This window comes from Podarcis pityusensis, assembly GCF_964106645.2.
Source record: "Podarcis pityusensis genome assembly, chromosome: 5".
Classification (NCBI taxonomy): Eukaryota; Metazoa; Chordata; class Lepidosauria; order Squamata; family Lacertidae; genus Podarcis; species Podarcis pityusensis.
Window position 1 is genome coordinate 59,965,361 of NC_138032.1, and position 288,358 is coordinate 60,253,718.

The 288,358-nt window shown below is 42.0% G+C and overlaps 2 protein-coding genes across 3 annotated transcripts; one reads left to right on the top strand and one right to left on the bottom strand.

Moving 5' to 3' along the window:
• Nucleotides 1–40,592: 40,592 nt before the first annotated feature.
• Nucleotides 40,593–223,287, bottom strand: TCERG1L (transcription elongation regulator 1 like). Of its 2 annotated transcripts, none has more exons than XM_081006332.1 (13): nucleotides 222,737–223,287; nucleotides 219,835–219,981; nucleotides 211,292–211,472; nucleotides 189,004–189,168; nucleotides 105,572–105,697; nucleotides 82,837–82,937; nucleotides 77,878–77,966; nucleotides 68,012–68,166; nucleotides 57,462–57,528; nucleotides 53,235–53,364; nucleotides 50,893–50,982; nucleotides 44,757–44,875; nucleotides 40,593–41,643 (listed from the first exon to the last, which is right to left on the bottom strand). In XM_081006332.1, the coding sequence occupies exons 1-13, from the start codon at nucleotides 223,040–223,042 to the stop codon at nucleotides 41,487–41,489; spliced, it is 1,833 nt and encodes a 610-aa protein (XP_080862458.1). In that variant the 5' UTR covers nucleotides 223,043–223,287; the 3' UTR covers nucleotides 40,593–41,486. The 2 variants fall into 2 exon arrangements, with proteins under 2 accessions (XP_080862458.1, XP_080862457.1); XM_081006331.1 differs by having other exon boundaries at nucleotides 57,462–57,531; nucleotides 222,737–223,285.
• On the top strand, nucleotides 87,671–92,596 carry LOC308477599 (uncharacterized protein). Its single transcript, XM_081006333.1, has 2 exons — nucleotides 87,671–88,355; nucleotides 91,740–92,596. Exons 1-2 carry the CDS (start codon nucleotides 87,686–87,688, stop codon nucleotides 92,312–92,314), a joined length of 1,245 nt encoding a protein of 414 aa, XP_080862459.1. The 5' UTR covers nucleotides 87,671–87,685; the 3' UTR covers nucleotides 92,315–92,596.
• Nucleotides 223,288–288,358: the final 65,071 nt, after the last annotated feature.

Below are 288,358 nucleotides of genomic sequence, written 5' to 3' on the forward strand. Positions count from 1 at the left end.
AATTGGATGGAATGATCTGCACAAACACCACTTGCCTATGCCAATTCTTAGGAGAGGTCAACCAAGCTCCCTCATTATCTGCCTCAGCTCTCCCTGGGATTGGCGAGCAGTGTTTCCAACTGGGTTAAACATTTGGAACTTGAACATTGGAGCTCGATATGCAAAGACTAAACAGGAAATGAAATAAAACAAATCCACTGGTGGGGCAAAATAGAAACACAGACTGGCACTAAATAGATACAGGACTATCCTTCCTGAATAGAAATGGTTAGTGCATTACCTGTTATTGATGTTCCATGTTTGGCATGGGGATTTTTAAAACCCAGTGCCAGCTCAACAAATGTTGCTGTCTGAAACAGAGCCCAAATGCCCACATGCTTCAGTGCACTCAATGGAGACACTCAATTTCTCTCCCCCACCCTCACTTCTTGGTGCTTCCTGAAGCAGACTGCTTTGTTTATTTCTTCATTTAGAATATGTATATTCCATGTATTTGCATCAATCAGGGTGGCTTAAAACAATTGAGAACAAAACAATCCCACCAAGGAGCATGCTAAAAGCAGCAAAAGGCTTAGCAGACAAGAACATTCTAAAAGGAGGGTCTACCATGAAGTGAAGGCCCAAGACAGGTGTTGATCATGATGTGAGCTGCGCACAGGTGGTCTGAAGCGAGCTGCTGCCATTCCTGTGGAGCCTCCTTTTATTGTGACAAATATGCAAGCTAGGCAGATACATTTTGGACTGTGACCTTTACACATCTTCCGTCCCAATATCGTGGGGTGGTAAAAAGCTATTTTGGCACCTGTTCCACAGCGTCATTTTCCCCTTGCACAGTGTATGATGAATGGAGACGAAGGTCTCATGGAAAAGGGTTACAGACAGGACACCGCTGACTGCTGAGACCGCAAAAGGTCAGACTTAGGAAACAATGTGCCAGACAGCCATGGCTTGTCGGGGGGGAGGGATTTTCCCTGCACCCCAGGATCACGCGTGTAGGCAGGCTGTGGCTGCCTGCTGGTGGAGAGTGTGCTCCCTCCGGACCTCACTATCCACTCCGCGATATCCCTACACTACCACATTAAAAAATAAAAATAAAGTAAATCTTCCGGCCAGAAATATAAATGGTTGCCAGAACAGAAATGTTTCAACCATTTGGCAAAAGAAAAAGGAAAGAAGAAGAGAAAAACAGTAATGGAGAGAGCCAAACAAATCTCATAGGGCAAGATTGAATAAAAACAGTCAACAATTTGAGGAGAAAGTAACTGACAGGTGCTGTCTTTCTTAAGTCAGGCTTGTACACAGAAGGCAGATATTCAATGAAAGATGCAGAGGAAAACTCCCTCAGAACTACACAGCCATTCAGAGTGTGTGCTACCTCACTGAAGACCATGCCATTCTCCTTGGTTGCAAAACAACACCTCTATTCATTTCATCTCTTGGCTAGTTGACTTTAACACTAACTGATTTAGCCCTTAAGCTGCAGACTGAATATCCCTTACACTTCCAGCACTGCAAAATCTGGGTATGACCACAAAGATGGCTCTTTGTCTTTTGCCAGACCATGCTCACTTGACCTGTGGTCAGCCACATCACTGCTGCTTACTGAGAAGTTGAGGGGGAAAGATGAGGCATTGGTGAGGTCAGCATGGTGCAAATGCTCTAGTGGGAGCACCCAGTTGGTTCTACTAATGCATCTGCACTGCACTGACCTTGCTTTATCTTGCTTCTTCCCCTCTAGTCCTTGGTAAGCAGCACTGAAGTGACTGACCAGTGGTCAAGAGAGCACTGCCTCTCAAGAACATCACCCAATACTTTCAAATCATGCAGTTTAAACTAAGAGACCAAATGACAGCATGGGGCATAAGTAGCATAAATACGTAAGAGTTAATTTGTGACTTATGGGTAGAGGCTGAAGGGGAAAAGATCATGCGGATTCCTTTTTTTTTAAATCAGCAAAAGGAAGAATGGCATATAAACTAAAGATGTAAAAGAGTCATTTCTGCAGTGCTGATTACAGTATAGGCGAAACCAGTAACAATTGCACATAGACTAATTTCAATGTCTATATTCCAGTACTGGTGCTTTTGGTGGGGCAGAGACTACACTAGCATTCCTGCTACTGCCCACTCCTAAATCCTGGGGGGGGGGGGAGAGGATATTTTTAAAAGGAGAGCCAAATCAGTCATAATATGCAGAAGCCATAACCATTCCCATTTATTTGGGAGTTTGAAGATTTAACAAGTGTGCATGCCGTAGTTTACTGGAACAGGGATATGCAATTGCTGCACCAGTCTAAAAAAAAAAAGTTCATATGCTGTCCTCTCAGGGGTTTTGGTCTATCAATTCATTTCAAATTCATTGTCACTAATGTACATAATGCATAGCATATTGGAAGACCTGGAACAGGACCAGATAAAGCATTAAGCTATTAAAAAGAATCATTATCTTGTGTGTTTAAAAGCTAAACATCCTCGAACAATGTAGCAGGGCTTATTTTACTTCTAGCGTTGCTTTTAAAAATCTATTACTGCTCCAGGAATAGATGAGTTAATTTCTGCAGACTGCCACTGTAGATAAGCGATAGCTCTTGGCCGTGATACAGTCTGTACGGTAATCGGCACAGTTGCTGCCTCTGCCATTATTAATTATATACATCTGTTTTGCGTTGTCGTTTGTGATTACCCATTTTACAGGGGGAAGATTGCTGTGAAAGAAGAGCAAAGTCTGCGAGGGCATTTCGGGAGCAAGCCCTTGATCACAGGTGAAACATAGTTTGCTAATAAAAGGCCAAGTTGATTCACACTTGCTGATACTTTGAGCTTTAGGAATCAATTATGTGGAGTGCTTGCACCCTCCTAGGAGAGGCCATTCACTTTTAAAACAATGCAAGGAGGCAATAACGGACTAAATGAAATTTGGGAAAAAAGAAGAGGCACTGTAGGCCTCCAACCAGAACTGGAGAATGGGGGGGGGGGGAGAACGATTCCATTTTAATTAAATCCTAGCAACAAAAAGAACTCTTGTTCAGCTTTATAACTGAGCACCATGACCACGCAATAAGTACTGCTGGATTTCACAAAATGTCTTTCCATTTAAGGAAATTTAAAAGTTCATTGAACCACCCTAATGTGGTTCAATTTCAGGTGCCCATTGTTGTTTTTTCTTAAAAAATATATTATCTGTATAAGTTGTGTGTGTGGATTTTGTGGTGAGTCAATAGGTGCTCATGTCTAGCCATTATCAGCAATAGCTATACATGGAGAACTGAGGAAACTGAACAACATCTGGGTCCAGATAGGGATGCTGCATGCATCTGGAGGTGAGCAAGACCCTGCCTACAACCTCCAAGCAGTGTCCACATGGCTCGTGCTCATCTTCATCCTGTTAGTTCCATGACCACTGCCTTCTCTTTCCCCAAGACTCACAGGTGAGCCATGAATAGAATGAGGAGGATGTAGCAGGTTTCCTTTCCCCTGGCGATCCTTTCTGGGCTCATAAGAAATAGCACACACAGGTAGGGATTCTGGGACTAAAAGCCCCAGACACATCCTCACTGGGAAAAGATTTTCCACCAGGATTTTGTATTTGCAGCCAGCACCTCTGCTCTTCCCTGAGAGAATCAACTGGGCTTTCAGGAAGTGGGAGATGGTTGAAGGTGCTATGTTTATCCTGGTTTTAATTACTGAAAAACTACTTTGTGTTCTACATCCACAGCATATCCTAAATGTTCCCTTTGCAACTGTATCAGCGGCATATTTCTTTCCTTGGCTTGAACACAGACTTCTCAGTCTATCCCCTACATCCTATAAAGAACAGACTCCAGCAAAAAGGAAGCAAAGCCAACTTCCTTCAGGATTAGGGGCCCTTTACTGCAGGAGATGCAACTAGTCGGAGCTGATCAAAAAGGCTGCCAGGCATTTGCGAGATGTCATTCAGCGGGCTGAGCACAAAATAGCCACCTGATGCCACGGAAAGCATGCCAGAGCCATAATTACCTGAGAAGCACAAATTAAACATTCCTAGCCAAGGAGAGGTACTTGCGGGGGGAGAAAGGAACCACATGAATATTCATCTCCTAAAGTGGAAGAACAAAAGTAGGCTCATCAGGAGGATCTGACTTCAACAACTAAAATGGTGACTGAGATAGAAACTGCTGTAATCAGTATAAAATGGGGGGGGGGGGTTAGCTTTAGGCACGTAGAGCTAGAGGAAAGGTAAATACTACTACTAATAATAATTTATACCCCATCCATGTGGCTGGGTTTCCCCAGCCACTCTGGGCGACTCCCAGCAGAATAAAAAAGTGATAAAATATCAAACATTAAAAACTTCCCTAAACAGGGCTGCCTTCAGATGGCTTCTAAAAGTCAGATAGTTGTTTATTTCCTTGACATCTGATGGGAGGGCATTCCAGAGGGCCACTACCAAGAAGGCCCTCTGCCTGGTTCCCTGTAGCTTCACTTCTCGCAGTGAGGGAACCGCCAGAAGGCCCTCAGAGGAGTGTCCAGGCTGAACAATGGGGGTGGAGACACTCTTTCAGGTATACTGGGCTATAAATTGGTATCTCTCCTGCCACAACACTCAACACAGTCCAATTGACTTCAGTGTGCTGGATTATGGCTTTCGTCTGCAGATCTGAATTGGTTTCAAATGATCAGCTTTGTTCATCACCACAAATATTTACAACACAGTACTGTGCACATCCACTAGGAAGATGTACATTGAGGCCAGTGTGATTTGCTCCAGGTATGTGGGCAGTAGTGTAGTGGCAAATTCATAAGTCCCTTCATGATAGTCACAACCACACCCCCACATCGCAGAAGCACCTCATTTTTCTAGCGTTCCTAAATGCTTAGCTTTGGAGCATAAACAACAATGCCTCGGTGTTCTTCCCATGCACCTTCTCCTGAGGAACCTTAGGAGCCTGTCCTTAGTGGCTGACTCGCCTTCCTTCCCTCTGACTGGCTCCAATCAGCAGATAGGGTGAGAAGACTTCTCAGTTACTAACAACCTCCCTTTTCATGCCAATTGGGTTGCTCTTAGGACTCTGATAACTGGGACCCCGCTGCAGAAATAGTAATGGGTCTTTGGACCTGCACCACTCCAGCTCTGCATAGGATTGCAGTTGTAATTTCGATCAACATTTTACCTTGCCATTCCAAAAGCATTTCTCAATGCACAGGAAATTGGTTTATGCATTATTAGCCTGCAGAAGAGAAGATTAAGGGGATACGAGATAGCTGTCTTCAAGAATCTGAAGGGCTGTCATGCGGAGTAGAAGATTGTACTTTGTTGCTCCGGAGGGAAGAATTAGAACCAGCGCATGGAAATTGCAGAGAAGCAGATTGTGGCTAACCATTAGGGCGGAGGATGTTTAAATGGTACAAGGTGGAACAGACTGCCTTGAGAGATGGTGAACTTTGCTTTTGCAACAGACGATGAGCAGAGAAGCTCCATTCTTTGTCCTCCATTCTGTTAAGTCCACTATCAGCACAAATGGTGGGAAAAGGAATGTGTCTGAAGGTACCTTGAGATTAACTTTTTAGGTGCAGTTTAAAATAAAAATGGCACAAGCTGTTCATTGGTGACAACTTACTGATGAAGTACACCATCACCTGCAGTAGCTTATGCCATTTTAATGTAAAAAAAAGGGTTCTAAAAAGTTAGTCTCAAGGTACCACCTGCCACATTTATTTCTCGCTATTATAGAAGATTCACAAGGCTTTTTGAATAATATCTAATGCACAGCAGGGAAAGACAGGATGATAGGATGACCCTGGCAGCAGTGGGTAGGAAGAAAGCAAAATTCACATCATGGCTGAGGAAGAGGAAGGGCAGCATTAAGAAGGTGGCAGTGGGCTCTCAGCAACTGCCCCACTGTGCCAATTGCTGCCACTGGAGAAAAAGAAAGCTGTAGAAGATAGCTGGCGCTCATCCAGAGAGGCCACGGCAAAAGGGCTTGGTTAGAGATTGGGAGAGAATTTGCAGGACTCAGATTCCAATTCTGGATTTCTCTGAATAGATACAAGACACATGTGTTGGTTCTAAGCCATAAAGTAATTATGCACATTTCAGTTTAGTGAAATCAGTGGGTGGGATCCAATTAGTGCGCTGGCAGAAGGGCTTTTGATCTACAGACACCTACACAAATGGAAGAGGAGTGAGGACAATTCAGTGGGTCCAATTTGTTATTTCATCCAAATGTTACTGGTTTGTAACTCCCCCCTTCTTTATTTTTCAGTTTCCAAAAATACATATAACAAATGCTCCCCATATACCTCCACCCCACAAGAAACATTCCATTCATATACAATGTAAATAATGCAATCAAATATTCAGTAAGCTTGTAAATAGTTTAGAACTGATTGCATCATTTAGGTGTTTTGTACTCTTAGCAGATTGTCCTCGAGTGAGTCATGGTGAGGGGACAATTCAGCTTTCCAGTGTAATGAATAAACATGTTTCAAAATCACATGTAGTCTTTGTTCCCTGAGCACTCTAAGATGCATTGTAAGTTTCAACCAGTTTCTACCTTGAAGTACAGGTTCTGACTATAGTATATATGCATGCTTTATTTTTGCCAACACAGCATCAATTGCTGTGAGTTTTGTTTTTAGTCTATTGTTATTTTAACTTGTGGATGTTTTAAATTATTGTTGTTAATCTCAGTGATAATTTCATTGTTTCATCTTTTTCTGTAAACCGTGTTGAGGCTTTTAACAATAAGGCGGTGTATACATTTAATAAAATAAATAATACAAAAGAATATAAACTTTGTCATGTTACATTTTGTGAAAACAGGTACAGCATGAGCATAAATGTATTTATTCAAAAGTCTCCAATGAGTTGCAAGGTTACATCCTGAGGCCATAGTGAGTATGCATAAGAATGCGGCCTTAGTTGTTCACCCAGTGACATAATGTCACCAAAGGCTTCAGTGATATGACAACTTAGCAAAGCACATTACATTCTAAGGAGTCCTATTGAGATAAACAAAGTTTTGTATGAACAGCCTAAGTGCCATCACTTGTGAAAGACATTGGGCCAGAAAAAATTGCTGTCTGAGATTTCCACATTTTTTAGGAGAGAATACCATTATAATACACTATTTTGCAAAAAGCAGGCAGCTGAGATCTGATAAAATATAGCACACCCTGTATTCTTGATGAATGAGCATCTTGTCATACGTTATTACTTCTGGTCCAAATCCGAGTCTCTGCACACAGTCAGAATAAATGGGCTGTACACAGGGATTTTTTGTAACATATCGATGCTGATGGAATTCTTTCCCTCAGGCTGCAGAGCAGGAGTGAAAATCTATACCAGCACCATAGTTCCTTCTAGAGAAGAGCTATATCACGGCAAATCTGCCCCAGAGAACTCCTTCAGAGGCCTCAATCCTAAGTGCGACGTTCCATTTCACTGCAGAAGACTCAGTGTTCCAACACATGCAAAAATAATATATTCCTAAAATTGTTGCTGACCCTGGTTTTGCACAGCTTGGACCTTAGGCTTGCAAGGCTGAGAGTGTGACAGACTGGGATGCATTTTACAATTAAAAATTAAAAGTGCAATTATGTTGTCTTTATAGGATAATTAACAACCCGGTGTGGGATAATTTCATGAGACATATTTTGGAGAGAAAGGGTCACAGATGTCCATGAGATTATTTTACTGTGGAACATAAGCTTTCTAAAGGTTGCCTTTCCAGCAAGTATATGCTTGCTGCAGTCCACCAAAAATGTGCTCATCCTCTCCTGCAGCCAAGATATAAGATTATTTTCCAATGAAATGTGAGAAACTTATGCATAAAAGCAAGGTGCACGCACTTACAAGGCAGTGTTCCTGGCTTCTGTTGTTCTGATATATTATATTCTCAAATTACAATTGAAGCACAGCTATAAAACAAACCACAGATAGTACATATTTACTTTCATCATGGGAGAATTTTTTCTTGCAGAACATGAGATCAACACAAGCCACTTGCATCTTTCTAAAGGGTGAGAGAATGAGAACAGCCTCTTCACTGGTTATTGACAGTGGTGGTAACATTAGGAGACAAACCTTGACTTCACTCTCTGCGGAGAAAATGAGCATGGATTCCCGACACCATTTTGCACCTAATGACATCATGCAGGGATGGAGATCCTGGCCAAACCTGAGTTTTCTACTTCGGCTCATAGGCCCATGAAACATTTGCAAATGTTCGAATTTATGACCATACCTTCTTTGCATGCAGAAAGTCTCATGCTTAGTTCCTGGCATCTGGAATACTGTTCTTCACTGACTGAAACATAGTTTCTTCTTCTTCTTCTTCTTCTTCTTCTTCTTCTTCTTCTTCTTCTTCTTCTTCTTTGTATACTGTCCTCAATCCTAAGGGCACTTAGTGTCAGTATAAACTTGTCAAACCATTCCATTCTCATTGAGTCTGAAATTGTCCAAATCTTCCCTTTAATCGCTACTTTTTGCCTACTCCCCACATAAAATCCACCATTCCAAGGGAGCACAACTGACCTATATCCCCTTTTAAATTTTAACTCACTGAAGTCTGGTGCAAGCCAGTAGCTGATTCACACACTCTGATTCATATACAACTATTTTAAAAGGGGCAACCATGTGGAAAGGTTACATTATTTAGTGTTTTGTGTGGTGTGTTTTTTTTAAAAAAAGAGAGAGTAAATGACATGCAGATCCATTGAATTGCACGTGGTGTGGACAGAAAGATGCTTCTCTCTTCATAACGCTAGAACCTGGAATAAAATAAAGCTGAATGCTGGGAGATGCAGGTGGGCATCAGGGCAATGGCCCATCTAGTCCAACATCCTGTTCTCACAATCTCAGCCAAATGCATGTGGGAAACCTGAAAGCAGGACCTTCCAGCAAATGGTACTGAGAAGCATGTCTTGATAAAGCTATCAATGGCTATCAGTCATAAGGTCAATACACTACCTCCAGGATAAGACACGACATGCCTCTAAATAGGAAAACAGGGCCACTCCATCACTGACCAGCTGTCCTTGGCTCTTCCTCTTATTCAGTTGTCACAGCCCATCAGACTGCAGCAGAGGGCAGCAGGGCTACTCCATCAGCTCTGCTGAGAGACCGACTGCCTTTGGCTCTCTCTCTCCTCGCAGCAGATAGTCCATCAAGCTGCAGCAGAGGAGAGATGCAAAGGAAGCCTGCTGGGAAACAAGCTCCTTTTGGCTCTTTCCCTCCCTGAACTGTTTTCCCCACAAGTGGTCATTATGTAGCTTTATAAACTAGCTTGCTTGCTTCCCTCCTCTCCCCCCATCCCCTTTGTGCTGTGTCTTTTAGATGGTAGGCCTGAGGACTGATGCTTCCTTGTGCTTTATTAACCTGTAAGCTGATCAGGGAAACTTTTCAGCTGCAGAGTGGGGTAGAAAGCCTTCAAATCAAATCAATACAAGGATGCTGTTTTCCAGTAGCTGAGAAACAGCAGTGGGAGAGCCTTATTGCCTGCTTTGCTCAGTCACTGTGGGAAAAAGAATGCTGGAAAAATAGGGGCCCTTGGTCTGGTTCAGTAGGACTCTTCTTACTTTTTTATAATGGCACACCTACCTCCAGATTGTGCTTGTTCTTAGTGAGGAGACCATAAGGGTAACAGTCAGAGCCAGGCTGCTGCAGGATGCTTTAGTATACCACTTGTTGGAAATCTCAAGTGGGGAGAGTGTGTTCGTGCTCAAGTTCTGCTTGTGGGCTTCCCATAGGCAACTAGTTGACCACTTTGAGCATACTTGCCAATTGTCCCGTTTTAAGCAGGACAGCCCAGCTTTCTTTGAAGGCACCCTGGCCTCGGCCCTGGTTTCGCGTAGCGGATGAGTGAAAGAGTGGAGCTCAAGCTGGTGCACAGGCAAAAGAATGAGGAGAGCAGGGTGGGAGAAAGAGCGCAGGGATCGGGCAGGTGGGTGGGAGAAGAAGCGCAGAGATTGGGTGGGCAGGATATGGAGTGTAATGCTTTGCCCTCCTGAAATGTTGGAGGGTATGCTTTGAGTACAGGGTGCTGGGGCTGTGGCATGATGTAGCAGGACATTTCTTATGTTCTTATGTGCCAATGTCACCAACTCTGTGATGTGGTCCATGAGTATAGCATTCACCAATGTAGACATCTCATCCCGTTGATAGTGTAGAGTATGCGTGGGGGAGCCCTTTTTTGGGGCGGCAGCAATCTGGCGTGGTGCCCCAAAATGTGTGTTTCGGGGCCCCATGCCAGAAAAAAGTGCAGCCTGAAATCATGCGACATTGTGCTGACCACTTGGGCCGCTGTCTTCTCGCAAGAAAAAAACAGGTTGTCCCATTTTCCCTCGGGGCAGTTCATGGGTATGGAACTGTGATAATGGAACTCCTTGCCTGCCTGAATGGAAAATGGAGAGATGCATGGTGTGTGTGTGTGTATGTGTGTGTGTGTGATCCTCTGGCTTTTGTGGTGCTGAAACATAACCTCCCATACAAAAGTGAGAACCACATTCATTGCTGTGCCTGCTTCTGCATCTGGCTTTGCTCACTACTGGGATATGGCCCCTGGAAGGTTGCCAACTAGGGAATGTGGCCTCAGGCTCAGAAAGATTCACCTCCTTTGATGTAGGGGTTCATTTTGGAGGCCTTTCAGTAACCTTAATACTTCCTCTATGACACGTAAATTATCACTAAAGGATGCAACATCCTTCACGAGGGATCTTTCGGACATGATGTTGTCTCTTCTTGTGTTACCACTACGATTACACAGAGCATGGCAAGATCCTTGACATTTAGATACACTTCAAGTACTAGCTTTAGACACTTTTATTTTATCTGAATAAAAGGCCTGCACCACAAAGCCACTTTATATATATGTCAAGCTCATCATTCCAAATATTTTGGTGTTTATATTTCTGTTTAGAATCACATATGCTCTGCACCATTCTTTTCCTGCAATTTGTGGGGATTTTCTTTTTATTGCTATATTTTCTGCATTTTTAAATCAAACAAGCCACTAGGGAGGGATACTGGCTTTGAGCCTGGGTAGAAGCTCTTTTTTCTCCACCTACTGTGAAATTACCTCCCTCTTTGCCTTTTGTTTCTAGGGGTTCCTGGCGCACTGGTCTCTTTCCCAAAAGGCATTGAAATCTCTGTATATTATTCACGTAGCTACTCACTGAGCGGATACAAAAGCAGCTTAGCATATCAGACTGTACAAACTGTTGCACAAATGCTGTGGGATAGACTTGTTCAATGGCAGAAAACAGGTAATGAAATTCCCATGTCAGACCAATTTTTCTTGGTGAGGGCATTAGAGCAACCCAGAATTTTGCAGACCTCTTCAAACAGAATGAGAAAGTTGGAAAATAACTTTCTGAGCGCTTTCGTGTACAGACAAATAAGGTCCGGTAGCAAAGCAATCAAAGATGAAGATCCTTTAGGAATTCCTTAGCACACAATACAGCTCTTAGCAAGAGAAGATTAACCGGCAAAAGGTCACCGACCCGTTCTGACCCAAGTGATCTTTGTTCAACTTCTCTAGTTTTTAGTTCTCAGGTACACCTTTTAAAAAAAGTTGTCAGATTTTTCTTCTCCAAAAGGAACTGAGAAGATAAAGATATGAGCTGCAAAGGAGTCAGCAAAGAGTTAAGGCTGTGGCTCTGTAAGGTTCTTTGTGTAATAAGTTTTCATGCCAACATGGCATCATCCACCAAAAGATTTACCTGCATTTGCCTCTGAACAGGAGTTGTGCAAGAGCATAACAGAGCCTGTGTACACTTCTTGTTAAGGCTTGTGCAATAAAGTTCCTGAAAGGTTGTGCTTCAAGTGGGGTTGAAAACCAATAAAACAGCAGCATAAAAGCAGATAAAAAGCAGGTTCAGCGGATTCACAAACACATAAAACAGGATCAGCTCTTATCATCTTCTTGCTAAAGACCCAATAACTCTCATCTGAATGTGTGGATTTGCTTTGTAAGGACTGAGGTGGTGCGGGATGATGGAATTTCTGTTTGCAGTGATGGTTTTTCCCACACATGAATACCACCATTTGAAGGCTGTACAGTGGTACCTCGGGTTAAGTACTTAATTCGTTCTGGAGGTCCGTTCTTAACCTGAAACTGTTCTTAACCTGAAGCACCACTTTAGCTAATGGGGCCTCCTGCTGCTGCCGCGCCGCCGGAGCACGATTTCTGTTCTCATCCTGAAGCAAAGTTCTTAACCCGAGGTAATATTTCTGGGTTAGCAGAGTCTGTAACCTGAAGCGTATGTAACCTGAGGTACCACTGTACTACTTTTCTTTGGTTGCCCTTTCTTCAGAGACATATGGAATGGTTGCAACATCAAAGGATTGCACTCATGCCAATGCACAAAGGAACGGGAATGCACATTCTAGCACTTACTGGCCCCTGTTTGGGGCAAGATTTGGGAAAGAGTCTAAACCAGATAAACTCTGCACAGTCTGTGTAGCTGGGCATCCTAAATAAATTTGGTTCTCATAGGTTTATAACATCTTATGCTCTTGTTTTGAAGCTGCTTCTGAGGATATTATGCACATCTACAAGTAATGAGTTGATTCAATTAGTTCTAAATATACTATATTAAGGTTTGATAATTCAAGAGGGAAAAGATCTATGTTCCTTCTTTAATGGTGAACTGTTCAAAATAAGAGCAATCTGGTCAACAAGTCCGCTCAGTCTCTTGGATTTCAGGATTTGTGTTAAGGTGGCTATAGCCTAACCAGATCAGCAACAGCCGACGGAGGTAACACAATCTTGCTCCCTGATCCTCATGACAAATATTTAAGCCCACAAGCGGCCTCATAAGATTAAGAAAATTACTTACATCAAGCATAATCTGTTACTCTGTCTGGAATTTAGCCTCGTCAGACAGGCTAGTCGGAAAAGCATTTTTCTTTGCTGTTAAGAAGAAATTTATGAGGATAGTTCATTGTGAGAGGGAAAATAAAAAAATATATAAGATAGCAAAATCCAATTTTCTTTGACTTGGTTTCTTTCTGCAGGTTAGCTACCAGAGAAAATTAAAGTAAATAGCATGTCTTGATGTCAAAACCCACTTCTCAGAATTCCCAAATTCTATGATATGAAGAAAATTAGCCATGTGAATAAATCATTCCTGTGCTGAATTTCAACGCAACCCCTTCTGTTCTCCTTATCTATTCCTTGCCATCATTTTTATTAGAAAAAAATATTTATTTTTTTAAACTTGGTCTTTGGTCGCAAGGTGTAAATGGAGACACAAAACACAGTAATTATACATTTATTAGTCAAGATCCAATAATTATTTAAGCAGCTAAATCATGCTACCCTCTTAATGAGCCTTATGATTTGCAACTCAGCTAAATATATAGGACTTGACCCCAAGTCTTATTCACTTACCAGTCAACAACTTTGCTCTGTCTGAGGATGTATTACTACGGAAAAGGGCCAAAAGAGATTCAATGGGTAATTTTAATTCAGTATTTTAACTTTTGCATGTTTTGAAGTATGGTAGTGGGATTATTTCTCTTTATTTCCTTGTTTTAGCTTTTGCAAACCGCTTTTGAGGGGTTTTTTCTCCATCAAGCAGCGTATGAATTTTATGAAATAAATAAATGAAATCAAATTTGCGTGTTGAGTTCCGCAGTGCCACCCCCCAAAAATTCACACAGCACACGTTCATTTTTGTTTAAGGTTTTTGGCATAATTTTGGCCACAACTTTATTAAAATACAGAAATGTGAGTGGTTGCTTAGGCATTGGTTATGACTATCTGTCCTTGCCCCCGAGGACAGAGCTGAAACTTCCGGGCACCACCGGAAGCCAGCGTGGGAAACAAATGTTGGGGAGAAATGAGGCTGGGAATTCAGTCCAACACCTCTCACCCTCATGTTCCGGTGGGGTTTGCACGGCCCAAGCCCGGCACCACGGACAAGGACGAAAGAATGGCAAGCCCCTGGATTCCTTTAACGGAATTCCCATTCGCATCATTTGGAGGGATAGGCACCTTACCCCTCCAAGCACCAATTTAACCAATGCCTAACCGCCAACCGTACAAGTTGTGACGATTTGCTACGCAGTAGGCAAAAACCAAATGGCAACAGCCAATCAGCCAAATGGCAAAATTCCTACCAGGCCCCCGCTCAAAGGCGAACGACCCCATGACAGGCATAGCAAGGTCAAATGAACCCAAGAACCACCCTATAAAGGGAGGGGGGGCGGGTGATCCGATGCAAAACGGCCAAGAGGACGTCCCCTAGTCTAACTCCTCAATTTATAGACTCTGACTCCTCCTCCAAATTAGCAACACCGAAAAATCCCCAGCAACCCAATTTAACCCCCTACCGGCTTGGGTTCTCCAAATTTGCCTAATCATGATGGTGGCCTGCTCCCCAACCGCAACACGTGCTCTCTGCTAGTGAGAACACGCTTTATTGCTAACTTCATTTAATGTACAACCCTGTCCTAATGATGGTAGCCTCTGTACTGACCTATGATTATGTTCCCGAAATGATAAGTCCTCAGTTCCTCACTATTTCTTGTTAAATAGCTGGTGAACAATATCCTCGAAAAGCTCCAGGCAGAATCTGCGCCTTTGCTCTGACTCTCCAGATCTATCGGTGCATCTCTGTCTCACCTTAAGAATAACAAGAACCTTCAGCAATACCAAAATATTCATTGAAAGAGGGATAAGACTGATATTATCATCTTCTGATTGCATGACTATGCAGTCCTCCTTGTGTCTCACGACCACAGCGTAATGAACTAATGTTGGCAGACTACAACTTCCATCATCCTTGACTGCTGGCTAGGGCTGATGGGAGTTGGAGTGCAATGACAGCTAGAGACACACAAGTTTCCATCCCTGCTATATATCCTCCTCCTGCAAAATCTCATGTATTTAGGTAGCTGTCAAATTTTTAAAACTGATTTTCATAAGGTATGGGGAGGGTGTGTATATATAATGTAACAAAGAAATCAACATTAAAATAAATTATCTCTCAAAAGCTCAGCAACCTCCATGCCCGCCCAGTTTTTATTTAGTATTCCAATGGTCACTGGCTGGTTTTGATTTCAGATCCAAGCAGAGCTGTAAAAATATGACTGCCACAAAAGTTGCATAGGCTGAAGAATAATGTCTGCATTACAAAAGCAAGGAGGCAAGATCTGCTGTGAGGAGAGGTGAGTGTTGCTTAACACTCCATTATCCTTGATTGATTGGTCCACCCAGTCCTTGCTATGCTCCATAAAATAGCCTTGATTATTGGTTTGTCATTTTGAAAATAACAGGAAATGGGGACAATATTTATAGCGCAAGGACTCATCTGTTCTCTCCACTATGATGCTGAGCTTTAGAACATAGGTTACAGCTCTAAAATGTTTGGTGTCCCTTTATTGTTGAAAGAAAAAACAGCTTAACAACAACAACAACAGCATCCTAAATTCTCCCCCAAATTGTTCCAAAATATGCTGTACTTAGTGTGCCAGGTAAATATAGGAATTGTGGACCGATTTCACTTCATCATCAGAATATTTCACTAACAGACAAGCTATCCATACATTGATAAGAAGTCACTGATATATGATTTTCACAAATGTATTTGGTCATTTGGATCAATTTAATTAGAACATAGGACCTGTCTAGACATCGTTTCTATTGTGCAGTCATGGGGTGAATATATGTGATCTCACTTTCAGTACTGTTTATGCCTGCAAAAGTTTTGGGGTGGATATACTAATTCATACATACGGTCAGTGTAAGTGCCAATAACTTCCTCCTGTAACACAGCAGGCCTGGACTATATCACATTTTCAAGTAAGTGAAATCCCATCTAAAGAGGGGACTCTCGTAAGGCCATTTGAAGTCAGAAGCAGCCTGCATTGCCATAAAAAGATTGGGTCCTTGAAAAATTGCTACGTATACCAACCATGAAGGGGAAAAGACTATGAAGTCCAGAATTTAAAATGGCTGCAGTGTTTATCAGCAAGTGTTTATCAGCAATTTGTCTATGAATCTGCTAATCATTTCTGCTATTAGCAATTTCAGGGATAAATAAACCAATAATAATAATAATAATAATAATAATAATATCTGAAGAAGTGTCGTATCTGAAGAAGTGTGTATGCACATGAAAGCTTATACCAAGAACAAAGAACAAACTTAGTTGGTCTAAGGTGCTACTGGACAATTTTTTTATATATTTTGAATAATAATTTATTTATTTATAACCTGCCCATCTGGCAGGGTGTCATTCTACATTACTACAATCTTTGAGTAGTGCGAGGTTCCAGGGTTTCCAGGCACCCAAGTTTTCGAATGAGGAAAAGAGGAACCTGTGGAGTCTTTAGGATATAATGTTTCTTTACACAAATATACAACCTGAGCCTGTGATGGAAGGGCTCTCACATCCCAAGGAGGTCTTGCAGGACTCTGACTCACACACTTCATCATGCTGCCTCCTTCTAGCTTCTATCTCTCACATACCTCAGCTTGGGCTGGGGTCTTTCTAACTTACAGCCCATTGAGGGAGAGGGGCCCCCACCCATTTGCCCTCTGGTGCAGGGCCGCTTCCTTTCTTGCCTAAGGACACACAAGCTGAGGCCATTATCAAGAAGCTGACCTGGCTATTCCAGCAATTGAATCCTCCACTGGATTTTAACCCTTTCCAGATCTAGGAATTAGAAAGGTCTCAGGCATACAGCCTAACCCCCGTCCCCAATCACAACAATACTAATAATGCTAATGCTAATAATAAAAATAATAATAGATGCAGGAAATTCCAATTATGCAGCTCAAAGATACACTGAAATAGCATGTCATTTGAATCAAAGAATTACCTCACTATATAATTGGGATAGTGGGTCCCACTCCCTTTCCAGGTTGCAGTTCTTAAACAATACGGTGCGCTTAACTTGGTCAATACTTTCTCCTAAGATAATTCAGAAAATCTTTATGTAGGAACATCATCATCAAGCCTTTTCCCCCCAAACAGGAATCTGTTCTACTTCATTAACTGCCTTGTACAATAGAAACCACATATTAATCAACTTATCTGAATCAGTTGCTCTAATGAGTGCTGAATTTCACCTTCTGGTGACAAGAAAGCTTTTAGTGAAAAACGAGAATCCCGATAAAATCTCCCCTCCCCCACCCAACTGCCAAGTGATCCCAATGAACAAAAGCACTTATTTGAAAAGGCCAAGTGCATGTTAAGACACTTGCTGTTGGTTTTTTGTATCTTTATTATAGATTTGGTTGTGAATTATGTGGCAATTTTTCAGTTTGGTTGTGTATTTTTTAATGTATTTTTTATTATTTATGATTACTTTTGTTATGTTGTAACTATGCTTTTTTTCCCCTTTCAAGTTGCAATCCATCTTGAGCATGGTTTGAACTGTGGAAAGGTGGCATACAAATACAATTATGTATGAACCTGAACCTCAGGTGACAAAGATGGATCCGGGAGCACCCCAAACCTTTGTATCGCTTCTTTCAGAGAAAAAGTTACCTCATCCAGGACAGGCAAATGGCCCTTGTGTTTTAATATTTGGTTGGGAGCCGCCCAGAGTGGCTGAGGAGGCTGGGGGTATAAATAATAAATTATTATTATTATTCTCCCAGCCTGGACTGCACCTTCACATATGCAGTTCCTTCTTTCTGGATCCGAATATTATTTATTTGGAATATCCATACTGAATGAAGTCAATCTAGTGAATGTTTTCACAACATTCACAATAAAAAGCAGCATGAAGTCTGCCAAACAAGTTGGAACTCTCTACTTTGAAATGTAATTTATTCTTATATTCTGGATTTGTCTTGACAGGATTGCAATATTTATGCAAATCATCAGACAGATAAAAACCAAGACTATGTGGTGAGAATTCTCAGGGCTTGTTCCTAGTGTGAGAGACCCCTCTGATTTACCTCATGGATAGTAAATACTAATAATAGTAATAGAAGGTTTATTACTGATAGAATAATGGCTTTAAAGTTAAAGCTGCTAATATATGTCACAATTTTATCCATGAAATTAAGGTAATTTGTAACACTTTTATTCTACTAAATGATTTGTTTGGGCACACTGTGGTAAGAATAAATATTCATCCTTAGTTGAAGTAAAGAGATACCAGTAATTACAACTTGTATTTGTATTTAATGTAAACTAACAATTGACATAGAAAAGGTGGGTTAGATCCGATGTTGCTGAAGCTGGAGCCTGGGTTTGAAAAATAAAAAGGAATTTTTGGATTTTGCAAAACAATGCTGTTTTAGTGTGGGGGTGAATTTGCCACACCCCACTCCCCTCCTAATAAGATTCAGATGGTATCGCCCATGGGAGGAGCATTTTGGGGTGATGAGGCAAGAGTTGTAGGATCTTGGGGAGGAGCAGAAGGATGCCAGGGACTGCAAATGCTGCTTATATTTGCTTATGTAATTTCCATTCCTGACCTCTGACAAACATGCAAATTGCAGGAGTTTCCACTCTCATTTCTGCCACTCTCATTCCTCTTTCTAATTGAATTCTCTGACAACCCCTTACCCAAGTAATTTTCTATCTAGGCAAGCAACAGGCATTATCATAGATCAAGAACCTATTCCAGTCAGCAAAATCATTTTAATAGAGTGCAAAGTAGAACAGATGAGCCAAAAGAAGGTATGGCCTAGCTAGAGCCCTGTAGGGTTGTGTGCCCCTCATCTGCCTATCTATGTGTTTGTGGCACATGAAAAATGGGTGGATGGTTGGATTAATAGAGTAATTGGTAAAAGTGTGCTTTCCCCTTTCTGTCTCTTCTTATAACCTTGAACACAGACAGAAGCTAAGGGATGAGTATTTTCAAAAGCTCTATAGATGGCGAACTGCCACATTTTCATAGCTCTACTCTATGTTTCTCTCCGAGAACATACACATTGTCAAGGTAAATTAAACACACATTATGAAGAGTATCTAGTTTTTGCACAAATTGCTTGAGAGACTGTAGCTGGGTAGCCATATAAGCAGGGCAAACAGCAAGTTCATTAATACACACTTTTAAAAGCACGGCTAAGGGAGATAAGCATCCATTTGGCAAAATTAATTCCAAAATAAAAGGCTCCGGAGAGTAGGCTGAATCGGAGAAAAGAACATTTGACTGGAGACATATAGCCATTAATGAAATGATTGAGTTACTCAGTGGCATGATGTCAATAAAAGGGGATATTAGACCAGATTGATCAGGAATTCTGAAAAAGGCTGCAGAGTATGTGTCAGTCCTGGGAGTACATTTCCCCATCTGCCATTGTGGAATACGGTTGCATTTCTTATTGACATTGTTTACTTAATTCTTTATTTAAAGGAATAATAGTTCACTTTACTGGTGTTAAGGCAGTTTTTGTGTTTTCCCCCTTTTATTCAAGCACTGATACAGTTAAGTTTGGGTTCTGAACATTTTCAGCATATCAAAGTAAAGTGATGCAACATTCAATCCTAGTCTATTTAGGGCCAGTTTTTATTTTATTTTGTTTATATACTGCTTACTAGAACAAAATAATTTTAATCAGTTTGCATTGTGACCTGTCATGCGATGAAAGGCCGAAAACAAAGTAATGTACAATAAATCATTCATTCTCACCAATGTGATTTGGTAATCAGATAAGGTTTTGAAGTTAAAAGTCATACAACCAAAAGTATCACATAGAAAGGATAAATGTCCCACAGACATTATTTTATAGTCATTTTATTATTTACCAAATTCAAATGCTTCCTTTTTTCCATAACAGAACTCAAAGTAGTAAACATGGAGTTCCCGGGCCTGTCTAGACACTGCTTGAACTCAGCTTGTCTGTTTTGGCAAAGACAACAGCTGCATCATAATGTTACAGGCCTTTTCAAACCACACAGATATACACTGGAGGAGCATGTCAGTACACATGCACACAAGTATCCATGCATGCATATACGGGGGGGGGGGGGGGAATAAGCACACAAAAATCAGCTGGGGAGAAAAACAGTATATATCAAGAAAGTAGGGCTTCAGTCAAATGACAGTATCATTGAACTTACTGGGGTGCACTTTATCCAGGCAGGCTGAGGCTTATCCGACAGTGACCCATCTGCCCCAACAGAGCAGCCTCCATTACTTTTCAGTAAACCTGTATGGAATTGTGCTGTAAATAATTGTATCCTAGGCTGAAAAATGATATTTTGTGTTTCATAAATTATGTCCTATTTCTAGCATAACTGAATAAGGAGAAAGGTTACGATAACCCTGTAATATAAGCAGTTTTTAAAACAACATATAGCTTTGAACAAGAGATTATAAACGGCTTCTTGCTTGTTTTTCACATTGAAGTTAATTTCATAAGCCTTCATCGTAGGTTGCAATCCAAGGCCATGTTCATGCCCACAGTTCAACACTGTTAATGTAATGATGATGGCAAAATATATTTATATTTTAGTTTCTATACAAGCTTTTTTCTCACTACAGTTTTTTGCACTTGATTTTCTTTCTTTGAATGGAATTTCTTTCATTCTTTCATTCTTTGAATGAATTTTCTTTCTTTCCATGAGTGGGGGGGGGGCTGGGGTGTGGAGAATTGAAAGGAAATTTGTTTCAGAAAATCCTTCTGACACCTAAAATTCTGTATAAACACAGTTTGCACGGAAAGAGCATACAGCATGACCTATGCTCCCTTGTTTGCTTGTTTTATTTGATTTCTAACTCACCTTTCCACCAAGAGGCTCAAGCCAGAGTGCATGGTTCTCTTCCCTCCGCATTTCATTTTTACACTAACCCTGTGAAGCAGGTTAGACTGAGCAATTTTAACTGGCCCAATTCAAGTGTCACACACTTAAATGGCCAGTTGAACCTTGGTCTCACGGTCCTAGACCAACACCCTAACCACTACACTGTCAAAGAAGAACACAATTCTGGGAGTTGCTAAAACCAATAAAACCACAATTAATGCCAAAAGTGCTTATCTGCAGTGATCGGCTAACAAGGGAAATACCCTTCCCCTCACAACCAAAAGAATGACAAGGACAAAGTGCAGAAAATCAAATCATATCGAGGCCCAATATATCTGGGAGAATTAAGAATGTCCTCACCAGAAGTCTAAAAGCTGACAATGTTGGAGCAGGCTGATGGTGAACCGATCTGGGGTGAGGGGGTACAACAATTGAAAAGTCCGGTTCTCTTGTTGCCATCCTTCAAGCTTGCCTCATAGGAGGCACATGGATAAGGACCTCCAATAACTCTTGTAGGGTTCAGACATGGGGAAAGGCAAAGACCCCAGCCCTATTAAGTTTTATCCATTAAAACCAGCACTTTGAACTGAGCCCAGGAACCCAGAGGATTGATGGACTCTCCTTGACTGGATTTTCTTCTGAGCAGGGGTGGTGCTGGAATAAATGGCCTAAATTCAATTCATTTTATGTTTCGGTGTCCCCTCTTTCCTTATTTGAGCTATCATTGTTGCTGTACTCATTGTAGCTAGTCAAATAATCTACTGCCAAGTTTTGGGAACTATTCTTAAGAGAGTAGTTATAATTCTGGCTTTTTCTGGCAGCTGTTCATTTTGCTAGTGTTACCTGTGGATCAATAGCAGGACTCTAGCAGTAATATATTCTCTGGGGCAGCTTGTTCTTTGACTTACAGCCAATTCCAATATGGTGTGTGTGTGTGTGTGTGTGTGTGTGTGTGTGTGACAAAGAGAGAGTGAGAGAGAGTGGGGATCCCTTTTGTAGAGGTACAAGAAGGGGGAAAGTTGTACCATAACTGAAAATCTTTGAAGAGTCTGCAAAAAAAAAGAAAAGAAAAGAAAAGAAACTTACAAGAATTTAGTATTGTATTCTTTTCTCTCCACCCCTTCCAGTAAAAAGAAAAAATGAATGCATAAGGATTTTCCTATCTAATATAAGGTTATTCTTCATGGGAATCCATCCCAAATTATTCCCATGGAGGAATATGTTACATTGAAATTGCCCCCCAGACAAGACTTTTAATTTCAGCTTGACTAATTTGTCTACTCTACCGTAAATTGCCAGAAAATAACTTCCTTCACAAAATCTGTGCTCATTTAATTAGACCATGAAAAAAGCATTGCCATCTTAGTAAATATCTCATTTCACCAAACATCAAACAGTTCAGCATTAGCTTATTTTCTTTTTCTTGATTTGAGGTGTTTCATAAAATGTCAAAAATGGTATTTGTCTTATGCACTTGGCTTCAGAATTCAGTTTCTGAGCTTTGGCATTTCCTGCCCATAAATTTCCTGGACACAGGACAAGTATATTAAAAAATGTTTTGGGAAATATATAAAGGGGGACATCATTGTAGTCAATATGAAAGTGTGTGTGTGTGTGTGTGTGTGTGAGAGAGAGAGAGAGAGAGAGAGAGAGAAGAATCATTGCTTCAACACTGGTGATCTTTGCATCTTCCCGTACACTGATTAGTTCGCCTGTCTTCCCAAGTGATGTGTAAAATTTTTCGGAGACACCGTTGATGGAGTCTTTCGAGGAGCTGGAGATGGCGCTTAGAAGTGGTCCATGTTTCATAAGCATATAATAAGGTTGGTAGTACAATAGCTTTGTAAACAAGCATTTTGGTTTCCCTGCAAATGTTCCGGTCCTAATAATAATAATAATAATAATAATAATAATAATAATAATTTATTATTTATACCCTGCCCATCTGGCTGAGTTTCCCCAGCCACTCTGAGTGGCTGCCAATCAAGTGTTAAAAACAGTACAGCGTTACATATTAAAAACTTCCCTGAACAGGGCTGCCTTAAGATGTCTTCTGAATGTCAGATAGTTGTTTATCTCTTTGACATCTGATGGGAGGGCATTCCACAGGGTGGGTGCCACTACCGAGAAGGCCCTCTGTCTGGTTCCCTGTAGCCTCACTTCTCGCAATGAGGGAACTGCCAGAAGGCCCTCGGCGCTGGATCTCAGTGTCCGGGCTGAATGATGGGGGTGGAGACGCTCTTTCAGGTATACAGGACCTCAAACACTCTGCACTTCAATCAGGAGACAGCCACACTCGCAGAGCTCAGGCAATGCTGGATTTCGGCATCAGTGTTGGCCCTTGTGGAAAGATAACTGCCTAGGTAGGAGAAGTGATCAACATTTTCCAACGTTACATCATTGAGTTGGATTTGTGGCACTGCAGAGGCGTTATTTTGTACTTGTTGGTGCAGCACTTTGGTTTTTTTGGATGTTGAGTGATAGGCCAAGCTTTTCGTAAGCTTCTGAAAAGATATTTAGGATGGTTTGGAGGTCATCCTCTGAGTCTGCATGCACTATGTTGTCATCAGCATACTGAAACTCAATGACAGAAGTTACGGTAACCTTACTCTTTGTTTCCAGCCTGATCAGATTGAAGAGCTTTCCATCTGTTCGATATATGATTTCCCTTTGACAAAGCATAGGATCATGGCCATGAACATAATGAATAGAGTTGGGGCAATAACACAACCCTATTTAACCCTTGATCCCACTGTGAATGGTTCACTTTGAGAGCCATTGTTATCTGCGATTGTTGCTGTCATATTATCATGGAGGAGTCAAATGATGTTTACAAATTTATCTGGGCAGCCAATTTTCAGAAGGACAGTCCACAGGGCATTACAATTTACAGTATCAAAAGCCTTAGTTATGTCAATAAACGCCATATACAGGGGTTGGTTTTGCTCTCTGCATTTTTCTTGAAGCTGTCGAGCGGTGAAAATCATGTCCACTGTCCCCCTAGAAGGCCAAAAACCATTTAGGGATTCAGGAAGGGTCACCTTGGATATTGTTAATAGACGGTTTGCTAAGATCCTTGCAAGAATTTTGCCGGCCGCAGTTAATAGACAGATGCCTCAATAGTTTCCACAATCGGTTCTATCACCTTTTTTTAAAGAGATTGATAATTTTGGCATTCCTAAAGTCTGCTGGGATTTCTTCTCTTTCCCAGATTTTTTCGATGAGCTTGTGAAGTTGTTGTGTAAATTCAATTCTGCCCACTTTGAAGATTTCGGCAGGTATGCCATCAGGTCCACTGGCTTTGTTGTTTTTCATTTGGTTAATAGCTGTACACAACTCTCCCTGATTTGGAGATACTGCAAGCTCATCTCTAACTTGTTTTTATGGAATTTGTGAGAGGACCTCAGCAGCTACGGGGGAGTTGCGGTTAAAGAGATGTTGGTAATGTCCTTTTCAGCTCAGTGCAATAGTTTCTTTATCTTTTAGAAGTGTGGTACCATCTGTTGAGCATAGGGGGCATACACCATGATTTATTGGCCCATAGATGCTCTTTGTGGCTTTAAAGAAACTGTGCATCATGAGTGTCGGCTATGTGTCGGATCTCTTAAGCTTTTTTTATGCACCAGGTTTTTTTTTTAGTTCTCTGGTTCTTCTTTGAACCTCAGCCTTAGCATTGGCATAGGTTTTTTTTCTTAGTGGCACAGTTTCTATCTCTTTGCCAGATCTGAAAGGCCTTCCCTTTCTTGTCAATCATGCTTTCAATCCCACTGTCAATCTCATCAAACCAGTCCTGGTGTTCCTTGGTTTGGTATCCAATAGTTTGTTCACAGGCTGCAATAATGGATTTTTTAGCTTGGTCCAGTGTTCCTCGATGTTATCAGGGAATACTGAAAGCAGATGGTCCTTAAGAGTCATTTGGAAGCAATCCCGCTTAATGGGATCTTGAAGGGCTTGAGTGTTCATTTTGTGCCTTGGTTTCCCTCCTTGAAGCCTATGTTGAGGTATAATCTTGATAGCCATTATGGAGCTTATTAGTTGGTGATCTGTTCAGCAGTCGTCGATGCTCGTCATAGCTCTGGTAAGAAGCACATCATGACGATCTTTAGCACGGCAATAACATAGTCTAAGAGGTGCCAGTGGTTTGACTGAGGATGCCTCCATGAAGTTTTAAATTTATTTTTCTATCAAAAGAGTGTGTTGATAATAACAAGGTTGTGCACTGCACGTATTGTCAAAAGTAAGATTCTGTTCTGGTAGCTGTTGCCAATTCCTTCTTTCCCAATAGCCCCAGGCCACAGATCGAAATCTCACCCAACTCTTGCATTAAAATCACCCAGGAGGATAATTTTATCTTCCTTATGCATCTCTGATAGGACGGTATCCAGCTGAGAGTAAAATTTTTCTTTAATGTCTTCATCGGCATCCAGTGTTGGTGCATAAGCGCTTATATTAGTAGCCTGTTGGTTTTTGGTGAGCTTTATTCGAAGGGTTGAGAGTCACTCATTAATGCCAGTAAGGACTTCTGACAGGAGCTTCGCAAGATCGTTTTTGATAGCGAAGCCTACCCAATGTATTTGATGTTCTTGTTCAGATATACCTTTCCAGAGGAAAGTGTAGCCTCCTTTTTCTTCCTTAAGTTGTCCCTCACCTGCTCTTCAAGTCTCTTGAAGCACTGCAATATCAATGTTAAAATGTCACAGCTTTCTTGCAATGATGGCAGTTCTGCGTTCAGGACACTCACTGCCTGTTATCTGACAAAGTCCATATATCCCATGTTCCAAAGTTCAATTGTCTTTTACGACCGCTAGGTGGTGACCCCACTGGGCGCGGTAATCCAGAGGGGAAAAGGGAGGCAGACTATGTTTAGAGCACCTTTTCTAGCCCCTTTCCCTTTTCGGGGTGAGGAGAGTGGATCCTAAAAAGGGCTGCTCAGTCATGGATACAGCTGCTGAGCTGCTCAACTGCCTCATTCCTTGAGTCAGAACGACTGAATCTGTATCCACCTCCCATGTGCCGGTTCATGACTAGGGGCTTCCAGACTTTTGGGGTTTGGGTTGGATTTTTGGAAGATGCCTGCTTGTGAATTTGTTTTATGTGTGTAGATCAGTGCACACTGACCAACGCACAGTCTTCACAGTAGGGCTCTGTTCCGATAGCATGAAGTAGTCACAATAAACTGGTAGATTCCTATCTGCTGCAGCCTTCATCTGCCTTCACAGCCGTTGTAACATACCGCTTGTTATCACCCGCCTGTTCTGCCATTGAGGACTTCTTGGATCATTTTTTGTCTAGCTCCTTCCCTTTGACCTTTCCGCCTTGAGTGACCCTGCTGGGAGTACGACATTCCCGATGGCTTCACTCACAAGGGTCATAGGAGCATGCAAGCCCACTCACCACAACACGGTAATGATCCAGCGAGTGGGAGGACTCAATCCAGACGTATCTGAAAATGGGTGCTAGTCAAGATAAATGCCATGTGTAGTATTCTGATGCAGAATAGCATTACAATGCAGGTGCAAAATCCAGAAAGACAGCTTGTTATTCCTACCACCATTGTACTGTATCTGTGTCTGCATGTGCAACTGATACTGATTTGTTACCTGCACACCATTTGATATTGTATGGGTTTTGGTACATAATACCTGAAGTACATGATTTTTCCTTTGCAGTGGCATCCTAACAAGACCAGCTGTTTTGCAAATGGAAATGTCCCTAGGTATGCAGAAAAGGATTAATAGGCTGGAGCAACTGAAAGCCAGGAGACTTTGTTCAGTTATTGGTTGTATTTTTGCTTTTTCAACTTTTAAATTACTTTGAGGCTCAGTCTCACTGCAGGTATGTTGCTTCATCCGGACCTTACCCCATGTACCCCATTGCCACTTACAGTGGCTGAGGTTGCCAAGCTGGGAAATACTTTTCCATCTGTGCTCAGGGGCGCTCCCCCTGTCAGAGCACCCTACCCGAGCGTTTTGGCTTGGCTAGAATGCACCATTGAATTTTGATATCTCTTGTTTCCCTGGATGTAGGATAGAGGTATGTATATGCACGTGTAGAAACTAGGCTACCATACAAAGGTAAGTTTTTGCATGCATGGTTCCACTCACTTTTGCTTTTGGCCCATCAATACTGGCATGTGGCCGCCAAAAGGTTACCCAGAAGGGAATGTGGACCTTGGAGTGAAACATGTTCTCACCCCCTGTCATAACTGTTTGGAGCCATGAACATTGGGGTAGCAAATATTTTAAAGCATTTCTTTACTTATATGGATTCATCTTATCCTTCTGGTGCACAGCTCAGAACTTGCAACTGTTCAGAATTAGAATATCTTGATCCTGTGGTTAATTTATGTACTGCTTAATGTCAAAATAGGCTTCTAAGCAGTTTACTGAGTATAAAAACCTGTTACATGGCCATTAAAATCTAAACATCTATAATTAAAATGCACAATAAAACAATCCCATTAAAACAACACAGCAATATGGTGTAAATGCAAAGATCCAAACTGACTACTTCTTATGATTTTATTAATCTCCAATGTGTTTTGAACTGTAGCTCTTCCTTCGAGGAGCTCACACTTTTTAAGCAAGGCCTTTTTAAATAAATAAATAAAAACCTCTTATCAAGATGCCATTCCTCAACTTGCTATGGTAGGTTTTTGGGGGGTATAATTTGGATCTTGGGCACAAATATCAACAATATCATATAAAAAGGTTATTCCCAAAAGCCTGGGAAAGTAACAACAACAAAAGCCCTGGTACCTAACAGTGCGATCCCATACATTATTTACTCAGAAGCAAGCCCCACAGAGTTCAATGGAGCTTACACCCAGATTAAGCAGGCAGAAACGACTTACCAAGTGGGGTGGAGCCATGATGTTTGCTGCCCAGTTGGTTGGTCACTATTGCTTACCATGAAGGAGAGGTGGAAGGGCAAGGAGGCTGGCACAGTGCCAATGCACCATCAGACGAACCAGATTGGCTCCGCGGCTTTCTTTGCACTGTACTGTCATGAATTGGCAGGACTTCAGGGAGGAGGAAAATGAGGAAGAGCATCCCAGTGAGGGGTACAGCTTGGAGTGAGTCACACAGGAGCCAGCTGGGGATGGGGAAGGAGAGGTTGGTGTAGGTAGTACGCATGGGGTGACAAAGGACGAGGAGCGGACAAGGGACAGTGCACAGGAAGGCAAGTAGTGGGACCCCTCACTAGAGGCAGAGAGGCCCCCATCCTCACAAACATGGCAGGTCCTGAGACATAGGGAACAACAGGCTTGTCATTCCAGGGAGCAGAGGTAGGCCAGGGCCTGCAGCCTAATTCACTAGCTGCCCAGGTGGGAAAGGAGGCATGTGATTCCTCAGCTGAGGCAAACTGAGAGCAGGTGAGGGTTACATGCCTCATCAAGCCCAGATGCTGCAATCAGCAGACACAGTAGAAGAAGGCAACAGAGCTGAGGTGCTATGTCTGCTCAACTACCCACGCTGAGGGACCTTGCTTTGGATTCTCCTTGGACCATCAAGGGTTTCTACTTTGGGATTGACTCTGGACTGTATCCTAACTGCTTAACTTCTGTCTTGGCTTACTTGGACAGACCCTAGACTGTGTTTCCTGATATTTGGACTTTGCTTGTGTGGATTGATCTCTGAACTTGGAACTTTGTATTGGCCCACTGTCTGTCTGCCAGGTAGGTCAGGGGATCAGGACATGCACTAGCCTCCAGAATGCCTCTTGCTCTCACTCCCAATTAGCAACAGCAACCCACCTGCTGGGAAGCTAGCATACTGGTCCAACTCCACTCACTAAGCTGCTTGTGATGGCAAATCTCAGCCTAGGGTCTGAATGGTCTTTGGGGCTCTCTCCAGACCACATCTCCCACTGGCTTGCTGGACATTATCCTCCAAGTTATTTTGCCTGGCTGAATACATCCATTAACTGTGATGATGTGTCCTTCTTGCACGTGGTGGGAGGATGGAAAGGTTTGTAGAAATCTCTTGTTTTTAATTTTATTTTGTAGATTGAGTATTGCCTACTATAGAAAGTAAGTCACATCTACTGTCCCACCCACTGTTTGCCTCTGGCCCCACTCACATTGTCTCAGGCTGAAAAAGGTTTCCTTCCCTCCAGTGTATTAGATTTCAGCCTTAAGTTTGTCACACCAGCCACTAAGAGAGCAGCTTTCAAGTGTTGGGGTGCCACCACAGAACAGGCCCTTTCAGTGGCCACTTCCAAACCTGCTTCTGAGAGGCAGAGGCACTTAGCATTTGCGGCAGCCTTCTGAATCCATTCAGGGAAACCCAGAAGCAGGTTTCTGCTCTTGAGCCCTCTGCTGTTGGGTGTGCAAAAGGCGACTCCAGTATCTGCACACAGTGCTCCTGCTAACTGCAAGGCAAATTGCCAAGCAGATGATTAGTGCTGTCAGGCTCTGACAGTGCTGATCATTTCAGGGACGGGACCTTTGGCCTATGCTTAAACTCCATCCCCCCACAACAGTGACTCACACTGTCGCAGCAGACAGCAAGAGCACTAATTGTAGAGTACAGTGGGGGATATTGTACTGTGCAGATCTGACTACGGCAGAAGGTGTGCAGCCATCTGCTGTGCTAAAACGTACCAGGATCAGGGTTATGACATCTTTCTATGCATTCTGCCACATGTTTCTACCCACTGAGTGTGTGATCTTTTGAAACATTCTGTGCTACAAGGAGTTTTGTTTCGCAAACACTTTTTTTTAATGCACCAGGGCTGTTTGGTTTGCTGAGCACCCACAGCTACTTTTCTTTTCTTTTGCTTCTTTGCTCTTCAAATTAGTGGACAAATGCATCAAAATGTAATCTCTGAAAGCCTTTGTGTCACTTTTCTTTCTCCCTATAGTGGGGCTGAAAGGCTAGGCTTTCGCCCGGTAATAAATTTGCCATACCAGCAGAGGGAAACAATCCATCCTTCTTTCAGCTAAAGAGACTGAAGGTGGAATTGCGAGCTAGGAGAAACCACAGTCATATTGTTATGATTCAAGATAGGGGGATGCCCAACCAATGCAGGGATGGGAAGAACATGCAGAGGAAAATTGGAAGGTGGGAGGGAGTGCTTCACCCTTTCGCCAACCACTCCTTTTCCCCAGCAAGTGCGCTCTAGGCAATTTTATTTCCCCAGATAGCCTCCAAACCCCGGCTATAACAAACAAAAACATTGAGAAGCATTTGTGGGAGGAGAATCAGAAGTTATGGGAGGAGTGAAGTATCCTACCCACCTACCTGTTCTCCCTTGCATATGCTCCAGTCCCCTTCAGTCCTTGCATCCCATTGGGGTGAAGAGGGAGTCAGGACAAAGTTCCTTAGCCAGGTCTGTTCTTGTATTAACACTGAGAGGTATGGATGGGGGAGAAATCCAACCTAAGGCGAATCCAACCTAATCCACGCTTTCTTAAACACAAACTTAAAACACAGTCGATGCAGTTCTCCAGCCAAGTAATGCAAAAATGCAAATGCAAAGTTTCATCAACATGCATACGTTAGTGAAAACAACGTGGAAAAAGGCTTTATATTATAGAAAACTGCCTAGCAAAAATGTGTGTATTCAGCAAAATTGCCTACAAAATTGGGTCGAAGATAGTTGCTGAAATGCTGATGGGTTTCCACGAGGACTTTAAAAAAGGAACCTGATGTGCAGAACTGTATTTAAGACTGGAGAAATGGACATAAACCAAAACTGACAGATTCACTCAAGCTTATTATCAAGTTTGTTTAAGCCAACCTTAGTTGTCACTTTGGGGGATTCCACACATAGTTTATCTGAGAAAAGGTCATGGGGAGAGCTGGGCTTTGGGGGATCAACTGCTGTCTGTCCTCCTGAAGGCTTTCTGTTCTGCTCTTCTTAAAACCACAGGGATGCTACCTGCTACCCCATTTTATGGGTTAGTATTAGGGAATTGTATTTGTATAGCCTCTAGAGGGGAGGAAGAAGGGCTTGGGATTTGCTGCTTCTCCTTTTAGTTGCAGAATCAGCAAGTATCTGTAAGACTCAAAATCTAAACAAATCGTATAGGGAAACAGAGAAGGGGGCAGAATAAGAAAGGAAGAAATGAAAAAGAAGAGGGGGAATGAAAATGTCCTCTAGATATCAAGAATATCTACCAAGATATGTATCAAGAATAACTAGGAATAAAACATCTGACAATGCTGTACATTATTTTGAATTCCAGTGATTTATAAATACTATTTTTAGATGAATTTATTAAGGGCACCACCTTTCTCTTTTTAAATAAATAAATTTTGTCATTAGAGCTGTCTCTCAAACCTTCTCCTATCATTGCTTTTTAAATATAAATGTTGAGGAAATTGCCAGTTGATAGCAATTACTTCTCTGATGACTGGAGGGAGTTGTAAATTCCTATTTTTTTCAGGGACAATTCCATTTTAAAATGGCAAAAGAGCTCTTTGAGGAGGCAGGGGGATGTTACGGGCAATTAAACCTTGTTTTATAGCATCATAGATTTAGAGTTGGAAAGAAACGCAAGGGTCATCTTGTCCAATCTCCTGCAATGCAGGAATCTCAAAGCAACCACGATAGGTGGCCACTCAACTTCTGCTTTAAAACCTCCAGTGAAGGAGAGTCCACTGCCTTACAAGGAAGTCTGTTCCACTATCTAACAGCTCTTACTATCAGAAAGTTCCTCCTGATCTCTTTTCTTGTATCTTGAAGCCATTGCTCCATCTTCCATGTGTGACAGCCCTTTAGATCTTTGAAGATGCTACCATAGCTCCTGTCAGTGTCCTCTTATCTAGGCTAAACATACCCAACTCCTTCAACTGTTCCTTGGTTTCTAGACCCTTGATCATCTTGATCACCCTTCTCTGCTCACGTTCCAGCCTGTCAATATCCTTCTTGAATTGTGGTGCTAAAAATAAATAAAACACCTCTGTCTTCTACATGTCTGGATAAGCTTGCCTAAATGAAAACGTGTCAAAATGTTCTGAAGAGTACAGCAAAGGCAATTGCCTGAATTCCATAAGCAGGGCATTCCAAAACGTAGGTGCTGCCATACTAAAAAAATAAAATAAATCAAATTTTTTTCTTTGCTGTGGAGCAAGTATTATGTGGCACCTCTAGCAGTGCCAGGTCTATGGATCAAAGCTGTCAAGTGGGCATATATGGGGTAACGTGATCCTGCAATAAACTGGTCCCAAGCTGTTAATGGAATTAGATGCTAATAGTATCACCTTGAACTTGGTCAACCAGTACAGATCTCTGAGAAGGGGGGGGGGGGGTTAAATGCTAACAGGGTCTCACTCCCACCAGCAACTGTGCTGCAGTATTGTATCTGAACATTGTTGTATTGCCAGTGCTATTTACATGACCACACTACCTGCCAGTTGGTACCAGTTCATAAACAGCAGCTAGGCAGCTAATTCAGAATCACTCTCTTTAGCTAGATATTATGGACCAAGAAATAATAACAAAAGAGGTTTTATGCAACTTATTGCAGGATCCACCCCCAGCAAATCCTACTCAAGTTCATAACAGTTGACTAGTTAATCCAAGGATGGTGAATGTGGTCTTCTTGAGCATCATCTTCTGTTGTTTATTATTTGGTCCTAACTTGCTCCTTGGCTCTGCCTCTTGTTTTTCCTTGGATCCTAACTTGCTCTTTGGTCCTGATATCTACCTTGCTCCTTTGTCCTACCCTCCTGGCTGATGCCATAGAATCTGGTGTTAAGCTCCTTGGCTTGGTGCAGACAAATGCCTATATCCTCCCACTCCAGATCTTTCCTCTAGCACTAAGTAAATTGTAGAAGCATACTTTGGAATTCTGTTTGGTTTATTATCCTGAAGAATGAGGTAATTTCCAAAGATGGTCAGAAAAATGTAAAGTTTGGCTTCTCTGGGTGTGTGTATTATAAAATAAACAGAACACCATGCATTTTCTTTTAAACATATGCTGTGCCAGTGTAGTTATAATTTATTGCCCAATTTAGAATAATTTTCTTGGAGAAATGCAATGTAATTTCCCACCTCCTCTAGATAAAACCAGATTATCTCCAGTTTATCAGTGCTCATTTTCAGTTTTAATTTAGACAAATGTGAATTCTAACATATTGCAAATGATGTGATAGGATTTGAGATCAGCATACCACTGTGCATATATCTCTGCTGTGACTGGAAGATTTTAATCCACCCTTCTGGAATACAGAATCACTGATATTTGGGAATATTTGTTTTCCCATGGTAGTTTTGCCCAACATCTGAGTTGCTGATTAATGATGCTGAATCTGACTATAGATTTCACCTTTCTGGGTGGGTTTGTAGCATCTTAATTGGATACAGGTGGATGTAGCCTCTCAAAAGGCATACCTGACTCTTCAACAGCTGCAGTCCTTACAAGACACTTGAATTTCATAAGTAGGATGTAATCTAGCTGCTGCTACCTGAAGAGCAAAACAAATAGTCATTTGCAAGTTTATTTGGCATTTGAGAGTTTTGTACTCTTTTAGAAGAAGAAACAACATATTTTGAGCTGCAAATCATTTCAGCTCATTTAGCTGAGAGAGCCTAGTTGATTACCTGTAACATATCCACCATGTGCCCAGAAATATATAGGTCACAATTCAACACAGAATTAGGTGATTAGGTGCACGCAGTTCACTAAAATCAATGGGCTTAATCAGACCTTACTATTTGCTGTGTTGTGGCTATTATCCTCTCATTTTACCTCTACATTGTATTTTAATTAATTAAGAAAAGGAGGAATACTCAAGCCAATGCACAATATATCCTCACCAAAGTGAGTGGGACAAAAATAGCTACTGTGAATTATATTGCAGTTTAGGATGGAATGAAACCGGTGCTTATCTTTATCATAATTCAGCGGCAATATTAATTGGCAGTAAGCACATATTAGATTGCAGCCACTTCATTGTCTCACACATTTGGCACTTAACAGATGTACAAGACCAGTTAAATACGTATATTCTGATGTTATCAGATGTTAACATTTACTCAGGTTTATTCAGATTGGCAGGGAACACCAGATTTGAAAGGTTGTAGGAGAATCTAATTCAAACAAAGTGTTTTCAAGTGACAACCAGAATCCGAGATCTTAATTTTTATGGAAGGAGAGAACCTTATATGCAAAGAGGTTGTTACTAAAGTAAACACATATAGGCTGCAATCCTATATCTCTTGGACAGTAATCCTGCGCATGGTACTGTTGACAGTACAGATAAAAACATGCATATGATCACACTGTTATTGACTCTTATGTGGAGTATAAGCCTTCTACAGCAGAAACACAGCCATGAACATCAATGACACATCAACTTATGGCAAATTGCATGGATTGTTTGTCAACAAGGGCAGTCTGTGACCCTCCCCAAAAAGAAAGTCCACTTGCTAGGGGGAAAAAAGCTTACTATACAGGCATGTGGCGCTTTCCCTTTCATCCCTTTGCCTTTTGGACCATTCTTTTCACTCTTTTGATACAGCCGTTCTGAATAGTATCCCTATGCAGCACTGAGTCTTGTGGATTCAAAGCTTCTACTGTGCCAGCACTGGCACGAGGGCAATTGAAGCTGCCGTAAGTGTGGTGGCAATGAAATACCAGATCTACAAATGTGCATTGTTTTGGAATTGCTACATTGAGCCACTTGACCAAGTAATATCTTTTGTGTCTGACAGCTTGATTCCATGGAGTTTGTTCTTGACCTGCTATGCTGGGACTTTTTAACTTCAGACATTTAAGATTGAAACTGAGTTTTGATGCAAGAAAAACATATGATCTGTATTACTTTACTGGCCCTCCTGTGTAGTGATGGGGGATAACTTTGATTCGGTTTTCATTTAAAGGGAAATTTACCAAATTCACGCTTTCTGAAATTTGTCTGTCTTTGAATTTTTCAATACAGTTCTCCAGCAGAGTCACATGTGTAAAAATGCATATATTAATGAAAACCACATACAAAGAAAATCATTATATTATGGAAAATGGCTTGGCAAATATATGTATATTAGGATGGACGGTCTAATCCTTTCACTCTGCACAATTTTCCCAATGAAAACCACCCTCCTCAAAATATCCTCTTCTTTTGCCCAAGGAAGGGATGTTGTTCTCTCTGCCTATAACAGCTTGCATTCCAGGGTAGAATTCTGCTTTTCATGCCTTAAACTACTTATCCCAGGGCAAATAGAAGTTAAGGATGAAGAGGAGTTTTTCACTGGGACATGAAGTGCAGGAGAAACAGTTAACCCCATGCAAATATTGTGGCTGGAGTTTTTTTAAAATAATAATAAAAAAGTCTGCACATTTAATGACTACCTTGTTTAATCCTAATTTTGGGTATCTGGATGTACGTATAAGATGAGAGAGCAGTAGTCCGTTTTTTCATGCCTTAAGAACTTACTTATTTTTCCCCACCTTTCCTTGGCCTCTCAGCCTGAGGTAATTCCCTGCCTTTCATGGTTCAATAAATTCTATGCAAGTTGAGCAATGAAGGTGGAGAGGCTTGATTCGCCTTCATGCTCCTCAACCTAAATAAATAAATAAGCAAGCCAGCCTCAGCTTTTGCAAACATTTGAGACAGTTTTGCGTGTATCCTCACTCTCAGCACAGAGAAAGGAAGGCAGGAGATCCATTCAAAGTTCCTAGTCTTTGTAATTGCTAGTATCTTCATCACTGCTAATATCTCATCGTTGATCCAGAACCTATCAAAACAGCTTCCTTGGTTTTGGAAGAATTGCTTCCCTAAACATCCATTCTTGTAGCCTTGCGAGGATCGCTTCCTTCCTTCACATCCCCCATTGCTCTTTCTTTCCTGCCCCCAACCACCTCTGCCCAGCAGCTTGCTTAGGTTGGTAGTGACAAGCAGGTCATTACATTGGCTACAAGCTAGGAGACAATCAGAAACTGATTCGGAGTCATGGAAGGCAATAGATGATGCCCCCTCTTGATCTCTGAGCAGATGCTGCTAATAAAAATGACCCCTGGAAGCAGTGCGGGCAGTTCTTGCAATGCGTGTTTGTAAGCAGAAAAATAAAGGGTTTCCTTTTTTGGTAGAACTGCATTGGAAAAGCAATGTACTGGAAAGAGAACAGCCTTCGAGAGTGGCTAATAGGTAGGAGCAATGGGAGAGCAGATAATTGAGAATTGAAACAACACAGAACTACTCTTTAACAAGGAATTATTTCTTTGCAACCTGAATCGGTTCTGCTAACACCACATTCATAGTTCCTGATAACATTTCCTTAAGGTTTATCCTGAAGTTAAAGCCTTTAATTATGAAATAATAAGGAAATGGTTGTCTGCTTTGACATAATTCGTTTGCTTGAAACAACTGCCCCAAAATGAATATATCTTAAAGGTAGAGTGAAACATACCAGAACTGAAAAACTCCCCCTCTGGTTGAGCTGGTTTATGGAAAAAATAATAATATGAAATAATAATATGAAATAATATTCTTAATTTAGAATATTCTTATTGATTTCCCTAATTCTGAGGAGCCTTCTAACTGATGGGTCCTCTGATCATGCGATGGAAGGTGGAACTGAAGATAAACTAACAAAAAAGCAGAAGTGAAGGTAATCATGATTGTTGTGTGAATGCATTGGAAACAGTTAAGCAATTTAAACCACAGTTAAGAAATTAATCAAAATCTTACTTAAGAGCATAAGGGATCAATCCTAAAATTATAACATTCAGCACAGTCAATGACAGTAGCTCAATGCAGATAAGGCACACCACATGCTAGGTGAACTGGGCTAATATATCCAGATTTCAATAGGTTTTTTAATATTAAAAATGTCATCGAACAAATTCAGTACAGGGCTAGAGCGCCTACATATTTTATACTGAATACCCTTGAAGGTATTTTAACAAGGCTGTTAAGTCCCCCTCATAAATGATTCTCGTTTGGAAATGTTAGCACAGTGAAGGACTTCAAGCAGGAGCAACTCTTCTCTCTCTAAAATTTTGATGCAAAAGCATGATTTTCATATATGCACTACTATATCATCAAAGCTCGTTGTGATGGCACATGTTGAAGCAAAACCTTGATAGGATTGTTCAGTGCCTGGATGGAAGATTACCCAGCATGCTGTGTATGCAGCCTCCAGTTCCACATTGGGGGACAAGAGGGATATAAATGAAACACATCCATGGAGGATGGTTGGGGTTTTGCCAGATGGCCCAGATAGCCACACATTCAAAGGCATCTTGTGACTCTTACATATCTGTGTTATTGGGCAGATTGGGCAAGTAACTTTGTGTATAAAGGGGCTCAGGTTAGAGCATACTGTGTGGGTCATGGTAGGAGATTGCAGGAATTTTATTTTTTTAAAAAACGTTTATATTAAATGATTTTCTTAGGTGATAAAAGTACACACAGCGTTCTGTTTTCAATTCATAAAGTCCTTTCTACAGGTCAGTTCCATTCAGTGTGAGACACTGCTTTTGTGTCAAGCAAATAGGTTATTTATTTATTGTTGGCAGTGCAAGGGATTGGAGGCCCCATGGTTTGTTGCAGTGTGTTTTATTTGTAAATACGGAGGGTCCACTTAGCCATATTGATTCGTATGCTGTCGTGGGGGAAATAGCTCATTATCCTGTTGGGCTGTATGTGTCATAAAGGTGAGTCACATTGGGGTGAAGGCATCCTTTTGTTTCTCCCAGTGCTAGTTTAAATTTGTTAGTTAACTTTTCTAGTAGGGTGGTTTCCCATTCAGTTTGGTACACTGGTACCAAGTGGTCTATGTTCACTCCTGATAGGGCCCTCCAATGTCTCGTTTGATGATGAAAATTAATTTATATACCACAATTGTCAAGAAGGCTTCTAAGCGGCTTACAAGTATAAAATCAATCTTAAAAGAATAAACATTAGCAATGTGCACTGAATCTAGCTGCAGCCCAGCTCACAAACCAATCTGGGGCAATTTGGGTGGCTCTGGGCTTCGGCTGGATCGGGTTGAGACAGCCCTGGATCACCCCAGCCTGACCAATCGGGCTGTCAAAAGGTGTGGCAGCCAGGGGACCGGAGTGGGGGAAGCCGCAGACAGCCTCTGCAGGGTCTGTTTCACCAGGATATTCCTTGCAGAGAATTGAACCTAGAAGGATAGAACTCTCCATTCACTAAATTTAGTTCGGGCTCAGGTTGCCTGTGGATCAGATCAGAGGATGGTGTTTCGCTGGTTGTGCAGTTGAGTCATATGCATGTTTACTCAGCCCCACCCTGGCCAGACAGATTTACTGGGGGTTTCAGCCCCTTGGCTTGTAGTGGAAAAGGTATAATTTGTTTCTTACTGTAATATGATTCCTTTCTTGCAATTTTTGGTCACACACCAGAATAATCATAGAGGAAAAAACCAAAGCAAAGGGCTTTGTCAATCATCCATTTTAGGTATGACTGCCAATACAGGTTTGAGTGACCTGTGGGTGTTTTTTTGGAACTTGAGTCTTTCTGCTTTCATTTTTTTTAAAAAAACACGAAATCAGTACTTTTCTAGCTCAACCTAATACGCTTGCAACATCAGACAGAAATGGGAAAACAAATTAAACCATTAAAGTGCTTGTTTTTATTATCATTGTTCCAAAGTGAATTTCAATAATGTTAGAACTAGTTTTAGACTTTTGAATATTTTGCACTGCCTCAGCTGGCTGAAATACTTGTTGATGCAAGAGAAATACACACCAACCATTATTCAAGGTCCACATGGCTTTACATATAGTACATACCCTCCAACATTTCTCCGATGAAAATAGGGACGCCTAGACATGACTAAATGACAACAACAACAAAATTATTTGCGTGTGTGTGTGTGTATATATATATATGTGTGTGTGTGTGTGTGTGTGTGTGTATAATAACAACAACAACAAAAAGGGAAAGTAAGACATTCTGGGATCAAATCAGAAACTGGGATGGCTTCTCTAAATCAGGGATGTCCCTGGAAAATAAGGACACTTGGAGGGTCTGACAGTACAACTGTGAGTACATAATGTGGCTTGGCACACATGTCTGTGATATACATAGAAATAAGAGCACAATACAGGCACAGCTAAACACATTAAAGTGCCATCATCCTCAGTGGGTGAATCCTCGTGCACTTAAATTACTCCCATTCACATAAATTGCACTTAAAAGTGTTTTACTTTTGGTTGGATCATCACCTATCTGCAGCCAAAGTTTGTAAGATAGCTGTCTGACTTTTCAGTACGCATATTTAACAGTGAAAATTTTCCATCACTATCATAACTCAGCTAAACACATCAACAGGATGCAAGTACTAAAAAAAAAAAAAAAAAAAAAAAAAAAAATACAGCATCTGTGGCCCAGTGTAAGTACATAAAAGGATCATGCCGGAAAGTGGTTTCAGTTCTCATTCCTAATAATTTTACTCAGAGCAACAAGCGCCTTCAGATATTGAACCACTTATGGAAGCAATATTGATGGGCTTTGCATTGTACCCATACACCTAATAGAAAATGTCCACCTACTCAAAAAGATTTGCATTTCAGTGTGAAGGAAGAAATCAGCAGCCATTAGAAATGAAATAACAGCAGACTGATAGGGCAAATAATCTACTATAGATGGTGGATGAATTGAAAACAAGAATACTAATGTTCCCAGAGCTTTTGCACATGCACGATCTAATTAATACTCACTAATTGTTATTAGTGTTGTTATTTCTATATGGCATGTGCAGGTCTGAGGTTCAGGAGATAGCTGAGGTTTGAATGAGGGATTCAACCTTGAGCCACCCTGATAAAAAAACAAAGTCTTGAAGGAACAATAGTGGTCACGAAGCTTGGGATCCCAGCCGAGGCTGCAGTCCTATGCACCGTTACCTAGGAGTAATATTTATTGAACACAATTGGACTTACTTCTAGGTAAAGACAGATGGGGTTGTGTTATAAATGCAGATGAGGGACCTGCCCCTCTGGCATTTTTCCTCCTAATATTTTTCTTTAATCAGCCAATTTCATCTATGGAAAAAATGGATTTTCCTTTCTCTTTTATTAATGAGATCAGCAGTTCCTCGCAGTCATGCTGCAACAGTGCTACCAAAAAGATAAAGCTTCTATAAGAATGTGTGCCTGCCAGCAATTACCATAGCTAGTAAAAATCTATATTTCAAGTACAATTGAGGACTGACAGGAACATGCCTAGGATTTTCTTTTTTGGAGGAAAGAGTTCTTTAGCTCAGAAGAAAACACACACACACACACAGCCTTTCCACAGCAACATAAACATGCACAAGAGCTACACAGATTTTGATGTTCAGCCTCCAGCGGCTTTATAATGTTCACCCACCATTATTAAATCAATACCCCCTTCTTTGGGGAGGAAAGGAACAGTTTATGGGAAATTTTGATAAAAACAAAACACCACCTGAAACGCCAGTCTTTACAGTCGGATCTTCCTTGGATGTACAACCTCCTTTTCTGCTAATGCTCTTTAAAGCTAAGTATATTCTCGCTCCTCATGTGGTGCTTGTTTTGAGCAGAGAAAACAGCTCCGTCCTTTTGTGACAGAGAAAAGCTTATTTCTTCAAAGAAAGAGGAAGAAACAACTACAGAAGCTGTTTTGCTTTAGCTGGTGAAACGAGATCTAAGCACATGGTTACAGAAGGATGCTTCAGTTCACAGGGACAAGATTGCTTTCTTCACAATATGCTATGGAGCTCATTAGTATATTATTTACCCACAATACTTACAAGCTATCCTTCTCCTTCCTATTTGGGAATGTTTACAGCAGTGAAACTTGAAAAGGCTCCATCTTGTTTGCAATTCATTTGTACTGCAAACTTGTGACTGGTACGTAGATAAAACAAAGTCACCCGGTAGTCTTAAAATATTTATTAATTAAAAAAAAGTTAAAATATTTGTTTATACAAAGATGAGACTAATCTCATGCAAACTCTTCGCATACAGTAAAAATAACTCAAATATTAGTAGGATGGATTTACAAAATAACTTCTTTATAGTAGCTTTTTAATAGAGAAGTGCTGCGCTGTTCAGTGTGCTTGGAGCACCATCCAGAATAATTTACTTACAAAGCCATTTCTTTTCTTTTTTTAAAAAAAGATTTATACATTGTTCTATGGGGAAAGGTGCCAAGATTTTCACACTCTTCACTATGGTTAACAATTAATACCTTATTACTACTACTACCCATAAAACTAGACTTAGACCTATGAACATTGAGTAATGATATCCTCAATACCACTGAACCTTGGGACCATTGATGTTTAATGTACAAAGCTGCCCAAACACTGCTGTGCAGCAGATTCCTAAGCGCCTTTACTAGGAAGTAAGGTCCAGGGAGCTCAAGGGTTCCATACTTCCAAGTAAGGATGCATAGGAGTACAGCCATAGATATTTTTTCTTAAATGGTTAAAGAAAAAAAAGTATTGAGATCATTATGGATGGCATCTGCTTCTGCTTAATTACAAATCACATCGGATTTAGAATTTGTGTATATTACAAGTAATTTGCATAATTAAAACAATTAAGGGACTGACATATCATGGTAATTAGAAATGCATCAAACTTGAATGTTGTACAAAAGAGAGCTTCAATATGAAACATTAAGTCTCTGAGAATGAAGTATCCTACAGATTCCTGCACAACAGTCTTGGACATACTTGCACTGAACCTTCCTCTGTGCACAGATGGCAATTTGGGTTGTCTGGCTTTCCTCTAAATTGCTGGGATCCAAAACTCAAAACGGTGACACAAAATGCATGCCATTCATTTCTTCCGCTGTAGATGCCACAGTATTTGACTTGCGTTCTTTTCTGCGTGTCTCCTTTTTATCTCATTTTCCGTAGCCGTATCCTGTTCTCTTTGTCTCTCTTTTTAAGGATAAGTATGAATTGGTTGAAAAAATGCTCCTGGTCTTTCTTCTTCTGAACAAGCCGAAACCGCTGATCTGTGCCATATTTCTCTGCAAATTCCTTAAATGTTGTCCTGGGGAGCAGGTGAGGGAAACCAACATAAGCTACATTTTCGCAAAGCTCTTTGTTTGTCAATATATATATTCTAATTCTTTGGCCCTTCATTATATGTTCACCTTTCTGCATTGAACTCATTCTTAATGTGTCTTGTCATTGTCAGTAATGCTGGAAGTAGAAATGTGAAAGCCAAAATGTTGAAGTCTCATTGATCTACCCAACTTCTCATCCCAAGCCATTATTTTCATTCTGCAGAATGTAGACATACTTATCGATTGCAGGAAGCTTGATTAATAATTAGTTCACTGTGGACCATCCACAGTAATTGGATAGGATTCTCAAAAATTAAGAATGTAAATTCTTCTTTAGCTTCAGCCTGCCAATCGAAAGGATGTGACCCACATAATTTTAGCTGGAGTTAACAACACTATAAAAATTTACAAGGCGAACACTTTTGTCAGACTCCATTTAATGAAATGCCTTTTGACTCCAAACTGAGAAATGGGGATTGGATCTATTTATTTTATTTTATTGCCATGCACCCTTAGAAGGAACAAATCAGAGGCATAAATCTAGCATAGATGAATGGGGAATAGTGTGATTTTAACATATGGAAACTGAAATATTCGTTTATATTTGTGTTCCAAAAGGTTTAATTTTGTATTAATGTATTTCCTGTGATCTGTTCCCTGGCTATGAAAGCTAGCCACTCCTGAGCTTCAGTCTCAGTTCTCTTTGGATTCCCCACCCTCCTTTATTTTATGTTTCTGTGTGTTGCCTGAGGGAGTGTAAGTGGGCAGACCTGTATGGGAGACCTTGCTATGGAAGTTCTTTGGCTGCCATATTTGGAGCCAGGGAGGAATTTGCCAGCAGATTAATTGGGTCTGTTTGAAGGCTTTGCCTCCTTCATGGCAATTATCACAACTTACTGGCGGATAAGGCATTGGGTTGGCTCACTGGACAGGGAGTGGCCCTACCCTGCTCCACACTATCAGAGTATCCCCTTAGTGAAATCCTGGGGAAGGGCTCCTTGTCCTTGTTGGGGGCTGATGGGCCGTAGCACATCAAACAGTGACCGTGGGAGGTTGCGCTGGTTTGATGCATGTGGGACAGCCCTTAACCTTGGTCAACCATCAACCAGCAGTCGGACTGGTTGATTTCAGGATACATTCCCAACGCCTACACCAAAACCTGTTCACATCTGTAATCAATAAAACTGTGGCCTGTTTACGCCCCAATACTGCTGTCCTGTTTTACTGCCATTGCTGTTATGTTCAGCCTCCACCTGCTCGTGGCTTCACTGTGCCTGGGGCTGCAAAACCTGTGCTATATAGGACTGAAGCTAATTGCTTCAGGCTCAGGGCAGAATGGGTTCAGGGCACACAGAGACAGAACCCACAGAGGTGATTGTGTTTGTGCAGAACCCCTATGTTGCTTTTCATGAAGTTGAGGCCCTAGTTAACTCTTATCACTTTAATCCTGGGGTAGGTGCAGTGACCATAAATACTGCAGCAGCTCCCAGAGAGTTTTGTTCTTATAAAATGAACACAAATCTGCCCCTGCCATTCTTGTCTAGCTATCACATTATTCTGGAATGTTTTCTGTTAGATTGCCAAAGGAATACTTTTACTCATACTATCAACAGAAGCTGCAACTATATTGTTTATATTGGTATCTGACGGCATGCACAATTCTTTAAAATGCTAGTTAAGAGACAACCTTCATGTTTTATTCTTTATATTTGTAATATGAAGCTTCATTATCATAAAGAATCTATCTTGATGATTTGCAAATTCCGTTAAGAGAATCACATTTTTTCACGAAGGGATTCTCAACAGCTTTTATGGAAAACAGCTTAGGAGAAGCAAGTAAGCAACCATTCAAAATCTTACATTTATTGTACAGTACTGACGATAAATTCTTATGTGGAAATAATTTGGGTTTTCTCAAAAGGCCGGCAAAGGAAACGCTTTACTGATTTTGCATTATAAACACACTCTTGTACTTATACACACTGCAAGCACTAATCACATCTGCAATTGGGTTCCTTAGTCAAAAGCATAATGAACTACTGCAATGGATTTTTAACAAGTTGTTTAGTATGATATGGGAAAAGCTACAGATCAAATCATCAAATTTAACATATGACTATGAAGATCTCAATCAGCACATTGGCTCTGATACTTAGTGCACCAATATATGAACATTTTGTGACTATGGACATCAAACACTACATCTAATATAAAATATACACCTTATGTACATAATCTATAGAGATGCTACTGGCTATAAAGTTTAGATCTTCCTGCATGGTTGAGTTGAGAACTGAAGGAAAGGAGAGTTGGTGAAGACTAGCACTGAACTGACATTTCAAGATTGTCAAAAGTTCAGCCTTAATTGAGGGAGAGGTACAGCTTGCTGGAACACCCACACTCTTCCAGTTGGCGGGTGAACATCTGAGAGGTATTCTGGTGGGGGAAGATGGCTACCACAAAAGGCACCCATCGGCAGAATTTAATGGCCTATGAATGGAGTCGTGGGAAGGAACACAGGAAGCTGTCTGAGACTGAGTCAGGCTCATTGGTCCATTTAGTTTGTTTTCACTGTCTGGAAGTAGCTCTCCAGGGTCTCAGACAGGTCTCCCCACTCCTACCTGGAGATGTTGGGGATTGAACTTGGGACATTCTGCATGCAAGACAGATGCTCTACCACTGAGCTATGGCCCTTCCTTATGAAATGGCTCAGGACATGTGACCTAGTCCAGAGGGGCTATAGTGGGCACCATATAACAGGATTTTGAGGTTTCATATGCAGTTTGCCATAAAAGTTTTGAAGTTTGCCTATAAATGTGAATTGAATCAAATTTCTCCTCATCCTTAACCACACCTTAGCTTCTAGTTCAACGTGCACTAAGCACAGCTACTGTGCAAAAGCTTTAAACTATAATGGGGCTTCCTCAGATCTGCCTGGAGTTACAGGGCTTGCTGCATTGTATCTAGTGCTTCAAATTTGAAACAACAATATTCACATTCAGCACTGCATAGATTTCTAGGCCAAACAAGCATAACCCAATTCTAGTCAGTGTCTAAGATTCTTAAATAAGATCAATGCCAGAAAATAGTTCCATACCGTGGTGATAATTTAGATTCCTCCAGAAGCTTCTTAAATTCTTCTTTGGCTAGCAATAACTTATTTTTCTTTTCCTTGTATTCTTCTCTTATTCTGGTCTTGACAAACTGTTCAAATATCTTAGGTGGATAAGACAAAAAAAAAGGACATACATTATTAAATTTGCTAAATTGGTTGGTGGAGTTCATATTGGCTTCTAGAGCAAGGGTGGTGAACCTGTGGTCCTTCAGATGTTGCAGGACAACAACTCCTGTAACTGCTGACCACTAGCTTGATAGACGTCAGAGTACACAGCTTAACCATCCCTGTTCTACAAACAAAGCATGGTTCTGAAGCACATCTCCTTTCAATCATTGGAGAATGGGGACTGACATGAAAGCGTTTCAAAGAACAACCATTGCATGAGAACCTCATTCAATGTTGTCTATGGAGAGTTGTTTTAATCTACACCCACACCAAAAAGCAGCAGTATATAGTATAATAACCAATGTATTGTTATTAGCATGACTACAGTCCTATGCAGTGTCCTGGGAGTGAGCTGGCCTCAGTGCAGCTTACTTTTGACTTCATTAGCTCAACCAGCAACTCACATTAAGCTCTAACAAAACATCTTCATCTAGTTCAGGTACCCCCAACCTTTGGCCCTCCAGATGTTTTGGACTACAATTTCCGTCATTCCTGACCACTGGTCCTGTTAGCTAGGGATCATGGGAGTTGTAGGCCAAAACATCTAGAGGGCCGCAGGTTGGGGGTGTCTGATCTAGTTGCCTGAAACACAACCTTTAACTTTTTATTAGAAATGCAAACAATCTTGCAAGGCACTAGCTGTTGGTGTGATGTAGGAACCCCAGATGTTATCTTTCCCTTTGCTCTGGAAAATGTCCCAGAGCTGCACACATTTACATTCCCCCTCCACTACACCATTGATCAGCAACATCTGAATCAGCTCTTGAAATTGTTTGTTCTAACTCCAGGGATTTCACAACTGCTTCTGGGAGTTTAATCAGGGAAGGTTTCGAGACAAAGCTTGTGGTTCAGCAGTTGAATTCAGGTTGGACAAGGTCCTGAGTTCGGTTTAGGGTGTGTATTTGGAACAAGTTTGTTTCTTAAATGGATGAATGAGATCTTTTTAGTCCATTTGTTACAAACTGAACCCAAATGTACAAGCAACTCAAAATGTGAAGCTATGGATTTTGGTGCAATTTGGTGTCATCTTTGCTATTTTCTTCTTGTTTCAATGGATGGAGTGCTAGGGCAAAGCAGGGGATGGGGAACTGACTTATTCTGTAGCCATCATAAGAACACTTGAACATATGAAGATTTTGCTGGATCAGGTCAGTGGCTCATCTAGCCTGGCGTCCTGTTCCCAACATGCCTAATTAGTTGCCTATGGGAAGCCCGCAAGCAGGACCTGAATGCAACAACATGCTCCCCTCATTACACTCTGATAATCTGATGTTATTTACTTAGCTTGTGTTTTGGGGCATAATAATGATATAAAATATGGAAGTTATTGACAGTGGAAGAGAATTTGGTTCTCTCATTGGAATCAACAGAAATTGGAATGTCAAAAAAGAACCAACACCATGAGAAAGCAAAAGGAAGGAAGTTTTCAATCATGAAAATGAATAGAGCAACAAAACTGTTGCTGACATCACACACCCCTAGTTCAGTTCCCAGTTCTAATCAAGAGGATCTAGGTGCCAGACTTTAGGGGGACAACTCTGCAGGAGGCCTTAAATAACTGTTGCTGGTTGGATCATACAGCACTGGGCTCAATGAACTAATGTTTGGTTCTGTTTCATAAGTTCATAAAGGGACTTTGGCAAATTGCTGGTAGGCATGTAAATGAAGCAATGCTATACTTTTTGATGGCACCTAATAGTAATTGATTTGACAGGTAAAATCTGCCTGCAAAGGGAAATTGCTTCACAAAGACAATTTTACTTCTGTGTGCCTTAGTACTCCTAGTGTATGTTCCCCAAGGCTCACAATATCATTTCTTTTACATCTGTGGAGTAATCATTGTTAATCTGCTGTGACCTTTTCACAGTAATTGATCTGTGAGATGAGATGAAATACCAATAAAACAAGAGAAAGTTCAATCCACAATCCAATTCTGATCCACTTAGTTCCAGGGTAACTGGCTTTCTGCGGAAAGATTGGAGAGGAAGTAGCTTGATGGTTGTTCTAACAAATGTAAACCCGAGGCTCTTTGGGCAGGACTGGAGTCACCATCTATGTATGGTATGGCATGTAGCTGAATGTTGTAGCTAATTAGATGTTAAATAACACTAGACTGTTGGGCCTGAACCACGGACCGAAGGCTAACGAAGCAGTTTTCTGGTTAATTGCAGCACCATGATTCATGACTTGCTTGATTCATGCACTGGCATAACAAATTGAAAAAACCATTGGTCTAGAAGGCTCATTGCAAGATTCATTGAAGTGACTCAAGTGAGCACATTTGCAAGTGGAGTAATTTGAGGGCTGGCACTTAGATTCTAACTTGACTGGGAAGGTACCACAGATGAGCAGCAGAGCTCATATTTTCCATGCAGAAGGTCCCAGGTTCAGTCCCAAGCATCCAGGTAAAACTGAGAAAGGTTTCTGCCTGAAAAGTTGGAAACCTGCTGCCAACCACTGTAGACAATGTTGAGCTGCATGGACCAGTGATCTGACTTGGTATAAAGCAGGCACATGTGCTCATCATATGATGCATATTTTAGGGAGAAAAGAGCATGTGCTGAATGGGAATTACAGAAATGTAGTGCAACTCAACTGATTTAGAATAGACTATTTTTATATTTCATGCCAACAAATGAGGTCCTCTCCCCCCATCCAACTAGTGGCAATGGGCACATGGAAGCAGGCTTCCGTCCAAGTAATCCCTATCTGCACATGGAAACACGTATGTGATTTCCCAATCCAGCAGCTATGATGCACATTTAGCCTTGCAAATAAATTGCACCTGTACTGATTAACACTTTAGGAATAGGGTGGTGGTAAAGTGTGGATTTTCGCCAGTCAGCTCTCCCTGCAAACTGCCTTATTGGCATATCTATGCTTCTTCGCTGGGGCCATGCATACACAGCTGGATCACAGCCATTCTCTTCTGAGAACAGCAATAAACGAACTATTGGCTGTTAGTAGAGCAAGGATGTATTTTAATTATTTTTACTGAACCCATCTCAGGTTCTTTTTTTAAAAACAACACCACATCAATGTACTTTCCTTTCGACTGTTCTTGAGACTGCCAAAGAATAATATGACAAGGGGCCCACTTTAATAGTTACAGGAAAGAGCTTTCCATGAGGTCAAAAATAGATGACCACATTAAGTTAAAATTGATAAGTGGCTCATTATCCCAGCACCCGAGCCCCTAAATGCAATGCTATTTCTAGGCCCCAAATCCACTCATTTGTTGAATATTTTGCTGTCGGGAATGTAGCTTCATTGTGGGCAGAGAGGAAAGCCATCTGTTGGGACATAACGATCAATAAATAATTGCAAAACGGCAATGCAGCATGGCGATTTGAATTTAATCAAAAGAAGCCCATTCCTCAGATAGTCTCAAGGGAGCTGCGCCTAGTTATTTGCTCCGTTAGCAAACAAATTCTTGCGAAAGTTCAACATCTGACTCGCTGGCCTTTCATACAACGGAGAGATAATATGAGAACAGACCTTTCTCTGTTCATCGACAGGCCCTTCCAATAGACGAAGTGATAAATCTGCCCTTTTCAAAGCCCTTATCTACTTAGGGGAAGAGGCCACATCAATAATACAACACATAATTTGCCAAATAGTCTTTCATTTTTAAATATAATCGGTTTAATCAAGTATTATTGAGCTAAGTGGGAGCCTGGATGTAGCAGGGTTTAGTCCTGTCCCCAAGGTTATTTAGTCCCATGCTGAGGTTGCACACATTCTCTAGGCCCCTCCCATGTGGTAAGATGGTGAACTGCATCAACAGGGAGTCTGTTCTATCTGTGGAGACTCCTTGCATGATTTGGAGCCCTGATACAAAAGGCTCCCACTGCAGAGATTCACTTTCATCAGATAAGGGACCCAGAGAATCACCATAACATCAAAGGTAGCGGGCGAAGCAAAAATATCTTAAGCTACAAGGGAACACAGAGCTGCAGCTGCAGTTATGTTTGAAAAAGACTCTCTTCTACCTGCAATCCAGAGCATCAATTAGAATGTCAGAATTCTAATGCATAATGTACATGGCTCTGAACAACCCACAAATATTTTGCATCCTAATTCAGGCATGAAGGTTTAGCCACAAAATCTAGTGTTCTAGCTTTCACCTGTCTCTAATTTTAACTTGTGTAGTGCTTATTTGTACGAGGAGTTGCTAAAGGTGAGATGATCAATCCTGCAATAAATGTTAATCTTTCCAGTTGACCAAAAGGAGGACATTTTTAACACTTCATAAAATTTCCTTCTCTGCAATTTGATTACCCTCTTTTACTAGTAGGAACACAATTTTAATCTTCTATATAAAGAAGAACTGAAAATTGCTTTTCATAGTCATTTTCCTTGAGTACGTAATATATTCCACAAATGAGACCCATGTCACCAATGTTTCAAAGCTAATATCTATAGTATAAGCTTTATCGACTGTTCATTAAGCAATTTTACTATATCATGTACATGCTTGATAAATGAAAGGTGCAATAAAGCTTGATTGACTAGGCACGGTCTAGACTGTGCCCTTGCTTAAATCACTGAAACAGAATACAGTGTTCCCCTTGCTGTATAAAACCGTCTTCTAAGTGCATTGTTAGGTTACAGTTTCAAATTCCCAATTATAATTTTACCCTAAAAATGGTAGCCATTCTTTGCTAAAAGCAAACACATTTTAGATATGGTTCGCCCCTATGCAAGGTGCTCAGTCTCCTCATGAGTTTGAGGGCAAAGGTCTGAAGCAGGAAGCCTCCTAAATTCATGGGGTTCCTTTTAGGATTTTGAACTTCTGCACCATCAATTTTTAATTACACTGGGAGCTTCAAAGGTAGACAGGGGTCTCCACTCAGTGGCATAGCATGGGTTACCAGCATGCATGGGAAGGAAATGGATGGAGTACGCATGCACATTCAACTGCCTAATGGTGTCTGCATCACCCAGGAGATCGCAGCCACACAGATAAGAAAAGAAGAGTCGTTCTGTTGCCTGGAAAGGTCACTTCCTGGTTCTCATGGAGAAGCCATTTTCAATGGAGCCCAGCAACAGAAATGCACAGCTTTATTGAGGCAGCACCAAATGGTACCGCCCTTCATCCACAAATCTCAGGGCAGTTCACATCATTTGTAAACTAGAGATTCTGATCACCAAGAGGTGATAAAATTTAAAGAACTGCTTATCTATTTGTTTGGGCTATAATAGTGACCTAAAGTACAAAATGTGGCTGCTTTGCTATCATTAAACATTGCAATAGTCCTTTGGATCATAAGGAAATAGTGTGATGCCCTCATTATTTTTCTTGCTGGCTCAGAATAAGGCCTATAAAGGCTTGGACTTATAGAAGCTAGCGTGAATCAGAATTTATTTAGTAGAAAAGACTAGAATGCATACCCAAGTTGAACAACCAGGAGACTGTCTTCCAGCACCACATTCTCGCATGAGTCATGTGACCCATGCGAGATTGTGCCCCCCCAAAAAAGTGTTTTTTCGGTGCAAGATTGCAGCACCCAAAATGGCTGCCATGCTGTCACATAAAAAAAGGGATGCCCCAGTTTTCCAGGGACAGTTGAAGGATATGTAGAATGTCCATGGCTGGTAAAGTATGAGGAATGATGCACTAATTCAGTAGATCAAAGATTGAAACTAACCAACTGTTTATCTTTTGTCCACCATGAATTCCACAGAAATGGATGGACTTCCCTGTTTCAACTTTCCTTTGCATATCTGCTTATATTTTCAGTTTGCCTCTTTCTGAAAGATATTCATCGCCCATTTCCCTCAGTTTATGTTTACAGCATGGAAGCAAGGACCCATTTGTTTTCTGATGCCCATTTTTATACCATAGTTATTTCAGGTATGTCATGTTCTTTAAAAGAGTAACGTGAATTGGCTCAAGCACTCTGAACTGTCGGGGGAGGCATGCATTGTTATAAAACTTTAAACTCACCTGTTTACGTTCTTCTGAGTTGAGTAGGAGATAACGTGGATCAAATACTATTTTGTGTAACTCTTTTTCCCATGTGGAAAATGCAGAGACCTGAAGGAAGATATGAATTGAAGATATATAAACAATTTTCTGAAGGTTTTGGAACTAACCTGGCTGTAAATTCAATTTCTGAGTGAGAAAACAGAACATTGCAAGAATGCCACAAGCTACAGTGTTTGCCATGACCTAACTTATTCAAGAAACAGAATAAATCTTAATCAAGGGAACTGGGATTAAGAGGAGAACTGGCTGTGAGAACAGAATGGAAAATGTATGATGCAGGGATGAAGAACAGCAAAAAAACCCAACATGTTTGAAGGAATGATCAATACCATAGGAAACAGATCAGAAATCAATATGACACAACTATAACTGTTTCATGGTGTCCCTCACCCACGCTTTTAACCAGGAATTTTATTCAGAAATTATCTTATTCCTCAAATTCATTTCATTCAGCTTTCACGTTTTCTTCTTTTGTAATGGTCCTCTAAATATTTGTTACCGATAGGTTTTGTAAGTTGCTTTGGGCCAGTTTTCCAGAAGTGACTAATAAAAGCAGATGCAAATCATGATGATAATAATAATAGATCCATTTGAATCAGCTTTCAGATCAGGCTTAGGCTGAGTAGAAACTGGGATGGGCTAGCTCACTATTTTTATTTAACAGGATTTATAGACTGATTAATCATCCAAAACTTATTGGTTCACATAAACTTGTATAAAATTACTATAGAAAGTAATTGTTCCTCATTAGGTAATTCATGCATGTAATCCATCCTGCTTTGCTTATTCTTTAGCAGTTGGGGTCCATAAAAACAAAACACAAACCAAATCTACAGTAGGGCAAATTCTTAATGAAATGAAAGTGTCATAAAACAGTGAATAAGCTTTAGAGTTCTCCAGAACTCTTCATTGGGCTAGATGCTTCACTGGATCTTGCTTGCATAGTTATGAGACACATGTAGCTCTTTCATGGCTGGGTCCTTCTGGTCTCTGTAATAATGGTCCCCTTTTGTCTGTCTCCATATCTGTACCTATCTGCCAACATCCGAATACAATGCGAGCCAGTACAACATACAACAGGTACTGGGGCAGTCTTAGGGAAGCCAAATAGACTATGCTGATATTGAATCTTGCTCTAATTAGCCTTCTCACCAGGGGAGAAACTTAGGTCAAACATGTTGGGAATCTCCTACAGGAGATCATTGCTCTTTAGGCTGAAGGCTTGTGTGAAAAATTTACTCAAAGGGTAAGATCCATGATTGTGCCAGCAAATACAACAATACTCCCTTTCCTCCCCTCCCCTTGTGTCCCCAATTTCTGTCCAGGGGGTTCCCCAGCCCTGTAGAGAAAGGAAATGTTGTTTAGATAAGCATAAGTCTGTTGCATAGGCAAGACACCATGATTTAACACCCAAAGTGTTAAACCTAACAAAACTTTATTATTTCCACGGAAATACAAAAGTTGGTAGAAATAAGAACAATTTTCAGATATTTATGCCCCGTAATGGATTGGATTATTCTGTTCTAACCTGTCCTATTCAATGCGCTTCATAATGAATAGCACATGCTCTTAGAATCATTAAAAAATTGTCCAGTAGCACCTTAGAGACCAACTAAGTTCTGGGTATAAGCTTTCGTGTGCATGCACACTTCTTCTGATACACTGAAACAGAAGTCACCAGACCCTTATATATAGTGGGACAGTGGGGTTTTTCTCAGGAGGGTAGTAGGAGATCACCCTGACTCAGTGGGTATGGAAAAGCTGTTGACGACTGTAATTAATCCTACTTAGTTGGTCTCTAAGGTGCTAGTGGAGATTTTTTTTATCTTTTTATTTATTTATTTCGACTGCGTCAGACCAACATGGCTACCTACCTGAATCTTAGAATCATATCATTAGAAACATGTCAACCATGGGATGTGGAATTAGTTAGATCAAGTCTAAGTTAGAGACGGTTTTGTGTGTAATGGAATGTAATTAAACATGTTTCCACTGGGTACCTGAACTGTTATTCAAAGACAGAGAACATGCCTAAAACCAGGCAATAAGAAAGATTATAAGTTCTCTGGGCACAGATTACATTTATATCGTGTCCTTTACATCACCTAGCCTTTTGTACAACAAATGGAAGCAACATAACATCATTCAACAGTGATAAATGTTGATAGGAAAGCAATATTAAAAAGCATTTATAGAATGTAGGAATCATGAGATGGTTGCAACATACTGTTACAAATCTTGAGTTTATATCGTGTTCTCATAAACTGCTGGAATCAAGCCAGTCCAACCTTATTTCTTACCCCTCTTTCCAGAAGCATATCTCTGAAATGGGTAATACGTTCTTCCAATGGAAGTATAATCTGATCTTCTGAAGCTTTCACATTTTTCTCTTCGACCTTGTCTAGCCCAGCGTTCTCAGGATCTTCCAGTCTTAAATAATGCAAGTAATATGCAGGATGGAATAAATTTTTAACGCTCAATTATCTTTAAAAACTCAGCAGGAACTAGAAAAATAAAAGCAGCAACTTGTTGCACAGAGTGTTCTTGTATTAACTTATTTTTGTCTAAGTTTAAAGATATGCAGCTAGTGTGTTCTTAACCTCATTCTTTAGAGGCATTAAAAACAGACTTTCCCAACCTGGTGCCCTCCAAACATTTTGAGCTACAGTTCTCATCAACCATGCTGGAAGGGGCTGAGTGAAGTTATAGTTCAAAACATCTTGAGGGCACAAGGCTGAGAGAGGCTCCATAAAGGATGCCTTTATTGGAGCTGAGAGTTCAGATGGCACACTGTTAGGACTGTTTTACTGGGGGATAGTCCTTACTTGGATGTTCAGCTTTATTTGGAGAAAAACTCCTACCTTGCTCCATTTAGGATAGAGTGTGTTCTCAACTTCTAGACTGGGGGAAAGCTCTGAAGTGATGTGGCACCAGATTTTGATTTGTGGGAAAGCCACTTCCGCCCCACGGAGGAGGTGAGGTTGAGGGCTTCACGGCTCCAACAAGGGCGCGGTGGCTGGAGCCCAGCACCTGCGCAATTGGGGGGATTCCCGGCCATGTCATCCCCTGGTCAGTCAATCGGCTGGCTCAGGGGACATGGCCTGCCCTATTTAAGGCAGGACAAGGCCGGGGATCTCCCTCTTTGCCGCCAGTCAGCTGTTCCTGCTTTCCCCACCCTACTGCCCTATAAGGTTTTTGTTCCTTGACCTTGCTATGGACCTTGGTTGGTCACTGTTGAGGGGTCTGGTAGGAATTTTTCCACTTGGAAAATTGGCACCAGCCACTTGGTTTTCACCTACCTCGTAGCAAATCATCACAACTTTCTTGGTATTGGCAGTTAGACATTGGTATTGTTCTGTAGATGGAAGAGGGGAGGTAGCGCCATCACCTGTCCCACATATTGAAGAGTAGTCCGATAAAGGATTCTGGGGGGCGTAGCCCTGTCCAAAGCCTGGGGAGGTGAGGGCCTAAGCGGCCCTAGCGGTCACCCCGAGGGAGTTCCTAGTTGATGTGCGTCAGCAGGACTCCCCCTACTGGTGGTTAACCCTTCCCGGACTTCAAGCGGACGGGCTGAAGTCGGATATAGTCGGTTAGGACCAATGCCTAAGCCAATACTGCTCATCACCTGTAACCAATAAATTTGTGGCCTTATTTAGCCCATTAACCTTAATAATTGTGTCATGTGTCATTATTTCCACTGGGGGGGTGGGAACTCACCACGCAAAGATATCTTATTCTGAGCGCTTTTTTGAATGATGCATCTTCTCAAGATATTTACATTTATACAGTTCCTACTTAGATGTGATAGGGCTTTAAAGTCAGTGAAGTGATAAATATTTGTTATCTCTTTTTACAGTTTCCTCTATTACCCACTGCGCTTACTATAAGCTTAGTCAGGAAAGAAAACAGGAAACAGTGTTTTAACACTTGTTAATTGCTTGCCTATGTATTCCCACCAAGCCATTAGAAGCAAGAACCTCTAACTTTCCCTGCTAAAATACTTTCTATCTGTCACTTCCTACACAGCAGTAGATTAACAAAAGGGCTAACAGGACCTGGCTTGTTCAGTGCTAACCAGTGACAACGGGCAACCCATTGTATTTCATGCCATCTGCAATGTGCAAGATTTGTTTGCAGGGTGACTAAAATGGTTGCTAGTTTTATTATATGTGTGCTATGTAAATTATAAGGGCTAGTTCCTTGGGCAGATTGGAACTCTGCCATCTCAGCACTGAAGAAGCCCCTACAGAAGTTCCTTCAGTGAAATAAATGGAGATGCTCACATGCTCAAGAGATACATTATTCACCTGATGCGGGTGGAGCTGTGGTCTAAACCACCGAGCCTCTTGGGCTTGCTGATCATAAGGTCAGCAGTTCAAATCCGCACGATGGGGTGAGCTCCTGTTGCTTTGTCCCAGCTTCTTCCAACCTAGCAGTTTGAAAGCACGCCAGTGCAAGTAGATAAATAGGAACTGCTGTGGCGGGAAGGTAAACCGTGTTTCCGTGTGCTCTGGTTTCCATCACAGTGTTCCATGTGCCAGAAGCGGTTTAGTCATGCCGGCCACATGACCTGGAAAACCTGTCTATGGACAAACGCCGGCTCCCTCGCCCTAAAAGTGGAGATGAGCGCTGCACCTCATTGTCAAATTCAACTGGACTTAACTGTCCAGGGGTCCTTTACCTTACTTTTACCTATTCACCTGACTGCATCTTAGTCTCTAGCATGGGGAACAAAACTATAAGGGACATGGGTTAACATTATTCTGGCATTCTTGCTACACAATCAGTGGTTTAAATATATTGTAGTTCCAGTAATATCTGTTGTAGAAACTTTCAGAAAAGAGATTATTCTCTCTAACAAAACCAAGCTGAAGTCAACTAACTACATTTGCACCTGATTAGAAACTTTTAGCCATTGGACATAAGCATGATTTTATTCTCAAAAGGTTCTAAATGGTTCAGCTGAAATGGGAAATGTTAAAATCTTTCAGCTAATAAATTCCATTACCCAGTAAAGCAATATGTGTCCTAACATTATTTTCCTTGCCATCAATAATTGCATTATACAAATTCACTCTTAAATTATACTAAAATGGGTATTGCATGATGTTAGTAGCTCCATAGGCATCAAATTGTCACTCTTCATATAATAGTGACTTCAGTATTATATTAGCCATTCTCATTCTCCCGAAATTATCCTATTCTGTAATATGATCTATAAAGCTTCCAGTCCAATTTCTGGTAACCAAAAATAATTTTTATTTCCAGAGAAATGGGTGGAAACCCAGAAAGCTATTTCATTAACGAAGATGCTCTCTGGCTGCCTCTTTTTTAGTACAGTTAATTAAAAATGACGCAAATAATGGTGAGCATTACTGTTCCCAACCCTAATCCTGTGGCAAACCATCGAATTATATTTTAATTTGATCCTGGCTTGTTTTTAGGAGGTAATTTAATTATTGTTTGATTTTATACCAATGTTATATATTTGATGTTAGCCGCCCTGAGCCCAGTTTTGGTTGGGGAGGGCGGGATACAAATAAAGGTTTATTATTAAGAGACTAGGGCCCTGCGGGACTTGACATCTTTCCGCAGGGCCTGCAAGACAGAGCTGTTCCACCAGACCTTTGGCCAGGGTTCAGCCTGACTCATTTCTCTTCGTATAAGAACAAGCACAAAGGAGGTTCCCAGCCTGCTCATAGGTCCTTATAATATCAGTGGAAACAGCTGGTCTTGGAGAGTATTAACCGCTTCCAGTTTTAAAGTGAAGATTGCCACTTGTCCAGTTTTAATTTTAATTGGTTGAATTAATTGTGGGCTGTATCTTAATTCATTGATCGCTTGTATTATTGCATATCGTCTTATTTATATGATGTTAGCCGCTCTGAGCTCGGCTTTGGCCAGGGAGGGCGGGATACAAATAAATATTACTATTTCTGGGTTAGCAGAGTCTGTAACTTGAAGCGTATGTAACCCAAGGTACCACTCTATATCAAAATGTAGTATGATTCACACAGCTATTATTTTTCTCAAAAACGTATTACCCCCAAATAACAAGTTCTATTCCTGATTTGGCCAGGATACTGTTTCAACAAATTGCTTTTATATTGTAAACTGCCTTGGATGAAGGGTGGCATAAAAATTTAATAAGCAAACAAATAAAATACAAAAGCCCATTAAAAAATTTACTAGTCAGATATTCTGTGGGCACAGTTTACAAACTAAGCTGCAGAGGAAAGTTTAGGATGGCTTTCAATTAAGTTCTTTGCAGAGTAAGCCCACTGAAATTAATAAACATGACTAAGTTAGCTCTAATAATTTCAACAGCTCTACTCTGAGTAAAACTTTGTTGAATTCCTCCCTTAATCCATGCAGATAAAAACTTCTGCTATGGTTGGGTTTAATTTTAATTAAAATAATTTAAATTTAAAATAAGGACTTGAAATTCTTCATATAGTCAAAGTCCATTTTGACATCTTCAGCAAAGGTTACTTCATGAATCTCATGTCAGAAAAAATATTACTTACTTATTTCTCTTTGTTTTAGTAGTGTGATCATCATTTAAATCTTCTGCATAAGAGCCATCACTTTTATCTGCTAAAAGTTAAAAAAAATAAGCAGTTAGACAAATTACAAACTTTACATTAGATTAATCAGCTAATAATTGTTTAGCTTTAGCTTTTCCTAAAGTCTATTCAGTTTCTAAAGATGTGCCCATTTATCTGGCAGTTTGGAGGTACCTTAGAACACTAGAGTTCCTGATAGATTTAGAATGATTTTAGAACAACAACATATGGCAATTTCTTGATTTGATCTTCACACATTTTATTTAATACTATTTTAAAATGAAAGGTTGTCATTTTACATTTGGATAATAAATAAAAAGAAAAATATGTTCATTTTATTGCTGACAAGTTGAAAAATTTGATAGAAGCTCCTTTCTGCCAGAAGTATCGGTGGTATTCTTACTCAAATGTAGGGGAACTATAAAGCTTCTCTGTCATTAAACTTGACACACTGTATTGCAATCAAAAACATGCAGACATTACTGTCTCTCAAATTTAGAGGATAGCCCAAAGAAATGATCGATTCCTGTTTTGGCATAGATATTGTCTAACAAATTACAGTGGGATGTGGCTGTTTTTCAGAAGAAGTGTGATGTTTATGATCCCATTATCTATTTCTGCAATTCTGAAGCACTTTATCTTTTCTGCATATAGAGTACCACACTCTGAATAAAAATGAACTGGAGACAAACTCCAGCTCAGTTCAGTGTGGCTTGCAATTTCTAGTGTCTCTTCTAAAGTCAACATGATTTCTGATAAGCAGCACAACACTTTTATTGAGGGGAAGGCTGAAATACTCCTGTATGCCCTCCATTTTGAATATTTAAATATGAGGCTGGTCTATGATGAGAGAGGGAGTCATGGAGTTATTACAATTAAGTGTGTAAGAGGACTTTAAAAGTGTTCTCCCCAATCCAACTAGGGATGGTATCTATAGGCGCAAGGGCCCTCAAAGGTCATCTACCCTTTGTGGACACATGGAATACATTGTGATGCTGTCCCTAAAAGGTGGACACTCCAGCTGCTTCTTAAAAACCTCTAACAAATAATAGCCTACCATCTTTAGAGGCAGACAGTTCTACCATCCAACAGATAGTACCACCAGGAAGTTCTTCTTCATTGTTTCAACATAAAGTCCAATTTCTTGCAATTCTGAACCCAAATGTTTTCAACTCTCTGGAGCAGCAGAAAAGGTTGTTGGTCAGGTTGTTGAGTGAAACACCCAGGCATCGCATATCCCAACTGTGCTGGTTCAATATCAGGCCATGTTCAAGGTCTTGTTACTCTAAAGCCTGGAGCAACTTGGGACCAGGTTAGCTGAAAGACTGTCTGTCCCTGAATAGAGTTTAGAACACTTACGGTGAATTTTTATTCGTGGCACCACACCCTATACAATACCACAGGGTGGTGACTCAAAATTGAGCGTTTTCCAACATTGCCCCTGTATTATAGAATGCCCTTCCCCCTGTCAAACATGAAGCATCAGCCAACAGTTACTTCTCTCATCTTGAGGAGACATCTTTTTGCCTAAGTTTTTCCTGAGCTATAATATTGGACCCTGTTTTTACTAAATTCCCATTTTTACCTGGTTTTATGATACTAGTTTTTAGGTTGCATCTCTCTTTATGGTAGTGCTTCCCTCTTTTCATGTTGCATTTCTGTACACTGCTGAGAGATTTTTAAATACAAAATATTTCAGAAATGCTTTTAAATAAATGATGAATTTGCACCATCATCTACATGGCAGCCATTCAAGTATTTGAAGATTGCTATCATATCACCTCTTAGTAATCTCTTTTATAGGCAAGAAAACAGGCTTCCCTATGACTATTCCTGCTTAGACTGCAATAATTCCCTGACCTGATCTAGCAGTCAAGTCCATGCATACACACAAGTCTCCTTTAAACATTGAAATACTGGCAATCAGCTGTTTGGGTGGAATATTCAGCTGACTGGCAGAACTCCAAGTTTGTTTGTTTTTTACCCTCAGCCCCAGCTGCTACACATGTGATCTATTATATCAGAGTCAGGAAATGTGACTTTAAGGTCTATGCTCACACTTTATTTCAGTCATTTTGTCCTTAATGCTGTATTCTGTACTATGCTAAACTCACTCTTACAGGTTCAACCCGTTCTGTCAGAAAATAGGAAGTGAATTGTTCTATTTTAGTTCAGAGTCTTGGTCACATCGTATATCAATTTTTCAAAGCAGGCTGCTAAAGAAATGAATCAAGGAACACACATGCCCACATAAAACCAAACTGAACAAAATTACATTTCTTACTACCCCAGGACAATTTGCTATAATACTGCAATGGCTGAAGACCAAGGGTGCTTCCAGATGTAACCGTAACATCGCAAATGGGTCATTCGGGTATTGCAAACAGGACACTGGCAAAATGATTGGGGGGGGGGAGTTTTATTTATTGAATTTTCCCTGGAAAGGGGAAAACCTGATTGAATGAGAAAAGAAATACAGGCTGGCATTTTCATGTGGGTGTGGCAAAAATCTGACATGCATGAGTAGCACTGCAGTTATATCCACTCTGCTTGACAACATAGTAATTTGTGAGGAATCAGATATGAATGCTGTATAACAAGGCACACATAAATGCATAGTAAAACTGGGTACTATTAGTACCCAGTAGGGACTGGTGAGACAGCATATGGGTTGGATCACTAGGGGGGGGGGGAGTGTGGGCAACTTGGCACTGTGAAAGGCAGCATCAATCTGATGCTCCTGCTGTGACACACCACACCTCTGAGCGCCCCGTGACTTTCCTCCCACCTGTCCCTCTCGGCAACTGCCAACGACCCACAATATTGTGAAGCCAGGAGAACAACAGGGTCCCCACCTGCACAGCTTCACTGGCTGGTGCTCACAATACCAATCATAAGATAACATGCAACCTGTTCTGTTGAGGGAGGTCCTTGCATGCAAGAGACTGAATGTGGCCCAGGTGTGGAACCATGGACACTCCTTAAGAGTGCACACTTCACTGAAGTTATCTGCAGACATTCTGTCTGGGATTATTTTAGCAGCAATTTCCCAGTAGCTGAAAAACTAGGTAAAATTAATCCCTGCAGCCTTCTAACAGAGATCGTTCTAGTTCTGATGATACTCCTCTCCCTCTCTGAACTGGGCCAGCATGTTTAAGGGAGCAGCTGCATACCCTTCCCACAGCCACCCAGCATGTCCCATACTGTATAGGTAGTCCGGTTGAAAGCACGACCAAAAAGCCAGCATTCTGTTCTTACAGTGGCTAGCCAGGTGTCTATGGGAAGCCCGTATTCATGACATGAGCGCAATAGCCTTCTCCCACTTGCAATCCTTAGCAACTGGCATTGAGAGGCTTAGAGCATCTGATACCAGAGGTTATGTGCAACCATCATAACAAGTAACCATTGATAGCCTTATCTTCTACAAATTTGTTTAAGCATTCTGCTGATGGACTTTCAACCTTCTTGAAACAAAAATAGACCTAACCTATAATAAAATATGTAATACCATACTTGATGCTTATCAAAAGAGTAGATATGTAACCATTAGGAATCAGTCGTGCAAACAAAGTATTATCTTTCTCTTAAAGAAGACACAAGTTCTTTAAGTGATTTTAAGCCACAGAAGAACCTGTTAGGAAGACGTATTTGAGTTAAGCTGTCACAAGTTAGCAGGCATCTGAGATGGAACATCTCGAAAACCTTTTATCACCCCATAGGCCTCTCTGAGCTGACTAGAAAAATCGACGCAGGGATAGACTTTAAAGTTATTTGTCTCTGTGTGAGAATAGATAGCTTGGATAAAGAACATATGGAAAGCAAGCAGTTTCAAAAAAGGCACCAAAACCACCCACTTTCTGGAAGTAAACAGAGCTGGAAAACACAATGACTAACAACAATACAAGAAATATACACAAGGGTCAGCTCTATACTTTATTCAAAACCAAACACAAGCTCTATTCCCGAAAAGGATAGGGCAAGACTGTATTGTTAAATTGGCCATAAATGTGTTTATTAATGCTGAAGCTGACTTGGTGCCAGATCAAACTATTAGATTCTACTGAGTTCACATAAAAGTGAAACTGATAAAGAAGAATGACAAAGGGAAACGAAAAGCATCTGAAACTTTAGGTTAGGATACAAGTCCACTTTAACCCCAGATCCTGTTTTAACAGTTGAGTTCTAGGGACGCTGAATGAGAATTTGTACAAGAGGAAAACCATTTCATTAATTCCTAAGTTTCTAGCTCTCTCCAGAGCACAATCCACTGGGGAGTTCTCCTGTGTGAGCCCCAATGAGTGAATGGGAGCTCCATCTGAAATATACGTTTAAACCAGTATTCTACAACTGTAAACAGTCATGGCTTCCCACAAAGAATCTTGGCACCTATAGTTTGCTAAGGCTGCTGAGAGATGTTAGGAGACTCCTGTTCCCTGCACAGAGCTACAATTACATGAATGATTGAACAACCAAGCCCTCTTCCCAGGGAATTCTGGGAATTGTAGCTCTGTGAATGGAATAGGGGTCTCCTAACAACTCTTGGCACCCTTAAAAAGCTATAGTTCCCAGGATGCTTAGAGGGAGAGGTGCCATCTTCTCCAGTTGATTGAGGGGGCCCAATGCGCCATCCTGATGTCATGCACGTGACATCATGCAACATCCTGATGTCATGTTTGCATCATCTTGAGGAGCCAGGGGGTGTTGCTGAACACCCTCTGAACATTGAGGGAGCCAGGTCTCTTCAAAAACAATATGGGGGTGAAACTGTGTCAGCCCCTAGGAACTGGCACATATGCTTTGATGGAGACTATGGCTTTTACAGTGATATCATAGTGCTTTCAATGTATAGTGCAGATGCGGTCAAGTGTTCAGCACATTTGGCATCAATTGCACTTCAACATCCAAGTAAAAATGCTTCAGATGTGGTGTTAAGGTAAAAGGTCAATTTGACCATGAGGATAATTGCCTCAGCACACTGATTCCTCCTTACCCCGTATTCTATCAATGGCATTATTATACCATTTCTACTTGTTTCTGCTGTTAAATTCCCAGGAACAAATCACTCAGCCCAAGCCCAATCAGCTTTTTAATCTGTTAGCAAAGGCTCTTTCTCAACAGCTGCCACCTGTCTATCTTTAATTCTGTCAGGGATATATAGGCAGCCTTGGACAGAGAGTTCCAAAAAAAGTGGAGCCTTTTCAGAAAAGCATGTAAGCAAGCAATCTCAAGAAGCCTCTTTCCTAAAACGTGGGTGAAATACTGATGTCTGATTAGGCACAGCATTTCTTTAAAAAGGTGGCTTCTTATTATGGAGACAGAGTCAACAATTTACAAGGAAAACTCTGCAACAAAAGACAAGATTGCTTAGCCAGTTAACTTACTTTCTTACACTTGCATCTTTCCCCCCATCATGGAATTCACAGAACATGCACATGTTCTGCTTAACATAAGCAAAGTGGTAGCCTCATATGCTGTCAGACCATGTCCAGTTTGGAAAACATCTAGTGCAAAAACTACACAGAATTCAAAAGAGCTTTTGTTCAAGCCCATTTCACAAAGTTCCCCATGGCTGTGGCTGCATGGTCAGTAGGCTTCCCAATTCTGGAGAGACCACTCCTATTGTCCCTATTCAACCAATAGGTAAAAAGTATTAAAGGCACTTCCTAGGCCTGCCTCTTAAAGGGTGGCGGCAGGGGAGGGACAATAAAAATCCATCATGATTGGGAAAGGGTGTCCGCCTAACCCTAGAGACATGAACCAAGCAAAATCTGAGATGGACCAGCAAAGGCAAGACTTTGAAAAGTCAATTATAGAAGGTTATGCTAGTATGAGGTCACCACTCCTTAGCCAATGAAGGTGAACCATCAGGTAGACCAGGAAGTTGAGAGTTTCCACTGGATGCTACTTAAGAGTAATCTTATTATCAGGAATTAAGACTCATAAAAGTCGACCTTTTTGTTTTGGCAGCCAAAAAGATCAGAAAGACAACCCTGGACAATATAGCAGTGAACTGTAAGACCATCATTTGTGGTGTGACACCCCTTTTGCTTGTATTTATTGTTGATTCAGATTTGTCATGGCTAATGGCTAGTACAATAAAGTTATATGGACTGGATTGGATTATTGGGAATTAGGGAATTCTTGAGGGGAATTAGAGGATCTAGCAGGGCCTAGGGATCTCTAGCTCTGAATCTCCTTAATCAGAGGGTTGAACTAGATGGCTTACATGGCCCCATCCAACACTACAATTCTATGAATGAGTAGCACATAAGCAGCAGGAAAACAAGTCTAAAGTGGACTCCCCCCCCCCACCTTCCCCAGTATTGTCTGTTTTGACTGGCAGCAGTTCTTCAGGATCTCAGGCAGAGGTCTTGCATTTCATTTCTGATCCTTAACCCTTCTTTTTAGAAGGAACAGAATGCGAGATGCATTGCATTGAAAAGCATAATGCACACCCATGAAATGAGCTTATGACACCTTCATGAATATCAGTGAGCATAAATTGTTACACAAATGTGCAATCTTTTTAATTATTTTCATTCATGCATTCATTTCAAGCACATTTGATTTCATGCAGGAAGAGATGCTATTAACCTATAATGTTCTGATAACTATGGTTAGTCTCACTTTTGTCCACTGCGGCAGTCTAATTAAAGTTGTAATAACACCACAATCCAGTTCAATGGGACACTTAAAATGTAGTTTATTTGGGCTGTTTATCTTGTGAGTTAAAGGGTGCACTGACCATTTTTCTAGCCTTATCTTTGTTATGAAATATACTAATAAGAACTCTAGCTGCAGTTGGCATGGGAAAATGGCCTGGTTATATTCTCTCCCCCCCCCCCCCCCATTTCAAGAAGAACATAGGACAGAGCCATTTCTTTCCCCAACCAACTATGCCTATTTATTTATATATTGCTATACATACACCTTCAGTTCTGGACCCACTTGGTTCTGCTCTGAACCATCCATTCCCAGTTGATCTTCATCTCTTGCTTCCATCCATGACCAGCACCAAGCCCCAAGATCTTAACTCCAAGCCCTATTGTCACTGGAGCAGGTCGTGGGCTCCTGTCAGTGCCCTCCCTGCTAGAATGTGGTCCCCTTGGCAATTCCATGCCAAGGCTTTATGTATAACATGCTTTGCACCCAACCTGTTGCCAGAATGTTTGGTTTTCTGACACGGTAAGCCTAGTTACAGTGCAAACAAACAACTCCATAAAGGTTATCTTGAATGTGTGGTGTGGTTTTTTTTTTGGGGGGGGGGAGTTTGCATTCTCTGAGGGTGGTGCAGTGGGGATATTTTTTATGATGATGTTGAAGAAAATGGGAAAGTCCATTTATAGTAACTCAGTTACTATATTGAATTTCCTTATGAGCATAGCTAGTAATAAGCAACAATTTGAGTTCACCTCTTATGTGATCATCAGACACAATAAATTAAGAACTTTGTCCTTAAAACAACTGTTGAAACATAAATGATCAGAGATTTTGCACGAGCACTGCAGTTACATGAAATACAGTGGTACCTCGGGTTAAGTACTTAATTCGTTCCGGAGGTCCATTCTTAACCTGAAACTGTTCTTAACCTGAAGCACCACTTTAGCTAATGGGGCCTCCTGCTGCCACTGCACTGCCGCCACATGATTTCTGTTCTCATCCTGAAGCAAAGTTCTTAACCTGAAGCACTATTTCTGGGTTAGCAGAGTCTGTAACCTGAAGCGTATGTAACCTGAAGCGTATGTAACCTGAGGTACCACTGTATTCTATATATCTACAATAAGGTTACTTTTGGTTATTTCATACCTTTTCTTCGATAAATTATTCATACTAGAAACAGTATCAATCCTGGTTATTGCTGTTTCAAATACCCTTCAGAAAGGACATATTTTCATGATTTCAATTAATGTTCAAAAGGGGATTGAAATATATTGTTCTAATGTCACTGTGGTGCCACCTCACTTAAGCCAGCATAGCTGCACATAAATGACCCTATTTGTTATAGCATCTACGTGTGGGATTAATATGAGTGATTTCATATCAATCATCATAAGAAATAATAAAAATAGCAAATAGATATATAAGAACTTAATATAAAATGACTTTTCTTCTTCTGATCTATAGATAGTGTCTTTGTGGAAAGCTTTAGCTCATTAGTAAGGTAAAGGTAAAGGGACCCCTGACCATTAGGTTAAGTCGTGACCGACTCTGGGGTTGTGGCGCTCATCTCGCTTTATTGGCCGAGGGAGCCGGCGTACAGCTTCTGGGTCATGTGGCCAGCATGACTAAGCCACTTCTGGCGAACCAGAGCAGTGCACGGAAACGCCGTTTACCTTCCCGCCGGAGCGGTACCTATTTATCTACTTGCACTTTGTGCTTTCGAACTGCTAGGTTGGCAGGAGCAGGGACTGAGCAATGGGAGCTCAACCCATCGCGGGGATTCGAACCGCCGACCTTCTGATCGGCAAGTCCTAGGCTCTGTGGTTTAACCAACAGCGCCACCCACGTCCCATTAGTAGTCTTTGGCTAATTAAACAATCTATGGCCTTTTAAACTGTGGGGTAGCATTGTAGTTGTTTGTTACTACATTGTGCATTTCTGTGCTTATATTGTAAACTGCCCTGAGCTCCACGGATGAAGGATGGTACAGGCGGCAACCATTTCGCATGGGAGTTCCGTTCCTGGCTCCCGCTTGCATCGGCAGAACACGTATAAGCATGCCTTGCCCCATTCTACCCCACCCCACCTCTGTTCCGCCCCAGTTCTGCCTCCTACAAAACTACTAGTTTTGTAGTAGTTTTATGTAGTTTTTATGTAGTTTTATGTAGTTTTGTGGTTGTTTTATGTAGTTTTGATGTAGTTTTATGTAGTTTTCAATTTCATTGTTCTGCAAGGGACAATGACAATAAAGATATCGTATCGTATCTTCCAGGTCCAAAAGGACCCACGTGTCAACGATTGCACGTCAGTTGGACTCACCTAATATGGTTGCCGCCTGTATAGAAATTTAATAAATAATCATGGTGGTATAGCAGAGTACATGCCTTGCAGCCAGAAGATCCCCAGGGGACTTTGGGCAAGATCCCTGTCTGAAACCCCAAAGTGCTGCTACCAGTCAGTTCAGATGGATCACTATGAGGAAACTTCCTATGCATCCATAGGATTTTCTGCCTGCCTGGGACTTGCAGCTCACACACGGGCTGTGTTTGACTTGGTGACTGACAAGTTGTGCAGGCTGCTTGATCATCCTGGAATAAGCTCTAAAAGAAAGTTGCATCTTGGTTGCATAAGCGCAACAAGGAAAATATGTATGCTCAAAGGTGTTTCCTTCCTAGCAAAAGATGAGCGAGCACTGCTGATTTGCCCACCAGTACTAGACTTTAAAAATATTGCATCAATACACACACAGACACATACATATATAGAACACATACAATTTAAAATATATCTGAGCTCAGCAGCAATAATTCTTTCTTAGTGCCAAGGATGTCTTTAAGAAGTCTCCGGTGTCTGAAGATTGACTAACAATACCATGTTTTGGACGGAAGTACCTACATTTCTGCCAAATCTTCCATCATTCCAGCGAGATGGATCTTTGAGATTTGTTTCCTACAGCTGGGTTAAATAATCATTTATTACAGGACAGCTCCCCTGGGCAACATAGTCAATAGAACATTTGGATAAAACAAGCTACGCTGGGGCATTTCTGATAAGAACAAATGAAATATAACTGCATAGAAGACAAAAGAAGGCAAGTCTAATTGCATTTTGGCAGAAGTGAAAGCCGCCAAGCCTGCTTCTATTTAAACATGTTTAGGGTCAGGTTTTAAAAATAGGTTGACATAAAGAATTCTTGGCTCCCTGATCACAACAGGTGGGTGCCCATCTTAACATAATTTATCTATTGAAACATTTCTATGTTGTCTTTTGCTCCAGAAAGGAGTTTACAGAAATAAATATTTTAATAAAATAAACTTTGATTTTTAAAATCCAGAATTATATATAATATAGAGGAGTGACATCTGGTACAAATGAAAATACATTAAAAGCTTATAAGAATAAAACTCTCTTAACTACCTATCTAGAAATCATGAATGCCATTCTAACCTCTCTTGATACAAAATTTGTGGGGCACAAGTGGGGCACTGCCACCAACGAGGCTCTATCTCAAGTTTCCTTCAACCACCCATCTCTTGGTGGTAGTAAGGTCTCCATAGATTATCATAACTGATAAGAAGGTCCACGTAGGAGGAGGCAATTCTTCATTTAACCTGGTCCCAAGCCATTTGGGGTACTCCAGTAATAACCAGCAATTTGAATATTAGACCTTTTAGTGTAAATCGGAACTGATGAAGAGATCATTCAAAGATCAGATGCTGAACTAACACAAGATCAACATTCAAGTTATGATCATTTGACATTCAACTTTGCATATTTCATGGCCATCATCTCAGATATAAATAGACATCTTTTAAATTTAAATAGATGAAAATAATCACAGCATTAGTTACTTGCTGAAGTTTCCAGTTTGCGTTTATGAGGTGGGTCTTCAATGATTCTGTTAATATCACCACGATTCTTTAGATCCACAGGCTTCTCCCATACTGACAACTGCATTGTAGGGTTGAAGAAGAAGACTCGGTCATCTCCAGTCCAGACTATACACCTATTTCAATCAACAAACTAGGCTTAGAGAATCTCAAATACAGTGTGGGAAGAAAGATATTTCTTGCAGTGCTAATTTTAGTCTTATGCTGGCGTTCCCAGCCATGGTTCTAAAGAAAGTAGGTCTAATGCATGGTGACCCCACCTGCTGCTTTGAATTCCCATTATCTGGCCAGGCTGTGTAGATTCTCCTTGCAATTTGGAACAATGATTGCACACAGAGCTTTCATGTGTAAAAAATAGCTCCACACTTCAGACCTTTTCCCTCCAGTGTGTGGAGGGGAGCACAGTTGGTGGGCAATATGGACAGAAAGGAAGGGTTGGGCCAGTATGTACAGTTTAGGCCAGCAAGGTGCTGAACAGAATAGGACTTTGGTATTTTCCATAAGTGAATGCATATTCCATCCATAGTTCCACATTCATGTGCAGCTGTTGGAGGCTGCTGACTTGTTCACATCAGTGCCATGGTGAGGGCTATTTAACCCTTACCCCGTGGCCATTTTCCAAATAAATGCCACCTCCCCAGAGTTGCTGCTATCCCAAGAATGATAAATGCAATTTGCTCCTGCAGGGGAAAGGGAGCATCTTGGGGAGGACAAATTTGGTCATGGTAATGGTACACGGGTGGCAAAAGCTGAACACCGCTGCCGCCACCATTGAACTAATAGGCAATCTGCCCACCATGACTACATTTTAGAAGATCTGTCATGGATTTGTCATGTATAGTTTGGACCTTAAAAAAAATCCATAGACCCAATAATATATTTTTATACAAGCATGTAATGCAATAATAGGATGTAAACTTTGCAAAAGCCCCAGCAGGGTTGTTGGAAGAAATTTCATTGTTTCATGACCCTGGTATATGTTAAGAAATCATCACTCACAATTATCAGCACATTTTCACAACTAGTAATTGTAATTGCCATAATAATAGGTTACTACTGAAACACAATATGGTAAAGAAAGAAATACTTTTTTTTTAAGGCCATGGTTCATTTCTAAATTGATGCAGGCTGGTGGGACAAAGGAGTCTCCAGCTGTTTTGCATGATGTATGCCATATATAATCAATCTACCAGCTATATTTATCAATCCATGCCAGGGGTAGATGGGGTGGAATGAACAATAACCAAATATACATTGTACAAACATTTATAAGGGATTATAAGGGTAGGCATCACTAGATTCATTTCACTAACAACTGAAATGAATCTAAAATCCAATAGAAAGCCAGCAGAATTTAGATAACAAAGTCAATTTTGGGATTAAAGCAGATTTCTAAAATTTGAACTTCAGAGTATGAATATAAGTGTCATTGGAAAAATATATATTAAACTTTCACAAAATGTTATTTTATTACCAATCATAAATATTCCACAGGGGCACAAAAAACCCCTTAAGCTCTTATCTGTATGGTAGGTGTCAGATGGAGGAAGGAAGCTAGATTTCAGAATGAAAGCTTGCATATAAATGAAAGATTAATAAAGATTAAGCAGTAGGAAGATGGAATTAGTTTTCACATAATAAATTAGGAGTAATGAAATTACAGCAAAATGTTACTGAAATTATTGGTAATACCTAATGGCTTTGGAAAGAAATCTACTGGGCAATTTTCAAACATGTTATCTGTGATAAAGTATTTTTTTCATCTCCAGATTAAAGAAGAGAAGACTCAGTTTAAAATTATTGTTCTTGTTGAACTATGAATTGGATAAACATTTTATACTGTGATTTTTGTAGTAATGTTTAAGGGAAATTTTATGATTGTTTTTGTGCATGTTTCGGAAGCATGGTTCTTAATTCCACTACCAACCCTGTTAATCAACTCAGAAACTGTAAGCACATCATTGACCAGGTTTTTAGCTCACAGTAGATCACACTGAAGTTGATAGAAAGCTTAAGGAGCAGAAAGCTAAAGTACTATAAATATCATGGCCATGGAAGCATGCACATTAAGGAGCCAGCATGTGATGTGAGAACAGGAGGATAAATCAGTACTTAATTGATTTAACATAAGATTAAACGTACTGTCTCAGTAAAATAAATATCTGGATTATATGAAGAATAATATTGAGTGCCACCAATGAATGCATAAACACTCATATTATTAGTGTCAGTAACAATCGGGGGCGGAGACCTCTGCATATGGCTTTCTATGGATGTTCTCATATACCAGTTAAGAATTTGTAAGCCTTTCCTCCCATGCCCTATAGCTAATCGAAACCATAGAGCTGCTATTAACCTTGCGTGGGGCTGGCACAGCATCCTGCCTGTCTCTTCACAACCAATGGGACTAATAGCAGCTTCAGTTTTGGACAAAGGAAAATGGCAGCCTCAGACAAATGAGCAGGCCTCACAAACTGCTTTGAATTAGCAAATAACCACAGGGGATCCTGATCACAGATCTTCTAAATCATCTCAAAGTAAGCCATTAGTTCAGCTCAAAGCAAAGGGCTAAAACTGGAGAAACTCAAAAGAATGCTTGAGGAACTAAATATTGGCAAATTTCAACAAGAACTGAGCTGATCCACACCTCGCAAATGGACTAATGTGCACATCTGCTGGCTTTTGCACTTCCAGAATGTTCAGGTGCAATTCTTGACTTAAAAACAACAAGAACAACAACAACAACAATAATTTATTATTTATACCCCACCCATCTGGCTGGGTTTCCCCAGCCATTCTGGGCAGCTTCCAGTAAAATAGTAAAATACAATAATTATTAATATTATCAAATATTAAAATATTCCCTAAACAGGGCTGCCTTCAGATCTTTTCTAAAAGTCAGGTAGTTGTTTATTTCTTTGACATCTGATGGGAGGGTGTTCCACAGGGACTAAATCAAGATGCATGTAAGAATGCAGCTTTAAAGAGAAAATATATTTAGAAATGCATATTTTGCAGGGAGAAGTAGGCATTTTAAAATAGGACTTAATATGATTGTACTAATGAACTTATGGGTGAACAGAGGCAAAAGTGCTTGAAATAGATTGATTCACCTATCCCTAGAACTATGAAGTGGCACAGCCTATCAGATCTATGACTTCAAGAAATAGCTGGGCTTTCTGTTTTGCGGCAGGGGTGGGAAGGCTTGCAACTGTACTTATTATGCTGATTTTATTGCTTGGCTTGTATTGTTCATTGTATTTTATGGTGAACTACCCTAGCAGCCCCTTAGAAGGAATATAAGGATATGAACTAAATACATAAAATAAAAGCTAATAAATATTCAGAGCTGTAGATAAGTGTCCCAAATAAGATACAATTTCCAAGCAGTTAGAGATAAGGGTGGGCAAGCCCCCTGTGGATGGCAATGGCAATAAGCTGAGCCATGTTCCAAACAATCAGGAAACGGTCTAATTCATTTCCAAGCCAAGCCAAATTTTGCCCCTGATCTGCATCCACTAAAACAGAAAGTGGGAAGAGGGCCCCCCAACTCCTGCAGAATGGTGAGGCAAGAAGATTCTCACCAAGGGTGGCCCATCCTGTTTTGCCACCTGAGGCACAATGGGAATGTGCCACTACTGGCCTACCCTCCCTGCCATCATGTCCCACTTCCCATTTTCATCATGGCCATTTCTTTTCTTTTCTTTCTTTTTTTGATCCATTTATTGATGTTTCAATGCATGTACATAATATTGACATAGAATTTCATATTTCTCATATTTATACATTCACATTTTCTATTACATTCTAAATCCACATTTAGTTTTTACTTAATTATTCCATGCTTTCCCCCCTTGTGACTCAAAGACTTCCCTCCACCCGTGCATGACTTCCTAGCTTTGTTTTAAGATTTATTATTGTGTTTGTACTGTGATATTTACATTTATTCTTGTATTTCTATCTATATTGACTTTGTGAGATCAATTGATTGATTGATCTCATGGCCATTTCTTTTCGCCTGCCCTGGGGCAACACTGTACTAGAGGAGCCAACTCATGGGGCCCAAACTGCTTTGCCCCCCATATCTTTTGGGATGGGGCGCTCCCCTCCCCAATGTCTAGGGGGGCAAAGGAAGCCGAGCACAGAGCCGAGCACAGCACAGTTTCAATGGCTGGCTCCTCCTCCTCCTCCTCCTCCTCCTCCTGCCATGGAAGGAGGCCAAGCACAAGAGAGGAAGGCCACTGGCCATTGAAGCCACGCAGCACATGGCTCTGCACCTGGCTTACTCCCGATGTGACATCACATATGCAGTATGGGAAAGAAGAAATAAAACTTTCGCGAGCTACTTGAATAGGAAGCCGATGAACTAATTGTTTGGAAAGGGAGAGCAGCAGTATCTCATCTCAAGCATGATATTAAACTTAGCCATCTTCAAGGGTGACCATTTTGCACATTCTACTTTACTATTTTGCTTTTGCAATGGAGGAATACACATGAAAGTAGAAGACGGCAGGCATTTATCTATTCACTGTCAGTGAGCTCAATGTAATATCCATTGTAATATACATATACAATGTTTGCCTTGGAGCCAACACATTGAGTTCTGAGAGCTAATTCTAAACTAAAGAGGGAAAGCCTCAGTCTTTTAAGTAGTGGGATGTTAAGAGACGCACAGGAGTAAAATCTTCTGAAGCCTTTTTGCCAATAAAATTCTTGATCATTTCCCTGTCCTGGAAATTTTGATCATTTCACAATTCATTCTCTCCTCTGTTTCTAAATTCCACTTCTCTGGTCTGCGTTTTCACTGCCATGGATGATAAGAGAATTGATTACCACCAAAAACGCACATTCATTGTGTGGACCGTTACCACTGGGCTGGCTGAAGTCGAGGTATTTATTTAATAAAAGCAAGGTAATAGCTAAAATAGAAACAGTCCTTTTCCACATCTAACTGAAAAACCCAGCAAGCCCCTCTGGAGAGGTGCTTAGAAATGGATCCAAATGGCAGCTCCCTCTAGAAATGCCTTCACTTTCTCACTTCTAACCCAATTTGACATTTAATTTAACCATTATCGGTCTCATCTCCCAGAATCGCACACTGCTTGTCCCTATTTGGCATAATAAAGGTTTCAATTATCCAAATGCAAAAGTATGGTAATTTGTTTCACTCACAGGACACTAATTAAAAAAGGTGGCGATAGAAGAATTTTATATAAAAAACTAAGGCTACAATACTAAGCACACTCAATCAGATTTAAGTACCATTGTGTTCAGTGGGTGTAGGACTGACATGTTTAGGATCACACTGCAAAGGTATAAACTTCAGAAAATAGTTCTAAAAGCACTAATTATTTGATGTAACAAACTTCTGGTGTTTTTTTTTTTAATCATCTTCATCTGAGAAAGTGGGGTTTAGTCCACAAAAATGGACACCACAGTTAATAGTCTTCAAGATGCCACAAGGCTCCTTCCTTGATAGTTAAGATTAGCTTTTTAAAAACAAAACTCCTGGTTTATAGCCTGAGTTTAACTTGGATTATCGCCTTCTGTATCACACATTCTTCATTCATTTTGCAATAGCAAAATGTCCTCCAAGTGGTCTTTGAGGTAAACCTATGTCTGATTTTGTTTTGTTTTGTTTTGTTTTAATCTGCAATGTTATCAACACTTAAAAGTTCATATCTGCTAGAGATGAACATCTATTGCCTCCTCAGTGATTAATCAACTGTGCTGATTATTCTACGCATGTGTAGTTAGAAGTTCCACTGTGTTCTGTGGGTCTTACTCCCTAACCAATGTAGGGTTGCAGCTTTAACTATAAAGACCCTGGAGCAGCAGCTGAACCCTAAATAATTTAAAGCTCTATTTTAAATAAGGCATTCCAACAAGCCTCCCCCCAAAAAGGACTGTGATTTTCAGGGGGCACAAACAAAAACTACAGGGATTGTCCCTGGAAAGTACAGAGCTGCCATATGTCCAGATTTTCCCAAACATTCAAAGGCGGAATTGGCATCTGGGGGGAATTTCTGAAAGGCAGCACTTTGTCCTGGATCTTAAGGAAGTCAATTGAAAAATTGCATTTTTGCAAACTTTTTGAAATATGGCAAGCCCAGGAAAGAAGGAACACCTGGATCACCTGATAGTGCTTGTGACTGAATCAAATGCTAGTTAAACGGCATCAATGCTGAGGAAAATAAGTATTGTCTGGAGGGAACAAGAAATATCAGCAATAATTGAATCATAGAGTTGGAAAGAACCAAAACAATTGCCTCTCAATTGAAAGGATCTAAGTAAAGGGGGGGGGGGTTCCTTTTGGAACTTGCATTTTTAAACTTGTTTATAAATGATATGAAGTTTGGAGTGAGCAGTAAGAGGTCAAGTTTGCTGATGAGACCATTATTCAGGGTATTAAAAAAATTGCAAGGAGCTCCAAAAGAATATCTCCAAATGGGATAAAACAGAATTGAAATGACAAATGAGGTTCAATGTAGGCAATTATAAAGTGATGTACAAGGGGATAAAAAACATCCCAACCACATATACCGAAGTGGCAGTGACTGACCAGGAAAGAAATATTGGGATCATGATAGATAGCTTGATAAAAATTTGAGCTAGTGTGTTACAGAGGAGAAGGAGGTGGAGGAGGAGGAGGAGGAGGAGAAGAAAGGCAAATTCCATGTTGGAATTTTAAGCATTTAAATATAAAATTGTCACTGTTATAATGCCGAACACAACAAATTTATAGAGCAGTCACACTTGGAATGATATTGCAGTTGTTGTGAATCACAGGGAATGAGAGTACTGTTGCGCTTGGCGTCTGGGGAACACAAGCAGTGCGATTGTACCAATATCCTGCTTGCAGGCTTCCCATAAGCATCTGGTTGGCCACTGCAAAACTGGATTGATCTTATTCTGTTCTTGTCTAGTACAGACCCCTGCTGATGCCGGAACTCCTGAAAGGTGGCCACCCAGCCTCTAATTAAAAATCCCTTACACAGGGAAGACTACTTCCTTCCAAGGCCATCTATTTCAGGAGCAACGTACATAACCATTAGCCAACCAATTCACTGTAAACACAAAGAAGACCCTAGTGGCATTTTAAGAACTAAGGGTGTGATCTTATTAGGACTAACTTAGGATTACATCCCATTAACTGCTGTGGGACTTCCACTTAAATGTGTATAGGGAAAAGCTGTAACACCTTTATTGTGGCATAAAATTTTGTGAACTAGAGTCCACTTCATCAAATGCATGAAGCATGAGCCTCAGTAGGGAGATATACATAGATATAGCAAGATAGATAGATAGATAGATAGATAGATAGATAGAACGTGGCTAATGAGCAGGGATTATGGGAGTTGTAGTTCAGCAACATGTGGAGGACCAAAAATTCTGGTATATAGGAAACCTGGTATATAGGGAAATAAATTATGACATCAAGCTATAAACAGTTTGACTCTATTAAACAGGATTTCAATACACTGTGGATTAATAAAAAGGAACTGAGGTGTATTATGAGGTTTAAAACTACCATGTAGGACGCAGAGATCCATATTTTGAACCACTAAGAACAAGGAAAAAGGAAATATGTTGCTTATTAACCTAATTCATACATCCACTCTAAATATCTTCATAATGGCACACACATTCCTCTAAGCAAATGCAATGACCTATTTATGTTCTTTTAATGTACCTAGAAGACAGAAAACATCATTTTCCTTTAGGTATTTTGCCTGTATGTGAATTGTGAATATGATGCATTAGTTGCTATGACTATTCCATGGCCTTGCAGTATGCCATAAATCATAGAATTGTAGAGATGGAAGTGACCCTAAGTATCATCTAGTCCAATCCCCTGAAATGCAGAAATCTCAAAACATGGTCCCCCATCCAATTTGGAACCAAACCGAACCCTCCTTAGCTTTGCAACTGTGTTAGCTGCACTGCTAAAGGGAGCAAATATGGGTGTGGCAGGCTGCACAGAAGCAATCAGAAACTCACCTTTTAATCTGCTTTAAGCTATACAACCTGGAGTCCCTCTCAAAATTCCTGCTCTTGTTTCTGAATGACATCCCAGCCTATGCCTGGTAATGTCACATCAACCACAGAAGCATGGAGCCAACCTACGAGTGGAGAGGGTTGGGGATCAATTCCAGGTTTTTACTGGGTGTAGTAATATTTCATAAATATTTTGATTTTCTATCTAAATAGGCATGAATTAATAAAATGCTCCTTAAAGGATCGCTCCATGTTTCAGTGTGATTCTGTGATAGATTATCAGGTGGAATCAGCTTGATGTTAAGTGTCAGGTTATTATTCTTATTATTATTATCATCATCAAATTGAGTCTCTATGGTTCTATTGGGTATTCTGCCATGATTAATGTTATTCCTTTGTGATATTATGGATTTTTTTTTACAGTATTGTTATGAATCAGAGTTCTGAATTAAGGTTGGGATGTTAGAACCAGGAAATAGCCAGATTAATGTGTGATTAAGAGGGGAAACAAGGGTGTAGTAAGAGTTGTTGTGGACCCACAGATAAGCCTCTGTTATTAGCATATGTGAAAGCTAATTAAATCAGGCAGACATTTTAAGACATGACCCCTCCTTAATCCTAGGAAATTAACATGAGTCAGGCACTAATTGAGTGAGGCAAACTTCCTTGAGATGATAGCCTGGTAGGGAGCATGGGATAAACAATTGGGAAGTTCAGATCATCCAAGGGGCTAGGTGTGAAATGCACAAATTGAATAGGCTTCTTCGCTTCTTTAGGGGATAAAAGTTGAGAGTTTAGAGTGACAGGGAGGAGTTAAGAAACAGTTACTAAGCAGTGGGCTGGAGAGTCAAAAAAACAGGATGCTGGTGCCTGTTTTGAATCCAATGTTGTGGCTGTGGGAGAGGTCAGAATCTCTTGGAATATAATGCTGGAGATCCCTCCACTGGATTCAGGTAGTATATATGTGCAAATAAACCATATATCATAAAGGCATCACAGACTCTGTTGTGCCTAACTGTCCAAATGGGAACACAGACTCTGGTTAGCACGCCTGGTACCCCTGGAATTTCATACCGCTTGGAGATTGGGGTGGCATGTAACTTTATGGAAGCATGGAAGTTGTCATGATAACAACAGCTAAAAATGGGAATCAGCATGATGCACAAATGGAAGTGTTTTTGTCTTAACACCAAGATAGGGTTGCATCCTGCCATTCTGCTCATGCAACAGACTTCCTCTTGTACAATGGAACTTCGCCTACTCCCCTGCAGCTCCTAAGCATCCTCAGAACCTGATACAATGAATGAAAGAGAATGGGGAAGTTCTGTTGCAGTATTAGATACTGTACAACCCGGAAATATCATTTCTCAAGAAGCAGAACAGATCCCAGGTGTCCCTAGACTTTTTATCTGGGCTGCTGTGTAACTGACAGCACAATCCTGTGCATGTTTTCCTGGAAGTAAGTGTCACCGAGTTCAAGAAGACATACTTCTACGTACGTGTACCATAATTTTGAGATTTTGGTATATATATTAAATCTTATTTGTTCCAGTACTTAATGTGGACTTTTAACTAGGCATCCATTCTGAATTTTAGGAATAGAGCAGGTTTAAATACAAAAATGTATTGATTACATTTTTTTGCACAGTTATGAGACCAGTAGCAAAAAGTCACAGTGATAGTTTTGGAAGGGAAATTGTGAAACATGCCATTATGTCCAAGATATTTGTTTCTCCTCTGTTTCATTGGCCATGGCAAAACAGAGCCTCCATTTGGGTGGCAATAGTGCTGATAGGATGAGTGAAACTATCTGGAGTAGATATGCTTACCATGGAGATCCTGGCACAGGAGTGGATGCCACAGGCTTGTTGCCATTTGAAGAATTGTCATCGTCTGGGAGCAGTTTTAAAGGGTGATTCTTCACATGGAAAAATAGAGAGATTGATCAACAAAAGACATATTAAGTATAATTGGTATAATTGACACAGAAATGGAAAATGCCTCTGCGTTAATGAAGGTTTAACGTTCAATCTTTAGAGTTGATAATTAACAAATTGTTGTTTTCTGCTAGCTAACGTGTGAGTGTTGTAACCTTAGTTCAGGTGACAAAGGTACTGAGTTGCAAATAGCCATTTTGGATGGTCTTTTGTCTCAAAACACTGTGGAGTGAAGATGTAAATAAAAGATGTAAATGAAGCTCTCAATGAAAACAGCTCCAGGTGAAATGGAGAGAGAGAGAGAGCGCTTTGCTTATAGGTCTGTTTGGATTTTTTCATATTTTGTTAGATGCTGAACTGATTATGCTTGGTCAAGCATATGTCTTATGGATACTTTGGCTGTATCTTTGATTATTTTGTTCTGTTCTTCAAGTAAAACTTTGAACAATATTTTTATGGGTCTTGACAATGTTTATTTCCAAAAAGAGTCATTTATTATGCATCCACTCACTTCATGCTTCACAATATTAATATCTGCAATAATCATTATACTACGTGCTTCACTTCAACTTGCAGTCACTATTGAAATTAAGCATATGCTATTTTGCACTCGTATGAACAATACATCAACCTATAAGGAACTTAGCAGGGAGCAATAAACAATATAAAAGAACTAGAAAGAGATGAATAGAAAGGTAATTGTAGTCCTGTACTTAATCTTGATAATAACATACTTATGTACAAAATACAAAAAAAAAGTGTGTATAGATAAAACGATTGTCGGGATTGTTACAGAAAAGAACCACTCTACATCAGATGTTATGACTCAATCCTATTGTGCATTTCAATGAAATTATTATTTTACCATTCATGTATTTGCAACCATCACAACTAGTTCCATTTCCATTTCAGGTGAGGTGGGGTGGGGATGTTATTGTTATTTATTGTTTGTAAGCCACTTTGGGAGTCATTTGAATTAAAAGCGGCATAGAAAAATAATAAATCCAATCACATTATGCTAGGTTTTAGGTGAGAAAAAGGATTTAAACTTTGGTCCATCGAATTCCAGAAACCTTATTCACTGCGCCACACATTAATTTATAAATTGCTCTGTGATGCTTCTTCAATGTCACCCTATTATTACTTTCCTAAGGGGCAATCCTGTGCAACAAAATACTACAAATAAACCGGAACGTACGTGGTATAAAAAATTACAGGGTTTCAGCAGAACATTTTGGAAATGAAGCAGTACGACCACCCTGAAATGTTAGCAGGCATAAACAGTACTGAAAGTGGAATCATATATAACTGCCCCAATATGAGCACAAATAATCATTAATGCCCAATAAAAAGGACATCTGAGTGCCCCCCCTTAACCTTTCACAAGATTTGACTTTTTCACATGCTAAGCACCTCACGCGGTTGTACAAAATGCATGACAGCATTTATCTATCCAGTTCCACTGTCACAACTTTTATGAAGGTCATAGCCTGTTCATTTATGCTAGTGGCTTAAAGAATGAGTGAGTGAATAGAAGGAGAAGGCAGGTCCATAAAGGGCTACAGCTTGACAGTGCTTTTTCTTTAAGCACTGTAGGACACTTAGAGAGTGCTCTTCAAAATTACTTCATGGATTCTTGTAGCATTTAAGAGTGCCTCTGCAGGCCAGTGGAGAGATGAAGACACAGAGCAATGTTGATGTGAAACATGTACTTCCATAAATCCACAAGGACTCTGCAAGGCCTATGGAGAGGCAAAACCTAGAAAATGAGGGGAAATGTATTGATCAAGTACCTCTGTTCAACCTTCTGTTAAAACAAAAACAGTGAAGGCTGAAATATGTGGAGAGGCTGAGGAAATTCCAGCAGGGATCCTCCTTAGTTTGAGAAAATGGCAGAGCCAGTATCTTTCTGCTGGAAACAAGAGGAAGTTTTAGGCAACAAATGCAGGTTTACTGACTTATGGAAGCGTAGCAGATTCTGATGACAGACCTTGTGTGCATTCAGGACTGCATTTTGTGAGAAAAATACAGTTAGAAATGTAATTTTTGAGGGGAAAGACTGCCCCTGAAATCCATTCAAATGTGTCATATGGTGCAGAATGCAGTATCTGGAGTTCTGACTGACATTACTTGTCCAGGTCATATAATGCCAGTCTTAAAAGAACTCAGTTGGCTGACTATTCATGTTCAAGCTGAATTTAAGGTGCCAGCACCTTAAACCCCTCAGTTTTTGGGGGATCTAAGCCTTTCCTCCTATATCAACCTGCCTACACAGTAAAGGCAATGACTTTCTCCAAATACCAACTGGATCAGAAGTGAGGTTTGTTACAATAAGAGGGCTTTTAAGTTCCATCTATCAATTGCCCTCCTCAAGGAGGTATGCCTGACACCAACTTTGCTATCTTTTAGGGAGTCACCCAGGCATTTAAAATATTTGAATTATTAGATCTGAAGTACTGAAAACTCTCTAACTTTTAATTGTGTTCTTACCTGCTGGTTTTTTTTGTTCATATTAATTGTTTTGAGATTTAATTTATAGACAGCGAAGAAATAATTAAATTGTGTGTGTATGTGTGTGTGTGTCTGGTGTGCAGAACAGTTTTGGCTTCAGTAAATATTCAGTCACCAATGTGCAGTTTTAAATGGTATAGTCTCATGAATTTTGAAACTTGAGATCTATCTGAATCTTTTCCCTGGTTCCCATGTGCAGTGAGGGGGGAAGGTACCGGTATTTGATCCCCTGCTAAATTTGCTCGTTTGCCCTTTGACGAAGAAAACCAGTCCATAATTTTAATGGTAGATTTAGTGTAGCTGTGAGAGACAGAATAACAACAGGAAAACCCCCAGAAACTCAGAAGACAAAAGTCAGAGATTGATGTTCATTGTAATGAGTGAAATAAGTATTTGATCCCCTATCAACCAGCCAGATGTCAGGCTACCTGGTATCTTCAGTGTATGTAACGAGCTGAGATTAGAAACACCTGCTGTAAGGAACATGTTTTACCTGTAATCCCAGCTCGTTACAGTACGTGTACAAAAGATACCTGTCGACAGAAGCAATCAATCCAGCAGATTCCAAAGTAGCTACCATGACTAAGACCAAAGAGCTGTCCAAGGATGTCAGGGTCAAGATTGTAGACCTGCACAAGGCTGGACTGGGCTACAAGACTATTGCCAAGCAGCCTGGTGAGAAGGTGACAACAGTTGGTGCGATAATTCTCAAATGGAAGAAACACAAAATAACTGTCAACCTCCCTCGGTCTGGGGCTCCATGCAAGATCTCATCTCATGGAGTTGTGATGATCAGGAGAAAGGTGATGAAGAAGCCCAGAACTACATGGGGGGAACTTGTCAATGATCTCAGGGCAGCTGGGACCATAGTCACCATGAAAACAGTTGATAACACACTACGCAGTGAAGGACTGAGATCTTGCAGAGCCTACAAAGTCCCCTTGCTCAAGACAGCACATGTACAGGCCCATCTGCAGTTTGCCAATGCACATCTGAATGACCCAGAGGAGAACTGGGTGAAAGTGTTGTGGTCAGATGAAACCAAAATCGAGCTCTTTGGCATCAACTCAACTCACCGTGTTTGGAGGAGGAGGAATGCTGCCTGTGACCCCAAGAACACCACCCCCACCATCAAACATGGAGGGGGACATATTATGCTTTGGGGGTGTTTTTATGCTAAGGGGACAGGACGCCTTCACCGCATCAAAGGGGCGATGGACGGGACCATGTATCGTCAAATCTTGGGTGAGCACCTCCTGTTAGTTTATTCAGCTCCGGCCCTTGAGCTGATACGGCTCATCTTGATCCTGAGCCCAGCAGAGTTTAATCCCAGTCCACAAACGAAAGGATGAAGCAGGTAAGGTGCTACATTGCTATGCTTTATTCCTAAGCTATACCGAGAACACACAAATGTGCATCTTGCCTCTGTGAGAGCAGAGAGCAACTCCCAACAAAGAACGACAGAACAAAGCAGTAAACAGGAAACCAGTGAACGTCACATCCAGTCTCCCTTTCCCATGGGAACCCAACAGTAACTTGACTGTGGAATGAAAACATAGTCCCATGACTTGCAGCTGCTGCTCAGTGAGGGAAACAGAAACCAACACCTCCTTCCCTCAGCCAGGGCATTGAAAATGGGTCGAAGATGGGTATTCCAGCATGACAATGACCCAAAACACACAGTCAAGGCAACAAAGGAGTGGCTCAAGAAGAAGCACATTAAGGTCCTGGACTGGCCTAGCCAGTCTCCAGACCTTAATCCCATCAAACATCTGTGGAGGGAGCTGAAGGTTCGAGTAGCTACACATCAGCCTCAAAATCTTACTGACTTGGAGAGGATCTGCAAAGAGGAGTGGGGCAAAATACCTCCTGAGATGTGTGCAAACCTGGTGGCCACCTACAAGAAATGTCTGACCTCTGTAATTGCCAACAAGGGTTTTGCCACCAAGTACTAAGTCATCTTTTGCAAAGAGATCAAATACTTATTTCACTCATTATAATGCACATCAATCTCTGACTTTTGTCTTCTGGGTTTCTGGGGGTTTTCCTGTTGTTATTCTGTCTCTCACAGCTACAATAAACCAACCATTAAAATTATGGACCAGTCATTTCTTCATCAGAGGGCAAACAGGCAAAATTAGTAGGGGATCAAATACTTTCCCCCCTCACTTTATGACCAGGGCTTCTGAAACAGATAAATAGTACAATGCATTCTTGAAACTTACACAAAGGAATCTGGTACATTGAAAAGCAAAATCTGTGGAACAAACCCTTGCTATCTGTTTGATTTCTGCAGATAAAGATCTACCCCCAATATGAATAATATAATGAGAAACAAACCTTCTCATCTTCACTCTCTGTTGGCTTATTTTTCATTTCAGTATGTAGAATCAGGGTTGGCGGGCAGGAGGTCCTGTTTGATTCTTTGCCTTTATCCGAAACTGAAACACAAAAGTAATTGGATCCAATAAGTAACTATATCCCACTGAGCTGTCAACGACTTATATTTTCCCCATTATTTGGGGTTTTTACAGTTTAACTGAAAAAGCTTGTTAGGCAGACGTACAAAAAAGTTGCCCCCCACCCATGAGTAAATTATGTTGCACTTAGAAAATGTGCATCTCTGCAATACCCAATACTTTGTTGTCAAAATATGGCTTTCCTCATGGAGGTACAAAACCAGTCATAATGAAATGTGCCAGAGAACATTAGCCATTGCTTCTTGAAATTGCTGAAGTAGAACTATACGATCAAGAAAACTTTTTTCACTAGTTACTTCTGGCAATGGATTGGAACCTCATAACATTCACATAGCCCTTGAATAACGTGTCTCTGTAGAGCTAATCCAGAGATGTCTAGCATGGTCCTTAGGTCAGCAGGTGTTATATATTCCAGGACAAAGAAGGAAATCTGTGGCTCATGTGTCCTACCTAAACTTCATGTATGATACAGTCGTGGTGAGGTGTAAGAGCAGATCTTAGGCTCATGCACTCACCCATATTGCATGTATAGTTGTCAATATTAAGCAGGCTCGCTTATTCAGATATTACATAAATGATACCCAATTTTTTTTTATTTTCTTACCATAGAATTTTGTTTCTGCAAGCACAGTGAGAAGGTGCATGATTTGAGCTTTGCTCCTCTGCTGTAGCACATAATGGTTTTCATACACATTACGTTGAAACCATAACCAATTTGCCTTGTTGATTCCAATGGAACGAGTGCATGTGTGTGTACTACAGGTTTCATGCTTACAGAATAAAATATAGTTATTTATTATTTGCTTTTTTTTTATTTACTTAACAATATTATGTACCAATTAATTAAGCAGTCTACATAGTACAATATAAAAATATTCAAAATAAAATACCAATAAAAGACAGGCATAAACATGGTCAAAATTTGGATAAAAACCAGCAGTTCTGAAACGAATATACACAACAAAATTACATGTCTAGGTACACTTCCCTAAACAAAAAAAAGGCTTTAGTAGATAATGAAAACAAAACATTAGCAGGTGCCTGCCTTATCTGCCATTGTATAGAAATGGCTGGAATATTACACAAAAATTGGGGGTAAATAAGTAAGTAATAGAAAATAAAGGCATGAAAGAGACAGCTGTTACGCTCTGAGTTGAGTCCCAATTGAAACCATCTATCTGACAACTCGACTTATCAAGTTATCTATAAAATAACTTGACTTTGGTGGTCTGCTTCAAAAGAAGCCAGCAAATTAAATCCCATCTCTCTTCCTCACCAGTGGCCTGCTGGCAGATGCTCCTTTCACAGAGAGAATGGCTGTGGGCATTGCTGCTAGTGCGGTGCATCAGCTGTGCACACAACATAGAAATCTCATTCACAATTTTGAAAGTTCTGGTGCAAAGATAAAGAGATACCAGAGATGGGCTCTTAGGCTACTTAATCTTACTTTAACTCTGCAAATTGAGATTAGTGCTGGGACAAAACAGAACCACTGACAGGATGTTGGCAGGCACTCTGTTTTACAGCACTAAGGGCATTTCCCTTGGTAGTAGAAAACAATAGAGTTGCATTTCTTCCTAAACTTTCTAAAAATAAGTGAATCAGCCGGGGAATTAAGAGTCATCATCAGTTTTAAACATTTATCCCACCATATACATTTCTATATACATAAAACTGCAGTGATTTGCAGTGCTGCATCAAAATCCTGGATTTGTATAAAGTCAGGGAGGGAGGGAGGCAGGGAGGGAGAAACATAATGGTATACATATTTTAAAATGGTGGTTTTGAACAGTGGCAGGGATTTGAATAAAGTAGGGGTGATGGGACACAGAGGAGATGAGGGAGAGCTGGTAATATGGAGTGGGGGGAGCTTGAAGGAACTGTGAGGATATTGTGGGACTTTAAGGAGCTGTGAGGATATGAAGGACTGAAGCAGGGCCAGCTTGAGACATTTTGGCACCTGAGGTGAACCACAAAATGGTGCTTCACTCCCTGCCAGGGAAGAAGGGGTGAGTGAAGATCTACACCAGGAACAAGGCAGGAATAAAGTTCTACACTGAGATTCACTGCCCCTGTGTATCCTGCCACCTGAGTTGATCACCTCGTCTTGCCTCATGTGTGACCTGGCCCTGTTCACGTCTAAAAAGTGATGCATTCCTATGTGAATGAAATGTGAAGTCTTTACTTCTGATTTCAAACCACTGAGCATGATCCAAATGAGCAGCAGAAGAAAAATCTCACAACCCATAAAGCTGGCAAGTGAGGGCAGACACAATCAGTCATCCAAATATTTCCATTCATATTTTGACAAGAGACAGCTGCTAATCAGCACTCAAAATTCATCGCAGTGTAAATGCAGTGAGAACGAGGAAATCATACTTTCACCAGCACTGACTTTTTTTATCTGACTCTGGAACACAAAGAATAGTGCTCGTCTCTTCCACACCTTCCTATACAGTGGTACCTCAGGTTAAGTACTTAATTCGTTCCGGAGGTCCGTACTTAACCTGAAACTGTTCTTAACCTGAAGCACCACTTTAGCTAATGGGGCCTCCTGCTGCTGCCGTGCCGCCAGAGCACGATTTCTGTTCTCATCCTGAAGCAAAGTTCTTAACCCGAGGTAATATTTCTGGGTTAGCGGAGTCTGTAACCTGAAGCGTATGTAACCTGAAGCGTATGTAACCCGAGGTACCACTGCAATAAGAATGTAAAAGCAGTCTTGTGGATCTAAGGGGCCACATAATCCGTCATCTTGGTTAGCAGTGGCTAACCAAATACGTCTGGGAAACCTTCAAGCAAGACTATAAAGCAACAGGCCTCTCTTACTGACTGATATGCAGAAAAGCCTTCTACCTTCAAACCTGGATACATAGCAGGTTGAGGCTGACGTCAGAAAGGGGCACCTAGGGAGCAATACTAATATCTGATCTGTCTGACTAAGGAGTGGGGTTGGATACAGAAGAGGGTGAGGGAAGCTCCCTCACAGCAAAAAGCCTGCAGCATCAACAAAAGATGTGGCCTGTTCTGGAACCACCACCAATAGTGCTGCTATCAACAGTAGGTTTAAATTGAGTGTTCAGGTGGGGAAGTAGGAAAGTCATCTGAGGATCCACTGGATCCTAAGACAGCCCATTTGCTGGCAAGGGACTGAATCTGCGCCCCCTTTGTTGCTTCAGCAGAAAAGAAGCACATATACCCAGGGATGCCCAGGATTGCCTGGGCTCAGTTCACTGTATATGCATCTTATGACAAGAACGGCTGCTTATGTACACATATTAACTTAGCCTAGCCTACCTGCTGGCTGGAAAAGCAAGATACAGATATAGCGTGTTCTCATTAAAGGAGAGCACGTGTTGCGGCTGGGGCTAGGCAAAGCACCCTGTAGTTGCCAGGCAAAATTGAAGGAAAGGGCCTGGCAAGGATTGGTGATGGTGTTGCTGGGGCAATTTGTATGTTGCCACTTTGGGGGTGGAGATCAGAGGATATTTAAGGAAGGCCCACAGAGAGTTGCTTTCTCTTTCGCTGTGGGCATCGGATCGAACACAGCTAAAGACCGGTTGTATAAATCTATATCTCATTCCTCATTTTCTCCTATTTTATTTTATTTATTTATTTGATCTTGGCCTTTTGTGTTTATCTCCCCAAAGTCTACCCCCCCCTTCTTTAATTTATTTTCCAGGTTCTTTGTCTTTAGTTTTCAATTTTTATTTGTTTTTGTTCTGACTCTTGTTTCCATTTTACTAGCCTTCCCCCCCCAACTTTCCTCGTGGGCTTTTGGTCCCGTGGGGCTGCTGGGGGTGGCCGGGAGGGGGGGGCGGACCCTAGGCCTTTCGGCCCGGTTCGTAGCCGAGGCGCCGGGGACGGGGCTGGTTGACCTTCGGGCCCTCGGAGCTTTACCATTCCCCCCCCCCCACTTCGTAGGGTTACTAGAGAAAAAAGCGGGTGCTTACCGTAGTCCTCCCCTGGCCTCTCACGGCGGCGGCCCCCTTTTCGCGCGCTTCGGCGCGCTCTTACTAGCCGGGGCGGGCCGGCTGGCGCGGAGGCTCCGCGCAGGCGCCGTTGGAGCCGCCGATTCGCACGCGGCGCTCGGCGCTTGCTTATTCGGCCCTGTTCGGGCCGGGCTTGGGGAGGCTTAGTCAAGCCTTTCCCCTCTTGGCCCGGGTATAGCGGGGAGTGCCTGGGGGAGCTGGGGGAGGCCGTGGGACGTGCCTTGGGCTCGGGGCCTATTTGGGCACCCCCCCCACCCGGCTCCGAGCGGTAGCGGCTTTTGCCGCGCTTCGGCGCCTGCGGCCTGCGGAGTTGGGCCGTTTTAGGCTGCGGGGGGGCCCTCCTCGGACGTTCCAGCTTTAGCCGGTGGCGCTTAGCGCGCACAGCGGCTTTGGTGGTTGGAGGCCTGCTTGCGGCCTGCTTTGGGCATTGGGGGAGGCCTTCTGCCTGAAGTCAGTTGGGAGGCCTCCATTTTGGGGAATTTTGGCGGGAGCGCCATTTTCTACTGCCTCCTCATTGCGTGCTGGCCTCTAGTGGCCGTTTATTGAAACGCAGCTATACCATTGGCCTTGATTACTGGCTGCGCCACCTGCTGGTGAGCCATATAGTTGCACCTATCGGGATTGATTGTTTTTCAGGCTGATTGACTATTCATTATAACAAAGAGCACTGGTGTAGCCTTGCATTAATTCTATTATTTGTCTTTTTTACTAGTAGCAGGTATGGCTCCAAAGAAGAAGGTGTCACGGAGGCTTGATCTCGCTTCCTCAGCGAAGCGGCCCATAAAAGGCCCGTCCCAAGCTTTGCGTTCTCCAGTGCCACAGCGATCTTTGAGACGCCTTCAGTCCATGGTCACTGGCTTGGCCAGTGACCCAGTGGTGTTAGCACGTGTTGAGGCTGAAATGGATGGTTTGATTCAACGCTGCTCGACTCCGACGACTTCTTCTGCTAGTCCAGCTCCGCCTGTTGACGCACCTCCTTCGGTGTCATCTTCGGCTGAAGATGAGGGGGAGGATTTGTTAGCTGGGGGTCTTTCGCGTACTAATCAATTGTCCCAGTCGTCGGTCTCACCTGTCTCCCAGGCTGCAGCGCCAAGGGTACGGGGCGGCCCCAGGGGTCCGACCAGGCGGAGGTCATCCGCCCGGATTCGGGCGGCACGGGGTTCAGTTGTACAGTCCTCATCAGTGGTGAGGTCTGTTCCTGGTCATTCACCTGTAGTCTCTTCTCAGTCAGTTCCAGGCGTTGTGCTGCAAGGCGACGCATCTGAGTCTTCGGTGGAGGACAGCCTTCCTCTCCCTCCAAAGTCCTCTTCTGGTGGGCTCCGTCGCCGGAAAAAGAGTTCCAAGAAGCGTGCTAAGAGGAGACGGAGAGACACCTCATCCTCTTCCGCAGGTACTTCGTCTCAAACCTCCAGTAGTGATGAGGAAGCTTCGCTTTCGCTATACTGGGGCTTTGGGGAGACATCGGGACTTCCAAAATGGGCTTGGGAGCGGAGGGCAAACTCTCACAGGGCAAAGTATGGGGCGGTGCAGGACTGTCTGGAAGGGGTCCTCATGCCTGATGTGAAAGTTTCCACCAACTCAGCTAGGGATATTATACCAGGTGCCCACTTGACTACAAAGCTGCGATCTAGGATTCTGGATGGCCGTTACATTGATATATTTAGCTTGGCACCCCCTCAGGAGTGTCAGGACTCCCAGGATAGAGGTTTGGCAGCCACGAAAAAGAGGGTGGTTTTGCCAAAGGTTGAAAGGACCTTCGAGCGATGGCTGGATAGTTTCCAGGTGTTCGCTGGAGTGGTGGCAGCGGCCTACCCACGGAGGTCCATGCATTTATGGGTTTATTTGTCCATAGTTCGCTCAGCATTTACGATGGCTGGAGCGTCTGCTGCGATTTCTTATGATGAGAATTTCAGACGCAGGGCTGCCAAGATCCCCACTGCCCGCTGGGACCGAAAGGATTTAGATGTATGGACCACTTATGTGGCTCCACGTATTGACAATAAGATCCCTGAATCGCAAAAAACTAGGATTGTGCCAGCTAAGACGGGTCGCAAGTTCTTTTGTTGGGATTTTAACAAAGGAACCTGTCAGCGCCAATTCTGCAGATATTCTCATAGTTGTGAGAAGTGTTCAGGGAACCATCCAGCTTCTGCCTGTGCAGGGGTTCGACGGCCCTTTCGGAAGGGGTGGGGCTCACAGCAGCCCCCGAAAGCCGCGCCCCAGGCTGCAGCCGCCGGTGCAGGAAAATAGTGTACTTTCCTCCTTAGCTCATACCCCGGTTAGGCTACAGCCGTTGTTGTCATTGTTACAGTTATACCCTCTTAGCATCTTATTTGCGTGACGGTTTTTCCCTGGGTTTTCGAATCCCAGTGGCGGCAAATCCTGTAGCTAGAAACCCTTCAAACCAGAAGTCTGTGAAGGATATGCCTGACGTGGCGCGTAAGAAAATTGGGAAAGAACTGGCTCTACGCCGTATGGCAGGCCCTTTTGCCGTTCCACCCTTTCCTAATCTGCATATTTCACCCTTAGGTATGGTTCCTAAAAAAGCTCCGGGGGAATTTCGCCTGATACACAACCTTTCACACCCTAGGGGCACATCAGTAAATGATGTTATTCCCCCGGAGCTTTGTTCGGTGAAGTATGCCTCGCTTGATCAAGCGATCAAAATGATAAGAAAATTTGGACAGGGTGCCCTGCTAGCCAAATGTGACATTGAGTCTGCATTTCGGCTGCTTCCAATTCATCCTGATGACTTCTGGTTGCTGGGATTTCAGTTCGACGGGGAATTTTACTTTGATAAGGCCATGCCCATGGGCTGCTCGGTAGCCTGTGCGGCCTTCGAGTGTTTTAGTTCATTTCTGGACTGGGCTCTGCGCAAAAGAACTGGTTTGGGCGGAGTCACTCATTATTTGGATGGTTTTTTATTGGCCTCAGCTAGCGATACGGGGAATTGCGTGGTGTTGCTGCAGGCCTTTGCTGCCTTAACCGAGGAACTGGGCGTGCCGTTAGCTGCGGAGAAAACTGAAGGTCCTTCTACGCAGCTGACTTACCTGGGTATTTCGTTGGATACGGTGGCGCAAACTTCCAGTTTGCCGGCGGATAAGATACTCACGCTGAAGGGCGTCATCGCTGAACTCATTCCCATGAAAAAAGTTACTCTGCGGCAGCTGCAGTCCTTGCTGGGCCACCTAAACTTTGCTTGCAGGGTGATCGCCCCAGGGCGACCTTTCTGTTCCCGCTTGGCCAGGCTTATGTCAGGTTTGAGGTCCCCGAGGCATAGGGTGCGCCTGTCAGCTCAGGTGCGTGCTGACCTTCGTATTTGGTTGGAATTCCTGGAGGAATTCAATGGGGTGTCTCTTTGGCAGGACACCTTGAACCTTTATACCGATTTTCAGGTGCACTCTGATGCTGCGGGGTCGTTGGGTTTTGGTTTGTATTGGGATGGCAGGTGGTGTGCCGAGCGTTGGCCTTCAGCTTGGCGTGGGGAAGCTATAACTCGGGACTTAACTTTTCTTGAGTTTTTTCCCATTGTAGTGGCAGTCCATTTATGGGTCGAGCATTTCAGGGACCGTCGTGTATGTTTTTGGACAGATAACCTGGCGGTGGTGAACGTGCTAGCCAAGCAGTCTTCACGATCACCTAGGGTATCAGCCCTGCTGAGGGTCTTTGTTTTGCATTGCTTACGTTTTAACATTGTATTTTCTGCTCGTTTTGTTCCTGGAGTGTCTAACGAGATTGCTGATGCTCTGTCCCGTTTTCAGATGCAGCGGTTCAGGTCCCTGGCGCCAGTGGCTCGAGACCGTCCGGAATTTTTCCCGGATCATCTCTGGAACCTTGGCAGCACTTAGTTTTACAGGGAGTAGCTGCATCTATTGCCCCCTCCACATTGAGGTCCTATAAGAAGGCTTGGACCGATTTTTTGCATTTCACTGGGCAATCCGTGGTAGGGGGAACATGCACACCTCATTCTACTGCACAGGTGCTCCAATATTTGGCGCATCTATTTCAGATGCGGAGGGCAGCCAGGACGCTGAGATTGCATGCGGCTGCAATTTCCTTCTTTAGCAAAGTTTATTTTAATAATGATCCATGTGGGAAGTTCGTGGTGCGCAAGGCTTTGGAGGGGTGGGGGAGGCTTTGCCCCTCCAGACCAGCTACAAGGAGGCCTATAACGTTTGGATTGTTGACCAGGATGCGAAGTAAACTAAAGGGCATCTGTTGGTCCAGGTTTGAGGCGCGGTTATTTTCCGCAGCCTATTCGTTAGCCTTTTTTGGAGCCCTGAGGGTTGGGGAGGTGGTGTGTGAACCTAAGCAGGATGGAGGTTCGAGAGGTTTGTTGCTGCAGGACGTGAGCTTGTCTCAGTCAGAATTGCAGATCCTTGTCAGGAGTTCCAAAACTGATCAACTGGGTAGAGGGGCAGTTATTCGGCTCCCAGCAACTGGGCTAGGGGGCCCTTGCCCAGTCAAGGATCTCCAGAAATATATGGCGTTGCGGCCTCCTGGGGGAGGGGCCCTGTTCATTCATGAAGATGGGCGTCCATTGGCACGCCATCAATTCACTGGTGTTTTGCGCAGGGTCGTTGCTGCTTGTGGCCATGCAGCCTCTGAGTTTGCTCCGCATTCCTTCAGGATTGGGGCTGCAACAACAGCCGCCCATTGGGGCTTGTCGGCAAGGAGGATTAAAGACCTGGGTCGCTGGAAGTCGGACGCATATAAGGGTTATGTGCGGAAATGGTGTTGATCTCGTGTACTCACATCTTTTGTTTTACCCTAGGTCTACCCACTGTCCGGGTTTGGATAGTGGGGCACAGTATTGTGCATTGGGCCGCTTGCAGAGCTCGGCAATCTGAACTGGGAGTTGGCCTCGGCCTTCCGCAGCACGTGCGAGTGTCCTGGATCTCCAGAAGGGGGATGCGGTGGAAGGAGTTCTTACCGCTAATGCAGAGGCGTGTTCTTCTGGAGGGCCCCCCTACGGCGATTGTGGTGCAGCTTGGGGAAAATGATATGGTTTCTTTTTCCTGTTATGTTTTACGTGCTGTTATTTTGCAGGATTTGAGGGACCTGGCGGCCTTGGTGCCCGCTACTAAGCTAATTTGGTCACAGTTGCTTCAGCGTTGCATCTGGAGGGGTAGTCCCTGCCCTGCGGCCACCGAAAGGGTGCGAAAGCGTATTAATTCAGCTGCGAGCAAGCTGGTGTCTGATCTGGGTGGGCTTGTGATTCCCCACCCAGATATTAATGTTAAAGCCACTGATTGCTACAGGTTTGATGGGGTTCATCTTACCTCTGTTGGGAATGATGTATGGTTGAGGTCAGTGGTGGCTAAGTTGAGAGTGTGTTTAGGTTTGTGAGTGGTTGGCGGTGAGCGTAAGGGCTCAGGTGGCGGTTAGGCATTGGTTTAAATTGGTTGGTGGAGGGGTATGGATTGGCTGTGCCTGCCCCTCAGGTGATGCTGCTGCACGGGAATTCCGTTAAAGGAATTCAGGGGCTTACCATCCTTTCGTCCAAACCCCTGGAATCGGGTTTGGGCCGTGTAAGCCCCTAGGAGCATGTGGGGAGAAGCTGAGGGTCTGTGTCGCAGCTCCAGTTATCCCCTGATCTTGTTCCTCCACACTGGCTTTCGCTGGAATCCGGAAGTCAGTGCTGTCCCCATGGCGGGGGGACAGCTAGTCTTAACCAATGCCTAAGCAACCACTCACAATTTTGTATGATAATAAAGTTGTGGCCAAAAAATTATGCCAAAAACCTTAAACAAAAATTATGTGTGAAGTGTGAGTTATTTGGGATAAGGGTGTTTTGGGGGACCTCAGCACGCAAAGCGTGTTCTCATTAAAGGAGAGCACGTGTTGCGGCTGGGGCTAGGCAAAGCACCCTGTAGTTGCCAGGCAAAATTGAAGGAAAGGGCCTGGCAAGGATTGGTGATGGTGTTGCTGGGGCAATTTGTATGTTGCCACTTTGGGGGTGGAGATCAGAGGATATTTAAGGAAGGCCCACAGAGAGTTGCTTTCTCTTTCGCTGTGGGCATCGGATCACCCGCCCGCCCTCCCTTGTTGGGCTTCCGCTTGACCTTGCTATGCCTGTCATGGGGTCGTTTGCATTGGTGCGAGGGCCTGGTAGGAATTTTGCCATTTGGCTGATTAGTGTGTGCCATCTGGTTTTTGCCTACCGCGTAGCAAATCGTCACAACTTGTAAGGTTGGCGGTTAGGCATTGGTTTAAATTGGTTGGTGGAGGGGTATGGATTGGCTGTGCCTGCCCCTCAGGTGATGCTGCTGCACGGGAATTCCGTTAAAGGAATTCAGGGGCTTACCATCCTTTCGTCCAAACCCCTGGAATCGGGTTTGGGCCGTGTAAGCCCCTAGGAGCATGTGGGGAGAAGCTGAGGGTCTGTGTCGCAGCTCCAGTTATCCCCTGATCTTGTTCCTCCACACTGGCTTTCGCTGGAATCCGGAAGTCAGTGCTGTCCCCATGGCGGGGGGACAGCTAGTCTTAACCAATGCCTAAGCAACCACTCACAATTTTGTATGATAATAAAGTTGTGGCCAAAAAATTATGCCAAAAACCTTAAACAAAAATTATGTGTGAAGTGTGAGTTATTTGGGATAAGGGTGTTTTGGGGGACCTCAGCACGCAAATTGCACACATCATTAAACTATGGAATAGACTCCCACGGGACAGAATAATGGCCACCATCATGGATAGCTTTAAAAGAGGATTAGAAAAATTATTATTATAAATCATTAATTCAATTCCTACCCTGCCTTTTCTCTGAAAGCAGTCCAAGGCAGCAAAACAAACATTTAAACCATCTCCAAAACACTTCCAGACTGGGAAAGCTCGAAAAGGCACATTGAAAGAGGAAGGTAGGTGCCAAAAATTTAACAGAGGCACCACCTATCTAATGTTCAAAGGGAAGGGATTCCAAATTCACGGAGGATACAGCTATCAATGGCTACTAGGTATGGTGGCTATATCCTTTCTCACCGATGGAGGGAGTATTCCTCTGAATGCCAGTTGCTGGGAATCACAAGTGGAAAGAGTTGGTGTTGCCTTCAGGTCCTGCTGTGGGGCTTCTCATAGGTATCTGGTTGGCCACTGTGAGAACAGGATGCTGGACTAGATGGGCCATGGACCTGATCTAGCAGGTTCTTCTTATATAATTTATTTCACAGATAAGGTCAAGAGAGCCACAAAGCAGCCTCTTTACTTTATGTGCAGTATTTCTGATAGTCACAGCAAAGTACTAGCTGATGAGAGGTGGTCAGAGAGATATTTTTGACTCTGCATGTGTGCATCTTTGTATTTGTGTTTGTGCTGGGGTATAGCTTTGGGGTCTGGCTCCACTCACTGATGGAATGCCCCTGCCAGTAATCTGGCCTTAGAATGAAAAAGGTACCCCCCTCCCCACCGATTTAGGTTATGATGTCAAATACTCAGTATTGTCAGCTTCACAACCATGGTTATGCGCACTGCAAATGAACCGTTCCTGGTTTGCTTATACACAGCAAGGTATGCATTTTCAGCTTGGTTAAAGCCTCTGATACCCATTCCTTTTCTTCTCTAAGACTGCAGGAGCAGCTAACAAATCAACACGTTGTTTACAGACTGCAAGGCGATTGATGAAAATATTTTGAACATATGTGCCTAATGTGCCTGCTGGAAAGAGAGTATGCGAGACGATAGGAAAGCTGGAGCCGCTTTCATTGGAAAGAAATACTCCTTTAACAGTCATTGATTCGGCAATGGCTACAGAGATGTGCAAATAAACCTGCATACCCAAGGCTTTTTACACACATAATTGGCTCTGGTGCTTTGCCTGTTCTAGCTGAGCTGAGCCTACTCAATTGCTCTCGGAGGGCTCAAACTGCAGCGCTCTATGACACGTCTCAGTATTCCTTACTTTGCGCTCTTCCACAAATAATCTCCAGCTCGAAAGCTGTATATTGTGGTAATACAAGCAGCTAGAATATTGCAACACTTGAGGATTTATAGAGTCCAGATTAATTGAATAGGAATAATACAACATACACAGAATAGATTTTTCATGTATTTTGTTTTGTATTGTATTTATTCTCACATTTCTACCCCACCTTTCCTTTGAGGAGCTCAAAGTGACATACACAGTTCTCCTCCCTCTCCATTTTATTCCCATAAGAATACACGAAGAACCTGCAGGATTAGGCCAAAAGGCCCATCTGGTGCAACACTCTGTTCTCACAGTGGCTAACCACATGGCCATGGGAAACCAATAAACAGAACCTGAGCATAACAGCACTTTCCCCACCTGCTTTCCCCAGCAATTGCCTCCAACAGTGGAGGCAGAATTAGCCATCATCACTAGTCTCCTCCATGAGTTTGTCTAAGCTTTTCTTAAAACCAGCCAAATTCCATTGCTTAACTATGTGCAGTGTGAAGGAACACTTCCTTTTGCCTATCATGAGTCTTCCAATGTTCAGCTTCATTGGAAGCCCCTAAGTTCTAGTATTGTGAGATAGGAAGAAAAGCTTTTCTTCACACCACGCAAAATTTTATAAACCTCTAACATGCTCCCTCTAACTTGCTTCTTTCTATAAACTAGAAAATCTTTCCTCAGAGAGGAGTTTCTCCATCCCCTTTTCTGAACCTTTCCCAGCTCTACAATATCTTTGCTGAGAGGAGAACTCTGAGCAGAGGTGTTCTATGCTAACAGGGTCCCACTCCTGTCATCAGCCATGCCGTAGCATTCTGCATTAACTGCAGCTTCTGGATCAAGCCCAAGGGAAGCCCCACATCAAGTGCATTACAGTAGTCCAACCTTCAAGTCATCAGTGCCTGAACTACTGTAGACGAGCTCTCCAGGCCAAGGTATGGCTGTGGCTGTCACATTTTAAGAAATTTGTTTTTGTATTGATTTAATCTTATTAGGGTTTAGTTGCTTTATAATGACTATCCTTTAAATATTTTTAGATTTTTGTATTTTATCTATGTTGAGTTAATTTGTGTAAACCAACTTGAGTCCTCAACCTGAGTGAGATGATGATGATAATAGCAGCAGCAACAACAACAAATGAATCTGTGTCGTCTAAAAATGCTTTCAGGTACTCTCTCCATCACCTTCTCCAAGAATATCACCTTCTCAGACCAGCAAGGAAGTGCAATGATGTTACTGACTGTAAATGAAGGAACTATGAAGTGAGAAAAGTGTTTCTTGGACCAGCCACATAGCAGTTCATGCTTAGAGAGGAGGAAGGATCTTGGAGTCCATTGCACTGTGGATTGTCTGCTTTAAATTGCCAGTTTGCAAAACTTTTGTAAGTTTAAAGGGGTGGCATGACCCCCCCCCCACCTTTCAGCAAAGCATTTGAAGATTAGTCACATGAGAGAAAGGGAGGGATTGCTCTGCCACTGCCTCCCTTAAACTTGCAAAGTGTTCACAAATATACAGTTTAAGGAAGAGGTAGTCATTTTCTCCTTTTGCAGTGCTGCTAAAGGATCAGCAAAAAGAGAGAAACTTTTCCAGTTCAGTCCCTGTTATCAATTTTTAAAAAACAAAACGAAAAGAAATATGTGTCTCTACCATAACTGTGCTGTGGTGTCAAGCTCAGCAAGAGAAACACAGAGCGTCAAGCCCTAACACTATCTGAAGAAGTATTGATTTGCATGATCAAACAAAAAGATTCAACCAAAAGACATTTGTGGAGATGTACAATGGCTTCTATGTGTGCACTAGGGCTCTCAGATGTCACTTCTTTTTTAAAATGTATTTTTATTAGCGATTTTCTTTGTTTACAAAAGTATGTGCAATGTCTCTTTTTCCCCCAAGTAACATTTTTTACAGATCAGTTTCATTTGTTGAGACATTAGGAAGAAAAGGGGGAAAGAGGGGGTGGGGAAGGTGAGTGGGGGTGGCAATGTTTCTATTTTACTTAATATATGTGGGGTTTTGTGTCAGCGTCACTTGTACAGGTTCTCTGCTATTCACTTGTGTTCCTTTGGGGTGAGAGAGGTTGGGGCTGGCCTAGGGTGTGGTTGTTCATTTGTGATTGGCTGTGGTGAGCTTTGTTTCCATGTGTGAGTGGGGTGGGTGGGTGTTTTGGATCAGGTTAGCCATATTGATTTGTATGCTGTTGGTGGATTTTTGTCATTATCTTGTTGGGCTGTGTATGTGATAAAGGGGAGCCAGAATGGGGTGAATGCGTCTTCTTCTATTTGTCCCTGTGTCAGTTTCTTTTTATTGGTTAATTTTTCTAGTAAGGCTGTTTCCCATACTATTTGGTACCATTGGTCCATGCTTACTCCTGACAGGTCTCTCCAGTGTCTGGTTATGATGTTTCTGGCTGCTGAAAGTAGGTGGGTTATGAGGTCTTTGTGATGTAAATGGGCATTATTTCACTTCACTTCTTACTACTGTGTCAACATCTGATGTCAAAGGGGAAGCTTGCCAAATATAAGTGCAGGCAAATTTGTCTATGTCTAGTCAGTGCCAAGTATGAACCTACAATTCTGTTCCATTTAATTAATCTATCGGTTTCTTTTTAAAAAATAATAATCTGAAAATGTATTTTAATGTGTATCTTCTGGTTAATGCTTATTTTAAATGTGTATTCTCTTTCTCTCCCCCTCAGAAAAAGAGCATATTGTTCGCATGCAGAAGACCTGAAGTTCAATGCTTGGCATCTCCAGGTAGAGCTTGGAAAAACTGCCTGAAAACCTGGAGGCATTTGGACTAATGGTCCAGCATAGTGAAAGGCTGTTTCCTGTGCTCTGCACAGCAAATGTTTAAAAAGTTCCAAGAACTGCATCACAACATTGGATAAATTTGAAATCCAGTGGGTAGCTACATTCCAATTTGCACATTCATCCAAGAGGTGCGAATCAGGTCATCTTGTACTGAAATTTACGAAGACTGAATTCCTCAAGCATCTCTGGCCAAATGGCCTAAGTTGCTCTGTTTGAAGTGGACTTCTAAAGCTCTGTTACATAAGCAGAAACTGCCTCCCAGCAACTAAATCCATACTATTTTGTTATATATGAAGAGTTTAACATTTAAAAAAGACTTCTATTTAACTGGGTAACAGTATTCAAACTCTGCCTCTTAGCTGGGTTCTTGCCATTTGGAGGTTTCAATGATGTCTTCCCACCTATCAAGCTATTCTCAACCATTGTCTGGTTTTGAAACTGAAAAAAGCTGTATTTAATATTATGTCATAATCTTATGCTGAAAATGAAAAGAAATTCAGTTGTTATCTTATTGAAAAATGATCATCTAACTACAGTGTAGCAGAAACAAAGTTAGGCTGAAATCTAACAATGCAGCCATGCTACTAGACAGGAAAATAGGTTGTTGGTGGTGTTTGTTTGTTTTTTTAAAAAGCCATTGCTTGTAACAGGGAAGGAAGCTTTCCCCTAGAAGAATATTTACACCTGCCGGAAGAAGAAAACATTGTGAAAAAAGTGCACTCATTTTGTCTGGCAAATTTATTTACTCTGATTCTGGCAGATTCTCTGTTCTCAGACAAGCCATTTTGAACTTAAGTTTCTAGTGCAGTAGATGTTCCACACCATGATGAGCATGGTGCCATCCCATGTTTTCAACACAATGACTTGTTCTTCAGCAATGAGTGGAAGAACTGCAGGTTTGGTTTACTGTCAGTGGTACAGTAGGAAAGGCTAAATGCTTCCCACAGACCTTTGCACACTTGCATGGACTGAGGTGAGCAATTTTACAATCATTTACCACTTTAGCTTCCACTGTGCAGATATGGCTTGTAACTTATTATATTCATAGCTGGTCTGTGCAGCTGGAGTGAAGGTGGACATGGGTTTTTAAAGGACAGGCAGCAATTTACTAGTAGAATAGATCAACAAATGTAATCTTTTTCAAGAACCCATGCCTTTCAAACATGTGCTGTGATGTTTAGGGATTTTATTCCACAAAACAAGGCCAATCCTAGGCAGTGTTGCCCTTCTAGAACTCAGTAGGGAAGAAGATGGGGTCAAAACTGGTATCAATTGGCTCTGCCTTCACCTACGGTTGGGCTCCCTGTCTTCCCCCCCAGAAGTTGCAATGAGCAACAGCTACTACTGTTAGAGCTTTTATCACTATAGCATCAAGTAGTGGCTTGTGAGTTCAGTTATTCAATGTATATAGCATTGGTAAAGCTTACAAAACAGTATTAAAAAGATACGGTAAATGAATAAATAAATGAATACATCCTTTCTTCTGAGACAGCATAAACAATTAGCATTGAGAACCACACTAAACTGCAACAAGTCCAAGGCTGATTTAAAATGCAATTAAAATCCTGGCTGAATTAGAAAGGCTCTACAAAAGGATCCAGATGAGCATCTCTGGGGACAATATTCTATAGTGAGGGTGCCAACATTTAAAAGGCCCTCTCCTTGCTTCATTTCACTTGGCAGGGCTATCCAGATATCAAACACTCCATCCAAACTTTCCTAATAGTTCCAACACAATGCTCTTCAGTGGAAACAATTCTCAAATTCAGCTGAGAGTAATTAAGAGCAATCACTTCTTAATCTATTATCTATCTACTTATACAAATGTATATGTCTTAACATGGTACCTTGTGCTGGACAGATGTGGATAATAACCACAAAACATTATTTGTTTATAATATTTGAATGCCACATTTGAAGGTAAAGGTTCCACATGAACAAAGCCATAAAAATAAAGCAGAAATGACTAAAACAGTAGCATAAAACATTCAATTTCAAACCAAACCAATGCTTCAGCAACAGTGAAAACTATAGCTCTGGGATGGAGAACCGATTTCAGTTCAGGGGCCACATTCCCTTCAGGGCTATCTTCTGGGGGTGGGTATCACATGCCAGTGATGTGAGGGGCAAGATGCAAAAGTGAGCGGAGCAACAAATGTACAAATTTTCCTTTGTAGTGAAAGCTGGTCTCTCTCTATCTTCCATCCAGACAGGCAAGAAGCATTATCAGAGCTCAGGGACACATTCCGGCCAGACCAATGGGCTGCAAACAGTCTTGGAGCCAGATAAAGAGACCAAAAGGACAACATTTTGCTCCTGGGCCCGAGATTCCCCTTGCCTGCTTTTGTTACTTTTCAGCACCAGCTGAAATCTTTCCTTTTCCACCAGCTTTTGGGGATGTAGTCATCTAAAAGCACTGGTCAACAGTAAGTGGAGAAGGGAAATGGCGTGTTGTTTTTGTATCACACTGTTTTTAAAAAATTTTGATTTATTTCATGAGTGCTATACCTTTTTGTTGTGAGATGCCCAGAGATCACTTGATGATGGGCAGGTATATGGTACATAATGGCTTCTCAAACTAACCTGTGTGATGGTTATTTGAATCCATTCCAGTCTGGTTCCCTGCATTTTGCTTGGACAGAAGCAACTATTTCATCTGTGGCTCAGACTGAAATCTAAGCCAGACAAGAACTACCAGCCATGGAGGTGCTTCATGGCAGTTTGCCGAGTTTTGTGAATGTGCCAATTTATGCTCCAAGTTTTCAGGGTTTTGCCAAGTTTGGTGTCATTACCAGACATAACCATAAATCTTAAGGAAGGTATATTAGGGAAGTTGGGCACTAAATAAAATCTTACAAGCAAACATACATTGTACTGAACAATGATGATTTCCAAACAGCTTGTTACAAAGCTGCTGGTTTGATTTAAGGGAACTATTGATCAAACTTCATGGCAGTATTTACAAGAAATGATTCTGACCAAAAGGCTTAATGCAGCCAAAGTATTCCATGCCATGATGAATAAAATATCGGTAATCCATCAACTGAAAGTCATCATAACGTGAATTAACAGAACGAGTAATAGAGTTGATAGCTTACTCTATCACACCAATGATCTTTATGAAGCTTTCGTATGCTGATGGTCATGTTTTTGCAATGTTTTCAAAAGAAACTCTTTTCAGTGAGGAAACAAACAAATGTACATTTTAGTTATTCATGAGGATAGATTTGTAGGACCCCAAAGCACATAACTTCTCAGGTGACAAACATAGCCAAATGTCTGAGAAATGAATAGCTAATGATTGAAAAGCTTCCTTCCTGTTGAAAAGTGAAGCACATCACTGCAAGCATTTGTGTTGATGCCTCTGCTAAAAAACAGTGTGATTAATGGCAGAATGCAGGGAGCAATCATGTGTGCAAGAGACAATGATATACAGATTACAAACAATAAATCAAAAGAGCCTACTTTTGAAGAGATGCCACATACAGAGAAACCAGGGATGCCCATATATCCATTAATGGATTTCTGCATGACAACACAATGCTATTGAAACTGCGCTACATTTTTAGTCCTCGCTGTTCATCTTCATTCTGGCAAAACAGTGGAGACATTTCCTTTGCTAGCTCTGTTTAGGTATCATTTACAACATAAACATCTCCTCCAAAAATACACACTTTGGATTAGTGTACACAGTGTGTACACAATGTGTACATCATGTCACAATGTGTACACACAGTAATTCTCCACTGAGTGCAAATAATGTTCTCCAAGCCATTACAATCCTCCTGGGACAAAATGGAGCACAATCCCTTCCATAATATGCAGCCGATAGATTCCAGATCACAATAATCCACTACTGGAGAACAGCTGTGTTTTAGTGATGCAGCTGCCTATTGGTTTTAGAGGATCTGGGTCAATTGAACCTCAGTGGAACCACCTCCCACCACCTTAAGACCTCATGGATATTCACAGATGTTGGTAGCTGACTGGTTAGATAACAGCATGTGATGGGTGAATCCTCCTCCAACCACCTGTTCATGAGTTACTCACAGTTTGAAGCATGAGCAGTGTCCTGGCCCTGATGTCACATCCCTTGGTTAACACTGTCCTCCAACATCCATATGTTCAGCACAGTCATCCTATGTGGCTCGCACATAGGATCTCATTTGCACTGTATGCAAGGCATGGAGGTCAGGAGCAGGATTAGCCTACAGATGCAATCTTAGAAATGGGGCCAAGACTTCAGCTTGATTCAAATTGTGAATGGCCCTGCACATGAGTACATAGGAACAGGGCTCAACAGGCTTGTTTATCTGCCCTCTGACCCAACAGGGAGAAAGAGGAGCTGGAATCCAAGTGGTGAGCCCCACAGAGGAAACTGGAGCAATTAATAGCTATTGCTAGCTATTGCAGCTATATTTTATACAGTAACAGGAATGTCAGTATCTTTCCAGGCTTAGCTAGCACTTGGGGAGTCTGCCTGGACCACATGCCCTCTTCCTAGATCACACACCTTACTAGCCCTGCTCTGCATCCTCTTTGAGTGCTTTTGTCTATTTGGAATGTGTCCTTGAACTGTTTCCTTGCCTTTCGCTTGCCTAGATGGAATATGGAGAAGAGTGTGTCTCAGAGAGAGAGAGAGAAAGCGAGAGAGCACTTTAATTTTTGTGTTGCTGAAATGTAGCCTACTGCACAAAGGTAAGAACCACATTTGTTGCTGTGTCCACTTTTTCTACTGGCAGAAGGATGTCCAAAAGAAGATGCAGGCCTTGGGCTGAAAAATGTTCCTCACCCCTGATTCATAGCTACTACAGAGAACAGCTTCGGTGCTGGGAAACTGCTGTTTCAAGGAGTGGGGCTCAAACAATCATTTTCTTGATTTACAGCAAGTCTGTACATCTTAAGATCCATCAAGTCTGATACAGTTCATCAGCCAGGTGATTGACAACCCCCTGTTTTTGAAATTTGAGGCCAAACACACAGAAAACCAGGTTGCAATACTTGGCTGGTGAGCTACATTGGCAGTTCCTGCTCCTTAATTCAGGATCTGCAGAGTTCTTTCCTTTTTTTTTAATACAAATATTGCTTTATAAAGCAATTTTTTAAAAAAAAATATCAGACCAATATGGAAGAAGACATTAAGATGGAAAACTGAACATGATAGGGGACAGCAAAAGGTAGGAATCTATCCGTTTTGGTTTCTCATGTTTTTGCAGTAGGCTGGAACTAAAAAATAAATAAACCACAAACATTTGCCAGCATTTTAGCGCACATTTCTCCAACTTTATTATTTATTTTTTTTGCAATTTTGCCTAAAATACTTTTTTGCCATTTCCCTCAGTATGAGTCTTTGTTTTCAGCAATATATGCATTTTTATGACATTTTCCCCTTATCACATATATTTTTATGCCAGTTTTTTGGTTGGAGAAATAAATCACAACATTTGGAGAAGTGCAAATTTTGAAGGAGAGTTGAATTTCCATGTGTGTGTTGATTCAGGAAGTGTGAATTACAAAAGTTCAAACAAAATGTGAACTGAACCAAAGGTCTCCCCCACCCCTAGCAAAAAGGAAGAATAGCTAAAGGCAGTTAGGAAAATGACACCAGAGTGGGGTGTGTGGGGTCTGTGTCGGAAGAAATAGAGGATATGACCTATGAGTGACAGATAAGGAAAAACAGGAGTGGGAGAAATGCTAACATTTGTCTGTTCCCAGCAAGATGCTCTGAAATCTGTCCAGATTACATCTCTGTTTCAATTGCTTCCTGATAACAATGTCACCTTTCAGACTTGAATAACTGATATCTGGATCCTGAAACTCAAATAATATATACTGTCTCCTAGGCATGATGACATCCATCTTGATACATTTCTTGGTAGCATTCATTTAATGTAAATTTTAAGTTATATGTGGCCAAGAAATGCCTTGCTCTACATGAATCCAGGAAATTATTTAAAGATGTCCATCTCAGGCTCTACGGAATGTATTGAAATCCAAAGTCGTGCCCTCCAAGCACTGGCAGAGAAAATTATGCACATTTCTTTCACAAAAAGCAAACAACGGTTTAGGGACACTGCAACGGGAGGATGTCCAATAAAAGAAGCGCTTTTGTGAAGCCATCAAAATAAGCATCTCTTCAAAATATTCAAAATCACCTTTCGCATGTAGGTTGCTTAAATTTGTTCCATTTCATTGCTGCAAATAATACCACTCCTAAAAGACGAATGTTTTTAGCATTTCAAAATTCAGAACACATTGACGATGTTGTGGCATTAATTTCTCCAGTGAAATACACACTATTGTGACAGAGTGGCAGTCCAACTGACGGGTAATCTCCAGCAACTGGGAAAAGACTAAATACCCATCAAAACATATGCAAGGAAAAGACAGACACTGTATGTGTTAAATTGGTGCAGCTGGAGAGTATTGTAAGCAGTCAGCTGTCCACACATACACTTCTACTTTCTTGACATCCTTTGCAGTCATAATGCAATGCCTGAAACAGTTGCCTCTCTTTAACAAGAGGAAGGGATGCAGGATTCTGTCCTGGGCCTGTTGTTGTCCAACATGTTTATAATTGGCTTGGATGAAGGTGTTGAGGGATCATCCAATTTGTGGATGACACCAAACTGGGGTGTGTCTCTGCCTGTGGCCAATACTGCTGCAGCTGTATTCCATGTATGAACCAGCTGATATATAATGAAACCTAGATGCTTGTGGCACCAATGAACACTGCAGCAATAAGAAATATGGCTAATTCCATACCAACAAATTCCAACAATAAACTTGTGGAACTGGAAAAACTACTGTTGAGGAGCCAAACAGGGTTACCAAACGTCCAGAATTTCCCAGACATACCCTGCATTTGGCCCTCATAAAAAACATTTGGGTGGAAATCTCTGAAATGTCTGGGAAAATGTGGACGTATGGCAGCCCATGTTGGAAGTGTAAATTTCCTTGAATTTCTTTTAAAATAACTCAACAACTTTTGTGTCCGAATTTTCACTTTTTGAAATATGGCAACCCTACACTAACCACTTTCCCCCCCACAGGAACTTAATTAGTGTGAATGTCTCCACCCCCCTCTACCCCTTTATTCATTTAAATTACTTGTAAGCCACTCTTCATTGTTCACACAATCCCAGCTCAAGGAACAACACTGAATTGCAATGAAACAATAAGTCACTTAAATACAACTCAATATGAAATCAAACAATATACTAACAAAAATGGCAGCCCCAGAACACTAATCAAATCAAATTATATTCCCACCCACTAACCTGCAGACAAAAATAAAAGCTCAAAAAATGACCATTCCTACAAACATTCTAACCCAAAGGTCAGTCACATCAACCCGGGATAAACCAGCCAAATGGGAAGGGTAACAACAACAGCAGCAGCAGCCAATTGAGGGGCACCAAAATTTAACCCCTATGGGTTGAGATAGATGCCTGAAGAGGGCTATTGAAGACATGAGTGCCTGGCATGCTTTGGTCCATGGGGTCACGAAGAGTCAGACACGACTAAATAACAACAAATCGCACATGAGGTGACATTGAAAACCAATTATTACTATTTAATGAAGTGGTATATAAATCTTGCCAAATAAATAAATAAAAATATGCTAATGCTCCAAAAGGCAATATCACCCTCTGATGCAATGCTCTGGAACAGAATATGTAAAAATGTATCTGATTTGTATATATTTTGGATCCCTTGTTGTGTGTAACCACGATACATTCAGCACCATTTACAAATATTTCTGTTAAAAGGGCTTTTCAATTTATTACTGTGGCATTTATTGCTGTGGGAAAGTATCTGGTTGAAAAATATGCAAATATGCAACATATGCTGTAGCAGTATAACCAGGAGAGCGAAACAGAAACACACCTGTTAATGTCTGATCCACCAAATTGGTTGCCATGAATGTCACAGCTGGTGAAGAGATAGCCGCTACCCTGGTGACTTGAGTTGGCATCAGAGGAGTCATTCGGGTATCCATCCTAGAAGCAGCACCTGCAAGCAAACCCATAATGAGCACATTACTAATCTGGTTCCTCCCCCCCTTTTTTTCTTTCTCAATTTTTTTTTTTTAACTTTGAGCATCATCAGATGCTGTTAGCAATTACTATTTCTTAGCAAATATTTTACAACACAATTATAATATTTACATGAATACATTTCTTGAAAAATAAATAAACCCACTTCATTTTTACTCCCATCTTGCTGTAAAAAATACATCCAATCTGAGGAGTCCTCACTGAATAGCAGAAAAAGGAGCCAGTGGAAGGGATGCAGAAGAGTTTCAGAAATAGATGAGGGGGTTTAGAAAGGACATTCTCCAGTTTAGAACTCCCAAATCTAGCCCACCTTTGAATTTCAGCTTAGTAACAATAACAGTAATTTACTATTATTTCTACCCTGCCCATCTGGCTGGGTTTCCTCAGTCACTCTGGGCAGCTTTCAGCAGAACATTAAAAACAGAATAAAACTTCAAACATTAAAAACTTCCCTAAACAGGGCTGCCTTCAGATGTCTTCTAAAAGTCAGATAGTTGTTTATTTCCTTGACATTTGATGGGAGGGCGTTCCACAGGGAGGGCGCCACTACTGAGAAGGCCTTCTGCCTGGTTCCCTGTAACCTCACTTCTCGCAGTGAGAGAACTGCCAGAAGGCCCTCGGAGCTGGACCTCAGCGTCCAGGCTGAACGAGACATTCCTTCAGGTATACCGGGCCAAGGCTGTTTAGCTAATAATGGTTTGGCACCAGCCATCTCCTCTTTGTCAGTTTTGCTCTTACCACCGCCATCACAGTCACCACCAATAGGGCCAAAAGACAGGACCAATCTTCATGTCCAATAATAGTCAATGCTGCTCAAGTTTTTAATTCAGGCATTTCATGACTCAGCTTGGTTATAGATGTATGCTTACTCCACCCTCAGCAGCTGTTTTTTCCTTTGTGTTTGAAGGCAGATTGAAAATGGCATATCCTCCAGAATAATCCACATGCCAGAATATAAAATCCTATCTGTGCAAATAAATCCACTTCTAAAATTGTGGCAAAGAATGAAGATCCAGGATCCAGACTGGGAAGGCTTGATATTCAGTGGGTAGCATAGCAACAGGCAAGGAACTAGTTGAACCCTCAAACCAATGTTGTCATTTAGTATATGCATCCTCTTTCTTTATCTTTGCACACCCATGGGTGCACAAAACATTCATTCATTCATTCATTCATTTAGAAGAATGATAAAATGCTCAATTAAAAGGAAAATTATTCAACCGATGTACAAATAAAATTGAAAATAAAACAAAGCTGAAATCCACATTCCACTAAAAAATAAATAAATACCTAGAACCATCATAATTCAATTCAAAACAAAGATAAATGTATAAAAACACAATTAAAGACCAAAAATCAATAAAATAGTCCCTAATCTTAGATATCTATTGAAATTCGTTGTAGGGTTTCACGTATGTCGGCCTCTGTAAATCAACTGCTCTCAATGCAGACTTCTTGTTTCTAATTAATTAAAAAAGTAGTTGTGCAAACCACTGTGTATTATAGTGGCAGATGACCACAGCATCCTTTTATGGGTGAATGGCTGCATTAATTTCCATGGATGGCAGGGGTTCATTCATTCATTCATTCATTCTGTTTGTATGCCACTTTTCCACACACAAAAATCATGTTGAAAGATGCATACAACAAAGAAACTGGGATGCATTTCAAACCAACACTACAAAAACAATTTCCTAATAACATAGCAAATCAACAATGCAGTAACCATTTCCTAATAACATAGCAAAACAAAAATTGAGTAACATATGTATAGAATTGAACTGTGGTTTTTATAACAACATGCAGCATCCAGGAGCAAAAATAAGAAGGCAGCTTCACAGTTTCACTTTAGTCCTCCCCTCCCATGATGTTGCTCGCAGTCCTTTTCCTGCAAGAGCTTTTTATCAGGCTTCCAAGAGGAAAGCGTAGGGCAGCTGGAAACCCCCCTCCCATGTTGCTGCTCTAGGATAGTGTTCTAGCTGCATTGGTTAAAAACCTGCCCACATTCTCTGGCATTGGATTGCCCAGTTTTCCACCAACATACCCCACAAAGGGGGGGGGGAGAGCAGTGCCTTCTTCCTCTTCCTGTCAGCAACTTCAGTGCTGTGGTGATGAGAGCAATAAGTTTCTGATTCCCTTTCCCTTCCCCCCAAATCTAGAAACCAGTTTTCAGGGTAGAGATGAGGGGTGGGGGAGAAAACGGTGCAGACCGGAATGAATTTCACAGGGCTTTTTGATGGTTTCTAATAACATGCACCAATACACCACGGTCTTCTAAGGATCACTTCAAACATGTGTCCATACCGGCAGCTGCTACTGGAGTAGAAACATTTCATGCAACTGGGCTATTTTAGATGGTGAATCCAATCCAGATATTATGGTTTGCTGTGAGGATTGCTGCCTTGCTACGGATGGAGGGGAGAGGAAGGTTACTCCTATTTCTCAAGGAGATCCGCATGAAGAAATAAAACAGGTGAAGCTTATCCTGCTACAGGGGGCAGGGGGAAGAATTTCATCTCAATTACTGAAGTGTCAGGAACAGCAACTGGGGATAGGGAGCTAGCAATCCCAGCTAGCACACAGAAACATTTTTTCCCCATCCTCCACTGGAAGTGAGCAACATCCAAATCAGTTCTGAATGAGGGGAAATGGGAGAAGGGAAAACTCTCTCTCCCAACTCTTCCTAAGCATTTTAGAATAAAAATAAATTGATCTGCTTCCTTCTCCCCAAACTCCACCCCATAAATTTGAGCACTGGTCAGCTTTAAAACACACATACTTGGCACCAACAGTCCAGTATTTACTGCTTTCCCCTTTTTTAATGTTTTTATCATGCCTTTTAAATGCATTGTTTCTTATAGGATCAATTACATTTTCACAGGACAAGGCTGGAATTCAGGCTATAAACCAGCACTGTATCTAGCCTCTTATGAGATGAAGGCAGGTTTAAAAAGGGGAGGAAGAGATATCATAAATCATTTTACTACTTCTTAGGATTTTTTTTAAAGACTCCATAATTTAGGGCAGTAGAATTGGGAAAACATATGTAAAGCCCAGAAATGCAACAAATGCAAGAAAGATACATAGGACTAACAAGAAATAACATATAAAGGGGTAGAGAACAGTAGACTAATCTAAGTAGCTGTTATGTGCGACCGAGCCAGCTGTGCTCCCTAAATCTGCCTTTGTTCTGTGGATACCATGAGCATCATTTGATAAGAAGGAGCAACACCCCCCCCCCGCAAACACACCCTAGTGGATTGTGGCACAGGTGAATACTAAGGCTCTCAGTCACAACTATGTTTGTTATTGGTATGAGCTTTTGTGTGCATGCACACAAAAGCTCATACCAATAACAAACTTAGTTGGTCTCTAAGGTGCTACTGGAAGGAATTTTTTTATTTTGTTTCGACTACAGCAGACCAACACAGCTTCCTACCTGTAACTAGTCTCAACTATGGTTAGGTTGTGTACATGTTCCTGTCTACTCTGCACCAAGTATCCTCCCACTGTTGGTTTGGGAAACAATGTAGACATGTCATTATCCACAGTTCATCTATCTTGTATCTATACTGTCATTTCTTATGGTACATTTCCCTCAAGCAACTTTAATTCAAATTGGAGGAAAGAACAACCTAGTTGCGTTTAAAGCTGGTAACATTGTCTACAAGCCTTGATGTTAACAAGCAAAGTGTATTTCCACTTGCTACAAAAGCGCTAATAAGATAATTTCATAAGCACCACCAATGATATTACAGATAGGCCTAAATGACAATTTCATGCTCACTCCTTAATATCCTTGTGTTCCCCAGAAGAGTTTTAATTATTGCCTATAGACGATCGATGCCAAAGGTTTTCAAAACTCATTTTGAGTGGACAAATCCATGGAAATAAGGGAACAGGGCTATATAAGCCTCTGGCATGGATAAAAGGTTGTAGAAGACAAATCCATGGAAGCAAAAATGATTTGCCCCAAACAGGAGGCTGCCTCTTAGCAGTGTTAGCAATAGAGAGTCGCAGAGCTGCACGTGTAACACTGACTGGGGCACTGGAGGCAAGTAGAGTTCATGCTTTATTCATCACTCATCAAAACAACATGAAACCTAGGCTGGAAATGTCAGGAACTTGATCCCACAGTCTCAGGGTGATTAATATAATGATCCTGCTTCTCTCTGCAGCAGTTTTTACTTCATGCGGTGCTGGAATTCAGAGCAGGGCCTGAGAAGGACAACGGTGCCATGGGAGACAGATGAAGGAACAATATGTAGGACCCAAGGCAGAGAAGGGCTTTACAGAGAAGCACCAGCAGCTTGAACTGAACCCAAAAGGATAATGGAAACCATTGGATGAATCGGCTTGCACCATCCCAAATCCAGAAACATGTAAGATGAAGATCCTGCTGGATCAGGCCAATGGCCTATCTAGTCCAGCATCAGGTTCTCACAGTGGCCAACTACTCTCCCTTCCTTTGGTTTCCAGCAACTGGTATTCAGAGAACTGCCATCCCCTGGGGAGGGAGGCAAGAGCCAAATGCAAGGCTACAACCAGCAGTTGCTTCAGACACCTTATAAACACATATAAGATTGGAAGAGTCACACACATAAAACATTATCCAAATTTCTATTTTTATTTGCTTTTATGTTTTTATACTGTTGTTTCATCGGTTATAGGTTTTGTGTTTTTGTTTTAATGGATATTGTTTTTATAGAGCATTTCAGGAATGCTTTTGAATGGGTAAATGAATACGTGGTTTTCAGTTCTTCCGTGAGAGGGTGGGCTGGAAGGTAACTGTGCCACTCATTGTTTATATGAGTTGAAAGGGTACTCTCCCTCTTCATTATACTAACGTACTGTTCTGCGCTTAGGAACAGATAACATACTGGAATTTTTATAGCACTACTTTATGCTTCTGAAAGGGTTACACTGTCTTTTCAAGTTATGTCAAACTGTTTCTCTTATTCAGACAAACTCTGCCACATCTTGCTTCATTTCTGTAAAGCCTTCTGTTCTTTTCTTTTTTTTACAGCTGGGTATATTAACATAAGCCTTGCCATTCTCGTTGTGTGCATGCTTGTGTGAAAATTAACTTACAGTTTGTATCTACAGCCCATTTAAGTATATATTTTTAAATTTTCCATGTATGGATAAAGTCCAATTGCTTGATTTAAGTATACCTTATGCTCACCCAATATGCTTGATTGATTTAGAGCAATCATAACCTTTCAGGAATAAATATTTGCACACTTTAGCACTACAAGAACATAAAAAAGCAATCTCTACAATAGATTGCTTTAGAATTCAAATGCTAAATAAGCACTAAGGATTTGGCTTAATGTCATAATGTAAGAGAAGCGTTCAGAATGAAGTGAATATAACCCGGAGGGCTGAAATTATATCTAAGCATAATCCATAAAAGTCCTAACTATAAACCAAGCAATCAGGGTGCTTTTTTATTATTATAAACTTTAGGCCAATTTTCTTGTTGTGATTACTTCCCTGCCATTTCGTATCGTTGAATGTAAAAGGAGACTGCTTGATAACTAACTCATAGCCTTTTAAGAAATAACTCCCATCTCCTTTGACAATATTTCAATATGCGATTTGTTATATGAGTTGCAGTCTGTGCTAAAAATGTAACTAGCATTGGATGTTCTCTTTTATAAAACTAAGGTTTAACATCAACCGCCTTTTCAACTGAGCACTGGCTGAGGCTATGTTAGTTCTAACCAGGGCTTCTTTCCAGCAGCAGCCAAGACATGGGCAGGCAGTGTCACTTCCTTGAGCTCCTGACAGCTGAGTGAGGAGGCGCAGGAGGCAGTGGAGAGGTTGCAACTGCATCAGCATGAGCAATGGATTGGCTCCCCTGGGGCATTTGCACTGTGCCAGCCTCCCCTCCCTGACCCTCTTGGCAAGTAGCAGAAACTCAGCAGTCAGGAGAAGCACCACTGCCCATCACATTTGCTGCTACTGTCTTTACCCCCAACAGTGTATAACTTCCCTCACCCCAGCTTCTCTCACCACTATTTAATCTCTCTAGGCTTCCATGTGGGAGTGAACAGCTGATGCACAGTAACTGTTATTCTTTATTATTATTCCGTTTATGTACGGTTTAGTGCCTAAATAGGCTTCTACAGTGGTTTACAGGTACAAAAACCAATTACACAGACATTAAAATATAAACCATAATTAAAATACCCAAGGAAACAATCCCACTCAAACAGAAAAGCAAAACAATTAAAGCAGGAGACCCGGGGTCAAAAGATCAGGGGGTTTGCCTGTGCAAACAGGTGTGTTTTCAAAATCCCCTTAATAGCAGGATGGCTTTGTCAATGTTGGTTTCTGCCATTCACAACTCAGGACAGGCATTTAAAGAGCCTTTTGCTTATATGTCACAGCTAGGGGGAACAGTGTCTTGAGCTGTGCACTAGTGTATTGGATAGGGAACTTTGGGACTAGAAGTTATATTTAGCTCAGTGGTGAAGCACACACTTTGCATTCAGAAGTTCTCTGGATCCATTAGTTGGTGTCTCCAGTAAAAGATAGAAGGAAACAGGTGATGTGGGTCTGGTCCTCTGTGTGAGACTCTGGAGAGCTGCTGCCACTCAGACACCAGGCCAGCAGATCAATGATCTGACCCTACTAGCTTTATATGTTCATATGTTCCAGATGGCAAGCTTTTGAGGGATGAATTTCAACCCTGAACCTTCAGTTGTCTACCTGTTGTTCTGCTTTCAGTGGCATTATTTGGGCAAGTGAGATTATAGCATATAATATTAAAGCCTAATACCCTATATAAATGACTATGTAATTGTGCTTTAATGCTTTTTTCAAAGATGATGACCCATAGAGTAATATGATTCGGCCCAAATTCAATGAATCTGGCATGCTAGTGGAAGGATTTCTGCTGGTGCAAAGGAACTTTCTCTCCTCTAATCTCCCAAATCCACTTGGAGTGTCAGGAAACCCCCCAGAACATTGCACGAGGGGGAGGGGATCATTCTGTCTGGCCATCATAAATGCTTGAGCTAAGGGAACGATCAGAAGATCTTCGTCTTATTCCTCCTTCTGCCTTAATACTTGCCCTTTTGGGTTTAGCATCCATGTTTTTATGTAGGAAGTTGTTTTGCCATTTGGCCTTCACAAACATGGCAGCAAGTGGTGTCGTACAATTATGCATCCTTGTGTTCCCTACAGAGCGTAGTCTTTTTTTTTTTTTAATGATATTTATTGAAGGAATTTTTTTTTTTAATTACAAAAGAAAACAAAGTAGAAAAAGAGAAAAACAAGCCACTTCCAACCATACAAATACACAAAATAAGAGAGAAAAAAAACAAAAATACACCACAAAAATTTAAAAACAATTAAAAACAAATCCATTATTTTCAACTCCTCAACTGTCATTACCCTCTTTCCTTGACCTCCTCCTCCTCCCCTTCCTTGTGTCCTGGTTGTTAATTGTCACAGCAAATCCTTTCTATATTTCATAATATTCTGTCATTACATTACCTTAAACTATTTTAATCTTATCTTACTATAAAAAAACCTTGGAACTTAAAACTTAAATCTTATTTTTACCAACTTCTCATAACCATAATATTCTTACATAATTCTTTAAACATTTTTACTAAAGCCAAATAATTTCATTCCAACATTTTTCTAACATTCATCAATTTTATAAAACAGTCCTAGTGATGAAAAAAAGAAATAAAAAACAAATCCAATCTTCATCCAGCGTCCCTTCCTCCTGGTCCCGGGTTTGTCAGTCCTTATTATCCCATCGATCTGGCGCATTAACCTGGTGACCTTATATCCGAGGCCCTTAAGTCTCTTCCATGTCCCTTCCGCAGCTCTTCTTCATATTTGTAACTGTATTTTCCCTTGTCTCCTGCTCGTTTCACTCGTGGGAACTCCAGCTTAGCAATATTTTTGACCCTTCTTGACAGATCAGCCCCTTTTCCATAATCGACACTAAATTCCATGTGGTATTTAAAAACATGTTTCAAAAACCCTCCAAAATTAAGAGCCCCCACAATCCCAAACATCTCACGGCCCATTGCCAGACTTGAAAAGTCCAAAAATCCCTGCATAGGAGGGTCTATCCAACCCCCCATTTCCAAACCAAACCAAACCAAACTTTTTATGTCCAAATCTGGCTTTTTCCAAGTTCATTTGTCAAATCCGAAAGCTCAGATTCCTGTTGGGCCTGTTCTGTCAGGGCACACTCCTGATTTAATTCCTGGGTGCGCTCCACATATTTTCCCACTGCCTGTTCAAAATTTCTAATCGAATCAGCCATCAAATTCGTCTTCTCATGTAGCTGTTCCAGTAGGGGCATTTGTTTTATAGAAAGCACACAACAGAGCTTCTGAATACATTGTCCTGCAAGGTCAGATGTCCAAGAGCATAGTCTTGGACCCAGCTCATCGCAGTACTCCTCTGTGGCTTTGTGCATACATTGGTACCTCGGGTTACAGACGATTCAGGTTACAGACTCATCTAACCCAGGATGAGAGCAGAAATCATGTAGGGACTTCCGGGGTGGCGCCATCGGTAATGGCGGACTCCCTCTGATCTGGAGGGACCAGCTCCACGGGAAACGGGTCTTTTCCGCTACGGCGAAGCGGGGACCCTTTCAAAAATCACAGGCGGATGAAGCCTGTGACCATGGGACTCGGCGGGCACCTTTAGCGCCCCCCCCAACCCGCAAAGGAACCCACTAACGGGCTCCGGAGCGAAGAGGGGGAAGTGGCGCGGTGCTGAGAGTCAACTGCTTCTTCCGTGGAGCGAAGCCGCACAGCCGCTGCCGGAGAGCGCTGCCTTTTTCCTGGGACAATTTGGCTTCTAAAATAATCACCCGTGAGTACTTAAATTTCGGACAATTGGACTTTAAATAAGGACTTGTGAGCAGAAAGGAAAATTGGACTTAAAAGTTTACCACTGAAATGGGAAGGTCTAAACAGGAAGTCAGCCTTCCGTTTCTTTGTAGATAGATTAAAGCAAAGACATGGCAAACTAGAGCTCAGAAAATCGCTTGTAAAGGATTAACTTTCATCATTTTAAATTGTTGAATCCCCTTCGGAAGCAGGAGAAGGGGGGGGGGGTTCCGGACTGTTTAAACCTGCAGAAGAGAGTGTAAAGCAAAGTAACTTTCCACCGTCTTGATCCTGGAGCGGGGTGTCAGGACTGACTTTTTTTGAAGCTCATTGACCAGAGACAAACATTTTTGACAGATAGCCAAAAGAAGAGAAACATAGTGATTCCATTGTTCCCCTTCGCATTTTAAAGGAACAAATATTGACAAAATATCTGAAAAAGGAAACTTTGTTGTTAGATCTGCCTTTAAAAGAAAAGAACAAATAGAAGTTTTTCCCCTAGAGGGAGCCTGTGAAACTGTAACCAATTCTGAATAGGGGAGCTTACAGCTGTTACAGATTACGATCGTGGGAATAGACTTCTGACCTTGCAGGACAATGTATTCAGAAGCTCTGCTGTGTGCTCTCTGTAAAACAAGTGCCCTACTGGAACAGCTACATGAGAAGACGGACTTGATGACTGATGCGATCAGAAATTTTGAACAGGCAGTGGGAAATTATATGGAGCCCACCCAGGAATTAAATCAGGAGTGCGCCCTGACAGAACAGATGAGGGAAGAGGATGTTACTGAATCTTGGGCGCCAGAGATGGAGGGAGCTGTGGCCCAGCAGGAACATGAGCTCTTGGATTTGACAAATGAACTTGGAAAAAGCCAAATTTGGAAAGATAAAGTTTGGTTTGGTTTGGAAATGGGGGGTTGGATAGACCCCCCTATGCAGGGATGTTTGGACTTTTCAAGTCTGGCAATGGGCCGTGAGATGTTTGGGGTTGTGGGGGCTCTTAATTTTGGAGGGACTTTGAAACATGTTCTTAAATACCACAGGGAGTTTAGTGTGGACTATGGAAAAGGGGCTGATTTGTCGAGAAGGGTCAAAAATATTGTTAAGCTGGAGTTCCCACGACTGAAAGGAGCAGGAGACAAAGGAAAATACAGCTATAAATATGAAGAAGAGCCGCGGAAGGGACATGGAAGGGACTTAAGGGCCTCGGATATAAGATTACCAGGTTAATGCGCAAGATTGATGGGATAAAAAGGACTGACAAAACCCGGGACCAGGAGGAAGAGATGCTGGATGAAGATTGGATTTTTTTTTATTTTTTTATTAGGATTGTTTTATAAAATTGATGAATGTTAGAAAAATGTTGGAACGAAATTATTTGGCTTTAGCAAAAATGTTTAAAGAATTATGTAAGAATATTATGGTTATGAGAAATTGGTAAAAATAAGATTTAAGTTTTAAGCTGTAAGGTTTTTTTATAGTAAGATAAGATTAAAATAGATTAAGGTAATGTAATGACAGAATATTATGAAATATGGAAAGGATTTGCTGCGACAATTAACAACTAGGATACAAAAAAAAAGGGAGGAGGAGGAGGTCAAAGAAAGAAGGTAATGACAGTTAAGGATTTGAGAATATTGGATTTGTTTTTAAATGTTTGTGGTATATTTTTGTCTTTTGATCGTGTTGTGTTATTTTTTGATTTTGATTTTTATTAATTTGTATTGTTTGATGTGGTCTGTTTTTTCTTTGTTTTTTCTTTCTCTTTTTCTACTTTGTTTTTTTTTTGTAATTCTAAAAAAAATTCAATAAATATAATTTTTTTTTTTAAAAAGAGCAGAAATCATGTGGTGGCGGCGCGGCGGCAGCCTCATTAGCTAAAGTGGTGCTTCAGGTTAAGAACAGTTTCAGGTTAAGAACGGACCTCTGGAAAGAATTAAGTACGTAACCAGAGGTACCACTGTACCTCGTAATGAATTATATCATTACTACCCACAAGAACTTCAGCTAGTTTCCTAAGATAACTTCCCTTTAAATAGAAATAAGAATTAATGTACTACTTTTGGGGCAGTATCATGAGGAGTAAACCACTCAAAACACCGACCTGGAGCTTCCTCCATTTGTCCCCTGCTTGAAGAGCACAATAGATATTATCCCCCCTACATTCTTCGGTTGCAATTAGAGGTACTTTTTACACCCTGTGTGACAAGAAGATGGAGAGTGTTTTATGGTAGTAATGGCTAATTGGTGCTTTTATTTATGTTTTAGTCTCATTGATGCTCGGTTTTAGAAGCTGGGATGATAGAGGATTAAAGTGCTGCCCAAACAATGGAAAATGGTGGGGCAGATGACTACTTATATAGGAGCCCCTTGTTCAAAAACACATCAGAGGCAACTTTCAAAGTTTCAAAGGAGGATAAAAGATAGAGCTTCCTCTCAACCAATTAGCTTATATTTTGTTGCTTTGTTTACCTACCTAAGGAAAGAGTCAAGGGTTCTCTATTTCCAATTATTCTGTCAAAAGTGAAGTAATTGGTTTTCAAATCAGGCAATTTAAAAGCAAATAAAAATGAGATAGTGCTCTAGCCACCACAGTTTTTTAAATAAAATCAGCTGCCTTGCAGCACAAAAAAAAGGAATCAGGCATCCCCCCTCCCCACACTCCAGCACCCAACTCCTCACTGTAAAATACAAAGCTAAGACATTTATTTATTTTTCATCATTATTATTTAGCCCCTGTTCAGCACTCTTGCAGCTGGTTTACACACTTCATTTTGTAAAGTTTATGTCCCCACCTTTCCAAATCCAGCATCAATCTGTCAACTCACCTACCAGAACTGCTGGCTCACCCCAGCCTTGTACAAGCATCCATTATCATCAGAATGATGGTGCTACCACAAAGCTAGATAAAAACACAAAGCTCCAACTAATTAATTGTGATTCAAGAGTACACAGGCTAGATTGAGATTGCTGCAAATACCTGTGATTTTCTACTGCAGAAGCAAAAATCACATCTTTGCTTTAAGGGCCCTGCATGGGAAACCAGGTCTGAGACTATTATAATCTGATTCATGGGAGTTTAGGGTTAGTGTCTATATGTCCTCTCAGCATTTATTAGTTTATTCTTTTAAGCATCTGTGGGTTCCCCCCCCCCCCGCCGCCATAGGTACTCAAAAGTGATTATACTTTCCTATTGTCAATTTCACAACAACAGTAGACCTTGCAGAGGTGAGGAGAAAGATTGTCAGTGCTGCCTCTGCTTGTTAAAAAAATTGCTCATAACTCTCCAAGTGTGCAATATGTTGAGTATTCAACTGCATCATTTCTGCCCATTTCACGACATGCAAAATTAAGGCTATTATTGAGATTATAGCATATATTATTACGGTTATACACAACCTACCATGACATTTGTGTGGATGTTGGGAATACAAAATGCTCAAAAATGTTGGAAAGTTAGAAATACGATGCAGAACAAAGGGTTTTTTAAAAGAAAAATACCAACAATAATTTCATTTATTTATGAATTAACAATATACCCATACTCATATGTATCCTATAACAGTTGCACATAACAAGGCAATCAATATGAATATATATTCAACCTTACATTCTAATTTGGTCATGCATACAATAATACAGAGTGACAAGTAATCACTGAGTTATTTAATCTACCCAGGTGAATCCAAGTATTGCTTTTGTTTTTAAAGAAAAGCAGTGATGGTGGAAGAAAAAGGTTACCAGATTTTTTTCAATGAATCTGGGGACAGTTTTCAACTTTCTACTAAATAGATTGATTTTGTCAGGGAACTGATTTGTAAATCCAGGGACTGTCCCTGGGAAACGGGGACTGTCCCTGGGAAACGGGGACGTCTGGTAACCTTGGGGTAGAATCCATAGGGAGATTGCAACATGAGCAGAACCCCATTCAATTTCCCCATCTTCAAAGCTGCTATTTGTCCCCAAAAGATACTATCTGCTGCAAACAGAGATTCTGGAGCTGAGTGAGAAAGGGATATAGAGCTAAACCCTTTCTCTTTACACCATGAGCACAATCCAAAAACAGCTCTTTGTCAAGAAAGAGATAGAGTAGGTTCTAGTCATTTTTAACAAAAACAAAAACAAAACGGGGGGGGGGGAGTGGCAGACCTATGGCCCTATAGATTTTGGTTTTTCCCCCATTAAGCATATTTTTATTAAAGATTTCTTGGTTTACAAAATATGTGTGACATTGTTGACCTCTAGCTCCCATCAGTCAACCTGGCTAATAGTCGGTGGTGACAGGACTTGTAGTCCAGCAACATCTAGAAGGCCAAAGGTTAGCCTCTCCTATTTTTAACTATTGTGCTTAACATAGTTTGGCCCTTAAATGCAATACTAGTGCAAGGGAATGTTGAAATATAAAGGGACACATTTTTTCTCCTTTTCTTGACTAGAAACCTATATGCATGAAGACATTTGAAACTCCCAGGATATTTCATATCTCATAGTAAAATGGCATTTCACAAAACAAAATGAAGCTGCACGCTGAAAAGAAGTCATAGATACCACAGATTAGAGATCTCCCTGTTTCCCAGAAAAGCACAATATCAGCCTCACAAAATATGCATTGAACAAGCCATGAGTGATCTGCGGTCTTTATTTTTTTTAATCAACTGCATAATGATTTTGGCTACTTATAAATGCAGATCATGCTTAATGAAGCCTACTGAAATCAAGAGACTTAAGCACCCTTAAGTCCATTTTGGAATGAACCCTTGTTTGGAAGCTTCCATTTCTAGTCATTACAGCAATGGTAGAATGCTAGTAATTTGCCCAAAGCTAAGGAATGAATGGCTGAACTTGGATTTGGGAACTGGCCCAGGACCTGCATCTCCTTCCTGTGTTACCTAACAATCATCCAGCTTTGAAAAGCACCTTGGTTTATATGAGTATATTGCTTGGTAAAGTATTAGTTAAGGTGACCATTTTAAAACAAAGCCAGAGTACAGGAACCTTTAGTAACTCATTGCAAACTCTGTGAAGTTAGTATGACAAATCTAGCCCGCAACACTTAAAACAGTACAAATAAAATATCCCCTGCCTCTAAAATTTAGAATTCTCCACAGCTTTTATAATCACCTTTTTTTAGTATTTCCTATATTTAGTTAATATGCATGTACTATGCATATTTCCTTAGAACTAAATATTTTTTGTCAGGGTATCTTTTCTAAAAAAGAAAAACAAAATAATGTGTTAGAGAGGAAATGCTACAGATTGATGGCTGAAAATGATACAGGTTTAAAGACCCTTTGTAGGAATACTGGCTTCAAATAGCAGCAGTGGATCTCAGATAGGAAATATTTTTGTTTCAGTGCATAAGTTTATCATCCTGCACACAAATCTGAAAATGTAATTTCAGAAAAACGGGAACATTTTTGTCTGATTGTCTACATATTTGCCCTTTATTATAACAGGACAAACGCCTTCTTAGTGCTTATTAGATTGTTGCATTTATCTGTAACAAGCAGATTAATAACTTAAAATGATTTTCTACTGTTATGAGACAGAGAATTTAACAAGACACATGTAGTGAGTTATTCACAAAACTCCCACCACTTTTAAATGAAACCAAGAGCATAAATCCCCTCTTGCTGTGCTCAAGAATATTATCATTCATTTTTTCTTCTAGTAGAAATGATCTTATGCTTCAGGGTATAAATGAACCACTTATTATTTTGGGTTAGAGGGAGAAACACAACATAAGCTAAAGCTCAGCAATCTGTATACAATTCCTTGCACATTCAAATATACTCTTTGTATATGAGTTTGTATGAAGATACAGTGGTACCTCTGGTTACAAACTTAATTCATTTGGGAGGTCCGTTCTTAACCTTAAACCGTTCTTGACCATTTTAGCTAATGGGGCCTCCCGCTGCCACTGTGCCACTGCTGCATGATTTCTGTCTCATCCTGGGGTAAAGTTCTTAACCCGAGGTACTACTTCTGGGTTAGCAGAGTCTGTAACCCGAAGTGTTTGTAACCCAAGGTGTTTGTAACCTGAGGTACCACTGTACTGAGTTCTGTCCTTTCTTAAGGCTTATCTGAGGTTTTCCAGTAGTAGTAGACAAGTTTATGGCTATGTATGTATGTATAGGTAAACCATGGTTTGGCATTGCAAGGTTGAGCTGCAACAAGTCTCAGACTTCCTGACTAGCCCATCCCACCTGCTCTTTCAATGAGGCAGAATTTGGAGGCTTTTGTTTCTATTCTAGAGCAGCCACAACTTTGCTGTGATCTTTATTCCCAGAAAAACTGCCGTTTGTAATAACTATGGTTAATGAAAAGTCAACTTCAAACCATAGTTTAGGAAAGCTGGATTGCTTTCACTAACACTTTATGGTCCAGACCTAATGCTAAACTGTGGTTAATCTAAAACAGAAGTGGATGCTCCCAATATCCTCTTTGTGTGAGCAGAAGAAGCCTAAAGGTCACGGCCGCTTGTCCTCATAATTTTAAACCATAGTTGAACGTTATATGTGAACCAGGACTGCAACAAGCATGCAAAATGTACATAGTGCAACTGAGAAGCAAGGATTGGTTATAAGCATGCAACTCTTCATTGCAAGAATAAAATACTCTTTTAAATTAAATATAGTTTAGTTGTCAAATTTGCACCCCTGAAACATACAGACAAAGGACCTATGCCTCCCCCACCCCCCGCTCATCTAATTAATGTTTTTATATTTTTTATTTTGGAACAAACTGTCTATTGTTTTAGCTTAAGCTCCATCTTGTTGCTCATCCCATTAGTGCTATCCCATCCCCATGTAAGAATGAAATTCCCTATGGTGCACTATGACTCTTAGTTTAAGTTCCCCGTCAGTCAGGTATACATGCACATGTATGTACCCACAGTAACACTGTGGCAAAGGAGAGAGACCAAGATGATCAAGGGTCTGGAAACCAAGCCTTATGAGGAATGGTTGAGGGAGTTGGGTATGTGTGGCCTGGATAAGTGGATACTGAGAAGAGATAACCATCTACAAACATCTAAAGTGCGGTCACATGGAAGATGGAGCAAGCTTTTTTCTCCTGCTCCAGAGGGTAGGACCCAAACCAATGGACAAGAAAGGAGATCCTGACTTAACATCAAGAAGAGTTTACTGACAGTTTGAGATGTTTGACAGTGGAACAGACTCCCTCAGGAGGTTGTGGACTCTCCTTCCTTGGAGGCTTTTAAGCAGAGGTTGGCTGGCCATCTATCATGGATGCTTTAGTTAAGATTCCTGCATTGCAAGGGGTTGGACTAGATGGTCCTCAGCGTTCCAAAATTCTGGAATTTTGTTATCTCAGCATGTGCTAGTTCTATGCACTAGTTGCAGCTTATAAAAAATTTATCTATAGATTCCACATACTGCCTGACCAAATGAAGTATGAGTCTTCTACAATTCTCTTTATACGTGGCAGCATGAACAACTGTCTTTCTGCATCCTGATTGTCTTTATGAAGCATAGTGTTTGTGAACACTCATTAAGGCTCACTGTCATTTAACTTTCTGGGAAATGAGCAGACTTCAAATTTTAGCACAGCCCTACCACCAAACCAATAAATATGTTAATTAAGAAAAGAAAAGGGGAAGGAAAACATTGTCATCTTGCTTTGGAGTACTTTGCCTTGTAATGGTAGGTTCTTTACTATCTTTACATCTGTCTGAGTTAAATGAAGTAAATTTGCTGGAGAATGTGCGGGTGGAAGTCTCCTTTCATTACTTTTAATATCTTACTGATGCTTCTCATTTGGGGTTCTGATAACCCAGGACACAAGTTATTTTCACAGCTCATTTAGATGACACATGAAACGTATAATGAGTTTGATGCCATTGTAGTAAAGGCCCATTCTGTCCCTCCCCCCCCCACCGCTTTTAACCAGGACATTACAGAGACTGCTGTTCTCAAACTGGAATAACTCTACCTCCTTCGGTAGCACTATTCAAGTATAACGTACAGTATTTTGTCTTACCTTTCATAATATTGCCCCAATGCCAGTTATCCCTTCATTCCTCTAAGATAAAACAGTGAAGTGGTTTTCTCACTGTGTTCTTGGAATCCTGAGGTTCCTTGGATTACTTAGCAAGAATATGAGATTTGGCAGCCAGTTTACCATAACCAATGTTTTTCAACTAATGGACTGTTGAGTGTCATAGAATCATAGCATTGGATGGGTTCTTCTAGGTATCTAGTCCAACCTCCTGCTCAGTGCAGAAAATCAAGAACCCATTTCTGTCCAACATCTGCTTTAAGACCACTAGTGAGGAAGATCCTACCACCTCTCTAGGCCATTGGTTCCACTGTCCAATTGCTTTAACCTTTAAGTTTCTGCTGATGTTGAACTGAAACCATCCCTCCTGTAACTGAAGCCTGCTAGAATCTAGTCCTTTTCTCTGGGGCACCAATGGAGAAATTTGTTCCCTCTTCTATGTGACAGGCCATCAGGTACTTGAAGAGCATTATCAAGAACACAACCACCTCTGCCTTCTCCAGTCTAAACAGCTTCTTTTCCATATTGCTCTTTATTGCCCTTCTCTGAACCCATTCAAATGAGTTTTAAAACTTCTTATATTGTGGTACCCAAAACTGGATATAGTACCTGTACCTTCAGTTCACATGGGGCAGAAGTGAACTTGTCCATGAAGTGCACAGACCAAAATATGACCCAAAATTCTTTCCCAAGCACAAAGGTTCCTAGGCTGATGCTTCTTGAGCAGGCGGTCTAAAATTGAAAGCCTTCTCCAAAAGTAGATGATTTGGGAAGAGCTGTGTGAGAAGCCACATGTGGAAGTATTTCAGGGAAAATTATTGTAAAAAATAATATTTCCTGAGCAATATCCCTAATGGTTTTTATTGTGGGAAGGGGGACAGATGAACTCATATACTTGCAGCTATAGCAACAGGCTGTGGCCACAAAAGTCTAGGTTGTGTGAAATGTGCTTGTCTTTAAAGTGGTTCTACTCGTGAAGAGCTTGCTGCTACTCTTCTGGAGAGTGCCATTTATTTCATAACAGGAACCTAAACACTATTGATTTTTCACAGGCAGGGTGCAAGGCACAATGCTTATGTGTCCACTTCTTCCAAGACAATGCTTGTGGATTTGAACAAAGTTATGATGGATAGATGGAAAGGAAGGAGGGGGGGGGAAATGTCAGGTGTTTGGCTGTTGCAAAAGGCTTCATTTTTTAAAAAAGGAAGTAAATGCTGCATGTGCATGTTGGAAAAGCATGAAGTCATTGAATTTGAAGATGCTCGAGGAAATCTACCTCCCAGGAATTGTGATTTTTGGATGCCTACAGGCAGCCCTATATCCCGTGAACCTGGCAAACCATTTTTAAGGTCTCCAGAGTCATTAAAATGGAAAGAGATTTGGAGCATGATTGTGAAGTGGTTGAGTTTTATTCTGGTCCGGAGGAAATTGCTAAACAAGCCAAGCTTGATTCAAGGCCATCTCTCATCCAGATGCTATTGTTTTGTCCCTTTTCATGGTGAGACATTGAATTGTTTCTTCTGCATTTCTACCACACAGTGCAGACATAAGCCCACACGACTAGACCTGAAAAGCACTGTGTTCCCACTCAGAGTTCTCTCCCTGACACATGCTGTTCTGAAAGTTTCCCCAAAACAGAAACTCAACACAAAGCAAAGTAAAATTTTGCTTTCAAATCAAGATGGCTGTTAAAGTTTCCAGTGCCTTTTTCACTGCACACAACAAAACTCCAGCAAGCAAGTTTAAGCTGCAGCTTAAAGATAACATGTTAGTGGCCCTTGGGGAAGCTGGAATAACATCTAGGGTTGGACTAGATGACCCTGATGTCCCTTCCAACTTTACAATTCTATGATACAAATGATTGACATGTGACTTCTAATAGCATCATCTGATTGGCAGGTCATCAGGGTCAACAGAAAACAGCTTCATAGGCCAAACTGGGGGACCCCCCCCCCCCGCTTTATTAGACCTTTTGTCTAGAAAATCCCAAGTAGCCAGCAAATGTGAACTTTTGCTTGCCTAAGCTCAAGAGAACATAATAGTAGATTATTAAACTGTCTCAAATCTAGGATTATTCCCCAAGCCACTTTGACCCTTTCTTATCTTATACTAAAGGAAGTAACAATATATCTTCCTAGGGTGAATGGGTTAGTAAATGCAGAAGGAAAACAGTAGACCCCATTTGCCATATCCAGTGTGACAGAATGTCATCACAGAGCAGTTAATCCAACAGTGAGGGTCATTTTGCTTGTTGTTTGCAACAGCCAGCATAAAAAGTGCATACAATACCGTTCCATTCCTAAATTCATTACCCTGAACCTACATATCTCACAGAAGCAGCTGCATGGTAAAACAGAAACAAATATAAATAATCAAATAAGTATATTTATAATTCAAATACATCAGCATCCTAGAGATTTAGTTAGGTGCCTTTAAACATAAATAAATGTTGATTAAATGTGAAATATACAATTGGAAGAAAAATCAAAGAGCAGGAGCTAATTACGCTGTGCTGCAAGAAAGTCATTATGGATTAATTGCATTCAAGCAAGAAGTGTATTTAGGAAAAAGTTTGGAAGTAGAAAGTAAAATAATAATGGTATGAAGGACTTTGTATTCACTAGTAATGCCTCAACATGGCTCCCTTTACCAGTACTGAAGTAGAAAGTTTTCCTTTGTCTTTGACCAAACACAAGATATGCTATAATCTGACAAAGTCATATGAAACAATTTGGAGATGTGCAGGTAGTACAGCCCTGTCTCACCTTCAGAAAATAAACATTAAATAAAATCTTCAGTCAACATCAGTGAACATATTTCTGTTTGGAATGTGTACTACCTATTTCCTTACCTACTGTCATTGAGCCTTTCTTCTCAATGTTCCTCAGGTATTTCTCATGAGCAGGAACCCCCAAATTCACCTCTGAAACTCACTTTAGATAAATCTAGTGGATACCAGGGACAGGGCCTTATCCATGGTGGGAGCTCATTTTTTTTCCTGCCTTTGTAAACTGAAGGATCCCTGTGTGGTGTGCAAAGCAATCCATTATGCCAGGAGTAGACAGGAGGAAGATTCTCCGGCATGTACCGGGTTTCTCAGCAGCAGCATTGCTATTGCTAATGGAAGAGGGGGAGTGGTGAGGCGTCAGGGAGGTCTGTGCAGTGCAGGCACACCAGCAGGAAGCCTGGATTGGCTCCATCAGTGCACCTGCACAGCATCAACAAGACCAGCACCTCACCTGCACAATGTCAACCTTCCCACCTATAAGCAGCAGCAACCTTGCTGCCAGGAGGTCAAGTGTACAGTACTACATTATATATACTTTCAACAATTTGTGAAACTCCTCGTCCATGTTGATTCTTCTGGTGCCTACCTTGATGCAGGGGGTTAGACACCAAAATCTAGTTTTCAACCCGGGGACAGATAGAGATACGTAGAAACAGTGCTTTTTTCTGGGGGGGATGCATACCCTTAAACATTTTGTGAATCTTTGTACTTTTGTCCTTTTACTGTATTTATTTCCTCCGATTAGAACTATAAAATGGTGATTTTCTTGAGTCAAAATGAGAGTACCCGTAAAAAATTTTTAAATCAAAAAGGACTACATGGAAAGATAAAGATAAACCAATACATAGATATAAGATACATAGATAAATATTGGATATATAGACTGACACATACACACATTCAACAATACAGTAGCTTAAGAAAAAATGCACCAAGTTAAACAGAAGAATTAGTCCTGTGCCCCACTACAACTTTTCGTGAACAACTGCAAATGCATGTGTTTCACGTATAGGTCCTTATCTCACAATAGTTGCAGGACCCCTGGGGGGTCACAGAGGGGGCAAAATATATTTCTAGGTGGGTGAGAAATAAAAATAGCAGCATATGTTAATAACTGGAGTTCAGAAATGGGGGCAAGTGCAGGGGTGAGATCCCTGAGCCCCTCCCCCCAGTGCTGTCCCTCAAATTCTCTCCATAGACTCCCATGAGTATCTGGTAGAGATGACCGAGTTTCCTTTGTTTGCAAAGTGAGAAAACAGTACCATTGTTCGTGAAACTTATCCTTTTTTTTTTAGCCCCCTAGTGCTTTTAGTTGAGCTGTAATATTTTACATGAGACCAATTTGCCATATTTGATCAATTCATGCCTCAATCATTTGCTTGCGCAGACTCTTTCGGGGTTTTGCCACATTTATCCTCACCGCTGTGATCATATAAACCTTGCAGAGTAAATCATGGACTCCCTAGCATGTTCTTCAAAGATTGATAATAAAGCTAGTTTTAGATCACTATTTATTGTTTTCTGCCTCCCACAGTTTTATACAGAACACCTGTATTGCCCTACATCTCCAAAACACGTATATATGACCCAGTTTCTCCACAGTCTCTCCAGCACACCGGAATCATTTTCTGCTGAAAGACTATGGAGGAAGGTACCATCTATGGACTACTTTCACTGTGTGTTCTCTAATACAACAACTACAATGGAGTTGAAGCAGGCCACAAAGTTTGTTTGCTTTTATTATAAAAAAATGCCTATTTTAATTAGTTCCCAAGTTTGAAAGAAATAAATGGCAAGGCATAACAAATTCAAAAATTACTTTCATTCATATTTAATAGGAACACACTGTCTAGATTGCATGAAAAACCATAAATGGCTTCTTTGTAGTTGTCTCTACTGAAACAGAGCAAGCGAGCAAATCTCATAATTACGGCAGAACTAAGTCTCTGTGTACGCAAGGCAGGAGGAAAAAGAACTTGATGCCCACAACTCTAATGATGCATTTATTCCAAAGCTGACTTACAGAATTCTCATGTTTCTGAACTTTGAAAAACTCCACTGTGTGTGCGTGTGTGTGCGCGCACTACTCCCCCCCCAAAAGCAATGAAGCAAGGATTTTTAAAAAAATAAAAGGCTTGTCCAGAGATACCAGGTAATTGCCAGTGGAATTGACATTATTCCTTCACAAAAAGCAAATATAGATTGAACACCTAAACCATAATTGGTGGCAGCGGCGGGGACTTGGGTTTCATGCCCTTGGCTGTCTTGTTCCATATATTATAAACCGTGTAAGCCTAAACAGGTTTACTTGGAAGCAAATCACACTGAGTTCAGCAAGGTTTATTCCCTAGCAGTTTGTGTGTTTTGGATTGCAACCTTGGTTTTGATTTGCCTTTACAGTGGTACCTCAGGTTAAGTACTTAACTCATTCTGGAGGTCTGTTCTTAACCTGAAGCACCACTTTAGCTAATGGGGCCTCCTGCTGCTGCCGTGCCGCCAGAGCACAAATTCTGTTCTTATCCTGAAGCACTATTTCTGGGTTAGCAGAGTCTGTAACCTGAAGCGTATGTAACCTGAAGCGTATGTAACCCAAGGTACCACTGTATATATCTTTGAGATAAGTTTAAAGAAACTAGTGCATAGAATGGAAATGTAAAAAGTCTACAAACAGGTGTGTGACTTTAAAGAACATCAATCAAGTATGGGCTGTCAGATGCTGCATTTCCCTGGCACTTTTGCCAGAAGAGCCACTGCTAAGTAAGCGTAGTTTTCTGGACAAGCATAGCAACAGACCTGTGAGAAAATGTAGTGTCAAAAAGTTAACTTCAGAATGCTGGGTGGGAGTATGTGATAGCACACACATTATTTCCCAGGCTTCATGATGATCTGCTCTGCTACGTGTTCATGCATCAAGGGGGAAAAACAAACTCCCACTGGAGCTTCTCATATGCAGGCGTTGAACCCACAGCACAGCTACAACTGTACTTATAGTTTAGCCTTAAATAAACAAGTACAGTGGTACCTTGGGTAACATATGCTTCAGGTTACATACGCTTCAGGTTACAGACTCCGCTAACCCAGAGACAGTGCTGCAGGTTAAGAACTTTGCTTCAGGATGAGAACAGAAATCACGCAGTGGTGGCACGGCAGCAGCGGGAGGCCCCATTAGCTAAAGTGGTGCTTCAGGTTAAGAACAGTTTCAGGTTAAGTACGGACCTCCGGAATGAATTAAGTACTTAACCCGAGGTACCACTGTAGTTCAGAAGTCATCTGAAATTGTTCTACTGCTTCCTGGTTAATTAACTTTTGTTGAGCTTGCCATACATGCCTACTAAACTTGTCATAAATAATGAACTTTGTATGTAGGATCAGCACAGTATGCCATTGAAACCAACAGTTCAAAATGTCTATGCATTAATCTAATCAATTGTTTGTTTCATTTTTTTTACAAGGTATCTACTCATTGCTGTAGCATGTGTGACAATGAAGGCACTAACTCCTCCTACGTCTGAGGGGAATTTCTCAGAAATACAAAGTTTGGTTCACAATTTATGACACCGATGCAACAACCAAAGTCAGTATAGTAATATAAATTTGGCATGCCCAGAAAGCATGTCAGTATTCTGTACCAGATTAATTCTTCTCTGGTTTGGATTATATAAATTGAACTGGAAAAGAACTGCCTCCCCATACTTGATTTAAGGACAGAGTTTTCTCTCTTCCTCTCTGGTGCTTAGTAATTGAATCGCATAGGATCCAACCCCTAGGGGTATTTTAGGGGGCCAGCCCCCCACAAAGTTGATGGGCATTCCCATACAAATAGTGTGTGAGCACTGCATCGTGTGATTGATTATGCAGGGTGGAGCTTACCTGGGCCCCCACAATATTTTATTCAAGCTGGCATCCCTGTTGAATGCTATGCCTTCAGAAAAAAATCTGATGGTCTAGGTACCCAGGATACTGCCTTGGTAGCATGCCAAGCACCAGAAGAGGTGGTGAGATAGAAAGGAAAAGGTGAAAGGAGGAGAAAGAGAAATGTGTCGGACACTATCAATGCCCCCATTACATGAGCCAGGTAAGAGGGTTTTTTAAATCCAATTGGAGAGGAGTCAGAGTCTGTGTGCTCCTGATTTTTTCATTAGTAATGTGGTGACAGGATTCAAACTGCACTCAGAACTAAGTTATTTTTATTTTATTTTGGCATTCTTTGGTGTGCTAAGCCCAGTTCCAAATCAAAATGAAGATGAGTGTGTTCACCCATCATTGGACGTGAAATGTGTTGGCATGAAATTCCAAAGTACCTTTACATTATTTTATTAGAGCATTTAAATGGCAGGCTAGAATTCATTTCCAGTTTATTAACTAAGGTCATTATTGCAGCAAAGTGATAAAACTACTTCCAAGTCACTTGTCTGCCACCCACGAGCTACTTGCTTGATAGAATTGAATGTGGAATCACAATGATGAATTGTGTGAGATCACACATAGTGCCGCAAATGCCATTCTTGCCTTTCCCCTTACATTTTGATTGAACTTCTATATCTGTATATTGCCAACTGCATGTATCCAAATTGTTGTGGCAACTTCAAGAATGTTGGGAAATGTAGATTTCTATTTGTACACATTGAAAATGACATCCCACAGAATTCTTGGCACATGCGAAGCAGATGTAACGGTGCTCTATCTGCAATGGAGGGAAGGAAAGAGGAGACAGGAAGACCTCGATTCTTGCTGCTTCACAGCCAGTGAGTACGTGGAAAAGGGAAGAGTTCTTTGGCTTGATTTAAAATCTGAGCTACAGAAGAACTATTAGATTGGGATGGGGCTTTCTATCTCAGATTATTGGCCTGCTTTACAATCTTGCCAAATCAGTATTTTAAATCATTGCAGGCCACCACTAGTATTATACTTAGGAATTCGTGTCCAGAAGTTGGAAAAGAAGTAGACAAAATGTTAAGGTAATATCATTTTTGCATACACCCCAATCTCCAAGGAGTGAGATACTCCTTGAAAACAGAACCTGGCAGACAGAGCTCCCTAACCACCTCTATCTTTCCTGGAGGTTGGAAAGGGTGGTAAGTGCTCCTCAAGAAGATGAAGAGGCTTTGGATTCAACAAGTTCAAGACTACTTTGACCTGACTCTGAAATGCCACACTTGTCATCCTAACACCAATTGTCACTGGCAGAAACACCACCGATGGTAGATCTACCAATGGAATTTTCCAAAGGTGTAATAGGGCCCCCTATAGGGACGCGGGTGGCGCTGTGGGTAAAACCTCAGCGCCTAGGACTTGCCGATAGCATGGTCGGCGGTTCGAATCCCCGCGGCGGGGTGCGCTCCTGTTGTTCGGTCCCAGCGCCTGCCAACCTAGCAGTTCGAAAGCACCCCCGGGTGCAAGTAGATAAATAGGGACTGCTTACCAGCGGGAAGGTAAACGGCATTCTGTGTGCTGTGCTGGCTTGCCAGATGCAGGTTGTCACGCTGGCCACGTGACCCGGAAGTGTCTGCGGACAGCACTGGCTCCCGGCCTCTAGAGTGAGATGAGCGCACAACCCTAGAGTCTGTCAAGACTGGCCCGTACGGGCAGGAGTACCTTTACCTTTAATAGGGCCCCCTACAGCAGGCATGTCCCTTCTTCCGGTGAAGTTCCTCTGGGGGTTAGAAGTGCATTCTACCTTCATATTACTTATGTATCTCTATGTTCTTATGATAGGATTTGTATAGGTTGGAAATTTGCCTCTGACCTGATTCTATAGTACAGTTATGTACTAGAATGTGGAAGCTGTAGCCAAGCCTAACACTGATATATGTTTTAGGGGCATTCTTCTTACTGCAGTATCTGAGATCAGTAATATGAAAAATATTTCAAAAAGTAGGTTATACAATCTTTTCTAGTTGTTAAATCAGGATATTTCTTTGCTATTTTTTCCTTTTGGGGTGGGGGTGGGGAGTGGGATAGAATTTCTATAAACCCAATAAAAGAATATATATCTCAACTCATTCAAACAACTCCTCGGCTGAATTAAATCTTGGCAATTATTTTTTCTAATTACATTTTATGTCTATTATGAAAGCAATTACATAAAAAATAACAATGATGTATGGCATGTAGCTCTGCAATATTTTGCCGTGTTTATTGGCCTGGCACATATTAATATCCTATTCATTTTTCATAGAAAATCTTCAAAAAAGTTGCAGTGATGGTAGGGAAAATTTATACAAAGCCACTTGTTCAGAATGGGCAGGGAAAATTAGGAGGACATGAAGCTCCAGAGTTCTTTAAAATCCTGGGTAACAATATTGGTCAACACAGCGCAGCGCAGCACAGCTTGAAATGAATGCAGAGACTCCCAACACCCTCTCTGTTACTCTCAACATCCTTTCATTACCCATCAAAATAAAGTACGCTTTCGTAACCCTACTGAGTATACTAGCCTTTTCCAACCTGCCACTCTCCAGATGCTGTGGACTACAGCTGCCAGCCAGCTGCTTCCAGACATCTGTCCAATCCCTTCACAGCCTCTATGTATTCTGATGGAATGGAGAGGGGGGGGGCATGTCTCCAGTATGCTGATGTCGTTGTTCTTTAGTCATGTCTGACTCTTCATGACCCCATAGACCAGAGCACGCCATGTCACGGTGCTCCAAATCCCTGGATGTTCCCAACAGTTTCATATACAGTGGTACCTTGGTTCTCAAATGCCTTGGTGCTCAAACAACTTGGAACCCAAACACTGCAAACCCAGAAGTAAGTGTTCCGGTTTGCGAACTTTTTCGGAAGCCAAACGTGCTCTGTTTTGAGTGTTATGCTTCCGATTTGAGTGCCACACTTCCGTTTTGAGTGTTATGCTGAAGTCTGTCTGTTTTTGCTATTTATTTTGTGATTGTTTTTGCGGCTCTTTTTTGTTTTGTTTTTGTGACTGAGGAACCCAGTTCAGCTACTGCTTGATTGATTGTGTATGTGTGACTGTAGTACATTGTTTATTGCTTTTATTTTATGCATCAGTGGTCTCGTTAGATAGTAAAATTCATGTTAAATTGCTGTTTTGTTGTTTTTAAAAGTCTGGAACGGATTCATCCATTTTGCATTACTTTCTATGGGAAGTTTGAGAACCAAGGTACCACTGTAGATGTTAAATAGGATAGGAGACAGAATGGACCCTTGTGGACCTTGACTACTGAAAAGCCAATAAACACTAGTAATACTTTCCCATAACTAGAAATACTTTCCCGTAACAACTGTGAAGGTAATAGTAGAATCACTGTAACACTGTGCCTCCAGCTCCTAGAGTTGCTACTCAAGACCACCACGGGCAATGATGCCAAAGGGCACTGACAGATCAAGGAGAACCAGACAGACTGTTACCTCTGTCTCTCTTCTGATCAAGGTCATCAATCAGGGTGACCAATCAGGGCTGACCTGGGATGTTTTGCCACTTGAGGCAAACCCCGCCTCTACCACACTGTTGGGATGCGTCTGGGGAGACGAGGGCATTTGGCAGGGCTCCAGCCCTCCGGCCGGCAGCCAGGCTTACTCCGGTTCTCGGAACAGCATCAAAAACTGCGACTCAAGCCTCAGAGACCTTTAGAGACTGAGCACGCAAGCCAGCAGAGATAAGAACTCTTTGCAACAGAAGTAGCGGACAGAGGCATATGTAAGCATATTTACAAGCGTTTATTCAGCATCAGGACAAAAGAAAAACATGTCTGCTTCCCTTCGTGTCCAAGCAAACAGCATAGGCAAAAGCTATATACAACGGAAGTTCCCAGCAGACTGTGCTAGATGCAAACAGACATGTCATAGAATCATAGAGTTGGAAGAGACCACAAGGGCCATTGAGTCCAACCCCCTGCCAAGCAGGAAACACCATCAGAGCACTCCTGACATATGGTTGTCAAGCCTCTGCTTAAAGACCTCCAAAGAAGGAGACTCCACCACATTCCTTGGCAGCAAATTCCACTGTCGAACAGCTCTTACTGTCAGGAAGTTCTTCCTAATGTTTAGGTGGAATCTTCTTTCTTGTAGTTTGGATCCATTGCTCCGTGTCCGCTTCTCTGGAGCAGCAGAAAACAACCTTTCTCCCTCCTCTATGTGACATCCTTTTATATATTTGAACATGGCTATCATATCACCCCTTAACCTCCTCTTGTCCAGGCTAAACATGCCCAGCTCCCTTAGCCGTTCCCCATAAGGCATCGTTTCCAGGCCTTTGACCATTTTGGTTGCCCTCCTCTGGACACGTTCCAGTTTGTCAGTGTCCTTCTTGAACTGTGGTGCCCAGAACTGGACACAGTACTCCAGGTGAGGTCTGACCAGAGCAGAATACAGTGGCACTATTACTTCCCTTGATCTAGATGCTATACTCCTATTGATGAGGCCCAGAATTGCATTGGCTTTTTTAGCTGCCGCGTCACACTGTTGGCTCATGTCAAGTTGGTGGTCAACTAAGACTCCTAGATCCTTTTCACATGTACTGCTCTCAAGCCAGGTGTCACCCATCTTGTATTTGTGCCTCTCATTTTTTTTGCCCAAGTGCAATACTTTACATTTCCCCCTGTTAAAATTCATCTTGTTTGTTTTTGCCCAGTTCTCTAATCTGTCAAGGTCGTTTTGAAGTGTGATCCTGTCCTCTGGGGTGTTAGCCACCCCTCCCAGTTTGGTGTCATCTGCAAATTTGATCAGGATGCCCTTGAGTCCATCATCCAAGTCGTTGATAAAGATGTTGAATAAGACCGGGCCCAAGACAGAACCCTGTGGCACCCCACTAGTCACTCTTCTCCAGGATGAAGAAGAACCATTGATGAGCACCCTTTGGGTTCGGTCAGTCAGCCAGTTACAAATCCACTGAGTGGTAGCATAGTCAACAACTCCACATGCCTGTTCCACATGCCTGTTCTAAAGGTGGAATGGAACTAGATCCTAACAAACACCCTGCCATTGCCAGTGCACCCCAATACCATGCCCCCTCCCTGTCCCTCCAACCTTGATTGATGCTGCACTGCATCAGGCAAAAGTTTGATAAGTTCAGGAACGCCCCCCCAGCTCACCCCCCCCCCCAGATCTATCTAATAATACATCCAAGGAGTCTTTCCACAGGATTGTAATTTCCAGATTTTGGAAAGCCTCAGATGAAATGTGTGTGGTTTTAAACTAGTTCGGGGTTAAAGCATTCCCTAGAGAACCTGGCAATGTTGTGAGGAATAGGTCCGATTGCAGCTTAAGCTGACCAGACCAAAGGTACCTGGACTTGGACTTCTGAGATGCTCACTTCATCAATTTCCATGAATGCGGGAAAAAGGCATAAGCCATTTTTTTAAAATACGATACATATTTCTGTCCAACTAGAGGCTCATTCCTTTCTCTAGCCACATTGCAGGACTAGCTTTCATTTTTCATGCTGAAGTAACGCTATGCATATTGTTCTGTGAACTGACAATATTTTTGGGGGGATGAATAATATGCATTATTAGCACTTTTAAGTATATATCAGATTTGAAAGTGGGTCCCATGTTGCAGCTTGGGACTCAAAGGTGGGTCACAGACCTGGACTGGCTGAAGACCACTGTTGTGGGGAAATAGTACATTGATATTTTATATTAGGAGATTATCCTTTACATAGAAACTTGGGAAGCTGGCTTAATATACCGAGTCGGACCACTGGTCCCTCTAGTATGGTCAACACTGACTAGCAGCAGTTCTCCATGATTTTAGAGAGAGGTCATACGCAGCCTTGTAGATATTGGGGGGTTGAATCTGGGGCCTTCGGCATGAGAAGCAGATGGTCTATCATGAAGCTATGGTGCTTTCTCATCATGAGTTTCATCAACAAGGTTAGGAATTAATATAGATGGTGGAGTACCAGTCTAATAAAATCCTGTTGTGGGTTAGGGGAGGACAGAGCTAGATGAATGATGTGCAAAGCTAAAGCCAACCCCTCTCACATTGTTTCAATCATATTTCAGGGTGCTGTTCCCACACTTCCCCAAGAAGAAATGAATTCTTTACCATTCAGCAGCAACAAAAAGCTTAAAACTGCCGTTGCTTGTCACCCCATCAGAACTCAACTTCAGCTTTGGATCGTATTAAAAAGATTTTTCTTGTAAAAAATTAAATCTGATCCATCAATCCAATTCTTGGAAGATATGTTTTGTGTCTTATAAAGTACTACAATTTAGTGCAATTTTTTATTATTAGCAGTCTCCACTCGAGAGGATCATAAAGTTAGGTTACAAAAGACTGCTGTAAAGGAAATTCATTAAAAGAAGATTGCACAGGCTTACATGTGCTTTTCATTAGTTTTGCTGCTAACAGCTCAGAGAAAGCTGCATTTTAGTAACAGCGGGGAACAAAATCAAAACAAAGCAAGCAAGCAAAACAAAACAAAGAAAGAGATCCAAAAAGCACAGTGAGCAAATCACTCTTCGGAAACATATAATTTCAAAACATAAGGTGATCAGCAATTTTACTCATACTCAGGGCAGACCTACTGAACTCAATGAACCTGCATAACTTAAGTCTGTTGGTTTCAGTGGGTGACCTCCAAATATGATTACTACCATAGTAGATAACAACAGCCAAGAAGGAACTGCTCTGAATTCAAGGCTGCAAATTTAAATATATCTGCACATAAAAAAGAAATCTGAAAGAAGCTTCTTAAGCCCCAGTCATTTTTCTGCACCATTCAGAAGAATGGTAGCATATGAATCAGTCTGATTATTGAGTATTTTCAGCACTTTTGATGACTCATCTTTGATTGACTGCCAATCACTACAGAACTAGTCTCTCGGTGTGTAGGTGTGTGTATCTTTCACACGCGCAAAAGGTGTTTTAATCGACCATAGCTGAGTACAAAGCAAACAGCTACGCACTGTAAATACAAAAGTTCAATGAGAGAACAAATCTCACAAGGATTCTACAAATCATCATTTTCTCCCCTCTAATATAAAGCTAAAACAGCAGTTTTGTATCGGTTCTTTCCCCCCCCCCCTTTTCCTTTTCCTTTGTAAGGAGGACACAGCAGATGTCGCCCAGATGCAAACAAATGTTTGTTTGCTCGTTCACCTTGTTTCTTACAGATTGTCTCTTTTCTCCTTCCCTCCACTGTCCTCTTCCCTCTCCATTCCCCTCCTCTCTCGCTCTTTCTTTCGAGGCCCTCTGGGGACAAACCTCTGAAAAACAAACTGGGATTGCTGCTATGAGAATACAGGCAGCCATTGCAAAGGTGGGTTAAGGCCTGTGATAAAATGTGGAGATTCAGATGAAAAGAAATTCTCAGCAGAAAGTAGTACCAAGCAGAAAATAACTACCATGTGTTCCAGCCATGGTATAGACAACTGGAGGCAGCAAGGCTTCTGAATACCAGCTACCACAGGAGGGGAGAGTGCTCTTGCACTCAGACCCTTCTTGAGGGTTTTCCTCAGACATCCAGGTGGCCACTGTGAGAACAAAAGCCTGGACTAGATGGGCCACTGGCCTCATCCAGGAAGATCTTAAGTTCTTATGCTCTTAACCCTGGAAAGGGGTCATAGTTCAGTAGCAGAACATATGTTTTGTACACAGAAGGACCCAGGTTCAGTCCTGAATATCAGTAGCAGGTAGTGTGTCGCAGCAGTGACACTCACCTGACATCCTGTCAGTCATGTTGCTGCTGCTTAGAGGAGAAGAGACAGGGTAGCAGCAAGGTTGGCGCAGTGCAAACACACTAGCAGAGTCAAATTAATATTGCCCTGGTGCATTTGCCTCACACTGACCTTATCACTACCTCTCCTTCCCCTCTACTTCCAAGTAAACAGTAGTAATGTAACTGGCCAGGTGAGCCCTGCCCTTCCACCTCATGCCCCACTACTGCCCAAATATCTGCCTTTTTATTCATACTTGAAAGTTACTAATCAATGGCAAATTTTTGTCAAATTCTGTTGCTCAACTCTGAGAAAATCTGGAAGTTTCCTCTCCTTTCAGAATACCCATATCTAATTATGCGAATGGTAACTGGAATGTTTTAGCTACATTGGAAATAAATATCCTGCTATCATGCCATCTGGTGACAGATGTAGTTTTTGTCCTCCAGGACCATGCAACTTTCTGTGGCTGGGTGGTTTGCAAATCACTTGTTGCCTTTTCTCAGCCATACTGAATGCCTTTATTGTACATTTAGCCTCCGAGGAATGGAGTGTGCAGATTCGGAGCCTGTTTCTCTAGGGCATACCCTGGAAACTAAATAAAAAAGAATGGAAACCCACGGCTAAATATATATTTTTCATGCTCACCATATGCACTAGCTGTTGGGAGGGGAGGAGTCCTTACCACCCCTTCAGATCCTACATTTCCACCATGAATATGAATTCAGCTCATAAAGATTTCTGCCTTGCAGGAATAAAGCTGTTCTTGGAGCTCCAGGAGTTCAAAAACAAGTTTTAAAATGACTCATCCAGATGTTTGAACAGTGTGTCTGAATATTTTGGATGAACAGCTTCTGATTCCATCCAACAAAAGTTCTGAAGTCTATTTTTTAAAAAAAAACAGCAGCAGCAGCAGCAAAAGCAACAAGAACAACACAACTTTTAATTACATTTAATCTGTTGGCCTGACTGCCAAAGCAAGCCAACCCAGTGGCTTCCGGACAAATCATGTCAAAATTTATTAGTGAGACATCACCACCACCACCACCACTATTACAATCATCATTATTTTGTGTGTGTTTGTACAGAAGGAACAACTACCTCTTCCATCAGGAAGCAACAAGTGGCTCACCGGACAGTCCACTCTTTAGTTGCTGCCCATAAATAGTTTATACAATAATTAATCCAATAAAGATTATTTCAGGATTTACTCAAGCCTTTTCCATTGAATTAGCGCTTTCACTTACACTTCTTATCGGTGAGTGAAGAGAAGTGTAAGCTCCAAGTCATCTGACTGAAGTCAACGCTACACGAGGAAAGCAAGTACAGTGATACCTCTGGTTACGAACTTAATTCGTTCTGGAGGTCCGTTCTTAACCTGAAACCATTCTTAACCTGAAACCATTCTTAACCTGAGGTACCACTTTAGCTAATGGGGCCTCCCGCTGCCGCCGCGCTGCCAGCATGCGATTTCTGTTCTAATCCTGAGATAAAGTTCTTAACTTGAGGTACTACTTCCGGGTTAGTGGAGTCTGTAACCTGAGGTGTTTGTAACCTGAGGTACCACTGTATAGTTTGACCTGATCATATTCAATGAACAGCCACAGGGAATGGTGTATCATGAGATAATGGAGAGCAAAGGAAAGTGGAAATACACTATTTTGGCAGCATTCTGGAGCAATAGGAACACATTGGCGTCTTGGGTGGTCCTGCCCAGTCATTAATTCCTTTTGAATGGAGGTACTTACATAAACAGGAGCACTCTGCGCCTCACCCCTCTTCAAGGAAAATAACGCTGATATTGCCCTGAAACTCCTTGTCATTTATTTATTAGCTGCAGCTCATTTGATAATTGCCCGGGGATAGAAAGATGCTGCTACCATCTAGACAAATGGTTTTTTAAAGTGCTATATATAGCTATATTACAGAAATTAACTCATCATTTCAAGATTTTGCATAGAGATGCAGATTTAGAATATTTCACTGCTATTTGGTGGACTTATCTAACCTTTGGGGATCTCGTGCCTGCCAAACATGATTTTATACAGAGATATTTATTAGTTACTTATTTACTACGTTCCCCTTTGAGGGCTCCTTAAGCATCTTATCTCCTTTACTCCCCCTGATTTACACCTCTGTGAATCCCTGGTTCTTGTTTTCTTTGTGGTACATTCACTTTGTACCTCTGATTCATCTAATGTTGAAATATGAGGTCTACATTGCTTTCCTGATGCAGTTTACAATTGTTTTATTGGTTGTATTTCTGGTTAGAATATAATATAATAAAATAAAATTTAAAAACACTCAGGCAGAGGGCCTTCTTGGTAGTGGCACCCACCCTGTGGAACACCCTCCCATCAGATGTCAAGGAAACAGACAACTATCTGACTTTTATAAGTTTTTAATGTTTGATGTTTTTATCTCATTTTTAATATTCTGTTGGGAGCCACTCAGAGTGGCTGGGGAAACCCAGCCAGATGGGTGGAGTATAAATAAAATAAAATAAAATGAAGGAGAAGACCACCATGGAAATACGATTTTTAAAATGTATTTTCTAACACCCAATTGGTACTGGTGTACAAAGCTCTATACAGCTTAGGACCAGAATACCTAAAGGACCGACCCCATGGACCAGAGCACTCTTGTCTTCCACTGCCTCCCGCAGTTTGGTCAAACTCATGCTGGTAGCTTCAACAACACTGTCCAACCATCTCGTCCTCTGTCGCCCTCTTCTCCTTGTGCCCTCCATCTTTCCCAACATCAGCGTCTTTTCCAGGGGGTCTTCTTTTCTCATGAGGTGGCCAAAGTATTGCAGCCTCAGCTACATGATGTGTCCTTCCAGTGAGCACTCAGGGCTGATTTCCTTCAGAATGGATAGGTGTTGTCAGGGAACTGACATCGGAGCCAGAGGCGGAGGCGAGGCTCTCAAGCGATGCTGGAGAAGGGACCAGCAGGGGGAGAGGCGGCTCACCAGCTGGGGAAGGAAATCAGCGTAACACCAGGGATAAAGGGGGGCAGATGGGGGAATCGGCGAGGGGGCTCCAGGACTCCTTGCCGGAGATCAGCGAGGAGAGCACGGGTCCTCCGCTACCCACGCCCTCCCTGCGCAGAAAACTTCTGCGCAGGGAGAGTAGGAGGAGACTTGGAGTCAAACAACTTTTATGCTGGAAAAGGTTTAAGAAACGCCCACTGATGGATTCTGCTAGCGACTGAGCAGCCACAAAGTGTAGGGCTGTCCAGACAGAAAAGGTTTAACAAGGCAAACTAGCCAGGAGTGGCACCAACTTGTGCACGAGTAACCCCTACATTTATTACAGGTGTGATCTTCTTGCAGTCCATGGGACTCTCAAAAGTTTCCTCCAGCACCATAATTCAAAAGCATCAATTCTTCGACAATCAGCCTTCTTTATGGTTCAGCTGACACCTGCTAAACATGATTCAAATTCATGGAGGAGAGGGCAATAGAACACTTCTAGCCAGCATGGCTATATTTTGGCTCCACAGCTTGAAAATCAGTTGTTGGTAGCTGCAGGAGGAGAGGAGTGTTTGGTTCCTATTTGTAGGTTTCCAATGGGCATCTGGCTGGGCACTGTGAGAACAGGGTGCTAGACTAGATGGGCCATTGGCCCGCTCCAACAGGCTCTTCTTCCTGCACTGCAAGAGTTTGGATGAGATGACTCTCAGGGTACCTTCCAAATCTCCAATTCTAATGCTCCTCTTTCAACCAACCTTCTAACATCTTTATACCAGTTGGTATCTGTCCTGGATCTGAATTGAGTTTATGTTATTTTAAACTCTTTTTATATTTACAGCTGTTGTTATTAAAATTGTTTTTATATTTAACTGTCTTCATATATGTAACTTTTATATACGCCATTATATTGTGAATTGTTTTGAGATGCACCATGAGAAGTGATTCATAAATGAAATAGAGACCACCCAGAACAGGAAACTGGAACTCTTCTCAATCTGTAAAATGTGGTCGGGTTGTTAAGAGGTTCTTGCTGAAACAGCCCTTGGTCAGTCTTAAGATCATTAACTTGGGATAAAGCTCCAATGAACAGAATGAGAATGATTTCTGAGTAGCATTGCTCTGTTGATCATTCTGTAGCAGACAGAAGCTAGCACTTTGATCAAAGCTACATCTTTGGATTCTCCCTATACATTCCTATAAATGGGTCGGCAGTAATGATTTTTTTTTACTGGTCCTTATTTGCTTACCCATTTATTAGAACTGTATAGCCACCTGTCAATAAGCATTCTGTGGGTGGATTAGCACAAAATATAAAAAAACACACAAGTGGCAATAATAATTAAGTTGATTGATCTGGATAATTTGCTAGCCGATTTTGAAATAAAAATTTGCCACTAAAACTTTTACTTGAATCAATATATTCATGTGAAATAATTCAGTCAATAACAGTAACATTTACAGTGCAATCATATGCATATCTATAAAGAAGCAAGCCCCATTAAGTTCAATAAGGCTTATTTTCAGATAAGTACAGGGTTGTAGCTTCAGCCTCTGTTCTCTTACTTCAAAAAGTGAACATTTTCTGGCTTGCAGAATCTTAGAAGACATATTAGATAAAGCACTATATACTCATATATGTGCGATGGATGTGCTGACAAACAGTGCAGGGAAGTCCATGCATTTTGCATCACAGCGAAGCTTATTCCACAACAGCTTGTCATGTAAGTTTATGGAAAATCACCAGTGCAATGAATGTTTAATGATGGAATCCATTTTTCAGGCTTCACTTGTAGCTTGTAGTTTTTATTCAAATCATGTTCTCGGTGGCTTCCATGCAATGGTCCTAATCCAGCAATGGCTGATGCAAGCAGAGGAAAACATTTCCATGTAGAGACTACCCTGTCTGCATTCACAAGAAGCTGAGGGAAATGTGAGTTCCTTGCAATCAATATCTATCAGAAAAGAGGCCTGACTAGATATCTGCTGCTACAGTTATGGAGTTCCTCCATCATCAGTCCCTCTTTCCCTTGGGATAGAGGATTGCAGTCCAGTTACCCCCCAAGACCCGTGTTCAACTTCAGGTCCCTTGACATTGTTGGACTACAACTCCCATCATCTCTGACCATTGGCTAAGTTGGTTATGGATGATGGGAGTCGAGGTCCAACAAGATCTGGGGAACCAAGGTTGAAAAACACTAGTCACAAATCAATGGCAGTGTGGGAAGAAAATAAATAAATGCTGAGCTTTGAATAGTTATTTACTTGCTACCAGATGTGAAAGAGCTGACTGATGTTCATATGAGCTGAAGATTGCTCATTATTAAATTATGCAAAGCATATGTTTAAAATTGTCCTCCTAATCATTCATTAGAAACATATTAGGATTCTTAACACAGTGAACTGCTTTGGCACCATAGCAAGACACATGCATCTCAATACTTCAAATAGTCTTGTGAAAAATAACATGCCACAAAAACAAAGACATGTTACTTTGCAGCATGTCCCTGTAAGTTACCTGGATCCCTACATTTTGCATACACTTTTGTATGTGTGATGCTATTACTATCATGGAAGCCGAATCTGTGGCTACAGATAAGGCCGGTATGCATCCAAGTTGAAGGATCCAAGGATGAAGGATGAAAAAAGTGGTCCAAGGTTGAAGTGGGGAGGCAACAAGAATTCCAATGCATGTTGATAATTGGTCATGCTTGTCACCATGTGGGGCTGAGAAACAATCCCCCCATCACACCGATTCACACATGAATGTGCAGCAGTTATCCGAATGTGTGAAGCGGCTCCTGTGGGGGGAAATGTGTTTGATTGGCATGGAAAGAAACCTCTGTCTGACTCTGTGGTGACTGATCTGTGATGGCTTAATCACACATATAGGTCATCAGTTGATGCTACCGTCAACAAGGGATGTATACGCATGTGTGAAGAAGCCTGTAGTAATCCTTACAAACCCTCTGCTGCTCCAGGGTAGGCGAGCATTTAAATTCCAGTACTGGAGATGAGGCTATGAGTCTGAGAAAACAGTAACTTGCCTAAGGCTACTGGGAGAATTTATTACTGAGAGATAAACCAGACACTAATCTTACATGAAAACCAGTCTGGGCCTGCCGATTCAGAACTTTGAAGGCTCCCTTCCTGGCCGACAGGAGGGGGTGACATTATAACAGAGGGAAGGAAGAACCATGGCTCTGCTTTCTTCTTCTCTTCTCTATCTCCAGTTAATTGTCCTCAGCAGTTTAGAAAGGTGGGAACAAAGAAAATTAAATTATAAAATCAGGGGGGATGTGAGGTAAGGATAACGGCTTGATGAGTTGATACTGGATTATGTGATGTGTATTATACAAATTTTAAGCAATGAGCCTATGGTTCTCTGCACAGGAGAAACAGACCAGGAGGCTTCTCTGAGCAATGTGCAGTGATAACTACTGTGACTATAAGTCTTTCGCAGGCACTGCAGGCAGTTCAAAGGCATTGCCCCACCAACCTCAGGTTTCCCTCAACTAGTCCCCACCTGCCTGTTTTTATACTTAGAACCAGTCTTTGGCTGTCAGCTTCCTCCTCAGTCTCAGTGCTGCCCATGCAGAACTCAGCAGGGAGAAGAATATGGAAGAAACTAGAATTAGCTGGCTCTGGCTTCACCTAGAGTTGGGGCTCCCTGTCTTCTGCCCTGAGAGTCTCAATGAACACTGGCCACCACGGACTAGGACTCATGTAATCAAACACCAATTTCAGAATGGGTCTGGAAGTTCTGGTGAACAATTCAAATGATGCCTGGGTCAGTATGTCTGCCTGCCCCTACATATGAGGGTTGGGACAGGATGTGCAGCTGTAATGTTACCTCTTTAGTCCAGGACAGTTTTGCCTTCCCGATCTTTTAACTGTGGCATTGAGTAATGCCAAATTGGGATTTTGGGGAAGATGGAAGGTTGCGTATTGTTGGCATGCTGATTTTAAGCATAAGAACACATATACAATTGTTGTAAGATGAGCATTTTAATTCAGTATCAATGAAATTATGCAGGGAGGGAATGTAATTATGAAATGCTAATTGCAATAGAAAAAGAGGCCAAATCATGTTGACTCTCATTCTGCTTAGTGGGACAAAATGCTTACGCATTTGTCCCCTTAAAGACAACAAAGGAGCTTCCAAAGCCTGACAGTTAGTTCTGTTCCAAGGGCAATTGTGAATCTGGGCACAGCTAAGCTTTTCAGGCTTTCTTGCAGAACCATAAAAATTGGAATTATAGCCATAAAGATCAGTATTACAAGGAGGGGGGGAAAACAGATTTTCTGCTCTGCGACTGAAGCACAGACCCATAGTCTTATTAAACAAACAACCAAAGGAAGGAAAAAAGGGATCGATGGAACTTAAATTCATGAACAATATATTCAGGGTGAATTAGCCATTTATGTGTATAGGAAATTATTCCATCTGGGTGCAGCCCATATCCTCCTGAAGTCAAGGGCAAAACTCACATTGATTCTAATTGACTGGGCACCTTATATTAATTTCATTTTAAAAATAAACTAGCAGTACTGTATTTTTTTTAAAAAATACACCATTTCCCTGCAGGCTGTTATTTTGAAAGCAAGTTCATCCATAAATCTTTATTTTCTTCCAAAATCAGAAAGGGCATGTCATCTGCTTTTGCTTTACTGTGTGACCTGATAATGCTTCAAAATGAGATTCTGTTAGGAAAAATAGTTTCTAGTCTCCCTCTGGCTCAGGTAATATGTGAAGTAAATTCAAACAAATGGTGATTGAATAGGGGTCCTCAGGGAGATCATTGTGGTGAAATGGGGGTTTATGTGTCAATAAGAATGCTATGGTTCTAGAGGGGCCAAATACTTGTTATTCCAACACCTTGCCCAAAAGACAAAACCATCCATCTACCCTCTATAATCCTCAATGCAATTTGCCAGAAGTAGAGATCGCACACACTACAGAGATGTGCACTAGGAACAGATCTATCCTGTGACAGAGCAAAATCAGTGTGCTGATACATTTTTTAACCTGGACAAAAGCAAAGTGTCCTTACACCCAGTCCATGTACAAAAGTCAACTAGACTGACAGTTAACTCTTACTAGAGCAATGTCCACAGGCTACCTTACAGGTACAGGATAACCTGTAGGGCACATTCAGCTATGTCCGCCAACACCTTGCTGCTGATTTTCCACCCACCAGCATCCATCATCTGAAAGTGACTGTCCCACTCTGCCTAGTGGTAGGGATCCCACTGTAACCATAATTCTAGGCCACTGGAAACTTCTTTGTGAACAATTTTCTATTCTGCTGATAACGATTTCATTTTTTCTTTTATAGGGTAGTCAAAATTTGATACCTGTGTTGATAATTTTGGAAACACTTGAGGAGCGCTTTCTTTCTAGTATGCCATTGGCTCTGGAAGCTACGCTTTTGACTGCCATTTAGCAAACAGCCTCTCCTGAAGGAGATGCCTAGTGGAAGTGATCTCTGAACATGAGATCATTGTACCTTGGAGTACCTTGGAGCTCACAGCAGGAACAGAGACAATATGGGTTGCATGTGCCATTTCCACCTTCCTTTTAAGTAATTCCTCCCATTGGTCCTAGAATCAGCATATTCAACCCCACCCCACCCCAGTTCTGGGAATGTATTGAGGAAATGGCAGGGCTTTGGATCCAGTGGATCAAAACATCTCTCAATCTCAATCCATCCCATCATAATGCTCCTTTTTTGGTTCACTCCACCAACACAGAATGTCCTGAACCCTGGTGTAAGTCCCCATAGTGCACACACTCCCAAAGGTAATGCTAGAGAGGACTCAGGCAGTCCAATGGTCAAATACAGTTTCAGGTCCAATGCAACAAGAAAGGTTCAAAGTCAAACCATAAGTCCAGGTTCCTACCTCCAAAGAAGATCCAGGATTGGAATCCAAAAGCATGGCCCAGCAGAGTTCCCAAGACAGCCAAGCCATGGTTCATCAATGGTGAAAGCTGAACAGACACCGTCACTGCCTTGCTTCTCTTTTATTCCTCCCAAACATACTTGATGCACCTGAGCTTGCTCTAGCTGAGTAGCTGTGGCTCTCCTCTTAATGAGGCATGTGATTCTCAACTGCCCTGAGCTTAATCACCTCCTCCCAGCCCTAGCAAGTCCCATGATCGTCACCTGATCAACTAGTAAGTTGGGCTGTGTTCTCTTGCCTTTCTCAGTTTCTTAAAGTGTACTTTCCATTGTTCCTAATGCTTCAGAGTCCACCACAGAGACTGGAGCATCTCTGGTTCTGGTGGTGTCCATTTCCCCTGGCTCCCATGAACTGACAGCTTCACCATCAATGTCCTCTGATGTCCCTTGAGTACCTCCTAAGTACCCAACCTCCCCTTCCCCTTCTTTATCTTGCCCCCTTGTGTACCAAGATATTGGCTGGGGTTCTATTTCCCTTCCTTGGTGTCCTGCCAGTTAATGACAGAGAAAAGGAATGGGACAACAGTAGCAGATATTTCCTCAGGAGTTAGAGCGAGGTGTCTCAGGGTAGCTCATCCTCTCCAGAGGTGGACCTCCTTCTCCACCCACATAGGAGATCAACAAAATCTGATACTCTGAAATTCCCTCCCAGAGACCACAGGACTGGACATTGAGGCATTTTAGGTGCTGTTCTTTTGGCTTTTACCTGCTTTTAAAAATTGTTGTACATGCTATTTTTGTTGTGGATTATTTTAATTATGTGCTCTTTTTATATTTCATTGTAAATCATCCTGTAAATGCGTTTCAGTGAAAGGCCTTATACAAATATTTTAAACAAATTAAGAAGCAAGCATCACCTCTTCTGTAATTGGGAGTATGTTTTATGCAAAACATTCCTTCTCACTTTCCTTATCATTAAGATTAATTAAAATCTATAAATTTAAATACCATATTGCATACATCTTCAAAACTCACACCAGAACCAATCTGAATCACCAAGATCAATCTGTTATACAATGAATTTCTCTGGCAACTGTTGAATGCCCAACAGCATTGTCAACATTAAAATCATATAAAACCCTACACATTCTGTTAAATTGTTCATTCTTAGCTACAATACTTGCCCTTATTTTGCTCTTACTTTAATTCTCGAGGCCCAAAGAGTATGCCTGCTGTATTCAACATTAACAACTCCCTGAAAGATACTGATCTTTGGCAACTGAATGCCCCAAGGGTAAGAAACTATGTTTTGGGGGAGTGTAATTCACACTCCCCATATGTCTGCTTCCTGCAGACTGCTACTCTGATCTTTCAGTTATGAAATCATCTTTTAAAGTATATTAAACTAGCAGCCTCATACTGGCACTAATCAGGAATTCTTTTTTTAAAAAAAAAAGTTCTGTTTTGATCTTCTCTGTATCGTTCCAGTTTTAGTATATGTGCTGCCGAAGCGAGCACAAAAAAGTTCTGTTTTGAAATCAGTGGTTAGATTAGTGCAGTTTTGAAATTTCCAGTCTGCCATCTTGATTCAAAATTGCATCCAATTGTCTTCAAACATAGTTGGAAACAGGCTCCTTGATCTCAGGAATAACCATAAACAATTTGGTTAAAACCAGTGCCATTTTGGTTTGGTCTACCATCTTAATTCTTGATGGTGGTGTCAAATCATATCCAAGCATAGACAAAAACTGCTCTTTGATCTAAGAAACCACTTTGCAAACTTCAGTGTCTAAATGCATAGGGGATAGAGAAGGCATCCTCAACCTGCGGCCCTCCAGATGTTTTAGCCTACAACTCCCATGATCCCTAGCTAATAGGACCAGTGGTCAGGGATGATAGCAATTGTAGTCCAAAACATCTGGAGGGCCGAAGGTTGGGGATGCCTGGGATAGACAACTTCCCAAAATATATAGTACTGTAGATTCGTTTTTGGCTGTTGTTGTTGTTTTGCTTTCCCCAAAGACCTAGAATGTAAAGTAAACATGAACTGTTACTATGAATTAGAAGCAATGGGATGGGATGGGATAAATTGGATAGTGGTTTGGATATTATTCTGAGTAATAAAACATTCTGCAACTGGTCCAATTAATACTAATCAGCATCTGAGGAGACAGGACTTCAATTATGAGAGGAGTAGCATAATGATTCGTGCATTTTAAGCCTATCTTTTGTCTAATAATGTATAAAGGAAAACTCTGGCACACCCATTATACACGTTCGATATATATATATATTAAAAAACCCTTGGAGCTAAATGGTAACTAAAGAAGGAGGAAAATGGAAATTAAAACCATATGAACAAGTTAAAGATCATGTATATGATTGGTTGCATTATTTCCAGGTAAACGAAATGTTTAAAAAAGATATAAAGGAAAGTGGTTATGAAGAAAAATATTCTAAGTTCCAAATAGACATAATAAATAATGAATATAAAATTTTGTCAAAAATGTATAAGATATTGTTGGAATGGTACACGAAAGATGAAGAGGTTAAATCGGTAATGATACAATGGGCCAAAGATTTTGGTTATAATATTCAATTTGAAGACTGGGAAAAATTGTGGAAAGAAAATTTAAAATTTACTGCATGCACGGCGCTGAAGGAAAATGTTATGAAAATGTTTTATTTTATTTTTTTTATAAGATATTTATTAAGATTTTCAAAATATTACAAAATAAAAATAGAAAAAAGAAAAACACAAAAAATAAAAATAATTAAAAACAACTCAATCTTTCCATTACTTATTTTTCATTAGCTTATTTCCCGGACCTCCTCACGCCTCCCTTTTTTGTATTCCAGTTCAGTTTGTTGGTTCAGCAAATCCTTCCCCTCTTTGTCTATCCTAATCATTAATCTTAAAATATTGTAACATTAAATTTTTACCTGTTAATAATCCATTTTTCATATTCCCTTATAGTATTGCAGCTAAAAATCACTTAATTTCTATCCAACATCATTCTAACATTCATTAATTTTACAATATTTCTGTAAATAGTCTTTAAATTTCTTCCAATCTTCTTCCACCGACTCTTCTCCCTGGTCCCGGATTCTGCCAGTCATTTCCGCCAGTTCCATATAGTCAATCACCTTCATCTGCCATTCTTCAAGAGTGGGTAGATCTTGTGTCTTCCAATACTTTGCAATGAGTATTCTTGCTGCTGTTGTGGCATACATAAAAAAAGTCCTATCCTTCTTTGGCACCAATTGGCCGACCATGCCCAGGAGAAAGGCCTCTGGTTTCTTCAAGAAGGTATATTTAAATACTTTTTTCAATTCATTATAGATCATCTCCCAGAAAGCCTTAATCCTTGGGCACGTCCACCAAAGGTGAAAGAATGTACCTTCAGTTTCTTTACATTTCCAACATTTATTATCGGGCAAATGATAGATTTTTGCAAGCTTGACTGGAGTCATGTACCACCTGTATACCATTTTCATAATATTCTCTCTTAAGGCATTACATGCCGTAAACTTCATACCTGTGGTCCATAACTGTTCCCAGTCAGCCATCATTATATTATGTCCAACATCTTGTGCCCATTTAATCATAGCAGATTTCACCGTTTCATCCTGAGTATTCCATTTCAACAGCAAGTTATACATCTTTGACAAAATCTTAGTTTTGGGTTCTAACAGTTCTGTTTCTAATTTTGATTTTTCCACCTGGAAGCCAATTTTCTTGTCCGAATTATATGCCTCCATTATCTGATAATAATGAAGCCAATCTCGCACTTTGTTTTTTAGTTTCTCAAAACTCTGCAATTTCAGTCTATCTCCCTCTTGTTCCAAAATTTCCCAATATTTCGGCCATTTGGCCTCCACATTGAGCTTTTTCAGTGCTTTTGCTTCCATCGGTGACAGCCACCTTGGAGTTTTGTTTTCCAATAAATCCTTATATCTTATCCAGACATTAAACAATGCTTTCCTGACAATATGATTCTTAAATGCTTTATGTGCTTTGACCTTATCATACCACAAATATGCATGCCATCCAAATACATTATTGAAGCCTTCTAAATCCAAAATATCTGTGTTTTCAAGAAGCAGCCATTCTTTCAACCAGCAAAAAGCTGCTGATTCATAATAAAGTTTAAGGTCTGGCAGGGCAAATCCACCTCTTTCCTTTGCATCCGTTAATATTTTAAATTTTATTCTAGGCTTCTTGCCCTGCCAGACAAATCTAGAAATATCTCTCTGCCACTTCTTGAAGCAATCCATTTTGTCCACAATTTGCAATGTTTGAAACAAAAACAACATTCTAGGCAATACATTCATTTTTATCGCAGCAATACAGCCTAGCAATGAAAGCTTCAAATTTGACCAAATTTCTAAGTCTTTTTTCACTTCCATCCAGCATTTTTCATAATTATCTTTGAATAAGTTCCCATTTTTAGCTGTCATATTAATCCCAAGGTATTTCACTTTCTTAACCACTGTTAAACCAGTCTCATTCTGAAACCTTTCTCTTTCAATCACTGTTAAATTTTTCTCTAAGACCTTTGTTTTTAACTTATTCAATTTAAATCCTGCAACTTGACCAAATTCTTGAATCAGTTCCAAAACTCTTTTGGTACTAGATTCTGGCTCCTGTAATGTCAATACTAGGTCATCTGCAAAAGCTCTCAGTTTATACTGTCTAGCTCCGACTTGTATACCTTTAACCAACTGGTCCCTTCTAATCATGTTCAACAAAACCTCCAGGACTGATATAAAAAGCAATGGGGAAATTGGGCAACCTTGTCGTGTCCCTTTTTCTATCTTGAATTCCTCCGTCACCTCATTATTAACAATTAACTTGGCCTTTTGTTCAGAATAAATTGCACCTATACCATTTTCAAATCCTTCACCCACCCCCAACCCCTGTAAGTTCTTCTTCATAAAACTCCAAGAGATATTATCAAAGGCTTTCTCCGCGTCCACAAATATCAAAACTGCCTTAGTGTTAATATTCACTTCTAGTTTTTCCAAAATATTAATTATATTACTCAAATTGTCAGACAAGTGTCTTCCTGGGAGAAAGCCCGCTTGGTCTTTATGGATCTCTTCCATCAGCACTTTTTTCAATCTCTTGGCCAAAATATCTGCAAAAATTTTGTAATCCACATTAAGTAATGATATGGGGCGGTAGTTCTTAAGCTGGGTCTTTTTAGTCTCTGTTTTCGGTATAAGTGTAATATACGCTTCTTTCCACGACTCTGGTGCCCTTTTCCCTTCCAATATTTCATTACAGACTTCCTTTAAAGGTTGTACTAACCACTCTTTCAAGGATCTGTAGTATCTAGAAGTCAACCCATCCGGTCCTGGAGATTTGCCTAGTTGCATATTTTGAATGGCACCTTCTACTTCCTGTTCAGATATTTTATAGTTCAACATTAATTTACTTTCTTGAGAGATTTTTTGTAGTCCATTTATCTTCAAAAATCGATCTATATCAATTTCTTTCTGTGGCCCTTGTGTATATAATTGTTTAAAGTACCTCTGGAAACTATGAAAATGTTTTATAGATGGTACATTACACCGGTAAAACTTGCAAAAATGTATAAAACATGCAATAAGTGTTGGAAATGTAAAGAAAAAGAGGGAATGTTTTACCATATGTGGTGGGAATATAAGAAAGTGAGGAGCTTTTGGGAAGCAATATATAATGAATTGAAAAAGATGTTAAAATATACTTTTGTTAAGAAACCAGAAGCTTTTCTTTTAGGGATTACAGGAAATGAAATAAGAAAAAAAGACTGTAAACTTTTCCAGTATGCAGTTACAGCAGCAAGAATTTTATTGGCCCAGAAATGGAAACAAGAGGAAGTACCGACCATACAAGAATGGAGATTGAAATTAACGGACTATGCGGAACTGGACAGATTGACTGGGAAAATAAGATACGTTCGAAACCAAAAGTTCATCGAAGATTGGGGAAAGTTTGTAGATTATCTGAAAATTGTATGTGATGTGCAAACAACGCTAGTGGGGTTTCAAGAAGCACTGTAAAAGTTTGAGATGTATTGTCAAAAAGAAATAGAGGGGAGGGAAGACAAATGGCAATACAATGAAGGGAATGCGTACTGAAGAGTAAATATGGATGATTACCAGAGAAGCGGAAGGAAGTCAAAAAAGATTAATTTGTTAAAACATGGAGAAAAATGTATAATTGTGTTGGAAAACTAATAAAAATATTTTTAAAAAACCAGCCCTTGGAGCTTTCTTATATTTCCCTGTCACACTTTGCTGCCTAAGAAACACTGGCTTAAAAACTAATCTGTATCACAGTTGGTAACTTCGATAAAAAAGCACATGAAAAAAGAAAGGGAAGGGAATCAATTGGAAGCTAGATAGAAAACACACAGAGAGAATAGTGAGTTCCTGATTTTTACTTTGTGGACAGTTATCTCATTGTCAGGTAAGGCTGAATCAAAAGCCAATTGCAATTTCAAACCGTTGGCAAGCGGTAAGCCTGCAGTGTGTGTGTGTGTTTAAATTATTCAACTTTGTGTAGTACAGAGCACAGCCAATGTGAGACAACATAGTCATTACCAGTGTGTTGCCTCACCATGGTAGCATGAGCCCCCCATTAAGATTTTGCTTTACATCTTAAAGTGTATGTTAAAAAACAACTCTTCAATGAAATGCAAAAAATGGAAGCTTACAGCAAAGTACAATAGTTGAAAGATTAGTAGAGCTTTTATCCAATATTACAAAGGCTTTGCCTCCCATTGCTGGATAATTAACTTCAGGGTAAAAAGCATGTGTGAAGTGAATTGCGTCAGATGCCAAAAGTGTAGCTCAAGGCTTTACATTTGTAGGGCTTGCATGGGCTTCAAACCAATACATTAATCGTGGTGCTGACTGCCTTTGCTCCTTATTCACTAAAAACAAGAAGAAGAAGCTAGAGATCTTGGGTAATTTATTGCTGGAAAAACAACAATAAATGGCAATTATTTTCAAGAGTAAGGGAAAAGAAGGATAATAAGGAACATTCTTAAATATGTGACAAAATAAGCAACTTTAATTGTTTCGTTCTTTCTTCTCGACTCTATACTGCAGGGGTTGGGATGCGGCAGATGCCCAAGGGACGTGGCAAAAAGTGGATGGAGCAATAGCGCAACTCCTACCTACTCCTACCTTTGTGCAAGAAGCATTGTCACAGTTCAAAAACAGAAGACACGCCTGTCCACGCAAGGCATTGGGGAGAGGTCAGTGAGCATGGGTGATTATTTCTGATGCTGATGCTACATCATTTCTTCTGGCTATGTGTACGTAATGTGATTTTCAATTAATTGGGCTGTGATTTTATTGTACTCTATGGGATGAGAGGCAGTTTACAAATGCAAAAATAAATAACATTCCAGGAAAGCAAAAGTACCTGAGGAGTGCATGGAACTGGTGGAAAAGGGGCATTGCATGGGAAGAGTCCCAGGGAACAAAGAGGAGAGGCCTAGAGGGTTAAAAGATCTCCGTCTGCTCCCAACATTTGCTGGAGTAAATTGTTCACTCAGCTATTCATGGTCTGGCAACCTTTGACCAGCCTTGCTACTTTCTCTGTGGGATTCATGATAGGCTAGCTAGAACATGACAGTATTCTTGGCAGGACTGGGATGAAAGCATCTGTGGCACCAATACAATGCACCCTCATTTATGCATCCCAAGTTTTTTCTTGATCCTTTTAGGCAAAACCAAGCGGTCTGCTGAAATGAAGTTCTCAACTAGAATAAAATTCTTGCATAGATTGCTTTGTGATTTGTTTGTTTTTGTCCCTGTCTCTGACCATATGTCTTTTGTGTTAAGATGAGCTGGATGTCATGATAACTGCCCATTCTTTTTACACTAGAAAAATGTTAGTCTCACACATTTAATTTGATTGAAAATTACCGTTATGCTGTGAAAATGTCCCAAGTTTAAATTCAATTTACACTTATTTTATACTGGCGTGAGCAATGGACACAAACCACCAGCAGTTTATCCCGAGTATCCTATTAAAATGAATGCTCAGAAGGGGGTTGGATGGGGACAGTCATGTGTGTTAAGCCATTTAACAAAAACATTAGGGGGGCGGGAGCGCTCCTGGCACTGCTAAGACTAACCCCAAAGGGGATCAATCTAATCAAACTATATAATCCATTTCATTTGTACAGAAGCCAGTTCTTTATTTCTACGGAAAAGATGATTAGGAAATAGCAGGACCCATACAATGGAAACTGCCTTATACTGAGTGAGAGAGTACTGGTCCATTGAGTAAAGTTTTGTTTGTTTCAAATTACAGCTCTGGTCTCGTCTAGGACTCAGCCATTCATGACACCAAATATCTCTTTGACATAGCTAGGTACCAAGGACAGCACCTGAGGCCTTCTGCATTCAGTGCATGCACTATACAGTGGTACCTCGGGTTAAGTACTTCATTCGTTCCAGAGGTCCGTTCTTAACCTGAAACTGTTCTTAACCTGAAGCACCACTTTAGCTAATGGGACCTCCTGCTGCCGCCGCGCCGCTGGAGCACGATTTCTGTTCTCATCCTGAAGCAAAGTTCTTAACCTGAAGCACTATTTCTGGGTTAGCGGAGTCTGTAACCTGAAGCGTACGTAACCTGAAGCGTATGTAACCTGAGGTACCACTGTAGATCTTCTTCAGCTTGTTTTGTTAATATGAATATCCACATTTACGGTTGGCTCTTGGTCAATATGCATAGGTCTTAGACCCTACTTATATACCTATCCGTGCTGTTAAATATCCCATGAGGGCTTTTCTTCAGGTGCCCCCTCATTCTAAAGTATGACACTCATTCTGTGTGTCTATGTGTAGCAGAACCTGGATTTCTGAAACATTGTTTTAAATTTTCACTTAAATGTTCTTTTCTGCTAGAGTGGAGGTGCAAACAAACAAGACAGCAAAATTGCTCACTGAAGACACACAGAAGGAGCAAAAAGAAATTTCTTCTGGCAACAATTATCTGTAAATGTACACACTAAAAATAAAATGTCAAAGCCTATCTAATCAGCTGCATATGAATAGGTATTGGATAATAAAAAAAACCCTGTTATCTGTGTTTCTTCATTATCTAACAAACCTTTCTGCAGATTTTGGCAGACACTCTAGAAGAAAAGAAAAGGTGTGGACAAGCAGGCTGAAATAAAATAGTAAGCCTTTAAATGTTTAACTGTCCCACTGAATTTTTCATGTTATAGGGACTACTCTTATTACCTGTCTCATTAAATACTGCAGATAAAAAATATTGAGAGGGCATTAAGTTCAGAACAAGGAACTGGTGTGGCGCATGGCTTCAAAACGATGGTGTTATTCAATGCAGACACAAAAAGATAACCCCATCTTTTGTGTTTTTTAAAAAAATAAAAAAACCTTAAATTCCCCTCTTTGAAAAAGAGCTGAGGGGAAGAGTAAATTCATGCCCAAAGGCACGTCACCGATGGGAACTGAGACACTGGTGTAAATGAGAGCTACCCTTTATCAGTATTTACAGAGGAATCCTTTGCACAGGGCTGGGGGATGGTTTTGATTTGGTGGCATTATCCCTCTGCCTGGCCCTGCCAACCTGCAAAGTAATAATGCCGGCTTCTCGCCACAGACTCAAAGTTCCCCATTCTACCCACCAGGGATGGGGCTGACTGTATATTTTTATTTTGTTTTTAATTAATGTTTCCATAGGCCTGTCACTGTGATGCCAATAGGTGTTTTCTGCAGGCCCCAAGACCTTACCCATATTTTCATTTTTAATGAACAATGGGTGACTTAAAACAATGACTTAAAATATTCTAGGATGGCTGATGGAAAAGCCTTTTACAAGTCAGCCTTGAGAAGTGCAGTTCTCGCCACACAGACATTGGCACTTTGGTCATACATGCTAAGTGTGCCCTGAGAATTAACCATGAGCCAATGGGGCCTTCCATCCAGCATGGGTTAGCTACTCCTGCTCTACAGAAAGACCTAAAAAAAAGTATCCAAAAGCCAATCCACGGAGAAAATGGAACAAAAGGCACTGGATTGCCTCTTCACATGCCCTTTTTGCCTGATATAGTTGATAGGGAGGTCTGGCCTGATTGAGACATTTTCTTAAGCATGTTGGTCTGAGGCATTAACTAAATACTGTGGGAAGTGATAAGTTGATTTGGTATTCTTGTCTATTTTGGGGAGGATGAACCATAGCAGAGTATTTACAAAGCAAAGTGTTTGGTCAACAAGTGTCTTGAAGATTTGCTTCCACTTTAAAGACAGTCAAAAATATTTGCTGACAGTTATAAAGTCTCGATGCTTTTGGAAAAACAGCTTAGATGTTATATTTTGTAAAGCTGAAAGACATTATTTCAAAGATGCTTTTAAGAGTTTCCTTCCAGAAGATTGTTATGCTTTCTTTCTTTTGAAGTATTGTTGTTCCGTAATAAAGGGCATGGTGCTGCCGTCAAGTAATATCCCTCCTGCAAGTTTTGTCAGGCTTGAGTTTCTCCCACTTTCCTTCCAATTGCTCAATTTTCACTTGGATGAAATCCTTGAAACTAAACATAGCCATTAGAACTGTGTCAGGTTACAATTTGTTATGAAGTCCGATATAGCAATAGTTCCTCCCCTCCACCTTTTATTATCATGTGCCACAATCTTTGGAGTCTATAGCCTCCCATTCTCTGTAGTGTGGGAACTGCATCCAATATGTATGGAGGTCACACAACACTTAAAGCTTTAATGGATTTGTGGCAACTGGAATACACATACAAACAAACAGAATTCACAGTGCCTGCAATGGAATTTGCCCTATACCAAGTCAGGCCATTGTTCCATGGAGCTCAGTACTGTCAAAATTGACTGGTGGAGGCTTTCAAACCTACAAGGAGACACCAGGGATTGAACCTGGGATCTTTGACTGTCAAAGGAAATCCTCTACCAATGAGCAATTGCCTTTCTCCATCTGAGGCATTCTGCCTAAATATCTGTTACTATACTCAGCGAACCATTTATCCAATTAGGTTTTATTCCACCCTGAATCAAAGTGCTTGAGGCAACACAATCTTGAAAAGTGGGGTTGAGTCCTGATGACTCAGATTCTGTGACTAGCAGGGCCATCTTACCAAAGCAAAATGCAGCTTAGCAACAACAACAACAACAACAATAAGTGACTATGGGCTGATGAGACATGAGCATATCCAATTCCCATTTTCAAACATTGATAAATTTAGGGTCCAATTTGCCACACTAGGGGGCACCTGACACAGGCTCATCTTTTCAATGCCTGAAACCAGCAGTACATATAGTTCATATCACTTCTAATACCCATTCAACACACAATAAGCAATGAAGTGATTGCAATATCATAAGCAAAATCAGGCATCATGAGATACTTTAAAAGTCATGGGATTAGTAAGTACTCTTATTTTACCATAAAGGTAAAAACAGAATGCTTTAAGTGTAATATTTCAAGTGTTCCAAATGTGGGTTCAGTTTTCATTAATTTAGAGTGTTCTGGAACTTTGTAGAATTTTGTAGAACCTTCCAGAATGTTAAAATTACATTTTCCCCAAAGCTCTCGGCATTGTTCTTTATTAGACAAACATATAATGTGAAAAGTATACTTGTGTCATTCCTAAGAACTAAAAGTGGGGAGGATGCTGAAGAAACTCCTTAGCTAGGGATGACCCTGGCACCAATGCTCATTTCTTATTTCTTACTGGACTAAAAACCCTTCCAGATGGGTGTTCTATTGTGGGTGTATTCCGCAACATGTTCTAGATACAATATAATAATGCATTCTGCAATGTTTCACCAATGCTGTCACATTATTGCTGTCCAGAAGTGCTATAAAAAAGAAAAGTGGTACAAAACTAAGCCAGAACATTTGCGGTATAAAAGGTTTTGGGATTTATTGATTTTTCAAAGTATTGAAATTTCAGCCGGAAGCAACAGGATATGCACTGAATGGAAATGAAAGTGTGAATGTCCTCGAAATTTTGTGGGTGCAAATAATGCTGAAAGTAGAATTGTGCACAGTTACTCTAGTAGCATCATGAGTACAAATACTCATGGATGTGCAATAAGAAAGGATGTCTGAAGAGGCTGAAAGGCAAATGGGAACTCCACTACCCTGATTTAGTTAATTAATTTCCATCAGACCATGATACAATACAATTTCCCAAAGAACTGTGACCTCCTCAAGGATATTTCATCTCATCCAAAAACTAAAAATGTAAGAGATTCGTTTGTTTGTTTAAGTTGAAACTCACACTTTTATCATTTGGGTTGTATCTAGTGGTATTCCTTCACAGTGAGAATATTTTGGTCCAGTGGAAGTTTCTTTCAGCAGAACAGGGAGAGTGAGAATTTTTTTTTTTAGATGCTTTCCCCGCCCCCTCCAGCCAACACACCATATTCTATTGCTTCTCAGACTCTCTGGTGTAGATTTGGGGAACACAGAGGGACTCAAGAGGGATGGGAAATAGGCAAACTTGGTTCCCTCCACATTTTGCTGGGAGAATCCTCCACTGCCCTCAAGCGCCTTTCATCAGGAGAAAGACACCATTGGATAGGCCCTTTTGCTTCAGTTGTTTGAGCAATGTTCTTGTTACAACTTTCCACTTTAAGGGCTCTTTGCTGTTGTTGTTTTTTTAAAAAAATATTCCAGATAGAAAATGAACTGTTTTAATAATGAACTTCAGAACAAAGGATTGGCACCAGAGATTTGTGTTGACCTCTGATATGTGTTGTGAATTGTTAAAAATTAAAGAACCCAGAAGTTCAACTTGTTTTTGTCTCACACATTCCGACTCCATAGGAAGGTCATTAATGATGAATTGCAACTAGGTTCTTGGTTCTAATCCTTTAAGCATTCAGCTGGTTCAAACTCTATTTGTTTCGCTGGTGCTCAAGTTAGCAGAGGACCTTTGAAGATTAGGCACGCAGTCATGCAGCCTGTCCACAGTAAATTGCATGTGCAGCAATGCGACATTGTTCCCACATCCATCTTAGGCAGCACAGACTAATTTAATCCTGACATGTTATTGATTCAAAGGGTATTAAAGTCCAATAGCCTCTGTATGAATTTCAGAAAGGTTGCCTCTAACCTGCATCAGAGCTACAGAAATGTTATTTGCGCTTTATTGTTCAGACCCAATCACATAAAGCTACACAGATAACAAAGGCCACAGTTTAGGATATATATTAGTCCCCAAGGAATAATACCAGGTACTTCATAGGTTGGCCATGAATTGAATAACAAATGTCCAATTACCAAGAACAGCCAATGTGGCAGAGCAGTCAGCTGCAGCATACTCGGAAAATGTGGGGTCAGGACAGCAGTGACATAGAGGTTGTGCAGATACACCATCAGAGTCAATCTTGGGCTCCTATTGGTGCCCCCATGAAGTTCAAGCCTCACCGCCATCCTTCCCTGCCCTTGAAACAATGAACTGTTGGAAGGAGAGCACAGTATCATCCCACCATACTTGTTGCTCCTGCTGAGGATTCTTGCATCTTTGGTTGAAATATGATACTGGGGCTGGGAAAGGCAGAGATGTGAGTCTTATTAGAGGCCTACACGGACAGATAACATTTTCAGGTGCCATGTTCAGGCCTCTGAGCAGCTTCAGCTGCCACAAAATATACTAGCCCCTAATAATGGACCGTGTCCTTTATTAGCCAACCATACCATGCATGTGGTTATTTATTCATTTATTACACGTATTTATGAATCTCCTTTCAGCCCACAGAAGCCTCGAAGGCTATATGTAATTACAATGGTTTTTAAAAGGCGGGGGAAAGAGAAGCATAACAAAACCAGAGAGTGGAATTAAAAACACACCCAAACTAGCCTCTTAATTCCATGCACTGTTCTTCAAGCAACAGAGCTAGGTTATGGAACCGATTTGTTATAAGGCCACCCTGCATATGTTCACAACAGCCGATTTTGTGCCAAGATTTTGTGCAAAGAACAGGGAGTCAGAATAACGAAAGGGTCAATACTACCTACCTATCTAGAAGCAGAGCTTCAACCTTTCTTTTGGTTTATTGCTAGTTAGAGCTGTTGCTGAGAAGAGTTAAATAAATATAAGCAAAAATCAATCACTCAAACGAACATACAGAATAGTACTGTGCAGAAATAGACCCTCCAATTTCTTGAAAGTTTTATTCCTCTGGGGAAAGATTTGTGCCTCATTCCTCCTGCATTTGATAATTTTTCCAGAATGGGCAGTATCCAATGCACTTGTTCCTTTAGCTCCTCACCTCCCTCTGTGCACCCTTCACCCTCCCCCAATCTGCTCTGGGGGGGTTTGGGGGAAATCCCAGAACAGGTTTGGGGGGTCTGCAGGGGCTCAGAAGGAGAGGAAAGGAGAAGTTCTGTTGTGCATCCAAAAGTCCTTGCACTGATAGAATGAGTTACTTAAATAGTTGATTGCATACTGTCTTTCAAATTTCAGTTAGTGTGGACTTACTTCATTGCTGTAAGGTGGCCCTGGTGGGAGGTAGAGTGTGTCCCCCAAGCTGCCTGCCCTTCCTAACCTGAAAAAGCTCCATGGGTGGAGTTACCACAGATCCAGCGTGGTGTAATGGTTACAGTGTTAGACTAGGACCTTGGACCCCAGGGTTCAAATCCTTGCTTGACTATGAACTTCACTGGGTGACCTAAAACAGTCACTGCCTCTTAGCTTACCTCAGAGGGGTTATTGTGGGCATTAAATAAGGAGGGGGAGAACCATGTATGCCACCATGAACTCCTTAGAGAAAAATGTGTGGTATAAAGCCAACAAATAAATAAAATAATAAATGAATGTCTTCACCAGGTCTTTGATTGAAGCTTGGGGAACAGGGAGGGTTGTTGAGTGCAGCCAGCTTTTGAAAGAATGAAAGGACGCTCAGAAACATCTCCCAAGTACTGCACCAATGCGAATTTCAGAAAAATTGTCTTTTTCCTTTGATCATTTTCAACCACAATTTCTCTTCTCTGTTTTCTGGAGAACGGTTGAAAGAAATGGAAAAGAATTTTTTTTGACATGGCACTAATGAGCTAAAAAAAGGGATGCGGGTGGCGCTGTGGGTTAAACCACAGAGCCTAGGACTTGCCAATCAGAAGGTCGGTGGTTCGAATCCCCACAACGGGGTGAGCTCCCGTTGCTCGGTCCCTGCTCCTGCCAACCTATCAGTTCGAAAGCACATCAAAGTGCAAGTAGATAAATAGGTATCGCTCCAGCGGGAAGGTAAACGGAGTTTCCGTGCGCTGCTCTGGTTCACCAGAAGCGGCTTAGTCATGCTGGCCACATGACCCGGAAGCTGTACGCCAGCTCCCTCAGCCAATAAAGCGAGACGAGCGCCACAACCCCAGTGTCGGTCACAACTGGACTTCATGGTCAGGGGTCCCTTTACCTTACTTTTTAATGAGCTAAAAGCAACCAAAGGTATCAAAGTATCAGGTCTTTGTACCAACTCTGAATCTTCAGAACTGAACTCAGACCATATGGTACCTCCCCAAGAGGTGTCCATTTGGCCAATGTGACCAACTTTGAGGAAGCTCTGATTGGCTGGAAACTGATGCTGAGAAATTCAATCCCACCCCAACCTAAAGCCCTGCTACCAGTGTCTGTATGATTATTGGTGTGCTTTAAATAGCGTGCTTAATGTGCACATCTCTTTCACTCTAAATCAAGGTAGTATGATGTCCGTTGACTCTTTAAGGACATGATAAAATGAGCCACACAGGCCATTGTTTTCATGGAGGCCCTGAATAGACTTTTAGTACAGACTAGCTCACTATGCAGCCCTTTGGATTCACTCAAATTAGAACAAATCCTGAAACTTACATAAATGATGTAATTTTTAAAATAAATTACTGTTTTATAGAAATCAGCCAAATTATACGTGTTTCAAATACAAAGTGCTATAATTGCTTGATTAAGTGCTCTATTCTAATTGCCAGACTGCACATTAGTACAGGGGAAAGCAACGTGATGCATGGGGCATTCATAGGAAGACAGCTATTTATTTATTTTCTCTTTTTGCTTATCCGTAGAGGATAACTGTTGCAGGCACTTGGCAAATAGTTCTGCTCATTAACTTTTCATTGACACAAGAAATGAGTTACACGTCTATTTCTCACAAATACTTGTCTAGATTTTAAAATAGTTTAATTTCATTTTGTAATTATTTCATTTGTAACCCGGTTTGAATTGCAGCTCATCCATTTTAGGACCAAAAAAAAGCACAACATACTGAAAAACCACACACCCCTTAATGTTTTGTAAACTAAGCATCCAAAGTCAACCAAACAAAAAAATCTTAACACATATTACAACAGTAAATTATTTGCTAATGGTGGATCTAAAGCAGATATTTCCCTGCTCTAAATTTTACTGGAGCAACTTCCCCCAAACTTGTGTTCTTCAGGTACATTGGACTACAACTCCCATAAGCACCATGCTGTATTGTCAATGGCCAGGGATTATGGGAGATGTAATCCATCAACCTCTGAGGGTCTCCAATTTAGGGAAGGCTGCACTAGAGAATGGTAAATGGGCAAGAAGGTTGACAATCATCTTTCTATTTCTGGTTCTATGATTTACAGAATATCCTGATGCTCCCTCTGAGAACAGATCACTTGTTCTGCTGCAAACATCAGAAATCCCATTAATCCCATTACAGCATAAAATGCAAAGCCATGCATTTCGTTTGCTTTTCCACCACGAGGCATGGAGACAATTAGCTCTTCTTTCTTTGAGAGATAAGTCTCAGGTTTGCTCTGTGTCCCCTGCCACATTTTTTGTCATGTCGGCTGTTAGAGAACTCCAACTCTTTTTGCTGGAAATCTATGGAGCATTTAAATGTATATAAAAATGAAGCCTCAGCTGTTCCCTGCCCTGCTCTCATTGTTGCTATGCATCTGTTTCACAACGGCCTACATTAAGCGTCTTAAAATATATTATTGAGGCGATTCTGTCACTAGCAAGCCTACACAATAACATAAAATTAATATAAAGTTGTTAATAAACTGCTTCTTTTTTTAAAGGGGATGAGCTCAGCCTGTTTCAGAAAGCTGCCATCCATCAGATTACTAAACAATCCCTGGCCTAACCCAGTTTCTCATAACTCTTTAAATTGAGGCAAGTGGTGTTACATGTGACTTCCTTCCAAAAGTATTTCCTCGGGGCTTTCCAGCATTTTGCAATGAGCTCTAGAAGTGGCTGAGCAAAGCAATGCATTTTCACTTTTGAGAAGTGTCAACCTTCCCACAGGGTTTTTTTGTTTGTTTGTTTTTTTGCACCCATTAAAATATGGGTGAGGGGCAAGATGGAGGCTCAAGACGGCTGCTCAGGATCTTTCAACTGTGCTTCTCAATGACAAATGAAAGCCTGAGCTGGGCAATACAAGAACAGTGAATTGATTTAGTTGGCACTGAACTAAAGCTTAAATAGTGAGGCTTTGGTACAGTAAGAGTCAGAATTCTACATCTTCTGGAAAAAGTATGAAATCTTGGGTATATGAAGGATACCCTATGACGTTTAAATTGAGATAATCAGACATCCCTAACATTCTCAAATTCAAAAATGGCAAATCCATTTTGTAACGAGATGGGTAGTTTTGAACCTGTGCATTTTGTGGCACTTGTGAGGCATAATTGAGACCAAATACATGCAGAAAATCTCAAAGTGCAAAAGTGAAATTCAGGGAGATTACTGCTCTTATCCAGAGCTTATCCCACCAGCTGCAGGTTCATGGCCACCATTTTTTCTCTGCGAAGCTGGGGGTCCCTCAGAGGAATGCTGGTGGGGAAAGATGAGTCCCCCTCCCTTCCCCCGTTTCTCCCTTCCTATAAGAATCAGCTAAGATGCCCCTTCATTTATTTTATGTTTATTTTTTTAATCACACTCATACCCCACCTTTCCCTGAAGCTGAATGCCATGCTCTCCCAGTCTCCATATTGTCCTCACCACAACCTCGTGAGGTACATTAGGCTAAGAGAAAGTGATGGGCCAAAGGTCACCCAGCAAGCATCATGTCTGAGGAGGGATTTGTACCCTGGTCTCTCAGGTTCTAGTCCATCACTCTAGCCACTACAACACAAAGGCTATTATAGCTTTTGCTACCTATGAATGAATGGGGCAGAGAAAGTGGTGTGTCCAAGTTTAACATGAAACTTTGCTTTCTGGCAGTATTGGAGCCATCCAACTAATGTTTCTCGTGTGTGTGTGTGTGTGTGTGTGTGTGTGTGTGTGTTTTCTTAAATATAAGAGACGACAGACATTTTTCTGCAAAGATACATCAGTGAAAGTTCATTAGCTTTAATGATAAGAAATGAGGATTTGGTTCTTTTGTCTTTTCAGCTGCACTGTCTCCATTCATTTTAACTAAGGAGCTTTAGGAATTATGTCCATTTCCAATGCTAAAATATTGTATACATCTGCAAGCTCATAAGGGCCATTTAAATTAATTCACACAATACGCCGGCTACGAGCAATCGGCAGTAATAAATGTTTACTGAACTAAAGCACACAATATTATTGCTTTTCACTACTGAACAATTCAATGGGACTGTTATCTTTATCCTTTGCAAAAATAAAAAATGGATTGCCGCCTGCTCAGGCTAAGCAAGCGGGAAATACGATCCTCTGGAAAGCAAACAGTATGCAAATTCACTGGGAGGAAAAATCAACAACAGTTCTCTTGCAAAATAATCTTTTTGCACACTGTCAACATAGCGCAACTGCTGAATATAATAAATGAAAGGACACTATAACACTAGTCAGGCATTTCCAAAAGAAGCAAAGATAATTGTGTTAAAGAGGAGAGCCAGGCTGCGCTCGCTCAGCCGGCCTCTGTCGTCATCCTTTGCCATCATCCTGACCCAGCACTGCCAACAGGTTCCAGTCATGTCTGCAGAGCAACGGACTGCTAAAAGCTGACTGTCAGTCCTTGCTAACTGAAACCCTGAGCACACAGGCTTTACATCTCATTGAGATAGTCTGCACAAACTTGGAAGGCTGCCCTGATGCAAATATGCCACTCCTCATGGACAATATTGGCAAGGGGCCATGTGGTGGCAGGGTAAGCATGTGAGACCCTGCTGTATTCCCTCCTGTGTGTATTGCCTGAGGCCTGACTGTTCACTGGGGAAGGATACAGCTGCCATGTTACACCACTGCTGAAAGAACTGCACTGGCTAATAAGATAACTTCAAGGTGTTGGGACTGGTATACAAAGCCCTATACAACTTAAGACTGGGATATCTGAAATATTGTCTCACCCTTTATATACCTAGTCGCTCACTGTGCTCTGTAGGTGAGGGCCTCCTGCAGATACTATCTTATCAGGAGCCCAACCACCTATGTATTAAAACGTAAGGTGAAGAAATAGAGATAAGTTGCCCCAATGCATGGGCACAATATCCATGTAAACTGGAAAATGATATAATTATGAAAACAGTAGAGCTGTGCTGAATGTTCACCTGCAAACATTTAGGAAAGCAAATAGCATGTTTTCATGGGTGCAGAAATAGTTCCTAGACAATCCCTGGTTTCAGCACTGTTCACAGATGTTTTGCTGACATATTGTTGTTTCAGGGGCTTTTCCTCTCTCTGACTTCTCTCTGTTGGAGTGATGCCAGCCAGTGAGAGGCTCCATAGTCAGTGTGATGAAGTCACTGAGGGAAAATGTAGACAACTTAAGTTTGGGTCACTGTTTCTCTCCATGCATATGATGAATGAGTGGAGGTGGACCAAGATCATGCCTGCTGAGCCCAAACTTCAGTGAACATATGAAAGGGGCCTTACACATGTACAGGATTTAAGAATGTGTGAAAGAACCTTCATACATACAGCCACGTGTACAAAGAAGCCCTTTTCATGCATCTACTCTGCATGGAGATTGCAGATAGCAGACATGGAGAGCTCAAACAACCAGAACTAGGCTGCTTCCTGGACAGGTCTCATGAGGGATCCTAATCAGTCAGGAGCATAATGTATCTTCTCTAAACCGGCAAACCCTTGAAAATTGACAAGAGACTAGGAGAGCTTCTGGGTCGCCTTTATGAACCACAGTTTTCAAGTGCTCCGCCAGCTTAAAGGAGGTCATTGACAGAACACTGTGCAGCACGATGCACAGTGTGAGTCTTCCGTCTCCCTTTTTAGAGCACTTGTTAATTGGCTAGGGCAGGGGTTGGTGTGGCAAACATTCTCACCTCCTTACAGTGTTCCACGGACATTTACTGAAATGAGAAGAATGCTTTTGGCATCTGATGAAAATTTGCTCCAGAGGGCTGGATGACCTTCCAGAACAGTGTGGAAATTGCTGTTGGGGGCTCCAGGGGAAATCGCCTCCACTCCTCATCCATTAGTGGAAGCTGCTGCTAGGTCAAAATCTCTTCTGTTAATGTAAAGACTCCTTCTGTTTGCAGAAGGAACCAACCAAATGCAATCCAATGATGATGACGATGACGACAGCATAATCACACCTTGCAGCTAGGGTGAAATTATCCTAATAGGTTGTACATCACTTTCAGTCTCATTGAAAATGCATTTCACTGTATCTTTAGTGCTCAAATTAGATACCTTTTGCTGGATACTGCATCATATCCCCATCATGACCCCGTATCCAATCCACAGTAAAGTGATACCTCAGTTTAAGAACGATTTGGTTTACAAACTCTGCAAAACCGAGAATAGTGTCCTGGTTTGAGAACTTTACCTCAGCCTAAGAACGGAATCCGAATGGTGGAAGGGCACTGGTAGCGGGAGGCCTCATTAGGGAAAGCGCGCCTCGGTTTAAGAATGGTTTTGGTTTAAGAACGGTCTTTTGGAACAGATTAAGTTCGTAAAACGAGGTACCACTGTACTGCACTACCGTGATATCCAAAGCCATCTTAACACAAACTTAACACAAACACAGTCACTGACTCCTCCATACCCCAAACCCTAAACAAACCTGACATCTTAAACCCACTTTAGGTTCCACTGAAATTAGTGGTGCGTACTTCTGAAAAAGGAAAAAAACACACATTGGTTACAATCGTGCACACTTAGATTGCCTAACTCCCATTTGCTTCAAGTGGGATTTATGAAAGCCAACTCTATGAACGATAGCAGCCTTACCTTCCATCAGAGCAGCTGGCAGGATCAGGCTGCTGTTGAATTAAAATGGATTTTAAAATATTTTTATTCAAACTGAGGCTACAATCCTATACACATCTTCCAGGGAGCAAGCCCCATTGAGAACAGTGGTATTTCATTCCAAGTAAACATGCACATAATTGCACTTCACCTATGTATTCATCCATCTCCAGTATTATGAGTCAGGACACAGTAGCATGGCGGCACAGTTTGCATAAAGGTCAAATAATATTAATAAAGCAGGTTAAATGTACTTTGTATTAATTAATAACTCACTACACTAGTAAACATGGTGCCTTCCAGATGTTGCTGCCATAGAATTCCAATAAACAGTGGCCATTCTAACTGGGGATCATGGGAGTTGTAGTCCAATAACATCTGGGGGGCAACAGTTTGGTTACCCCTATAAAACACATTCTCCAACAACCATCAGAATAAAAAGCCAATGTAAAGTATTTTCTAAAGAACTGAAGATGTAGGCCTTTATATGTATGATATAGAGTTTTTAAGTCCTACCTTTCTACTGCCTCTGCTAATTCAAGACAGCTTACAACAATTTAAGAGTTATGTTATTTAATAAAGTTTATATACCGCTTATTACTGGAAAGAAAACCACTTAGCGGTTTACAGAGAACACTGAAATATTCATCAAAACATATGAATGAAAGCAAATGTTAAAAGTTGGCATAAAATTTTATCAAAATATAAATAACATCAGTTAAAACCTAACCTTTACATAAATGACCAAGTACTCAGTAGACAAAAACCTGCCACAATAAAAATGATTTCAGCAACCAGCGAAAGAAAGCTGGAGAATTTAGGGAATGCACTATCCAAAAGGTGCCTAGCTTTCCTCTACATTTTAACACCGCTAAAAATGAATTTCAGCAGGCAGAAGAAGCTGGCATGTAGTTATCATTTCTGATTTAACTTTTGAGATATGATGTCGTCTTATAAAGGCAAAAATGAATCTTTCTAGTTAGAGAGACTTGATGACTTATACTCTGGGGAATGGGGTTCAGAGCCCTTCCAGACCCTCAGGTCACTGGAGCAGATTCATTCCAACATGAAAAGGCACTTGAATCAAGCTCAGTATGTGTAATAAATATTCACAAGCACTGCAGAGCCTGTGCCATACTATACTGGCATATCTCCTTGACACGAGCTCTCAGTGTTTACAAAAACCACACATAATCGTCCGTAGATATAAAAGCCAGTTACCAGAGTTCTGAGTAGCGACAATGATGAATTTCAAAATGGGAGGGAGGGTTGCAGCTCCAAGTCCCCCAGTTCAAGATGCCTGAGTCCTGAACAGGCAGGCAGAAAGCTGCTTGCCTCAAAAATGAAGGTGGCCCTGTGGAGACCCAAACACATTGAGGGGAATTTCATTGGTCAAAGACTGCTCACCGGTGCCTGGTTCCTGTTACGCACACACTCACCAGTCTATCTGTGGCTTCAATGGGAGAAGCTTGAATTGGGGGCCAGGACACAGTAGCAAGGCGGCTCGAGCAGTGGTCCATAACGCCACCTTCCCCTTTCCCCATCCTTCTTTGAAAACAGATGCTGCTCCAGTGCCATCATACAGCTTCCATCATCCCTGGTGGAAATGGGCAGGCCAGAGATGGTGGGCAGTGAAGTTCAGCTCTATGCTCCCAGGTGGAAGCAAAAGCATGGAAGTGCCACACTAGAGCCAACCGCTTCCTGAACCTGGCCTCGAAGATAAGCAAATCAGGGATGGTTTCCTACTTAAGGTAGGTTGTAGTGTCTGCCCTAATTCTGCCCACAGAAGTCAAGCAGAGGTATTTGTCTCTGCAAGCACCTCTGGCCTGTTTATTGAACCACCTCTGATTACAAGCTAATCCAAAACCTTCTCAGTTGTCCAATTCCAGGTCATCCAAGCACTCTCCCCCTCCTTTGAAAGTGGCAGGTCTGATGCGAGTTGTGATCCAGCGACATGATTCATCATTGAGTGATATGCAACGTTGGTCATAAGAGTAGATCCATTTAAATGTGTGGACCAATGTAAATTGTTTTTAATTGGTCTACCCTGAGTATGACTTAGTTGGATGTCACCCATCCTTCCAGAAGTCCCTGCAAAATACCAGCCATGTCTACAATGTCTATAAACATGCCTACTTTTCCTTATAGTAATGGACATTTTTCAAGTTAACAATTTCAAGCTAACAAGGTTTATGATACAGGAAGCAGAATCAGAGAATTTGTGAAAGAATCATAGAATAGAATCATAGAATCATAGAGTTGGAAGAGACCACAAGGGCCATCGAGTCCAACCCCCTGCCAAGCAGGAAACACCATCAGAGCACTCCTGACATATGGTTGTCAAGCCTCTGCTTAAAGACCTCCAAAGAAGGAGACTCCACCACACTCCTTGGCAGCAAATTCCACTGTCGAACAGCTCTTACTGTCAGGAAGTTCTTCCTAATGTTTAGGTGGAATCTTCTTTCTTGTAGTTTGGATCCATTGCTCCGTGTCCGCTTTTCTGGAGCAGCAGAAAACAACCTTTCTCCCTCCTCTATGTGACATCCTTTTATATATTTGAACATGGCTATCATATCACCCCTTAACCTCCTCTTCTCCAGGCTAAACATGCCCCGCTCCCTTAGCCGTTCCTCATAAGGCATCGTTTCCAGGCCTTTGACCATTTTGGTTGCCCTCCTCTGGACACGTTCCAGTTTGTCAGTGTCCTTCTTGAAAGAATCTGTGCAAAACCATTATGGCAGAATGCAATGCCGGTGTGGATTTCGCCAATACAATCCATGAGCTAATTCCTGCTCCTCCTCCAATACTGAACACATTTTTTAAGAATGACATTTTGTGCCAAGGTGACATTTTATCCTGTATTCCTCCATGTGTATTCATGTGTGCATGAAGATTTCGCACTGGAATTACTCCCACAACCCCCAAATAAACTGTTGCAGGATGCAGGAAGCAAGTCTCCAGATACAGAAAAGGCCAAGCATACTTTTATGCACATGAGACATAAATAGCAAAACTCACCTGGAGCCATCCAGATGAACGCTAAGAATCCTGAACTTGCTTACTGTGAAGCTATGTGCATGGAACACTGGTTTGTGACCTGTGTGCTTAACTAGCACATCACTAACTCTGGTTTATTTTGCCCGTCTGCAAAAGGATATAAATCTGGTGCCATGCACTTTGCACTTACAGCTTTTCAGAAGTACTGCATTATTTTAGAGAGAAAAATGCCGGCCTGTTTTTTGTTCCTACAATTGAAAAACAACACACAACCTACTTATGCAGTTATTATTTCAAACTCCTTCTGCTCGGTATAGTCACTTGTGCGGGTTGTATGTGCTGACGTATTATAATCTGAGTGTAGGAATAAATTTATGGGTAGAAAGCATGCTGAATATTGTCTGTTAATGCAGTGAAGAACCTTTCTGCAAATGAAGCATGCTTGAATGTCTGTAATTACTATGGATACATGCACATGTCCTACACCATGTGCTATGAACCTGTTTTTCCTAGGCTTGATAAAACACATTCTGGCAAGCTACAGATGCCCCACAGCACATCTACACCAAAGCATTCAACACATATACTGGTCTGACCTGTCTTCTTGCATTTCACAAATGCTGAAGTGGAATGGCCTGCTGTGAATATTTTTATATTTCCAGAAGGAATGCCTTGGAAGATAATGTTTTCCAGGTGATATACTTTTAATTCTCTTTTATGCGTTGCATCATCAGGGCATTACTATCTTTTACCCCTCGGTAAAAAGGAAATGAGTTGTGTCTGATCGATCTAAAAAGGCAGAACGATGGCCAGAGAGATGTGTTTCTCTCTCAGTGATTCATACATATTTCCAGGGAAGAAGTGTCAAAGCTCTGTGGAATTTGCTTTTAAGCACTGCTGCTTCTAATGCATTAAAGAACATTACACCATATATTTTTATGAGGGGAAAAACAACAACAACCCAGATATCATTTCACCTGTTTTTCCAATTCAACGTTTAACCCATTTGAACTTTTTGCACTGGGGATTTAATAACAGGAGGAAGCATGGTGCTTAATGAAAAAGAATGAATTTTGAATTTCTCACTTAGTACATCACGAACACAGCAGGAATACACACCATGCCATGGAGATCCACACTGGTTTGCATATCACATTTGTAACTCATTAATATGATTTGCATATAATGATGGACGTGTGGTGCTATATCTGAAATAGGAATCCACAAATCTGAAAAACTTCAGCCAACCCTTCAAAACCCTGGATACACAAATTTAAAAATTATGTGAGATGGGAAAATAATAATGTCTGGGAGCTTAATTTTGCTTCTCCGCTTATTTGTTTCTCTGGACTTGGAAGGAATTGACAGGGCAGGAAGTCTAACTGCTGCCCTAGGCTCAGCTGGGGGACCAACCAGCGCCAGAGCAAGGGAAGAAGGGGGCATGAGAAGATGGCAGCTTTTAGAACATCAGAAAAAGGTCCTGGAAAAAATCTGGAATGGGTGTGGGTGTGTGGCAGCTGGAGTATCATGGACGTGCAATGCCTGAAGGGGATAAATATTCTTTGGCATGATATATTCCACAGTAGTTTGCATACCACTGAAACTATAGCATCTGGAAACCATTGTATTTCAAAATACTTTTCTTCAAGACTTGATTATTTGGAATACATTCTACTTGGGGCTATCTTTGGACTTTGTCCAGAAGCTCCAGCTGGTGAAAAATGTTTTGGTGAGGGTTTCAGTGGGGACAGACCATGTCCAGCACATCATTGTGGCACTTAAAACCATGTTAAAACCACATGTTTGCAGGCCAAAGCCTGGGTAGATTAAAATACCTTAGCATTTTAGTCCACATACATATTTTTTTCAAATATGCACTGGCCTTCAGATAGCTGGTGTTGCTAATTCTGCAAATTATCAGCAGTATGTTTTAAGCTAATGTACCCTGTGGAGGAACAGTTGTTTCTGAACTACCATTTCCATTTCACAATTCTGTGCTAACCGGTTTTCATTGCACCCGAACTGTAAGGCAATGCTTCTTATGTAGCTTTCCTCAGTCTGCTAAAGAACAAACAGGTTCTGGATTCCTAGACATTTCTAATGTAAATGGTAAAGGTAAAGGTAAAGGGATCCCTGACCATTAGGTCCAGTCGTGACCGACTCTGGGGTTGCGGCACTCATCTTGCTTTATTGGCCGAGGGAGCTGGCGTACAGCTTCCGGGTCATGTGGCCAGCATGACTAAGCCGCTTCTGGTGAACCAGAGCAGTGCACAGAAACACCGTTTACCTTCCCACCGGAGCGATACCTATTTATCTACTTGCACTTTGACAAGCTTTCGAACTGCTAGGTTGACAGGAGCAGGGACCGAGCAATGGGAGCTCACCCCATCATGGGGATTCGAACCGCCGACCTTCTGATCAGCAAGTCCTAGGCTCTGTGGTTTAACCCACAGCGCCACCTGCGTCCCTTGCCTGTAAATGGTACTTAGCCTGAATGAGATAATTCAAATAGTTTTCAGTTCAGTAACTACCATATAAAACATTTAATTAACTTTCCTACAGTGCCAATAAGTTGCTAGCATGAGCTCTTTCTTTTTGTTAGCTGGATGAAGGGGAACTTAAATCTTGTTCTCATCTCTGGTATCTATTTTTATCATGCAATCTTCTCCAGTGGCTCTACTAATATTAATACATTGTACGCAACATTTTATATGCAGCATTTACTGTCACTGCTAGTGGTGAGCTCCACTCTTGAGAAACCATTGGGGAATTTCTCCTCCCCCTAGAGAAATGTGATGAAGTGGGTCTCCCCAATTGTCTGTCCACAAATAGGTCATAAGTGCACAGTTTTAACATTTATTTGAGGGGTGGGGGAAACAAACACCAGTTTAGGAGCCTGAACTGCCCACCCAGAAAACTTTACACACATACACACAAACACACATCCCTACCTCTCCGAGTTGGGCAGTAGCAGAGCAAAAAAGAAAAGAAAAAAAGGGGGGGGACACCAAACATAGCACTGAGGCGGATGGAGTTCAGAACCCTGATGAGTTCTGCTTCACAATCATCAGACTGATGAGGGTAGAGAAGATGATTTGATGAGGGGAAATATGATAATCCCCCCCTTAGTTGATCATCTGAGGAGTGGGGTTCTGGGGTGTCCTGTGTGTGTGCATGTGGACCATGTGGGGGTTGGTCCTCAGGACAAATCTAGTTAAGACCCACCCCCTAGATATAGAGGACAGTGTTTTTGCTAATTGCACATTTATTTATATTTTGTTTAAGAGATATATACCCATCTTTCATTAAAAAGGGAGGGGGAGAAGAAGTCACTCTGTAGGTGCTGCTTTTATAGGTGCTGGATAGGACCAGTTTTGTCATCGCACTTGCTGTGATGTTATTCCTAGGAGGCAATGCTAGCGTGAAGCCACAATACTAATTCTGTAGAGTGAATAAATCCATGTGACACAAACCAGGCACTGGAGGACTCCCATCTATGTAATGGAGGAAGAACTGAAGGAAGAATGCAGTTCCAAGTTCAGATGGTGAATTCAGCCTCCAAGCAAATTATTACCATTAACTAACTACTGTTACTTCCACTGCCTTGAAAGTCCTGGTGATGTGCTTGCTGGCATAAATGGTTTTGGGTTTCGCCCCCAGCAGACCAGACTACATATTTTTTTTTTAAATGGGCAATGGATTGGATTTGGACACTCACACTTGAAACTGAGTAGAAGTCCTCCTTTGATATTCCAATGCACCAGAAAGAGCATTTGTATATTTTGTTTATCTTACGAATCATTGTTACCACTGGGAAAACCAGTGCAAACTGAGGAAGAAGAAATGGATGACTTCTAAGAACCCTGGGATATTTTCTTCACAGGTGGCAAGGTGTCCTCAGCACAGAAGTGGGGTGTCTTGAGAACCCCCTGCAGTGGTGTGACTAGGAGGTAACATTCACTATGCAGCTCCAAGTCAGAGTGGAGTTACCCATAGAACAAAGATGGGACACATGAGGATCTTCAGACCAAAAATGTCTGGAGGTCCACCATGATAGAAACATAGGGAGTTACCTTGTACATGTACACAGTCCTATAAATTGTTCTACTTAGCTCAGTATTATCTGCACTGACCGACAGTGGCTCTCTGGGACTTCAGGCACTGCCACCATGCTACTATCCTGCCCCACCCTCATCCCTGTCATAGTGCTTATAGACAGGCAGCCTTTCTTGCAGCAGCTCATAGCAAGTCCGTAGCTTAGTGACAATAATCTTCTTTGTATGCAGAAGGTCCCAGGTTCAATTCTCAGCATCTCCTGGTAGGTCTGGGAATGTCCTTTGCCTAAAATCCTGTACTGCTACTGCAAGATCAGTGCAGATAGTATTGAGGTAGACAGGCCAGTGGTCTGACTAAGTATAGGCCAGCTTCATGTTACAGCAGTGTGTTGGGAGTTCAGGCATTAACAAGTTAAGTTGAATACCCCATGCAGATTCTTAATAAAATGTGTCCAAGTTAATTCCAATTATTGTATGTTGTCTTCACTCAGCAACGAGGGTAATGGGTCATTGAATTAGTAATGTATAGGGAAAAGCAGTTGAAATAATTAAATGCAGTGGCGTTTGTTAGGGGAAAACACAGTAATTCCAAATTAATGGGGAATAATTGTGAAAATTGCCACCTGGAAATAGATCCAGGAGACAGTAATTCAAAGTGGGAGCTCTTAATTCCTGGCAAATGTGATAATGTTGGTGGAGACCACACTCAGTAATCATATATTATTTCTGCTTCTCTAACCCTTCCAAAAAGCAATATAGGAAACTGACAGGGTAAATGGGGGTATTTAAATGATGCTGAAAAGCATGAAGGCTGCAATCCTGTACACATTTACCTGGGCATAAGCCAAACTGAAAACAATGAGACTTCCTTCCAAGTAGACATGTACACCACATTTAACACCACAGGCTTAGGTTTCACAAGCAGAACCTATAAAAACTCAAAACCCATAAAAATGAAAACGTCAGCATGTATTTTTTTTATCCAAAAATGAATATTTCACAAGGAATTTAATCATCCGCCACCCCGCAGAAATCAATTTCTTAAGAATAATATAATAAAATCTCAAAATGCTAAAAACAACCCGCCTCTCACTCTACGTGAAAGGAAAAATGAAAGTCCTGTATGTGCAGGTTTAATTGTTTTGCTTAAAAAACAGACATTTCTCCACCACCACCAACATGGTTACTTCTCTTTTAAATACTACTGCTTAGTGAACTGATCAATAAAAGAGCCAGTGTGATACAGTGGTAGACCAGGGTCCCCATCCCCACTCCTTCACCAAGAATCTCCCTGGGTGACCTTGGGCCAGTCACTCACTCTCAGCCTAACCCACCTCACAAGGTTGTTGTAAGGATAAAATGGGAAGGGACAGAACTATGTATACCGCCTTGAGCTCCTTAGAGATCTAAATGCACACAATCAATCAGTCCGTCATCAGAATACTGTCAGTGTCTGCCTAAGTTCGGAAGCTGGTTGTGGTGTTTCCACATAAATGATGTCACTACAGAAAAGACTTGCCAATCAAACCTCCATTAACTGTGGCACCAGCTTACCTGATGCCTGGACTGTTTGACCTTGAACAGACTTCAATTTTTGTGCTCTTTGTCTCTCTTTCCCCAGAAAATATTTTCCCCATTGTCATTTCATTTGTGTTAGCCTTTGTGATTTCAACTGTCTCAATGACCTGTGGACCAAAAGCATCCCTGTATATTACCTATCAGCCATTTCCCAGGACATTTGTTCCTCTTTTTATTGTAGAAAATGGGCTTAACATCTACTTTTTGCTGACATGGGTGTTTTGGGCCATTATATTTCATGTGCAGAAACCAACACTTTATCAACAATAAGCACCACTGGAAAGAGATGGAGTGAGTCGAAGAGTGCATCTCTGATCATGTCCCAATCTCCTAAGATTGCTATAGCCGCAGCCTAAGGTCATCAATCTGCAAAGAGTAAACTATGCTGAGACTCTGGAAATAAACAATACATTCTCCTGATACATGTGAAGCTCATTTTCAGAGGGGGAAATACAACCAGACTTTGTACCTGGAGATTGTATAAAACAGCAGGTGTGTGGCAACCTCCCCATTTTTTTCTTGAAAAGAATAACATCTGAAATGACCTTCCAATGATACAAAGCCTCTTCTCCTTACAGAGGGGAGGGGTTGTGAGCAGGCGCCGTTTCCTGCATTGGCAGGGGCATTTTGGCCCCTGCCCAGCTATCCCAGCTGCTGCGTCACACCCCTGGGCAGCCAACCAATCAGGTTGAGGCTTGGGGGTGGGGTTTTGCCACCCAAATGCGGCCACAGCGCATTATCCAATGCCTAAGCCAATACCTCTCACAGGCTGTAATCAATAAAGTTGTGGCCTTTTTTAGCCCATTAACCTAATATATTGTGTCCATGTGTCTTTCTTATTCTCAAGCGGCTGGCGGGTCCTTGAATCACAAGGTAAACTGCAGCAGATTGGCCTACCATGAAGAAGATGAAGAAGAAGGAGGAGGAGGAGGAGGAGGAGGAGTTCTGATTTGATATCCTGCTTTATCACTACCCTAAGGAGTCTCAAAGCGGCTAACATTCTCCTTTCCCTTCCTCCCCCACAACAAACACTCTGTGAGGTGAGTGGGGCTGAGAGACTTCAGAGAAGTGTGACTGGCCCAAGGTCACCCAGCAGCTGCATTTGCAGGAGAGGGGACATGAACCCTGTTCACCAGATTACGAGACTACCGCTCTTAACCACTACACCACACTGGCTCTCAAGGTTTAAGAGACCTCAAGCCTCCACTTAGCCTTGCTTCATGTTACAAGTAAAACAAAAGGTGTGGTTCTACTCCATTCCCCACATGATGGCAGGGATGGGCTTAGAATGACATCCTTCTCTGACAGCCTCTCACAGCTGAAAGAGGCATTATTGGTGGAGAGAGGCTGCCCAAAATGGAGTTGAATTGGCCATAAACCACTGAATCCTCTGCTACTCCTGCTTTCAGAGAGAGACCTGATATGGGTCCCTCAAAAAAAAAAAAAATGCCCTATGACACAAGGAGCTGGCGACTTAGGATTGTTCTGCCCATAGGTGCCAACACCCTGGGTGCCCAAGCACACAGAAAATTGCCCATGAAGGGGTCGGGCACCCATGGGCCGAGCACCTAGGCACCCACAGTTGTGGAACCAAGTTGGTACTCCTGGCTCTGCCCATCTCATAAAGTAGAGTATATTTTATGCTTTGTACACATAAAGTTCTAGATTCAGTCCCAACAACTCTAATGAAAGTTTTTCAGAACTGACAAAGACCTTTGCCTGATACTGCGGAGAACACTGAGCTAGGTGGACAAATGGCCCAGCACATTATTAACAGGAGCATGCCTATTTGTGCCTATTCAGAACTAAACTCCATTGAGTTCAATAAGTCTTATTGGTTGGTTGGCATCTGTCTTGAGAGACAATGGAGTGCACCTCTTGGGGTGAAGTCAAACTGCTGCATTAGCAGCACCAAAGTGACCTCCCTGGGTGCAAGCCTGGGCATTGTGTATGGAGGTCCTGGGCTGCCCAGATGACAAGACCCTCCTTTTTGCCCCACTGATGTGGTCCAAAAGAAAGCAGAGTAATGTGTTTGGCACCAGCTTGGCTGCAGGAGTTGTCAGCATACAAGGTGCCATCCAACCATCTTAGGGACTCCACTCTGGATTTGTGTGGGGTTTACTTCTTAGCTTTTCCTTCTCCCAAAGATACCCTGAAAAGCATTGGAGGTTTAGGACCAGAGTTTTCCTTCTTCTATAGGTTGCTCAGACCTTTGGAGGGGGGGGTATGAAAGGAGTAGCTCTCCACCTTCTGTAGCAGTTTCTTTTTCTTCTTCTTTTTAAAGTTGTAATTCAAGGGATTTTTCAAGTGCAGTTTTAATAGATATTTTTAGACTATGCTTTAAAATTGTCAAATTACCTCTTTCTATACCCTGCCCTGGGACTAGATGATGTAGGGTGGGCTATAAACATTTATAATAAATACATAAAATAAATATAGGTATTTTGCTTTGAGGATAGCCATATCAATGAAATATGGTCCCCTGAAGTCTGCTATGTGTAGCACTGTTTCTGCTATCCACTCTGTTCTAAGAGCTATTCCACTAAGGTGCCATAGCACTTGATGATTGATGGGGATCCATTGGTCAAAGTGAAGAAGTCGCATTCTTTTACTCAATTGCCTTACCGTGCTGCTTTTGAAAGTTGTTAGGACTACTATGGAACTTTCCATGCAAAGCTAGCCTATACCAATGATGAGCTAGTTAGACTTCTGGCTGGATTTGGTGTATGGCAGTGCTCTAAGCCCTCAAAGAGCTTGATCCACTGTCCAGTTAAGCCAAAGAACTTGGATTGAAGTCACTTTGTATAATGTAGATGAAAAAAGACTTCGAGCAAGCTCTTCCAGTTCTTTTCACCAAAGGGAAGGCTGAAGCTGAAATCCTTTTCAACTTCAAAAGGATAAAGGCTGCATTCCTAAACCGGTTGTGTGCTGGAGGTTTTGAATGTGTTCTTTTTCATTCACAGACAAAAGCTAGTTTTGTGACAGAAGTGTACAAGCAGTCTAAAGGAATGCCAATTGTACATATTATAACAGATATTAATTTGAAAGACACTTATTCCAATTTTATGTTGAGACGGAAATTATCACTCAGTAACTATAAACATTCATTTGCTTGCTCCATTACATTGCACTAATGCTGGGCAAATAACCTGCCACGAATAAATGAACTGCTGGATTTTTCCTCTTCATCTATTAGCAAATTAGCCACAAATGATCAACATTTGTCATTATTGAATTATTAGAAATATTTGAGGGGAAGACTTATGAGTTGAACCATATGCACGTCTATTCAAAAGCATGTCCTCTTAAATTCAGTGAAACTTACTCCTAGGGCTAAGGTGATGAATCTATTTTTAGATCAAGGGCCAAGCACGGCCCACCCATGAGACAAGGTGAGGAGACCACCTCAGGCAGCAGGATTCACAGCCGCCTCTCAGTGAATAGGAGGCACTGCTATTCTCCTGCCACCCCTCGGGAGGAAATGGTGTACACTGCCCTCTAGGGCCCCTGCACAGAGTGGGCCCCATTCCCCATCACAATGGCCTTTGAGTCCCACTTCAACCATAGGGTAAGGTTCATCTGATTCCCCTGCTTGTGATGAGAACAAATCATTATTTCCCCCTTGTTCCCAATGTAGATTTTCACTCACCCCATCTTCCCTGGTGGGGATGGCCAAGTGGGAATTTGAACCTCGGTTTCCCAGGTCCAAGTCTGATACTCAGACTACTACACCATGCTGGCTCTCAAATGACTAGTCTATTCTCCATGCTTGGATAGCAGTTCTCCTAGTGGTCAGCAACAGGTGGATTAAACATGGACAAAAGATTCATTCCACAAGCAAAGTGAAGGAGGAGAATTTCCAGCTATCTTATAGACTGGCAATAAAACCAGTGACACCATTTTGTATCTGCCACTTATCGAGATGGTCATAAGTATTATGACCAATTTGAAAGGGGCTTTGGCTTTGTTTATTGCAGAGGAGGAACATTTCTTCCAGAACACAGCCACCGATAATACTTGGATAATGGTTGCTATTAAAATCCTGTTTTACTGTCAGCAGAATTTGCTAATGAGGCAAGCTGACAAGTGCATGAAAGTCCATGTGGCAACATCCCTGGCATTAAGAAGCATTTTTGAACATGTAGTGTTGTTTGGCCGTTAAGTTACTGATAGGAAAAATACTTAGTCACTTCCCAGCTGTTCAGTGGCAAGCTACGACATAAAATTTAAACCATTAAATAAGTCTGAAAGCAAGAGAACAGGTGGCAAATGGTTTATATGGCAGATGGTGCCTTTTTAATATTTGTACTGGCTGCTAATTTACAATACAAGAGTCCATAACAACCACGCCGTATTTTACCTTTCTTATTCCAGAAATTGGTGAATTGTAGGAGGGTATGTGACAATAAATACCACAATTCTTCTTTGTAACAGGTAGAGTTATTCTTTGGCTAGCCCGATGAAGCAAATATAAAATGTATAACAATGGATTTCTATTCCAGGTGTCCTTTGATCCCAAAATGCGAATGAAATTCTAAAGCTTGTGTATTTTAGACCCTTAAACTCATCTCAGTTTCACAGTGCCATCCTAACTACATCGTGCTGAATTTAATGTGGCTTACTCTCAGGTAAGCGGGGCTAGGAATGCAGCTGAAATTTATGTTTAAAAAACTCTGAAAGTTCTATGTAGGTCAATAATAAGCAAATAAATCCCCTTCTATTTTGCTTTCTAGAAGAGAGCATATTTTATAATAGGCAGATGCACTGAAGAGTTGCCTCTTTCTTATTATAGTAATACTATAGTCAGATCTCTATGAGAAAACCCTGCTTCCATGGCACATTTCACCCCTTTGCCTGGTTTATGAATAGGTAAACAAATGAATAAGTAAAAATTCCAGAGCAGCTAAAAAGAGACACAGAGACAATTGTGACAAACAAGACATGCAACATCAATCCTTCTAAATTAAAATGGGAACAATCATGGCATTGTAAATACCATCTGATATGCAAAATCATCACCTGCTAAATACACAATGCAAGATAAATAAGGGTAATAATTGTTTTATAAAGCGTGGCATCACATAATCTTATGAGCGCAGTATCTATAACATGGGTTTGCTCTTATTTGAAATGTAAAGTACGGCGCAGGTGTATAGGCATTAATTTGAAAAGATCTGTACTGGCCAAGACCCAACTGCTTTGAGACTTGGATCTAACCACCAAACCAGTTTCTGAAGCATTCTCTGGAGCTCATATCAGCTGCAGCCTGAGCTCATTGCCCCAGTTCCACTTCTGCTCGCTATGGTGGTATTGCTGCCTACCGCTATCATGTTGAATTAAACACCTATGCATTAATATGTGCTACATAACAATTATTATTTATAAAGTACCTGAAACACTGGCTCAGTATTATCTACACCAAGGGAAACCAAAGTGACGTATTCCAGATATTCTTAGACAATTGCAGTGTTCATCTGTCCCCAGCCAGAATGGCCAATGGTAAGCTGTAGTTGCATTGGCTATCCCTGGTCTATACTTTCATCAGGCAGCAGCTTTCCAAGATTTAAGAGACACCATAGATTGAACCCAGGTCCTTTTGCATGCAGAGCACTGAGCTACATACCATATAGTTATTAAAAAGAGCAAACCCTGACTACAGACCTACAGCATAATGGCAAGAGCAGGAATGCTGCAATACTTGTGCTGTTCAGCACAAATGCGGTATTGCATTGTATCCTTCTTTGGGTGTGGCTTGTTTTGATTCCAAAAGCAAAGTAGAGGCCCTTGGGCAGAAAAGTAACCCAGAAATATGGATATAATTAACTAAAATAAAAGGGAAGGAGGAATGGACATTTATAGTCTAGCCTGGAGGTGATAGAGCCAATGGTAGCTCAGTATGACTTGTTTGCAAAGCATTTTGAGGATAAAATTATTTACATCTGCTGGGACCTTGACTCCATTGTTACAGAAGATGAAACTCAAGAGGTGTCCACAGCGCTGTCTAGTCCTATTATGTTGATTGAATTTCAGTTAGGAAGGCTTGCGGATGTCAACAAGGATTTTGGATCTACCATGTGTGCTCTGGATCCTTGGCCTTCTTGGTTGATAAAAAGTCACAGGGAGGGGACAGTCGGCTGGGCCAAGGAGGTGATTAATGCCTAGGGTTGTCATACATCTGGGAAAACTCAAACATATCCTCCTTTTGGGGGGGCCAGCATGCCCATCTGACTGGATTTTTACATTTTAAAGGAAATGTCCAGTTTTGGGGGGACTTGGGCGGCTCTGGCTCTCGTTTGGGCTGTTCTGCATGCCATGGATACTGCCAGCCCAAGCTGGGTAAAGAGGTGAGGTGGCAGCAGCCCTGCATGCCTGCATGCCTCTTTTCCTAGCTTGGTCTGACAGTGACTTGGGCTGTCCTCTGTTTTGCTCTCTAAGATATGGCAACCCTATTATTTCCTCCTTGTGAGAAGGGGTGGTCCCTGCTGCTTGAAAGAGGCAGTGGTAAAACCATTTCTCAAGAAACCTTCCCTGGATTCAGAATATTTAAGTAATTACTGGCCAGCTGCCATTCACCCCTTCTTGTGCAAGATTCCTGATTTCTAGATCCATTTCAATTGGGGTTTAGGCCCAGTTTTGGCACAGAAACTGCTTTGGTCACTCTGTATGATGACCTATGTTGGGAGAGAGTCAGGGGAAATGTTAATTCTCCCTGACCTCTCAGCAGTTTTCAGTACCATCAGCCATTGTATCCTTCTACAGCGGCTGTCTGAGTTAGATGTGGGTGGAACCACTTCGTGGTGGTTCCGGTTATACTTGGATGGCGTTGTACATTTTCAAGAAGTGTATACCTTAGCGAGAAAAAATGTGGAAGGGGGAGAGAGCCTTATATTTATATTTTGTTTAAGAGGTCTACATAAAATGGTATAAAGCATTCATTAAATATAGCAATAAAAGCACACTTACGTAATGTTCACCAAATGCATACACATACACACATCAATTCCTTTGAGTTTAGCACTAACTAAAATTTGAAATCTATAGAGCTACACTGCTGTCAAAGTGATGGAGAATTCAAGCTTCCTTGCTAGACAAAAAAGAAAGAAAGAAAGAAAGAAAAAGACCTTACAATAAGCTGCCTCTGTATCGATTCACATGCAGCGCCACCCCGGGCCTCCTGCTTGCTTTATTTATTATCTCCGTTAATCACCATGGGAGCATCAACAGATTCTTCCCAAGGGTTTCATGGACAAAGCAATTTGCAAATCACAGATACTACACAAAGCCCTGGAAATGCATGCGAACTTTCCCTTCGACCGATTTCCCTTTTCCCTCTTTCCCCTTCCAAATTAATTGTAGCTTTCCACTTCCAAAACAATTCAGGCTGCTCTCTTGAGATGTTACGGAGGACGGAATGTATGTCCCCAAAACTGGCCTTCTAATTTGCAAACCATAGTTCGTAGGGAGCCTGTTCTGCATCTCACTACTGGGAGGAACAGGAGAAAGAGAACAATCCTTAAGCAGCTAATACTGGATGAAGTTTTTGCATGTGTGATTGATTCTGGTCTGCCCCTAAATGAATTCACACATTACATTATGACAAATACTATTTATATTGATATTGGCCACAATCCAAAGCCTGCCTAAGCCCAGTGATTCCATGTTAAGCATGCATAAGCCCGGTTAAGCACATGTAAGCCCAGTGATTCCATGGAGGAGCAGCCTTTGGCTATCATGAAAGGCGAAGACTAACTTTTAATGTATTTCAAGAGGGAAACTTGTTGGAGGTGAAAAACTCTCCTGTTATACTACATCAGTAATTATATTGGTTCTATAAGGGAGAGTTTATGGAAGAAAACATACTTCTTTGGCTGATTTCTAAAATCTAGATCTTGTTATTTAAATGTATCTGAGCATTTTCTTCTGTTCCTTCCCAATTTTGGGAAGCAATTTCTTTTCACTTGCTCTTCCCATTCTCTGTCAGTGTCCAAAAGGAATTAGAACAAAAGTATTGGCCTGCTCCCAAAGAAACCAGGCCAACTGCATGAGTTGATATATTAATGACCTTCCTGGATCAGGCCAAAGGCCCATCTAATCCAGCATTCTGTTCTCATAGTAGCTAACTAGATCCCTGTAGGAAATCTGTAAGCAGGACCCGAGTGCAACAGCACCCTCCCTGTTTGTGATTCTCAGCCTGTGATTCAGAGACATCCAACAGCTGGAGGTAGAACACAGTCGTCATGGCTAACAGCCAGCGACAGAAATAGACCATCTGTCCATCCACAAAGCCCTTATGGTTGACAATGGATGAGAGCAGCTGAGACACAGGACATTAGGGTGTCTGCTGAAAACAAGCCCCCCAACAGAAAATGGAGATGTGCCTTTGATAGCTTATGAAGCTGGATGAGAGGTTAAAATTTGCCGGGAGAGGGTTGAATGCTGTGAAGTTAATAACAATGGGAAAACTCTGGGGAAAGAATACCCTTCTCACTCTCAAGAACTGCGAGTTCTGTGCTTATACAGCTATAAAATGTTCTGATGTGGGGCTGGTGCTTCTCTAACACGATATGTATGGTAGAGAAAAGCTGGAGGGAGATAAAAGCATCCTTTATCTCTTCCTCCCTCTCCCAGTCTGAACAGCACTACAAACTTCCTCTTTCAGGTTGCCTGAAGACCTCAACACAGACATTCCTCTTGATGGGTGGAGATGGTGTATCATCATCATCATTAAGTAATAATCAAAACTTGTTACTAACAACATTATTAGTGGTAGTGGTATCTAATGTTCCCATTCTATTAGAGCAAGAGACTTGCACTAGCAGAACCTAACAAACACAAACAAATAATGTATTACTTATACCCCGTCCATGACTGGGTTGGTCCAGCCAATCTGGGCAGCTTCCAACAGAATGGTGTCCCCTGCACACACACACACACACACCATTAGCTCTAGAGTGTTGCGGGACTCACTACCTTGTAACCCTCCCTCCTCCCCTCGACCCAAAAGCCTTTGCCAGAGGTCTCCGCATAACATTATTATCAACTATTATAACATGCTCCATTTGAGCAAGAGAGAGGCAGGCAGGAAGCCCCCTGGTGCCAGTTGTTGACACAGATGTGCATCTGTTTCCATGACATTGATGTTGCAATGCTCACCCAAGCCCAATTAAACTGACTGGATATGCTTTGCGATACAAATGAGATTTCACATCCACATCCAAAAACAATTAATACATGTCTAGCTGCCAACAACTGCAATTGGAATTCTATCATCATCACCACCACCTTGATGTGCAATGGAGTCGTACCATTAACTAACAAGCAAATATATAAGTAACAAATATTGTTTTCTTTCAAGGCACTACAGGAGAGCAAACCCCTAACTGCTTAATATACTCCTGTAACACTGTTTCATCAGAATCTAACCTGCTATGCAAAGACAGGACGGTGGTAGTGTTAAATGAAAGGTTCTTATATTACTCCATTTTGTTTGTTTCTGTTATGATTAGATTGCCCTCTCTAAAGCTTATGGATGGCAAATATGAAAAGAGAGCTCATTATCATATTATTCTGCAAACTGGATAATGAAAATACAATAATCTCTGGGGTTCGCAGATGGCACTCTTCTTCCAAAGATTTATTTTGGTAGGAGTTGAGGGCAATAAGTCATGCTTTATAAATGTCAACATACTGATCTTTTTAACTGAAAGGCAGACTGGCTGTAAAATATACTTTACACATGGGATTAGCTCTATATTAGATTATTTGCTTCCTTGATGTTTTCCCAATCATTAAGTTCTGTAGAGAAACAGAAATGTAATTTTGTTCTTGACAGCAGAGTACTACTTTTTGACCAATTGACCATTTTTTTTACCTTTCGGGGAAGGAACTTTAATTTAACTTCAATATCTTGTCAACCGTGCAGTTCAATGGGAAAATATCATGACTAAGGTGTTTTTCAGGAGAAAATGGGTACTCCACATATTTTACTATAAGAAGAGTTTCCTCTGAAGTAGCATTAAGTCACAATTAGACATTTGTTTCAGGGCCAAAATTATGCATACATATTAATTATTACCAGGTATCGCTCTTGCTTAATCCATTTAAACTCAGGATTCCCTCAAATTTCAACCTATTTGCACACACTCCAAAGGTTCTAGTGAATTATTATTATTGTCAGTGTTAGTGTTATTAGAATTAATTTATTCATTGCCTTCTAAACTACTGTCTTGAGGCGATTTACACATAAAATAATTAAAAACAGTTAAAAACACAAAAACAACAAATAGCATTTAAAACAAAACTAAAACCCTAGCAAATGATCACTCATAGTGAAGACCTATTTGTCTTCAGCTGTTTACAGAAAGTGCAGATCATCTTTCAAAGATGCACGTCATCTTTCAAAAACAATGCTGTTCCACAGAACAGGGGCAGTCACACTAAAAGCCCTGCTATGAGTTACTGCAGAATGGACTTCTGAGATGTTTGGAACTCACAGAAGAGACTCTCCCACAGACCATAGTGATATAATGGGTACATAAGGAATAAAACAGCCTCTCAAGTAACCTGGTCCTGAGCTATATCGGAAGTTATATCTTAACACCAACACCTTGAACTTGGGCCGGGTAGCAAATTGGCAGGTGTTATATGCTGGTGGTAGTTTGCCCCCACAAGCAACCTAGCTGCCATGTTCTGTACCAGCTGCAGACTCCAGATCAACATGGGCAACCCCACAAAAAAACGCATTGCAATAATACAACCATTAAGTTGTCCATGACTAGATGGCTGTGGTGAATGTGAATGCAGTGAGGTTGAGTTGCCTTCCCGACACTGGTGTTGCTCCCCCCACCCTCCCAATCTCTGATCATGCACAGGAGACATATGCATTTTGTGTTTTTATATTTTGATTTTATCCTGTGACCCACCTTGAGACTTGTGGGTATAGGGTGGTATACAAATTTAATAAATAATAATAATAATAATAATAATAATAATAATAATATTGAAATTCTCTTCACAGCCAGGAAGGCGGTTACAACAGAGCTGACCACCTCACCAAGTAACATATCTTGGTAAATAGTCATATGTACTCACCCTCAGTTTACAATTATTTACTGCTATCATGCATCCTGGAAACATGATTTTCAGTTGATTGTTTAATTAGACAGCTATTGTTGTATCCCATGTTTGCTTTGCTATGGAAGATTTATTTACAAGCTTAAGTAATTAGCATTTCCCTCCTGCTCTATGAAACTGTTGTAACCTAATTAGCAACAGAAGGCATGCCCACAAGGAAGCTTCCCATAATCCATGTTCCTTCCTGTAGCACCAAATAGGAATTGTGGGAAGCAAACTCGGGGGGGGGGGATGGGGCCAGGTATATCTTTTTCAGGGCTGCACTGTGGACTTTTTGCAGTTCCAAGAGACATAGTAAGACAGGGTGCCAATCTGGGTCATTAACCAAAGCCATATGGACTGCAGTGATCAGATCTCCTAACTGAGCATTATCAACTAAATAATTGGTCACAGGCAGAGAGTCCACATGTACAGTCATTTCAAACTCCTGCCAAGGGTCCAATGGCCTCCAATAGTGCTTCCCCAATTATTTTCCTCATGGACCATGTGAAAATTGATGAAAGTCTTGGCAGACTACTTAATTATTATTATTTTGTACATTGTAGTAAGTCTAATGCACTAGGCTAGATGCTATGTGATTTTTAATTGTATTTTGACACACACATCCTAGACCACCTGAACAAAGCTCAGATCACAGTTTGGGGACCCCCAGCCTAGACCATTAGCTCTTAGTATTACAGGATCTGGCCTTCAGGTAAGTTTTCAATGGACCACCATACTCCAGGTAGACAAGAGAGCTGGCTTCAACCCACACCTGTAGTTTTCCATCTCTTACAGAAGATCACCAATAGTGCAGTGTGACCCAGAAGACAGGAAGAAACAAGGTGCTTGATGTCAGAGGTGTTTACACAATCCAAGCTGTATCTGTTTTCATTTTTTTTTTTTTTAAAGTCCTATTGTGCATTCTGCAGGAGAGGATATCTATGAATAATGCAATTTCTTGTGCATGATTGATAATGGTTTTATTGCTTAGGCACTCCTAACATGCCATTTGATATCCTATCTGCCTTATTTTCCTGAGGAAAACAACTGCTGTCGAAACCTGACATGTTTATCATTGCAAAGCCAAGCCAGTTATCTAAATGGAAGAGCTCTTCTGCTGTGATAATCTTCTATCAAGCCTTAGGTAGTTCACATGGAGTACATGCTATAATAGCTGTACATTAAAAATGCATCTAGTATGACAACTGCTTCTCACTGGAATGCTTCTCCATTGGAAGGAGCCTCATGCATAAAAGGATGGAGGCCGAAATCGTGATAGGATTTGAGGCTGCTGTTTTTCCTGCACTGATTAAAGAACAGCTCATTTGCCCTTGGAAAGTCCTCAGAAGATGTTTACTAGTTAACATGGAATGAGGGTGATAGGCCAAATAAGGATATTTTGTATTGACTGTTGTAAGTCATTCTGAAAGCTTATTTCAAGTAATAAATGCATAAGAGGGAGAGGGAAAGGGAGAGAGAGAGAGGGAATGTGTCTGTCCATTCAGATTGCAAGGCTGATGTTTTATAGCTTTCATGCAGAGGCTGCCTCTTGTTAAGTCAGACCCTGGTCCATCTAGTCTAGTATTGTCAACACAGTGTGGCAGCTGCTCTCTGGGGTTTCAAGCAGGTGTTCTGTCCCATCCCTACCTGGAGATGTCAGAGGCTGAACCTGGAACTGTCTACATGCAGAGCAGATTGCTCTGGCCCCTAACTCCATACAAAAGACACAACTTTTGAGTGAAACTTATCATGTGCATTGTCTCATTCATATGCACTGTCCCCATGCTCACCCCAATAGCAATGTTATGTCACACGTCATCAAAACACCACCAACGTTCTAGAAATCACTGAAGGATCATACAGTTCAAGCAACCAATGAGCACAAATGGATATGTCAAAACGGATGCCCCCAAAACGAGTTCAAAATGTGGGGCCATTATTGGGAATAGGAGAAATGGGAAGACAAAGCTTAAGCAATTGCACATGAACAATTTTGGCTTCTTAGAAAAAATTCTGTCAGGATCTACTTCAAAGCTGAAATGCTCCAATGTTCTTTACAGTATCCAACTTCCACCACAATTACTTTGGAAACCTAAACCAGGAACTTTACAATGTAATAGTTCATCTTGGTCTACCAATTTGCAAACCACAGATATATTTTTTTAATGTTTAACAATGATAAATAAGGGAAATGGATCATACCTGGGAAAGGTGATGTCAAAACTGGTATTTTGATTGGTGACAAAGTTAGCACACGACATGGCTGGATACTTGTCGATGGTCCCTGAGGGGCATCTGCATCTACTGATACCATGGCTGCTGCAAATGCAATGGTCTGGTTACTGCCAGCTTGTTTAAGGCACCCACCTATGAGAAAACCAAGTATGATTTGCATTATATTCATTGAACATTGAAATTTTTTGACATTCACATAAAATCATGCACTCAGCAACCTAATCCTGCAGAAGTCCCAGAGGAGTCAAAGGAAAGATTCTATCAAAGCTGTTCCTTTCTCCATCTCTTTGACATGGTTAAGATATTCCCTTTTTTGTAATCCATGGAAAACCTTTACAACCTAGTATGTATCAGATATGTATCAGATATGGGGTTCAATCACCTGATGCTGAAGAGTGGATAGAGAGTTTGGTTTGAATACAGAAGACTCAGTTTGAAATCATTGCTCATCTATGAAACAAGTTGAGCTCCTTGGAAGAAAAGGTGGGAACTGCATGCAACATATTTGCACCTTGCTTTCTACATAATATAAATAAATCTATTATAATAAATGATCTGTTATTTAAAAAAATCTATTAACATATTGATTATCAGAAGACTTTGAGGAAGTTTACAATTAAAATTAACAAAAAAAAACACCTAAAAACAAATCAGAATAATTCACCATCCAGTAGAACAACTGAACAGCTGACAACAGTGAATTTTTTCAGACGTTACATATTTAGGTGTACATCGGAAAATATAAACGACTAAAGTGATAAAATGCATTTCCAAACACACGTTAGAGTCCGGTGGTCCACTTGCCAAGAAGCTATAAAGGGGTGCAGCTCCTCTTCAGTGTATGATCAGTAGCAAGCCAAAGATAGCCTCTGTGCAGGGAGGGGCTGCTGCTGCTAGGCACTGAAAGAGCTTGGACACAAGCTCATGGCACAAATTTGCATAAAAATTCATATGCTAATGCATGCATATATTTGCCTCTGAGAAATTAGCATTAAGGCACCCTATTAGTAAAGGGCGGAACCAACTTTAAAATGGGGCTGCACAAAACATGAGGATCAGACCCCCAGACCACATCCTAACAATTGCCTACTCCCAGTAGTGGCCAGTGTCCACTGGGACTGGCAGGGCAGTAATAGTAAGTAGAACCAGAGCTAATCACAGGCAGAACCTACTAATTCAAGACTTGTCCCCATCCTCTTCCTTGTTGAGTTGTACTAACTAAGGCTAAGGAGGAAGCTGGTGGCAGGTGGAGGCTGGCTGCAGACTGCAGTTAGTGAGGCAGTGCTCCACTTGCCCTTATGGTCTGGTCTTTACTGGCTGGTTCTGTGTAGCTGCATATGCACTATACTTCCCCTGCCCAAGAATCTTGGGAACTGTACCCATCATGGATCTACAATTCCCAGCACCCTTAGCAAACTACAGTTCCCAGGATTTAGAGGGTGTGTGCCTTAAGTTTATGGTGTGTACACAGCCTTAGCATGTGAAATGGCCCTTATATTTGCTCCTCAAACGAAACAGAAGAATACATTATCAGAGGGTTTCTAACTTTTAAGAGCAGAAGAGATGTGCTAGTTGATTCCATTAAGGAGTGGGAAATACTGTGGCAATGAAGAAGAATTAACCTTTTCCTGCATAGCTTTTACCTCCACAAAACAGGTTTAGGAGGAGACCTTTGGTGCTTAATCACTGCTAAGTATGCTAAATCAACAGGAAAATGGATAGTAAAAAAACTTAAGGAAAGTTAATTTGACAAACAACAGCTGTTACCCTCTCTGCACTGAGCTCTGCATTCAAAAATTAAGCAATCATTAGCTTATTACATCATTTAGCAAATGTTTTCAGTTCAGGCGGAAATCCTCACAGCAATAGAAGGTGAGTAGTAATTCTGAAAAAGCCCTGTTTGATCTGAGTCATGACTTTAGGCATTTCCTAGCGACATATATTATATGACAGATTTTCTTTTGATGCCATTACCTACATGATTGCTGGGAATATATAGTCTATCTGCTCAAGGAGGTGAAAAGTTTAATAATGAACTGGCCTAGATGTCACAGGATGCATTTGATCTACTTTTTCTTTTAAAACGCCAAATAAAATGTAGAAAGAAAAAAGAGGGTATACGTCCAGAAAAGATGCAAGAGAAATAAAACAACCACCTGACTTGCTACCATTCCTCAAGTGCATTCAAAATCTAGTTTTAAGCAGCATTCTTCCGCTTTCAGAACTTTGTCCATCTTTCTCTTGGGACTAAGGCGGACAGCTGGCTTTCTGCATATCTCACTTTATAAATAAAAATGTTTTAATCAAACTCAGGATACCTGACTAACCATGGCTGATTCCCCTGCTGGATGCAGATTTGGGATTTTAGAATTGGTTGGTTTGGAGTTGTTTTTTTTACTAGAGAAGTGTTTGTCATCATACTGGATGTTGCAGAGATGGAAATACAGTGGAACCTCGGTTTTCAAACGTAATCCGTTCTGGAAGACTGTTCGGCTTCCAAAGTGGTCAAACACCAAATATCAAACGGCTGGCTACAAAGTCAATGGGGGGGGGGGGGACAACACCCTGGAAGCCGTTCAACTTCTGAAAAATGTTCGAAAACAGGTGCAATTACTTCCAGGTTTCTGGTGTTCGGGTTCTGAATTGGTCGGCTTCTGAGATGCTCAAAAACAGAGGTTCCACTGTAACCTGTACATTATAGAGTCCCTTAGCAGAGGCTTACGACCCCACCAGATTGTTGATAGATGCTGAACCATTCAGTGTCACACTGGAAGACAGATTTTATGTCCACAGCAAATTAGTTTGCAGGTTGTTCGCTATGTTCTCCACAACCAACTGGGACACCTTTGGATGGGAGGGAGATGATGTCCTGCTTGACTGCATTCATCAACAAGCAGCATCTGAGATCCACTGAAGTGCACTGTGCCAAAGGCAGCTGGTTTCTCCACAGAGCAGCAACCAGGAATGGCCCAAACCTAATATAAGTGAGCAACTCTTAGCATGCATCCTGTCAGCTAAATTTTTTTAATGTTTACCTTCCAGATGTAAGGTGGTAACTTCAAGTTCAGCATTCCCCACTGTAACAAGCAGATGAGGCATACTTACCTTTTGTTTTCATATAATTGCAGTAAACCTATTCATTTCTTGCTGATCTTAGGGATAGCTCAATTGGTGAGACTCATAATCTTAGGGTTGTGGACTCTAGCCCCTCAATGGGCAAAACTCCTGCATCGCAGGGGGTTGGACTAGGTTATCCTCATGGTCCCTTCCAACCTAAGTGTCACATGTGTGTGTCACAGCATACTGGAGAAATAAAAATAATAATTAAATAAAAAATTGTCCAGTAGCACCTTATAGACCAACTAAGTTTGTTTTGGGTATAAGCTTTTGTGTGCATGCACACTTCTTCAGATATACTGAAACAGAAGTCACCAGACCCTTAAATATAGTGGGAGGGTAGGGTGGGGTATTTCTCAGAAGAGTAGTAGGAGATGGGTGATTGACTCAATGGGTATGGTAAACCTGTTGATGACTGGACAATTGTCCTAATTGCAGTGGTTAACAGAACAAGCTTATACCCAGAACAAACTTAGTTGGTCTATAAGGTGTTACTGGACATTTTTTTATTTAATTATTTTTCTTTTTATTTAGACTGCGTCAGACCAACACGGCTACCTACATGAATCTAGCATACTGGAGGTGATGCAACTGCCAAAAGTTAAGTCCACCCTTCATGTGATTATGAACCTATTGAAATTTGGTATTCAGTTGATTTTCTTCATAAGGCACATGTATAGCTACTTGGGGGAACTGACTTGTATGGTGGGGGAGGGAGGAACTGTTGGAACTCGTAGGCATAGTTGTAAATGGGTACTAGACAGTCACAAACTAGAGCAGTTACAGATGGGTAGCCGTGTTGGTCTGCCATAGTCGAAATAAAAAAATTCCTTCCTGTAGCACCTTAAAGACCAACTAAGTTAGTTCTTGGTATAAGCTTTCGTGTGCATGCACACTTCTTCAGATACACTGAAACAGAAGTTACCAGATCCTTCTATATATTGAGAAGGTGGGGAGGGGTATTACTTAGAAGGGTGGTGGGAATCGGAGATTGGCAGATAGCTGAGATGAGCCTGTTGACGACTCTTAACGACTGTAATAGGTCTTACAGGAAAAGGCAAGGGCAGACCAAATTCTTCCAGTACCTAGGGCTTCTATTCCATCATTCCAAGTCCTGAAAACATCATTGGCAGACCACCTGTCAAAAGGCGGAGGTAGGCAAACATGGCTATACTTCGATTCTTTTATATAAGGGGAGGCCATTATGTTCCATCAGCCATTAAGGTATTTAATGCAAAATCTGTTTCTCAACTCCTCTACTCCCCAAACGTCTGGTTCAATGGCTCATTCTCCAGGTTCAATGGCTTCCAGGCTAAGTTTCTCTGGTCCCTCCTACAAGTTCCAAATTGTGTTCCAAATGCAATACAGTGATACCTCGGGTTACATACGCTTCAGGTTACAGACTCCACTAACCCAGAAATAGTACCTCGGGTTAAGAACTTTGCTTCAGGGTAAGAACAGAAATCGTGCGGCGGCGCGGCAGCAGCGGGAGGCCCCATTAGCTAAAGTGGTGCTTCAGGTTAAGAACAGTTTCAGGTTAAGAACGGACCTCTGGAACAAATTAAGTACGTAACCAGAGGTACCACTGTACTATTTTTTAGAAACAGGTGAATGTCCTCTATCAACTAAAGCATGGTGGGCTGCCCTGAGATATTAGCTTAAGATCTCAGTCTTTGGCCTAGGGAAGCGGTTACTTGCATACCTAAACAATGAGGAGTTTACCAGCTCATGGATGAAAATTATGGTTAGAAAAGCCACTTTAATTGGTATGCCACCTTCTCTACTGTACCATCTGGGCTATGATACCACCCTTGAATCTCTGAGGCAAAGGCTCTGGGACATATCACATAGTGATCTCCGATCTCAGTCTCATTTTATCTGTAGCAGTAGGAATTCACTATGGGTTCGAGTTTCAGACACCTGCATATTTTATAAATTTGTCTGTACCAACATACTGGCGTCTTTTCACCAAAGCCAGACTAAATATATTCCCATCAGAAGTGTTAAACGGCAGACTGAGAGGTATCCCTTATCAAAAAAGGATCTGTGTGTGCTGTGTGTCGACTGCATGAGGCATATTTTATTGCATTGCGGACAATACGATCAAGCTAGGGAACTATTGATTAAACCACTATTGGCAAATCAGCCGGGTCAATCTGAAGCCTACTATATCAAATATCTTCTGGACGACAAATCCAATGATATCACAGTGGCCGTGGCAAAGTTCCTTTCAGTAGTCATACGAATCAAAGATCAACATACCCATGACTAAACAAATAACGCTTTGGTCTTCCTTCCCTGGGGGGTTGTCTGTATGAATCTGTATTTTATTCTGAATCCATGTTAAGGGTCATTGGACGGCAATAAAGATTATTATTATTATAGTTGTTGTTCTTAGAACTTCCCAACTTGGACAATGGACAAAACTATTTCATGTAAGTCACCATCTCTGGCTATAACTCTGTTGTCTTAAAACCCTACCAAGCTTATCAGGAGTGGTCTAGGAAGAAGCATGTGGTGGTCTGTGACAGAAAGTTAAGTAACTAATTTGGATGATAGGTTCTTCTTTTATTAGGAAGGCCAAACATTCTCAAGTTTCGGTGGATTATCCTGGTTTCTGTAATAGTGATCTTGCTGCTTTGGGCATGTGCACACTCACACACTACACAATTACAATAGCATGGAAGGAAGGACATTGTTCAGCAGTAGAGCACACGATCCAGTTGCAAAAGATCCCAAATTGCATTCCTGATGTGACATCTACAGGTATGGCTTGGAAAGATTCCTGTCTGAAAATCTCAGCTGTTGCTTTGTGTTATAATACTGAGCTTGGTGGCCTGATGTTCTGAGTCAGTACAAGGCAGCTTCCTATGTTTCAGTGAAATATGGCCAGCACTTGAAATCAAAGACAGAATAAATGGAGTTTGTGAATCAAAGGCCTCAGGAGGAAGCCTGTCTAACCAAAGAGAAGCAGAAAGGTAGACATTTAGCAGAGAGTTTGTTCCTCTCCCCCCCCCCCCAAATGATTCGGCAGCTCCCATGATTACTAATGGCTATGTGTTGATTATGTTCTTCTGTCTCATATTCCTCAGAAAACATGCCACTTGCTCAGAAAATTTGATGGATTGCAAAAATAGAGTGAGAGCTGCCAGTCCCGGCTAGATCTGTATCTGAAGTTAATGGTTGTTAGGATTATACATTTTCTTGTTTTGCTACAACAAGTCTGGCCGCATGTTTCTTAATTGTTGCTGCCGCTACTGCCGGCTTCTGCCATATGGATATTGATTGCTGTTGCTGTTTCTCTGTCAATTCAACTAGTTGTTGGCTGCCAACATGCTAGAAGGCTCTCACAAATGTGAAAAACAAAATATTTGGGAAACCGATGAGCCTAAGAAACTTCAGTGAGTAATGAGAGAGAGCGAGAGATATCTTTTGTTAGAAGCAACAACCACGCACCCCCCACCTCTGCACTCTCTTTTAAAAGAACTTCCATTAACCTTGAGAGAACTCTACCAAGTACTTTTCTGGAGCAACGCTGGCAAATTCCCACTGTGTCAAGGATATATTCTGATATGCACGTCGTGAATGATCACATGGGCAACCTTGTTGGTACTGTAATGCATTTGGGAGACTGCTTGAGGGAAACCTACAAAATAGAGCTCGGGGTAGGCAACATATGCAGAGCACTTGAACATCTCTGCGTTAAGCAGAAACTGTATAGCCCTGTTCAGGCATTCTTAAATTGTTTCCATGGAGGGGGTGCTAGGTTGTGTGTAGGACCCCCCAACCCCTCTACACTTGCCCTGCCCCTCTGAGCAGGAAGGTCCTGAAGGTGGATTTGTAGGTGTGTCACCTAAACATATAAAGCCATATACAGCTTAGGCCCAGGCTATCTGGTCTCCCATTTGAAGCTGCCTGGGCTCTGAAGCCTTCGAGGGAGGCCCTTCTTTCAGTTCCGCCACTCCTACAGGCATGCTTGTTGGGGACATGGGAGAGGGCCTCCTCCTAGAGAAGGAAGAGTGGCTCCCACCTTGTTGTCCTGCTAGCAGAAGGCCTTTGGAAACTGACTGTTTTTTAAGGAAAGGGCTTTAATAGTACTGTGCTGTTTTTATTAGCTGTATCTGAATAAATTTGTATTTACATAGTTTTAATTCTATTGAAAGTTTAATTCTTATTATCTTTTAAGCTTTTTCTATTATGTCTGTGCTATTTTAATTTTTGTAAATTAAATACTTAAATCCTGTTCTGGGGTGAGGGGGGTTTGTAATCATCAACATCAACATCACACGCTTACAAGCCTTCTTCAGACCTTCTCATTCAAGATGTGAATGCACTTGGGCACCTCCTTGAAGGGTACAATGTCAGAACAGAGCTTCAATTGGTTATCAATCCAACCTTATACATGGGTGTAGCCAAGGAGAGCAGGGTGGGCAGCTGCCCCTCCATTCAATCAAAATGAATACAAATCGATTCAAATCTGAGGCTCTGCCTTCCCCCACAAAAGCCTGGCCCACCTAACAAAAACCCTGGCTATGCCCATGCCTTATAGAATAGATTGTAGTGGTGCCTTTCAGAAGCAGTTTGAATTGAGAAGGAGCTATTAGCCACCAGCCCCTAATCCAGATTAGCCCCTCACAACTAATTGGGGGAAGCAATGGGGAGCACTTCCACCTTTGTGAAGCCCTAAACACTCCACTGCCTTGACTGATAGTGGTGGCCCCAAACTCATGGTAAACTCCCCCTTCCTTGCAGGTTAAAGATCTGTGGTAGAAGAGCAACCTGTAACCAGAGACAAAGTTCCAATGCAACTCTGACCCTGAACATTCTTCCTAACAGCTTACTCCTCGGACATGAGAGACTACTGGAGAGATGACAGAGTGTGTGGAGCCTTGCTTGAGATATGCCAATCCAGTCTCAATCACCTCTTCAGCAAGCACTCAATCACAGATAATGTCCTCTGCAGTCACTATCCATTATGCATCACTATTCCCATGTTTTTGTCTTTTCACTGCCAACCAAGCAGCTAAGCAACACTCAGGGAGGCAAGAACATGCCATTCCCAGTCAATTCCAGTGTTTTCTGCCTGGACAGATATTCCAACCTGTATTTCTGAGACAACTCAGCAGCCACCCACAGACCTGAATTTCCTCAGTCTGAGCCACGGAGGTTCTGCACAATAGGTAATGTGAGGTGTGGGGAACATGAAAAAGTGGATTGAACTGAAAAATGTGGCAAAGTGTTTGTGTGGAATGCTCCTTATTAATACAAAATTAAGAAATAATCTGTTTGTTTGTGTTTTTGGAAGAGAGAATAATTATTGATGCATTAGTTTCACTTCTGAAACAATACCCAGTAATTCAGAACACCAAAATCTGGGGAGAAATTCAGATGAGGAAAATCTCATCCCTAATTCTGATTGTGCAGCACAAAACTGAGAACCACTCCACCCCTGGCTCATGAATTCTCAGAAATCTCTCAACTTTAAAATGTTTGCAGTCTTAAATGCCAAAAGATGAATGTCTGTGGCTTAGAAAGTACCACTGGGATTGCTAACATGGTCTCTCTAGTTGTTGTGGACTACAACTCCCATCAGATCCAGCCACCATGGGTATTTGCCAGGGATGATGGGGGGTTGTAGTCTACAACATCTGAAGCTTGGCTAACCATAAGCTACAGAGTTTAAAAAGTACTATCATTTAAGTTGTTGTTATCCAACTCTCTGACATTTTGGCAACTTTAGTAATTCTTAAGTAGAGCAAAATAACACTAAAATATTTTTCATGAACACACACACACACACACACACACTTACACTTTGGTCACATAATGATTGTTTCTGAGCTACCACAATATAGCTGCTTCTGCCTTTAGTTTAGCAGTACTATAAAGGAATTGATCTTTCCAGAGCAGATACTTTTTTCTGATGAAAACAGATAGATTTTCTTTACAATGGCACACGTTGCTGTGGTCCTGCTTGCTGGGAAATGCTTTCAGTGCAATACTAGTGATAGAGATGTCACCTTTTCTTGTAGATACCAGAAGTGATCAAGAGCATGTTTATTTCTTCACAAGTACATAAATGCTACACGTTCTGATCTCAAAGTATTTGCATTCACCTCCAAAGATTTCAAAAGCCGATTTGGAGGGTCCTATGCAGGCAAAACGTACAAGGATGTTAAAAGATGCAAAAACAGTTGGTGGTGACATCTCTCTAGGGGATTCAGCACATTCCTAATTCAATTAGCTGCTTCAGAATGAGTAGGTTTTGACAAGTAGAGTCTCATAGCTGGTTTCACAAACAGCTTGAGTCAACCAACATATACTTCCTGGGCTGGCTATCCTCTTTGTGAGCTGAAATGGAAGGTGCATGCCCACTCACTTCTTCAACATATGAAAAGGACTGTCAACGTGTATGTGTGTTTGTGTGTACTGGCCATTCGCAGCCAGGAAGGTTTCTTCAGAAGCAACACCTAATTGGGGACTACTTCCATGTATGTATGCTGTCTCTGTTTAGAGTGGTCTCACTGAGGTAGAAGGGAATGAATGAAATATGCAATAATGTCAGTTGCTTCCATGAAGCAATATGGGCTTATAGGCATGCATGTTTGTTTCAGCTGGTCTCAGTATGTTCTGCTTTAAGAGTGAGCATGCCAGTTCAAATGATTTGTAGTTTCTAATGTAGAGAATAAAGGAACCAAAGTGCAATGTCAACAATGTCAACACAGGATCCCTATATATTTGTGTCGGGGGGGGGGGGGAGATAGGTTTTGTGCTTTGCAGCCGTCACTATGCTCTCAATCCATAAGAAGCTAGAATACATCATGCCTAGAATTTGAGCATTGAACTTTTACTAGCAGATACTTGGATTGAATGCAAAATCCAGGCAGACAATGGGGAATAGGAAAGACTTAGAGAAAGAAGTGAAATGTATCTGGATCAAATTGTTTGCTTAGCCTTAGAAAGGGGCAGACAGGAACAGGCACACCATTCAGAAGTGATCATGATTATTCACTGTCCTTTCAATATTGTGCATAAAGGTCAAGGGGATTTTAAACACGTGATTCCCTTGGCCTATACTGTGTGCACATTCTGATAAAGTGGTTTAATTATTTTAAGGTTCAGTATGAGAATGTCACATAACAATAGTGTTTACTGAAAGCTAGACCTTTGCATTAAGAAAAAAATATTTATAGAACCATGAATTTAAAAGCATCCTTCATGCTAAGGTTGCAAACAGTGACTCGCTTGTCACCTGTGTTTAGAAAGAGCAATATTGCTCTCTGGCTTCAGAGCCAGCAGGCATGGTTATTCACTCTGGCTACACATGATTATAATCTTATGAGTGATACCACCCAAATAGGATATAGGTCTTTGCATCTCTGCTCACTTGTTTCCTGGCAAAGCTACATTAGGATGTACTAAATTAGAAACTTATAAAATGGCAATCAGCAGTGTGTCACTTTGAACACAATATTGTAATCCTGAGACATGCAAAGTAATAATCAATTAAAAATTCACAAATCCATAAATGCAAGCTTGTAAAGTCTTTTATAATACTAAAGGGACTCACAAAATATAAACATTCCTTCAGTTTTTAACCATATTGATTTTTATTACCTGTTTGTATTATGTTGGAAATCATAGTGTTACCAGATATATATTAATTTACCACACACTGTATTCCAACTATGCCAAAGTGTTGTGACTTTAAATCCTGTGAAATGTAGCTACAATTCCAGGAACCCTTAATAAACTACAATCCCCAGGATTCTCAGGGAGGCAGGGAGCCATGTGCAATGTATGGTGTAAATGTGACCTCTATCTCACGGGGAGTCTTTATGAGTACTACATACTTTGCCCTCTAATGTGTGGGGGACAATAGGGATGTAATTAAAGGTGGGGTGAGTCTGACCAAACTGTGGGAGATAGTGGAAGACAGGAGTGCCTGATGTGCTCTGGTCCATGGGGTCACGAAGAGCTGGACACGACTAAACGACTAAACAACAACAGCTAGCACAATCCCACTCTCAAATGAAGAAGAAGAAGAGTTTGGATTTGATATCCTGCTTTATCACTACCCGAAGGAATCTCAAAGCGGCTAACATTCTCCTTTCCCTTCCTCCCCCACAGAAAACACTCTGTGAGGTGAGTGGGGTTGAGAGACTTCAAAGAAGTGTGACTAGCCCAAGGTCACCCAGCAGCTGCATGTGGAGGAGCGGAGCCACGAACCTGGTTCCCCAGATTACGAATCTACCGCTCTTAACCACTACACCACACTGGCTCTCATGAAGGGCAGTCAGGCTTCAACAGTGCATGCAGTTGTGGGTTAGGCAACTCCTAAATCCACCATCTAATCATAATTGTGATTGACTCTGAATTTGTTAAGGCCGGTTATCAGGCACACATTGGCTTCAAGGCTTTGGGAACCTTTGTTGCTGAGCCTTTTGGAATACGCCTGGTGAATTAAAAGGGCTATTTTGGACCAAACAATAGCCTTTTGCAGCTGCTGTTGTTTTCTTGCAGCAGAAGTGGCATGTAGTATAAATCAGGTTATTTTTTGTCCCTTAAATAACCTCAAAGTAATGTCACCTCCTTTACAAAGGGACTCACATTGATTGCAGCAAGTGACAGCTGCTCCCATCTCACTAGCACAAACTCCTGCTGCTTGCTTCTTTTCTCGTGTTGGACAGCACTCATACCTCAGTCTGGTTTATTTTTGTTTATTTAGCAAGATGTATATACTGCTTATTCAGAAAAAAACCCTCTAAGCCGCTTATAAAACAATGTAAAATATTCATAATACAGATAAAGAACTTAAAAAACAACAACTAGACAAATATGTATAATTTGGTCAACTATAGATAAAAGTAACACTACACACACAAACATGCACACTATATATCAGGCATAGGCAAACTCGGTCCTGCAGATGTTTTGGGACTACAACTCCCATCATCCCTGACCACTGGTCTTGTTAGCTAGGGATGATGGCAGTTGTAGTCCCAAAACACCTGGAGGGCCGAGTTTGCCTATGCCTGCTATATATATAGATCTCTGTCTCTCTGTCTGTCCAAGTGCATCTCTCTCAGTCCTTTCATGGGGTGAAGCAAGCATCTGCAGCCAACTTCACATTGCCAGCATGCCACAAGCAAGTACACAGGATGGGCCACTGGATAGTGGGGGAGAGAGTACTCCCACCTTCCTTCCACATCCTTCAAACCCAGTTTGATTGCAAGGGCACAGAGCCTTCCAGCTCTAGCAACTGATCTGCCACATTAAGATAAAAACAGAGAATTGTCAACCTGGTGCCCATAGGCACCAAGGAAATCCTGTGTGGACACCTTGGTGCTCACATGTACTGGGTTACCAATCACATACACAGGAGAAAAACTGATTCCAATTAATAAAAAGCTCACTAAATCCATGGCACAGAATTCCTAGGCACAAATATCAATGAAGTAATAATAGTGAGTGCCTCTGAGCTTATGAAGAGTTTATTTCTCTCACCAATGAGCAACTGTAGCCTGCGCACACTCTGAGAATTAAGACATTCTTAAGGACTATAAAATATCTGAGCAGCAGGTCTTTCTGGCCCCTGAGCATTCCTCTGTGTTCTTTGGCTAAATCCCAACTTCAGGCTTGGTCTTTGGTTTGTACTCCTGCCTTTACCATGGGCTTTGACCTCTGGGCCACTTCTCAGTTCCAATTCCTGCTTGTTCTCGGACTCAACTCCAGATTCCAGACTCCTCACTTGCCTTCAACAGCTGCTTAACAACCCATACAAACATGGACCCATTGAAAAGTCACTGCAAGACAGCAAATGTTGCTATGGCTGACTGGTACATATGACTGCATCAAGATGCTTAATTAGAAGGTGCCATTCCTGAGGTCAAGAGCTGCAACTGGGGGACTGGAGCTGAAAGGACAGTGTTGGCAGAAATTTGCACGAATAGGCCTTGCCAGTTCAGGTGGTTCATGCAGCCTGCAAATCATATGGGCTGAAGCTAACAGAGGCCTGAACACACAGTTTCATGGTCCTAGACAGAGACCATGAAGTTCTTATTCTAGGTGCACAGTGAAACACTAAAGCTACTGGCACTTATAAGAAGAGTTTGGAAGAGTTTGGATTTGATATCCCGCCTTTCACTCCCTTTAAGGAGTCTCAAAGCGGCTAACATTCTCCTTTCCCTTCCTCCCCCACAACAAACACTCTGTGGGGTGAGCGAGGCTGAGAGACTTCAGAGAAGTGTGACTGGCCCAAGGTCACCCAGCAGCTGCATGTGGAGGAGCGGAGACACGAACCCGGTTCCCCAGATTAAGAGACTACCGCTCTTAACCACTACATCACACTGGCTATTATTTAGAAAAGCCTTCAATCCATTCCTTTAAAATTCTTCCAGCTTCCCTTGAGCTTTCCAATTTCCCTTGACTTTCTGCCATGTTACTACTTACTCCTGAGAACTGCAGAAAGCATAATAAATGTGTACGGCTTTCAGGGAAGAAAAGAAATATGCTAACTAATGTTGCACATCTTGAAATATTAAGTTCAATGAAGTAGCTTTCCTTGGAAATCAAAGCTACTTCAAGGTAATCAAAAGGCTGTGTGTAACTTGGCTGAAGGTCAAGCTGACCTTGACAAATGAAGCAGTATCTAATGATTATGTACACCTGCTTTTTAGGTGGCACATCAGATAAAATAAGAACATTGCTAACTTATCATTAAATGACTTGAGTCATTTGACCCTTCACAAACTGAAGCAGACAGAATTATTTTTGCCTTGCAATCTGTCCTCTGTTTAAACAACAAATATTGACCAGAGTTGGGGAAGAACAAGGAAATAACCTATAATTCCTAGGTGATAAAATAATGTGTCATTTTTTCTATCTTTGGGTCAACAAAAAGTTTATGCAGCTTTCTGAAATCTGATTTTATCTGCCATAGTATATTGACCCATTGCTCTTTCCTACAGAAAAAAAATCAGCTTCCAGGTATTTGCAATTGCCAAATCAGACACCTGAGCTTTGCCAGCCTTCAATATTTCATAATGAATGAGCAATCTGTTTTTATTTATTCAGCTGTCACTCCACTTGGGAGAGAGGGAATGCTAATAATTATGGACAGTGTAATTCCTTATGTGAATATTCTGTTTCTCACCATGAATCCCTATATATGTTCAGCCATGACAATCACATTAAAACTGTTCTAAAAGAAATTACATTCCTTCACACACATTATTCGATAAATGAGTATCTCATAAATGCAATCTTCCCAGCACAACTTCCACAGAAGAACAATTGAAAAGAATTTTAGATATCAACAGTTCTTTGTGTACTGGATTGTTTTATGCTTCTGTATTCCAAGCAAGCTATTCAAACCAGAGTTTAGTAATCTACTTCCTTTTAGTCACTGCATAACAGCATCCTGATGGGATTCATAGTCCATTAACATCTAGAGGGCATCAGGTTGATGGAAATCTTCTGTACAGCATTACTATCATCAAGTTATCATCAGAGGACTCTCCTGTGTGAGTGTCTGAGGGCCCTGCTCTTGCCGCTTACCACCTACCTGGCCCAGGGAGGGGCCTGAAGCCTCACAGGGACTGCTGCACTCTGCTGCCCAGGAGGACTCTCCTGTGTGAGTGTCTGGGGGCCCTGCTCCTTCCTGCCACTTACCACCTGGCCCAGGGCGGGGCCTGAAGCCTCACAGGGACTGCTGCGCTCTGCTGCCCAGGAGGACTCTCCTGTGTGAGTGTCTGAGGGCCCTGCTCTTGCCGCTTACCATCTACCTGGCCCAGGGCAGGGCCTGAAGCCTCACAGGGACTGCTGCACTCTGCTGCCCAGGAGGACTCTCCTGTGTGAGTGTCTGGGGGCTCTGCTCCTTCCTGCCACTTACCACCTGGCCCAGGGCAGGGCCTGACGGGCCTCACTAGGACAGTTGCTGTTACTGCTGGAGGGGCGCAGAGTGCTTTTAAAATGTTTTAAATTTTTTATTTTGAATTTTTTGTATGGGGGGGTGGGGGTGGGATGAATGTTTATTGGGCCTGGGAATTTGTTTGATTTTATGTTTTTGTAATTTTTACTGTTTTTTGTTTGTATTGTTTTATTGTTGTTGTTGTTTTAAGGTGTTATTTTGTTCTTAAGGGGAGGGGTCAGGGCTGCCGGAGAGTAGGTCCCAGCCAACAAAATGGCTGGGGCATGTTCCACAGGGGGGGATGCACTGGGACAACCGATCTCAGTGATCACGGGTAGGAGGAGGAGTTACGCTAAGACCAGACCATGTCATTACAGAGGAGGCAGGTTTAGTCGTTGTCTGAGGACTATCCCTGCCTCCGGGTCTGGTCCTGACCGGATGGATACTAGAATGAGCAAGGGATACCCACATGACCTGAAGGTGCTGCTGTGCAATGCCAGGTCAATGATTCATAAGACCACTGCCATGACTTGATCATGGATGGAGGACTTGACCTGGAATGTGTAACAGAGACTTGGTTGGATGAAGCAGATGGGCCTGTCCTTGCCGTTGCTTGTCCACCAGGTTTCTCTTACGCACAGCAACCCAGGTCATGTGGGCAGGGAGGGGAGGGGGGGTTGCAGTGATTTTTAGGAAGTCATTAGTTTGCACCAGGCATCCTATTGGGAAGACCCAGTTTTCTGAGTGCATGTTCTGGAAGTTGGGCAATAGGGGCAGTACAGGATTCCTTTTGGTGTACCGACCTTCATGCTGCACCAAGGATTCCCTGCCCGAGCTGCTTCAGGTTGTGGCAGATGTTCTCCTGGAGACACCTAGCTTGGTTGTCCTAGGGGATTTTAACATCCATGCCGACACGACCTTACAAGGGGCTGCTCGGGACTTCGTGGAAAGCATGGCCTCCATGGGCCCCTGAATAAGTCTGTCCCAACCCATAGCCACAGACATGCCTTGGACCTGGTGTTTACCTCTATGGATGTTGGTGATCTGACACCAAGTAAAAGCGAAACGAAAGAAGTGCCATGGTCAGATCACTTCCTGGTGCAACTGGACTTCTCTGCGACCCTTCCCCTCTGCAGGGAGGTGGGACCGATTCGGATGGTCCGCCCCCGCCACTTAATGGATCCAAATGGTTTCCAGAGAGTGGTAGGGGATGCTTTATCCCATGTTGATGGCCTTTCAGCCGATTCCCTGGTGGCCCGCTGGAATGTGGAGTTAACCAGGGCTATTGACTGTTTGGCTCCGAAGCACCCTCTCCGATTGCATGGTTTTCCACGGATCTGAGGGCAATGAAACAATCGTTGAGACGGCTAGAGCGCCGGTGGCAGATAACTCATTCCGAATCTGACCGGACACAGGTTAGAGCTCAACATCGAGCCTACCAAGTGGCGATAGCGACGGCGAAGAAGACTTTCTTCGCCGCCTCTATTGCATCTGCAGAAAACAGCAGCAGGAGACTTTTTCAGGTGGTTCACAATTTAGCGGAACCACCTGCGACATCGGGGCCCAATACGGGCCACATGATCTCCTGCAATGATTTCGCAAAGTTTTTTGCAGATAAAATCGCTCAGATTCGGGAAGAAGTAGACTCCACTGTAGGAGCAGGGCCAGGGCGGGAGAGTGCTAGAGTCCTGTCTAGTCAAGTTGTGTGGGATCAATTCCAATCTGTTACCTCCGAGGATGTGGACAGGCTGCTTGGACGAGTGAAGCCAACCACCTGTCTCCTGGATCCTTGCCCATCCTGGCTTATAAAAGCTAGCCGGGAAGGACTGGGCAATGGGCTTTGTGGGGTGGTGAATGCTTCCCTCCATGAGGGAGCCTTCCCAGACCCGCTGAAAGAGGCGGTTATTAAACCGCTTCTTAAAAAACCATCTTTAGATGCGGCCACGATGGCCAATTATCGCCTAGTCTCAAATCTTCCATTCTTGGACAAGGTGATTGAGCGAGTGGTTGCTGAACAACTCCAGGCACGTCTGGAAGAAGCGGACCATTTGGATCCCTTCCAGTCGGGATTCAGGCCTCATCATGGGACTGAAACTGCCTTGGTCGCACTGGTTGATGATCTCTGGCGGGCTAGGGACAAAGGTGAGAGCTGTTTCCTAGTTCTGCTGGATCTCTCAGTGGCAGTGTTTGATACCATCGACCATAACATCCTTCTGGACTGTCTTGAGGGGCTGGGAGCTGGGGGCACTGTCATACAGTGGTTCTGCTCCTTCCTCCTGGGCCGTGTTCAGAAAGTGGTGGTGGGGGATGAGTGTTCAGACCCCTGGGCTCTCACTTGTGGGGTGCCTCAGGGTTCTGTCCTCTCCCCCATGCTTTTCAACATTTACGTGCAGCCACTGGGAGAGATCATCAGGAGGTTTGGGCTGGGTGTTCATCAGTATGCGGATGATACTCAGCTCTACCTCTCTTTTAAATCAGAACCAGTGAAGGCGGTGAAGGTCCTGTGTGAGTGCCTGGAGGCGGTTGGAGGATGGATGGCGGCTAACAGATTGAGGTTGAATCCTGACAAGACAGAAGTACTGTTTTTGGGGGACAGGAGGCGGGCAAGTGTGGAGGATTCCCTGGTCCTGAATGGGGTAACTGTGCCCCTGAAGGACCAGGTGCGCAGCCTGGGAGTCATTTTGGACTCACAGCTGTCCATGGAGGCACAGGTCAAATCTGTATCCAGGGCAGCTGTTTACCAGCTCCATCTGGTACGTAGGCTGAGACCCTATCTGCCTGCAGACTGTCTCGCCAGAGTGGTGCATGCTCTGGTTATCTCCCGCTTGGACTACTGCAATGCGCTCTACATGGGGCTACCTTTGAAGGTGACCCGGAAACTACAACTAATCCAGAACGCGGCAGCTAGACTGGTGACTGGGAGCGGCCGCCGAGACCATATAACACCGGTCTTGAAAGACCTACATTGGTTCCCAGTACGTTTCCGAGCACAATTCAAAGTGTTGGTGCTGACCTTTAAAGCCCTAAACGGCCTCGGTCCAGTATATCTGAAGGAGCGTCTCCTCCCCCATCGTTCTGCCCGGACACTGAGGTCCAGCTCCAACGGCCTTCTGGCGGTTCCCTCACTGCGAGAGGCCAAGTTACAGGGAACCAGGCAGAGGGCCTTCTCGGTAGTGGCGCCCGCCCTGTGGAACGCCCTCCCATCAGATGTCAAAGCAATAAACAACTACCTGATATTCAGAAGACATCTGAAGGCAGCCCTGTTCAGAGAAGTTTTTAATATGTGACATTTTAGTGTATTTTTCATCTTTGTTGGAAGCCGCCCAGAGTGGCTGGGGAAACCCAGCCAGATGGGCGGGGTACAAATAATAAATTATTATTATTATTATTATTATTATTATTATTATTCACCAAAAGGGACCACTAACAAATACCCTCTGAGATACATGAGTACAGTCTTCATGGGCCTCTATGCCTCACCCATCTGTTCCCACAGTTGTCTTTCACAGAACTCCATCTTTCCCACAGGATTGATCTTTAATGGAATACGTTTAGCTGGTAGACTTGCAAAAGTAACAGAGCAACAGGAGTTTGATAGCATAAAACAACCGCAGTACAGTGTCCAGTTTGGTAATCTCCAATGCATGATCAGGAAAGTTTCTGGGACCCTTTCTTATAAACATTAAATTGACTTTAACACAAGTCACTCAAAACCACTTGCATCAGATGAAGTGGACAGTAGTCCATTATTATGACATTCATTTCTTTATATTTTATTTTATTTTATTGCTGCAACAAACTAATATGGCTTCCACTGGAAATCAAATTAACTCCAACATAGCATACTAGCATGATCATTTAATTAAACAGAAGCTCCCTGAACTAAAGCTGCTACACAGAAGGTAAATCAGCTGAAAAGAGTGAAATCTGCTGCTGCACCAAAGCATTAAAAGTTAGCAGAATCCTGAAGGAAGGGATTACTGTAGTTTCCTATTGGAAATTTTGCTTTAACTACCCCCATCCTCTACTCCCAATCAGATATTTCACTTGCCTTCCGTCTCCCCATTTGCCTTCCATGGGAACATAAGAAGAGCCTGCCTATCTAGTCCAGCATCCTGTTCTCACTGTGGCCAGCCTATGGGAAACTTGCAAGCTCGATTCAAGTACAAGAGCACTTTCCCCTCCTGTGGTTTCCTGCAACAAGTATTCCAGTAGTTCATGTGAACTACTTATGTCAGCTTCATCAACAAAAGGAGCTTATCCTCCAAGGCATCTCCCATCTTTCTGAAAGGTTACAATATAGTCCCCAAATAAGTGGACTGTCAGTTACATGAATAGAGTTCACCGACAAACTAGCTAGTACCAAAATAATGGCCTATCCTAAGGAGCTACGTTTTCCACATTATACCCACTTTTAAAAAAGAGTATAATGTGAAAAACTCACAGTAAGTCAATTGATCTTATTCTTCCAATGAACAGAAAGATCAAAATGCAACAAATGCAACAATAGATTTCAGTTTGGTGTTCTTGTAATATCTGGCCATTAGCTGGAATGACTACTAATAATGGATCCTTGCTGGGATGTAGACCACAACTCTCTTTCTCATCCAGATATAGATAAATACACAGCCCTGTTATTTTGTCCATCCGCAGAGTATTTTATGGTTTTGTATAATTTTCAGTGGAAGGCACAATAGCGGATCAATAGTGAAGAGCAGCAAGAAGATAAGGCTGCTTTGTGTAAAACATCTGAAAAGCCATTGAAGTTCAAGAATTATCTAACTTGTCCGACATGTATCAATGCAAAATAAAAATCTAAGCTAATTGGAATAAATAAGTCTTGCTAGCTGGCAAGGAATCACATTTTTCCACCAACAAAGAAACTCTGTGCTGTATGAGAAAATTATCTCTTCTCATTGTGTAGCACTATTCTGGGAAAATACAAGAAAGAAGAAAATTGCATTAAAGCAATACTGTTTTCCATTAAGAAGAAAAGCTGTAAAAATAAGACAGGGCAATTACCATCTGGTTATTGTTTGAAATACATTTTTTTTTATCTTAGCAAATGGAGGAAGGACCAGTACAATCTTTAAAAATTCAAGTGGTTTGCTATGCATTGCATTCTCTAATTATCATTATTCAGAGGCTTTAAAAAAAATCAGAATCGCTGCCAATTAGTATGCTTTTGGGGGAATCCATAAAATACAAGTCCAGATTTATCCTTTGAATGATATATCTTCTGGCCCTTTCTAGGCATATACTCAAAAACAGCAAACAAATCAACCAATTTCAGCTTGCTTAGCTGTGTACCGTACCTGAGATATGCAAATTTATGGAATTGATTTCATGCATATTGCGGTATGTAAGTTGGTTTTAATGAACTGATGGATCAATTAACCATCCATGTTAATAACCATCTACATGGGATAATTTGAGTGCTAAAAATACACATTTGAAATTAATATTCTACAGAAAGTTGGCTCAGCTTCTTAAAAAGCTAATTTTGTTGTTTGACAGCAAACTAAGCTATTCCGGTGGGCATTTGCTGAGTTGGGCATGTGGTAAAACAGCCACATGAAGGTTAGATTAACTCAACACATGCCCCCCCCCCCAGCAGACTATTAGAATGCCATTCCCCATCTCAGTGTGCTGAGGCAAACATGTGTGAAGGTGTCCAGAACCTATGTATACTAGAGACTTCCACTGCCGCCTCACCTCTGATAAAGTGGTGGTACGCAGGGAAGGTTCTGTTAGCAGACCTTGCCCCTTGGGTGAATTAGACTGGAATAATCACTTGGCTCTTTCAATACATCAGGTTATGTTGTCCCATCAAAGTAGACTGTGTTGAAGACAGCAACTTTGTACTAGGATCCAGAATTTTGTTGCTTTTGCAGGATTTGCTGTAACCTGTCAACAAGCCTGCTACAGTTTGGCACATTTTGCAGTTTGGTGCATTTTTCGGGCAGAAGTAAGGCATAGGCCTTACAGCCCCAAAACTCTGAGATAGTATACTCAGGGATTTTTCCCATGTCATTTTTTGAAGGGTGTAGTGTCTATTGCTTTCTCTTCTGCAGGTGGTTGGCTATATTCATGGCTTCACCCCAGAACTTCCTTAAGACAGCAGCATCAATCAGCGTGCTCATTGACATTTCCATTAGTGAGTGATGCTTTCTCTCAGTGATGCCATTTTGAGAGGGCATATACAGAGCAGTGGTTTGATGCTGTATGTCATTCTCCTTGAGAAACTGCTTGATATTATGACTAGTAAATTCACCACTTTTGTCCATGCGAAGCACTTGCACTTTTCTCTGGAATTTTTTGCTGGTGAATGTTACATAATCTTTCAGTTTTTCAAATAATTCTGCTTCACTCCTAAGAAGGTAGGCCATGGAGAAACTTCCACAGAGATCAAGAACATACAACTTGTTGAGTATGGGAATGAGCTTCAACTTGTCCCTTGGCTGGACACACTTGAGAAAGCCTTGGCCCTTCCCTTGAGCAGTGATGCTGTTCCCATCAGCAATGTAAATCTGGTCATTTGGATTGAGTGATGCAATGAAGGACTTGGCATTTGACATGTGACTGCTTGTGCCAGAAACAACATACCAGTGATGAGGCGTTCTGTTGTGGATAGCTTTGAGGTTTGTGTCCCAGATTTCTGTAGAAGCATCACTTGCAACCTTTGCTTAGGGATTGAGTCTCTTTTGAGTTTGCTTGCACTGCTCAGACTTCCACTTGTGGCAATATTTCCTTAGATGTCCCATTTTCCCACAGTGAAAACATATTCTATGCTCTTTGTGTTTTCTGGTAGCCTTAAGAGATTGACCTTGACAAGGGTCTGTGCTACATTTACCATCAAGACATTCATTTCTCCTATGATGCTCCTCAGTGAGTTTGGAAAAGACATAACTTGATGTCAAATCAGCTTCTGGTTTGGTTTCCAGGGCGTTTATCAGCAGAGCAAATGAATGGGCTAAACTGCATAACACGATAGCCACTATGTAGTCACCCTTCATGTCCCTCCTGATTTATCTCAATTGCTGAATAATCTCTAGGATGGCATTCAAGTGAGTCTGCATATATCTGCATCCTGCTTCAACCCAAATGAATACAGCCTCCTCAAAAGAGACAGCTTTGAATTCAAAGTGGAACATTGCTGCAAATTGCACAGATCAACAGGAAGGAAAACATAGAGCTCAAGAACATAGTTATTTATTTTTAACTAACCTGGAATAGGCTGGGGTGTTAACACCACTGCAGGAAGAGGCCTAGGGGCAGTAGCTGGCCTAGATAAAGCCACAGCTACTTGATTTGTCATAACAAGAGGTTTATCGTGTCCCTGGTAGATTCGTAGCTCCTCAGGATGTATCCATGATGAATCCAGAGCAAAGGCATTGTTTAAATAAATCTGCCCAGAAGAGGAGAAAGAAAAAGAGAAAAACATTGCTCATGATACGGCTTCTTTAACATTCATTGGATCTCTCCATTATCAAATTAACCTTGGCTTTCTGAAAAGCTTCTAATTATTTGAATTCTCTGTATCTACCCAAGCGATCTGATGTCAAACCTTTGTAAACAGCACTGCCAGAACAAATATATAGCTTAACAATTTGGAATAGAAAATAATTGTACCAGCAGAGGAATGGAAAATAAAGCTGAGATATTGTTTGCAGTGGGTGCAGTTGTGCCATTCACTATTCACTAATAAATCCAACTGATCAATGAATAAGACTTGTGTGTGAGTATGAGAGGCAACCAGTTAACATCATCAGACTGCATTGCTTCCTTCAAGTAAAAAGAAAACTCCTGTTTCATCTACATCTTTTATGAGTACTTATAATAAAAAATAATGGATTTGATGCAAAATAACTTAGTCACAATTTAGCCCTGTAGGGGAGAGAGAGAGAGAGAGAGAGAGAGAGAGAGAGAGAGAAAGCAAGCAGTCCTAATGCCCAGATCCACTGGCTAGAGAGGGTTAGGATATGGCAGAGGTTCCTCTCCACTCATGGAGAGGTGGGGAGGCTACACCCACAAAAATCTCCATAGCCATAGATCTAGCACTGGAGGTACTTCTATCCCTGGCAGTTGGCATTAGGCCTTGGAACAGACCTTTTAATGCAGTGAGAAGCTGGGACAGATTGCAGCCTGTACCCAAAGTCCATTCATTCTCTGGAGAGCCTCAAGATTTGGCTCCCCATGCACCCAAGAACTGAAGTAAATAATTTTGTTTTACTGCAACCAATAGGGGGATTTTTTATTTTTTTAAAAAAAAGATACATATATGAACAAATATAAGGTAAGTCCATCCCACTGCCTTCTACCTTGACTGCTGCAAGCTGGTAGAACTTTGGAAACTGCAGATAATCCACCACTTCACATCACCCCCACTTAACAACTGTAACTCAAGTTCCATTGGTTTCAATGGGCTAAAGCATATATAACCTCCTCTGGCTCGAACCATCTCTGTCTCTGTCTCTGTCTCTGTCTCTGTCTCTGTCTCTATCATCTAGTTACAGGTAGGTAGCTGTGTTGGTCTGCCGTAGTCAAAACAAACCAGAAGCACCTTAGAGACCAACTAGTTCGACTACTAGTTGGTCTCTAAGGTCTCTATCTCTATCTCTATATAGCTATATATCTGCTTCCCAGTTAATCAGGGATATCTTTTAGTGGAGCAATGATGTTTTAAACAATTCAGCTGATTAATTGTGGCAGGCATGGTACTTACCTTATTTAATGCAAGATAGTATTCAAGCTACATAAGCTTCCAACCTGCTCCATTAAAATTGGAAGTTTCTTATTGATTTCATTAGGAGAAATACTATACCCACTGTGAATGCATTTCCATTTTTGAGACTATTGATTCATATATAAATTCCAGAGCCCTAAAAGACTATCCAAATTACATGTCTCAGAGGATCCTCTGGGATTCTGTTTATCAAATGACAAACTTTGTGGCCACAAAGAAAATTGCTTTGTGTTTATTATATAACATGGAAGTCTGACATTCAAAAAAGAAAAGCATTTAAAAACAACAACAACAACAACAACAACCTCTCTTGGCATGCCCAAGTCCTTTTGACCCTGGCCATGATGCATAAATCATATGATATCAAATGATGCATGTATATCACTTTGTTCATAACATTCTTTCTTATGAACAGGGTTGTGCATATACCTGAATCTTGGTACAGACACACAACAAATAAAAATCATAATTAATTTTCTTAGTATATCTCGGTAAGCCTAAGAGTTAATCCAAATGTGCAGGCAGACTCATGGCACTAATTTCCTAAAACTTTGCCATGTGTAGAATGTACACAGTGGGTTGCTTCCTTGAAAGCATCCCTACATCATAGAAAGGAAATATCATTAAACTGGTAGGCAAGAAGCCTTCTCCTCAAATGAGAGCTTTCCATAAGCTTTGGAACAGGGGTTTTTCAAAATAATAATTCCCCACAGGCATTCACAGGTGAGAGCTGTTTCCTAGTTCTACTGAATCTCGCAGCAGTGTTTGATACCATCGACCATAACATCCTTCTGGACCTTCTAGAGAGGCTGGGAGCTGGGGGCACTGTCATACAGTGGTTCCGCTCCTTCCTCCTGGGCTGTGTTCAGAAAGTGGTGGTGGGGGGTGAGTGTTCAGACCCCTGTGGGGTGTTCAGACACTTGTGAGGTGCCTCAGGGTTCTGTCCTCTCCCCCATGCTTTTCAACAGCCGCTGGGAGAGATCATCAGGGGGTTTGGGTTGGGTATTCATCAATATACAGATGATACCCAGCTCTACCTCTCTTTCAGATCAGAACAAGTGAAAGCGGTGAAGGTCCTGTGTGAGTGCCTGGAGGCGGTTGGAGGATGGATGGCGGCTAACAAATTGAGGTTGAATCCTGACAAGACAGAAGTACTATTTTGGGGGGACAGGAGGCGGGCAGGTGTGGAGGACTCCCTGGTCCTGAATGGGGTAACTGTGCCCCTGAAAGACCAGGTGTACAGCCTGGGAGTCATTTTGGACTCACAGCTGTCCATAGAGGCACAGGTCAATTCTGTGTCCAGGGCAGCTGTTTACCAGCTCCATCTGGTACGCAGGCTGAGACCCTATCTGCCTGCGGACTGTCTCACCAGTGGTGCATGCTTTAGTTATCTCTTGCTTGGATTACTGCAATGTGCTCTATGTAGGGCTACCTTTGAAGGTGACCCTGAAACTACAACTAATTCAGAATGCGGCAGTTAGACTGGTGACTGGGAGTGGCTGCCAAGACCACATAACACTGGTCTTGAAAGATCTACATTGGCTTCCAGTACGTTTCCGAGCACAATTCAAAGTGTTGGTGCTGACCTTTAAAGCCCTAAACGGTCTCAGTCCAGTATAACTGAAGGAGCATCTCCACCCCCATCATTCTGCCCGGACACTGAGGTCCAGCACCGAGGGCCTTCTGGTGGTTCCCTCACTGCCAGAAGCCAAGTTACAGGGAACCAGGCAGAGGGCCTTCTCGGTAGTGGCACCCGTCTTGTGGAACGCCCTCCCACCAGATGTCAAAGTGATAAACAACTACCTGATATTCAGAAGACATCTGAAGGCAGCCCTGTTTAGGGAAGCTTTTAATGTTTGATGCATTACTGTATTTTAATATTTTGTTGGAAGCTGCCCAGAGTGGCTGGGGAAACCCAGCCAGATGGGCGGGGTATAAATCATTATTATTATTATTATTATTATTATTATTATTACTACTACTACTACTACTGATCTTTTTGTGTGTGGAATCAAACTTGAAAAATCTTCTTATATCCTTGCATTTTTTATTATATTCATTAATTGCCCCATAATTTAGTTATCTGGGTAATGCACATAAATTGTTCCTTACCATGATGGAAATGGAATGTGAGGCTGAACCTTACATTTTCTTCTTATGAACTGACCTGGACACTGAAATCATCATTGGAGGCCCTTCTTTGTGTGCCTCCTCCACAAGATGTCCAGAGGGTGGCAACATGAGAACTGGCCTTTTCTGTGGTGGTTCTCAGCTTGTAAGAATGTTTTCCCCAAAGAGGCTAACCTGTTGCCTTCGTTATGTATCTTTAGGCACCAGGCAAAAACATTAATCTTCTGCCAGGCCTTTGGCTAATTAAACAATCTATGACCATCTAAACTGTGCATATGGGAGGGGTTATTGTTTTTGTTTGTTGCTATGTTATATATGTTTGAGTTTTTATATTGTAAACCACCCTGTGATACTTTGATAAAAGGTGGTATAGAAATTTAATAAATAAAATAAAATCACAAATACCTCTCTCACACAGTCTGTCTAACATCAGCACACATCACAAGGCTGGGATTCCCCTATCAATATTTTGATCAAACATACACTGCCTGCCCGCTTTCTTACATCTTCTAATCTTTTGGAGTCTGCTATCATTTCAACCCCTGAAACGCCTTTCAACCCCTGAAACGCCTCCTCTGCCTCCTTGTCCCAGGAAAACGGTGTCTTGGGGCGCAGTAGCCGGGTCAACGGGGTGGTGCGATGAGCATAATCTGCAATGAAGGTTCGGTAATAGTTGGCGAACCCCAGGAATCGCTGTAGGTCCTTGCGGTTCCGAGGTGCCGCCCATTCCCGAACCGCTGCCACCTTCCCAGGATCCATCTGACCCCATCTGGAGAGAGTCGGTGACCAAGGAAGTCCACTGACCGCTGATGGAACTCGCACTTGCTGAGCTTCGCATACAGGTGGTGCTCCCGCAAGCGCTGCAGCACGGTCCGGACATGACCCTCGTGGAGAGCCGGGTCACGGGAGAAAACCAGAATGTCATCCAAGTACACCACCACGTACTTGTCTAGCAAGTCCCGGAACACGTGGTTGATGTACCGTTGGAACACAGCGGGCGTGTTGCACAACCTGAAGGGCATAACCAGGTATTCGAACTGCCCGTACCAGGTCCCGAATGCTGTCTTCCACTCATCCCCGGCTCGGATCCGAATTAAATTGTAGCCCCCCCGCAGGTCTAGATTGGTGAACACCTGCGCCCCTTGCACCCGCGCCAGCAACTCCGAAATAAGGGGCAAGGGGTACCGGTCTGGGATGGTAATTTTGTTCAGGGCCCGGTAATCATGGCAAAGGCGAAGCTCCCCACATTTCTTCTTAACGAAGAGCACTGGTGCAGCGGTGGGCGAGGTAGAAGGCCTAATGAAACCACGCTCCAGGTTCTTGTGCAGGAAGTCCTGCAAAGCTTCGCGCTCTGGCTCTGTTAGAGAGTATAAGCGACTCACCGGCAGGGGCGCTTCAGGCTGGAGGTCTATGCCGCAGTCAAAAGACCGATGCGGCGGTAGCTGGTCTGCCCCCCGTTCCTTGAACACGTCTTGGTAGTCTCGGTACTCAGCGGGGAGCGGGGATGCAGCCTCCTCAGTGGGTGTGGCTGCTAGCATCTCGGACTGAGCATGGGGACATGGGTCTGGGAAGTGCACAGTCCGATTGACCCAGTCAATCTGAACATTGTGAGCCTCCAGCCAGTCCATCCCGAGCACCAGGGGGAACCGGGGCATGGAGGCAATGTCCAAAGTTCGCACCTCCCGGTGCTGCTGGAGACACAGGACCAAGGGCTGGGTCTCCCGAGTGATGGCACCCGAACGCAGGAGCCGTCCGTCAATTGCCTCCACCTGTACCGGTTCTGGCTTGTTCTGAAGTGGCACCTGATGATGAGGGGCAAAGGCAGCGTCCATATAGGAGTGGGTTGCCCCTGAATCCACCAGAGCGTGGGTAAGAATCCAGGGCCCACCTGGAGGGTAGAGATGCACCGGAACCATGAGATGTCGCAAATCCACTGGTGAGGGCCCCTCTTGCATGGTTTGGGACCCCAGGTTGCTAGGGCCTTCGGCTACCGAGGTTGGCGGTTTCCCTGCGACTGGCATCTTCTTGGGACAGGATCGGGCGTAATGTCCACTCCCACCGCAGTAAAGACACAGGTTCCCCTCCCGATGCCGCGTCTTCTCCGAGGGGGAGAGGCGAGGTCGCGCAGCCCCGAGCTGCGTTGGCTCGCCCGGCAACTCGGCTGTGGGCGTGGACCTGCTGGGAAGGACTGGAGCCAGGAGCTGGGGGTGCTGGCGGTCCCGGGTCTGGCGACGGTCCTCTAACCGATCGTCTATCTGCAGGCTCCGCTGAATAAGGGCGTCCAGCGTGGTGGGACAATCCATCATGGCCAACTGGTCCAGTATCTCATCCGACAGTCCCTCAAGATACTGGTCCCGAAGTGCCGAGTCATTCCAAGACAAGTCTTGAGCCAACAGCCGAAATTCCATGGTGTAGGTGGCCGCAGTGGACATGCCCTGTTTCAAACGCCTAATTGCCCGGTTGGCTTGACTCTCCTTCTGGGGGTTCCCGAATGCGGCCTCCAAATGGCTGCAAAACCCCATATAGTCTGTCAGCAAGGGGGAGTCTTGCCCGAGCAGCGGCAATGCCCACTTGACTGCCTGGTCCTTTAACAAACTGATCAAAAAGTGCACCTTGGTGCGGTCGTCTGGGAAGTTCCGGGCTCGCCCCTGAATATACAACTTGGCCTGGGCGAGGAACATGGGAAAGCTGGCCGGGGCCCCATCAAATTTCTCTGGCAAGGCCACTGGGTACTTGCCTGGAGCTGGGGCGTCGGCCACAGGAGCCGGTAGGGTGTCCAACCGCTGCTGAAGTGCCGTAACCGCATCGCTGAGCTGCTGCACGGTGTGAGTCAAGGCCTGGTTCTCCTGGGCCAATGCCACCAGCGCAGCTGCCTGGTCGGCCGTGGCTTCTGGCTTTTCCTGAACGCACCCCAACGAAGAGGGAGCGCGGGTGTGGCGGGAGCAAACTGTGCTAGTCCCGGGGGGAAGGTTACCGTTGTCGTAGTCAAAGTCCAGTCCTGAGTCACTAGCCTGGAAACAGTTCACAAGGAGCGAGGCGAGGTCCGAAGCAGGAAGCCGGGTGGGGACAAGAACACTGGACGGTCAGAAGCAGGAAGCCGGGCGGGGAACAGGAACACTGGAAGGTCAGGTCTGGGTCCGGGTAGGAGCAGGTACTCAACGACGACGTTGCTCCCGCAACCTGGGACCGGGCTGACTGGCCTTTATCTTCTCTGAGGCCAGGGGCGGTCCCAGCCCCCAGGAGACCCGCCTCTCCTGGCCTTAAGGTGAGCACTCCTCCTGGGAGAAACCAGTTCCCTTCGCCTCTCTGCCCTGAGCCTCTGCAGTTCAGGGGAGGCTGAAGGGTTACTGGACCCAGGGGGAGACTCACCTGTAGGCACTGAGTCCTCAACCACCTCCGGAGCCAGAGTGGATTCACCTGGTGCCTGCTCCTGAGGATCCGGCACAGGTGCAGGCACTTCAGAATCAAGGCCCTGCCCCAGTTCAGCCGGCCCTGGAGGCGGGGACTCCTGTGCAGGCTGGGATTCCTCCGGTTCAGCCTCTGAATCGGAATCCCAGGCCATCACACCCAGCTTAGAATCTTTAGTCCCCAGTCTGGCTCAACACTGGGTGACACTGTGGTTTAAACCACAGAGCCTAGGACTTGCTGATCAGAAGGTCGGTGGTTCGAATCCCCGCGGTGGGGTGAGCTCCCGTTGCTCGGTCCCAGCTCCTGCCAACCTAGCAGTTCAAAAGCACGTCAAAGTGCAAGTAGATAAATAGGTACCACTCCAGTGGGAAGGTAAACGGCATTTCCGTGCGCTGCTCTGGTTCGCCAGAAGCGGCTTAGTCATGTTGGCCACATGACCCAGAAGCTGTACGCCATCTCCCTTGGCCAATGAAGTGAGATGAGCACCGCAACCCCAGAGTCGGTCATGACTGGACCTAATGATCAGGGGTCCCTTTACCTTTACCTTTACCTGGCTCAACACTGGAACATTGGGGAGGCAATGAACACAATGGGACCCTATCCTCTTTTATTCCCTGCAACAGGATGCTTTTCATCAGTGGTTTCTGTCTGAAGCTTGAAGAATACCTCCAGTCCAACCCCTGCTGATGGTCTCTAGACCCAGCTCTCTTGAATTGGGTGGGGTGCAGAAGCCAGGATGCACTCCAAAATGTATAAAATAAAACTAACATCAGGGAGGGTTTATGTGCTCATTCTGCTGCTGGTGAGTCAGTGAGTGAACCACATCAAGTGTCCTCATTTACATGTATGCATACATATTCATACATTTTATTTGTATACCATCTTTCCAAAGTTCAAACAGTGCTCAAGGTGGCTTGCAGCATGAAAAAAGATACATAACTACAGCATAGCTAAAGTTCCCATTAACAATAAATGAAACATTAATGATACACAAACAAACTGAACCATTTCCACATAGGGCCTTATTATGAACAGGTAACCTGGCTCTGTTGGGTCATCACAAACTAAGTCAAACTCAGAGTATATCAACTGAAATCAACAGACTTACTACTTGTCCACTGTTTTCAATGGCTCTAACTCTAAGTATGACCAACAATGGCGCTTGCCAAATTCATTTTATTTCAAGAGTCTTCCAGTTGAGGTTCATCAGAAACTTTTAAATAATGACTCAGGTTCTGGTCAGTTTTGTGGTTCAGGGAGGAAAATATAGTTTTGGGTTGAGATTCAGGATGGTTAGAAACAGCATTATTAATTCACTATTATTCATATATTTAATTGCAAAATTTGTAAGCCAATTTGGAAGTTTAATACTGAGATCAATATTTAAAATGAATGAATTGTACCCCATATATTGGTACAGTAATGTAATTCTACCTCCAAAATCTCAATGCCTGTTAAGTGAAGAAGGAGGCAAATTTTAACTTACCTTGCAATTTGGAAGCCTCTTTTCTACCCAACTTTTCCCAGAATGGTGTGGAGCAGCAGTTGTGTATACTTGAGGAAAAAGAGGGACAAACTCCACACTTGAAGAAGGTGAAAATCCAATCACTGGAGAATGGGCTCCAAACATCCACTAAAATAAAGTTTTTAAAAGGTAAGAATACACTCTAACATATTAGTCCATACAGCTTTTGTTTGTTAATTATTCATGTTTTCATTTCTATTTCATATGTATTTTTTTGACTCTTATGTATCCTTTTGCTTTCTCCAAAACATGAAAAAAAATCACTGGGGTGGGGAAACAATTCAAAATTTACTGAGTTCAGCTATAAATTACTACTACTAAAGGCTTATGCAGCAACTCAGAACTACAATACCATGGTGAAGAGTGACTGTGATCCTAGTACACATCTAATATTAAATATGGCAAGGGTAAAGAATTAGTGGAGACCAGCTGGAATCTGACTAAAGCTATGTAGATATGAGTATGTCTGCCTATGATTTCAGGAAATCTATCTCAATGGAGTACTACATTTCACCCTGAATTCTGTTTTAGATGCAATCTAGCAGGAATCCTACTCATAGATGAGTCATCCCAATTCACTCCTCAAGCAGACCTCTCTTCCATAGTCTATTTCCACCCCATTCTGTGCTGCACAACACCTTTGCTTGATGCTGCAGTACATCTGATGGTATTGGCTGTTGTGAATATAGCCATGACAAACCACAGCACGGCACTGGTGTGGTGTCTTGAGACAGTTCTCAGTGCTAGAATGATGCTACAAGTCATGTCCCTGCCCAGGTACAGCAGTGGTTGTTTCACATCCTAAACTTCTGTTTTTATAAGCAGTGGCTCATATGACAAGGCTGTTGAACATCAGGCAAATGTTTTAAAACCATAGCCAGGTGGATGACAAACAGCATAATTTAACTGTTACATTAAAAGAAAATCTCACTAAAATTAGTGATCATTCAGATTTTACACAGGCAATAGCAAATCAAAGGCAACTACAGGGCCTTTGGTATATCCAAGCTAGAGGAATGTTACTGCTTTCAATCCAATTCCATGGTTCTCCAAGTTCATAAATTTTCATTCGGTCCTGGAGTGTGTCTTTCACTCACCACTATGCTCTGTTCCTACATGCAACCATCAAGTGCCAGTACAGCTTTCTAGCTTAGACATTTTATTAGGAAACTGAAATTTATCCAAAGAATTTGGAGTTCAAACATCTAAGTGAAACAGCATCAAATTTATGTCAGAGGCATTAAACACCACACATAACTAATTCCATAATTAACATAGTCAATGAAATCTAATGCATGTATTAAAAAATACTTAAGGCTAATCTCTAAGCCGACCATCCACCACTACTTTCAAATGTGCCTTACAATCCACACGTGTGTGTGTGTGTGTGTATAACCAGTAGTGATGATGAGATTTATTGCTTGAATTAATATGTGATCAAGAACAGCTAATGCCTGCCATATAACATCAAAGAACATCAGAGCAGAAGACACTGAATGCAATTGCTTATGTTACCATTTTCTTTATATGTCCAGCTGATGCTGTCACAGTAAACTCAAAGTGATGGTGAGAGGGTTAGTCCTAATGAGCAGATTCATGTGCAGCCACCCACTTTCTTCTTTTATTAAAATAAATATTTTGCAGATTTCTAAACATGAAGGGAAACACAAGTTCTTAGACATTAAATACCTCTAGTGGTAGCATCCTGGCATAGCAACGGGGGGGGGGGGGCGTTGCAACACATCCTCTCTTAAATCAGTCCTATTCTACATCTTGAGAAAGCCTTCTGAAGCAGGCACAAATATTGTAAAAACAGCATAGTGCATTGAATGAATACACCAGCTGGTCCAATATGCTGGTATTTTTAAAAGAGTGTGATAACTTTGGTTTAAGATGGTTAGGAAACATTGCTTGCAATATTAGAATAAGCTTTCTGTAGTTTTTATTTAGATGAGCTTTATGCAATGATCCAGACTGTATGGAAGATGATTTGCAATGGAAAAGAAATGCTCAAATCCAGCCTTCAAATCACTGCCCAGTTTGCGACTAGGATGCATCTGCAATAGGCTCATGTAACTCATTCTTTTTATCGAGTTTTCCATAGTAAACAATTCTACATTCTGATTGACTGCTGTAAAATACACGGCCCTGTTATTTATGGATTTATTAGGGTATCAACAGGAATGAGTATTAGGGGAGTAGCAGGGCATAGACCTTATGGCAGTGTCGTTCCAGTGCAATCGTGAGAGCGACATTACTAAAAAAAACAACGAGCAAAAAATGAGCCCTAAATGTCAGAGGACTGCAGTCTTGTAAAGAAGGCACACTATTTTGGGTGTTATTTTATAAACGTATGAAGCTCAGAAATGTGCAGTCCGTGTGGTTTGAGAGTGAAAAGGAACGAGCTCAGCATTAGCAATAGCTTCGTATTAATAGTTAATGTGGTCTCTCTCCCTCTCTTTCCCTCTCGTCTTGTCTTTAAAGTCTGGTGGAAACACAGTGCGGTTCAACAGCAAGGCGCAGACACACGTCTGCAACAGCAAGGAAATTTACGGGCGAACTTCAGCACCACGGCGCGTCGGACAGCGACAGAAGTTGCTTCCCACCTCTTTCGCTGTCAGCTTACGCGTTTCCCAAGGCTCATAACGAGTTTCCCAATGTCCCCTTTCGCATTCTCCTGGGCGCTTTTGAACCCACCACGGAAAAGAACCGGCGCGATGGGAGTGAGGAAAAGCGAAGTGCGCTTCCAACAGGACCCTCCGTCAAAGCAACCAGAAAAAGAAGCACGAATAAAGAAGGCGGGGGGAGGGAGGCAGATGGTGGTGAAGGGAGACAGGCAAAAAGGCAAAGGTTCCTTCCTTACCTGCCCGTTCAGAAAGGGAAGCTGATGAACCGCGGAATGATGCTCCGGTGCCATCAAAGGCAGGAAAGGATCGCAGGGAAGTTGCCAGCCCGAAACCCCCTGGATCAGCGGCGCAGGCGGCGGAGGAGGCGGCGGCGGCGGTGGCGAAGAGAGCAGTAGTGGAGGGGGCACCACCCCAGCGGCGCCCCCGACCCGAAAGAGCCCCGCCGCGCTCGGGACCATCCAAATCCAGGGAGGCGCTGGGGGCTCCGCATTCCCGGGCCACAGGAGAGGCTGCTGCCGCTTGGCTCTCGGCACCGGGAGCATTCTACATCTTACAGTACGATTCCACCGGCGAAGGCGAGCGGCAGCGGCAGCGGGATCCCGGCTGGGGGTTCAGATCCGCGGCGCCTGGGGCAGGGGGGCGAGGGATGCCCATCAGTGCCCCGGCTCTGGATGGAGCCTGAGAGCAGCGGCAGCGGTCGCAGCAGCGGCGCCTCAGTCCTGAGCCGGTTGGGGCTCCACTTCGTTCTGTGGCGCTGCCGGGAGCTCCGCCCCTTCGCAGCCCCTCCCGCCTGACCACGCCCCCCCGCGGCGGCTGTTCTCGCTGCTGCTGCTGCTGCTGCTGAGGTTGCAGGGAGCCCGGGACAAGGAAGAGGAGGAGGCAGAGCCGCACGCAGCCCTTGCTGCAATTGACTGGACGGCGCGGGTGCCCTCCAACTTCTCTCCTCTAGCAAACCGGACGGGGCGCGCCGCAGAGAAAAGAGGAGTGCGATGGGCGAGGGAAGATAAGATCAAAGAGACGCGGGGGTGGGGAGCGGCGAAGGGAGAGGAGAATCCAAGAGCAAAGGATGGAGGACGACTGGGGGGAGATGGAAGCAACGCGAAGACGGGAGGTGGGCGAGAGAGGCGGATGAAGCCAGAGAAAGAAGAGCCAAAGGAGTAAGAGAAAGAGCAGGGCAGAAGGGATCTGAGCTCGAGGAAGAAGTGGCCAGGGTTTTGAGGGGCCTCTGAGCACATGCAGAGTGCATTTCCCCTGTCTACTACCTCTAGCCCTCACACACTTCCGGGAGTTAAGGAAGGGCTTCCCAGAAGATTCAGACTTTGGCATCTCTCGCTTCTAAGAAGTGTTGCGCTTTTCAAAAGGGGTCTTGCGAGGGCGGGAGAGGAGGAATGAAGAAAAGGGAAGGGGGGGAAGAGGTGAGAATGGCAAAGAGTAGCTGTGGAGGGTGTGAAAGGGGAGATATGAGAAAGGGAGGGAAGTTCAAATGGGAAGAAAAGAGAGGGTCGGAATGTGGAGTTTGGAGGAGGTTGTAGTTGCATATGCCATACATTTCCTTGTGGTGAAAATGAACAGATTCCTCTTCAGGTGTTGCCCTAGAAGTATGAAACCCTTTGCAGCTGCTCCTTAAAATCCAACACTGACTTTGGATTTCAGTGCTAATTACATCCAGCCCAATATTGTCCACACCTAGAATGCAGAATATATGTGTGCGCGCACACACCAGGAGGGGTTGGACTCCAAGATCATCACCAGTCAGCATGGCCAGGAATTATGGGAGCAACACATAGAGGAATGCAAGTTCACCATGTCTGGTCTACACTAGACAGACAGTAGCATTACAGGGTAGCAGATAGGGGAGCTTTCTAGCCTTACCTGGGACTGAACCTTTGGTATGCAAAGCATGTGCTCTATCACTGAGCTGTGGCCCTACTGGTGCTTCACATATGGTATCACACATGCTGTTACATTGCATTCAGTTGCATATTCTCCCAAATGGAAAAGATAAGATGGGAAATAGCACCCCATGCAGCTTTGGTCAGACCACACTTGCAGTACTGTGGCCAGTTCTAGGCACCTCAATTTAAGAAAGATGTTGACGTGTGCAGAGGAGGGCAACCAAGATGATCACGGGTCTGGAAACCAAGCTTTATGAGGAATGGTTGAGGGAGTTGGGTATGTTTAGCCTGGAAAAGAGGAGACAGAGGAAACATCCGTCACCTGGCAGAGGGAGCAAGCTTATTTTCTCCTGCACCAGAGGCTAGAACATAAATCAATGGCTTCAAGTTACTGGAAAGGAGATTCTGACTAAACATCAGAAATAACTTTCTGATAGTAAGAACTGACAGTGGACTGCTCTCCTTTGGGAGGTGGTGGAGGTTTGGGAGGTCCTTGGAGGTTTGTAAGTAGAGGTTGAATGGTCATCTGTCATGTCTGGTCTAGTTGAGATTCCTGCATTACAGGGGGTTGGAAGAGAGATGGTCCTTCATGTTCCTTCCAACTCCACAAATCTATGATTCAGTGTAGTTTTCTAAATTAGACACTGTAGCTGAGAAACAATCTGTCCTGACATCCCATTTTAAACCTGTTCCTGTAGAAGTAATTACCATTCATTTTAACATGACTTACTTACACATAAGTCTGCTTAGATATGTAATCTACAGGGACAATCAGCAAAAGCCTCCTTGCCATGAGTGAGGAGGGCAAGAGCACTTCTGTGCTTCCATTCATTTCTGTGGGGCTCACATAGCATTGTTCCCAGTCCTTTCTTCATTGAGCTCTAATCAATGCCCAAGAACAGTAATTATCACAACGTGTGCGAATGCTTTCAGTCCCCTGTAGTTCACCTTCCCACAGAAAGCATGCCTGGCCCACCTCCTCTCCTCTGCTGTAGGAACATAATATGCAGCATTTTATCCAGTAATGCACTTAATTGCCAGTTAAGCTCATATTTGTGGGTTCCACTTGGACTTTCAGCTGTATATCAGGGAATTGCAATGTGAATTGATGCTCCCCCTCCTTCTCCAGCAGCAGCATGGGCAGGTGGCTCAGAAAGGTCAGAACCCTCTAACCTGACACTTAGCTAAGGATTCCCCCCCCCCTTCTCAGTTACAATATCTAATTCAGAACACTGCACTGAAGGTTGGGATTCTATTTTCCATCACACTGGATTTATGACCTCAGAGGTTCCCCTTTACATTCTGCTTTGAACTTCTTTAAAATTGTGCTTCTTAATTCATGTGTCCCCGTCCTTCATTTCACCCACATTGTTAATGAATTCAGTTCTGGGTAAACGTCTTCAAACTTCCTGCTTTCAAGTTCGTTCAGCTAAGGGAGATCATGGCATTAGAACAGTCTGCACCTCTGACTGATCCTGGGACAAACTATAAAATGGGGGACGTGAAGGTGGTGTTGGATCCGACTAATTGGGAATGCCTGTTCTTTTATTGTCCTTATGTCTAAGGTACAGAAAATGACAAGGGAACTGACCATGTTAAATATGCATGTCTGTCAGGTGCTCAGATACAAATGCTGTTAAGTACCTGGAACAGACAAGCAGACAGGCAGTCTGGAGGGAGAGAGCCTGTAGGCTTCCAGCAGTAACAAGTTGCGAAGACAAGAAGAGGTCTTAGAGCAGACGATGGTATAAAGATTGGATTTCTCGTGTCACCTGATTTCCAGGAGTGATAATCACCTGGAAATACTGCCCTAGCTATGATTGCCTGCATTCCCTCTGATGAGTGCATGACAATGTGGCACACTTATGCCAAATCAGATATGAACTATGCATTCCTGTATGTGGGTCCCCACCATCCTATTGGTTGGCCCTTTAAGAAACACAAAACTGGTGGTCAGGGAAGTCTGGTGTGTCCCTTTAAGACATAGTCTAAAAAGGTAAAATAATATGCTACACACAGAGACACACACAACTTAGGTGAGGCATGAAATATCTAAGTGATATCACACTTTGCAGGATTCATCCAGCTTCCAATGGTAAGCAAGAAGCCCATCCAAAAGGCAAGAAGTCATCACAGGCAGATTGGCTTAGGTAACTGTGGGTACTGGTTTTCCCAGTAGTGATGTATGGAAGTGAGAGCTGGACCATAAAAAAGGCTGATCACCGAAGTATTGATGCTTTTGAATTATGGTGCTGGAGGACTGCAAGAAGATCAAACCTATCCATTCTGAAGGAAATCAGCCCTGAGTGCTCACTGGAAGGAGAGATCCTGAAGCTGAAGCTCCAATATTTTGGCCACCTCATGAGAAGAGAAGACTCCCTGGAAAAGACCCTGATGTTGGGAAAGATGGAGGGCACAAAGAGAAGGGGACGACAGAGGACGAGATGGTTTGACAGTGTTCTCAAAGCTACAAACATGAGTCTGACCAAACTGCGGGAGGCAGTAGAAGACAGGAGTGCCTGGCGTGCTCTGGTCCATGGGGTCACGAAGAGTCGGACACGACTAAACGACTAAACAACAACAAACTGTGGATAAGATAGACCAAAGGGAAAGGAACACAAATCCAGCTAGAACGCTTATGGCTGAAAACCGATCTGTTTCAGAAAGGGAATATGACAGCATCCTGTCAATGGAAGCCTGGCCTGGATGTCAACCAGAGCCCGACTAAGTTCGCTTTCTCTAAAACAGTGCAAAGCAATTATTAAGTAAACATGGTGTGTTGCAGAGTTTCATAAGCTAAAATAAAAATGTCATTGTCATGAATAAGAGCACCCACGCCAGTTCTGAATCTGTAGAAAAGCACCTTGGGAGTTCTGAGCTGCATTGGCTGAGTGTAACAAAAACAAGCTCTGTGCATGCTGGGATCACTCTTTTAAAACAAAACCTACCCAGCTCACCTGCATTGGTTAATATTTTTTGATGTTAGACAGAGCCACAGGGTCTTTCCTGCAATACCTCATTGTATGACTCCCTCTGGGAATGCGGAGGGAATTGCCAGAAATGCTCATCACCCTCCTATATGCCTGTGAAGTCATCCCATGGTGCCCAACATATACACACAAAGAGAACTGTTTGTCCTTTGTAGCCAAATAAGCAATTAGGAACTGAAGCTAAATGGGCTCTCTGAGTGACAGTGATTCTGATGCATTGTGTCATTTATTTATTTACATAGGAATATTGGAAGCTGCCTCACTTTGAGCCAGACCGTTGGCCCATCTACCTCACTTTTGTTTACACCAGGGACAGCCAACTTGGTGCCATGCAAATACTTTGGAGCTGCAACATTAGCCACATCCAACATGGCCAATGGTCCAAGATTATGGAAGGCACTACATTGTCCATCCTTGGCACACACTAACCAGTGGAGGCGCTCCAAGATTCCAGACCAGAGCATTTCCCAGCCCTACCTGATGCCACAAATTTCAACTTGGCCCTTCTGCGTCCAAAACAGATGTTCCAGTGCTGAGTTACAGGTAACTAATGCATATATAGAGAGAAATACTGTTTTAAAGAAGGGTGATCTGCCAAATCCTATAATCTGGGTTACTGAGACAAGAAGTATTCCAGAACCTGACAATTGTGGCCCAAGCTGCTGCTGCTGACAGTTCCTTGTCATTCAAACCTTGATCGGAATCAAAATCTAAGGAGCCAGACAAGGGGAGAAGTGAAATGTTTGTCTGGTTATCAATGAGATCTCAGAAAATACTTTTGTCCAGAATCCTTTTACCTTGGGGCAAGTCCCACCACATATGATGGCAGGTCGCAGTATCCCAGCACCCCTTCCAGCATAAGAAGGAAATGGTACTTGTACATGTGTGTTTATGTGAAAAGTGAATTGATGTGTGTGAGAGATGGTATGTGAATAGGGAGCAGGTGTGTCTGTATGCAAGGAAGAGAACATGAATGATGGATAAAGGAATGAATGGTGTGTCAGTTAGTGAGAGAGAGAATTGCTGATGCATGAATGGGGTACGTGTTTGTGTGTGAGTGCATGTATGAATGTATGGATGTGGGTGGGTGGGGGTCTTATGTGTGATTTTGGCTCCATCCACTGCTGCTATGTGATTTACAGCCATCCTCCCCTAGGGAGTGCAAACCTTGCATTCAAAAAGATTACCGGACTCTATTTGCTCATGGGAATTCTAGTAGTAGCATAGGTTCATTTCTTCAGTACATGGAAATTCTAGGGCTGCAGAGACTTGCCCCCAAGACACAGAGTCCTCAGATTTCTTACCATTCCCCCATTTCTTCACCTCTACTGCCTTTTGGCTCCCATCTCTTTTTTTCTTTCCTTCTTAATTCTTTTTCACGTTTTCTCAACATTTTAAAAAGAAATGCTAAACGTTGTAAAAACCACTGCACACAATAAAAGAAGAGAAAGGAAAAAGAAAATCTGGATTTTATTTTATTTTCCCTGTGGAAAAAAAAGCAAGTTAAACTATATGGGTAAAACAAAGGCCAGAAAAGTCCTAGGGCAGAGGATCCTTGAGTATTTCAGTATAAATGCTCCAAAATAATTTGATTGCACTCATCATATAGGCACCTACCCCTAGGCCTGGTTCCGGAATGTTCAAGTCAGACTAATTGGCCTTCCTAGGAGAACCCAGGAAAAGCAACAACAATAATATATGGCTCCTTGTGGGGATCAACCAGCCTAGAAGGCTTGAACTGAATCCCATTTATTCTCACAGTAACTTGGGTTGATACACAAAATGCAGAAAGTAATTTGGACCTATGTAGTGTCCTCCACATACCCACACACTTTTCTGTTTACATCTTGGTCTTTTCCAACTTGTTCTTGGTGAATTAGGATGAGATCATTGCAAGGCTCTCAAGTTTTAATGTTTTTTGGCATTTTGATTCTTTATTAAAGCCAAGCAGAATTGTTGACTGTACTCAAAGTAATATTTTTTTTACAAGCAAAAAAAGAAAAAGAACCACAACAAAAGAACTGTCGCTGTCTTTGAACATATTTTCCCCACCTCTTTTATACCCAAGGGAGATGTTTTTACTTCAGAGAATTACTGTTTTCCCACCCACCCCACTCTATTTGTGAAGGATGCTCTACGACTGATAAATTGTGCGTGTTTGGGGTTTGTTTTTGTTTATCTCATAGATCCCTTTTCTTCTTTAGAAAATTAACATGGCTTGATGGCAGGAGGGGAAAAGAGGCAGAAGGAAGTGGGGCGGGGGGAGAGAAGCTGATTTCTTCAACCTAATGATAATCATTACCACAAAATAAAATCTGTTGTTCAAACAACCAGATGATGCCTATTCCCCCCCAAAAAAGAGATCAGATTTATAAGGTTGCTTCCTCAACATGGGGCTCAACTTGATCCTGCTTGACACATATGGTTATGAGTTTGAGCGGCTCAGTTTGAATGATGCCCTGAGTTCCTTTGAATTCTTGGGATCCTGCATCTGTGTAGGGAGAATGTATAAGAGCAAGCTTGCCAAACTAGTTCTTTTATTAAGATAATGACTTATGGAAGCATAAAGGGAAGAAGGTGACACAGAGACATGCTGGCTTTGTGCTGGGCTCTAGGTCTCTCCTGGAAACATAATGGAAAGCAAAATCAGTTAAGGCTCTGAGCCCCTCCATCCTACGTTCAGGTTGTATACATGTGCAAATAAAGCCTTATACCCTAAAGAGCTCACAATCTTCCCTGGCCTTCATTCCAAGGAAATAGAGCCCTGAGAAAGCACTTCAAACCCCTCAAGTCTCTCACTGCTTGAAGATTGGGGTGGTATGTAACAATATGAAAGGTGTTGGTAAACATGCCTTAAACCTTGTGTTGTACTCTCTCAGTACTGGAGCTATCCTGGGACTATTTTGCAGTGTATCCCAGGTGGTTCAGGGGTGTTTGTGAGTGTCATTTCTTCCCTTTTACAAATCATCTCACTAGTGTTCTTCACTCTGCCACCTTCCCAGGTGCTTACTTTTCAATTAAAATCCAGGAAAAGGCATCTTGCGGCAACTGTTCCCAGGGGACATTTTCAGATCAGGATTCCTGTTCAGCCAAGGAAATTGCAGCAGTGCCAGATTTAGGGCGGTGCGGAGAGTTCCCCCACACAGGGCATCTAGCCAAGGGAGTGCAAAATAACAACAACCACCCCTATATTTATATGGGTACTTAACTGAGAAGCTCCACTAAAAAAGCAACTGTACACAAAAAAAGTTATTGTGAAAATAAAAGAAAATATGGGGGGGGGGGTTGGTCCTTGCCCATGGTTGCAGAGTGCTAGGGAAATGTTTGCTTGAAAGAAAAACACCAACACAACCTTCAGCCACCTTACAACGATAAGGTAACTTCAATACCCCACAGTGACTGACATTCAAAAGAAATTCTGAAGTGCCCTGAGAATGAGTCAGAAAAATAGATGACTCTTTTACAGGAATCAAAACTTTGCAGAAATTGGAGGACAGATTTTGGCACAGCACTAGTTTTAGCTCATGTGAGGTAGCACATTGATGTGTGAAATGATCTTTACCCTTGTGTTTGGTTTTTGCATTAAATTGAATCAAATTTCCAGAGCACCTACTGCCGATAGTGCTCTAGAGGCAGCACAATGCTTCAAGGGTTGGGATCTGTGTTATGCACATAATATAATGACAGGAGAAAGGGGGGTGGCTAAAACGAGTCAGCTGAAAGCCCATAAATGAGCAAAATCATCCATACTAATGCATCATTAAAATTAATTCTAATACCAACTCATTTCAAAGCATAATATGGCAATCTAAATAAGCAATTCACTTGGGTAATATTAACATCATAACATTTTTAATTCATTAATTAGTAAAACACAAATGCGTTTATATTGTGATGAGCTTGTGGGTACCAGACTCTCCTGTGTTGTGAATTTCTGGGTGTCAAACACTTAACCCTTGGATTCAGCAGATGTTAAAAATATAAGCCAGGCAAGTTTCCTGATGAGGTAATCACCTGGAGTGATGAGCCACCAGGAGAACAAAATAAAGGTGATGAACCATTAGGAAAGCTAAGAAGAGGGCTCTATGCCACAGGAAAAATGGGAGGGGCCCCTCCTCCAGCTCCTAATTAGAAAGATGAAAGGCCAGTGTTTTTAGAGTTCACTGTGATGTAAGCTAGAAGCTGGGGAAAAAGCAGCAAGCAGAGGGTCAGAGAGCCATGACTGATTTCTGTTTGAATCCAAGGCTGTGACTATGGGACAAGCAATAATCTCTTGGGGTGTCAATGTTGTAAACCCCTCCATTGTAGACTCAGGTTGTATATATGTATAAATAAACCAAATAACCTAAAGACACCACAGTCTCTGCTGTGCCTCATTTCCAAAAGGAAACACAAACCTTGGGTGAGTGCCTGGAACCCCCTGGAAGCTTGCACCACTCAGAGATTGTGGTAGCATGCAGCAATATTATTTGTGTTAAAGTGTTAAACCAGCTTCAGGTCTGAGTGCAGCCAGGTATTAAGGGACAAGAAACAGAACCACTGCAATGGGTCAAAGAGGTGGGTTTTTGAAAAAGAAGAAAGAAACTTGAAGAGAGAGAGAGATTGCTTGGGGAAGCTATTCCAGGCTCATGTAACAGAACTGGGAAGAAGCACCCTTCCAGAAGCTGGAATGAAGGCACAGAGAAACAGTATCTCTTAATTACTTTTTAGAAATATAAAGCTGCCAAATTTAACAGAGAATTAGCTTTCCTAACTGATTTGTACAGCTATTAAGTGAGATATAAAATTTCTGGCTTAGTGTCAGAAGTTACAATGGATGGGGTGGGTAGGACACAATCCACCGTCTCTTTTTCCAAAATGAATATATACTTTCCTAGCATATAGCTTCCTAACATTCCTTGTACATTATAATCTAATGGAACACTACTGCCACCCGTGAACACGATATGTTTCTTTGTGTTATTAAAGTCTATAATCTGAAGCAGTCTGTGAGCCATTGATGGACCAATAATAGTGGCCGGGTCCCTGTAGGTCCAAAGTTTTCACTATCAAGGGAAAATAAGGCTTCCAATTAGGTGTTTGTCATATGCCAGCTGCTGTCATATAACTGGGCTATAGTGTTGGCTTGTTCTTTAAACAGCTGGGAAGACATAATTAGGGATTCCCTGGTGCCTCTGTGTGTGCTTTTCTTTGTTTTCTAATACAGGATAAACTCATAATGGAGAAGCTTTTTATAGCCATTCCTTGAACCTAGATTGCACACTAGAAAGCCTTATGTTGTGATTAGAATTTCTTCACTTTGTTGTTACATTGTTATTCGCTTCCTAGATATTGGTTCAACTTGTAAATAAAAAATAAATCTATCGCTAGCATTACCAATAAGGTATTTACAGTTTGCAATACTACAGCACCATGGACAATTCCAAAGTCTACATCATGGATGGAGAACTCGAGGCTCCCCAGATGCTGTTGGACTCCAGTTGCCATTAGCCCCAAACACCACGGTTGGTGGCCTGGAATGATGGGAGTTGTAGTCCAACACCACCTCAGCAATAGACTTTCTAAGGTTGCTCTTTCCTGTTACTAACTAGATTATCTTAAATGATGAAATTTTTCTAATGTGTTTATTGTTGTTGATTTTTATCTCTAACATTGTATTGTATTTATGGTGCTTTGTTTTCTGTTTTGTAATATTTGTGAACCTCTATTTTTCTTTTTACAATGTGAATCTGTATATAAATTATCAGGGAAGGGTGGAACTAAATGAACCTCAGGCGTGTGCAAAATATATGGGGGGAACCCACTGAACAGTGACAGAGTAGTTTCTGGCACAAATATTTGCAAGAAACTCATTCATCCTTTTCATTTTTAACTCACATGCTGCCTTTCTATATTACTGTACTCAAGATGGCTTACTACCCACAGAAATGTTCAAATATTCAACAGTTGTCATCCTGCAACAGTTCAAAAGTATCTAAAAATAAACAATTAACAAAACTGAAGAACTCATTTCAAAACTAATATTACAAAATAATATCAGTAAAATATCACCAAATGTCTATAAAAACCATCTCCATCAGTCACACTAAATCATTAAATGACAAACAATATAAATATCTGTAAAAATACAATACCTAAAATGGTACAGACTAACAGGGTGACTAATTCTTGATTTAGTGGTCAGTCTATCCTGCCCACAAGCATTTTTTTCTGAGCCCCCCGAGAGCCCATCAAATTTAGAGACAGTAACAAAAACAGAAGCAAAGTAGACACAGTTGAAACCTCTCTGCCCAGCCAAGCACCCTGATTGTCAGGAACATGCCCCCCTCCCCAGAGCGCAGGGGAAGAGTTAGACTCGGAAACCGAACTAAGTGAATGAGGGACTGACTCTGCAGATGAGAGCTGGCTGTAAGTCAAGAAAGGGCAGTTCAATCCTGCTTCCTGGGGAAGACACTGTTAGCTCTCAAGAAGAGGAAGAGGGAAGGCAGCCAGAGTGTTGCTAGGCAATCAGTAGATAAGCCAAGGTCTGAGTCTGTGTCGAGTGGGAGTGGGCAGGCCAGCCTCTCGGTCCCCAGTGTTGAGTCGTGGGTTGACATAGCAGCCGGCACAGCGATTTCTTCAAGTAGCTCTTTATTATGGTAAGCTGGAATAGAACTGACTGCGAACAGCTCAGCCGGCCTGTATTTATAGGCAGCCGGCTGTCAACATTGTAACCACAACAGCCCAGAGTTCCCGCCTAAAATAACTGGCGCGGACCTGAGTGAAAACTATCTACAGACCTGAGTGAAAACTATATACAGTATCCCCCTGTTGGCCCAGGGTGAAACTACACTACATAACACCCCTCCCCACCGAGATAAGGCGTTAGTTACAATCGTAATGGTTTCCTTATATACAGCACTACGCGTAATGGTTCAATTAGGCACAAAAGCATATCGGTTACATTTCCCATACTTAGACCAACAGTGATACCTGTCCAACAACATAGTCCTTTAAATGAGTTGGGCGCTTGGAAACTCTGCCAGACCGCCGGGGGCTGGTAGCCAAGTCCGGAGGGCCACACAGTTCTCGCTGAGGCTGTGGTGCGACCCTAGGTGGCGTTGGAACCAACTCCCCTGGATCCGCTGCTGTGAGTGGAGCCTCCGCAAGTGGAGTGGTCTGAGTCTGTTCTGAAACGGCTTGGTTCGGCTCCACGCTGGCAGTTTGCGAGGGAGGTGTAGGTGGGGCCTCGCCATCTGTACGTGTCTCTTCTGGAGCCGCCAGCGCAGTTGGGGGCACCTCGGTAGTGTCCAAGTCCCCAACCCTGCGCCTAAGCTGGTCTATGTGCCGTCGCCACAAGCGTCCGTCTTCGAGTGCCACCTGGTACGAGCGAGGTCCAGTGACTCCCACTACTGTGGCTGGCACCCAAGGGATGTCCCCCACATAGTTCCGGGCAAAGACCTGGTTTCCTGGGACAAATGACCGTGGTGCGTTGGCACAGCCTGGGGGTTCAGCCACGGCAAAGTCTGGGTGTAGCCGGTCGAGCGGTGACCTGAGGCGGCGGCCCATAAGCAGTTCAGCAGGACTCCTCCCTGTGGCCGCGTGAGGGGTGATGTGTTGCACGAACAAGTATTCGGCGACCCGCTCATGCCAGTCTCCCCGGTCCAGGCGCGCCAGTGCCTCTTTTGTTGAGCGCACCATTCTTTCCGCTTGCCCGTTGCTGGATGGATGAAAGGGTGCCGTTAGGGCATGGCGGATGCCCAGTCCCAAAAGATATTGCTCAAACGTGCCTGACGTGAACTGCGGTCCGTTGTCAGAGACAAGGACATCAGGACACCCATGCGTTGCAAACAGGCCTCGCAGCACCCGGATGACAGCTTCGGTAGTGGTGGAGGGCATCAGGGCGACCTCCAGCCATTTGGAATAGGCGCCCACCACTACCATAAAGGTCCGGCCGTGAAAGGGGCCAGCCAGATCGATGTGCACCCTCGACCAGGGTGTCTTTGGCGTCTCCCAGGTGTGTCCCTTAGCTGCCGGTGGTGCAGGCCTCGACTCCTGGCACGCTTGACAGGCGGACACCCAGGCAGTGATGGCATCGTCCATATTAGGCCACCAGATGTAACACCGAGCCAACGCCTTCATTTTGACAATTCCCGGGTGGCCAACGTGCAGAGCCTCCAGGACGCGCTGACGGAGTCCCTGGGGAATCACGACGCGGTCTCCCCACAGCAGACAGCCGCGATGAGCTGAGAGTTCATGTTGTCTGGTTGCGAAGGGCTGGAACTCCGATGCAAAGGGCCCTTGTGGCCACCCCCTCCACACCCAGTTGAGCACCCGGCTGATGGTGCGATCCTGGGCAGATGTGGAGGCCACAGTGGCAGCCGATACAGGCGCTGCCGGAAGATCCTCAATCAGAAGGAGCGATGAAGCTGGAGCCGGGTCTTCCACAAATGCTGGAAGAGGGCAACGGCTGAGGGCGTCGGCATGGCCCATCGATTTCCCCGGGCGATGGATGAGCCGGTAGTGGTAGGCAGCCAGGAAAACAGTCCATCGCAGCATGCGTGGTGAGAGGACCGGTGGAGTTGGACGATCACCGGCGAGGAGGCCCAGGAGTGGCTTGTGGTCAGTGATGAGGTCAAAAGTCCTGCCATAGAGGTATTCATGGAACCTCTTCACTCCAGCCACAAGTGCCAATGCCTCCTTGTCGAGCTGGCTGTAATTCCGTTCCGTCGGAGATAGTGTCCTGGAAAAGTAGGCGAGCGGTGCTTCTCTTCCATCTGGAAAACGGTGACTAAGGACAGCCCCGATGCCAAAAGGTGAGGCGTCGCAGGCAAGGACCAGCGGCCTGGATTCACTGTACTGTACCAGCACACTGTCTGAAGAAAGGAGAGCCTTGACCGCGTTGAAGGCCGCAGTCTCCCGATGACCCCAGGCCCAAGGCGTCTTAGTGCTAAGGAGTCGGTGAAGAGGCTCAGCCACTGTGGCTTTGTGGGGCAGGAACATGTTATAAAAGTTCAGCAGCCCCAGGAATGCCTGCAACTCCGTTTTGTTCTTTGGAGTGGGGGCCTGCTGGATAGCACGGATCTTGGATGTGGTTGGATGAAGACCGGAGGCATTGATAAGATAGCCCAGGAACTCTACCTGTGGAACGGCGATCTGGCACTTCTCCCTCTTTACCTTGAGCCCGGCCTCCTGGAACCTGGTCAGCACGGCACGGAGGCGCTCGAACAGCTGCTGGTGTGAGTCTGCAGACACCAAGACGTCATCAAAATATGGTACCACGCCTGGAAGCCCTTGCAGGAGACGCTCCATAAGGCTTTGGAAGATGCCAGGAGCCACACTCACCCCGAACTGCAACCGGCGGCAACGGAATGCCCCCCGGTGGGTGACGATCGTCTGGGCTTCAGCAGTGGCATCATCGACTGGCAGTTGTTGATAGGCTTGGGCAAGGTCCAGCTTAGCGAAGACCTTACCCTCACCCAGGGAATGCAGCAGGTGTTGGACAACAGGAACCGGATAAGCGTGCTGCTGAAGTGCCTTGTTGATCGTGCACTTGTAGTCAGCGCAGATTCTCACCGACCCATCTGGCTTGACAGGCGTGACGATGGGGGTTTCCCACTTTGCGTGGTCAACCGGCTCCAAAACTCCTTGGGCGATCAGTTTGTCCAGTTGTTCGTCCACCTTAGCCTTGAGAGCAAAGGGAACCCGGCGTGGCTTTAGCTTGATGGGGGCGACTTGTGGATCAAGGCTAAAGGAGATGGGCGTACCTGTATATTGGCCCAAGGTGCCGTCAAAAACCTCGGCAAAGTCTTTGACCAGACCCTCAGTCTCTGCATTAGAGATGCAGTTGATGCCGGTGACTTCCAGGCCGAGGGCATCAAACCAGTCTAGCCCTAGGAGGCTTGGCCGCTGACCTTCGACCACCACCAACCGGAGCAGGCCCGAAAAATCCTTGAAGGCGATCCGGAACCGGCCAACGCCTACCACGGGAATGTCGTTTCCCTGGTAGTCTCTCAGGTGTACGCGGTGAGAGTCGAGTTGCCTTTTGGACACTCTGGGTACCAGTCTTTTGATGGTGCTCCATGACACGATGGACAGGGCAGACCCGGTGTCGATCTCCATGTCACATGGAGCTCCTTCAATGAGCACCGTGACGTTCAGCTTGCGTCGCGTAGGCGAGTCGGTTTGGCCAATCGTGGTTCCAGACGGGCAGCGGCAGTTGGTGAGAGCGAAACAACTTTCCTTGGCAGACTGGAGTGAAGACTTGGACTTGCGAGTCGATGAAGGGGGGGTGTCAGACGGAGCCGATCGGCAGACCTTAGCGATGTGGCCCCTTCTGGAACACTTCCTACAGATGGCGTCTCTGAATCGACACTTGGCACGGGAATGGTTGCCTCCGCAGCCAGCACATTCCGGTTGGCCCTTGGACTTCTGTTGGAACTTCCTGCGCTCCCGCTTTGTCTGGTGCACGTCATCGTCTTCACTGGAGGATGCCTCCTCACTGCTGGCCTCTTCATGATGCACCGGAACTGGCTCCCTAGCAAGACGCGGGCTGCTGGACTTGCGGATCTCCTGGGCGGAGCGTTCAGCAGCTTCTGAGGCCACAGCCTCCTCAATGGCTTTCTGTAGCGTGAGGTCTGGCTTGGCTAGGAGGCGCCGTTGCAGATGGATGTCCCGGACCCCGCAGACGATTCGATCCATCAGGGCATCGTCTAAGTCTCGGAACTCACAGTGCATTGCAGCCTGTCGCAGGGCGGTGGTGTAGTTGTTGATTGACTCCCCCTCTGCCTGGTTCCGGTGGTAGAACGCATGGCGGGCAGCAATCTTGGACGGCTTTGGTGCATAGTGGTTGCGGAGCTTCTCTTGGATCGTGTCCCATGGTGTTGCCTGGACTGCTTCAGGCGCAACCAACGCTCGGGCCGTCTCAAACACCTCAGGCCCACAGAGGCTGAGGAATAGGCCCCGCTTCCGATCCTTTGATACTGCTGTCAGCTCGTTGGCTTGGAGGTAGCAGTCGAACCGAGCGAGGTAGGAGTCCCATGATTCAGAGGCTGGCGCAAACGGCAGTAGAGGCACAAGTGAAGCCATGATTCCGATGCCGGCGTGAAGGGCGATGGATGGAACACAGTGCTCTAGCCAGAACAGTCAGCTCTGAATTGGTTCTGCCCAGTGATTTCGCTCAGTGATTTCGCTCTGTGATTCAGCTCAGTGATTCAGCTCAGTTCAGAGGCTGGCCGCATCTGGCTGTGCTCTGATGTCCATCCATCCCATCCTCGTCGCCAGTGTTGAGTCGTGGGTTGACATAGCAGCCGGCACAGCGATTTCTTCAAGTAGCTCTTTATTATGGTAAGCTGGAATAGAACTGACTGCGAACAGCTCAGCCGGCCTGTATTTATAGGCAGCCGGCTGTCAACATTGTAACCACAACAGCCCAGAGTTCCCGCCTAAAATAACTGGCGCGGACCTGAGTGAAAACTATCTACAGACCTGAGTGAAAACTATATACAGTATCCCCCTGTTGGCCCAGGGTGAAACTACACTACATAACACCCAGTCTAGGTGTCTGGATAAGATCAGATGGCAACAAAAGGGCAAGAGGGGAAAGACAGGAGTTTGGTGTCCTTCCTGCTGTGGGAGGGGTGAAAATTCAGACTGACCAACTACAGTGGTACCTCGGGTTACATACGCTTCAGGTTACAGACTCCGCTAACCCAGAAATAGTACCTCGGGTTAAGAACTTTGCTTCAGGATGAGAACAGAAATCGTGTGGCGGTGTAGCAGCAGTGGGAGGCCCCATTAGCTAAAGCGGTGCTTCAGGTTAAGAACAGTTTCAGGTTAAGAACAGGCCTCCAGAATGAATTAAGTACAATGATGTACCACTGTATCGTAAATGCAAGCCACTGAGATGCCGTGCTCTGGGTGTGTCTTTTTGTAAATAAACGTACATAAAACTGCTGGAGAGTCATTACTTCTTATCAGGGCTTGATTGCCTGCCAGAGAGCATTACACTGATGGGGATATAAATCAGCTCCCACCTGTTCAATGGATTCATCATTTGGTGAGCCCGGAACAAATGATGATACCCACTTCTTCATCTGATCTTCATGGATCAGCTGATGTTGGAAGGTTCTTTGTGTGGGTATGGGTGTGTGGGTGTGTTCTTTATACTGCAGTGGTTCCCAATTAGCTAAGTACTGAGGACCCCCTGTTTTTCAAAAGCCAAGCTATTTGACCCAAACTTTTGAAAATTTTAGATAGCTCTATGGTAGTTTTTGTTATGTGAATGGTGCCACAGACCACCTGGGGTTCATGGACTACCAAATGGGAACCACTAGTATAGTATGCATGTGTGTTCATGTAACAGTCTGTGTGAAAGAACGTGAGGTGGCCACACCCACTTTTGGCCACACCTGTAGCTGGCATCATCATCATCATCATCATCATCATTCATTATTTATACCCCACCCATCTAGCTGGGTTTCCCCAGCCACTCTGGGCAGCTTCCAACAAAAGAGTAAAAATACAGTAAAACATCAGTCCTTAAAAACTTCCCTAAACAGGGCTGCCTTCAGATGTCTTCTAAACATCAGATAGTTGTTAATTCCTTTGACATCTGATGGGAGAGTGTTCTACAGGGTGGGCACCACTACCGAGAAGGCCCTCTGCCTGGTTCCCTGTATCTTCACTTCTTGCAGTGAAGGAACCGCCAGAAGGACCTCGGCGCTGGACCTCAGTGTCCAGGTTGAATGATGGGGGTGGAGATGCTCCTTCAAGTATACTGGAACATGTGAGCCCCAGAGGGTTGACTAAGGGAGAATATGGCTCACAGTCCCAAAGAGGTTAGCCATCCCTGCTACAAGAAATGAACATAAGGAATCACAGCTGCACATGCTCCAATTGTATAATTAATTTTAGCCATTTTCCTTCTAGGTAAAGTAGAATTCAAGAACAGTATGACACAGAAAGACCTACAAAATAATGAAGGGATAGAATGGGGCTTGTCTTTCTACTATCATGTTGCGTAGCCTTCCTTCTTCCAGGGCATTTAAGAGCTAAATGTTATCACCTGCTTTTCTTCCTCGCTATTTAGCAAAAAGAGAAATCATTGGGGGCCTTTAACCAGAAGAAGGTGAGAAGCTGCAGATAGCTTACAATTTTATGCAATGAAATGGAACTACTTAAGGATGACAGAAGGTGAACTTTCCTTTTCCGTTTTCCCAAAGCAGTAGGGAGTCCTATGGCTGAATGGGATCAACTTGAGTACCTTATCAACATACTGAACTCAACCCGAGACTTACAGAGAAATACTGGATTTTCCCAATAAACATGCCCTAAGTGTGCAGGGTGGATGTAGCTGTGCCAGAGGGCAATCTGTACTTATTCAGTGTCAAATTAAGCTCCAACATAGAAAATGATTTTTAAGGGTTGAAGTTCAGTGCATCTCATTTGCATGCAAAATATCCCTGGTTCAAACCTTGGCATCTTTCTGTAGGACTGGAAGAGACCCCTATCTGGAACCCTGGAATCCAGCCACCGTAGACAATTCTAAGCAGCAGGGACCAATGGTTTGAGTATTAGCATGGCCTGAAAAGACAGATTTTAAAATACCAGTCTCTTCCACCATCACCAACCATCTGTACTGTGAGCATATCCCAGTATACCAGCTTAGCTTCCCCCCTCCCTTTTAAAATGTGGCAGGAGCATTCAGCAAGCTCAGCAAGCAGCTATTGTTCAAATGTTTTGTCACTTTTCTAGTAAGAGTTTGGGAATCACCACAAGGAAAGAGACAATTAGTCTAGTCTGCTGTATCACAGTAATTTGTTTCCAACAATGGCCGACACAAGCTGCTTCATAAATGATGAGAAAAGAAAACAGCAACATCCTAATTGTGTAGAGCTACAGCACTGGGGGCAGGGGGACCCATAAGTGTTCTGATACTAGCTGATAGTTAAATGTTTCCACTCCTGTTAGATTATGAGATCTAATCATCCCACTCCTTGTTTTAGAAATTAGTGTGCACCAACAAGAATGAAATTTGGGATAGACCAGTCTATTCCTAGTCTGTAACAGTCCTGCATTCATTCATTCGTAAGTCAATTTTCTTCATTTTCTGCATAAATCTGTGTATAATAATTTTAAAATATGCACAACATATTTCAAGATGCATTTGCTCACAGAGTATGCAAGCATTCTAAAATGCACGTTATCCCAAAATATGCATTTTAAAAAATTATTTTTTAAAAAATAATTTTTATTAGAGATTTTCTTGAGTTACAAACTAGTAAATAGGGGGGAAAGTACATACAGCATCTCCACTCTTGATTTATAGAGTCTTTTTCACAGTTCGTTTATGTTTTGTATGTGATACTATCAATCTAGATATGTGGTTGGGAGGAAAGGGAGGGGGAGAAAGAGAGGGAGGAAAAGAGAGGATGAGAGTTGGGAAAAATGCATTCTGAAACACAAGCTGGTATGGTGTTTTGAACCAGGCACTGCACCACAAAATGTGGAAAAGTATGAAATCTGAAGAATAACATTATTCCAATGTACACATTAGTACAGGAGCTTTGGATCAGGTCAGCTTGTATCAGATTTGCTAAGAAAAAATTCCTGAAGACAAATTATTACCTTTTAACTTCCGTTTTCAGAAGAGATATTCCTCTTAAGTGACTCTTATAATAATGCTCAGCATTCCTACAACATGCTTCGATGGTTTTTCACACACTTGGGTGTTCAACATTCCAAGTACTCTCAACTGCGGTGTTCTCTATTGAGACCTGAACTGCCAGGATTAGCTTAAATGGAAGATGTGCCTGCTAAACTATATGGACCCACTAGCAGAGTAGCTTCGGAAGTGCAATATTGCCAGGTGAAGGGGGATCTGTAAGACCTGCGGATGGGGGTAGAACTCCCAGAGGATGCCTTGCAACTTCAGTGTCTCTTAAAAACAGGGCTCGGTTTAGTACATATTTTTGTACAAGCTTTTGTATCATAGCTCTGAATGAGCCCAGGGGAAGTGGGGGAAAGCGGAACAATGCCTTCCTTGTGCCGGTTCTTATTGGCAATTTCCAAAGATTTTTAGGAATAGTTAGCATGTCTGCCAGCTATTTTGCCAGGTGATTTATAGAATAACAAGACCTTCAAAATGTGCCAGCCACCGTGCGCCATTATGAGAACAAATGTACAATGTATGCAAGATCACACCGATAATTTAAGCATGGGAAAGAAAATCTGGCTATTACTACATTTCAATTTCTTTGTAATCCTAATGAGAGGAGATAGAGGAGGGAAGCAAACAGCCATTAACTCTCCCTGTTAGACCGACTACCAAGTCTGTTTATTAAAATCCATAGTTCAGGCTAATCATATTGAATTGAGGAGTCAAGTGCGCTTGTTCTGTTTCAAGGAGGCTCCCCCCCACCTCCCCTCAATTACATATGCAGTCTAGAACAGAGCACCACACTGTTTTGCATGTAAGAAGTCCTGTTAGATTGAGTTATTCAAATTAAGGTAGTTAAAGAAAGAAATGGCAAGGGGCATAGAAACAAGAGGGGAAAACTCTTAAATTATTAAAATGAAAAACATACATATGTATTAACAGAATGTTTTACAGATGCATTTACAGAACAGCAGAGCTCCAGTATTAACTGGGTGGGGGGCCCTAATAGGACTCAGAGGTAAAAGAACTCAAATATTTATTATTCATTGGAAAAACAGAGGGGTGGGGGAATCAGCTAGGCATAAACATTGCTGCTGCAGTGGGGCGGGGAGGAGTAGGAAAAAAGATTGTTTAAAAATAAAATATCCAGCTAAATACCTCTTGAGCTTTACAGTCCTATGTGCTCTGGGAAGGCAGAGGTGAAGGGAACTCCACTCTGAGAGAAAATTCTGATATTGGATGCTTCATCCTCGGTGCCATGTAAAGTTCTGTGGTTCTTGCCCTACAAGCCTTGGGAGCTCTGATGTTAGTAGTACAGAAAAAGATGAACATAAGAAAAGCCTGGTGCATCAGGTCATTGGCCCATGTAGTCCTGCAACCTGTTCTCACAGTGGCCAAGTGGGAAACCTGCAAGCTGGGCAGGAGAACAACATCACTCTGCCCACCTGCAATTCCCGGAAACGGGTATTCAGAGGCACAGTATCTCTGACAGTGGAGGTAAAACAGGGGTAAAGCCTGGAGGCACAATGGATTGGACAAGGGAAAGACTTAAATCCCAAGTATCCAGTGCCTTTGTACTTCCCTGACATATCTCCCAAGCAAGAAGAAAACAACACCATCCCAGGAGCTGGTATAGATTTTCTTCCCTTTATCAAGATCAGTTTTCAAAAATCCTTAAACAGATGGAGGAGCGCAGTAGAGTTCCTCTGCCTTGAATTCTGCTCTGATGGAACCAGCCTAGCAGGGTGCTGAAGGAGATAGTTTGTTAGCCTTCCATTATTCCTTTCCCCCTCCCTTCCTTAGGATTGCAGCCTTTAGTATTTGTTTAGGATGGTGCCTGCACAGTTTGCAATGCCCTGCATAGAATAGAGTAGAGTAATTTTCATCCGTGGTGCTTTCACATACAGTAATTGGTTCCGTTTCTGCATTACTCTGTAATTTTTTAAAGGATCTTTCCAAAGTGCATCTTTAACCATACATCCTGATACATATTTAAACATATATTCCCTCTCAAAATGTTTTTGAAATGTGATCCTTTCCCACAAAATAAATATTTCTGGTGCATGGAAACTAGTGAGAATTTCCACCTTCAGAAAAGCGTAAAATTCAGTGGCTAGCTAAGTTCAGATGCACACATTAGTCCCAAGGATGCAGATCAAGTCGATTTGTATGGGCGTTCACAAGGATTATGAATTTCTCAAGGATCCCTAGGCTTTTGTGTGTGCACATTAATATTTACTGTTGCCACCAGTTTTTTGCCTAAAGCAAGTGTTTGAGGTGAATGTTAAGTTCCCTTCTTTCAGGGCATTTTGTGTGTGTGTGTGTGTGTGTGTGTGTGGAAAGGGAGGGGTAATCAAAAAGTCAAATGGCATAGGGGCAGGATTGAGAAATCCACACTGATATGTGCACATCACTGCTCTTGTTTGAAAAAGCATCAAGAAAGAGTCTCCTTTTCCTTACTACTAATGATGGGAAAGTCTAAAAAACCTATATCTGCATCCCCCATCCCTCCATAGGGCTGACTGGACCTGGGGTGAGGATGATTCAGATTTGGTATGAGGGAAAGAATTAAGACTCTCAGAAACAACTAGCGTCAATGCTGCAATTCAGTGTCCCCCGACTGATAAAAGGAGGAGAAACAGTAAGGTGTTTTTGTTTGTTTCCGGGGTTTGTTTGTTTGTTTGTTTGTTTGTTTTAAAAAGAACACCTTGGGAAATCTGACCACAGTTCTCTTGTCATTTGGCCCTGTAATGCAGAAGATTAAACCTCTCTTTTTAATTTATTCCACTGATATCCATTGACAAATGACTGCACCATTTTTAACTTAAATATTAAGTGTGGGTGTTTCCACATAGTATTTTAGAATGATGAATAAATAATGGGGCTGGATTTTTACACAACTGTAAAACAGATTTGTATATATTTAAAAATAGTTCCCTGAGGTAGGCCCTGTAAGGCCTTAAAAGACATTGAATGTTTAAAGATATTTCAAGCACTTTTGGGAAGTTTTCCTCTACGGGGATGTGGAGCGGGGGAGGCTGTATTTCTCAGAAAAATTAAAATTAAAAAAGCCCCATGTTACATTTTGGGGTTAAAATGCATCTCTCCTAGGCCTGAAAAGTTTTTTTGCGGGGAAAGTATTACCTTATTTTTATTGCACTACATTGTAGTGGGGGTTTTTTGTTGGGGAAAACAAACAGGATTGTAAAAGCATGGTAAATGGGAGCACTGTCTCTTGGTTCTATGTTAATAGAGCTCTCTTCTCTGAAGTAATTAACATAAAGTGCTCTATCCTAATCACATATGCAGATTAAAATTAGCGTTCTCCCCTTTCCTCACTTGAACTATGCTGGTTGTACGAATAGAAAGGGTAGGTATTCCAAGTTAATGAACGTCTCTGGAGTCTTCTTCAGGCATTCTACTTGCTCTAGTATCACACACAATGCAGATCCCTGGATAATGTACATCGTGTGGAGAGTCACCATGATTACAGGCAGGGCTGGCCCAGCCAAGAGGCAAAGTGAAGAAACTGCCTCAGGCAACAGGCAACCAAAGTGATTAAGGGTATGGGAACAAAAGCCTAGTGAAGAATAGTTGAGGGAGCTGGGTATGTTTAGCCTGGAAAAGAGGAGACTGAGAGGAGATATGATAGCCATCTTCAAATAACTCAAGGGCTGTCACATGGAAGTAGAAGCAAGCTTGTTTTCTCCTAGAGGATAGGGCCTGAACCAATGGCTTCAAGTTGCAAGAAAGGAGATTTCAACTAAACATCAGGAAGAACTTTCTGACGGTAAGAGCTGTTCAACAGTGGAACAAACTCCCTTGGGAGGTTGTGGACTATCCTTCATTGGAAGTTTTAAACCAGAGGTTGGATGGCCACCTGTCCTGGAAGTTTTACTTGAGATTCCTGCATTGCAGGGTGTTGGACTAAATGATCCTCAGGGTCTTTTCCAACTCTAAAATTCTATGATTCTATGATCCACCGGGGCAGCAGATCCCAATGGAGATCTTTATTCCCTGCTGGTTCCGGATGCAGCTCTTCAGTCGTCCCTTCTCTGACATGGAGGGGGTAGCCATTTTGTGGTTCGCCTGAGGTGCCAAAATGTCTTGGGCCAGCCATATTTATAGGAAACTCCCCACTGCTGCTGCCTTCCCACCGTGGAGTGTGCCTAGGAGTGTGATGTGACTAGGCATGGGGGGGGGGGGAATTAGATTCAGTTTGGATTTAAATGCAAACTTTCCCAATTTGACCTTTCCAAAACAAGATACAAAGTGATACACAATTGTAGTTCTCTAAAGTTTGCAAGGCAGCTCCCCAGCCATGCCATACACACAGAGATGCATATTCTAGGGCAAAATATGCCTAGAAATGCATACCAAAATGCATTTTGTAAGGAGACATTGCTTTTAATAAAAAAAGAGTATATTAAAGCAGTACTAGGTGTGCTTAGCGTTGCATCATGAGACTTAGCTGAAGGTCAGTTCTACTGTATGGAACATGGGATGCATTTTTTTTACAGAATAGATGGAAATTTCCTGTTAAAACAATATTTTTTATATAAAAGATATACTTCTCTGAAATAACAACAAAGAGGAATCCACACAGATCTCACAAAGAAGCTTGCTGATTAATACGGGTGCCACCAAGTGGCATACAATTTTGTAAAAAAATAAATTCAAGATAAGCCAAACAAAAAAAAAAATCTTGAGTCTTTCACCATTTCCTCCCTCCCCACTGACAGTTTTCTAATACAATTGCTTTTCTCATTAATTGATGGAGAACATTTGTTTGCAGGGCAACTTTTCGGCATAGGGCTAGTCTCTGTAGCATTCTGGATCAGATATTCTCCCCAGCCTTATGGAGCCCTGGTTAGGAGAAGCAATATTCTGGACAGCAACCATTCATGCTGGAACATGAATATTTCAATCAGGTCTCACATTTGAGCCATTAGTGCAGTGGGTGAGGCATCAGGAATAAATACATATAAATAAATCAGGGCCTGGTAACCATTTGCAGTCTCAGGCATCAGCAGGGTTGTAGGCAAAAGTGGGCAGAGCGAGGGATGTAAATGTTACTTTTTTACAGTAGGTTCATTTCTATACATGCTCACAACCTTCCCTCTAGCCTCCATACAGACAAACAAGAGTCATTACCAGAGTTCAAAGGCATGTTCCACCCAGGCTAAAACACCTGAGGAGGATGTGGAGCAAGACCTGCAATGTCACCTGGGAAGAGAGGGTGTGGCCTGTGGAGAGAGTTTCAATGACCTTGAGCTTGTTTGGAGGTTCTAGCAGGGGAGCACAGCTATTGTATACCCTTGACTGAAGAACGGTACACTCCTTCTATCTGGGATGGTTGTCCTCTTCCACCAAGGAATGTAACATTAGTAAGGGAACCAGGAAAGGATGCCCCTTATCCCCCCTTATTTTTATTATGGTAATGAAGGTAATGAATAATCAAATTTGGGAAGACCAATCAGTCAAAGGCATAACCCTGGGCAACAAAACATACGAGTTCAAAGCCTTTGCCAACGACCTGATTATTATGAGTGAAAACCCTAAAGAAAGCTTCGTAAGAGTGCTAGAGATAATTAAAAGCTTTGGAGAGGTGGCAGGTTTCAAGTTGAATACTACCAAAACAAAATTATTAGTTAAAAACTTACCAAAACAAGAAAAAAAATGAATTAGAAGAAACATCAGGATTGTGGATCTGCCAGAAAGTGAAATATTTGAGTATTTAGGGATCACCCCTAAAATAAAATGTGTAACATTCAGAAATATTTCATTGGGCCCAGGAGTCAGGGAAGGCTGCTCAGCTCACATTTTACCCATCTCTACTGTATGTTTCAGGAACAAATATATATATATATATAATTTATAGATGAAGCTGCATTCTTACTGAGCAAAACACATAAAAGGTCTCCTGCTTTAAAAAACAAAACAAAACCAGCCGGTTTGAATGCAGGCAATTACAAATTAAGATGACAGCTACTGCTTCACAAGTATCATGAAACAAAGATGCAAAAGTGTTTTATGGACACAGAAAAAGAAGCTCTGGTGCTAATTCTAGAGAAGGCAAATACACACTGTGACCCACCAAGCCAAACACAGCCCATCAGACGTAAATTGAGTTAGGTGCTTGACAACCTCCATGTGCAGTCTTCAGCAGGCAGAAAAACAGGAAGCTTATTAAGCCACTGATGGACAGCTAGTTGGGCCAAAGTTGTACTGGCAATGGAGGCAGCGGGGGAGGGGGAAATGGGATGTGGGTGTGGTGCTGGGACACACAGAAAGCTCACAGTGTTTTCCCCACTTTTCTACTGGATTGGTAAAAGAGAAAAGTGAGATATTTCACATTATCACATCCATCCTCAACCTGTTTTCTCCTAAGTTCATCTGATTGATTTCAAGGAAGTGCACCAAGGATTGCATCCTTATTGCAGTTTCCAATTTATGATTCAGAGCTTTGGGCATTCACCATCACCCTAACATTGCTTCTGTCCCACTTTGCATGGGTCAGCGTAGAAGATCAGATGCAGAATCAGAGAATTCCTGGTTTGTGTGTCTTGCCGGTTTCTGGTGAGGGGAAACCCACAGAGGAGCCCATGCATGACTGTTCCCCAGATACTGGAGCCAACTTAGAGGTTTAGACTGGTGGCTATTTTAAAAAGAAATAAATAGTAGATGAAATATTTCTCCCCTAGCTTCCTTTAATGATAGGAGTGTAACTGACCTGCTCATACTCCTGGCTGCCAATTTGCAGAGGAAATAGTGGTGGCAATTTTCAAATTGCAGTTCAGTGTCAGTGCCAAAGGGGAGCAGCTAACTTCCTCTTTTTCACCTTTTTGGACCATGACATTGCCCAACTTTGCTGAAAACCTCAGGAACTAACAATAGAATCTGTGACTAAAGAATGGAAGAACATTGGGATTAGGGTGCAGATAGTGTGCATGTCACAGGGTACAGAGGAGAGCAAATGTGTAATATTGGGGTGCAGAGTATAGTTACCAGATTTTTTTCCAGTGAATCCGGGGACACTTTTTTTTTTAATTTCATGCTTTATTATCCATAATTACATGGTTTTCATGGGGACCCAGGCTGCACACTCCTGTGCTCCTGGCAAAAAATCAAAGCCCTAAACAGGATCCAGTAAAAAGCTGTAATTTTATTCTCTGGAGGAAAATAAATACCTGTACAAATAAATCAATTCTCTAATAATTATAATTCCTCAGGTTTCAGGGCTGAACCCTATCTCAAAAAGCTAGAAATATTTTTTGGAGGGGGAATAAATCCCCTCAGCCTTGTTGATACGGCAGGTTCATGCCAGTTTTTAAAAGGAGAAATGAAAGAGCCGGAAAGGCTGGCTGTTGTGTCAGGCGACACAAGGGGGAAAGAGAAGCGCTTTGCTCATGCTCAGAGGCACTCTTTCCCCCTCAGCCGTGAGTGAGCCCGGTGCATAGAGCTTCACGGGGTATCCCGGAGAACAGCAGGCTGACAAAGGAAAGCCTTTCTCTGCAGCCTCAGATGTAGCAGCAGCCGTTGCTGCCGCCAGTGTCCTGCAAGCCTGAGCTCCTCCTTCTCCAGCTGAGCCCCCTTCCGAAGCCGGCTTGCTTTCTTTCCTTGCCGCCAGTTCTGCCTTGCCTGCGTGTTTGACAAACTGGAAGGGGGGAAGTGGGGAACGAAAAGCTCCTTGCCTGCTCGCCCGCTAGTTCAAACGCAAAGAAAGAAATAAGAAAGGAGCCCTCCACAAACAGCGAGGGAGGCAAAGAACAAAACACAAGAGGAAAAGCCCCTTAGCACTCCATGAATTTGAGCGAGGGAAAGGCTCAAAACAGTAGGGGAGAGAGAGGTGGAGTAAGGGCTTGGGGATGCTGACACAAAGTCAGCTGTGATTTAAAGCAACAGACGCGGGTGGCGCTGTGGGTTAAACCACAGAGCCTAGGACTTGCCGATCAGAAGGTCGGCGGTTCAAATCCCCGTGATGGGGTGAGCTCCCGTTGCTCGGTCCCTGCTCCTGCCAACCTAGCAGTTCAAAAGCACGTCAAAGTGCAAGTAGATAAATAGGTCCCGCTCCGGCAGGAAGGTAAACGGCGTTTCCGTGCGCTGCTGTAGTTCGCCAGAAGCGGCTTAGTCATGCTGGCCGCATGACCTGAAAGCTGTACGCCGGCTCCCTCGGCCAATAAAGCGAGATGAGAGCCACAACCCCAGAGTCGGTCATGACTGGACCTAATGGTCAGGGGTCCCTTTACCTTTACCCAGGGAATGTAAGAGAATGGGCTGCTTGGGGGTGGGGGGGAGAGAGAGAGAGAGAGAGAGAGAAGCCCTGCAGTGCCCATCTGGCTGCTGACTGCGGGCCCAGAGAGCAGCAGCAGCGCCCAGGTCCTGGGATCAGAGCCACCAGAGCTGGGAGCAATCCAGGGGACATTTAATGAAATCCAGGGACATTCTGGGGAGGCAATTTGTCTGGGGACAGATTTGCAAATCGAGGGACTGTCCCCGGGAAATGGGGACGTCTGGTAACCCTAGTGCAGAGGAATCATGGGATGAGCAGGGATGAAGTAACTGAGGGATGGAATGGCAGAGAGAGATGTGGGATAAGGATATAGAAATGGGAAGACAGAAGAAGTAGCAAAGGTGGTGAATGAATTTGTCAGTTTTCACTTTAAGAAGTTGGGACAGATACATGCACATGAATCTTTCTTTTTACAGGAAGGGCATCTGGAAAGCTAAATCAAATTGAGGTGACAGGAGGGATGAAGTTCTAGGGTTAATTGATAAATTAAAAATGAACAGGCCACCGCACCTGAGTGACACACACCTGAGAACTCTCAAAGAAGTCAGATGTGACACGGTTGATCTTCTAACAAAATATATGCAACTTGTCACTGAACTTGGCCTCCCTATTAAGGGACTCACCAGAGGCAGCCAATATAACATGATTTCTTTAAAAAAGATGATCCAAGAGTGAACCAGGAGATTACAGTCCTGTCGTTCTTCACACAAGCGTGATTAATTTTTTCAAAAAACTGCCACAAGATTAGTTATTTATTTAGTCATATGGTGCTTTCTATGCACCCAGAGAAGTTTATAGAAACGAGCTGGCAGATTCACTGCCCTGAAGAACTTACAATCTAAAATTTGACCCAGGAAAAACAACAGATGAAGGGGAGAGAAACAGTGGCAAGGGTAGATGGAGGGCGCTTGTTAAACTTAAATGTACTTAGTCGTAGATATGGCATGACATGGAATGGATAATGACCACCTAATACGGCTTCAAAATCAGATAGTTGCTTATATGGCTTCAGCATTATACATACATTGAATTAATTCTATTTTGTCCTCATATTGAAGGAGGGGTGCATTTGCCATACCCTCCTGCTCTGCAAGAAGATGAGAGACGGACTCACCCACAGAGGTAATGTGGGCAATCACATAAGGTGATCTGTCCTATAGGAGAGAAGTGAAGATCAGGCTGTTTAAGCCCACTGCATATTACACTCTCCCCTCTTCTCATTGAGACACCCACCCTTCCCACCAGTTTTTCAGTGTGGGTTCTGAGTAGGAATTCATTCATGTCGTTTTTTTTTTCACCTACTTAACACTGTTGAGTATTGTCTGCGTGACTGGAGTGGTGCTTTGTTTGAATTTGGCTAATTGGCATTTGGTCCAGGTAGGTGAGTGGATTTTGGAAAATATGCGACCCAGAGTGGTGTTTGGGCCTGTCAAGGAACACACAGTAAGGGAGGAAGAGTTTCAGGAGATAGGATAGTTGAAATCCTCTCATCAACAGGCCCGTCTTACCCATAGAGGCTAGTGGTGCGGGGCGCCAGGGCGCCAGGTTCTGGAGGGTGCCAGGCAAGAGTCCAGGGAACACTGAACGAGCATGCTGAGTGAGCAAGGGTGCGTGCAGTGCTCCTGCCAAGTGTTGGCTCATTTTTTTCCCCTTTTAGCCTGCAGGCGCTGAATTCTGCGGGACACCAGAAAGCTATAAGGGAAAAAACCGAGCCGACGCTCAGCGGGAGTGGTGCATGTGCCCTCGCTCGCTCAGCGCAGGCCCGCTCGCTTGGTGTGCTGCCTGCCATGGCCACTGTGGCATGAAGCAGCCAGCTGAGCCGGGGGGCGCCACGTCCAGCCTCCACCTCTTCCCTGCCAGAGGAGCCCCCTCCAGCCGCTGCTTGCCTCCTCCAGCCCTAAAAAAGGTTGATAACTCTGGGAAAAGGGGTGTGTGTGTGCCAGAGGGATCTTTGCACCATGCTGCTGGATATGCTTAAGATGGCCCTGCTCATCAATCCACCTGGGCCTGACTGGTTTAGGTTAATCTGACTGCAGATTCTGCAGATTCTGACACCCATGGGGCGTGTTGTCAAATGGCACTTATTTCTGAGTAGACACGCATAGGATTGCAGTGCTAGACTAACAGCCATGATGACTAAAATGGAGGCAATATGCCTCCCAATTCTTTTTGCTTGGGACAAACAGTGGGGGGAAGTTATTTCCTTGATGTCCTCCTTACATACTCATAATATTGCTGTAATGCAGAAACCCAGGCTGCATCTGTTGACATGCAGACAGCAATATTTCATGTTAATGACAGACGTTTCCTAAGGCATTTTATCTACCCTCGGCCCACATGACTTTGTTTTTGTTTATTTAACAAATTGCTTAGAAGCTCTGGTTTCAAAAACCGACAGTGTTATCGGAGACAAGCTGGCATGCCAAACTCTGGAATACATTAGGGGGAGATGGATGTAAGGAGGCTGCCTTGTCCTCTTTTCTTGTACTACTATGTCTGTTAAACACTGAAGTGAGTTAAGCATTGCTACTTTGCAAAAGGGGAAAAAAATGTGTGTGTGTGAGTGCTAGTATGGTTAAACTTTAAGCTGACTTTAAAGAACATTTCCCAGTTCTTGTGCAAAGCGACAGTCGTACAAGTGTTCTCGGGGCCCCACCCACCCACTGTGCCTCAGTCTGAGCAAGGACCCCTTCCCACAAAGTGAGGCATGGGAATGGAAGAGCATACAGTGGGGTGGCTAGCAACAGCCTCAGCATCAATAATGGCCACTCGGTTAGTGGGTAATGGAGCCATCAGTAGAGGAAGTGGTCAGGTGACAATGCATCCAGCAGGGATTGTAGCGGGCAGGCCTTCAGTTGGTAGATAAGGGATGCATAATCTGCCACTCTTTCACTCTGCCACCTGAACCACTTGCCTCAGTGCTGCTCATGTTGGGGCCAGCTCTGGTCTGCATTCAGAAGAATGTAAGATAAGAAGAGCACATTCCCCAAAGGCATAGATGCCTTTGGCACTACTCTTTCTTTCATTGGAAAGGGTGGGATTTTGACATGAGAAGTGATGTACGGAAAAAGTGAAACTATCATAACTCGGCGGACTGATACAGCAGGAATTCTAGTCTTATAACCAGAAATGAACAATAATCCCCACATCTAAGTTGCATTGACAGTACTTTACAGTGGTACCTCGGGTTACAGACACTTCAAGTTACAGATGCTTCAGGTTACAGACTCCGCTAACCTAGAAATAGTACCTCGGGTTAAGGACTTTACCTCAGGATGAGAACACAAATCGTGTGGTGGGAGCGGGGGGCCCCGTTAGCTAAAGTGGTACCTCAGGTTAAGAACAGTTTCAGGTTAAGAACGGACCTCCAGAACGAATTAAGTTCTTAACCTGAGGTACCACTATATTTCATTTTCATGAAAATCTAGGAGAAATTTCTGTGTGGTTTACCAAAAAAATTATTTACAACCCCATTTACTCAGAAAATTGCAGGAGTTTTGTTTTATAATTTCATGTGACAAAATTTGGGACAGTATCCCAGCATACAGTTTACACCAATCCTGGTCCGACTGCACTGGCTACCAATTAGTTTCCAGACCCAATTCAAAGTGCTGGTTTTGGCGTATAAAGTTTTAAATGGCTCAGGACCTTGAGGACCACCTCTTTCTATATGAATCTACCCAGACCCTGAAATATTCTTTTGAGGCCCTTATTCATGTGCCTCCTCCTCGAGAGTTCAGGAGGGTGGCAACATGAAAACGGGCCTTCTCTGCAGTGGCTCCCCATCTGTGGAATGCTTCCCCCCAGGGAGGTTCGTCTGCCACCTTCCTTATACATCCTTAGGTGCCAGGCAAAAACGTTCCTCTTTAACCAGGCTGATCTTATGCTCTTTTAAAATGTGGTGTGTGTGTGTGTGTGTGTGATTGGGTGGTTTTTGTTCTTATTTTGATTGTGTATTTTGTGGTTTTATATTATGATTTTATCCTATGAACCACCCTGAGACCTGTGGGTTTAGGGCAGTATACAAAATGAATAAATGAAATGAAAATACAGGTATTTTCTGTCGTTTAAAATTTATCATGACATGGTATATAAATAAAAAAATCTACAGTACCATAACCCAATAGATATCATAGCATAAAAGGAACATTAGAAAACAGGACAGAAGCCCTCACATTATAACCAGTAAAGCTAATACAATAAACTCCGCTCTAAAAGGAACCTTAAGTACACAGCCATTGGTTTCAATGGTTCTATTTAAAGTATGACTTAGGCTGCAAATCTAACCCCACTTACCCAACTTACTTCTGAGTAGACCTGTGCTGTTAGTTCAATACAACCTTTCAAGTGTTTAATTTAAAATATTTATATACTCCTTTCCCCTTAAAATAAATGGATTTTCCCACCGAACCTCTGTGCTTCACCAACATTCAAAATTTAGAAGCTAGCTTCCAAAGTAATAAAAGTACTATAACAGCTTTCGTCTTTAAACTTTAACATTATGTGCAGTGGGTTATTAATTGTAGTTACATTATTAATTTTTCATTTCTATACAAATAACAGGTTTTTAAAAAGTACATTTTAAAGTCCTTTCAATAAAAGTTTTAGGAAGGCTTGCGTTTCAAAGTAGTCAAGCATCACATGTTTCACTGCACACTCTTTAGAGTTTTACACTGAGCAGAAACATTGTTTTCAGAGCAAATGAGTTCTGAACCAGGCATTCCTGTTGTCTCTTTGCGCAGCAAAGTGGATAGGGTGAAGTGCCACAGGTTAGGAAAGGGTGACATTATTGATATTAATATTTTTAGATCTGATTATAATTTATGTGGAAATTGTTCACTTTGGTTTTTCATTTTTTGATGTTTTATGTATTGTTTATGACTATTTATGTTATGTTTATAATTATGTTTCCTCCACACGCACATTGTAAGCTGCTTGAGCACGGCTTTAACTGTGGAAAAGTGGCATACGAATATATTTATGAATGAAGGAAGCTGTCAATTTTGATTTTTCCCAGATTCTAATTTTTCCATCCTTAAGTTCCGTTTTCCATATTTCCGTATGAGTATGCAGGTTTTTTAGTCCGCATGAAAATTCACCATCATTTTAGTGTGAATTTCTCTCCATATACACATATTTCTCTGCCATTTTCCCTAATGTACACTTTTTTTTTGCAAAGCAGTGTTCCCTAATATAACACCATGTCATTTTCACTAATATGTTTATGCACTCTTTACCTTGATATATACATTTTTATACAAAGCCCTTGTCTGAGAAACTGTACCTAAAAATTTGTAGAAATGTGGATTTCAAAGAATGGCTATACTTCAATTAGGTAAGGGCTTATCCACACTTACCTTTCCTCCACTCTTTCCAGACCTGATCCATGCTTTAAAACTCTAAGTCATAGCACCCTTTTTCTTCCCCCAGAGCTTTCCCCATGAAAACCTGCTCTTTAGTGCTCAATAGGAGGAAACATCAATCTGAACTGATGTTTGCTCCAACTGAGTGCTAAAGAGTGTTTTTTTTTTTTTTTAACAGGAATAAAATAAAATTGCTCAGATACAGAGCTTTAAAGTGCCAACCTGTGCCTGGAAAGAGTAGGGCAAAAGTGTAGATAAGCATGAAGTCTGTATTAAAGTGAGAACTGTATCAATTTTCTCCCCCATCTCTACCATACCTGTCAGACTTCGGGAAAATCAGCTCCCTCCCATGGGGCAGCCCAGAATCAGAGAAACGGTAAGAGTTCTTACCAAGCCATTTATTCAATAATTCACAGAGAACGATGAAGGAATGCAGTCTTCCTAAAGGTGGAGATGTTCTAACTGAGCTCATTCTCCCTGCCTTCCTAGCAACAGCACTTCCCCTTATGGTGGCCACCAGGGGCTAATAGTCTCTGAGTCTTTCACGCTTCAACTTTCAGCGCATGCCGAGTTCTGGGTGAAGGGGGGGGGGGTCAGAAATGCTCTCCAGTGATGACGTGTCAGCTGGCTGCTCTGTCTGTCTCCCCCTTCTCTTCTGCCAACACCTCCCAACTCTTCTGCTCACCTGTCTCTGAGCTGTGACCTTCCTCAAACCACTGCTGTAATTCAAGACTGCCTTCCTCTTTTCTGGGAAGTTCAGGAGGAGGGAGGCGGTCTCCACCATTCCCCCTCAGTCCAGTCCTTGACAATACCACAGGTTCTTACATTACTATGGTTTTCATCAAGCATTACCATAAAGTATAAAGAAACATGTGAAAGGGAAAGCAGGAATAAGTATGTTAGCTCTGTGGCTTCCCCATCACTGTCCATTGATGAAAAGTAACTGTGTGAAGCAGGAGTCTCCTGCTTCGGGGGGGGGGGGGGTTCTTTCACATTTCAGGACCCAGAGAAATCTCAGATACACAGCTCATAGTGCTGGACATCACCATAAAAAATCTTAAATGGCAGTGGGCATGAATAAAACTGAGCAAGAGTAATGCTCATTTTATCACAGCCCACTGAATACCATTTAGCTTGAACCAGTGTAAATTCTGATGCAGAAATAATCCTCATTCATATCTCCATTTGATCAGATGCCAGGACAATTCTGACAACACGCCATAGGACTTTTGTAATGGGAGCAGTTATGACTTTACAAATTAAATACGTCAATACCTTTCAAATTAACCAACCTCAGGTATGTTGGATTTCATTTTGAATTACCAATAAACGTTGTCCTTGGTTTCTGCACTCTAAGGGAAGGACAGATCACGGAGTTGTTAATATTGCTCTTAATACTGCTCTTAATAATATTGACATTTCATCCTCAAGATCTATTCATTAGTCCTTGCTAATGCAATTTTAGAGTTTGAAGGGGAGAGAGGGAAAGAGAGAGATTAATTGATCATTGCAAGGAACTGTGCTAGTTGTGAACTTCATGGAAACTGTTGCTAGAAATTCACTGAGAAGCCTACAGAAAAGGCTATCTGGTGGATGAACAGGCTCTCTTTTGAAAATTCAGATCTATTCAGTATTTCAAAGAATTATTATTTGTAACTGATCTGGCAGATGAAACAATGTGATAAGGGTTTGTTTTGTTGATTTTGCCCTGGGAACAGTTTAGTTCTGCTGAACTTTAAATACATTTATGCTGCCTGTAAGTGTTTTCAAGGTATGAAATAGGAATGATTAGCTTCTGATGTCTTAATTAAAGTTTTCATATTTTAATGGTTTAGTTGTGAGAACTTCTTACAGGACCTTTGTTGATTGCAATAAATAACAATAAATATCCTGACCTCAAAATTGCTTTATCTGTTGAAATATAACTGGGATAATGTGTTCTTTTTACAATTATATTAGAAGGGCTTAAAATCCAAATATTCATCTATCTATCTGAAGTTTTTTATATGTTGCCTTTTTGTCATACTGATCTCAATGTGCTTTCCATGAAAGGATGCATCAAATAAAAACAAGATCACTAAAACACAAAGTACAATGAAAACAACGGTAGTACTTCAAAAAAAATCAATCTCTTCCCCTCTCCTCCTGATTTAGAGATGAATTTAGAAAACAAATGTGTTTTTACTAAAGGGTGAAAGCTCATTAAGTTATTTGTGCTTCCAAGGGCAAGAAGTTCCATAACTGAGATGCAATGATAATTAAGGCCCTCTTCCTGGTCCCTGCAAAGTGACCAACTTATTGGTGGGTCCACAATTTGTGGCAATGGAACGCTGTGTGCTAAATTCAAAGATTCACCACTTGAATTGTCACAGTTTTACAGCCAATTTTATGGTTTGTTTTGCAAGGCAGATTTTGAGTAGGACTGGATCCTTATGAGCTATGGCACCATGGCATTGCATGGTGCTATGTGAGTGCAGTAACTTTCTCAAAAGAAAGATGCTGAAGCTTGTGTTGGTCCAGAAACACTGCACTCTACATGTCCTTTCCCCATCTTATGGTTTGAGATCCGGATATGTGTACTAATCACATACCTATAGGTGGAGAACCTGATGAAATGAAGGGAGGACTATGTCCCAGCTGCAGAGCACATGATTTGAAAGTGGATGGTTCAAACCACTGACATCTTCAAAGAGGGTAATATAACAGGCGATGGGAATGAGCTCTGTCTCAGAATCGGGAGTCCATCATTAGCTAATTGTCAGCCAAACAGCTGAATCAGTGATGGGAAACCTCAGGCCTGGGGGCCAAGTGTGGCCCTCCAGTCCTCTCCATCTGGCCCTTAGGACTCTTTCCAGGTCACACACCCTCCTGAGCCATACTCATCACGCACTCTGCTTTGCACCGTCCTGGAGTATTTATACCTGCCTGGAATGAATCTGTGAACTCAGATACTGCTCTTATTTTGCCTGGGTGGGGAATTCAGAGGGATATGTGAGTTTGAAGGAACTATCCTACTGCACAAAGGTCAAATGCACAGGTATCGTTCTGCCTGCTTCTGCCTCTGGCCCTGCCCACCATGTGGTCCCTGGTAAGTTGTCTTAAAGGGAACATGGCTCTGAAGCTAAAAAATATTCCCTATTCCTGGGTGAAATGACTAAATTTGTCCTGGTCTGACCTAGTGTACAGCAGCTTCATCTGCTTATAGAGCCACTCAGCTACAATACTTGGGGGATTCTTCAGCCTACCAGGGAAGCAAGAGGGAGCAAAATAACCAGGGCAAAAATGACTTGTCTTCAGTCCTCCTTTCCTTCAATTTTTGGTACTTCCACCCATGTTCCAATCGAGGCCCAACAACTGCTTGTTTGGACTGCATTTCTGTTTGATCTTGCTTCTCCAATAACTTACCAGCCTGATTTACAATTTTGCTGCCATGACGGGCTCTTGTAAAATCATCACAACAATTCTAATAATGTGCGAACCATTCTGCTTTCAAAGGCGCTTGTGAAGCAGCTCGTCTCTTAATGAGCTTTCCTACAGGCTATTAACTGACATCAGGAACCTTCTCCAGTTTGCTTCTTTCACAGAAGAATCGATTTTAAAGGCTAATGTCAGCTGTCAGGTATTGAAGGAAGCAAAGCTCCTCATGTTAGCCAGCGTTAGGAGGTGAACACAATGAAAGCATCTTGTGAGTTCATGCTTCTTAAAGAAGTATTTTTCCTATCCCAGTGAAAAATAACTCTGTAAAGAGCTTTGCCAAATCCCATATTACATCCCCCCCCCATATTTATGTGTACTGAAAAATTGATTCCAAATCCAGTTGTATGCTCACAGATTTTGAGGCCACAAGGAAGCGTTGGCGATGCCACCCACTGGACTATTACTTTGTAAATACAATACAACCTTTTTATGGTCCAATACATGGAGGCTACAACTGAAAAGGGTCATAATCCAATGACCGCTTTGTCCCTTTTACACCAGCCAGATCATTTTGATCATATGGACTATTACCGAGTTACTTCATATCTGTTTAGCTTCTTTGCAAAGTAGGATATTTAGCACAGTGGAACTAGTATTTTAGAACAATGTTCCCATTGAAATCAGGCAGGCAGCCACAATTCTGATATTTTCCCACCCACTGAAAACATTTCTGTTTCACCAAGTGTTATTAGGGAATTAATTTAATTCAGTGTTGGTCATTTGTTCTGTATTCTATGATTATGTTTTAATGTTTGCATTGTACATTACTGTGGTATTTTTGAATGAATTGGAAATTTAGAAATATTCCCAAACCTTTGGAGAATTGCTAAAATATCTGAAGAGTGGAAAAACAAAAACTCTCCTGCTATTGTGGAATGGTTGAGGAAAGTGCTGCCCTATAAAAACCACATGGTAAATGATGATCAGGAAGACAAATTGTATAGCAAATATGTAAACTTTCTTATTTCCTTATGAATGCTTTTTTCATTTCTTTATTGCATGCAAGGTTAAAATATAAATGCATAAATAGATAAATAAGTCCTCATGAAAATTCATCAGGAAAAGCCTTCTAATTAACATGTTTGAATGAAATTTTGCCTAATACACACATTTTGCAATGCATTTTACTTTTAGTAATATACGCATTTTTATGCACCCTGTACTATATTCATTTTCCGTATACATTCCTCGGCTGCAGAGCTGGACTGCAAAATCCAGACGCGAGGGTGATGGAGTGCTGTGGGAAAATAACAGAACAATCAGCCACAGCAGCAGAAGACGCCTCAGAGGAGAGATACCCAGTACTTTGGGGGGGGCGGGACACAGGGGTACACATACCCCTTAGCATTTTGTGAATCTCTTACTTTTGTCCATTTACTGTATTTATTTCCCCCGATTTGAACTATAAAATGGTGATTCTCTTGAGTCAAAATGAGAGTACCCCTAAACTTTTTTTTTTAAGGAAAAAAAGCACTGGTGATACCCCACAGTTACTCTAAACCACTGTACTTACTGCAACAATAGACAGCCTTCCCCGGCCTCAGTCCTTACCCTAACTGAATTCCATCCCTTTGTGGCAGCTCCCTCACTCTGCATTTGTTCCTGACTCACTCCTGCTTCCCAAGTATGTCATAGCTGCCATGCCACCTTAGCCAGATGACTCCCTAGTTGAAGTGACCATGTTCCTGTCATCACAGCAGTTGCTGTGTTTTAAGTTTATCAACAACTAGCATCAGCTGGCCAGTTATGTTGTTTCCAGCTTCAATATTTCTAAGAAATAGAGATTGGAGGGTGAGCAAGGGAAGAATGTTCCACAGTACCTTGAAAATCAATTTTGCGCAGCTCTTCAGCATGCAAATATGTTTGCGGGTCTCAACTTCTCTCATATTTCAACAGCAACATCAAATGTGAGTATTTTCCCTGAGAAATGAACAAGACTTCACAAGATTAAACTAAAATCACTTTGGTTCTCAGTAGATAAGTGCCCACATCTTCATGTGCCAACCAGGAGAGTTCCTGGGGCATTCTTCTGAACCTCATACATTCAAATTCTTTTGAATTTCCATATCCTTACCCCAAAAATATCTTTTGGAAGCCAGCTTCCTCTTAGTACACACATGCAACAGTTGTATTAATGCCAGTTAGGAATCAAAGGGAAAGAATCAAAGCCTTAAAAAGGAAGTATCTGTGTGTGAGAGAGAGTAAACCCAAATCTAGCATGGGATTTTATTATCAGAATTAAAGCCGCAGCTCAGAGTTTATATGTGGTGTTAGCAAAGCCACCTAAGGTGTTCTAGTTATGCCCAATTCAGCTCACAGTAACCCAAAGGAGATGCCCCCCTCCCATTGTGGAACAATGTTTGCCTTGGCCCAGTATACCTGAAGGAGTGTCTCCACCCCCATTGTTCTGCCCCGTCAATGAGGTCCAGCTCCGACAGCCTTCTGGCCATTTTCTTACAGCGAGAAGTGAGGTTACAGAGAACCAGGCAGAGGGCCTTCTTGGTAGTGGCACCTGCCCTGTGGAACGCCCTCCCACCAGATGTCAAGGAAATAAACAACTACCTAACTTTTAGAAGACATCTGAAGGCAGCCCTGTTTAGGGAAGTTTTTAATGTTTGAAGTTTTATCGTGTGTTTTTTTTAAAGATATTTATTAAGATTTTCAAAATATTACAAAAGAAAAAAAAGAAAAAAGAAAAATACAAAATAAAAATAGTTAAAAACAATTCAGTCTTTCACTTATCTTTCATTTGCTTATTTCCCGGATCTCCTCACACCTCCCTTTTCTGTATTCCAATTCAGTTTGTTAGTTCAGCAAATCCCTCCCCTCTTTGTTTATCCTAATCTTCAATCTTAAAGTATTGTAACATTAGATTTTTACCTATTAATAGTCCATTTTTTCATATTCCCTTATAACATTACAGCTAGAAACCACTTAGTTTCTATCCAACATCATTCTAACATTCATTAATTTTACAATATTTCTGTAAATAGTCTTTAAACTTTTTCCAATCTTCTTCCACCGACTCTTCTCCCTGGTCTCGGATTCTGCCAGTCATTTCTGCCAGTTCCATATAGTCCATCACCTTCATCTGCCATTCTTCCAAGGTGGGTAGATCTTGTGTCTTCCAATACTTTGCAATAAGTATTCTTGCTGCTGTTGTGGCATACATAAAGAAAGTCCTATCCTTCTTTGGCACCAATTGGCCGACTATGCCCAACAGGAAGGCCTCTGGTTTCTTTAGAAAGGTATATTTAAATACCTTTTTCAATTCATTATAGATCATCTCCCAGAAAGCCTTGATTTTTGGGCACGTCCACCAAAGGTGAAAGAATGTACCTTCGTTTTCCTTACATTTCCAACATTTATTATCGGGCAAATGATAGATTTTTGCAAGCTTGACTGGTGTCATGTACCACTTGTATATCATTTTCATAATTTTCTCTCTTAGGGCATTACATGCCGTAAATTTCATACCTGTGGTCCATAACTGTTCCCAGTCAGCAAACATAATGTTATGTCCAACATCTTGTGCCCATTTAATCATAGCAGATTTCACCGTTTCATCCTGAGTATTCCATTTCAACAGCAAGTTATACATCTTTGACAAAATCTTAGTTTTGGGTTCTAACAGTTCTGTTTCTAATTTTGATTTTTCCACCTGGAAGCCAATTTTCTTGTCCAAATTGTATGCCTCCATTATCTGATAATAATGAAGCCAGTCTCGCACTTTGTCTTTTAATTTCTCAAAACTCTGCAATTTCAATTTGTCTCCTTCTTGTTCGTGTTTTTAATATTCTGTTGGGAGCCACCCAGATTGGCTGGGGAAACCCAGCCATATGATGGGTGGAGTATATTATTAATTATTATTATTATTATTATTAGTTTGACAAATACGGTGCAAGTATTTTGCTGACTGGCAAAAACCTACCTGTTCACACAGGAATCCCCAGGCAATGATTCTTAGTACCAGCTCTGCAGAACTCTGGATAACAGCTTATATGTTTGCTATTTAATTGTGCTGGTTTATTTTGTAAATCACTACCAGATTTCCCTATTAATGTCCCAAGGATCATCAAAGCCCCAAAATCTCTCCTGGATTCAAGAGACAGCCTGGTGAGGCCCTTGCCACTGGGGTATGGAAACCTTTCACATCACTTGACCCCTATGTTGTTGTTTCAAAAACATCATCTTCGAGAGTCTGAAACTGGTCCTTGTGTGACTCTGAAGAAACAGATTATCCAGGACCGAAATATGACAGATAACCAGGTTGAGACTATTTTGAGGGTGGTTTGGTGCCCCCAGCCTATCCCTCTCTCTGGACACATGCACTCAGGGATGCCCACAACCCTCATTTTACATGACGCTACATCTGCTGCTGCTACTACCTTGTGATTCAGTCACTTCAGTCTCCCACTGCTACCAGCAACTACCTACAGCTTTGGTTACCTTGTTCCTCCCATGACCCCGTCTGGCCTCAGGCACTTCTTTCCCACTGCCCAGGAGCACTACCAGACTGCCTGGGGGAGGTCTGTAGCTTAGTGGCAGAGGATCTGCTTTGCATGCAGAAGGTCCCTGGTTCAATCCCCAGCATTTCCAGTTAGGGCTGAGAAAAGACTTCGACCTAAAACTCTGGACAGCAGTTGCCAGTCAGTGTAGACAATACTGAGCTAGAGGGACCAGAGATCTGGTTCGGTATAAGGCAAATTCCCATGTCCCTAACACCATGGCCATCACTTTGTAATGGTGTTTTCCCACCATGGCAAAAAAATAAACAAACCAGTGATGGTGTTCCTAGGCAGTAACCAGCACCCCATCAGATCTCACCCCAGTGTCTTACGGTCTGAAGTACACCTATATCCTTCTGAAGAGAGCAACACAGAGAGACAAGAGCTGAGATGGCTTCCTTACCACACCGTTTGAACCAAAGTGCAGCAATCTCGCTTATTTGCGCCAGCTGTGAGAGAACAAAGCTATTTGCTGTCACTTCTCCCTACATCAGACTCCGGGCGACAGGATTCCGCTTGCACACTCTATCTCCTGCATTCTCCATAATCATTTCCTCCACAATCTCATCCTTTGGAATAGGGAAACCAAGGTGAGTAGCTGAGTGTCCCTCCAGGGGAGGCATCTCAAATGCATTTCTTCCAGAATTTGTAAACAACTTTCAAAGCAGAAGACAACATGAAGAGACTTGGAAATTTGCTTATCACATATGCCTTGCTTGTGCACATGTCTCTTTGAACATGAGATGCAGCCATGCCCCAGGAAGCATGCAAAGAAAATTCAGTTTGTAGGTATTCAAGGTCATGTGTGCATGTGCTGTAAATAAGGGCTTCCCCCATTCATTGTTTTATGAGGGTCTATACAACACTAAAAAAAAAAAAAACACCTTCTAGAAAGAAAGAAGAGGCATTTGCAAACCTATTATGTACCTATTCAGAAATCTAAACCCCATTAAGTTCAATTTGGTTTATTCCTAGATAAGGATGTATAGGATTGAGCCTTACAGCAGAACTCTATAAATGTCTGCTCAGAAATATAAGTCCCCTTGAGTTAAATGTTAAGAGTGTATACGATTGCAGTTGAAGAGCACAAAATATTGCATTGCATGTTGTACTCAGGTATCATATGGCTACTTTTACCACAAAAATATACAAGCCATTCATCAAATGTGAAGGACAAACAAGTGCAATATTTGGTGCATGCCTCTTTCAGATACTCAAAGCCAGCATTTGTGAAAGGACAGAGACGCCATTTCTAGGTATTTTGGATTGTGCATGCATTTAAATTTTATTTATAAGAGGTGCTTATATATTTTTTTATTCTGGTATCTGAGCCTAAACACTAGAAACTGAGTTTTGGCCAAAGCCCCTTGGCATGATTCTGAATCAACTTGATATTTATTAGCTTCTTTGAAGAACTCTTTGAAAAAGCTTTCCAGTTCTTTGAGAGTGAACTCCTTCACAATAACAGTGGAGTCGTCTTAGTTTTGCTTTCTTTGTTGCCATTGCAAAGGCACCTTTTCTTTTCCAGTAGCTTTTCAGCTGCCCTTCAGATTTTCCACTCTCCCCAAGCATTGGACACTTATCAATGCTCAGACAAAAACGCACTATGCAAAAGCCTCCAAAGGTTGATTTTAAAGGTTTCAGGCAATTGTGCTGCATGATGTAGCAGAAGGAATTTGAAGTGAAATAGGGAATCATCAAAGCTAAAGGGCAAAATTCAGTGCTGCAGTCTCTCTTAAGGAACAGCTTTCTAGCCAGCTAGGCACACCAACTCTATAGGGCCAAGGTGTCTTTGGGTCCCTCAGTATCTGTTGGCAGGGGGTTGGCCCCCTCAAGGTTGAGGGGGTGGAGGAGGCCAGGAACAGATGGCACAGGCTCCTCTTGAGCGCACGAGAAGATGAGCTACAGATCATTGAAGATGTCCCATGCTGGGCTCTGCACTTGGCCCCCTCCTGATGATGCTGGTGTGTGACACACGCCGGGCACGTGATGTTACACACATGCGACGTACAATGCCTCCCCCCAATCTGTATGCAGCAGAGGCATTTGCTAATGAAAAACAAAGGGAGGTGATGCCCCCTCAATTTCCTCTTCTCACTGCAACCGCCACATTGCAAAAAATGTGTTCCGAAGGACACATTTGTCCTTTGGGGGGAAGCTGGTGCCTATTGGAACTGGTGGAGTGGAAGACAGGGAGACCAAGCATAGGCGAAGTCAGAGTCAATGATAGGCTAGAGCCAACCCCTGAAAGAAGGCAAACAGGTGGGGACTATGATGTTGGTGGGGCAGCACCTCATTCACCCTCATGGACCAGTCCCCACTAGACCCAGCAGAGCAGCATGGAAGGTGGAGCAAGTGGTTATAGCAGCACGGGAGAACTCTTTACGTTAGTGGATACCACTTCCAGATCAAATGCCATCCACAAGTGGAGCAACAACATTGCTTCTCACCCAATGTGCAGAGAACTACCTGGAATTCTAGAGACAGAGTGAGGTGTGGAATCAGGAGCTGCGATTAGAAAAGCCATCTTGTGAACTGCTAAATATTAAGGCCTATATCTGAAGAACTGTATGCCTAGTTTCACAAGGCAAAGGTTTGAGCTTTGAACTTGGGCTTCACAAACACAAGCATCCCCTTGCCCCTCCGGCTGCATAAACCTCATTTTTAAATGGGGAAGTTTCAAAGCAGATTGTGATGTTGCTTGTTGTATTTGTGTGCATGCAGAAAAGTCAGAAATTCCACTGGGCACACTCAAGCCTTAGGTGCACTTATAATTGCTCCTTGAATTCTGGCATAGGTTAACAAATTGAATGAATAACCATAATCTCTTGAATTCATTATGTCATTACATGTAAAAAGAATGATTATTAGGTTTCATAATGGGATGCATGTGAATTACTTCTGTCACTGAAGTCAATACAGAAAACAAAACTGGAAGATTTCCTCAAGTAAACAAACAGATCAGGCATAACTGCTTTTGCCATTTCCTATTGTGTCTGGAGCAATTAAAATATAGCATTTGATCACTCGGCAAAAGCCAAAAGTTTTTTAAATATAATAATAATAATAATAATAATAATAATAATAATTTATTTATACCCCAGCCACTCGGGGCAGCTCCCAACAAAATATTAAAAACACGATAAAACATCAAACAATAAATACTTCCCTAAAGAGGGCTGCCTTCAGATGTCTTCTAAAAGTCAGGTAGTTGTTTATTTCCTTGACATCTGGTGGGAGGACATTCTGCAGGGCGGGTGCCACCATCGAGAAAGCCCTCTGCCTGGTTCCTTGTAGTTTCACTTTTCGCAGCATAATCTGAGCCCAGTTCTCATTTTTCAGAGTCCTGGGGCTGTTTACACAACAGCTACCAACGCCAACAAAGAGAAAGGCAAAGGGGAAGAGAGGAACATGTGGAAACAGACACAGGAGAAGGAAGTCACATAGAGCTCAAGGGGAGAAGAGGTTAGGTGCTCACATATTATGGTTGAAAATTACAAGGAACTTTTCACCAAGCAGTCTTCAGTTCCACAGAGAACTGCCAGTTCCAATCTCATTTAGGCCTGTGCGAATTCACCAATCATTGGAAGAAAGAGTGCAGTTGAGCAAAAGTGTTTGTGAACTTGACTGCTTATGAGGGCCAGCTCTAACATGATGCAGAGTGAGGCAGCTGCCTTAGGCAGCAAATATTTAGGAACAGTGAGTGGAGAAAGCTCTCTCTGTGTGCTATGAAACCAGTCCTGCACCAAGTACGGTAAACTAAACCACTGCCTTTGGCATGCAGTGGGGGATGCTGAAATAAGACACACTGGACCACTTTTGTACATGAAATGAGACTAGGAAGAGGCAACTTCTTGCCCTTTACTTCAGGCTACAAAACCACTTAAGCTGGCCTTGCTGCTTATTGAAGACTATAATCCTGTGTATGTTTCCTCAGACATAAGTCCCAGGGAGCTCAGTGAGACTTACTCATGGGTAAATATCCATAGGATTGGGCTGCAGATGTTTTTCCTTGCCTTGTAGAACCCCATTTGCCTGGTCAATTCACCATGGTTTATTTTTATCTACTAGAAAGTCTTCTAGATCATTAATTTCAAAAGAAATTGGCTCTTTCCTGCAGCAAAACTGATGTGGTTGATTAATCTCCAAATCTTGCATATAACAGCTTTGTTGTGAAAACAGATTTCTTTTTCCTATGTATCATTTAATGCTAGTAATATAACAAAAATGCCTCATCTGTCTTCTAAGGTAGACCACTCTACCGAACTATAGCCTCAGAATAAAAGCATCCTCATTCAAAGAAGCAGAAAAAAAGAAGTGAGGCATGAACAGTGCTTATCTGATGTATTATTCTTATTTATTAGCACACTCTGTTGCAGTCCTCTGTTTTAGAAGGAAAAAAGGGATTGTAAATATCTTAGAAGGAGATCACCCTAGGGGATACCTAACTTTGCCATTTGGAGTGGGAGGTTATAATAATAAAACATGGCTGGAGCATGAATCCTAATGGTCTATTCATAAAGCACTGTGTAAAAAACCTCCAAAACACCCTCAAAGCAATTGCCACAATTTTGCAAATAATCAAAACACTTATCTGGGAATAACCAACACTATTCTGTTAGTAAGAGGATGCATATATCCAGCCTACCTGCACAAGCAGACCAAGTAATAGGTGGAAATATTATTAGGAGTGCCTATGGAATCCCCCTGCAAGGGATTTTGAGATTCAGCTCTTGGATGATGTAGTGCCAGTGATGCAGATGGGTGATTTTAGATGTAATGGTATTACCAGTTTGTGTATTAGCAAAGTCACTTAAAAATGCAGATGAAGTCCAGAGAGAAAAGAAATCCTGATAACCTTCTACTGAGGAAATTGAACAAAAGCAGTGTATAATTGGAGGGGAAAGGAAAAGAGAGAAGCTTTTTCTTAGTTCAGACCTTATACATAGCAGGGAGACATTTGACCAAAAATCCAGAGGAAAACTCCCTCAGAACTACACATTCAGTTGGAGCAGGTTGCCGTTCTGCCTTGTTGCTAAGCAACACCTCAACACACCCCTTCTCAGTTAGCTGACTTACTGATAACAGAATTAACCATTAAGTTACAAATGAATGATCCCTGCTGTAGCATAAGATTCATCTCAGGCTCATATGCAAATATTCCTGTCCACTCCTCTTGGTGATCCTAGCTTTTATAAACCCCAAACTGTCTTATTGGATATATTTACATTTATCAATGTTCATATGATTTATTCATCTCAGTTTATAACTCCAGTATAATGGTTTTGATTGCCATGGTAAAAAAATAAATAAATCAGCAATTCCAGTAACTGGAATACAACCCACCAGCAAAGTTGACGGATTAACACAAATCGAGTCGAGATTCTTGCAGAATATATGCCTCAGGAATTTACTTTGCAATTACAAATCAATCTGAAAACTTCAGGTTGAACTATAGCTTAGTCTTTAGAAGGATGGCTGATCTTACTTTATCAGCTTCAACTGACAGAGTGTCAATTCGATTCTGGGGTAACTTGTTCCTGTATTTAATTATTACAACAGCTTGAACATATGTGCTTTTGTTTTCTGTCTGAATTTGCCTTGCCCTTACTTTTTGACCATTCAATCTTCGAACATTTTAACCCAGCCACAATTCTAAAAAGCAGGCATCAGCAGTAATCTGGCCAGACATTGCTTTTTAGGTGGGTAAATAAAAAAGGTCCATTTTCTTTCACACTTTAAGAAGGCATGCTTTCCTAACAGAAGTCCCATGGACTTCTTGGCTCTTTGTTCCATATCTGTGCACATTGGTCAAGAGAGGCTATTGTGTGAAGAGAGTCTTGGTGTCCACATAGCAAGGGCAAAAGCTGCCGTGAATGAGTAGAACCTTCACCCACATCTCTTTGAATTCTAGCCCATGTCGGTGCCGAGTTGATGCAAATCCAAATACTGTGTCAGTAGCTGGCATAGCATAATAGTAAAAGAGTTATCTGGGCATTTGCCAGCACACTCTTAAAGAAGACCCAACAAAATGTAATTCTCGTGGAGAAGGTTATTTTTTTCAGATATAACAACATACAGGATTTGCAAACAACCAAATAAACCAGATTAGTCAAATCAAAATACAATCTGGGCAGGGAAATTCCCTAGGGCTGCCTCCCCATTCCTGATACAGGCTCTACCTGTGGCCCCACAGCAAAGGACAGGAAGGAATTTTTCTTCCTTGTTATGAGCACCTTTGGAATGTGAACCTGACAAGTGTACCATAGTCCTGCCAGGTCCGTGTTCACTCCAGTGTACCTCCCAAGCCTACCTGGATGGGCAAATATTTACCTTATCAATGGTCCATCTTATCTTATCTGTCTCTGTAAGGTGATACTTAAGTAAAGTAGCAGTTTTTCCATACCCAGTTTCATGTTTGGCAGATATAAGTTGGATTTTGAGCTGGAAGCCTCTAATTTAGGGGAAAGAGTCATTTTAATGAACTACTGCTGCTAATCCCATTCATCAGCATCTACTAAGTCTGTTGTTTGCATCAGTCATAGTGAACGACACTACAAGTTCCAGGCAAATTCAGTGGACCCTACAGTGCTCATTTGCAGGCTGAGCAAAATTCCCACCGGACTATAAAGGTTGTTTTATGGAGGGCAAATTATCCTGCATGACAACTTTTCTTCACATGGCTGCCTGCATCATTTGCACATAAACAGGAATATACTTGGATTGTAGCTGCAAATTAAGGCTACATTCCATGCAACACAAATTCTAGAGCAATCCTACTCACATCATTGGGATTCACCCAGATTTAGAACATCAGTGGAGACTGCAACTGATGTCACTTAACAGCATATTTTCTTACATCCCGATAACTAAACCTTACTTTTCCAGCACACTGCAAATGCAGCTTTTTCAACTGCAGCTATTCTAGGTTTGTAAATACAGAAATATTGTTTTTTTAAAACAGCTTGCAATATCCAGGAACAACTTGATCATACATCACTGGAAAAGGTACATAGTAATTTAAGTGTGACCATGGTGTGGTTAAAAGCATGGAGACAAGTGAGTTTTCTGAACATTATTACTGTTGGGGTGCACAATGGATTTTTAAATGTATTTGCCAATGAACTCAGATTGCATAGACATTTCCACTATTATGTGCTCAATTTTAGCTTCTTCTTTCTTTTTAAACCATACAGATAACTGCTCCTTGCCCAAGGGACAGAAAACCCAAGGGACTTCCTGTTGCCTACCTTGTTGGTGACAGAATGTGACAATGAAGTTGTAAAGATGTGATGTCTAATCAAGGGGCTGGAATGACACATAGGATCCAAGTAATAACACATTTTCACTGGTAGATATCCCTAGTGAGAAGATTGTATATCACCTATTAACAGCTGCCTGTTATGTGCATGTCAATGTACAATTTACTTTATGGCAGGGAAGCCTCTTACATTTCATGGAAGGTCAGAATGTTCTTGAAGACTACAGCCTTATTGTAGAACAGAGCTATCAGAATGTGCTCTGTTCACCAGAAGGCACTGCAGTACTACTAGAGTAGCCTTCTCCAACCTTGTGCCTCCCAGATATTTGGACTGCAACTCCCATCATCCCTGGCCTTTGATTGTGTCGGCTGAGGTTGATGGGAGCTGTAGTCCAAAGCAGCTGGGGAGCACCAAGTTAGGGTAGGCTGTCCAGAGACTCTGGTGAAGGGACTGACGAAGTAGGACAGTTGGCTGAAAAGTAGTGATCTAAAAATGGGTCATAGAGACATGGAACTGAAGGGAGAAGGAGCCAAGGGAAAGGCTCCAGAGCCTTTAAATGGAGCACAAGTATGTTCAGCTGGGTTTAATCCTGGCTGGGACAGTCATGTGGATAACCATTTCCTCTTAAATAACCTGTGTGAGTTGCTCCATGTAGGATTCTTTTCCTCATGGGAACATATTGAATCACTTATTTTCTTACATCCTCACCCTTTTTAAATAGCTCTACTTTACAGTTAAAAGAAGAATATATTGATATCTGTTTGTGTGAGAGTAGATCAGTAATGAAAGAAACTGACATGGGGCAATTCATAGAGAGGTTATTCAAAGAGAAATTATTCTAGCCTCCCACCCACCCACCCTGCAAGTTGGGATCAATGGGCAGCAATAAGACTGAGGGCTGGAAAGGTATTTCCAGATTTGTTTGGCAGGGCAAGAAGCCTCGAATAAAGTTTAAGATATTAACTGATGCTAAAGAAAGAGGGGGATTTGCCCTTCCAGACCTTAAACTTTACTATGAATCAGCTGCTTTTTGTTGGCTGAGAGAATGGCTGCTTCTTGAAAACACTGACATGTTGGACCTAGAAGGCTTCAATAATGCATTTGGTTGGCATGCATATTTGTGGTACGATAAGGTAAAAGTACATAAAGCGTTTAAAGATCATATTGTTAGAAAAACATTGTTTAATGTCTGGATAAGATATAAAGATTTGCTAGAAAAGAAAACCGCAAGATGGTTGTCACCAATGGAAGCGAAGGCACAGAAAAAACTCAATATGGAGGCCAAATGGCCGAAATACTGGGAAATTCTGGAACAAGATGGAGACAGACTAAAATTGCAGAGTTTTGAAAAATTGAAAAATAAAGTGCGAGATTGGCTCCATTATTACCAAATAATGGAGGCATACAATCTGGACAAAAAAGTTGGTTTCCAGGTGGAAAAATCAAAATTGGAAACAGAACTGTTAGATCCAAAAATCAAGAATTTGTCAAGAATGTATAACTTGCTGTTGAAATGGAACACTCAGGATGAAACGGTGAAATCAGCTATGATTAAATAGGCACAAGATGTTGGACATAATATAATGATGGCTGACTGGGAACAGTTATGGACCACAGGTGTGAAATTCACTGCATGTAATGCCTTAAGAGACAATTTAATGAAAATGATTTATAGGTGGTACATGACACCAGTCAAGCTTGCAAAAATTTACCATTTGCCCGATAATAAATGTTGGAAATGTAATGAGACTGAAGGTACATTCTTTCACCTTTGGTGGACATGCCCAAGGATTAAGACATACTGGGAGATGATTTATAATGAAATGAAAAAGGTATTTAAATATACCTTCCTGAAGAAACCAGAGGCCTTTCTCCTGGGCATGGTCGGCCAATTGGTGCCAAAGAAGGATAGAACTTTTTTTATGTATGCAACAACAGCAGCAAGAATACTCATTGCGAAATATTGGAAGACACAAGATTTACCCACTCTGGAAGAATGGCAGATGAAGTTGATGGACTATATGGAATTGGCGGAAATGACTGGCAGAATCCGAGACCAGGGAGAAGAATTGGTGGAAGAAGACTGGAAAAAGTTTAAAGACTATTTACAGAAATACTGTAAAATTAATGAATGTTAGAAAAATGTTGGAATGAAATTATATGGCTTTAGTAGAAATGTTATAAGGAATTAAGTATAAATAGATTAATAGAGTATTAAAGAAAAAATAAGGTTAGAATGTGTTAAGATAATTATAGGATAGAAAACAGAGGAAGATGGAAAGGAATTGCTGAAACAATTAACAGAAGTAGAATACAAAAAGGGAGGTGTGAGGAGGTCATGGAAATAAGTGAATGAAAGATAAGATATTGAAACTGTTTGTTTGTTGTTTTTTTTTAAATGATATTTATTAAGATTTTCAAAAATACAGAAAGTAAAGATTAAAGTACATTCAAAGCCTTATTTTCATACATCCACTTTCCGGGACTCCCCCCTTCCCCCACCCCTACCATATTCCCCTTTCATATTGTTGGCTCCACAAGCTCTCAGTTCTAATTGAAACTTAATTTGTTTAGACCATTATTCGAATTTAAAATTTATACACTCCTCATCAATACCCTTAATAAAAGACAAAAGTTCTCTCCCCAGGGCCCACCCCATTTTCATTCCACAATTTCCCTTTTTTTAATGATAAGGACACCCCACACAATAGAAATATAAGAAATCAGAAATATAAAGTATAATAGATGAAAAAGAGCCAATTCAAAAAAAAAAAAAAAAAGTTGACAAGCCTTTGGATTTTAGTTCTCCCCCCCCCGTCCCCGGTTTAATTTCCCCCTGACCACCAAACCATGTTATCTGCCTGGAATTCTTAAAGTCCATAAATCACCTATTTCCCCCAACTCCTTGCTGGCTTTTTCTTTTTATAGTTATTTTTTAAAACATTTAACTTCAAATCTTTAATAAAACTACCCCCATTGTTCTTTCCAAGTTGTAGTCCAATTTCCTCTTGTTCCGCTGCTGAAACGTTCTAATTCAGAAGTTTAGTAACTCTGCAGGGATTATTGTTATTCGGGAACAAAAACTTGCGTTCAGTCCCTTCCTTTCTTCAATAGAAAATTCTATTGTCTCCTTTAGCTGAACACCCTGTAGACAAAATATTATTTCCGTTTTGCAGCTTTCCCAGAAGATAACCAGTCCTGTAAAATTCCAATGGTATTTTTCCACTTACGACCATCTTTGTAATGTCCCGAAACTCCTCTAGGGGGATTGTTGTAACTTTGTTTTCTCCAGTCCAAAAGCCCGATTGTTATCCATGTTTTCGCCATTTTGTATCCAAGTTTTTACGGGTTATAGCAAATTGTAACAAATTTAACCAGCAAAGTTCTCATAATAAAATCCTCTCTGCTTTCCGACTTTGACAGCTACTTTGACAGCTGTCAAAATCTCCGACTCTTTTCACCAGGCTCTCTCTTCAATCACCCCGGTTCCCAGGGGGGGGGGGTTACGTTTCCCTTCTCCCTCAATTCTTCCTCCAGCACAGTTCTTGTAGTTCTCCATCGTGGAATTCTTAGTTTTTATCAGCAATACAAATCTTTTTGGACCTTGGTTTCCCCATCCTTGTTTTGGAAGGTTTACAGTAGGGAGGGGGACTGACTTCCTTTTTGGATCCCCCCCCCCGCTCGTGTCCAATCCGAAAAAAAAAATTCTTTTTTTTCTCCTTTTGAACCCGGTTTCCAAATTACTCACGGGTTGTTGTTAAGAAGTCCGAATTTTCAATGGAAGAAGTCAGCGCTCTCCGCCGGATGGCATGCGGCTGCGCTCGGCAGGGATAGCAGAGGACTCAAAGCACCACGCTTCTCCCCGGCACCCGATCCGTAGCCTTTAAAAAGGCTCCTTCACGAGTCGGGAGGGCGCTAGCGGTGCCAGCCGAGTCTCCATGTCCACGGCCTCCGTGGCCGTGGTTTTTAAGGGTCCCCGCATCGCCGGTGCGGTAGGACCCAGCCCCTGCCGAGCAGGCTCCCTCCGGAGCTCGGAGGGAGTCCGCCATTCGGCGATGGCGCCAACCCGGAAGTCCGCAAGATATTGAAACTGTTTGATGTGTTTTAAACTGTTTTTGTTTTGTTTTGTTAGTTTAATGTGTTTAATGTGTCAACGTTATGTAGTGTTTTTGTATTGTATTGTTTTGTATTGTATTGTTTTTGTAGTGTTTAAATTGTTGGAAAAGCAATAAATATTAATTAAAAAAAAAAATACTGAGGGCTCGAGTAAGCAGGGCTGAGGCCACCATGCATCACTATGATCAGTCCCTCCATGCAATTGTGCTCACATAGAGCAGAATACCTGAACATGGCTTAAATTAACCAGAATCTGAACAACTTATTGATTTCCTCCCCAATGATTATTTTCTTCATTGATTCAATATTATGTGATAGGAATGAAAGAGGCAACAGCACAACAGATACTACGAAGAAGCATTTATCACCTTCCGTGACAGATATTTCCACACTAACAATCAGTCATTCTTTACAATTCAGTTTTCTTTCCCAAAGAAGGCTGTGTGCGCTTCAGCACAGTGAAACTGCATAGCCTGTGTTATACCCACAGGGCACTAAGCTTAGAGCAAATTTTGCTGAAAGTGATGGGACGGTGATTAGGATCAGGCTGCAAAAATGGTAAGGGCTCTAGGCAGCCAAAGTTAAGGATCTTTAATTCCCATTGATGTCAATAAAAGGGTTAAGCATGGGCTTTATTATCTCCCAAGGAAATCAGTGAGACAAGTGTTTCCTAGGCTGGATTGTATGCCTACAAATCATTTTGTAGACAAAGAATTGCTAAATTAATCTGAGACCAACTCTAAACTATATAAATCGCCAAAGTACTGACTTGGAATGGAATAGTTGTCTGAAGCAGTAGTAGTTAATCAACAGAATGTAACATTTATAACTTAATTTAGAGAGAGTTATTTAAATGCTACATAGAGTAATCTCTTTTCTATAAGCCGATCTACAATTATTTCAGTAAAAAACACATTATCTTTCTCATACAGCATCAAGCTTGTGAAATGGATTTATTCATATATATATATATATATATATATAATGCCAGTTATACTCTCATTTTAACCGTCAAACACCTGCTGCAGTGATACAATCCCACAATATTTGGTAAGTGAAAATATAATTCTATTCTTATCTGGGAAATTTCACATGAGTATTTGGAATTTCCTTAGCAAAAGACAACCTCTTGACTGTTCCTGCATCTCTGGTGGTATGGTTTCTATGTACCGGTACAAAGGGTTGGCCAGGTTACATGAGTTCTCAATGATTACCTATTTGGTACCAAAATCTGTGTTAAGATCTAGACACTGTACCCTATTCTAGCATATTGTAAACATGCAAGCAAGCAAGCAAGCAAGCAAACAAACAAACAGCTACATACAAGCAGGTTGAATGTTGATGAGAGTATTCCCATCTGATTCATAAAGAGTGCCTATGTATGTAAAGCAATCAGCTTCCTCTGCTCATAGAAACTTCCCCCAGTGAAGTAGAAGCCTGCATCATAAAGGTTCTATATCATGTGGGGAAACCCTCCATGAGTTAAAAAGCAGTAAGTATGGTGACATGGAGGGCAGAGTTTGGCATGCTTGTCTGTGCTCACATGTAGGGTTTGCCCATGGGCAGAATGCCCAAAGAGGGCTGGTGTCGCCACCTTAGCAGAGTTGATTATGTCTTGGTCAAAGAGTGGAGCCATGCCACTGCTGCAGTTGTGAGTCCTTTGTCACTATATCAGCCTTTATTTGTATTTAACATAGGCAAAGTTTGACTCCAAATCCTTTCTATGAGAAGGCTACATTTCTGCAAAACTTATGGCCAGCAAGATTTTCTAGATTCCAAAGAGGATGGAAACATGCTTCCTTCAGTCACCAGGCTAAGTTCTATCATTGTTTTTTCGATATCTACAATTATTGGGGACATTAATTTTTGTAGCCCTGCCAACTGGCAGCATGCTTATCATATTTATTATAAGAAATGCAAATGGCATGAGCCATCACAGACATACATTGTTTTAATCTAATTTTTGTGATAAAAAAGGATGTCACTGTTATTTTGTATAAGCTGACCTTTCTCCTCTTCCTGTTTCAAATGTGTACAAAAATGTGTAAATATCTATATTGAGTTGGTCTCCAGATAACTTCCTGGCAATCAGGTCTTAATTACACTGAGTCATAAGAGATTTCAGCCAGCATATGCCTGAAGTCTCACTCTATCAACGTGGCTTTAAATCAGCTCTCAATATTTCAGAAAAGGGACTCTGTTGAATTTCAGACTCATTGCACAGAATCCAAAGAGCAACTCAAGGACCCTTGCATATCTGGTGGCATTTAATTCTCCCACCCCTCTTTGGGCATCAGGCCCGTATGTAATACCACAAGTTGCTTTTGAAAGCACCTCAGTTTCAAAAGTGATTTTGTGTGTGGCACTGGGGAAGAAACATGTTTCAAGGAATTCAAGAGCAAACCCTTGCTGGTCTTGGAACTACTATTTTCACCTTCCCAGGTAGTCACTCATCATCCATCCTGACACAGGCCAGACCCAGGCCTGCTTAGTTTCAGTAAGGGGGTGACCTCATATACTTTCAGAAAACGCCTTGGGACTTAGGCCTCATATGATTTATTCCAAGACAAGCTTTTGTTCCATTTTCCAGAAAGAGGGGCTGTAATCTCTTTAGGGGAGGGTGCCATGTGAATGCTCAGTATCTGCAGTTAGAGCTGGACAAGATTCCTGTCTGAAACCCTGGAGAACCAGCTGATGTAGTCAGTACTGAGTATGATAGACTAATGGTCTGATTTAGCAAAAGGCAGCTTCCCCTGTTCTTAACTAGTTATATATTGATCAATTATCATTTCATACAATTAAACAATTTATATACAAACAGGAAATCTCTTTGGTGTGCATGCACATCAGATTCTATGAAAACACACGTGTCTATGCACGTTCATTTTAGGCTATATTAAGCTGGCGTTTCCTGTGAAACTATACAACACATGCATGGCTTTTCTGTTACAGTTGCCTTAATTTAACAAACCTATTTCATATGCTATTTATTAATAAAGTTTTAATGAGCACTGGAAATTGTATAATTTTGTTGAAGTAACATGTAAACTGGGGATTACTGCAACAAGAACACTGTTTTTGAGAACTGCTAATATTTGCATAATTGCTTGTGGCTAAAGAAACAAAACTTTGTTTTTATTGTTTCCAGCAACCTTGGACAGAGGAAGCATGATTAACTCGTGCTTCCTCTTTTTATTTTTCATCGTTTTTAACATGTGGACTGGGAACTCCCATGAGCGCCTAGCAAATCCTCTGCTCTATAAATATCTGCCCCAGTGTTGAGTCAGTGGATTGCAGAGTGGCCATTGGGTCTTCTGAGCACTGAACAGAAGGTCGAGACCTTTGCGTGTCGGGGTCCCCAAGACACCCCCCAATAAAACACAAGTGACACATTATTTTTGTTTAAGGTTTTTGGCATAATTTTGGCCACAACTTTATTAAATTACAAGCAAAGTGAGTGGTTGCTTAGGCATTGGTTGCGACTATGTGACCCCGCACGGGGACAGTCTTACATTCGCACACCCGCCAAGTCAGAAAAGGGTAAGACACCCGGGGAGAGAAACAAGACTGGGAACCATGCCTCACCTCTCCCCAAATGCTCCTAGGGGCTCTTGCGTGGCCCTAGCCCCTTGACAGGGTTCGGACAAAAGCATGGCGAGCCCCTTGACAGGGTTCGTTTAATGGAAAACCCTTGCAGCAGCAGCACTTTTGGAGGGGTAGGCACAGCCAAATCCATACCCCTCCACCAACCAATTCCCAAACCAATGCCTAGCCGCAACCTTACAAGTTGTGACGATTTGCTACGCAGTAGGCAAAAACCAAATGGCACCAGCCAATCAGCCAAATGGACAAAATTCCTACCGGGCCCCTGCCCCAAAAGCAGACGACCTCATGACAGGCATAGCAAGGTCAAGCGAACAGCCTAAAATAGGGAGGGAGGACGGGTGATCCGATCTTTGCCACTGACAGTTATTTAATTCCCGCACTATGATGTGGAAATAACAGATTTCATTAAGCTTGCAAAATTTCCCCCCTCCTTTTGCCCTGCTTTCAGGTATATATTTGGAAAATAATTTATTTGGTAAAAAATAATAATAATCCTCTTCAGTTTGACACAGCAAGTGAAAGGCACAGCACGCCTGAATGCACATTAGGCTTCTGAAAATGATAAGTGAAAAGCAAAGCAGATGCATTTATAAGAATCACATAGGTACTAAGCCATGTGCCAAATTCCCAAATGCCATGCGCTGAACAACTGCACATGGTTTCATACATGCAGATTGTTCCCTGAAATGTCTCTCAAAGCTGACCCTTTTCCACAACCATTTCTTTCTCTTCTGGGCTATAGTTTGAGTGTCCAGCAAAGGCTTCTTGCTGGCGGCATCTTAGAAAATTAGGTTAGGAATCAAGTCAGTATGGCATCATAGTGCCAACCCCAAGTGGTTATATCTAATGTAGCATCACCATGAAGGACAAATGTAACCAACTTAGAATGTGGGCTGTGATTCCTAACTGGTGGTCCTATTAGGTTTTTAAGTGTATTTTATTGTTATACTACATTGCAATTTATATTGTTGTATCTGCCCTGGGATCATCTTTGATGAGTCATGGGATATAAATCCCATTTAAAGAAAGAAAGAAAGGACGAATAAGTCTCTAATGCTTCCAGACTTTTAGATGCCAAATCAATGCAAGTGCCTTAGTACTGCTGACCACACTGAAAATGTGGCAAGTCTTCTAAACAACCTTTACCACAAACTTACAAATTAACTAGCTTTCTGAAACACCCTTAAGCCATAATTTTAGGACTCAGAAGATTTATTTCCCCCACTACTTCTTCTGCAATGATTGCTAATTAGCAGTTTTAAAAAGTTGTAAGTGATTGGGCTCAATCCTTCCTCCCCTCCCTATTTTTTTCCAAAGGACTTTGAACCTCCCTTGCATTTGTCACAGATAAACCAAAATCAGAACCATTATTTCCTCTTTAAAAGAGTATTTTAACATTAATTTTCCCCTATAGCCCAAATTTAGCTACACATGCTTTTAAAAGTAGTTTTAATCCAATAAAACATGGGAAGCATGGATCAAAGAACATCCCAGAGGCACAATTCACAGAAAGCTGCAAGTACAAAACTCAATGACATCGAAACCAACATATATTTCCTATATGGGTTTGACATTCTGCTGTCAGGACACAGCCCACTGCCGCTCCAGGGACCTAGGTGATGTCAAGGGATATTTAGCATCCAATCTCCGACCAAAGGAATAATAATAATATTTTTTTATTTATATTTATACCCCGCCTTTCCCAGCTTAAAAAATGAGCTCAGGGCGGCTAACAGCAAATATAAAACAATTGATTAAAATGTGACTTAAAGACAGCATAAAATAGCATAAAATACAACATAAAATACAGCATCAATATCAATAAAATTAAAAAATTCAGGGGTCATTTTGGGGAAAACAAAAACAAAAAACCCCAGTCAGTAGACATCAAATGATCACCAGGGCTAACTGGCCAAGTTGGTCCTACTAGGGCCAGCAAGGAGACCAGGGAAGAATTTAAATGTGGGGTCCCAGAAAGGGTTTCTTCATAGAAGAGGAAAGGGAATAGAGGATCAGGCTAATTCAAACTGAAGGCCAGGCTGAATAGCTCTGTCTTACAGACCCTGTGGAAGGAGATCAAGTCCTGAGGGCCCTAGTCTCGTGGGACAGAGCATTCCACCAGGTTGGAGCCATCATTGAAAAAGTCCTGGCCCTGGTGGAGGATAGTCTGGCTTCCTTAGGGCCCAGGACCTTTAAGCTATTATTATTCATGGACCCTAGGGTCCTCTGCAGGACATACCAGGATAGGGGGTCCCGTAAGTAAGAGGGTCCTAGGCCGTATAGGGCTTTAAAGGCCAAAACCAGCACCTTAAACCTGACCCTATACTCCACCGGGAGCCAGTGCAGTTGGGTAGAGCACTGGGTGAATATGCTCCCATGGCAGGGACCCCATGCACGGAAGGTTGATATCTTCAATTTAATACAGAAATAATTATTTTGCAGTAATTGAGCTGCTTGCTTGTGTTCACTCAGTTTAAAGGCAAGGTAGCCATCATTGTGCCCTCCAGATGTTGATGGACTATAGTTCCGATCATGTCTCACCATTGAGTTTACTGGGTGGGGCTGATGGGTGTTGAAGTCCCAAAACATCAGAAAGGTACCATGTTGGCTACCCATGATTTAAACTATTTTATTGTTATCGTGAAAGAATGGGGTGGAAACGTAACAGTGGTTGAAACATGTATGGTCATCAGTTATATGTGTATGAAGGAAGTTACTCCTATTTGTCCAAGTTCACATGCAGCAATTTGTGCATATTTATTTTGCAGTGCCTTAAAACAGGAGTAGTCAACATGGGGCTTTACAGGTGTAGTTAGACTACACCTCCTAGCAACTTTGACCATTAAACTTGCTGGTTTGGGTTGAAACCAGTTTCTATAATCCCAAACTTCCCTTGGCCACCTCCAAAATAAGGTAAATATAACAAAAACTCATGCACCTCACCCATGAGAAAAGCACTGGAATTTCTCTCTCTCTTTTGGTAATTTCCAAATTATTTTGCTTTCACTGGCAGAGAATCTTTACAAAGGTAGGAGAATTTGTGGCCACAGTAGAAATCTGAAGGATTCTACAGAAAAGCCTCGCAATAATACTTGTATTTAGATACTAAAAGGAGGAGAAGAAAAAATCATATCCTCACTCTGCAAAATATACAATTTCATTTGACTTTTTTCCCATTGCTAATATATAACTGAAAAACAATTCTATCTATATACCCCCTCTCACTCATTACCAACCTTATTTGATACATTAAAGCTGATTTCTTTCTTGCATTTTTTAAAAAATCTCACTGCTGCTTTAAATATTTTTGATAATACCACTGTTCTCACAATAGGCTTAAGCCCCACCCCCCTCATCCCACAGCATGCCACCACCAAGAATGTTAATAAGACAATGAAAGGCAGACCCAGCTGGAAACAGAAGCTACTGCATTCAGGTAGCAAAGTCTGGGCTTGTTTATTGCTAGACTTGGAGATGAACTTACTCACAGAGGCATGTAGAAAGAGAAATGTGATGGTTGCTTGTCATCTTGCCATGCCCGTCATCAGATTCTCCTCCCTTGGAGTTAATAAAAAACAAGCCAGCACAAGATCACCCAGCAAATGTAGCACCGGCTGCCATTTCATTTGTCACAAGGTCAGTTGATTGGTAAGCTGCAAACAACGTGTAAACATTGAATGTGCAGGGTCTGGACGCTGCACATCAATATATCCATGTCAAAACTGCTTACAGGTTCTCAGTGACCAAAGCCACTTCTTTTTCTTTCAGTGTGCTACTCAGACACATGTTTCTGTCTGTCTGTTGTCATCAGCCTCAAGTTTAGGAAAGAAGCAGATTTCATTTACATCCAAGTCCAAAACGTGTATGCTTAGAAGTAAATCCCTATGGCTTGAGGAGAATGTACATATGTACAGAACTGTAATTTATTCCATAGCATCTTATTTGAGATAAAATGATCTCTCCTGAAATTTGACAGGATTTTCATCGGTTGCTGAATGCAGATGCAGTTCAGACATCCCCACCTTGACACTTCTAGCGTAATCCCTTTCTCTTGACACAGAAAGAAGGTTAAGCAATAACTATATTATTGCTGTACACTAACAGTCTTAAATTGAGAGCTTGATGGCATGGCTCTGAATATGAATAACTTATTCAATATAGTTTGGAAAGAGGATTGTAGAGCACTAACTAGATTGGAATCGTGCAACTCTGTTTTCTTCTGACATAAAAAATATTAGCCGCAGTCGTAAAGCCTGACTTTGGAAGCATAAGAGCTCACAAAGCTCTGGCTTACCTAGGGTTGCTACAATGTCATTTTAAAATCAGTATTTGGAGTTAACATAGTCAGAAAACTTTACAATGACTTTATGCTACAGACGAAATAAAAAAATTCCTTCCTGTAGCACCTTAAAGACCAACTAAGTTAGTTCTTGGTATAAGCTTTCGTGTGCATGCACACTTCTTCAGATACACTGAAACAGAAGTTGCCAGATCCTTCTATATATTGAGAAGGTGGGGAGGGGTATTACTTAGAAGGGTGGTGGGAATCGGAGATTGGCAGATAGCTGAGATGAGCCTGTTGACGACTCTTAACGACTGTAATAGGTCTTACAGGAAAAGGCAAGGGGTGAGAAGGTGAGAAATGGCTTAGTCATGTATAATGAGATAAGAATCCGATGTCTCTGTTAAGACCAGGTCTCTCCATTGTTTTAAGTTTGGTAATGAGTTGTAATTCAGCAGCTTCTCTTTCCAGTCTATTTCTGAAATTCCTTTGTAGTAAAACAGCTACTTTGAGATCTTGTATAGAATGTCCTGGGAGATTGAAGTGTTCTCCTACTGGTTTCTCTGTTTTGTGATTCTTGATGTCAGATTTATGTCCGTTTATTCTTTGGCGTAAGGTTTGGCCTGTTTGTCCAATATAGAGAGCTGAAGGACACTGTTGGCATTTGATGGCATACACAATGTTAGACGATGAGCAATTAAATAGTCCCGAGATGGTATGTGTGATGTTGTTGGGGCCAGTAATGGTGTTGTCCGGTTGTATGTGGCAGCAAAGTTGGCATCTGGGTTTATTGCAGGCTCTGGTGCCAGTGTCCGTGTTAAGTCTGGTTGTAGTATTATTGTGGGTTAGGAGTTGTTTAAGATTGGGTGGCTGTCTGTAGGCAATGAAAGGTCTTCCTCCCAGAGCTTGAGAAAGAGAACTGTCATTGTCCAGGAGAGGTTGTAGATCTCTGATGATGTGTTGAACTGTTTTAACTTGGGAGCTGTATGTGATGACTAGTGGTGTTCTGTTATTTTCTTTTTTGGGTCTGTCTTGCAGCAAGTTCTCTCTGGGTATCAGTCTGGCTCTGTTGATCTGTTGTCTAACTTCATCTGCTGGGTATTTTAGTTCTGAGAAGGTTTGCTGTAGATCTCTTAGGTGAGAGTCTCTGTCTGTAGAATTGGAACAGATGCGGCTGTAACATAGTGCCTGGCTATATACAATGGACTGTTTGGTATGTTTGGGATGGTAGCTAGAGGCATGTATATATGTTTGTCGGTCAGTTGGTTTACGGTATAAGGTGGTGTCTATGCGTCCATCCTGTATTTTTATAGTAGTGTCCAAAAAATGTATTTCTTGCATAGATTGATTCATTGTAAGGTTGATTGTGGGGTGAAAATCATTGAATTTCTGGTGAAAGGTGTCCAGGGTCTGTTGACCATGTGTCCAGATGATAAAAATATCGTCAATGTATCGCAGGTACAAGAGAGGTTTGAGTGGGTAGGAGTTTAGGAAACGTTGTTCTAAATCTGCCATGAAGATGTTGGCATACTGTGGGGCCATGCGGGTGCCCATTGCTGTGCCGCTGATCTGAAGGAACAGGTCATCACCGAATTTGAAGTTGTTGTGGGTAAGGACAAATTGGCAGAGTTTGGTGGCAAGGTCCGCTGTGGTTTTATCTGAAATGGTGTTCCTTATAGCTTGTAAACCATCGTTGTGTGGGATGTTGGTATACAGAGATTCCACGTCCATAGTAGCTAGTATAGTATTGTTGGGAAGATTATTTAAAGATTGTATTTTCCTCAGAAAATCTGTGGTGTCACGTACATAGCTGGGAGCACTGATGGCATATGGTTTCAGAACAGAGTCCATATAACCGGAGACACCCACTGTAATAGTGCCAATACCTGAAATGATGGGGCGTCCTGGATTTCCTGGTTTGTGTATTTTAGGTAGAAGATAGAAAGTTCCTGGTCGAGGTTCTGTTGGTGTGTTGGTGAGGATCTGTTCTTGGATGTGTGGGGGTAGCTACAGACTCTTTCAACTGTGTGTGTGTGTGTGTGTGTGTGTGTGTGTGTGTGTATGTGTTCTCACAACAGACAGTCACTTTGTAGACATTGCATTGTTTTCAAACAACAAGCATGTCAGCAACTTTGAAGATTTACATTAGTGTGTGGACCTAATTATTGGTTTTAAAGGTAACTGCCACTTAGGTGGCTTTCAGGACTGTGCAAAATATTTATTTACTAAAACATTTACATACAGCCTTCTACATTAATCTTCAAATTGGCTGTTAGTTTCAGGTTTGCAGATGACTTAATATAATATGAGTAAGAAATGATATAACTGGATACGTAAAGTTTTTTGACCATAGTAACTCCTAATACTGGGGGGTCATTATTGTATATAACCCATGGAGCAGTTCTAAACCTGTAGGGAGAAGGCCACCTGTAGACTCTTCCCCCATTGGAAGCCAGACATTACTATGCAACAAATGGGACCTGGGCACACTCAGGCTGGTTAGAACTACCATATGTAGTATTTGCAAGCAAGAACCATGTGGTAGCCAGTTGCATGTGTTCACGCTCAAAGGTGCTGTCATAACACAGCATTTGATTGCCTTCTGGTTTTGCTCGGTCTTCATCTTTCCTAAGAAAAGCTATGTGCACAAGGTTCTGCTCGCAATTACAGCAAATGCAATGAAAGGAGTGCAACAGAGGAGAAAATGGAGCTGTGCATTTGGAATTAAGCTAAAAGTCTGTTTGATGATGAATGAGCCGGAGCAGAATATAGCTTATCCCTTCACAGCTGTGCTCACTTTGCATGGTAAAGGGATTTGAGAAGTATTTAAGCATTGCTGACTATTACAGCAAGAAAGCAGTGTCTGGATCACTGGCTTTTCTAGCTTACAAAGGAAGCAACTCACAGACGGGTTAAGCCGGTGCAATTGAATTCACTCCCCATACCTAAGCTACTCCCCAAACTTTGCACTAACTTTAAATCATGGGTCATTGATTCAAATGTTACTTGCTTCCATGTTGCATTTAAACCATAGCTCTAAGATGGTTTTGTCTCGTTGATTTTGATGGAGAATGTCCTCTGATTCTAAAGGGTATCTAGTTGGAGGCAAGGTTTACAGGTCTTAATGGGTTTTATATTCATGAATTGTGATCAATTTGGATTTTAGATGTGTCTGAGTGTGTGCCAAGGCTGCTGTGGTTGCATTGTGACACACACACACACCATTCCAAAGGCTGGAATCAACTAAATAGATGGAGACAGTGCAATGAGTCCTGCTAATACAACAGGGATTTCCTCTTTCTTCTTACATTCCCGCAAATTGGCTCAGGGAGGCATATCAGGAGATCTCCCAGAAGAAGAAGAAGAAGAAGAAGAAGAAGAAGAAGAAGAAGAAGAAGAAGAAGAAGAAGAAGAGTTTGGATTGGATATCCCACTTTATCACTACCCGAAGGAGTCTCAAAGCGGCTAACATTCTCCTTTCCCTTCCTCCCCCACAACAAACACTCTGTGAGGTGAGTGGGGCTGAGAGACTTCAGAGAAGTGTGACTAGCCCAAGGTCACCTAGCAGCTGCATGTGGAGGAGTGGAGACGCAAACCTAGTTCACCAGATTATGAATCTACCACTCTTAACCACTACTCCACACTGGCTCTTGGGAGAAAGGAGGGGTGAGACCATTCCATCAGGCAAACAGAAATGCTTGCATTGATGGAGCAAACTCCTTAGTGCTACTTTGCATTCCACCCTAAATTTCTATCCATTCGAGTTAGGCATGGGAGAGAAATTCTCTGAAATGTGCAGTACAGTTCTCCAGCCACATATTGGGAACAAAATGCATTTATTAATGAAAATTGCATGCAGAAATGTTTGTTAGGTGGAATTCACAGTAAGATGCTGATGTGTTTTCATGAGGACTGAAAAATCAATAAATCACAAACCGAGGTAGGAACCTGAACTGAAGACAGGGAAAATAAGAGTCCGAGAGAATGCAAAACTGATATATTCATGCCTCCCTGGTTTGAATGTTCCCCCATAAAAATAACTCTGGGCCATGAGAGCAAGGAGATCAGGGAGATGGGTCTACTTGCTAATGCACTAGCTATGGGGGACTACTTAAGCAGACAGTCTGAAATGGCACAATACAGGAAAAGCCATTATCATATGATTCTGCTAAATATGCAGATTGGCTTTTACTTCCAATTAGTCACTTGAGTTCTTCGAGCACTCTAACTTAATCGTGCGGATTGAGCCGAGAGATTGCATTCCTCAAACAATTACACCACAGCTACCTTCTTGACTCTCCCCCCGTACCACTCCATAGCAGGTGACTGCAACCTAAAAGAAGAGGTGCTTTTTACAATGCCTTTTTAATAACTTTGCTCAAAATGGTCAGCGGCAGGTTTCCAGAATCAGAATGTTGATCAAAATGTCAAAAGTGGAATTAATGACAAAATTAGCCTTTTGACAAGGAAGGAGTCGCAATGGCAAATGCACTATTTTTTTCCCCAGCCTCTGTTTCACACAAAAAGAAAATAATTGACTGCTAAATTTTTCATCTCATTTCTGTCTACCTTGTGCAACTGGCCTGTCAGAAATAGCAACTGGGGGGAAAAATGTAGCCAAATAATTCGGCATCTTACTAATGAATGCCCACTGTTTAAATCAGGGGTTTCCAAACTTTTTGGGCCACTGCCCCCTTGGGTCCATAAACTCATCCTTAGTGCCCTCTACTTAATTCTATAAAAAGCATTAGTCAGAATATAAATTAGAATATCTTCCCCACTAAGGAAGATAACACAATGAAATTCAAAACAGTAACAATTGCACACTTATTCAAAATCCAATTAAAACTGTTCATTTAATTTATTCAACAGCATTGATGAACTTGATCCCGTGATACCAGAATCTCAAAGTTGGATAGTCATATACACATTCAGTGTCCTATCCTGCCCCTACTTGCTGCTTAGCGCCCCCTAGGTAATCCCACCACCTCAGAGGGCAGTACTGCACACTTTGTTTTTTGTTTTTTTAAATATTTTTTATTAATTTACAACAAAAACACACAATAATTTCACATCCAATTTTTCACAAAATATTTCTTTTCTGGACTTCCTTCAGCTTCTCCATAAATCAGCCATAGTCAAATTTAAATTACGCATTCCTTAAATTTGTATTGTCATTATTTAATCCTTTCCCATTCTAATCCCTTTTAACAATACATCTCAGATTTCACAGTGCTTCTTTAAATCCCTCTAGCGTTATCTGCCCCTCACTTATACTTCAGATATTCCACAAATTTTCCCCAGTCCTCGATGAACTTTTGGTCTCGTAGATATCTAATCTTCCCAGTCAATTTATCCAACTCAGCATAGTCTAACAGCTTCATCCTCCATTCTTCAATCGTCGGTATTTCTTGTTGTTTCCATTTCT

Bases quoted from the DNA above. Each gene is read 5' to 3' on its own strand.
- TCERG1L (XM_081006331.1), bottom strand. From the start codon at position 223,042: ATGCTCCCGGTGCCGAGAGCCAAGCGGCAGCAGCCTCTCCTGTGGCCC. The intron at 219,982-222,736 runs GTAAGGAAGGAA...ACTTTATTTTAG, and splicing joins TTCCCTTTCTGAACGGGCAG to TGGATGTTTGGAGCCCATTC. The intron at 105,698-189,003 runs GTATGATCCATT...GTTTGCTTGCAG, and splicing joins TTTGACATCACCTTTCCCAG to GTGCTGCTTCTAGGATGGAT.
- LOC308477599 (XM_081006333.1), top strand. From the start codon at position 87,686: ATGGCTCCAAAGAAGAAGGTGTCACGGAGGCTTGATCTCGCTTCCTCA. The intron at 88,356-91,739 runs GTACTTCGTCTC...GTTTTACCCTAG, and splicing joins CACCTCATCCTCTTCCGCAG to GTCTACCCACTGTCCGGGTT.